Source organism: Puma concolor, chromosome F2 (genome assembly GCF_028749965.1).
Source record: "Puma concolor isolate L17-30 chromosome F2, mPumCon1.1.hap2, whole genome shotgun sequence".
NCBI lineage: Eukaryota > Metazoa > Chordata > Mammalia > Carnivora > Felidae > Puma > Puma concolor.
The window spans coordinates 73830397-74118754 of record NC_141684.1 but is presented as its reverse complement, the minus strand read 5'-3'; the positions used below and the strand labels follow the sequence as shown (position 1 = coordinate 74118754).

Genomic DNA, 288358 nt, shown 5'->3' with positions numbered 1-288358 from the left:
GATGCCAGCTCTTCTCAAACCGATCTCTAGATTCAGGGAAACTCAAACGCGAACTCCAGTAAACTTTTTTGTAAAAACTGAGAAGTTGCTACTGAAGTTTGCACGGAAATTAGAGAGATACAGAATAGCCACAACAATCTTGCAAATGAAGTACAAGTGGGGAGCTCACACAAACTGATGTCAAGGCTTACTACAAAACCAGAGTAATTATGATAATGTTCTATTGGCATGAGTATAAACAAACTGGTGAATGGAGCAGAATGGACTTCAGAAATAAACCCACTCAAATATGGTCAACTGCTTTTCTTCAGTGAAAGGCACCAATGAAATTCAGTGGAGAAATGAAAGTATTATCAACAAATGGCACTGAAGAAACAAGGGAGCTGTATGATTATAAGCCATAACCCATTTCTCACACCACACACATAAATGGACCTAGAATTGGTTGTACGGGCAAATGTAAAAGGTAAATAAAGATCTTTGATAGAACTTTAACAGAATATCTTTGAAAACTTAAAATAGGCAAAGATTTTATTTCTTAGATTTCAAAAAGTAATATCTTCATATAATTTAAAAGCTTTGCTCCTCAAAAGACACCACTAACAAAATGAAAAGCCAGTCTACAGACTGGGAGAAAATTTAGATGATAGATAGGTAGGGAGGTAGGTAGATGATACAAATAGTCAATTCTCATTGCAATAGTTAAGTTCATAAAGTCATGAAATTAGCAAATACTAAACTATCGTACCTAAGGGAAATAAAGGGTTGGGTTCCTACAAGCCTTTGGTCACAATATTTTTATCACCTGATTAATATCTAACCTTGTTTCATGCGTGTTTTTCTTTAAGGGTGTTATTTAATATATATTACTGATTCACTAGAACTCACACCTGAATGAGGCTTATCTAACACACCGATTTTCTCCATAAAGTACATCACAGCATTCTTGCACTTAGGAACACCAGACACTTCAGCACTCCACTTAGGGGCCATTTTAAACAACCAAATCATCACCAAAGGAGATAACAAAAATGTAAAACTTGGCACTAAATAGATTTTTAAAAAGCCACTTATTTATAGTATGAGCTGAAACAAGAAAGCAGAGGATTATTTTGCCCTCATCTGGGAACATGTGCATCAGGTGACTCGACATTTTCACAACTCTGCTCATGTTTGTAAGAGACCACAAAAGTGCCCTGAATATTGATTTTGAAGTTACAAATTCTTTTTAGCAACTAGGCAAATTCACAAATTATGAAATCCATGAATAATAAGAATCCACTGTGTATATATTTGTATATATAGAGAGTATGTTTCTGGAATATATAAATAACTTTTAGAGAGTAAGAATAAAATACAAAAAGCTCAGTGAAATGGACAAAAAGAACAGACAATTCAGAAAAGAACAGAAATGCACAAGAAACACATGCAAAGTCAATGAACTTTATTAGTCATAAAAGAAATGTAAATTTTAGCTAGAGGAAAATAACACCACATACTCAACAGATTGGCTAAAACTAGAAGGCTTATAATACCAGATGTTGAAAAAGAAGTATAGGAACATGAATTCTAATATATTGCTGGGGGAATGTGTAAGTAATATTTGGAAAACATTTTAGGCAGATTCTTATAGAGTTAAACATACACCTACTTAAAGATCCAGCAATTCTACTCTGAGTTCCTTATTCCCCCGAAATGGAAACACATGTTTACCAAAAAAAAAAAAAAAAAAAAAAAAAAATTTACTCAAGAACTTCAATGGAACTTAATGTTAACAAATACTGTAAACAACTCAAATATCTCAGCAAGGAAATGGTTAAACATGTTGTGTTATATTCATACAATAGAATACCTACTACCCAGGAATAAAAAGAAATAACCTTCCAATATTCACTACAACATGAGTGAATCTATGTCAAAGAAAAGAAACCTGGAAAAAAAAAGTCACACATTATTTTCTACTAATATAAATTTTAAATAAACAACAAATAATTAACAGATGGAAATCAATATAGAAGTTGCCTCTGGAGAGGAGAGAAACTGATTGGATTTTCTAGGATGATGGACATATTGTATATCTTCACTAAAGTATTAGTTTGACTAATGTCTACATTTGCCCAAACTCACTAAATTATATAATTAATACCTGTGCATCTTACTATATGCAGTCATATCTCAATTACAGAGAAGAAGAAGAAGAAGAAGAAGAAGAAGAAGAAGAAGAAGAGAAGAAGAAGAAGAAGGAGGAGGAGGAGGAGGAAGAGGAGGAGGAGGAAGAGGAGAGGAGGAGGAGGAGGAGTTGTTGTTAGAAGAAAAGAGAAGGAAGAGAGAGAGGGAAACAAAAAAAGGAAAGGGGGAGGTTCCTTGATAGCAGCATAATGAAAATAGAAAAAATGTGGGTGCATTTAAGACTAATTTCTCTCCATCTTTTCTAATTACTATGATCCTAAAAAAGTAAACACAAAAAGGGAAAGAATTTAGATGAGACATTAGGAAAACTTAACTTTGAGTTCATGGGCTTCTTCATCCCCAGGGATATTTTGATATATGGATTAGGGGGTTGGTGAACCCTTTGGATTCACATGAAATTTCGTGCTTGCAGATGTTTTCTGTGTAGACGTCTTTCAGAAGATAAGGCCAACATCTGTTTTTCAAAGAGCTATGGATCTCAAATTATGAAACATCACAGTCTTAAAAAGAATTTTCTAAAAAAGAAAAAAAAAGGGGTGCCTGGGTGGCGCAGTCGGTTAAGCGTCCGACTTCAGCCAGGTCCCGATCTCACGGTCCGTGAGTTCGAGCCCCGCGTCAGGCTCTGGGCTGATGGCTCGGAGCCTGGAGCCTGTTTCCGATTCTGTGTCTCCCTCTCTCTCTGCCCCTCCCCCGTTCATGCTCTGTCTCTCTCTGTCCCAAAAATAAATAAACATTGAAAAAAAAAATTTTTTTTTTAAAATAAAAAAGAAAAAAAAAAAGAATTTGCTAACCATCAGGCTAGGTTACTGGGTGGACATATTAAGTGTCGTTCCTGACAGATCGCTACAAATAAAGAGCGCTATGTATTAGACAATATTTTAAAATTAATGTCAAATTCCTCGAGGGTATGTTGATGCTGTGATAATGTAGAAAATGCCCTTATTCTTAGTAGGCATATATTCAAATGCTTCTATGTATAGTTTCATAATATCTTCAAGGTTCAACAAGAAAGTATGGGTATATAGAGAGCAACAACAATAAAGCAAATGTGGCAAAACGTTGAGAGTTGGTGAGTCTAGGCAAAGGATATATGGGTATTCATTGTACGATTCTTACAACTTGCCTATGGTTTTGAAGTTTTCCAAAATAAAATGTTGAGAATAAAGGATGAGACACATACTCAAAAATTTTTGATCAGCTAGGCAGAAAGATCAAGTTTCATCTACAGTTGCAAAAATTCAGTCCAGCCTCAGATTTCTCTATGATATTCACCACTAAAAGATCTTAAAAGAGTGCTAACAAAGTTCTTAGGGAGAAAACATTTTAAGCCAAGACTTTAAAACCCAGCCAAATGTTTGATTAAGTATAAAGGCAACAGGGAACATACTTCCCGACAGCCCTTCTTGAAAATAAGCTACGTGAGATATCTCATTATGGTTTTCATTTGCTTTTCTCTGATAATTAGTAATGTTGAGTAACTTTGCACGTGCCTGTTTATAGCGATGGCATCACAGGAGAATACATATTTCAGACTCATCAAAATGTATACATTATATATGTGCAAATTTTTGGACATTGAGCATACCTCAAAAAAGCTGAAAAAATACAAGAGAATAGATTCCATTCTACTTAACTAAGACATGAAGGAGAAACTACGGCAAAGAAAATGGAAGTGCATGCTTGTACCATAATTTAACCATTATCTGAATACTGAAATAAACCAGAAGATTAGATTGCAGGATAAAAAGTAAATGCTAAAAGCCTAATGGTGAGGAAATGGAAATAAAAATGCTTGGGAAGGCAACGGGGAGGGAAAAGTGAAGGCAGTGCAAGCACACTGGTTTTCTCACCTCTGATATCTGGAGTTCAAGACAGAAAAATAAAAATAAGCCAAAAAAGTAGTATATTTCAGAACACAAAAAAAGAATATCAAAAAAGGATATGAACCAAAAAAGTGACAGAGAAGACAGAAAGAGAATAGTTGAAATAACACTAATTTCATCATTGTCGGTATAAGAGTCACTACATTAGCACATTTTTTTTTTTAAAAATGAGATAATCCAAAAAAGGAGACAAATTTGAAGAATTTAACAATGATTCATAATTAAAATGGCTAATTAACTAAAATGAGGAGGGAACTTCTTAACCTGATAAAGTACATCTATAAAAATACATTAGGATAACCATCTCGAACCAGAAAATATTCTAAGTATTCCCTTAATATCAGGAACACGACAGAGATGTCCACTAACATCACTGCTGGTCGCCTCACAATAGAGGTTCTAATCAGTCCAAAAACCAAGAAAAAAAAATTAAGGCATAAGAATTTGAAAGAGGGAAGAAAATGTAATTATTTGCAGATAGCATGACTGATCAGAAGTATTTAGAGATTTTAGCAAAGCAGAAAGATGATAGGCCAGTATATAAAGGTCAATTGCATTTCTACACATTAATTAGCAACAAAGAATTAGAAAGTATGGTTTGAAAAGATAGTATTTATTACAGCAGCAATATTTCTAAAATGCTTAGGAATAAATCTGACAAAAGATGTTCTAGACTCACACATAGAAAATTACAAAGCATTATTGAAGGAAATTAAAAAAGACTTAACAAACGAAGAGACGTTCTTATCCATTGACAGGAATACTTAATCTTGTAAAACTCAATTGTTCCCCAAACGATTCATAGAGGCAATGCAGTTCTAAAAAAAAAAAAAATGCCAACACACACAGCTTGAAATATGGAGCTTTGCTTCTAAAAGTTACACTGAAGAGGGGCGCCTGGGTGGCTCAGTCCTGCATCTACCTTTGGCTCAGGTCATGATCTCACGACTCCTTGAGTTGGAGCCCCGCCTCAGGCTCCGTGCTGACAGCTCAGAGCCTGGAGCCTGCTTTGGATTCTGTTGTCTCCCCGTCTCTCTGCCCATCCCCCACTCCTGCTCTGGCTCTCTGGCTCTTGAAAATAAACAAACGTTAAAAAAAAATTTTAAGTTAGATTTAAGAGCAAAGAACCAAAGAATAGGTAAGAAAATGTCGAAGAATAATAGCTGACACAGTAGGGTAGAACGGGGACTGTCCTGGCAGATGGCAAGAGTTCTCACACAGCTGTAGTAACTAAGGGATTGTAATATTGGCGGTAGGATAAAGAACACCAAAGAAGCAGAATAGAAAGTCCCCCCGAGGGGCGCCTGGGTGGCGCAGTCGGTTAAGCGTCCGACTTCAGCCAGGTCACGATCTCGCGCTCCGTGAGTTCGAGCCCCGCGTCGGGCTCTGGGCTGATGGCTCAGAGCCTGGAGCCTGTTTCCGATTCTGTGTCTCCCTCTCTCTCTGCCCCTCCCCTGTTCATGCTCTGTCTCTCTCTGTCCCAAAAATAAATAAATGTTGAAAAAAAAAAAATTAAAAAAAAAAAAGAAAGTCCCCCCGAAGTGACACAAGAACCAAAGCTAAATGTTACTTAAATCGACAAAAATGGAGCCCACAGCAAAGACAGGGTGACTTGGAGTCCCTATTTACCAGCTAGCATAGTTTTAACATTAATGAAACAGAAAGAAGGCATGAAAAGCAGGCAAAAACACATTATTAGTGGGAATTATTCAATTCCATTAATTTTATTTTTATCAGATGTGTAAATCAAAGACACGTAAAACTTCACATAATCATAAATATATTAAATGAAAGAATTCTCTTTTCAGTATATACTACATACTGATAAGAAATATATTTTTATGCATTGAAAAGAGAATTCCCATTTATTTTAAGTACACACGACAATACAATAAAACCAAAGTCAATTACAAAACTGGAAAACTAAACTCTACAACTTGGAAAACATAACTTGCTGGGAAAAGATAATTTACTAAAACTGATCTCAGAACATAGCAAAAATATAAAGTCACTAGTTTTCATAGAAAAATAAAGGAAGTTGTCAAAGGATTCTTCCCCATCAATAAACATCAAGTCCAGATGTGTTCACAGGGGAATTCTACAAACCACATGGATAATTCTAATGTGAGTTTAAACTGTCCCTGTGCATAATGTAAAGGAGATTTTCCCAATTATTTTAAGGAAAGTATTTTTCCTAAATCTTGATACCCAAACCCATGTGTGACAACACTGGAAAAGAAATTTAAAGGCACACCTGGGTGACTCAGTCAGTTGAGCGTCCAAATCTTGATTTCAGCTCAAGTTATGATCCCAGGGTGGTGAGACTGAGTCCTGTGTTGGGCCCCACACTGAGCGTGGAGCCTGCTTGAAATTCTCTCTCTCTCTCCCTCTGCCCCTCTTCCCCACTTGCTCTCTCTCTCTCTCTCTCTCTCTGTCTCTCTCTCTATATATATAAACATATATATATAATAAAATTTTAAAAATAAAAAAAGAAATTTAGAGATCCTCATTTAAAATGTTTATGAAAAATACTAATAAAATATATTTAACCAACAGAAGCCATGAATACAATAAAAGAACATTGCATCTGATTAAGGTAAACCCCTAAAAATACACCCTAATAATAACCCCTGTAATACAAGGTTGGTTTAACATTAGGAATCACCTCAATAGGTGCTGGCTGTGAAGACATATTGTAAAAATTAACACCTATTTTTAATATTTCTTCAACCTTAAGGTAAGTATAAGTGTATATTTACTTAAAATGAATAAATGTTATACACTCCCAGAATGCTTAGTGATTAGAAGATACATTTCTATTACATCAGCAGCCAGATTGGAATGTCTATTCCTACTACTATTACTTAGCAATGCTAGTAGATACCAGCTATGCAATAAAAAAGAAAACAAAAAAGATCTATAAAAGCTGGAAAAGAAGAAACAAAATTATCATCACTTGCAGATAATTTGGATGGAACACTGGAAGACATTTAAGAATAACTTTAAAATGATTAGAAAAAGTAAACCTTAGTAAGATGTCAGGGTACAAAATTAGTACATGGAAATCAACATTTATCATATGTTAAAACAACAACAATTAGAAGACCTAATCGAAGGAGGAACCCAGTTAACAATAGCATTATTAACAACAGCAACAACAAACTCAAGGGACACACGTAGCAAGGGTCTACATAAAAATCTTTTAAAGCACAACAAAAGGACAAAAGAGAAGCCTTGAGCAAATGAAAAGGCCAACCGTGATTTTGACAGGAGAGGGCCAACTAATGACATAAATTCTCCCTAAGGTAATGTGGAATTTTAATGTCATACCAACAAATTACTAATGGATTTTGTTTAACTGTGTAAAATCATTCAAGCATTCCCATGGAAATACAAATGGGCAAAAATATCAACAGCCAAAAAAATTATAAAAAAGAAAGTCACTAAGTCTACTAAATACTAAAACGTATGACACATAGACAGATGAAGATCATAGAAAAGAGCAAGTTCAGTAATACAACAAAATTCATGTGGGAACTCAGCATATGATCAAGGTTGTATTTCACATTGATGGTAAAAAGATAAATTAGTCAATAAAAAAAATAAAATAATGAGATAGACGCCTGAAAACTATTATTTGAATTTATACCTCACACTTTATACTCTCTCCATCCAGGTTTTTAAAAATTTAATTGCTAAGACTTTAAAAATACATTAAAATACTAGAAAAATATCATGAAAAGAGATTTTTGGCTTTGTCTGCTTGTTTGTGTGTCTGTTTTGTTCTTAATAACTTTAGAGTTGGGAAAGCCTGTCTAGATGACACAAAAGCCAGAAACCACAAAATCCAAAATGAATAAAGTCTTCAAGGAAATAAAAAAATAAAGAACATGTCTTCAAGGAAAAATACACAAAGTCAAAAGACAACAAACTGAGGAAAATATATCTAATGTAACAATTCAATTTTAGGGGCACCTGGGGGGATCAGTTGATTGAGCATCCAAATCTTGATTTCGGCTCAGGTCATGATCTCAGGGTTGAGGAACTGAGCCCCATGTAAGACTCTGCATTGAGCATGGAGCCTGCTTAAGATTCTCTTTCTTCGGGGCGCCTGGGTGGCGCAGTCGGTTAAGCGTCCGACTTCAGCCAGGTCACGATCTCGCGGTCCGTGAGTTCGAGCCCCGCGTCAGGCTCTGGGCTGATGGCTCGGAGCCTGGAGCCTGCTTCCGATTCTGTGTCTCCCTCTCTCTCTGCCCCTCCCCTGTTCATGCTCTGTCTCTCTCTGTCCCAAAAATAAATAAACGTTGAAAAAAAAAATAAAAAAAAAAAAAAAAAAAAAAAAAAAAAAAGATTCTCTTTCTTCTTCCTCTGCCCCTCCCTGACTCACTCTTTCTCTCTCTCTTTCTCTAAAATTAAAAAAAATTTTTTTAAACAAAACCAATTCAATTTTATACCAAGAAGCAAGAGCCTAAAAATCCAAAAGAAAAATAAGCTTATAGTGACATTTTTCTCTTAGCAGACCGGCAATAATCAAAATGTTTGCCCACCTAACATGTGGGTAATGGTGGGAGGACCCACATCCTTATGCTCTGATAGTGGGAGTGGAAATTGGTACAACCTCTGTACATAGTACTTTGGTAATAGCTACTAAAATTGAAAATGTCGATGACCTTGGATCCAGAAATTTTCCCTCTGGAGCACCTGGGTGGCTCAGTTGGTTATAGCGTCAGACTTCGGGGCAGGTCATGATCCTGCAGTCTGGGGGTTTGAACCCCACAACAGGCTCTGTGCTGACAGCTCAAAGCCTGGAGCCTGCTTCAGATTCTGTGTCTCCCTCTCTCTCTGCCCCTCCCACATTCGTGCTCTGTTTCTCTCTCTCAAAAATAAACATTCATAAAAGAAAGAAGAGAAAGAAAAGGAAAGAAAGTTTACCTCTGAAAATTTGTCCCTCTAGTCCACAAGATATGTATAAGGTTGTTCATTGACAAATTATTTGTGATAGCAAGAGCTTGAAAATAACTTAAACATTCAAAAATATGCGTTGCTGAAGTAACCTTTGCGTGGCTATAATATATACAACTTTAACTGTTCAAAGGGACAAAATAGCTTTATTTATATATTTTTGGAATGGAACAATCCCCAAGATATATTGTTAAGCGAAAAGGCAAATGCAAACCATTTGTGGAAGGTGAAAAGAACACATTTGTAGATGCTAGTTATAAGCATTGATTACCTCTGAATGACATGAAAGAAGCTGATAACCATGAATGTCTCTAGAGAGGGATCCTGGTGGCTGGGAGTATGAGACTTTCTTTCTATGCTGTGAATTTTTTCATGTTTGTGCTATGAACGTGTTGATACATGTGTTGGTGGAATAAAGGCCCACTTATCTCAGTGGTAATAACCACAGTTGTTATGGCAACTACTCTTGGTTCATCCAATGAGAAAACAGCTTAAAAAAAATTCACTTAAACTGTGGGCGAAAAAATTAAACTTCCCACAGGACTAATCTTATGCAAATTTATACTAATTTTTTTTGTTTTATGAATGTATTTTTTGAGCTCTCTTACCAAGCATACAAAACAAAAATATGTTAAGGAAATACAAATCTTAGTATCTAAAATAATTGTTGATGTGATAATGTTACAACTTAATAAAAAAAAGGTTTTTTACAGTAACAATTCAATATTCAATAAAATTAAGTACTGCTAGTAGGTACTAACCTACAGCCTAAGGGCCTTTATTTGCCAATTATACAGAAAAGTAGCACATCTCTCTCAAGTAAGAAACATAATCATGAAGGGGCGCCTGGGTAGCTCAGTCGGTTAAGCATCCGACTTCGGCTCAGGTCATGATCTCGCAGTTCATGAGTTCGGGCCCCGCATTGGGCTCTGTGCTGATGGCTCAGAGCCTGGAACCTGCTTCAGATTCTGTGTCTCCCTCTTTCTCTGGCCCTCCCCCGCTCACGCTCTGTCTCTCTCCCTCTCTCCCTCTCTCTCTCTCTCTCTCAAAAATAAACACTAAAAAAAAAAAGAAAAGAAACATCATCATGAAGAGACCACACCAATGAAGACCTTCAGCTTTAATATATTCAAGTAAATACTCAGTTTGAAATGGATAATCTATTTGTTTCTATGGTCAGAGAAACCCAATGAGATGATTGCATTACAGCAGATTTTTACTAAGATGTCACATACTACCATCTTATGCCTAATTTATGAAACTTGCAGGGCCATGTGCTGGGTAAACTAATCCCCCAAACTTGGAGCCTCAGAGTTAGAAAAGTGAGACAGGAAAAAAAAAAGTGTTAATTTTTTTTGTTTGTTTTATGAACAAAAGGTGGATCACAAATAATAACATTCAGTTATGAAACTCAAACCTGCACAAACCACTTCTTTCCTCTGAGTCTTTCCTCATTGGTGGTCTAATAGTACATCACTCACAGCTAGACCTTGGTGTTTTTCATTTGAACATAAACAACTTCAGAGAACATTGCCATCAGACAAGGTCATTCTGTGACCATAATAAACGATTCAAAAAACAGAACACTTCATAATTTTATCTAAGGACGGACAAAAACAAGGTCACTGTGCGAACCTCAAAACCACCACTCTGTCCTAATATAAGTGACTGCTACTTCTTTCCTAATATAGTTTTGACCTCACTCTATCTTTCTGCTCTGGTGATATTTTATTAAGATAGCCAATCGTAGAAATATCTCATTTCCAGAAAGCTTCCAATCCAGAGCAAAGATCCGGTTACTTAAACCTTTCCCCAAATTACCAAACATCTTGCTGAAATGTCCACTCTTCTCCATAGTGTGTGGTCTCCCTCATTGTAATATAATGAGCAACAAACCCACTTTGCTCAACTACAATATATTCTCGGTGGTTTCTGGCTAGAGAGGCAAAAGAGTTGCCTATACTCAGTGACACGTTCTTCTTCAATTCTCTCTTAAACACACACCAATCAGGCTTTCAACCATACGAGGCCACTGAAACTCGTAGTCAGTGTCTTCTAGGTGACTGAATCCAATGGTCAATTCCCAGTGCTCATGTTACATTTACTGCAGATTATTTCCCGCTGTTGATAATAGTTGACTTGGTACCCATGACACTTGGTCTGCCTCCTCCCTGGCCTGCCATTATTCATTAGTCTCCTTTTCCAGGAGACTAATCTGCCTCATCTCCCTAACTTCTAAACATGGTATCCCCAAGGGTGTTGGTCTCTCACTTCTATCGACACTTATTCCCTTTGTGATCTCTAGTCCCCTACTTGTAAATATCATTTATGCTGACGACTTGTGGGTGTGTATTCATTTGCTCCATCCTGAAATATGTCTATCCTGAAATACAGAAGTCTGACTAAACTGGAATAAGTAGGTATTCACTGTATATTCATTCCATTCAACTCCATTCATTCTGATCTCAACATAATGGCAGTCTGTACTCAGCATGTAAAAACATAAGTCAGATAGCTCAGACCCTTGCAGTGGCTTGAATCTCACTCATTGTAAAAGCAAAGTCTATATAAGGATCTACATGATCCACTCCCCTCACACACATACACAAACTTACCTCCAAAACACTGTTCAAGTTCTTCAAGGCTCATACTTTGAAACAGAATTCAATTAATCAAATGCATCCAGAATATTAGAACTCAAACACAAAGTTTTAGGACAAAAAATAATTAATTCAAATTAATTAGTATGATGTAGTATGTTTTATTCAGATGTTCTTATAAGAGGTTACAATTAGGGGCACCTGGGTGGCTCACTTGACTAAGCGTCTGACTCTTGATTTCAGCTCAGGTCATGATCTCATCTCGAGCCCCACATGAGGCTCCATGCTGACAGTGCAGAGAATGCTTGAAAGAAAATTCTCTCTCTCCCCCTCTTTCTCTGCTGTTCCCACACTCGTTCTCTCTCTCTCTCTCTCTCTCAAAAGAAATACATACATACATAGAGGCTAAGATTAATGAGTGACTGCCTGATGTACTGGTAACCCTAAAATGTGTAAGGGTTTGGCGGATTGTGGGTCCTTCCCACCCCAGATGTTTGATGATTCATCTTCTTCCAAGACCCTAAGAGCATCCCACAACCCACCCAATCTTGTCTTCTTCTGCTGAGCTTCTCAGGGGTTATCCCATACACCTCTGTCACACCTTCCCAGAAACAGCTCATCAAACCCTCATCAGGTTAGACATACAGCATAAATGTCTAACAGCTGCTTTGCACCAAGGCTTAATCTAGCAATCTTGAAATAAAATTTGCCAAGCAAAGCACTTTCTTTATTCAAGAAAAAATGTGTGAGTTAAAGCAACGAGAATAATAAAGAATCACAAAATGTTAGATCTACATGAGCTCTTAATACGTTCTCGTCCAGGGATTTTATCTGTAAAGGACCTGATAATGAATATTTTACGCTTTACGGGTCTTGGAGTCTCTGTTGTACTGACTCCGTACTGCCAGTGTAAAGCAAAAGCAGTCACAGAAAACATGTAAACAAATGGCTGTGACTGTGTTCCAATAAAACTTTATTTACAAAACTATGCATCAAGCTGAATTTGGCCTGTGGGATATAGTTTGCAAACTTCTGATTTAATCCAACTCGGTCATTTCATAATGTAGACAAAATAATTTAACACAAAGAATAAGGGTGACCCATGCTCACATTGACCAAGATAGTCTCTGTATGTGCCTGTTGTCTCGATATAACTATTAACACGCCCCTTATCACTCTCAAAAGCATCCTGGTTTGGATAATAAATTATATGGTCGCCTTTTATAATGCTATGTCCTTCAACTCCTGTAAATCCCCATATTTTTGGTGTATTAACAGTACCCCCAAAATAGTTTAAAACTGAATAAACATATAGCACAGATAGCACTAATGTTTAAAAACTACTAAAGTTAGTTGAAGAGGTCTATAATATTGTTCAAATTTTTAATAGCCCAACAGTAATCTATTTTCTAAAAATCAATAAGTAATACTGCACAACAGAACAAAAGATTCAATATTTATTATATGTTATTTAAAGAAAATGTGATTATAACTATTCAAGAAAAATATTAAATAGCTATCTTGTGAATGCACAAGCCATCTTTCAAAACACTAATAGCATTAAATATTTAGAAAGCTGTAGGGCCAGTGGTGCCTGGGCGACTGAGCCTGTTGAGTGACTGACTCTTGATTTCGGCTCAGGTCATGATCCCATAGTCATGAGATCCGGCCCCGCGTCTGGCTCCATGCTGGGCGTGCAGTCGGCTTAAAATTCTCTCTCTCCCTCTCCCTCTGCCCCTCCCCCCAGTCTCTCTCTTTCCCTCTCAAAAAAAAAAAAAAAAAATAGAAAGCTGTAGGCCCAATATTTGCCAAGTTATCTTAAGTTATAACTTCAAATTCTATCCTTTGACATATTCCCAGAGTTTACTTCTTCTTCCTGTTGGACACTCTTCCTTGATGTTCTTAACATGGCCTCAGAGTCAGGCACAGCCACAGATGGAGGCATTTTCTAGCTTTGAATGTTAGAGCGAAACAATCAGCTCTAAGAATTAAACAGAAGCAGGGGTTTCATGGGATTGCATTTCTTTCCTGTGCCCCTGACTCTTTCACCAGCCTGATTTAGGCTTTTAGATTGAGTCCCGAGTCTCAAAGACTCAACACAAGATGTGGTTAAACCACAATTATGGACTGAATATTTGTATGCCCACGCCCCAAATTCATATGTTGAGTCCCTAGCCCCAAATATGATGGTGTGTAAAGAAGGGGCCATCGGGTAGTAATTAAGTCTAGAGGAGGTCATGAAGGTAGGTCCTCATGATGGCATTAGTGCCTTTATTAGCAGGGAACGCTTTCTCTCCCTTGCTCCCTCTCTGTCTCTCCCTACCATGTGTAGATGGAAGGGAGATGGAAGCAAGAAGGAAGCCATCTGTAAGCCAGGAAGAGGGCCCTCACCACTGACTCTTCTGGCACCTTGATCTTGGACTTCTTAGCCTCCCAGACTACAAGAAATAAACATCTATCATTTAAGCCCCCAATCTCTGGTATTCTGGTATAACCACCTGAGCTAAGATATCCAGCTTCCCACCAACAGCATCTGTGAATGAACTTACCACGACCCATTCTCTGGCAGAAATAGGATAGATTTGGTCCTTACTGATGAAGTATAAGGTTTCAGTTGGGACATTCAGTGATAAAACGCCTGTGGGCACTTTTTCATGTCTGAGAGGAATCACAGTCTTAAATAGCTTTGAAAAGTATGTGAGTATTAGATTTATGTTTTCAGATGAAATTGCATTTTAGAAAGTAATTTTACTCCTAGATAAAATATTGTATTTTCATAACATAGATATATGGAATAAGCTTGGGGTATCATTCCGAATAAAATGATAAAGGTTTATTTCACAGTTTAAAATATTGTCACTTTTAGCCCATCCTACTAAACTTGGGCCTGAGGCTTGCGCATCATTCACTTGTCATCTGCCCAAAATAAAATCTTATCTTTTGAGACATCTGTATAAGTGGCAAAAATGCTGAAGGACATACAGTTAGTCATTACTACTGTCCCAAGTTTGAATAGGAAAGTAGAAGCAAACTAGCCCCCTTTAAGATCACCAGGTAGGGGCAGATTATGTCCTGTATAATTTATCAAATGGGCTTTTTTTGTGCATTTTCCACAGACCACTTATTTTAATTTCAATTCTAAGCTACTTGAGAACAAGGATCATACCTTGGTTTAAAAGTTTCTCAGTAACTCCCTAGTTATGTCAAGAATCCTGGTTGGCCATGACGGCCCAGCACAACTCTTGGAAAATGCGTAACTACCAAAGGTTTTATCTCAATTATCCGCCTATCAGAGCATCTGTTGGAGCGCATCAGGAAGTCAATGCACACGTCTCAGGTCCTCCAGGAATTTCCATACCTCACAAATATCCCCCAGCCTAATTGTGAGGAGGCCAACTCAAGACACTGGACATTTCTGGACCACATCTGTGTGGGTTAAGGGTGAGAAAAACATGAAAGGACTAGCATACCTATGAAATACAACCTCTGTCTTCTAACTCTAGAAGGTGAAAGGAGGCCACAATATAGCAACAGCATCCTCTGGTTTACCTCATCCCCAACCTGGGAGAAGTATGGAAACTACCTAAGATTCAGAGGGAGAAAAAGCAACTCTTTGTTTCTTCTCCCTACATTTCCACCCTGGTATTTACTAAAGGGAAACATAGAAGAGTTCATTAGTGTTTAGGAAGAAGGATGGTATGCAAGTGAGTGTTATGGAGTCAGCTGAGTGTCCACCAAAAATCTGTCTTGTTTTGAGCACATTGCCAGGCTATACCATCCAGTTTTCCTCTCTGTTATGTGTGACCATATGACTAGGTTCTCAACGGCTCAACTTGAAAAAGCGAGGTATGCTGTTTCTATAGAGTCTGGGCCTTAAGACAATACCCTTGCTTCCTTCACTATTTATTTTTCCTTTGTGGAAACTGGAACCTACCAGAAGGATTAGTGTGAACAGAACACATAATTAACCCCCATCGCAGCCCATAGACTTAGGACTCCTGTTTCTTCCTGGGGTATTATGAAGGAAACATCCATCCTTTCTCTACTTCTCACAAGTTTTTCAAATGGAAGGAGAGTGATTTATTTGACTGGTGAAACTGAGCACAAGAGTCAGTCTCCGTGCCTTGACCGGTCCGGTGACTCTTATTCTGAGTATCGTCCCATCCTCAAAGGGTTCATTTTCTTTTTAGTTCCTTCTGTTTGTAGCTAATAAATATACCTGGGTAAGGGGTCAGAATCAACCTCCATGGGAAGACCTGGAAGCCCATCTTTTTTGGCTTCAGCCTTCCTAGACTTGAGGAGTACAACATAGGCTACCACTTTCAAGGCAGCCATCTGGGTAAGCGCCCTTATAAACTGCACTCTTCAGACACAACCCTTTCCAGTAGCAATCCTCTAGCCCAGATTGGGAAAGGGGAGAGAGATCATTGAAAACTGCTTTTTTTTTTTTTTTTTTTTTTTTTTACTTCAGACCCAAGTATAGTCTCCGTTCAACCCATGGGACTTACCATATTATGTTCGCCAACTAATTTCTAGGTGTATTTCTCAATTTGTTTCAGAACCTTCAGAGAAAGAAGGATGTAATTGTTTGGCACCTTTATACCCCAAATGAGAGGGCAACACCTCAAAGAAATGTTACAAAGCCCAATCATTATTTATTTCATTACATTGCCTCTGCTTTGAGAAGTATGAATTTTGACTCATTAGGTACATGGATACAATCATTCTGGAAGACTTTCTAGCATGATCTATCAACAGTTTTAAAAAAGGTGCTATGGCTGATGGGGCACCTGGGTGGCTCGGTCAGTTAAGCACCCGACTCTTGGCTTCAGCTCAGGTAATGATCTCATGATTCATGGGTTCAAGGCCTGCATTGGAGTCCACATTGACAGTGCAGAGCCTACTTGGGATTCTCTCTGTCTCCCTCTCCCTGCCCCTCTCCCAGCTCACGCTCACACACTCTCTTTCTCTCAAAACAAATAAATAAATTTTTAAAAATGTGCCATGGCTGAGATGGCTACAGGCCCACCACCGATTCATGTGTCACCAATTCATCACCCTCACCTTGGGTGGAATGACTAAGCTATGCAGGATCATTTCCCATCCCCCTAACACCTAAGTGAGGTCATGTGACTCTCTCTCACCAGTGGAACATAAGCACATGTGAGGAGCGTCATTTCTGTGCCACATGCCACAAGTCTGGCTGAAGCGGACTTGTGTGATAACCCTGGAGGCCTCATCCAGAAGATGGTGGAACTCAGTGCCACCAGAGGAGAGAGAATCAGCAACAACCACTTTGATATCTGAGTAAGGGAGAAACTGTTTGTATTTGAGCCATTACCCTTTGTTTTCAGTCTACTTGCTATAGCACACGCCCCCTAATAACAGCACTGAAGCCACAATCCTACCTATAGACAATGGCCCAAGGAAATCACAGATACACAGAAAAAGTCATATCCAACGATGTTGTCACAGCATTTTATGATAGCATAGCCATTTGGAAGCAACCGAAAGTTCGAACAAAAGTCAGTTAGGTGAGTAAATTAATTTAGAAGGTATTTTTGAGCATTTAATATAAATTTTAATTTCAAATTAAAGGATATAGTAATAATTTTTAAAAAGCTAACTAATACCTACGAAGTAGTTGCCACATTTCAGGCACTGTTGTAACTACTTTAATCTTTATACCAACCCTGTTGTGTGCTTTTTGTGGATAAGAACACTGAGGCCCAGAGGTTAAATATCTTACCTCAAGTCACATGGCCAAAAAATGGGGGAGATAAGAAATGCACATAAAATCACATGGGGAAATATCTATTAGAGATAAATATTAAGAAGCAGAGAACAAAATTCGCATACATTCTTTACTATTTTGTATGAGTGGGTCAGGTCGGCTGGGGATCATTCATGCATTCATTCATTTATTCATTGGTCCATCCATTCAAAAATGTTTCCTGAGTGCTTACTACACGTCAGGCATTACTCTGCAACAACACATAACACCAGCTTCATAAACCTTCCACTCAGGTTTATGAAGTTTCTCCTACTCAGGTAGGAGGAACGTAAGAAACAAATAAGAATGCGATAAAATGTTGACTTGAGAATTGCTGTGAGGTGAAGCCAGGTAAGGAGACAGATGAGCGAGCGGGACACTCACTTGAGGAAGGATCATCAGAAAAGGCCTGAGAGAAAGGAGGATGCAGATCACACAGTGTCCTGGGGGACAATTCTGTTCTGGGCAGAGGGACATGCAAAAACCATAAGGAAGGAACAAACCTGCAGTGTCGGTGGAAAACCAAGGTGGCCGTAATGGAATGAGTGGAGAGGACAGAGGGAGGAGAGGAGGTGGAATTCAGACAGGTCCAGTCTGCACATGGCTTTGCTGGGAAGGAGTTTGGATCCATTGTGAGTGAAGTGGGAAGCGTGGCATGTTGAGCTCCCTGAGACGGAGTTCGAGGTCCCGCAGGGGCAGGATGTTTCTGGGAAGGGATCTCAGGCATCTGTATCTACAGAAGAGTGAAAGAAGCAGGATTGGCAGAGGGAGAAGTCAAACTATGATGTAGCCTCTTCCCCTGGCAGCTCAGAAGCTAGAACAGCTAATACAATGCAGGCTCAGTATGCCCGCCTCAGCCATCCGTGGATGTGGGCGGCGTGAAGGTGACCTTGGTTGAGGTAACACTCTTCCCCAGATTTCCTAAAGAGACTCGGCTGAGGCCCATCAGCTGCCTACCATCCCAGCATCTGAGGAAATTAGTGCTTCAGTCCTGGGGAGGGATGTCTAGGCAGAGCACCAGACCATCCACTACAGGAGGCCATTGGAGGGTTTTGAACAAGGGAGTGACAGGACTGGAACCATGTTCCTAAGGGTCACTCAGGCTGCTGTGAGAAATTATGGTGAGAGCAAGAGCAGAAGCAGGGAGACCAGTTAAAAGGTGAGTGGCCGCTTTGGGCTTCTGGTCTTCACATTTTCAAAAATAAATTAGGAAGCTGTATGAAGCCTACTAGGCATCCAAAGCAATTTCTCAATTAGTCGTATCAGAGAGTCAGAGCATCCATTGGAGAATTCCACTTACACTTTTAACATGAGCAACAAAGTGAAGAAAGTCACATGGATCTCAGGAGGCATCGTCAGTCTGACTTCAGAGAGAAGGCGATGCCACAATCACTTTCTACAGTTGTGATAATAAATTGGTTCAGAAAAACTGGTGATCTTAAAAAGAACTGTAAGGGTGACTTTGCTGTATCTCATTAAGAAAGATGGGAAATGGTGTGGCTGTTAATTGAAACTGACAACATCAACAAAACAGGAAATGCCAATTTTCTTACCCTGCGAAGGAGCCGGCTTTTGTCCGGGCCACAGAAAACTTTATTGCAATAAATACAGTGATGGGTATATATGTGCAAAGTTCTAGACCAAAAATTTAATGCTGAATCACCTGGTATATGAACTTAACCAGATCTCAGATTTAATTCGTTAATATTTTTTCCAATTTGGATCTTAAACTGTCTCTCATCAAGAAAGTGGTTCTGGGGGCGCCTGGGTGGCGCAGTCGGTTAAGCGTCCGACTTCAGCCAGGTCACGATCTCACGGTCTGTGAGTTCGAGCCCCGCGTCGGGCTCTGGGCTGATGGCTCGGAACCTGGAGCCTGTTTCCGATTCTGTGTCTCCCTCTCTCTCTGCCCCTCCCCCGTTCATGCTCTGTCTCTCTCTGTCCCAAAAATAAAAAAAAAAATAAAAAAAAAAAAAAAAGAAAGTGGTTCTGAAACTTTTCTCTGCATGAGGGCCACCTTGGATGCTCATGTCAAATGCAAGTTCCAGGGTGCCTGGGTGGCTCAGTCAGTTAAGGGTCTGACTTTGGCTCAGGTCGTGATCTCGTGGTTCATGAGTTTGAGCCCTGCAGCAGACTCTCTGCTGCCAGCTCAGAGCCTGGACCCTGCTTCAGATTCTGGGTCTCCCTCTCTCTCTGCCCCTCCCCGACTTGCACTCTGTCTCTGTCTCTGTCTCAAAAAATGAATAAACATTAAAAAAAAAATTTTTTTAATTCAAGTTCCAGGGGTACCTGGGTGGCTCAGTGGGTTAAGCATCTGGCTCTTGATCTTGACTCAGGTCATGATCTCACAGTTGGTGAGACCGAGTCCCTATCCCCCGCAACCCCTGCTCCCATCAGGCTCTGAGCTAACAGCACAGGGAATCTCTCTCTCCATCTCTGCCTCTCCCCTGTGCACTGTCTCACTGTCTCTCAAAAATAAATGAATAAACTTTAAAAATAAAATTAAAATTAAATTAAATTAAATCAAAATTTTAAAATGATAAAATAAAACAAATAAAACAGAATAAAATAAAATAAAGTAAAATAAAATTAAATTAAATTAAAATTAAATAAAACAGAATAAAATAAAGTAAAATAAAATAAAACAAAATAAAAGAGAATAAAATAACATAAAGTAAATAAAATAAAATAAAATAAAATAAAATAAAATAAAATAAAATAAGATAAAATAAAATGCAAGCTGTAGGCTTGCACTCCAAAGACTTGATACAGGTCTGGGTGTGACTCAAACATCCACAATGATTCTGATGGAGGTGGTTAGCAGGCGGTCTTCCAGAAACTGTCTAAGGGAACACTCACCAACAACAGAAGATGACTGACATTTTATCTTGGTAGGTACAGCAAGCATATATAATTGTGAACGGATTTGTGGTCATCTTCACCATAAATATCCTCTGCCCAACACAGTTGTATGTCACCCTTGCACATACCTGGGTTTAAAATCGTCCTCAGCCACAAAATCCTCTAAACCCGGGTTCATAACATTAGTGCCAGAAAATAGCTCAGCTGAAAGTCACTAGGCAAAAGAAGTGCCACAGACAAAAATCACAGGAAGACAGGCAATCACTTGTACTTATCACCACATCTGCTGCACTGCAGGAGAAAGTTTTGGTTTCACACCCAAAGTGAAAGAAAAACTTAAAATCCCATAAATAATACATTGAAGGCAGCAGAGTTGTTTTAATGCAGTGTCTGGAGAGGCCCCGCTAAGATAAAAGGCCCTGTTCAGTGTTCATCTTGCCGGCAGAGGACAAGGCAGGCAGTGAGGCAGGCTTGTCATTGACCCAAAAGCGTCTATGGGAAATGAACCAAGGGGAGTGTGGATTTAAAAGCTTCATAACAGAAACAGTGCAATCAGGTAAAGAGTCCAGCAAATCTGCAATTCAAGTGATGTGAAAACACGTTTGACTCAATATACCGATGCACTGAATTTGTACGGAACTCAAGCTTTTGTCCTAGTGTATTTGGCAAGGTCCAGAAATAAATTTGAGGCTCAAGTTTTAGCGTCCCCTTTCTCTGAGACACACCAAGGGATGCAATTAACCAAAACAGCTGGTTACAAGCTCTATTGGACCTTCTAGAAAGCCCGTACATTCCACTACTAAGGCTAGAAGCTGAAATCTACAATAAATATTGAATTTGTAAGCCAAGATGCTTATTAACTCTGATCAACATACAACCTTCTGATGAGACCATACAGTCAGTGCTAGAGCATCTATTTGATGATTCTTATATGAACAGGTGTTTAAAACTGCCTTATGACCAAAGTCTGTTAACAAGCATAAAAAAAGAGATTTTTATTTGATAAAAAACCTGATATAGAAAATTATATTTAGTATAAAATAGTCAATTCATTATTATCTACCGGAACCAAGAAATAAAACAGAGCAAAAATAGCTAAAACTTGGCTTTAATATTTATAATGTTTCATAGATTTATTTTATCAACTGGGGTTTTTTTTTTTTTAGAAAAAACACTTCATTTAGATATGTTTTACTTTTACATCCCAAGCACACTCACAACGAATGGGGACTGGCCCAGGCGAGAAGGTGTCAGGATAAATCATGTTGATATTTAAAGCTTAGAGCTTACCCTTGTTAACCTGGAATCAGAAGATGGAAGTTAAATATAGAACTTCCACTTGCATCTCTGATAGAGTAACTAGGAGACCTGCTCTCCCACAAAAACAACCATAAAAGTAGACAAAACATATGAGGCAATTGCTTACAGGCACTGAAACATAGGCAGCACAGAACCATGATCTTTGAGAGAAGGGAAACACACAATATAAGCTTCACAATAACCCAATTTTCTGCCTCGGGGCAAATTCCTTCTGTGGCAGGAAGGTGGGACCCTAGCAAAGCAGCAGTCTGAACGAGATGAGATGAGCAAACAAACTAGACTGCTGAGGCAGCTGGAATTTGCAGGGAAGGTTATCAGAGAAGTGGAAGAAGCCTGCAGGGTCACCCCACAGATCTGCACAAACCGCGAGTCCTTGGCCAAGGGCTCCTCTGTGCACCTGCGGGGTATGCCTGTGAAGCACAACGTTCCCGTGCTTTAGTGCTGAGACCTGTTTGGTGACATCAGAGGTTCAAAGTGCTGAGAAACATTGGGGCTCCTGGGGCGCCGGGTGGCTCACTTAGTTAAGCTCCTAACTCTTGATTTCAGCTCACGTCATGATCTCACGGTTCATGAGTTGAAGCCCTCCGTCAGGCTCCGCACTGAGCACGAAACCTGCTTAAGATCCTCTCTCTCCCTGTCCCTCTGCCCCTCCCTTGTTCATGCTCTCTCTCTCTCTCTCTCTCTCTCTCTCTCAAAATAAATAAATAAATATAAAATAAAAAGGAAACAATGGAGCTCTAGTCCAATCAGAGTACAGTTTGCTCACTAAGCAGCCTCTTCATTAAGAGACATGCCTTAGGATGAAGTTCAAAAAAAGATTCTCCTAATAAAGAATATAAAAAAGACTCATGGGACAATTAGGACTCACCATTAATTCAACTGGCTGCCATAAGAAAACTCAAGCTCAATATCCTTCAGAGGTAGATAATATAATCCAGACTCTATAGAACATATCATCCACACTATACAATATGCAAAAATTACAATAATAAAATAATAACAAATACAATAGACATATAAGTAAGAAGGAATGCATAGCTCATAATTAAAGGGAAAAAGAAATTAATAGAGATAGAGCCAGTCGTGATCCAGATGTAGGGAAAGATGGTCATAATGAATGTACAGATGGTAAAAATTAGCAGAGAATTGGAAACCATAAAAAACTCAAATGGAAATGATAAAATTGAAAAATATAATATCTGAAATTAAGAACTCACTATGTGGGTTTAACAGCAGATCACAAACAGAAAAATAAGTGCTCAAATTTAAAGATAGATTAATAGAGGGGCGCCTGGGTGGCTCAGTCGGCTAAGCACCTGACTCTTGGTTTCAGCTCAGGTCATGATCTCACAGTTTGCGAGATCTCACAGGCTCCACATTGGGCTTTGTGCTAACAGTGCAGAGCCTGCTTGAGATTCTTTCAACCCCTCTGTCTCTGCCCCTCCCCCGCTCACTCTGTCTCTCTCTCTCAAAAATAAATAAATTTTTAAAAAAATTTAAGATAGATCAATAGAACTTTCACAATATGAGGATCAGAGATAAGAAAATCAGGAAAAGTCAACGTAGATACATGACCTGTACAGCAACATAAAGCAGTGTAAATGCAATTAGAATTCCAGAAAGGCAGGCGTGGGAAAACGGGACAGAGAAATACGTGAAGAAATAAGAAATGAGAGTCAAGACAATAAGAAATAAGAATCAAAAACCTACATTTAGTAAAAAAAAAACAAACCAAAAATCCATAAACTCAAATACCTACGAAGCCAGGGAAATCCAAGCAAGATAAAGATAAAGAACCACATACCTACACACATTGTAGTCAAAGCACTGAACACAAAAGACAAAGACAAAATCTTTTTTTTTTAATTTTTGTTTAACGTTTATTTATTTTTGAGACAGAGAGGGACAGAGCACGAACGGGGGAGGGTCAGAGAGAGAGGGAGACACAGAATCCGAAGCAGGCTCCAGGCTCTGAGGTGTCAGCCCAGAGCCCGACGTGGGGTCGAACTCACGGACCGCGAGATCATGACCTGAGACGAAGTCGGACGCTCAACCGACTGAGCCACCCAGGCGCCCCGACAAAATCTTGAAAGTATTCAGAGGGGGGAAAAATAGCTCTCACAAGAAAAATAAAAATAATAATGTACAGAGGATTGTCTTTGAAAATCGTAAAAGTTGGAAGACAATAAGATCCTATCTTCAGAGTGCTTTGGGGAAAAAATACAACCCTGCCAATCTAACACTCGAGGTTCAACAAAAATACCCCTCGAAAATGAAGACAAAATACAACCATTTTCAGGAATGACATAGCTGAAAGAGTTCATCAGTAGCAGAGCTGTGCTGTAAGAGTGAAATTGCTACCAGAAAGAACTTACGATCTTCACAAAGAATGAAGAACACTGGAAATGGTAAATGTGTGGGTAGATATAAACTAATCTTCTTTTCTTTCAATTTCTCTAAAAGATAATTGATGCAATAAAATAATAAGAATAAGGTAGTGGGATATTAGCATATGTAGAAGCATAATGTATGACAAAAATAGCAAAAAGCATACGGTGGGTAAAAGTACAGTGCACTGAAGGGCATCACATTCTCTGCGACGTAGCGGCCAAAGCTAGGTGGTAATAAATTAATGATGCTTATTGTAAGCGTTAGAGCAGCCACTTAAAAAAATAAAACAGACATAGCTAATATACCAAGGGAGGAAATGAAATCCATTACTACAAACACTGAGCTAATCCAAAAGAAGATGGGAATAGAAAAATTCAAAGAACAAATGAGACCGATGGAAAACGAAGTAGCAAGAGGATCGACCTAAGTCTCTCCATATTAATAATTAAAAGGGTTTAACACTCCAGTAACAAGGCAGAGTGTTAGATTTTCCTTGCAACTCAGAAAAAGAAACTTATCTAGGCAGAAAAATAATATATACATTATATATATTAAAGTAATATAAAATTATATATTATATATAAAATAAGTAATAAAAAATTATAATATAGAATAATATAATATAAATATAACATAATTATATATAGTTATATAATAAAATATAATATAATATAAAATTATATATATATATATATATATATGGCTGTAGAAGGTGTTCTACTTGTGACTAAATTTAATCTTAGAAGTGCTGGAATCTTCACCTTCTCTTCAGGCTACTAGTCTTTCTGATCATCACCAAAAGTGCGCTCTGAGGTAGGTTTAGTCTTCTGACCTTATCACGACTACACTTGTTGATATAGTAATAAGACAGACACTACCAATCCAACATTACGCTGGAACTTAAAAAAATTTATTTGTACATGCCCAGTGCCAGTTGTTAAAACAGCCGCACCAATTTTTAGAGGCGCCCGGTGGCTCAATCGGTTAAATATCTGCCTTCAGCTCAGGTCATGATATCACGGTTCGTGAGTTCAAGCCCCACACCAGGCTCGCTGCTGCTCATGCAGAGCCCACTTCGGAGCCTCTATACCCTCCTCTCTGCCCCTCCCCTGCTTGCGCACATTCTCTCTCTCTTTCTCAAAAATAAATTCATAAATGATCAAATGAATAAATAAATAACTTTAAAAAAATAATAAAGTAGCCACATCAATTTCTAAAAACATAAACTCAGCACATTAATCAAATTCCCCAAATGTGAGGTGCAGCATCACGTAGGCATATCTTAAATAATCTAAAAAGTTAAGTAGAATGTCCAGCTCAATGCTTTAGGACATCATTTCTTTTTCACTGTTCTTCAGACGTTAAACTTCAGTGAAGAAGATATTTGGCCTGAAAAACTTTGTCATCGTGAATTTAAAATCTGAAAAAATTAACTGATACCAACTAACATTTATTGAGCATATACTATCTGCTAAGCCTATGCTAAGCGGTCTACCTATATTATCTTCTTTGTGCTCAATTTTTAAAGATGAGTCTTAGATTAGTTGACCTGCCCATGATCCCCTGAGGTGGAGCTTGAGTAGTTTTCAATATAAAATATCTGACATGAGAGCCTGTGTGGTTTATAGCTTTATCTTCATTCTTACTTCTCCCCATATGCCTCTTCCATCTTTGGAAAAGATTCCTATCAATCCGATCTGCCAAAGTAAGCAGATTGTGAAACAAATCAGAGTTCAGCAAAAAGGGACAGTAGTGTCACTTGGAGATTGAAACCAGGCTAAATATTCAACTATGGAGGCACTTTGTGTCATTCTCGTGAGGCCTCTTCTACAAATTTAACCACAGGGGACCAATCAAAACACCTTGGGAAGAAATGAGTCCAGGATGCAGAAGTATAATTTGCTATACTACTGAACATCAGTTTTGGCAACCCAATCTCTAATGTGAGCTCTGTGAATCAAAGAAGTGAATTCACTGTGACAGAAGTGTTTTCTGTCACTTTGGTGCTGGCCAAGAGTCCATCAACCCTGCTTGCCAAACAGAATGCCTCTGACAAGGTCATCAACAAAGTCACCCTTAAGTGATTGGGCTCAGTTGATTATATAAGCGCTCATGGCTGGCTGTGGAAATGTTGAGGGCTGGTGTATACTGAAGAATCTTAAGAGACTGGGATTGCATGCTTATAAATAGAAAGTAATACTACCTTTGTCCTGTTGAGAAATCATTATTGCCAACAGAATGTAGTTCATCACCAGCAGAATATAAAATATGTTAGGGGCACCTGGGTGACTCAGTGGGTTAAGCATCTGACCATTGATTTCGGCTCAGCTCATGATCTCACGGTTCATGAATCAGAGCCCACTTGGAGTTCTCTCTCTCTCTCTGCTCCTACCCCACTCATGCTTGTGCACGCGCTCTCTGTCTCTCAAAATAAATAAATAAGCTTAAAAAAAAAGAATATGAAATATGTTCAAAAAAAACAAGAATCACATAATTTCTTGCTACTGACTAGACTTTGATGATTCCATCTCAGGGACTCAAACTAATGATCATACAACTGTTCTTGGAATTGATACAGGCACAAAATCATCACATTTCCTTTAGAATTACATGATCTCTGTGCAGGTAGGTGAAGCATAGATACAGGATGTAATGAATTTGTAAACAATTGTGATTCAAGTTGAAGAATAGTATTTGCTCATCAGAAGAGAATTTGAGGTCTTTAAGCAAAAGTAAGCACTCACATTATATCATTCACATATCACAAGTTGGAGAGGAACAATGACATGTGATTCCTCAGTATTTCAGTGGTTGACTGTGAACTACATTTAGGAAATGCTTGGCTGTATAACAAATACCAACTTTGAAAGTTTAGGGAAGAAAAATGATCTTTTGGTACCTATCTGCCTCCTTTATTCCAGCTAACTTGCATTACTCAAGAGAATTCTGTGTTTACTTATTCTTGGAGAGATATAGGAAGAGTCTAGGAATAAATAACTTAGGTTTCATTCCTTCTCTAAGTCAGGCTTTTCTAAAAGCAGAGTGAAACAATAGTGCTCACTTATTAAACTGGAGTCTTTTAAAGAACAAAAGCTTTTACCACTGATGAAGTCTTTCTCACTTATGGATTGTGCTTTTGATATCAGAGATAAGATATTTTTGCCTAACCCAAGGCCACAAAGATTTCCTTTATATTTTCTCCTGGAATTATAATCTGGGATCTTTCATTTAGGTCTAGGATCCATCTAAGCTAACTTTTGTGTGTGATGTGAGATAAGAGTCTAAGTTCAGATATAATATGTATATCTGAATTGTCATAGATCCATTTGTTGAAAGTACTTCTTTTCCTCATTGAAATATCTTTACATATTTCTCAAAAATCAATTGACTGGAAGTAGAACAACTAAAACAACCTTGGGGGAAAAAAAATAAAGTGGGAGGAATGTAACTATCCATTATTAAGGTCTTGGATACAGCTGTAATAATTAAGACAGTATGTATTAGCAGAGCCAGTCGAAAAATGCAAGTTAAAACCACAAGGAGATATCACTACACTTCTTTCAAATGGCTACAATTAAAAAAATGGTGATAATACCAAATATTGGCAAAGATGCAGAGAATTTGCATCATTCAGACATTGCTGGTGGGGCTGTAAAATGGTACAGCAAATCTGGAAAGTCATTTGCCGGTTTCTTTAGAAAATAAACATGCAACTACTATAAAGCCAGCAATTTCACTTTGGGGCATTTATCCCAGAGAAATAAAAACTTATGCTCATTCAAAAACCTGTATACAGGGGCGCCTGGGTGGCGCAGTCGGTTAAGCGTCCGACTTTAGCCAGGTCACGATCTCGCGGTCCGTGAGTTCGAGCCCCGCATCAGGCTCTGGGCTGATGGCTCGGAGCCTGGAGCCTGTTTCCGATTCTGTGTCTCCCTCTCTCTCTGCTCCTCCCCCGTTCATGCTCTGTCTCTCTCTGTCCCAAAAATAAATAAACGTTGAAAAAAAAAAATTAAAAAAAAAAAACCTGTATACATGTTCTCAGCAAACTTTTTTGTAACAGCCAAAAAATGGACACAACCGAAATGTCCTTTAACAGGTGATTGCTTACGCAAATTGTTAGTAGATAGGCACAATGAGTACTACTCAGCAATAAAACCAAAAGGAAAAACTCAGCAACAAAAAAAAGAAAAACTGTTGACGCCCTTAACAACTGGGACGAACCCCTAGAGAATGGTGCTGACTATAAAGTCCAGTTTCAAGGCTCCTGGGTGACTCGGTCAGTTAAGCGTCTGATTTCGACTCAGGTCGTGGCCTCACGGTCTGTCAGATATGGTCCCAAGTTGGGCTCTGCGCTGACAGTGCAGAACCTTTTTGGGACTCTCTCTCTCTCTCTCTCTCTCTCCCTCTCCCTCTCCCTCTGCCCCTCCCCCACTCACATGCACGTGCATGTGCACAAGCTCTCTCTCTCTCTCTCTCTCTCTCTCTCCCAAATAAATTTAATAAATAAATAAAAATTCCAGTTTCAAAAGGTCACATATATGATTTCACTTCTATAACAGTTGTGAAATGACAAAATTATAGAAACGGAGAATAGACTAGTCATTGCCAGAGGTCAAGAATGAGAGTAGGGAACAGAAGTGGGTGGGACTATAAAGGAAACAAGAGGAATCTTTGTGGTGATGGAAATGTTCTCTATCAATGACAGTATCCTGGCAATGATATTGCACTATAGTTTTGCAAGATGTTACCTTTGGGGAAACTGAGTAAAGAAAACGTGAGATCTCTTTGTATTCTATATCACAACTACATGTGGATCTACAATGATCTCAGAGGAAAAATGTTTAAGTATAAAATATTAATTACTAGTGTAACAATTTTTCCTAGGTTCTGAATTCTGCTTTGTTGAATTGCATATTTATCTTCAGGCAAATTCCACACACTCTTGATTCTGTGACTTTATAGCAAATTTTTGAATTTGGCACTATCAATGCTCTGGCTTTGTTCTTATTTTTCAAAAATGTCTTGGCAATTCTATTTCCTTTGCATTTCCACATAAATTTTGGGATCATATTATCAATTTCTCCAAAAACGCTGCTGGAATTCTGATAAGGATTCTGTTGAATGGAACGTCTGGGTGGCTCAGTCTGTTAAGTGTCCAACTCTTCATCTCAGCTCAGATCTTAATCTCAGGGTCACGAGCCCAGGCTCTGTGTTGGGTATGAAGCCTATTTTAAAAAAAGATTCTGTTGATTCTATAGATCAACTTGGGGAGAACTGACATCTTAATTATTATTTCCCATCAATAAACATGGGATATTTCTCTACTTATTTATATCTTTTTAAATTTCTCTCAGTAATATTTTATGGTTTTCAGTATATAGGTCTTTCTCTTTTTGTTCAATTTATCCCTTAATATTTATTCTTTTTGATACTACTGTGAAGGAAATTATCTTAACTTCATTTTTGTATTGTTTGCTGCTGGTATATTAAAATTGATTTTGGTATATGGATTTTGTATTCTGTAACCTTGCTAAACTCATTTATTAGTTTTAGTAATTTTTGCTGATTCCTTAAGATTGTCCTTCTACAAGATAATACCATCTGACAATAAAAAAAACTGTTTCACTTCTTCCTTTCAAACCTGATGACCTTCCTTCTCTTCCCCTCTTCCCTCTTCCCCTTCCCTTCTCTCTCTTTTTCTATCTTTCCTTTTTTCTTTCTGCCTCTTTATTATTATACGTCCAATACAATATTGAGTACAATGGTGATAGTTAACATCCTGTTTTCTGGTTCTTAAGACAAAAAACATTCAGTCTTTCATGATAAAATATAATGTTAGCTATATGTTTTTCATAGATACCATCTATCAGGTTAAGGAAGTTCACTTCTGTCTTTATTATCTGTTGAACTCTTGGATATTTGTCATCAAATTTGGGATGTTTTGGCCATATTTCTCCAAATATTCTCTCTGCTTCTTTCTTTTCTCCCTCTGAGACTCCCACTATACATATGTTGGTGAACTTAATATTACCCTACTTATCTCTGAGAGTCTGTTAATTTTTCCTCTATATTCTCTTTCTCCGTTCTTTAAATTAGATAAATTTGATTGGTGTATCTGCAAGAGCAGTGGTCCTTTCTTCTGCCGTACTAAGTTTGCTGTTGAATCTGTTTAGTGCATTTTTCATTTCAATTAATATCTTTTAACATTAGTATTTCCATTTGTTTCTTTTAAAAGTTTCTATTTTTAGGGGCGCCTGGGTGGCGCAGTCGGTTAAGCGTCCGACTTCAGCCAGGTCACGATCTCGCGGTCTGTGAGTTCGAGCCCCGCGTCAGGCTCTGGGCTGATGGCTCAGAGCCTGGAGCCTGTTTCCGATTCTGTGTCTCCCTCTCTCTCTGCCCCTCCCCCATTCATGCTCTGTCTCTCTCTGTCCCAAAAATACATAAACGTTGAAAAAAAAAAATTTTAAAGTTTCTATTTTTATTGATGTTTTCTATTTGTTGAGTCATTGTCATATTTTCCTTTAATTTTTTAAGCATTGGTTCCCTTTAGTTCTTGGAGCATATTTATAATACCACCTTTGACATCTTGGTTCGATAAATACAACATCTAGACTTACTAGAAACATTATAATTTATAATGTTGACTTTCTTCTCTCGGTGTGGGTCACACTTTCCTGCTTCTCTGCATGACTCTGCATAATATTGTGTTGAAAATTGAGCATTTCAGGTAATATATTGCAGATTCGGATTTTTGTGTGTTGTGTAAGAGAGTTGTGTTGCTGGAATTTTTGGTCTGGTTTTGTTTTGTTTGTTGTTAGTAATTTTCTCTGGACTAAATCTGCCATATCTGTATTCCCCATGATGTGCAGCTGCTGATGTCTCTTATTTTCACTTTCTAGCCTGACTTTCTAGAGTTTGCCTACGTGTCTGGAGGCTTAATAGTCAGCTAATGATTGGTTCAAAGCTGCGCTCAAATATCTCATGCCTATCAGGTTCAACCCTATACAGATGGATCCATGCATGGTTTGGAAACACATTTGAAGTTCAGGGGTTTTGTTTCTTTTTTTTTTTTTAAGTTTATTTATTTATCTTGGGAGAGAGAGAGCACATGCGTGCACACACATGAGCGGGGGTGGTGGGGAGGCAGGTGGGGAGGTGCAGAGAGTGAGGGAGAGAGAGAGAATCCCAAGCAGGCTCTGCATGGTCAGCACAGAGCCTGATGCGGGGCTCAAACTCATGAACCGTGAGATCATGACCTGAGCTGTGATCAAGAGTTGGGCACTTAACCAATGGAGCCACCCAGGCACCCCTGAAGTTCAGGCATTTTCAAGCCTGATGGCTTTTACTTTCCCCAGGCCCCCCTCACATCTTCCCAAAGTCTACATGCAGTTTGTACTCTCTCTGGTAACTCCTGCACATGAATGCAGCCTCCTGGTCAGCCAGGGGCTAAGAAGAGTTTATCTACTGTGTCTATGGCTCTTTGAGTTTTAAGATCTCCCTGTTAAATTTCTGGAGAATCCAACAGTCTGCCGCTTCCCCCAACCAGGATTGTATGTAACCTTAGTCCTGCCCTGTGCGTCTCCTTCCAAGATGGCTACTTTCACTGGCAATGCCCCTGAGTGTGGATTTCTTTCCTTCCACTCTAAATCAAATCAGCCCCCATAGTGGAGCTGCTGCTGTTTGCAGTCAGCCCCATCCTTCTAGGATAGACACACCTACCGGGCTGCAGTCGTCACTAAACAAGAACACCATCGACTTCTACTGTTCGTACCTGAGGTTCAGGAGGAGTTTTTCTGTCAATAAATGTGTCTCAATTTATTATTTGCTTTTGGCCAATTTTTAGAGCCAGAAATGTGTTTGACAGTTTTGTTCAGTTTCATCATTAGTTTTGTAGAAAGGATTTTGCCAACCTCTTCAGTCGCATCTCTTACACCCAATTTATTCTTAATTCTCTAATTTATGATCTCCTTGCACCTGCCCTTATCAACCCTCCTATATCTCAGCTTTTGTTTTCTTAGTCTTTTCTAGCCTCTCAGTTTTGATTTTCAGCTGTCTTCCACTGGAAAAGCTGGAATGAAGAGAACAGCATCATCTATGGATATCATACTATAATTATAAGGATATAAAATGCCTAATAAAATACAAAGAGAACGTACAAACAATGTTAGTAATAATCTTTAAAGGGTGTGAGGTTGTGGGTGATTTCTTCCTAATTCATTCGTGTCATTATATTACCACTCTTGATAAACGGTGGCTACTGGGATGTTATTTTTCCTCCAAGAACTTGGAAATAAAGAGCATCAGGCCACCATTCAGGAATTAGATGTACAACCAATGTGTAGTGGGTCAGGGCAAACATGTATGAAAGTAGCATAAATGAGAGGAGGGCTCCCAGGTCACTTAGTTTGATGGTAACTGAATGGATATGTTAATGTCTCCAATGGCCGTTCATATGGGATCAGCCATGGAGACACAGAAAGGTGACAATCACAGAGTTAGTGTTAGCAACATGAGTCCAAACACAATCAAGCAAGAGGGTACTCTGGTGCAAGGACATGACATATCTAGTCTGAGTGATACATTTATCTTCCTTGTGGAGGCCAATGTAGCCAGCTAACTTCTCTTCATATCATTAGACAGCTCAATTCTGTAATTAACTCCCCTACTCTGATGCCATATACACCAATCATCCTTCTGATTACAATTTGGCTTTCCATATAGCTCGCCTTCAAGAAGCAGATTAGCTGGCCCCGGTATGCGTATCCCCTTGACAGATAGCTTTCTCCTTTTAAATTAGAATGTTGGCATCCTGGTGAAATAGAGCATTAGGACAGTGTAGGATAAATTTGAATCTCTGGATAAGATCTGAAATCAGGGAGGTGAGGCAGACAGCTATGGCAACAATTGTGATATGAAGTATAAAGGACCTTAACAGAAACAACTGTAGTCAAACAGAAAGAGAGAAATACAAGAGACATTGTGCAGAAAGAATTGACAGGAGAGTGTCTGGTTGGACATGGGATGGAAGAGGTAGGAATCAGGAGGAACTCTGGGATTTGACACCCAGGTGAGTAAGTAAATGATAGGCATGAATAGAAACCAGAAAGCCTAGAGGAGAAGCCAGTCTGAGATTAAGTAATTGATGAATTCATTTGGGCATGCTGAATTTGAGCAATGGTGAAGCATATGGGGAAATATCCACTAGGCTGATGAAAAGGCAGGAGTAAAGTCTGGAAATACAATGATTACCAAGATTCAGGTTCTGGATATGGACCAGAGATTGGATTATGAAGCAGGGGCTTTAATATCTGCATGGTTTTCAGGTGGTGTCTCTGCAAGACAGCAGGAAAGAAGAGGAGAGCAAGACCAGGAGAGTAGAATACAAGAAGTATCCACATTAGGTAGAAGAGAAAGATTGGGTAAATATCAGAATTGCAAGTTGTGTAGTCCGGTGTGACCTAAATTGCCTAGTATTCAGAGTCGTGTATGTGGTTTATTAAAATTATAGACTCCCTGGCCCCAGCCTAGACATGTTGTCCCAGAAACCTCCAAAGATGGGCTCATAAATCGACAATGCAACAGGTTCCTTTTTTTGATTTTTTTGAGCAGGCAAGTTTCATCAAGAAATATGTTACACTGGATCAGGCAAGTTTCTGAAAACCACTAAAGGAGAATGGAGTGAGCAGATAGGAAGGGAAGGAAGAGGAACTAGGGCATCAGAAATAAGTCACAAAAAAAATCTTTTAATTTAAATGGGAAAACATTTAAAGCAAAAGAGAAGGACCTAAAAAAAGAAAGTAGAAATGAAAATGCTGGGGGTAAGGGTGGGTGAGTAATGTACCGAGCAAAACTAGGAGCTCCATGAGAGTAGGACCAAGCTGGCTTTGTCACATGGGTCCCCAGCTCTCTAGCAAATGCGTAGCAGACTTGTAGGATCTTTATATGTAACTGAGGCATAAATGAGTCAGGCATGGGAGCCAGTTAACAGTTAGAAGGGTTGAACGTATACAGGAAGATGAGTTTGTTACTCTCATGCTATAGGAAAGGATGAAAAAATGTATACACATAGTTTGAGGGACAGGAACAGAACAAAGCTGATCTTTAATGGACAAGATTTTTCGGGTTAACTAAAAAGAAGGTCATGCATAGAGAAAGCCATGGGGGAAACACAACAATACTACTGTTAGAGAAATTTATACACTTGTATTCCTTTTAAATGCAACTCTCTCTTCTGCACTGCTTTTATATATTTTTTGATGGTCTAAGTGGGGACTATTTTAAAAACAAAAACATTGTCTAATCAGAAAAGGATTTCAAAATCACAAATCAAAGATGAAGAGATTCTGAACTATGGTTTCTCTCAAAAGAGAGAAGAAGTAACAGTAACTCGGCTCAAAGCAATAGCAAAGCTGAGCGCCATGGAAACCGAAGCAAATTTCTGGCAGTGATTCGGAGAAAGATATTATAGAGTTAGATCAGATCCTCCACATTTCCTTTTCTGGCTAAAAAGAAAACCTAAGGGAAGTTGTCCTGGGTCTTTGCCAGTTGTGGCGTGAACAGAAGGCAGGACCGATAAGACTGCTACCTAATGGGGGGTTTGAGCTGGCACTTAATTCTAGATGCGATGCCCACAGGGAGCAGGAGCAGCGTGGTGTTTCGTGAAAGATGGAGCCAAGTGCGTTGCCCAGTGGTGCTGAGCAGCTCAGGCTTCCGGGACGCTGACTGACAACAGCCGGATAACACCTGCTGACAAAGCTGCAGATGTGACTGTGGCAGATGTGATACCTCGGTGCGCACGGGAGGGCAGCCATCAGCTCCGACGCTAGGGTACGACCCCAGCCTGACTACATCACAAAAGCGTTTTGACCTGGGAGAAGACAGACGCAAAAAACTCTAACATGTAGGGATGGAGGTACATCAGAAACTTAGCCTCAAGGGGAGATGGGCTGCAACTTGAGACAGGTGCTTTCTGCACTTGTATTTTGTACTTGTTACCAGTGCAGATAGGTGGCCGATTGGCATTGCATTTTATGTTAGCGTATTTGACTATATTTTACCATCAAATCATTTTATTTGCTTATGACTTCAGAGTACCATCCATGAAAAGAAAAGCAAGTCAGTGTGGACTCATCTCCTGAGGAAAAGAGAACACCCAGGATTCCTGAAAACTCAAACAGCCCAAAAGAAAAACAATTAGGTATCTTCTAAATATGCCACTCATAATCACTTTCAGATAATACTACATTTAGGTACACAGCGATCAAGGATGTTGTGGGCGAGTGGACACCCATAGTAACACCAAACAATAATCAACCATCTTGCAAGAGTGTAATAAAAGAAGCATGTTGGATAAAAAAAAAAAAAAAAAAAGTAGATAGATCCGTGCACACTTCCCCACCCCTGCTCTTTGAAACTCACAGAATATGCCATTTTGATTGGGGATCATCTTTTTATCCTAAAAGTCAGTTCATTCTAATTAATTATCCCCACACTCTCCAAACTACTGGATATACTCTCCCACTTCGTCCCAGAATTTTCCACTTTCAATGAGAGTACAGAAAATTCTTTTATTCTACAATTAACATAGCCAAACATTGTATTTAGTGTAAACCAGATTTAACCAAATGTCATAGCAGCCATCATTCACTACTCAACCTAAATGATGATGATGATGATGATTATGATGATGATGATGATGGTGGTGGTGATGATGATTTTTGAAGGATGTAATAATAAAGTGTATGACTCCACACAGTGTATTGCTGAAAAGTTTCATAGAAGTTAAATTCTTGTTAATCAAATTATGTTTAAATTGCACGAGAATTCTATGATAAACTCTTTTGTAAGAGAAAAATGCCTTTGAAGAAGAATAACTATTCCCTCATCTGTCTTTTATAAATTTGGAAGTTGCATGGATATTGTCTTTAAATCAGGGAAATACACACTTATGTTTATCTTTCCAAATTTGTGTTTATATTACCAAATCCCTAAAGCCTTATCCAGCACTAGTCCCCCCCACCCCCCAGCCTCGGCCAGAGGAGGGTAGTTTTCCTTGGCAACCAGGAGGTGCTGATAGGAGGGTAAGTGTGAGATACAGTTACATGGGAGGGAGGGACTTCAAGCATCAGGAACAAGAATAAGTCTAAGTACAATGAGGAAAAAGGCAAAGGGTTGGGATGGAAGGAGCCCTGAGAGGTTTGGGAACAAAAGCATAGACAAGCGAAGCAAACAGCTTCACATATGGACTATGACCTACACGAGGGTGTGTGTGTGTGTGTGTGAGAGAGAGAGAGAAAGAGAGAAAGAGAGAGAGAGAGAGAGAGAGAGAGAGAGAGAGAGAGAATGCCTATACAGTGGCCATTGTGAAGAAGATAGCGCATATTTAAGTCATGTGCCAACTCTAGGCCATAGGAGCTGGGTGTGTTATGATACACAGGGCTGAAGCAGACGCTGAGCATTTTGACATACTTCTGGCAGTTGAAAATGATCACGGTAGACACATTAGACAGGTGTCTCATATCAAACACCATGCCGATGCCACGCATTGGAACCTGGTATGGCTAGAACATGAAAGCCAGGAAGTCTAGCACAACCCTAACATGTTTGACAGAAACACTACGATTGTTTCCAGCCTACAGTTAGGATGGCTTTACCGCTAATAAAAATCATGCCCGTATAAAAATCTTGAAACACGGGGGAAATAAAAGTAACTTCCTAGAGCATGTTCAAAATAAAAACGAGGGCTGGAAAATCCTGAAGTATCTCTGAACAACCATGGGAAAAGGGTCTCGGTGAGAAACATGCTGTGGGATGCAGACACAGGAGCCCGAAATGTGAAGGAATGGTGTGGGAGCAAGATCCAGGGCTCCTCTAGGCTTCTTCCCAAGGCAATGAAACAATCTTGGAAGAGCCTCATCATCTCCCAGGAAGGCTGGGGCTGGGCAATGGTATGATTCTAGACTACCCAGGACCAACTCACCCACCAGAAAGGAACCGGTATTTTGGTTATTCCCACCTCAAATAGGAATAACCTCTTCATATTTGGGGAAAATCCACGACAAACATGTGTGGATTTTGAAGTCTGTGTTGACCAACCCAGCTCAAGTTGCCCCCACTCCATTCCCTACCATGTTTCCCTTTTTCATTATCTTTAGTGCCTCTAATGCTAACTGAAAATATGGCTTTGTTTTGTAGGTTGCTTACTTATGTCCCCGTAGATGATATTTGTTTTGAAATGTCTTCCTGTCTACACGTTCAGCATTTTCTCATAGTCCTTACTTCAGACACTGTTTCTGGGGTGCCTCCCCCCATTTAAAGCAAAGACCTGTGAAGGCAGAGATTTAGGAATTGTTCACCACTCTAATGCTCAGCCTGGTATTTACTTGGTGTTCAACAACTATCTGACAAATGAATGAATTCTATCAATGTTTGGGTGGGTTTCTCATAGTCGGATTCTATTTTTTTCTATGCTTTCTTTCAAAAGTTCAAAAGGCCTTTTGTTTGTTGTGTTATTTTTTCAAATAAAAGAAAAAGATCAAATAGAATAAGAATAAAAGCACTCTATTCAAGCAGAGTTAGAGGATGACATAATAGGAAATGATCAATAGTCATTTATTTTAGTAGGACCTATTACACTGTTGACTTCATGTTTGAACAAAACACTCAACAGCGGACAGACAAGTTCAGGGTCGGAAGGGATGTTTGAAGTACTAGGATACAGCAAACGGTTTGAAGTGTTCTTGTATCTTGATAGAAAATGGGCTGAATTTTGAAACTTTATCCCACAAGTAAAATATCCAAACTTCTTAAGCCATCCCATGCTTTCTAAGGCAGAAAAGGGAGCTCTGGACAAAGCAAGTGGAGGAAACACAATTCAGCCACTGTGCAGAGCTCACTGGCCAGTGAGGTTCAACTTTCGGCGCTCTTTCCCACAAAGTATTGCACATCCATCGACATCTGTCCTTCTCCCAAACCCGCACACGAGTATGAGAAGCTATTAAATGTGTACTATATATAAGATAGCATGATCTATTATATACAAAAGACTTCTCCATTTGATTATTTTATTATGGCCACATGATTACTGAAATTTAAAAAGTGAAACTTATGGGGGGGAGCCAAGATGGCGGAACAGCATGGAAGTTTTTGTGTGTCTCCCATCCGTGAAATACAGCCAGACCAACACTAATCCATCCTGCACACCTAGAAAACTGATCTGAGGATTAACACAACACAACCTGCACAACCTGAACCACAGAATTCAGCAGGTACGTGGCTCGGAGAGGTGAACTTGGGGAATGAGAAGCCGCAGGAAGGGAGGTGCTTTTGTGGGCGAAGAGAGGACGGAAATGGGAGGGAGAATATAGGAAAAGTACCCTCCCCAAAAGCAGGTGGAGAAAAAGTGGAAAATTGGAAACAGCCTCAGGGACTGAAATAAAAAGGGAGAAAGGAGAAAGGAGAGGGTTTAAGTGCCATTAAGACTGTAAACAAGGGGGGCACAGAGACCGCAACTCCGCAGCTCCCTACCTGGCGGTGCTCTGGTGGGAAGGGCGAATCCCCAGGAGCAGAGTGGGGTCCGGGAGGCGCTCGGGCCACACGGGGAGAAGTGGCTCCACTGCTGGAAGGACATTTGGTGGAGACTGTTGAAGCCACCTGGTCCCAGCAGACCCCGGAAGGCAGCCACAGTCACTGGTGCAGGAACAAGGTCGTCGAGGGTGAAGCCCGCTGCCAGGCGTGTGTTGTGATTTTCCATAATCCCTGAGACGCTGCTGCTACACCATCTCGCGACCTTTTTCTGGGGCGGGCTGGCACCTGGCCTCAGTCTCAGGGCTTGGGCAGCAGCAGGGTCCCACAAGCGGTCCTGGGTTCAGCCGACTTTCGGCTGTTGCTCATTCGGCCAGTGCTTGGCGAGACCCTCCCGCAGAGGGGTGGAACGGGCCAAAGCCGCAGTCCTTCGGAAGTAAGGGGCGGGGAAAACAGCCGCATCTGAGACAAAACTTGGGAGAGAGGTACTGCCTGGGGCTTGGTCACGGACAGTGAAAGAGCAGGGAGTGGACAGAAGCTGAAGACAGAGGACAGGTGCGCGATTGCTGATCGGGGAGAACAGACAGGGTGGCTTGAGGACGCCATTTTCACGCTCCCGCGCACGCGCATACTTATGAGCGCCGCCACCATCCACCCCAGGAGGCTAGCAGCGCCATCTAGTGGAGAACGGAGCCGTCACACCGAGCCCCGCCTGACTGGGCCCACCTTGCTCTCAAGAACACAAGTCTCACCGAGGGCTTAGTTTATGGACTATAAGGTTCTACATAGACTGACTTCTAGGGGAAAACGAAGTAATTTCAGTCTGATTTCAATCTGCTAGCAGGCCCATCTATTCAATTTTTTTTCTTTTTTTTCTCTTTTACACTTCTTCTTCGTGAATATAGAAAGAAAAAATTCCTTTTTATTTTCAATTTTTATTAAAAATATTTTCATTTAATTTTTTACTATATTTTTTACTTTTATGTAAATTTTTTCAAATTCTATTTTATTTCCATCATTTTACCACTACAGTGTATTCACCTTTTCAAATTTTCAAACAATTTCCTTTTTTTTCTCTTTTTCATTTCTTTTCTTTTTCTTGAGTACAGAAACAGAAAAAATTCATTTTTATTTTTAATTTTCATTAAAAATATTTTTAATTTTTTTCTACTATATTCTTTACTTTGTGTGAACTTTTTCAAATTCTATCGTACTTCCATCATTTCACTTTAGTCTACTTCAGTGTATTCATTTTTTTCAAATTCTCAAATAATTTCCTTATCCCCCACTTTTATCTCTAGTCTATCAAACCACTGTCAACACCCAGACCAAAACACACTTAGGATCTAGCATCATTTATTCGATTGTGTGTGTGTGTGTTTAATTTTTTAATTTTAATATTTTTTTAATTTTAATTTTTTTAAATTTTCTACCTCATTAATTCCTTTTCTCCCTTCAAAATGATGAAACAAAGTAATTCACCCCAAAAGAAAGAGCACAAAGAAACGACAGCCAGGGATTTAACCAACACAGATACAAGCAAAATGTCTGAACCAGAATTTAGAATCACAATAATAAGAATACTACCTGAGTTGAAAATAGACTAGACTCCGTTTCTGCGGAGATAAAAGAAATAAAAACTAGTCAGGATGAAATAAAAAAATGTTATACCTGAGCTGCAATCATGGATGGACGCAGTGATGGCAAGGATGGATGAAGCAGAACAGAGAATCAGCGATATAGAGGACAAACTTATGGAGAATAATGAAGCAGGAAAAAAAAGGGGGAGATTAAGGCAAAAGAGCACGATTTAAGAATTAGAGAAATCAGTGACTCATTAAAAAGGAACAACAGCAGAATCATAGGGGTCCCAGAAAAGGAAGAGAGAGACATAGGGGTAGAAGGGTTAAGCAAGCAAATCATAGCAGAAACCTTTCCTAACCTGGGGAAACACACAAAAATCAAAATCCAGGAAGCACAGAGGACCCTCATTAGATTCAACAAAAACCAGCCATCAACAAGGCATATCGTAGTCAAATTCACAAAATACTCAGGCAAGGAGAGAATCATGAAAGCAGAAAGGGAAAAAAAAAAAAAAGTCCCTAAACTACAAGGGAAGACAGATCAGGTTTGCAACAGACTTATCCACAGAAACTTGGCAGGCCAGAAAGGAGTGGCAGGATATATTCAATATGCTGAATCAGAAAAGTATGCGGCCAAGAATTCTTTATCCAGCAAGGCTGTCATTCAAAATAGGAGACATAAAAAGTTTCCCAGACAAAAAAAGTTAAAGGAGTTTGTGACCACTAAACCAGCCCTGCAAGAAATTTTAAGGGGGAGTCTCTGAAGGGAAAAAAAGATGAAAATATAAATAAATAAATAAATAAATAAATACCAAAAGCAACAAAGATTAGAAAGGACCAGAGAACACCAAAGAAACTCCAACTCTACAAGCATCATAATGGCAATAAATTCCTCTTTCAGTACTCACTCAAAACGTAAATGGACTCAATGCTCCAATCAAAAGACATAAGGTAACAGAATGGATAAGCAAACAAGATCCATCTATATGCTATTTACAAGAGACCCACTTTAGACCTAAAGACACCTTCAGATTGAAAATAAGGGGATGGAGAACCATCTATTATGCTAATCGTCAACAAAATAAAGCAGGAGTAGCCACACTTATATCAGACAATCTAGACTTTAAAGTAAAGACTGTATCAAGAGATGCAGAAGGGCATTATATCATAATCAAGGGGTCTATCCACCAAAAAGACCTAACAATTGTAAACATTTATGTGCCAAATGTGGGAAAACCCAAATATATAAATCAATTAATCACAAACATAAACTCATCGATAGTAATACCATAATAGTAGGAGACTTCAACACCCCACTCACAGCAATGGAGAGATCATCTGATCAAAAAATCAACAAGGAAACAATGGCTTTGAATGACACACTGGACCAGATGGACTTAACAGATATATTCAGAACATTTCATCCTAAAGCAGCAGAATATACATTCTGCTCCAGTGCACATGGAACATTCTCCAGAATAGACCATATACTGGGACACAAATAAGCGCTCAACAAGTACAAAAAGATCAAGATCATACTGTGCATATTTTCATACCACAACACTATGAAACTCGAAATCAACCACAAGAAAAAATTTGGAAAGGTAACAAATACTTGGAGAGTGAAGAACATCCTACTAAAGAATGAATGCACTAACCAAGCAGTTAAAGAGGAAATTAAAAAGTATATGGAAGCCAAAAAAAATGATAACACCACAACCCAAAACCTCTAGGACACAGCAAAGGTGGTCATAAGAGGAAAGTATATAGCAATCAGGCCTTCCTAAAGAAGGAAGAAAGATCTCAGATATACAACCTAGCCTTATGCCTTAAAGAACTGGGAAAAGAACAGCAAATAAAACCCCAAACCAGCAGAAGACAGGAAATAATAAAGATTAGAGCAGAAATCAATCTTATCAAAACCAAAAAAACAACAGATCAATGAAACCAGAAGCTGGTTCTTTGAAAGAATTAACAAAATTGATAAACCACTAGCCAGTTTGCATCAAAAAGAAAAAGGAAAAGACCCAAATAAATAAAATCAAGAATGAAAGACGAGAGATCACAACCAACACAGCAGAAATAAAAACAATAGTAAGAGAATATTATGAGCAATTATATGCCAATAAATTGGGCAATCTGGAAGAAATGGACAAATTCCTAGAAACATATACACTACCAAAACTGAAACAGGAAGAAATAGAAAATTTGAACAGACCCATAAGCAGTAAGGAAATCGAATTAGTAATCAAAAATCTCCCAAAAAACAAGAGCCCAAGGGCCAGATGGCTTTCCAGGGAATTCTACCAAACATTTAAGGAAGAGTTAACACCTATTCTCTTGAAGCTGTTCCAAAAAATAGAAATGGAAGGAAAACTTCCAAACTTTTTCTATGAAGCCAACATTACCTTGATTCCAAAACCAGACAGAGATCCCACTAAAAAGGAGAACTATAGACCTATTTCCCTGATGAACATGGGTGCAAAAATCCTCAACAAGATATTATCCAACTGGATCCAACAATACACTAAAAAAATTATTCACCACAACCAAGTGGCATTTATACCTGGGATGCAGGGCTCGTTCAATATCCACAAAACAATTAACGTGATTCATCACATCAGTAAAAGAAAGGACAAGAACCATACGATCCTCTCAATAGATCCAGAGAAAGCATTTGACAAAATACAGCATCCTTTCTTGATAAAAACCCTCAAGAAAGTAGGGATAGAAGGATCATACCTCAAGATCATAAAAGCCATATATGAACGACCCAACGCTAATATCATCCTCAATGGGGAAACACTGAGAGCTTTCCCCCTAAGGTCAGGAATGACACAGGGATGTTCACTCTCGCCACTGTTATTCAACACGGTATCAGAAGTCTTAGCCTCTGCAGTCAGACAACACAAAGAAATAAAAGTCATCCAAATCAGCCAGGAGGAGGTCAAACTTTGACTCTTCGCAGATGACATGGTACTCTATATGGAAAACCCTAAAGATTCCACCAAAAAACTTCTAGAACTGATTCATGAATTCATCAAAGTTGCAGGATATAAAATCAACACACAGAAATCGGTTGCACTCCTATACACCAACAATGAAGCAACAGAAAGAGAAATCAAGGAATTGATCCCATTTACAGTTGCACCATAAAATACCTAGGAATAAATCTGACCAAAGAAGTGAAAAATCTATACCCTGAAAACCATAGAAAGCTTATGAAAGAAATTGAAGACACAAAAAATGGAAAAAGATTCCTTGCTCCTGGATAGGAAGAACAAATATTGTTAAAATGTTGATTTTAACAACAATCAAAAATTTTGGAACCAGAAAAGACCCCAAATAGCCAAAGCAATCCTGAAAAAGAAAACCAAAACTGGAGGCATCACTTCAAGCTATACTAGAAAGCTGTAATCATCAAGACAGTAAGGTACTGGCACAAGAACAGACACTCAGATCAATGGAACAAAATAGAGAGCCCAGAAATGGACCCACAAACATGTGGCCAACTAATCTTTGACAAAGCAGGAAAGCCTATCCAATGGAATAAAGACAGTCTCTTCAGCAAGTGGTGCTGGGAATACTGGACAGCGACATGCAGAAGAATGAACCTGGACCACTTTCTTACACCATACACAAAAATTAACTCAAAATGGATGAAAGACCTCAATGTAAGACAGGAAGCCATCAAAATCCTCAAGGAGAAAGCAGGCAAAAACCTCTTTGATCTTGCCTGCAGCAACTTCTTACTCAACACATCTCCGGAGGCAAAGGAAACAAAAACAAAAATGAACTACTGGGACCTCATCAAAATAAAAAGCTTCTGCACAGTGAAGGAAACCATCAGCAAAACTAAAAGGCAACCGACAGTATGGGAGAAGATATTTGCAAATGACATATCAGATAAAGGGTTAGTATCTAAAATCTATAAAGAACTTATCAAACTCAACACCCAAAAATCAAATAATCCAGTGAAGAAATGGGCAAAAGACATGAATAGACACTTCTCCAAAGAAGACATCCAGATGGCCGACTGACACATGAAAAAATGCTCAACTTCACTCATCATCAGGGAAATACAAATCAAAACCACAATGAGATACCACCTCACACCTGTCAGAATGGCTAACATGAACAACTCAGGCAACAACAGATGTTGGCGAGGATGCGGAGAAAGAGGATCTCTTTTGCACTGTTGGTGGGAATGCAAACTGGTGTAGCCACTCTGGAAAACAGTATGGAGGTTCCTGAAAAAACTAAAAATAGAACTACCCTACAACCCAGCAATTGCACTACTAGGCATTTGTCCACAGGATACAGGTGTGTTGTTTTGAAGGGACACATGCACCCCATGTTTATAGCAGCACTATCACCAATAGCCAAAGTATGGAAAGAGCCCAAATGTCCATCGATGGATGAATGGATAAAGAAGATGTGGTGTATATATACAATGGAGTATTACTGGGCAATCAAAAAGAATGAAATCTGGCCATTTGCAACTACGTGGATGGAACTAGAGGGTAATATGCTAAGCGAAATTTGTCAGTCAGAGAAAGACAAATATCATATGATTTCATTCATATGAGGACTTTAAGAGACAAAACAGATAAACATAAAGGAAGGGAAACAAAAATAATATAAAAACAGGGAGGGGGACAAAACAGAAGAGACTCATAAATATGGAGACCAAACTGAGGGTTACGGGAGGGGTTGTGGGAGGGGGGATGGGCTAAATGGGTAAGGGGCACTAAGGAATCTACTCCTGAAATCATTGTTGCACTATATGCTAACTAATTTGGATGTACATTTAAAAAAAAGAAAAGAAAAGAAAAGAAAAAAAAGATGAATAATAAACTACCAAAAAATGGCAAAAAAATGAAACTTATAGTTTACCTATTTGTGTTTCAATGCTGCCTGCAAATTAAAATCAATCAAGTCTTTTTTTCATTCAAGTATAGTTGGCATACAATATTATTAGTTTAAGGTGTACAACATAGTGATTCAGTAATTATATACATTACACAAATAATTGGATTTTTTTTTTAATTGCACATACCGTGCCTCCATTCCAGAAAGTCTGTCTAATTGTTCTGGGGTTGGGCTCAGCAACTGTGTCATCAAGGCTGAGACCCACTGCCCTCTACTGTTACTAATTCTGTCTAGGACATATAGAAATTCTTTTGTCTCTGCTTGAACATCACTAATAACAGCAAATTTACATGTAGCATTTATCCTATTTTCCAGACAACTCATCCTTAGGAAGCTCTGTCTTCCACATAACCACAATTTTCCTGCCTATGCGTACATTGGTTGGTCGGGTCCCACCTTTTGTTGTACACTCATATTCTCCTCCATATCAGGGAAGGATTCATGCTTTGCTGATTCTGCAGAGTCTCTGTCCTTCCCTGATATTTTTGCAAAGATGGAATTAATCAGGCCACTCTCTGCTTCAGTACATCTGTTCCGTTCCTTGGAGCTCTCAGGCTTCAACTCACCCTGCTTTCCAGCCTCATGGCCTGCATTCTTCTTCCCTCTTCCTAAATTCTCTTCCCTCTCCAGCCTACTCAGGGATCACTGTGTTTTGTTCTGAAATGGCCTTCCTACCTGGGTTTATTCCACTTATCCTTAGATCCCAGGAAGGACAGCTTCTCCTTCTCCCCACTTCTCACTCAGGAGCTGGCCTCCCTGGTCTGAGCACCACAGTACCTTCTTCATATCTTTCAGAAGCAGTTACCAAGTTCATGTTCTCCAGTGTATGTGTCACTGCCTTCCCACTAGACTTTGATATCCTCACTGTAAAACATGTATCTTACTCACCATTCAATCTTGAACTCATAGCGAAGTGCCTGACTTAAGTTAGAAGCTTAAGTAAAGTGAATGAATGAATTAATGAATGAATGAACGCTGTATATTTTCCAAAACAATCCCATAAAAGGCTTCCATTTTCTAACCTAAAATGGTGTTTGTTCTTCAACTCTTCCCAGAGTGGCCTGGTTCAGACCTTTAACCAGTCTTGGTTGCTTTTCTCTTAAATATAAAATTACAGTTAAAAACTAAAAAAATCTTCCCATTGCTGAGATCCTTCTTAAAGTGTAATATTCCACTGAACACAACAGACGAGACGTGATTTCATGATGTAGGACACAGCAGAAACAGTCCCTCTACCGCTGTCCAGAATTAGCTTACAAAGGAAACTTTATGTACAATTGCCTTGTTTCTAGCGATCTCACCGCCATCATGGTCAACTTGCTGTCACTTAAACCCCCAGACTAAATCTCCCATGTGCTGACGTCTAATTAACCTCTGTTATGAATTTAGTTTGTTTTAAGAGTCAAAGGAATTCTTTTAGTATGGTAAAATATATATAACATAAAATTTACCGTCTTAGCTATTTTTCAGTGTTTAATTTAGTGGCATTAAGCACATTCATATTGTACTACCATTACCACCATCTTTCTCCAGAACCTGTTCATCTTTCCCAACTGAAACTCTGTGCCCTTTAACAACTCCCACTACCTGCTCCCACCAGCCCCTTAAAACCACCATTCTGCTTTCTGTGTATGAATCTGATGACTCTACGTACGTACCACATAATAAGCAGAATCATACAACATTCGTCCTTTTGTCACTGGCTTATTTCTCTTAACATAATGTCCTCAGCAATGACCCATGCTGTAACATATATTAGAATTTTCTTCATTTTTAAGGCTAAATAATAGTTCATTATACATGTATGCCACATTTTGCCTATCTATTCATCCATTGATGGACACTTGGGTTGCTTCCAATAACATCTATTGTATCAGGCTATTCTACCCCCAGAAGTACATCTAGATCCTGACTCTATAACCCCCCCCCCCCCAACGCGTGGTATGCTTGCAGCTTCTATTCACCTGGGAGGTGTCCTCAACCCCTTTATCAAGTGGCAGTGTTGCTTCTAAAGGACTTTGCAGGCCCTCAGCATACCCACGTTCCTTCCCAACCTTGAATTTTGACCAGGGCTTTGGTCACAGCAAAGTCTTTCTCACATTTAAGGACCCTATTCAAACCCTATTCAAACATCAGGTTTTCTCCGACACCCTCTCTCTTCCTAACACTACAGCTGAGGTTCCAGAAGACCTTTCTGCTCCGCAACAGCCCCACTTGTGATAAATTGCAAGTATTTTAATTACGTGTGCTTCCTCCTCTCTACTATGGGCTCACGCTAAATATATCTTTAAACCCCCAGGGCTTAGTTCGGTAGATGGTACATACTTGGTACCCGGTAAATGTTTTGTGTTGTTTTTAATGAATGAATAAAAACACGAATCCTCACTGCCTTCCAAAATTGAAGAAGTAAATTGAAAACCATATATTCTGTGAGTAATTTTCATCCTCTGTCCTCTAAAATGGCCTAGTGTTTTGTTTTTGTTTTCCTGCATTCCAATATAAAGCTGTCCATTAAACACGATACACTGATCCCAAGTAAAGATCAGATTATTTAACAAAAGAAAGATTTGAAAGAGACCTAACAGGAGAAAGAGCAATGATAGATCGGCAGAGCAACACTGTCTTCTCATAACGTTGTCTGCTTTCTTCTGTCACTTTATGGGGCACGTGGGTGCAAGGCTTCAACGCAGAGAACTGTAATGATTAGATCTTTATGCCTAGCTGGCCCACCCTGCAGGTGCGTAACTCACTTTGCGGACTTCCAGCTCCCAAAGGCTTCAGATACAAGTAAGATGGAGTTGACTTTGATAACACAGAGGAGTAGCCTATCAAGAAATGGCTCTGTCGAGCAGCAAGCGGATGCTGCACTTTCAATTGCATAAAAATGGTACCATTTATTTTGTGGAGCGGGCACGGTAGCAACATATAATGAAGATTAAACAAACCTTCCAGCCTGTTGATTACTGCAGCCACTCCTTCAAAGCTTCAGTTGCTGTTTGAAAGTATTGCTAACGTGGACTGAATTTGCCACAACTAGCAGGAATCCAACATTAGAAAGGACGCATTTAAGTTACAAAAGAGACGCGCTAACATAAATGTATGGAGAAAACACAACTCCGGATTCTCTTGTCTAGTTTCCAGTCAGTAATTTTCATTTGCCTAAGTGACCAAATTCACCCAGATATTGGAAAAAAAAAATGTACCTTTATCCGTTAACCCTAACCTTCAAATATGTCCTTAAGTAGATGCATTTATACCTGCTACCATTCAAAGAAAGACTGCAACCTTTTTCGTGGTTACGTGAGTTATGTGGTTACGTGGCTTATGTGACTACGTGGGTCATGTGTGTTATGCGGAAGTGTCTCGGATGCCGCTAGAAGCTGGAGAAGAGGGAATGAGGTGTTCTAACCCCTCAAACCTTTCCCAGTGCAGCAAGTTAGTTTTAGATGCTCCCCACGTGGATCATCTCCAAAACAGAGTCTATGATTTCAAAAAGCCTGATAATCACGATACTAAAAAAATAGAAATCTAAGGCAGCAGAATCTTAGGAAAAGGACCCAGGACTCAGATCTAGGAGAGCTGAGATCCAGGCTAAGCTGAGCACTAATCAGATCAATGCTAATTGGACAGACCACAGAATTGAGACCTCTCTGGGTCTCAATGTCCTTGTCTGAAAACCGATGCAATGAATAAGAGTCCATAGTGTGTTTCAGCTCAAAGATTCTGAAATGCAAATGAAAAATTTTGAATGATATTAATGATCACTTGTGGGTATGTAAACACAATTTCTGTTTCAGACATTTTAAAAGAAATTTTATTTCTTCATGCAGTGACATTCTGTATAATAAATGTAATGTGTGGGAGTCATCGATCTTTAGACGTTGTTTCTCATCATTGGTGCTTAATCTCAGTGCTTCCTTAAAATTCTGTCCCTGTTGTTTTTGGTTGCCTGATTGAAAACTGCAAACATCTGAACCAGACCTCCTATTCAATTTGCTCAACTTATTAATTATTTAAATTATGTGGTTCAATTAAACTGAAATGGAGATCCCTAGCACCCCAAGGTGATTAAGAGAATATGAGATCTAATCCATAATTCAAAAATTATGAAGATATGATTGAGCCCAGGAGCTCAAGGCTGTTCCATATGTCACAGCAAGTGTTTCTGTATGTTGCTAATAAAATCTTGAATGTACTGCTACGTAATAATATATTTGACTTTCTTGGGTATATCACACCTAAGATAAGCAAGCATTGAAAACCATATACATACACATATATTTCCACACATATATACATATACACACACATGGATGTATATGTGTATACACACAGGATTTTCAGAGAGCTTATCTCATTTAATTTGCACAACAGCCCTACGAAATATGTGTATATATGTGTGTGTGTGCGTGTAATTAAGAAATTATCAAAGAAGTTAATGACCCTGCCCAAATTCACATCTAGTAGGGATCAGAGATCCAGAATTATGAGATCTTATTCACTGTTCTATCCACTACATCTTGTACGTGCAATGCAAGGACCTTGAGGGAGACGTCCTTACCTATGGCACTCTCGCCATCTAGTTGACAGACAAAGCGTGGAGGAAGCACCATATGACAAAGGCAGCATTATTGAGATGCCTGATGAGCAGTATGACCCACGGGGGCTGTGAGAACTCAGAGAAAGGGAAATGATTGGCTGGGTAAAGAAAAGCTTCAGGCAGGAGGTAGGATCTGACCAAAGTTTTGAAGAATGAAGTTTTGAGTCCATGGGGAAGCACAGGAGGCATTCTAGGGTAGGAACAGAGGGCACGAGCAAAAGCTTGAGAGGCAAGAATGAAAAAGCATCATGCAGTTAGAGGAAGTGGTAACGCCCAGGCCCAAAGTTGAGGGAGAGGAGGAGGACCATAGGGTTCATTTCATTACTATGCTTCAAAACACACACGCATGTGGTATACACATTCTTTTGCATACAACTGTTACACAATAAAAGTTGAGCAAATTTAGCAAAGTATATTCAGGGAATAATTAATAGAGCCTCCTGGAGATACAGGGCCTATAATTTGAAGAGAGGAAAAGAAGATTTGGCAGATGGGTTGAAGTCAAAATGAGAACTGACTTGAACACAAGAAAGAAACAATTAACAGTTAAGGACAATGGATACCATTGGGGAAAAATTTTAAGGTCTGTGTAATGACGTTATGATAATATCTTTGCAAATATGAAAACACTCTTCTGTTCACTGATTGCAGCAAATTATATATTTAATGAATAACCCTGGATAATCCTGCATATTGCCCTCGTTCTTGTCCACACAGTGGTTGCTGGCAGTGACTGATAAATGGGGCTGAAAACATGGACATTCTATTCGCGTGCTAGGAAATATTTATGTTTCATCAATCTTCTTATCTTCAGCATGCCAGTCACCTAAATCTTGTCGATACATAACCATCTAATAAACAAAGGGATTTAAGGGGTGCCTGGGTGGCTCAGTCGGTTAAGCGGCCGACTTCGGCTCAGATCATGATCTTGCCATCCGTGAGTTCGAGCCCCGCGTCAGGCTCTGTGCTGACAGCTCAGAGTCTGGAGCCTGTTTCAGATTCTGTGTCTCCCTCTCTCTCTGACCCTCCCCCGTTCATGCTTTGTCTCTCTCTGTCTCAAAAATAAATAAACGTTAAAAAAAAAAACTAAAAAAAAAAAAAAAGCAATTTAAGCTAGTTGGTGTTCTTCTAGAAGCCAGAGATGATGTCTGTCTGCCTCACTGTCACATCTCTAGAGCCAAGGATTTGAACTCCTATAGCCATTCAGTTAGTACTTGTCAAATACACAGATGAAAAAGAGAGAAAGGGAGGGAAGAAAGGAAAGAGCACTTACCCTCCGTTTCCTTTTCCCAAGTACATCTGTTCGTTTATCACCTACGAAATCATTCTACACATAGTTATTGAGTGCCTTTTATGTGCTAGTCAATGTCCTACATGCTGGGGATACAGCAGTGATCAAAATGGATAAAAACTGCCTGCCCTCATGGAATAATTTCTAAACGAATGCCTCAGAAATAAATTCTTTATCATCCCTGCAGAATGTGACTTCCGGTTTGATAAATTAAACTGTGTGTGTGTGTGTGTGTGTGTGTGTGTGTGTGTGTGTGTGAGATTTTGTATCAAAGGATTTTACTAGTTTTCAGTTAAGAGATGCTAAAACATTTTTTTTCAAGTTAATCGGATCTTCCTAAACTTATGCAGTTAAAGCCTGCCACACATTAGGTACTATTGCTCTGGTATTGGAATGGTGTATTTAGGGAAAGGAATAAAGAAATCCATTTTGTTATAATGGTATTTCACATTTTGTAAGGTTCTAGTACAGAAATGATAACATAACTCTTTATAATAACTGGAAAGGACCTACGATACGTTCAGCCTAACAAGGTCATGTGAAGACTAAGCCACGGTCTTCATTTCACATGTCTGGATGTGGGGCATTTGGCAGACCTCTGATTCCTTTTCAGCAGAGATCAGTGGGGAGGGAGCTATTGGAGGTATAAATGTGGCTCAGTCTTTCAGCGATCACAGGCAGACTCTTGTTTTATTGATTAAAAGAAAAAGGATTCATCCTTGGATAGAATGATCCAAAGTTATCCATGCTAATGTGAGCTGAACTCCCAACGAATTGCTCGGGAACATACCAAACGCTATGCAGAACTCTGGGTACAGATAGATTTTACTTAACTATAGGGCCAACGTACCATTTCATTAATCTTCCTTCTCTCTCCACTCTAAGGAATCAGTGTTGTGACGAAGGGATAGCCCCACGCAAGACCAAGCCTACGACGCGGTGTAAATAACATTAACATCCTACAATTTTTAGGCATCTCTTTATCTCACAACAGCACACATGCTCGCATCTGCTTCACCGTTGGAACCCCGTAGCTTAACTAGGCCTTTTTAATTAAATTGCTTTCTTCAAAATCTTAACTGGATTTTCATTCCTGGCTTTGTCTTCTTTCAGCTAAATTACGAAGAAGAAAGTAATGTGCTATCGTTATTTGTCTTAATTCCTAAAATAATTTTATAGGTAATCTAATAGGTGATTTTCAGTTCAAACAAAAGCACCCAGAGAAGGTCCCTGTATGACTGTAAGATACCGACTTGTCCTTTAAATTCCCACCGTCCTGTATTAGAGAATTCTTCCTGGAGGCACGGAGGATGAATGTTTAAAAGCTCATTAACTGCTAGTCAAAATAAATCCTTAAAAAATGTATTTTAATCATACGGAAGGTCCAAATGGCTTTCCAACCAGAAACAACTTGTACTCTCCCATCATATTATTAACCACACATTAAAGTTTGTGAATTGCCTGACCCCACTCCAGTAAAATTCTATGATGGCAGGGAATGTGCCTATGTGATAACTGAGTAGCTGCTGAGTAAATTTATGCCCTGAGATTAACATTTTCCTAATTAAAGAAAAAATTTAATGTTTATTTACTTTTGAGCGAGAGAGAAAGAGACAGTGCATGAGTGGGGGAGGAACAGCGAGAGAGGGAGACACAGAATCTGAAGCAGGCTCCAGGCTCCAAGTTGTCAGCACAGAGCCCGATGTGGGACTCAAATTCATAAACTGTGAGATCATGACCTGAGCCAAAGTCGGAGGCTTAACTGCCTGAGCCACCCAGGCACCCCAACATTTTCCTAACTGGTATTGAAAACATAATTCTGAACAAAGGATATATGAATACGTAAATATAAATATATATACCACTTTTTATATGTGCAAATGTATGCATATATTACGGAAGACAGAATGGCTGTTTTTGTTCTGCTAAGAAAAGCAAATGACTATCTCACACTTTTTGACACCTTTCACTGTTTGACAAGGCTGTGGAAGTTTCTCCGGCATCCAAAAAGGACAAATTATTTTGTTAAAGGTAGAATGATTAGCAGAGAGAAATTCTGACATATCAGGGCAGGGAAGGAACATGGAGCAAGAAAAAGACAATGTTTTCTAGAACTTAGCATCAGAACTTTCTACATCAGAGGATGAAGAAGACAACAGATGGTTTTCTCCTTCCTACCATCTTTCCTCAGGGAACAACAGCGATTTCTCTCACGGGCCTCTCTATTTTGCCAATTTTGCAGGCTAGTGTTATCATTGATGCTGGGAGAGGGGTAAGTCCCTAATTGAATATTGCCAGATTTAACAAATAACAGGAGGCTATGCCTCGGTAAATTTGAATTTTAGATAAGTAAGGAATAATTTCCAAATATATGTCCCAACTGTTCTATTTGAGAGTCCTGTATTTTCTCTGGCAATCCTACCCCCATAGCAGATAAATTTGAATTTTAGACAAACAAGAAATAATTTTGAAATATATGTCCCAACTGTTCCACTTAGGAGCCCTTTATTTTCTTTAGCAACCTTATCCCAACCCTACTGTGCTTCCCTAGAAGGATATTTCAAATTGATTGCAGGCTTCCTAGAGTTCGATTTCTTTGTTTTTATGCTACACCTGTGCCATTTGGCCTCTCTCAGGGCTGAATGATTAACTACACTGGAGATGTTTAAAAATTTTTCTCAGGATAGGGGCACCTGGGTGGCTCAGTCGTTAAGCGTCCAACTTCAGCTCAGGTTACCATCTCACAGTTCACGGGTTTGAACCCGGCATCAGGCTCTGTGCTGACAGCTCAGAGCCTGGAGACTGCTTCGGATTCTGTGTCTCCCTCTCTCTCTCTCTTTCTGCCCCTCCCCACTTGTGCTCTCTCTCTCTCTCTCTCAAAAATAAACATTCAATTTTTTTAAATTTTTCCCTGGAGGGGCGCCTGGGTGGCGCAGTCGGTTAAGCGTCCGACTTCAGCCAGGTCACGATCTCGCGGTCCGTGAGTTCGAGCCCCGCGTCGGGCTCTGGGCTGATGGCTCAGAGCCTGGAGCCTGTTTCTGATTCTGTGTCTCCCTCTCTCTCTGCCCCTCCCTCGTTCATGCTCTGTCTCTCTCTGTCCCAAAAATAAATAAACGTTGAAAAAAAAAATTTTTAAATTTTTCCCTGGATATTGTATTTGTATGTCATGATGACTTCCCAGTTTTTGCAGAGAGTCCACTCACCCACCCACGTCATCTTCCAGCAAGTTCTCCATAGTAGCTACAACGTCCCAAATATTGGCATAAAGGGGAACCCTGCTGACATATTTTTCAGACTAGATCAAACAGACCTCCTCACCTAAAAGAAGTCCGCATAGCCTTGTTGCCTTCTGACATAGGGTGGAGAAAGAATGAAAGGCAATGTGGGCTTCACCTCTGGCTCTCGAGGTGACTTTCCCTACAGACGCCAGGCAACTCATGTCAAGATTTTTGTGTCCCTCCCCCTAGCATGTCAACGTTGCGGGGGAAGGGGGGTGATCATCGCAGTGTCTCCTAACCAAGAAGAATATTACAAGACCAGGATGAAACGTCTTTCGGAAAGATGACATTTTGTGGGAAAATGTACCATCACTTGTTTAGAAAATGCCTACTCCTCGGAAGGCCTTAGGATGGCATAAAATAAGTTTACACGTGAACTCTCTTTTAAAATAAAATGATGTCTCATCTCCCCGGCTTTCTGGGAGAGTGTTCCATATTAAGCCAAGGTTTTAGAAAAATATTTCTAAATCTTGCCTCTCTGAGCATACTGGAAAAAAAATAATTTGCATTTTCTTGATGATTCTAGGGCAACGTTAAAAACATTGGTTCTTGTGGGCGCCTGGGTGGCTCGGTTAAGCACCCAACTTCGCCTGAGGTCATGATCTCATGGTTCATGGGTTTGAGCCCCACCTCAGGCTCTGCGCTGACAGCTGGGAGCTTGGAGCCTGCTTTGGATTCTGTGTCTCCCTCTCTCTCTGCCCCTCCCCCACTCGGGCTCTGTCTCTCTCTCTCTTTCTCTCTCTCTCAAAAATAAATACACATTGAAATTTTTTTAATAATAAATAAATCAATAAACGTTGAAAAAAATAGTTACTGGGCTGCACTACATGAAACAAGTAAACAAGAAACAAACATATAAAACGATTTTGTACTTTTGAGAGTTTCCAGGGCCACTGCGACATGGAGGGCGGTTTGCCCTTGTGCTAAATGGCCCTGGCTGCTGGCTTTTGCAGTGCTGTCTCTCAGCCGCCGTCATTCCTCACGGTTGTCACGGGCCATCATTCCTCCGTGCCGCTTTCCATCTCGTGTAACATATCCTATAACAAAGCGCACAGAATTTGCCACTCAGGGGCTTTTTTGCTCACTTCTGTTTTGCTCCCTGTGGTCCAAGTGCTTGAGATGCACAGTTTCTGGAGGACTCTGGTCTATGTCTTCATATCCCCCGCAGGTCCTGTGGACCCACGACACATTTAACAGTCATTGATCTTTACCTGAAATGTCGAGGGGTTAATACGCCTCCAGATACACTACCACCTACCACCAGTCGGCTGGAGTGCCGCGTTCCTTCATTCTGAGCACGCCTGAATGCACGTTTTACTGTTTCTTAAGTTGAGCTGTCTTACAACTGATAATGTGTACTTAATCGGATAATGTTCCTTGGATTCCAGAAACGCTGCTCTTAAGAATGACACATCTGGGGCGCCTGGGTGGCTCAGTCGGTTGAGCGCCGGACTTCGGCTCAGGTCGTGATCTCACAGCTGGTGAGTTCGAGCCCCGCGTCGGGCTCTGGGCTGACAGCTCCGAACCTGGAGCCTGCTTCGCCTCTGTGTCTCCCTCTCTCTCTGCCCCTAACCCACTCGCATTCTGTCTCTGTCTCTCTCAAAAACAAAACAAAACATTGAACAAAAATTAAAAAAAAAAAAAAAAAAAAAGATACATCTTCAACTAATGAAGTTGTGGATGAAAAAAATAGGAACCTTTTTAGGACTTTTCCACCCAAGAAATTTAGAGATTTTTCTTTGATTTTGTTAAAAAAATTTTTTTTAATGTTTCTGTATTATTGAGAGACAGAGTACGAGTAGGGGAGGGGCAGAGAGACATGGTACCATGAGAAAAGAAGTAATATTACAGGTATTACTAGTACAGATTTTTTTTTTTAATTTTTTTTTTTAACGTTTTATTTATTTTTGAGACAGAGAGGAACAGAGCATGAATGGGGCAGGGGCAGAGAGAGAGGGAGACACAGAATCAGAAACAGGCTCCAGGCTCTGAGCCATCAGCCCAGAGCCCGACGCGGGGCTCAAACTCACGGACCGCGAGATCGTGACCTGGCTGAAGTCAGACGCTTTAACCGACTGAGCCACCCAGGTGCCCCACTAGTACAGCTTTTAATCACCATCACATCTATACCGTTATTTCCCCCCCACACTCCAAAGGCAAATATAATTTTGAAATATGGGCTTCAATTCCATTTTTCTATTTTGGTATGTAGCCTTTCATTCCATAGATAATTTACAATACCTACTCTTATTCTATTTCACGTTACAGAATGATCTCACAACACTGTTGTGTAATTTGTTTGTCTCCTTCCACGTTATGTTTTGAAAACTAGCCAATATGTATGCAGTTCTCCCATCATATAGGAAGCCATTGCTCCTCTCTTTGAACTGAACTATAACCTTCCTGGAAGTGATCGCAGTTTATGAACTCGTTCATCTGTTGGTGGATATGTAGTTTGCTTGACATCTTTGATGCCTACCAACAGGCCTCAGGGCACATGCTTGCTCATGTCTCTTGTGCTCATGTGCCACGTCTCACAGTGGGAAGATGGACCCAGCTCAGGTGACCCATGAGAGTCAACGACAGTGCACCCCCCTTCCCTGCTCTGCCAACCATGATGTTACATTGGTAGCTTAAATGTGACCATAGTGGGAGCATTTACACCATGAAAAATGGCAAACCTACACATCAAACTCTCCATCTTCCAACCAGAAAGCCAGTCGTTAAACATTTACCAGTAAACCACTGATACTTTTCCAGACCAGCACTGGATGTATATTCCCTGAAGCAGAATTACTAAATATTAGACTAAGCTTGTTTGCATTTTTTCTGGATGCAACCAAAGTTGCTTCTCCACCATGTACTCCCGCCAGACAGTGTATGAAAGCACTGCCTTTGAAATATCTTCACAAAGGCCTGATGTTGCCAGGCATGTTAACTTATGCCTGCACGATACGTGGAAATCGGCATCCCATCACTGGTTGCGTTTACAGTTCCACGCTGGCCAGTGAAGTTGAGCATTTTTTTGCATGCATAGTAGATATTTGGATTTCCTTGCCTTTAGATTGCTTTGCCCATTTTGAAATCGGCCAATCTTTTTTTTTTTTTTAATTGAAGTATACGAGTTCTTTATGTATTCTGGAAAATGAATCTTTTCCTGTTACACAACATACAATGTTTTTTTTCTCAATTCGTTGGTTGTCTTGTAACCTTGTTTATGAAGTCTGTCATGTACTAGCTATGTGACCTTGAGAAAATTACTTAACATCTATAAATCTCGTATTTCTCACCAATGAAATTAGAACAGTCATTGAACCCTCCTTGTTGGTTGTGTCAGTACATGTATTTATACGTATCAGGGGCCAGTAATTGTTATTATTGTTGTTGCTGTTGTTATTATTACATTGCTCTGTGGAAGTTCTTGGTTTTCATATAAGGTTGTTTTTTTGTTTCGTTTTGTTTTTACGGTTGTTTGTTGAAGACGTAGTTCCCAAATCCAAAAGGAGAGGAGATAGGCTACTCTTTGTTTTTCCACCCAAAGTTTTAGAATTTTTCACGTCAAGGCCACTTATACCTTTGACTTTGCATTTTCTTCCCTTCATTCTGAGTACCTAGCCAGAAGTCTTACAACCACTAGGTACTCAGTATGTGTTTACAGAGGAAAGAAAGGAGGGCAGGGGAGAGGAATTAAGCTTTAATTTTTATAAGTGGTCCTTCTTAGAAACCCAAAGTGGGGACAGATGATGGAAGAGCTAGAAGCATGAGTTAATATTAACCATACTGGGGCACCTGGGTGGCGCAGTCGGTTGAGCGTCCGACTTCAGCCAGGTCGCGATCTCGCGGTCCGTGAGTTCGAGCCCCGCGTCGGGCTCTGGGCTGATGGCTCAGAGCCTGGAGCCTGTTTCCGATTCTGTGTCTCCCTCTCTCTCTGCCCCTCCCCCGTTCATGCTCTGTCTCTCTCTGTCCCAAAAATGAATAAACGTTGAAAAAAAAAAATTTAAAAAAAAAAATATATTAACCATACTTACAACCTCTTAAGATGGAAATCCCTTATTCCCTTGTCATATTTATGTCAAACCTTCTAGAAGCTTCTAAGACAAGCAAAGGCACTTGGTATTCGTGCCTTCAGATATTTTACCCTGCACATAATAATGAGTTCTTCCTTTATTCTCTCCTTAGATAATATCTAAATCTTGCACCCTAAATTCTCTCTCCCTGAATCATGGTTTTCTGTATGTATTCTTGGGCTTTGGGGTGAATCTAATTTAAATTAACAGTCAGGGTGCCTGGGTGGCTCAGTAGGCTACACGTCCAACTCTTGATTTCTGCTCAGGTGGTGATCTCATGGTCTCAAGATCAAACCCTGAGTCAGGCTCATCAAGAAGTGCAGAGCCTGTTTGGGATTCTCTCTCTCTCTCTCTCTCTCTCAATAAATAAATAAACTTTAGGAGCGCCTGGGTGTCTCGTTCGGTTACGTGCCTGACTTTGGCTCGGGTCATGATCTCACGGCTCCTGGGACTCAGGTCCGTGTTGGGCTCTGTGCTGACAGCTCAGAGCCTGGAGCCTGCTTCAGATTCTGTGCCTCCCTGTCTTTCTGCCCCTCCTCTGCTCACACTCTGTCTGTCTGTCTCTCTCTCTCTCAAAAATAAATATTTTTTTAAAAATTTTCTAAAGACTCAGATGAGTCTTTTTTTTTTATGTTTTTTTTAAATTTATTTTTGAGAGAGAGAGAGGGAGAGACAGAGCATGAGAAAGGGAGGGGCAGAGAGAGAGAGAGAGAGACAGACAGACAAAATCTGAAGCAGGCTCCAGGCCCTGAGCTGTCAGCACAGAGCCCGACACGGGGCTCAAACTCACAAACCGCGAGATCATGATCTGAGCTGAAGTCGGATGCTTAACTGACTGAGCCACCCAGGCACCCCTAAAATTTTTTTAATAAAATAAAAAGATAAACTTTTTAAAGATTTTTTATTTTTTTTTTATTTTTTTTTTTCAACGTTCATTTATTTTTGGGACAGAGAGAGACAGAGCATGAACGGGGGACGGGCAGAGAGAGAGGGAGACACAGAATCGGAAACAGGCTCCAGGCTCCGAGCCATCAGCCCAGAGCCCGACGCGGGGCTCGAACTCACGGACCGCGAGATCGTGACCTGGCTGAAGTCGGACGCTTAACCGACTGCGCCACCCAGGCGCCCCCCCCCCAAAAAAGATAAACTTTTTAAAAATTTACAAAAAAATAAGTTTACAGTCAAAAAAGAGGATGGGAGAATATACTGTCAGGCCTCTTGTTTCCTCCCAAGGCCCCACTCAGGGATCCATAATCCATGTGGATGAGCCATGGGACCAGTACACAAACCCCTCAAATTTATAAATACCGAGTCGTATCTATAAGACTGAAAAGTTAATGGTACCATCACTGGCAACTGGGCAGTCCTCATACTCGAAAGCTTGGGAGCCACCAAAGTAAATGGTAAGCACTCGGAAAGATAGATTTTCAAGTGCTTACCTAGATTTGAAAATTTCAAATTCAAGCCAAGCTGGAAAGTCATGAAGTTCACCATCAGGTGATTTTTACCTTATTGACACGTTCTCTTTGCTTTTATTCCATCAACCAATTAAGTTCCTCAAATGTTAAATTCTTTGGGATTAGGGGTTTTATCACTTTTCTGATGCCTCTGTCCATTCCCATGATTTAGATACATTTGTAATGTCCTGCTTACCACATAGTAGCAAACGGAAATGCTCTGGTTTACAGGTGGCTCTTGAGTTCAAATTATTAGCCTTTCTTACAACCAGAACTTTTCGTGATCAACCATCATTGTGTCTGGTACACTTTTTTGACACTAATGGGAGTTTTCATCCATCAGCTCCTAAATGCATCCACAGTTCGTGGTGCAGTGCTCTGTCTCAGGCAACATTTGCACTTTTGCACAGTTACCAACTTGAGCGCTCAGAAGCCTCAGATGCAATTGCTAGAATCTTGCATTAAAGTTTGTAACAATAGGGCCACCTGGGTGGCTCGGTCGGTTGTCTGTCTGACTCTTGATTTCAGTTCAGATCATGATCCCAGGGTTGTGGGATCGAGCCCCGAATTGGACTTCGTGCTGAGCACAGAGCCTGACTAAGATTCTCTCTCTCCCCTTCTGCCCTTCTCCCTTGCTTGCTCTCTCTCTCCTTTTCTCAAATAGATGGATAGATAGACCAAGTTTACAAAAATAAGTGAAAGTGGAGAAAATAAGAGTGCTGATACTAAGGAAAAGATCATTGTGACAAGAGTGAAATTGCCATCACGCTAAAATTAAAATATATAAAACTTCAATCAGATACGCTTTGTCTTCAAGTGATCATTACACATTCAGTCTTGAATAGAAAGACTAACATAAATGTGTAGAAAATGCTAGAAATACATATAAGGAAGTATGTCTAAGGAAGGATATGGAATTATGGATTTGAAGAGAGTATCGTGTGTATACAACTGGAAGACGGTATTGTGACAGCGTTTGTCCTCTGCTCCTTGGGAGAGGAAGTCGGTTCAATTGGTCTTAAACCCCAGCACCAAGCACAGCGTCGTCTCCTGATGGGCACTCAAGGGACGTGTGTTGAACCAACTTGCTTAATTGTGTCCAAGCCTCTACTTCTATTCGCCCCAGATATCCATGACCACTCTCACCATATAAGAATTTAAAGTACTTCTTAGCGGCTACAGTTTGCCTTTGTTTCCGTTCACCCGCAAGAAAGCATTTCCGTCTCGGCTCTACGGCTAACCCTCACCAAGATTAAGCTACTCACATCGTCTAAACAGATGCTGACTCCTATGTTAAGTGCCAAAATTCAGCTTCACAGTCTTCCTACTTCCTCCATGTCTACGATTTCACTCGCCAGCCATCTTGGGGACAAAACGAATGGATGCAGTTTTTACGTATGTGCAAAACGACTCCTTTTGAATGAATCCCAGTCCTTCTGCTTCTGATGTGCAAGCTTTTCACTGGTGCCAGTGAGAGCTTGGCTGGAGAAAGCCTGAAGGGATTGGTCTGTTATTGGAGAATGGAGAGGACAGAGCGTTTTATGAAAAGTGGGATCATTATAATGCTTCCCATTAAAACATTTTTGGTGCTCACATTTCAAGCTTAACACAGTCGACCCTGCAAATTGGCAATATCCCAGATCCAAGAACCAGTAATCTCCTCCGTGCTTCCTGAGGCTTCTTAAGCAGTGAGGCAGGCAGCTCCTTCTCTTTTCTGATCTCCATCAAAAGAATAAATTACTAAACAATAGACAATCCCGCTTCATTTAAAACATATGAAGGACTTCACAATGCTATTGCCATCCTTTTTTGGTCAAATGGAACAGTTGTTTTAAAGGCATAGCGTTAGACCTTAAAAATTATTAATCTAACTTAGACTGATTTAATCCATTACAATACACACGTCACACTAAGTGCAGGCTGTCGATTTCAATGAAGTTACAAAATTGCCTTACAAACGTGGTCTCGGAAAAATCTATTTCTTCGAGACGTTGTGACAAGATCTTTCTTTCAGAATGTCAAAGATCTTGCTGAATAATTAGGCTTTTTTTAAAGCAAACATCTTTGTTTTTTTAAATAACGAATAGAGACTCCTTATAAACATAACCCTGATCTGCATGCTTTTGGTCTGCGGTCTGACCCATGAAGTTTTTCTCTGCTGTGAAGCAATGCATTCAGTCATAGCCTTGGTTGACACAGGTATTTTGCTGATATCCCTGGGTTGAGCAATTTCTGTCAGTCAAGGCAACAGGAGCCAAATTGATCTTTTGTTTCTAAAGTTTCATTTATCCTGCAACCTCCAAAAACAAATGACGAATTCAGCTTTACTCTTGTGACTAAGAGAGTGGTTAGCGATTTCTAACAACTTAAAAAGAGCTTGGAACCGATGGTTTCAAATTCAGATTGATGTACGACTGTTTCAGCCACAAAGGAAATAACGACATCTAATCATGATATTCTTGAAGTCAGTAGGGCCGCCTGCTTCCAATCAGTAATCCTCTACGCCAAAATGTTTTCTGAGAAGTATGTGTATAGATGTATTTTTGAACTTCCTGTGTGTCCTGCTATAAGAAGAAAAACATCCCTGAAAGTATAATCCTGCCAAACAGGAAAAAGGAAAGAGAGATGTGAGCTGACGCATGCTCTCCATGACCCTCTGAGACGTCCTTTTAGGTGGCAGTTAGGGATATTGCGTCACATAGGATCTGGCAAAGTAGGCAGTCACAAAATCAAATGTGTCCGGGAGGACACCTGGACACCTAACAAGAAAACAAAAACGATTGTGTGTGTGTGTGTGTGTGTCTGTGTCTGTGTCTGTGTCTGTGTGTGTCTGAGAACATAACAAAATAAACTACAGTTTATTGGTGAAATTTTACATTAGGAAATTCTATGGTCAAAAGCTATTGACTAAGTTTCAATCAATCAGTGTTTCTGAGTACCCGCTTCATGTGAAGAATCGATCTAAGCACCATAAGACGTAGAGGAGAAGACATTTATGAGAGACGCACCTTCAAGGAGCTTATCACCTAGTTGGGCCAAACAGACCAACACACAGAAGGACGACAGCCCTAAGAAGCAGAATATAAATGACCAAGAAGTGGCAAAAACAGTCAGTGTTGTGCCTCGAGGGGTCACTTTGAGCCAGGGAGGTCAGTAAATATTACCCAGAATAGAAAAGAGAGAAGTGACCCCAACCATGTCAGTCAGAAGCTAATCCTTGCTGAATTCTTGATCATAAATATGATTCTTTAAAACTCAATTAATACAGTGCTCCATTCACATGATTTCAGGGTCTCCCCTCCCCTTCTTTGGCAAGGGCCAAGAGAAAACCTCACTCAATAAAATACAGTGTTGACACTTCTCAACAGATGTTGAAATAACAATCGCCATGCCTATTCTAGGCTACATCTAACAAAAAAATATGATAAAAGTAACAAAATTTGAATTGAACAAAGTTAAATTAAAAAAACAAATCTCATTAAAATGTTTGCCTTCCTGAGGTAAAGAGCAAAAGATCAAGAATGAGTAAAAATGTTCTTGTTAGTAGAGGTCGTGCTTAAGATACACTAGGCAAGTCAAGTCTCAGCTAAATGACACAAGCCAGTGATGCCACATCCGGTGGCAATGAGAGAGAGGGATTGAGAGAGGGAAAGGGGCAATCAACCACCAAATAATAGAAATACTAGAGAATGAAGCTGGCAATACTAAAATAATACTCAAAGAAATAGAGTTCACCTGGGGGTGCCTGGGTGTGGCTCAGTCGGTTGGACGTCCGACTTCAGCTCAGGTCATGATCTCATAGTTTGTGTGTTTGAGCCCCGCGTTGGGCTCTGTGCTGACAGCTCAGAGCCTGGAGCCTGCTTCCGATTCTGTGTCTCCCTCTCTCTCTGCCCCTCCCCCTCCCTCTCTCTCTCAAAAATAAATAATCATTAGAAAAAAAGAAATAGAGTTCATCTGGATAGAGAGAGGATCCCAGTATAACAACTATAGAAGAAACACCAATTTCTACAAGAATAGTTGAGGCCTTCAGAAAACAGGTGACATCAACAATTAAGGGCACACAATTCTAAAAACAAAACAAGGCCAATGAGGAAAAAAAAAATAACTGGCAATGAAATGGCTAGAGTATTAGATGCAAATGTAACATCGTACATAATTTCTAAATGAGTTAAAGTGTAGAACACACACTAAAAACTACAAATAAGTCAGTAAAAAATTTAAAAACACGCTTGGTGTTTTTTTTTTAATTTTTAATGTTTACTTATTTTTGAGAGAGACAGAGCGTGAGCAGGGGAGGGAGAAAGAGAGGGAGACACAGAATCCGGAGCTGACTCCAGGCTCTGAGCTGTCAGCACAGAGCCTGACTCGGGGCTCAAACCCATGAACGGTGAGATCATGACCTGAGCGGAAGCTGGACGCTTAAACGACTGAGCCACCGAGGTGCCCCTTAAAAACCCACTTGTAAAATGGCATGAATAAATGTCTTAAAAAGAAAGCAATGAAATTCCCAACTGACAGCAACATAACTCCTAAAATTTCATATTCTGACTTATAAAAACTGATCCAAATAACGTCCATGCTCACATTTCACTGGAGAGACGGAAAAAATGTAAATCAAAAAAATTTCAGTTACCACTGCACGTCTGTGAAACCAGCCATAGTAAGTACAAATGGTAGTCAACGTGAAGGACCAAAGCTGCAGGAAACGAAAGGTATTCCCAGTAAACTATCTGACACTGTCAAACAATATTTACAAAAATCTGTAACAACATGGAGTGTCTACCCACATAGCCACGGGAGAAGGTGGGGGGCAGGTGGGAGGGGGGTCCGAAGTGAAGTGGATGCTGTGGTTCATTTCTGAAATTTACAACTGAAGAAATAGCAATTTACGGGTTGTTGTTGTTGTTGTTGTTGTTTTTAATAATATGGACCTAATTACCTTAAGAAACAGACAAGACAAGCCGTGGCCGGAATCATGAGGAAACAGTGAGGCAGAAGACTGCTGTTTGTAATAAGCCTTGGCATATTAATCAGTGTTGTGATCATGCTTTGTTTTGAAATTTTTTTCTAGCATAATTAATTAATTGATTTGAGAACCGTGTGGGCATCATGCAAATTTTCCACTTCCTTATGTGCAAATTTGGCTGCAAGAAACACGAGCAATATTGCACCCAGCTGACCTGGTGGGAATACACAACACACACACACACACACACACACACACACACACACCCCTCAGATATCTACCAGCTGTCTCCATGCACCGTGTGTATGAACCACACCCCTCCACAGCCCCTATTATGCATCAGTATCACTCTCGAAGATGAATAGCGATAAGTGTGGCTGTTTCTTCCTAGTCACGCCAGCATTGACAGTTTTAGCTATTTTTTTTTTTATTTTGCTCTTAACGAAAGTATTTTTAAAATGTTATGTCCATTCTGATCACTGTGTGTCAAGTCAATTTATGTCACTGACGACGTTTTTGTCATGCCCCTAACTCCATTTTTTGCCCTGCGGTCTTTGTTTGTTTGTTGTCGGGTTTGTTTGGCATGCGTAATTAATAGACTAGATTTTTTAGAGCAGTTTTAGGCTTACAGAAAAATTGAATGGGAAGCATAGAATTCCCCCAAACAGTTTCCTCTGTTACTAACATCTTGTACCACTGTGGTACCTTTGTTACAAGTGAGGAGCCAATATTGACGAATTATTATTAACTAAAGCCCACAGTTCAGTCTTTGTGTTGTACATTGTACGGGTTCTGACAGATGTGTAGCATGTATTACCGCATCTTACACAATAGTTTCACTGCTCTAAACATCGCCTGTGCTCCCCCTACTCATTACCCCCACCCTACTAACACTTGGTAGCTGCTAATCTTTTTACTCCCCATAATCTTTTTACTGCCCTACAGGGAGTAAAATATCATGTAATTGGAACCGTACGGTATTTAGCTTTTTCAGACTGACTTCTGTCCCTTAGTAATAGGTACTTAAGATTCTACCACGTGTTTTTGTGAGTTGGTAGCTCATTTCATTTTATTGCTGAGTAATACTCCATTGTATGGATGTGCCATAGTTTATTTTCCCATTCATCTACCGAAAGGACATTTTGGTGACTTCCAAGTTTGGGCAATGACGAATAAAGCTGCTATAAATATTTGTGTGCAGGCTTTTGTGTGGACATAAGCTTTCAACTCATTTAAGGGCAATTAAGTTTTGTTTTATTTGTTTTAGAGAGAGAGAGAGAAAGCACCAGCTGGGGAAAGAGACAGAGGGACAGAGAGAGAGAGAGAGAGAGAGAGAGAGAATCACAATGAGGCTCCATGTCGAGCACGGAGCCCAATGTGGGCTTCGGTCCCCCAGGACTGCAAGATCATGACCTGAGCTGAAATCTGGAGTCCAACACTCAACCCACTGAGCCACCCAGACGCTGGGAGGGGCAGTTAAGCTTTTTAACTCAAGGAACGCAATTGTACGGTAAAAGTAGGTTTAATTTTGCAAAAAAAAAAAAACAACAACAACAACAACTATGAAACTGTCTTCCAAAGTGGCTGTAACATTTTGCATTCTCACCAGCAATACAGGAGAGCTCCGTTTACTCCAGATCCTTGCCGTCACTGGATGTTGTCAACGTTTTGGCTCCTGGGCATTGTAACAGGGTGTGTAGGTGTACCTCATTTTTTTTTATTGCAACTCCTTAATGACTTGATATTGAGCATCTTTTCACATGCTTATTTTCCATCTGCGTATCTTCTTTGGTAAGGTGTCTTTTCAGACTTTCGTCCATTTTTTAACTGGGTCGTTTCTTTCCTCGCTGTTGAGTTTTAAGAATTCCTTGTGTATTTTGGATACCGCTTCTTTATCAAATATGTATTTTGCAAAGATTTTCTCAAAAACCTGGCTTGTCGTTTCCTTTTCTAAACAGTGGCTGTCACAGAGCAGAAGTTTTTAATTTCAGTGAAGTCCAACTTGCCATTTTTTCTTTTGTGGGTCATGTTTTTTATTGCACAATTTTGCACAAGTCAACGATTTTTAGGAATTCATAGACTGTGATAGCCACTGACCACATTGAACCTTTTCAACCATCCATTTATTTGACCAGATAATTCCATTTTGAATAAAGTCCCTAAAACAATTGGTGCCGATGTACTGAGCAGCACAATTTACAGTGAAAAATAGGAAACCTACCGCCAAACAGAGGAGAATGGAGACATAATAATAGAGAATATTAACGTTATAAAATACACTGTTGAAGATTGCTAACACGTCAACATACTTGGCACACAAATAGAAGTTCGTGGAAATGTTAAGTGCAGAAAGTGGCACAGAAAGTATTATTTATCCATTAATTTCAACTGAGAAAAAATACGACCTGACAAATAGAAATGAAAATCCAGAAACATGTTTTCGTTAGAATAAGTAGCACTAGTTGCTGTAAAACACATTCCAAAGTTTTGTAGTAAAAGTTGAATTTTTCATTCATGCAAAGCCTTATTTCAGGTTAAGTAACCGCTAAGGGACCCAGGATCCTTCTATCTGGGGCTGTACCCCACCCCACCCCCCCCGGCCCTGGGCTGTGGCGCTCTTGGCCCTTCCTTCCTCTGCGTTTGGCTGGCGGATGAAAGAAGAATTTGGGGGATCACACAGCAGGTTTTCACGGCCAGGTTTAGAAGGCTGAACTTGACCTGCACCCACCTGGCTACATCTACCTTGAAGACAGGCTGGGAGAAGTGACCTAGCTGTGTGCCCTAGACATGAAGGGATGCTTCTGTGCCTACATAACGCTGCACCTGACAAAATTAGACTGGTGTTCTTAGGTTTCTTTCCTTTTCAATTTTGCTGGACTCCGTAGTAATACATAAATATTCTTTATCGTCTTAATCTATTTAGTTCCAGAGTCCAGATTATGAGAGTTTAGACACCACTTATGCCACTTATCCAAGTCTATCAGGTTCCTGTGTTCAGATAGGAAGAGTTTTGATAGCTATGATTTACTCCTTCTTTCCTTAAAAAAAGAAAATTGAAATTTGCAGCCTCTCTGGATTCATCCCCTATCCTTCATGTCAGACAATACCTCCTAAACCGACTTGGAGTATTGCTGGTCCTATTTAAAAATTTTACAGCAAGATGACATGTCTTGCCAAAGAACAACGCCAAAAAATCATTTCTGTGATTCTTTATTCATTTCTGTGATTCTTTATTCCTAACCTAAATTTGTGTGTGTGTGTGTGTGTGTGTGTGTGTGTGTGTGTGTGTGTGTGTTGTGGTCATTGCTTTGTTTTTTAGAGAGAGAGAGAGAGAACACGAAGGGGAGAGAGGGGCAGAGGGGGAGAGAGGGAAGCTTAAGCAGGCTCCACACTCAGCAAGGAGCCCAACCCAGGGCTCAAACCCACGACTCTGGGATCATGAGCTGAGCCGAAATCAAGAGGTGGACGCTCCACTGACTGAGCCACTCAAGCGCCCCTAAATTTGTTTGTTTGTTTGTTTGTTTGTTTTCTAAGAGAAAGCAAAATTCCTAAGATTTTCTTCCCTGCGTATTAACAACTAGTGTTTGGTTATGCATCGAGAACATTCATCAGAGTCAATTCTTGTAGAAATGTTTCATATTAACACAGATTGTTTATATAAGGGCCTGTAAACATGTTGTATTTGAAGCGTAGAACATCTTTATATGATAATCCATTTCTAAAAATGTTTTTTTTTTTTTTCCTGTGGCAGCTCTTCCTGCCCATGGGTTCTCTCCCCGTGTTTTAATAAAGTGCTTTAGTAAAAAAAAAAAAAAAAAAAAAAAATCCGTTTCCATGATCACCTTAACATTGTTCTCCAGTCACCTTTTTTTCTTTTAAGATTTTATTTTTAAATTTTTTTTTCAACGTTTATTTATTTTTTGGGACAGAGAGAGACAGAGCATGAACGGGGGAGGGGCAGAGAGAGAGGGAGACACAGAATCGGAAACAGGCTCCAGGCTCCGAGCCATCAGCCCAGAGCCCGACGCGGGGCTCGAACTCACGGACCGCGAGATCGTGACCTGGCTGAAGTCGGACGCTTAACCGACTGCGCCACCCAGGCGCCCCAAGATTTTATTTTTAAGTAACCTCTACACCCAATGTGGGGCTCAAACTTAGAACCCCAAGATCAAGAGTCACAGGCTTTATCCACTGAGCCAGCCAGGTGTCCTTCCAGGTACCTTTTAAATTTAACAAAAGTTTTGAAAAACGTTTGAAGGTTTTCTAAAGTAAGTTGATTGTTAGTATCCTTGTGGTTTTTCCAGATTTTTTACTATTAATTTGCCAATTTGTATAAAATGTCTCCTACAGGCTCTTAATATATATTTACACTTTATCTATGTTTACCTTAAATAATATTTGCATGTTTAATGTATTTAATTCTGTAGTTATGAGTGTCTTACTTTATTTTTCCTACGAAGGTTTTATTATATTCTGTTAATGTATATTATATGTTCCAAGATAAATCACTATCCATCTATGCAAGGCTTTGTTGCTAAGTTATTACATTTATTTTTTTATTTTATCTTCTAACTACATGCCATTAATGTAAGTGTGCAATTGATTTTTTGAAGACCGCATTAAAATCTTGCCATTTTGTGAACTTCTAATTTTTTGGTTGATATCCTTGATTTTCTGTATGATTATACAATTAGTAGAGGTTGACTTCCTAACAAACTATCCAGGAAACTTATTTGAGACTTTCCTTTAACTAGCTTCTTATACAGTAGTTTTAAGGTTTCATTAAGCTATACAAAGTTCAATCTGTGTGCACTCTTAGTTTTGTGATTAAGTAAACCTATTAAAACCAAAATATTTATAAAATTAACTGAATTAAGGAAACTGTGACAGATTGGAAATTATATCATCTGACCTAATTGGATTTGGAATTCTATTTCTATAGACGTTAAAAGAACAAATTACCAATCCATTGCTGTCCTAAGTGAGTAAGTGTAACGTAAAAAATTTTACAAATGCACTTTTTGTATAACAATAAGTATACTATAACACATTTTGTAAACGCATTTTTTTGTGAAAAATAAAATTTTACTACAATGGCAAAGGCTATTTCTGAAATGAATTCTGAGAATTACAATCAGTTATCAGATCAGGAACTGTTTGGAGTGTTACAGTATCACCACCTACTGGAGAATTAGAATTGCAACATTTTCATTGTGGAAATCCTCATCAAATGGCAATATTTACTGAATTTAGACATTCCTAGACTCATAACATTTCTTAAGATGTTGGGGTCCTAACCCCTTACTTTACACGCATGTAAAAATAGACACAGAAGGGCTAAACAGTTCAATGATTTGCCTAAAATCACTAATTATGCATAAGATGACTATATATGCTAAATTGTAGATAAGACCATACCACATTTCTACTAGTCCTCAGTCGCGTGATCTGTGGTCTCTATCCTGTGTCTCCTACTGCAACACTCATCATGCTCATTGTCAGTGACCTTTATGATAAAGGCGAAAACCACTCGTGTTTTCCTACCAAATTATTTAGCATAATTTCCCATTTTTCCTTTACTGCCTCAGAATAATGAAGAGCTAAGTGTTCACTGCATCCTTAGGTTTTCTCCTACCTACCATTTGAATGCTGATCAAATTATTTATATTAGCAGCCAGTTTCTCAATATCTCTCTTGCATTTTCCCACCCACAATCTAAAAAGGAAGACAGCACTTTCCAACCCTCTGCCTACAAATTAAAAGGCTGCTGGAAACTGTATGAGAAAGCAGGCTCCCTCTCAAACTGGGAGAGAATAAATTAGTGTTAAAGTTTGTTAGTAATTTCACAGCACTGTATCTATCAGAAGCTTACCTAATGTCACTTTGACACCACAATTCTACTTCTGGGTATTCATTCTCCTGATAGTTTTGCCCAAATATTCATTGCAGTATTATTGGTGATAGCAAAAACAAAACAAATCTGGAAACAACCTAAATGTTATATAAAAAGATACTGATAAATTAGGGAACATTGACACAGCCAATACTGTATGGAGTACTGTTCAGCTATTTTTTTTTTAATCACATGGTTCTGTGCACACTTATAAGAAACAAAGCCTAACCTTTATGCTTAAAAAAAAAAAGAGCCAGTTTTTATTTTATTTATTTTTGAGATAGAGAGAGACAGAGACAGAGTGTGAGCAGGGGAAGGGAGGGCAGAGAGACAGACAGAGAGACAGACAGAATCTGATGCAGGCTCCAGGCTCTGAGCTGTCAGCGCAGAGCCTCACGCGGGGCTCGAACTTAAAAACCGCAAGATCATGACCTGAGCTGAAGTTGTATGCTTAACCGACTGAACCACCCAGGAGCCCCTGTACTTGTTTTTTTTTTCTTTTTTTTTAATATTCAACACATGAGATTGAGAGTTTATAGGAGTATAAGTATCCATGTGGGTTTAGTTCTTTGTTGACTAAACTTGAGTTTTCTGTATTTATTTTGTAGTGGATTCTTTATAAAAACTAGAGTGTATTGAATGTACCTACCTTTTAGGCTGTTAAATAAACCCCAATCTTAATATTTAATTATCTGTAATTTAGCAAATGAGTTAAGGAGTCCTTCAGCTCTAAAAGAGAGTTATGACCTTACACTGTCATTTAAAAAAAATTTTTTTTAATGTTTATTTTTGAGAGGGGCAGAGAGAGACAGAGACAGAGACACAGAATCTGAAGCAGTCTCCAGGCTCCGAACTGTCAGCACAGAGCCCACTGCGGGACTTGAACTCACGCACCACAAGGTCATGAACTGAGCTAAGTCGGATGTTTAACCCACTGAGCCACCCAGGCACTCTTAGTCTAACTCTTGATGGCCACCTTTGATGAAAATCTTTATTTGCACAAGAATACAATTTGAAAAAATTGTAATTACTTTACAACCATGCAAAAACTTTAATATACCTAAGAGTCTTTGTCTTTTCAGTTAATGTCTTATCTTTTTCCTTCATCAATAAATGTAATGTTAACACTTCTTTGGTGAGGTGACTGGATTTCCAAGTTAACCAAACGCTTTCCTACCAAGTATTTCTCAGTCTAAATAATCTCTAATTTGCAAAAAGACATGGGCCTTGTTAGAGCAGTCACCCTCAAAGTGGTTTGGATGGCCCTAAAAGGGCACGTCTGCCCCCAAGTAGGGAGAATTAGACAATATCTGTGGTGCACAGGGTTGAATAGTGTCCTCCACAAAATTCATGTCCATCCAGAACCTCGGAATATGACTTGATTTGAAACAGGGGCCTTTGCAGATGTGATCAAGGTCATGTTTAAGATAAGATCATCTTGGATCAGGGTGGGCCCAAAATCCAGTGGGACTTTTCTTAAAAGAGACAGAAAAGGAAAAGACCCAGGGATACTGAGAAGAATGTGATGTGAATATACAGGCAGGAGTTGAAGTGATGCATCCTCAAACCAAGGGAGGCCAAGGATTGAGGGCCACCAGCAGAAGCTGGGAGAGTGGAAGGGACTGGGTTCTCCCTCAGAGCTTCCAGAAGAAACCAACCCCGGTGACGCGTTGACTTCAGACTGGTGGCCTCCGGAACTGGGAGAGAAGGTATTTGTGTTATTTTAAAGCCTAGTTTGTTTATGATGTCCAGTCAACTTTGCCATGGCATCCCCAAGGACACTAGTATACATGGGACGCCTTCTCGAGGATGGGATGCCTGGGGTCGGGTGGGGAGTCCAGTAGAGCTCTCTTTCCATGAGGTAAACCAAGGTTTCAGTTTCAAGATAGAAAACCCATGAGGCTCAGCTGTGACTTTACTCAGCACTCCACAGCCTGGGCCAATCCACCTCCCCCATGCCCCCCATACAAACGCTTCAAGGAAACAAACTGTAAGGGCAACACTGAGAGAACAGCTCAGGAAAACAAGATATTTATTTAATTCCTGTTACAGTGCAGTAAAATGTCGTAGAGAATGAAGAAAATGATCAGGCTTTTTCAGAGAAAGCAGCATCTGTTGGAGGGGCGCCTGGGTGGCTCAGTCGGTTAAGTGTCCGACTCTCGATTTTGGCTCAGGTCACGATCTCAAGGTTTGTGAGATCAAGCCCTGTGTCAGGTTCTATGCCGAGCGGGGAGTCTGCTTGGGATTCTCTCTCCCCCTCGCGGTCTGTGCCTCCCCCGCTCACTCGCGCATTTTCTCTCTCTCTCTCTCTCAAAATAAATAAATAAAACCTTAAAAAAACTGTCAGAATATCAAGAAAATTTAAGCACATAGACAGTGAGTTTGATGAAAGGCCATATTTGAAAAACATCTTCGAAAATATCAACACATGTGAACCTCAGCCACCTGATACTAGGTCATGCTGCGGCTCCAAAATGATTCTGGGAAAGAGAATCTTCTCAGACAAGGGTTAAATGAAGTCTTCCTCTGAGACCACCAAACTGAAGGACATTTGGTTAATGATCCTAAGTATCTTGGACATAGAATGTGGGCAGAGAGATATTCTCCAGGTTTTCAGTGTATTAATGGCTGGGGCTTAGTGTCAATCACCCTAATATCCATGCAGGCTTAGAACAGAGCAAGACATAGTTGGTTCAAAAGAAATATAATATTTATAATATAAAATATTTACGGGGCGCCCGGTGGCTCAGTTGGTTAGGCATCCAACTCTTGATTCCTGCTCAGGTCATGATCTCGTAGTTTGTGAGTTCAAGCCCCACCTCGGGCTCTGTGCTGATGACAGGTCCCGGTTGGGATTCTGCTTCTCCTTCTCTCTGCCCCTCCCCTGCTCATGTTTGCTCTCTCTCTCTCTCTCTCTCTCTCTCTCTCAAAAGAAATAAACTTAAAAATATAAAAATATTTACACAGTATCACTGTTTTCACAGCATTTAAATCCGTGAAAAGAGTGCACAAATCAAATTTTACAAATATAATCATATCTAAACATTCTATAGAATGTTTTTATTTGTAAGAACCACAGAAAATACCCTTGTGGACACCGAAAAAAACCTCCTGCGGCAAAAATATTTATTTTGTTATTAATCTCTTTAGTTTATAAGGTACTTAAGTATGTTTAAAGTGAAGAGCTCTCAGAATTTGTTTTCTGACATGAATTTTTGTTTGTTTTTAGAGCTTTAGTGCAACATAATTGCCAAAAAAATTGTGAGATATTTAAAGTGTATGTGATTTTGTATATATAGTATATATTTAAATATATTAAATATGATACTCATATTAATATGTGATATATTTAAATATGTAAATATTTAATACATTACATATTACAATATATACTATTGTATATTTAAGTATATTAAATATGATGATCATATTAATATGTGATATATAGTTAAATATCATTTAGCATTAAACGATACACATTTAAATATTGTATATATATACATATATAGTGAAAAGATTCCCCACAATCAAGTGAACCCACCCATCTCCTCCCATATTTACCTTTTTTGGGAACCAGGGGGACACTTGAGATCTATTCTCTTAGCAGATTTCAGTTACGCAATGTAGTACTATCAACCATAGTCACCATGCAATTCGTTAGCGCCTCAGACCTTATTCACCTTGCAACTCAAGGTTTGTACCCTTCCACAGCTTCTCCCTGCCATTTCCTTACCCCAACACTTGGCAACCACAATCTCCTCTCTGTTTTATGAGTTTGGCTTTTTTTTTTTTTTAAGCTTCCATGTATAAATGGTACCATGCGGTGTGTGTGTGTCCTCTGACTGATTTCACTTAGCACAATGGCAGGACATAACCCTTGAGTTCCTACATGTCGAAGAATGCAGGACGACCTACGGGGGTTCTCTGAGACGCATACTTAGCCGTCGGGCTTCCTTCTCCAGGCGGGGAGGGTACCTGGTGTTGTCTAGGAATTCAGGGTGAAATTTCCTTCGTTGCATTTTTGTCATTCACATTGCCTGCCCTAATTCTGGTCCTTTCTGCAGATACTGGGTGTGTTTGTCTTGTCGTGGCTGTGTTTGCGTTGAGGCCCAGGAAGAGGGGTGAAGGTCAGGTGCTGGGAAGGGCCTGGGGTAGTGAAGAAGAAAACCACTGGCTCTGTGCTCTCCACAAAAAGCTGAGGGCTTAAGGAATAGCTTGGTAAAATGTGCGATCAAATCAATCAATACAATTTGATTACACTAGACTCTTTAAATGGCTTTTTAAATGTTTTTATGCGAGTATAATTGACACAGTAGTTTCGAATGTACAACATAGGGGTTCAACCTCTCTACATTATGCTGTGCTCAAAAGTGTAGGTCCCATCTGTCACCATATAACACCATGACAACATCATTCACTATATTCCCTAAGCTCTGCCTTTTATTCCCATGGCTTTATTCATGACATAACTGGAAGCCTGTATCTCCCACTCCCCTTCACCCATTTTGCCTTTCCCCCCACCCCCTCTGACAACCACCAGTTTGCTCTTTGTATTTATGGATCTTATTCTCCTTTTCATGTGTTTATTCATTTGGTTTTTTTTTTTTTTAAATTTTTTAACATTTATTTATTTTGGACAGAGAGAGAGAGAGACAGAGACAGAGACGGGGCATGAGCAGGGGAGGGGCAGAGAGAGAGGGAGACACAGAATCAGAAGCAGGCTCCAGGCTCGGAGCCGTCAGCACAGAGCCCGACGCGGGGCTTGAACTCACGGACCGTGAGATCCTGACCTGAGTTGAAGTTGGAAGCTCAACCAACTCAGCCACCCAGGCGCCCCTTTGGTTTGTTTTTTAAATTCCACACATGAGTGAAATCGCATGGTACTCGTGTTTCTCTGTCTGACTAAATTCACTTAGGATAATACCCTCTAGGTCCATCCCTGTTTTCACAGGTGTCAAGATCTCATCCTTTTTTATTGGCTGTATCATACGTATCTATATATGTATATGTATATGCATATGTATATGTATATGTATATCTATCTATCTTATCCCCATATCTTGGCTGTTGTAAACAAAGCCGCAGTAAACATAGTGGTACATATAGCTTTTAGAATCAGTGTTTTCATTTCCTTTGGGTAAACACCCAGTAGTGGAATTATAAATATTGGGTCATATGGTATTTCTGTATTTAATTTTTTGAAGAACCTGCTAAATATTTTTTCAACTTTCTTTCCCAGGTTATTTGGCAAAGAATGAGAACAACCCCTGCAAATTTCACCTCACCAGTTCAACTCTCCCTCTCCCTCCCATTCTCTCTCTGTTTCTTAAATTCAGCTTTACAGGGGCACCTGGGTGGCTCAGTATGTTAAACATTTGACTACAGCTCAGGTCATGATCTCATGGTTTGTGAGTTCGAGTCCCACGTCAGGCTCCGGGCAGGGGAGCCTGCTTCGGATTCTGTGTCTCCTTCTCTCTCTCTCTCTCTCTCTCTCTCAGAAAACGAATAAAACTTAAAAAAAAAATTTTTTTTTAATAAATTCAGCTTTACATTTCTATATAATAGCTATCAAAGTAATATACTTAATCCGCTTTTAATGTATATTTTATACATTTATACATTTATAACACCGTACGGCTGAGAACTTCAGTCAAGATTAGGAGGAATCTGAAGCTCAAGTTGGGAATCTCAAATTACAGGCAAGTCTGTGGGCTGGTGCCCCCTCTGGTGGACAGTTTTTACATTGCGCATGCTTTTTTTTTTTTTTTTTTTAGGGGCTTTTTTTTCCTTTTTTTAATGTTTATGTATTTGAAAGAGAGCGCACACAGGAGTGAAGCCGGAGAGTCAGAGAGAGAGGGAAAGAGAATCCCAAGCAGGCCCCGCGCTCTCAGCACAGCCCAAGTCAGGGCTTGACCTCACGAACCAGGCGATCATGACCTGAGCCGACACCAAGAGTCAGACACTCAACCCACTGAGCCCCCCAGGCACCCCTGTCGCTTGGCTTTGTGTAGGTCCTACAGCAGAAAATGGTGCAGAAGCTGATTCTATGTGCCGGGTGATTTGGGGTTCTGGAGGTGGCTGCCTGAGACACAGCTCAGAGTCCGAAGGGGCTGCTGAATGTTGGAGGCCAGCCTTAATTACCACTATGGTCCTTTGTTGGGAACATGCGTAAGCCCATGATGCTGCGGTGTCTCTGACTCAACACGACCGGAGCGCTCGTAAGAGTCAGAACCAACGCCGTAGGTTGGTGTTTCCCAGCGCGGGAAATGGCGGCCTACGTGTAGCTTCCTGACCGAGGCGCCCGTCCAGAGCCCGTGCAGGGTAACCTCCCACCCAGTGTTGCTTTCCAAGACCCAGGAGCACTAGTACCTCCGCACCACTGTAGCCCACCGAAGGCACCACTGTGGCAGGTCGACGGCACGTGGGTGGCTGAAATGGCAAGGACTTGGTCAACAGGACTGACCGTCGCCCGCTGGAAAGGGCTGAGGCCTTGGGCCTGCTGCGGGTCTTCCGCGGCTCTAGCTGCGTCATCCTGTTCTGTGTCGTCTTGTCGTCGTGGAACGGCCTCTTTTACTGAATGCTACCTGGCTGGCTTCAACCGGGTGTTTAGTTCCTCTGTGAATGTACTCAATGGCTCTATTTTCAGTCACAGGCGGATAGAAATGCAATACTACAAGTTTGGTGGCCGCCTTTCTTCCTTTGTTTTTACCCTTCCTCTGCATGGTCATTTTGCTCCGGCTAAATGCTTCACTAACAAAGATGGTAACACATTACACAACTGAGAACAGGGAAGTTGGGGTCGGGGGGGGGGGGGGGGGAATGCCTCTGAACAACCAAAACAGATATTGCAAAACCCATGTGTGAGATTGATGTAATGTTTGCATAATCCTGAAACCACTATCTGAGGACAATGCTAACATCTTTTACTGCTATAAGGGAAGATCTCAGTGCTTTTAGAGGTAAAAGACAGCAGCTTTCTGGGAAATTTGCAGTGATGATTGTCCCGATTTACGAAGTATCTTTTCCATAGCTACATTTCCTAGTCAGCTATTGATGGGGAAGGTCATCAAAAGGACATGACCTCTAGAAGATATTTGCAAATGATACACCCCATAAAGGGTTAGTATCCAGAATATGTAACGAACTGATACAGCTCAACACACACACACACACACACACACACACACACACACACACACACAAATAATCCAATTACAAAATGAGTAGAAGTCATGACCAGACATTTCTGTTTTCTTCCTAAAGTCATGACCAGACATTTCTGTTTCTTCCTAAAGAAGACATCCCGATGACCAACGAACACTTGAAAAGATGCTCAACACCACTCATCATTGGGAAAATGCAAATCAAAACTACAGTCAGATATCACCTCACACCTGTCAGAATGGCTAAAATCAAAAACAGAAGAAAAAATAAGTGTTGGCAAAAATGTGGAGAAGTAGGAACATTTGTGCCCTGTTGGTGGGAATGCAAACTGGTATAGCCACTGTGCAAAACAGTATGGAGGTCCTCAAAAAAAAAAAAAATAAAATAAAATAAAAATAGAACTATCCTATGATCCAGCAATTGCACTACTGAGTATTTATGCAAATAATATGAAAACACTTATTCCAAGGGATACATGCACCCCTATGTATACAATAGCCAAGATATGGAAGCAACCTAAGTATCAATTGATAGATGAATGGATACTAAAGATATAAATATGTGTGTGTGTGTATACACATATATAACAGAATATTATTCAGCCATTAAAGAATGAAATCTTGCCATTTGCAACGACATGGATGGAGCTAGAGGGGTATAAAGCTAAATGAAATAAGTCAGTCAGAGAAAGACGAATACCATATAATTTCACTCATATGTAAAATTCAAGAAACAAAACAAATGAGCAAAGGGGCAAAAAAAGAAAGAGAGAAACCAAAAACAGACTCTTAACTACGTAGAACAAACAGATTGTTGCCAGAGGGGGAGGTGGATAGGAGGATGAGTAAAATAGGTGAAGGGGATTAAGAGTACACTTATCTTGATGAGCACTGAATATATATACATAATATATTATATATATTATATTATATATTATATATATGTGCAATATATATTATATTTATACAATTATTGAATCACTATGTTGTACACCTGAAATGGATAAAACACTCTATGTTAATTACACTGGAATAAAAAAAAAAAAAAGACATGATCACCAATTGACCCAAGAGCTAGACTGGGCACTTGGAAGTTCCTCACCTCCTCCCTGTGCTGGGAAACTGGGTAGACTTGCCTCTCCTACTTCCAGAGGCTGCTCCCAGGTCATGGCCTTGAGACAGTGATGTGGTGTTGGCAACACCTGCATGGTATATATGACTGAAACCAGTTAAGACCTCTTAATAAACTTTCAAGATTTGGATGGTGGGTGCTGGGATCCATTCATTCTGTTGCCCAGTACAAGCGCCATATGTAAGTTGCTTTTGCTTAGTGAAACCACCACCTACCATACCAACCTGGAGTGGCCTGTCTCTTTGTCTGGTCTCTCCCTGCCCTCTGCATATGGGGGCCAGTTTCACATTTCACCTGGGAAGTTCCTGGGAGGGTCATGAACCAACGGCTGTATAGTATCTTGGTCACAATTTTAGCATTAGATGAAAGAGACTATTCACTCTTAGGACCAGTGCTTCAGAACCAGTGCAGGAAAACTCTTTAATACTCCCCTGTTCGTAATTTATGAATCACACTGAAATAGTCAGTGCTATTCTCTGAGATTTCCACTTCTTCAAAGCACACCATAGGATTGCACTTCCCCAATTCCTTGAGTTGGGGATGGCCATATGATTTTCTTCAGCCAACCAAATATGCTTATTCAAAGAAATAATGGCCCTTTGGGAGCCTACACAATGCATATATTGGTGAGCTGAATAGTGTCCCATAATTCCCTCAAGCTAGCTTCACTCCTTTTCATTCTTTTTAATTTTTACTCCCCTGATTGGATGAATTCCACTGCCTTGTCTTGGAGTTCTTCACTCTTAAGAAAGAAGGAAATCCTGCCATTTGCAACAACACGGATGGAGATTGGGGGCACTACGATAAGTAAAATAAGCTGGATATTACATGCTACCGCTTATATGTGGAATCTGAAAACGAAAGTCAATCTTACAGAAACAGAGAGTAGAAAACTGGCTGCCATAGGGATAATAAGAAGTTAAAAGGTACAAACTTTCAGCTACAAGATAAATAAGGTCTGAGGATCTAATGTATAACACAGTGACCACTGATAACACTCTATAATTAAAATTTGCTAAGAAAATAGCACTTAAATGTTCTTGCCGTGTGTGTGTGTGTGTGTGTGTGTGTGTGTGTGTGTGTGTGTAAATGTGAGGTAATGGGGGTGTCAATTAGGTCAGTGAGGGGAATCTGTTCATAATGTATACATATAACAAATCATTACAGTGCACACTTTAAATATCTTACAATTCAATTTGTCAGTTATACCTCAGTTTTCAAAAGAAAAAGAATTTGTGCCATGTCAGTGGAAGTAAGGGTAGAAAAGAGAAGACATGCTCAAGAGATATTTTGGAGGGTAACTTAAAAGATGTGGTAAACAATAAATGGTGTGGGTAAAGCAAAGAGGAATTAAAATGACTCTGATTTGTAGCTTTTGCTAAATGGTGATGTAATAAACGCGAAACTAATAAGGAAGGTTTATAGGAGAAAAAAAAAGAGTTTTTGGTTTGAGACACGATGTTTTTGAGACATCCAAATGAAAATTACGGTTGAAAAGACGATTGGAGATGTGGGTCTGGAGTAAAGAGCTAGGTATTACAAAAATAGATTTGGAAATCCTAAATGCAGTCAATCCTCTATTCACATTTCCATATTTGCAAATTCACCTACTCGATAAAATTTATTTGTGACCCCAAGTCAATATACATGGGGCTTTTGTGGTCATTGGCAGACATGAACACAGAAGCAAAATACTCGAATTACTCAAGGAGCATGTTCCCAGCTGAGGGCAAAGCTGGCAATCCTCTGCCTTCTTGTTTCAGATCTTCGCTGTATGCAAATATCCTTTGCAAGGTCTATTTAGTGTCACATTTTTTACATTTTTGTGCATTTGGTTGATGATTTTGTCATCGAAAAGGGCCCCAAGTGGATTGCGGTACTGCTATTCCGAAATCCAAGTTCATAAGTACAAGGCTGTAATGCACCTTGTAGGAAATGGAGGAAATGTATGTGTTAGATAATCTTCGTTCAGGCATGAGTTATGGTGCTATTGGCTGTGAGTTCAGTGTTAATGAATCGACGATGTATATTAAATAAGATGTCTTTTAACAGGAACAGAAAACAAGGCTATATATCAATTGGTTGATGAAAATATAATCGGAAGCTTGGAGAACCCTAACCTTGTATTTCCTCTGGGAGCAATGGTTCAGTACTCACTAGTTCAATGTTCTTGGCAACGTTACAGGACATGACCACTGCAAATAATGAGGATTTTCTGTGTAGAATAGTCAGTACGAGACTGGGAGACATTGAATAGCAAAAGCATATACAGCAAGAAAGTAAGAAGGCTAAAAACAGAATTCTAGGGAATGCCAGTATTTAGAGGGTGGATGGAAAGCAAAATGTTAGGGGAAGCTCAAAAGGAAAGGTCAGGTAGGTAAGCAGAGAGTGCCAAGAAGTATCCTGAGGAAATTTCATTAAGGGAGCAATCCCCAAAGTCAAGAGCTGAAAAAAAAAGCTCCCGGGAGACCCACAGATGGCATAAAGGAAAAGTATGTTTTTAGACCTAATAGACCTGAATTTATTTATTTTTAAAAGATGTTGATTTATTTACTTTGAGAGAGAGAGAGAGTGTGTGTGCATACACATGAGGAAGGGGCTAGAGAAAAAGGAAAAGAGAGAGTCCCAAGCAGGCCTGGCACTATCAATGCAGAGCCCGACAATAGGGCTCGATCTCATGAACCCTGAGACCAAGACTTGAGCTGAAACCAAGAGTCAGATGCTTAACTGACTGAGTCACCCGGGGGCCCATAATAGACCTAAATTTAAAACTTAGTTCTGCTACCTAATAGCTGGGTGATACAAAAAAAAAAAAAAAAAAAAAAAATCAGCTTGTTTCCCTGGTCTTTAATTAATTCTGTAGAATGAAGACAAATCCTAACCCAGTAGATTGTTGTCATTTATGTGAAATAATGAGCAACTAAAAATTCTCCATATTCTGTAAACACCAAAAAAGTCAAGATTAACGTGTTTTAAAGGGTCGTATACTACAATGACCTCGGATCTTGTTACATTCCAGCAGAAGTAAATTACACAAGTGTGCGTTTCACTTAGGTTGGGAAGTTCACAGCGAGATGCAGTTTATTAGTCCGTGATGGATAGTACTGCATTTTATTGTCTTTCCTATCCATATATGATGATCTCTGTTGATATTTCTTGTTATTTCTTGCAGAGTTGCAGCTCTGTCTCTGGAGAGAGTCAAATCTCGGTTTGAGTTACGGATCCCTACCTCCGTCATTCACTAACTCACTCATCCACTTATTAAAGATTCATATTATGTTCCAAGCTCTACATCAAGGCACTGGAGATAGAGAAATGGCCTGTAGCCTCCAGGATCTTACCATCTAATGGAAGGAAAAACGAAGTATAACAAGGTATAAAATTATGTTTCTAGTTTAAGCACCCCAAGGAACAAGACATATTGTATGTTGAAGCAAGTGTGAGACAGAATCTCCTGGATTTTATATCATAGAATAAATGTCATGATTCTTGAACCCCCCCCCCCAACCACTTTGAGAATATAAAATAAAAGATGGAGGGCAGTGAGGTATTTGTAATCATAACTCTTTGGAGAAGAATGGAAAGAAATACTATAGTTTTCATCACAAGCTAAAAGAGAGGGGACTTCCAAGTGACCATGTGAATGTCAGCTGATATTTTTATGGAAGTTAACAAGATTTGAGTGAAACAACACAAACGTATGGAGGAACTCAATGACATGACATGAGCAACTTCTTTTGTGAATCCTCTAATAAGCTAATAATTTACAAATACTGGAATAAAAGGTCTTTTCTTTCTTTTTTTTTTTTTTTTTTTTGCTTTTCATACTATTAACAGCTATAGACACAGCATACTTTCAAATCTTAACTTCATTGCAGGGGCACCTGCATGGCTTAGTTAAGCATCAGACTTCGACACACGTCATGATCTCACAGTTTGTGGGTTCGAGCCCCACATCGGGCTCTGCGCTGACAGCTCAGAACCTGGAGCCTGCTTCGAATTCTGTCTCCTCCTCTCGCTGCCCCTTCCCCCGCTTGTGCTATCTCTCTCTCAAAAAAAAATAAACATTTAAAAAATTAAAAAAACAAAGTCATACCCTTAACTGAGCCACCCAGGTGCCTCTCTCCACCACATTTTTAAATCTAGAGTGGACTGCAAACAAAACAATAAATCAAACCCTTCCTTACGGTATTTGCCAATTTCTGAGGTGTGATACTCCCATCATGGTAAATTTCAAGCCACCGCATGCTGTTGCTGAATGCATAGAGTTAGGAAGAGGGGTTCAGTAGCGTGCCGTTACATAGTGTCTCCACCATATGGATACAAGAGATATAAATAACCTCAACAGCATAGATAATAATAAAATGTATTCAAATAATTAGGCAACAATGATTTTTGAGTATTCATTACGTTGGTTTTTAATATGACTTCATTGTAAGTTTATGTAATTTACTTTTTAATAATGGTTATGTTCTACAACTGCTTGTGAAATTCCTGAAAATTTAACAATAGGCTCTCGCAAGCCAGCCTAAGCCACTTCTTACACACCATTGACTTTAAGTACATTGAAAATATAGACCTCACTGTCCTGGCTGCCACTCTCAAACTACTAAAATATGGATTTTCCTCTGTATGAAATTAGTAGTGACCTTTGGTACACCAATCTCCTCTTCCTTTAATCCAGCAGACACTTTCTGGTCCTAATCTTACTTGATTTTCCGTAGGAGATGACACTGTTGGTCTCTTCCTTGAAACCACCCTGTCACTAGTTTTTCCAGTCTCTCGCCTTCATCCTACCTGACTATTCCTTAGGTTTACTTTGAATGCTCTCCTTTCTCCACTGCGTCCTTCAGTGTTGGTGTTTCCGTGTATTGTCAGTCCTCATAGCTTCTCGTGTTTCACATTGCCACGGGAAGCCTCACCTACTCTGCTCTCACTAGTCTGCAATCAACACCAAATCTATCTCCACACCAACGTTCTCTCCTGGTCTCCTAGAGTCCACATCCACAGTTGCGATTGTTCTGTGATGTATTTTCACTGTATCGTTTCACATGAATTTCAAATTCAAAATGTCCTTAACGGAATGGCTTCTTTCTGTCGAAGATTGTGTCTCCCTTTCTACTCAGTAATTTGCAGGTAGCACCATTTCTCAAACCACCTGACCAAAACCTGGAATGTCATTCTTTATTCTTCCGTCCATGTATTTCCCACGTAAACTCCAGCATCATTAGGTCTGACCCTAATATCTCTACCAACTGTTGCTTCTTTCTGTACTCACTGCCACGGAGGAAACTTCTGATTTCCTAACAATGCTTCATCCTACACCCTGATGCCTCTGTGATCTTTCGAATCACAAATCCTTTCGTGGCCCCCAGTTGCCTCAGATCGGTGGTTCTCAACCATGGTCGCAGAACAGAATTATCTGGAGAGATTTTTTCAACCAAGTATATAAATGTATAATTTACGTATAGTAAGGCATGCCTATTTTAAGTATGCAGTTCCGTGTGTTTTTAGCAAATGTATATACCTGCGTAATTACCACAGCAGTCAAAACATAAAACATTTCCATCATCTCAGACAGTTCCCACATGCCCTTTTCCAGACAACCTTCCCAGGGCTTATCTTCCCCAAAGGGACAACCCTAAGTGACCACCAGCTTTCTGCCCGTAAAGATTAGTTTCGCCTGTTCTAGAATCTCATATACATTAAATCACACAATATTTACTCTTTCGCATCTGGCTTCTTTTACTCAAGATGTCTTTGAGATTCGTCCATGGCGTGTGAGTCCATACTTTCTCCCTTTTTACTGTTGAGTAGCATTCCACTGTATGAACTTATCAAAATGTTACCCATTCAGTTGCTGATGGGCATTTGGATTATTTCCAGTTCGGAGCTATTATGAATGCAGCTTCTATGGACATTTGGGTACAAATATTGTTGTAAACCTGTTTTCATTCCTCTTGGGTCAATCTTAGGAGTGGAAATGCTAAGCCTTATGATAACTGAATATTCAGCTTTAGAAGAAATGATCTTGCAAAGGGGCTGTGCCATTCTCCATTCCTACCAGCACTGTGTGAGCGTTCCAGGCAGAAAGTCAGAGCAAACACAGCTCATCTTGCTTGTTTCTCTTCTCTGGGATATCACAGACCTGTACTTCCTGTTATTCAATATCTGAAAACAGTTATTTCATGTACAAGTTTTTTAATTGTTGGGAGTGAGAGTGTAAGCGTAGGGCTAACTTGTAGCCTTAAGAGATAACAGCTTTGTTTTAACACTATAGGTTAAGAGATAACAGCCTTATCCTATCAATCAAGGGATGGATTAGCGCTTGATTGGATTGGGGCAAGGGCCTGTTTGAACTGTTTCCACCTGGGAACTATGCCTTTGTTCTGTTCCCAGGTGATAATAAGACAATGTGGTCGGCTCTAAAAACTCGGTACCCCGGCTGTTTGAGACCACACTCTGGTCAAGAGTGTCGGTCCCGATCGATTGGTTTGCCTTGCCTCTCATTGCAATAAACTTTGTTGTGACTGTCACTGGTACCCATAGCATTCTGTTTCAGGAGTCGTGTGGATGCAACAAGAGCAAGTCTAGTGCCAGCTGCAAAGTCATGGCCAGAAGCAAAGTCCACTTGGGAAGCAACTTAAAAAAAATATGAGCTTGAGTCCCACCCCATATGAATTAAATTCGAGTTTCTGGGGTTAAGTGGGGAGGGAAGGGGGTTCTGATGTGAGCTCTAATGCGCAGCAACACTTGAGAATCACTGGCCGAGAGGTAAGGTTCAATCTCTTCACTAAGACAAGATCTTTCAGAACCTGTCTGTGCTAAGCCTACATCTTCAGTCTAGATCTGTACCCCACCCAACCCATTTCTATCTTTTGTCATTTCCCCTAAGCTTCAACCATGTAGTACTTTATCAACATGAACGTGGCGTCTCAAACCAATGCCATTCCTGGTGATCCCTTTTGGTCCGTAGTCGATTGGAAGTACTTATCCTTTAAGATTCGGCCAAAATGTCCTTGGCACTATGGAACATAACGAAGAGCCAGGGATTTCTAGAGCAGATGTTGTATGAAAAAAAGAATACTGGAACCGCCAATACCGGATTTGGTACCTGGACTGCCATTTACAACAGGGTGAATCCAGCCATTATTTACCGTCTGGTCTCCTCGGGTACAACACGATAATAACAGTACGTAACGAACAGAGAGACGGGATTACACACGGAGCGCACCTAGCAGGGTGCACAGGGCAGGTACCAGCAAAATACTCTCCTTCACACCCCACATCCCACTCATACCATTCAATGCAAAGCTCTATTGCAAATCGCATTTTATTATCTGTTTACATCTCTCTTTTCCCCACTAGATTGTGAGTTTTAGAATGACTGGGGCCTACTATTTTCTACCTTTGCACCTCGGGGGCATAAAAGTGTCTGGAATAAGACACGAGGAGTTTAAACACATCTCAGATGAATGAAGAGGGTTTCGCAGTCTCCAGCTCTGCGTGCAAAGAACTTTCACTGTGTTCTTCATCCTCAACACCGATTCACGCACTGGGGGCGAGCGTACCACCCAGTCTTTGCTGGGGAAGACGGGCTAATTTGACCAAGACCAGAAAAGTAAGGTTGCGATTTTTAACAGACAATGCGTCCAGAGGACGTTTCCATTGTTGAGTTAACAGAACCTACACGTCTACGCCGCCCTGTAGGACGGCCTACACCACCACCAGGCGCGTGGCGGACACAGCGCGCGGCTTACGTAGATACGTCCCTGCGGCAAAAAGTCTCCGAGCCTACTTCCTTTAAGGAAAAGAGGATTAAGGCCCAGGAGGGACGGCGCCGGAAAAGGGCGACGCGCGCCCCACGCTCCGGGGAGGTGGGGGCGCGCAGGCACCGCCCCTCCCGCGGTTGCCGGGCAACCGGCCCGGAAGTCGCGCAACGCGCGTCGGCGCAGGCGCCTGTGAGCAGGTGCAAGATGGCGGAAGGCGGTGGCCCCGATCCGGGGGAACAGGAGAGGTCTTCTGGGCCGCGGCCCCCGAGCGCGCGGGATCTGCAGGTGCGGCGAGCGGCCGAGGGCGGGGCGCGGCGGCGGGAGCTGCGCGGCGGGGTGCGTTTCGGCGGCCGCCCCTGGCCGCGGCCGAGCCCTCGCCAGACCCCGCCTGGGGACCGAATTGTAACTCCCGCGATGCAGGTCTCCCCAGGGCGGTGCAGCGGACAGTGGTGTTCGTGGAAACAGGTGCCCGAGCCCAACGCTCTGGTGCCCGCGCCTCTTTCCCCTCCACCCGATTTGCAATTTAAGAAGCAACCGTACATTTAAAATGGCATTGTGTGTGGGGTGGCTCACTGGTTGGTGCCGCCTTCGGGAGACTTCTTGTAGAAGAAAGCTTTCCGGTGGCCGCGGGCAATCAGCGGTCACTTTATAAGTAACGATACGTGCCGGCTTGATCTTTCTTGTCTCGGAGGCTGTTTTCTGTCTGGATTACTTGTGTATAAAAATGATTGCTTTTAATCAGGGAGCCTTTCCCTTTTAGAAGGGGAGCTAAGGTATTTCATCCTAAGGCTGTGCATCCTCGTTGTAGAAACTAGTGCGTGAAACATTGCACATAAGAAACGGCGGCTTAAAACTTCATGATGACATTAGTTAGCTAAATAAGAATGGGGCAAATCTCGCTTTCTCAGACACTTAACCCTACTGTCCTCATTTAAGCTTTTTCCCCCCTGTCTCATAAGACCGTTGATACAAATTCAACAAGTAAACAATCATCATAAGCTGTGTAATTAGAAGTAAATGACACGGAATCTGCATGCGTTGGTAGAGAAGTTCTGATGCAGTTACACCTTCAGTTCTGCTTCTTTGAACAAGTATTGAACCACCTGCCATGCATCGTTCCGCTAAACCCCCCAGAATGAAGAGACGAGTAGGACATCAAATCCACAGTTGGTACTGGCCACTCTTGAAGGGGATAGAAGGGGAAAAGGCATTTCTGTCTATTTGTTGCAGAAATAATATATGAATATGTTGAACACAGCATTTTAAGGCGGAGTATGATTGAATGCCAAGTTAAGCAGGACATAAAATGAAGAATTTGGAGAATGGAGAGCTCAGTGTCAGGTTAGAAGACAAACTGAATGGGGAATAGTCCCAGTGCTCGTAAATTAATTCAGTGGTAGTTACCATCTACTTCTTCTTTTCTGTTGTAGACTACCCTCCTTAAGAAGCAACATGGTATGGTGGGGGAAACCGGTCCTGCCACTTAGTAGACTTGTGAATGTCAGAAATGTCTTAATCCCTCTGATGATCCTCAGTGTCTTTATTTGTAATCTAGGGGTGATGTAGGTGGTGTCAGGAATGAAATGTCTATAAAGTGCCCATGCACCCCCATAGTATCTTGGGCTCTATACTTGCTTGGTAAATATTTGGTTCCTTTTTCTTTAAAGGAGGAGAATACTATACCTTTAACTGGTTAGTCCATTCTAATACTATTAAAGTGAAAACCCTGTAACTTAATATCCTGTCTCTAACTTCAATCCATTTCTTCTTTTCATGTGAAAAATGAGAAAAGTTTGGTTCATGATTGCCTGATACTTGTCAGATTTACAGACCTAAGGCAGGGGATTTGATATGATTAATGGTTACAGATGTTTTGGTGAATGTCACTAATTGGAGAATGCCGACCTCTTCACCATCAGTTAGAGGATAGGGATTTTTTGTTCTTATCTACTTTCTGGTAGGTTGGTAGGTGGATAACTAATATCTTATGAACGTGAGTTGGATATTAAATACATTAAGTATTGATAATGTTTCCTTTAGAATTTAATAAGCATCCGAAGAACTTGCGAATAAACCTGAAAACAACCAAAGTGATGATGTACGAAGAAATAGAGTAGGTTTAAAAGAATGATGTTCTTCTCCCCAATGAGTTTCTTTAATATCAGTTATTGTTTTATCGTCTCGTTATTGTCTAATCTAGCTCTGCTTTTTTAAGTGTACTTTTCAGCAGATACTTCTTTCTGGAAAGCTCGTTCTAAGAGTCACAATATTGTCGAGGAAAGGAGTAATGTATTACTAATTGGAACACGCAAAAGACACCCCTAAGTATGTATATGTTAGCTGCCAGGCAGTGTAGGGTTTGTTGGCATCTAAGTCAGAAGAGATTTCCTCATTTAGCACAGGAGGAAACATGGACGGCTGTCCCCCAGAAAGCCTCCCGGCACTGTGAGCCTCTGACTCACAAACCGCAAAAATCTCCTTTGTATAACAAACCAAGAGCAGATCTTAGCTCCCTTCCTGTACCCCCAAAGTGGGAAACATTCAGTGGGAAGGCTTAGGATGGGGTTGTGAGTGACAATACTAACCCTAAAAACCTCAGTGTTCGTAAGTTTCTGAACATTTTCAGAGACTTTTCTCTCTTCTGGTTCCCCTCAATCAATCCACACGCACATGGGTTTAACACTTGGTTAACATATTTAATTGTATCCTTCTGTCCCAGTTTTCCTCCAGAATCGTATCAAAAGAAAAAAGGTTTCTGTTCTCAGTGCTGTGTTTCCCTATAGATTGGAGTTGGGGGTGATTAGAGATGACTTCAGTACTTAGGAGAGTTAGGACGGGTTGGGGGAGATAGTGGAGTTCTGTAAGTGGGCAAAAGAATAAGAATGTCTGATCCTGTGTTACAGTTGCCACAAGTATCCTAATCCTGATGGCTATCAGTATTCCATATCATTGGTTCTCAATTTAGTGCGTGTCCGAATCATCTAGAAGGTTTGATACAGCACAGATTGCAGGCTCCTCCCCCCACCCCAAGAGTTTTTCACTCACTGGGTCAGGGTGGGGCCGGAGTATGTGCATTTTCAAAGCTTCCCCGGTAATGGTGATGTTGTTCTTCTGTATAAAAACCATACCTTCTGGCACTTGTCACTCTAAGACTGAGAATTCCAGGAGTTTTCATCTTTTGCTGTCTGCTTGATTATTCTCATTCTCAGTTTTCCGTCAGGTTTCGCTTCATGCTCTTCACATTTTAAATTCTAGAAAAAAGATGATCAGTGCTTATGTGCTTTATTCCCTCTGTGCAATTGAAATAGCTTCATAATCTCATTGTTTAGCCCGTGGAACTTTCCGTCCTGATGATTCACATGCTTCATTACTTCATAATGCACACATTCTCATCTCTTTATTTGACGGATATTTTGTTGTTGTTCTGTTGGTTCTGACCAGTACTTTAGTTTATTTTGATCCGTTTAAGTAATCATTTCCTTTTCTGGTGTGGTGTCTTTTGCTATGTCAACTAATATAAATTAAATTTCTTTGTAACATTTACGAATGAACTTACACCATATGATGCTGCAGGGACATCATGAATCCCAGCATTCATTCCCTCTAATTATCATTTTTGGTTACTTTTTTCCCAAAAGATTTCCAGAGATGATCATGCCTATTTGGGGGACATTAAGGGAAATTTTTGAATTGTTCAAGTTGTCAGAAGTGGCAACAAAATAACTTAATGCTGAAATTTTATGAATAACTTTCTAAAATTCCAATTTCAAGAACTATGTTGGATTTTTCTTTCCATTTTGAAGGTACCCAGCCATGTATCTATAACGCATTATTTGGTAATACTGCTTTCTAAAAGTTATATAAACCATATGTACAATTTATTATCTTATATTTTTAAAAGTTCATTTGCGTAAACTTGATGAAATTCAGATGTCTGTTAAAGTTTTAAATAGAATAATTTTGAAATTATTTTATGTGCTTGGATTTTGAAAACTTAAACAGCTAAATGAAATAATTTTTATCAGAGCAGACTGACATGAGTGTGAAACATCTTCAAGTATTTTTCTTTAATTATAGGAAAATTATACACCCAACTTTGAAAATATTATCAAATGCAGTTTTTGAAACAGGTGAATAGTTACTTGAAAACAATTAAGCAGTTATTGTGACTTTAATTTATTCTAGTGTATGTGGCATTTTGATTAGTTTTATCAAGTGAGAGATACTTTGGTTTTATTTTGGAAGGAGGTCCTCTGAAGCAGCAGCCTTTATTTTTCATTAAAACTTTTACAACTCAGGGGCAGCTGGGTGGCTCACTCAGTTAAGCGACCCACTCTTGATTTCAGCTCAGGTCATGAGCTCACGGTTCCTGGGATGGAGCCCCAGATGGGGCTCTGCGCTGACAGTGCAAAGCCTGCTTGGGATTCCCTATTTCTCTCTCTTTCTCTCTCTTTTTCTGTCCCTCCCTTGATCGCGCGCGCTCTCTCTCTCTCTCTCTCTCTCTCTGTGTCTCTCTCTCAAAAATAAATAAATAAACTTAAAAAAAATTTACGACTCAATCACAAGTTAATATTCTACTCTTCGTTTCTACTTGTCTGTAAGAGTTCATTCCTAGGGTTAGTTATACTTCATAACAAATCTGTTGTTTTATAGTTGGCCTTGGCGGAATTATATGAAGATGAAGTGAAATGCAAATCTTCCAAATCTGATAGACCTAATGCTGCAGTCTTTAAAAGCCCACGAACACCACCTCAGAGGTAAGTTTTGTTTTGTTTTTGTCTTGTTTTGGTTTTAAACATTGCATTTCTTTTTAGTTCACCAATCCTCTTATTTTAAATGGCCTTGGGAATTTTTTCTAAAACTATAATTTCTAAAGTACGTATTATTTAGGTAGTATTCCTAGAACAATAATAGAAGGCTAAAACATACTTATGGAAAAATTGTCTTAAAGTCCTGATACTTTGGTAGACATCATAAAGAAATACACACTGAATAGTATTTTTGTTGGACACTGTGGTCCTTTTTGAGTCATAGGACACACTGAGGATATGACAAAAGCTATAGCCCATCTCCCCACAAGATAGCATTTACGCACAATTTTATTAATTGTTTTTAAGGATTTGTGTTTCTGAAAACCCACTCATGGAGTCCCTATATGCCTTCTATCCTCCATTTAAGAACCTAGAACTTCGGGAACCTGTCTGTGCTTTCACGGATGATGACCCATCAAATAAGTGATCTCTTAGACAGTGTTTGCTATTGTTAAACCCCTGAACTAGAAGGAAAACCACTAGATTTAAGAGATGAGAGCCAGGTATACTTCATTACCATGAGTTTTCCTGTTTCTAGCAATGTTTTCATTAATGTCATTTTAATACTGCGAATTTCATCACTGTGGAGAAACTTGGAATTTTTCCATTATATCTCATTCACAGAAGGTCTGTCATTTTACCAGAAATTTAAGACTTCACTAGAAACTATCCTTTCTTTTTTGTTTGTCACTACTCCACATCCTTTTTTCTGTAGGGGAGATAAAAATGATGTACCTTTTTTGGACATGAATGAGAAGAAAGAAAATTTGTCCCCAAACTTTTTATTTTATGAATTTTCAAACCCATAGGTAATCACAAGATTAGTACAATGAATGTATGCTGTATATGCTTTCCCTATATTCCCCGGTTGTTAACATGTTACAGCATTACATCTGTAAAAACACTCTCTTACTCAACTACTTGGAAGCAAATTGCAGCCATCATAACGTTTCATTAGATACTTCAATAGACTGTCCACTAAAAAGAGGCACATACACCTTTATCACCTGGTAACATATCACAGCTGAGAACATGAACAGTAATTTCCTGAAATCCTGTAATGTCTAGTCCATAAATATCTCTTCAAGCCTTTTTTGGATTTAGGATCTAACCAATGGCCATGCCATCCACTTGATTGTGCTGGTTTTGAATCTGAATCCAGAGCATTCTCCTCCTCATCTGTTCATTGTTTGCTCTTAGCTCAGCTGTATAATCCAAAATTCATTACATTGACATTCAAGGTCATTGTTTCTTCACCATTAGATTCTTGTTAAACATATTTGTCAAGGATACTAGTAAGTGATACTGTCTGCCCTGTATTATATCACATCAGGAGCCATATGTAATTTCAGATTTTCTCACTATTGGTGATATGTTCACTTGATAAAGGGGCAGATCACCACATCATTCCGTTGTAAGACACGGTTTTTCTTTTGTACATCGGCAGCTTGGTATCTTGGCACTGTTTGAATATCCTGTCCTTTTCATTTTTGACACGTATATGTGTATGTACATATATATGTAAAATATATATACAATATATTTTAACTTCTTGACTTACACATTCTCCAAAGTTTTGAAAATACTTAAAATATTTAAGTACCAAAGTTTTATTCTTTAACTGTTTGACCATTGTTTCGCCAACTTGAGCGTATTTTGAACAACTTAATTTGTTTACGATATAACAAAATAGTTGACTACTTATAATAAGGTTAGTGTATTAATGTTTTCCTTGCTATTCAAATATAATCATTAAGTTTTTTTTTTTTTTTTAACACTTATTTTTGAGAGACAGAGCATGAGCAGGGGAGGGGCAGAGAGAGAGGGAGACACAGAATCTGAAGCAGGCTCCAGGCTCTGAGCTGTTAGCACAGAGCCCAACACGGGGCTTGAACTCATGGACCCTGAGATCATGACCTGAGCGGAAGTCGGATGCTTAACCGACTAAGCCACCCGGGCGCCCCAAGATTTTTTTTTTCATGTTTATTTATTTTTGAGAGAGCACAAGCAGGTTAGGGGCTGAGAGTGGGAGGCAGTGGTTCCAAACAGGCTCCAGGCTGGACAGCAGCGAGCCTGATGTGGGGCTCGAACTGTGAGATCATGACCTGAGTGGAAGTCAGATGCAAAACCAGTTGAGCTGCCCAGGCACCTGAATCTTTAAGATATTTTAATGAATGGTTTTTTTCTCTTTTATTTTGTCCTGTCTGAAACAGTGTTGCCATTAATAGTTGCAATTTGGTAATGCCATTTTGAAGAACTTTGTGCCTCAGATTTGATCTCTGGAAATATTTACATACCCAAAAGGAGAAGCTGCCCTAAAAGATATTGACTGAGGCTTAAGCTGTGTTTAATCTGCTTAGAATACAATGAAGCAAGTTATTGGCGATCTTTTTTTTTTTTTTTAACTCAGTATGCTATTTCCTAATACTAAGTATATAATTCTTTTCATTCCATCCTCCACATTGACATATACTCAGTTTCATTGCATTTCTGCTGCTTTATTTGGTACAGAAGACCTGCTTATTTTCATGGTTCACTTTCTTGGGCAGAATTGCATATCAAATTATTTCTCTGCTCATTGTCATTTTTAAATCCAGTATATTTTCACTGTCTGGAACTCTGCACGTAATGTGGTCTATGTTTGTAATTTAGGAGAGGAGGGATAGAATCTACAGAACTCAGAAGATAGCCTGACACCAGCTTTAACATATTCGTCTGCAAAAGTTGACATCTAACAGAACCTAAAAACAATGTGCCTCCTTGTTCACACTGGACGACTATGAAATTGGAGTTATTCAAAAATTTGAGAACTTAAAAAAAAGTTCTTTTGAGTCATCAGGCAGTAGTTTTATTTTGAGAATTAAATGGGATAAGTGTTTAAGATGACTAGCACAGTGTTGGAACCTAGCTGGACCTTAAAAGATTATTAGGATACAGGTACCACAAAAGACAAGGGACAGGGTTCCTAAACAAATGGGCACAGAGGAGAAAATGGTAAGTATGATGAGAGGGATCCGAGTAGGAGCTAGCAGAACTTTAGTAGACCAGCTGCAGATAAGGTTGGCTAGATAGAGTGCTTCCTGGCCTTGTGACCTACGCATTCACACACAGCCCCATGCTGCGAAAGGCCCCGTGCTGGGGTTAGTGTTGTGCCGTTACTATATTGAAATTCCTAACAAATTTTGAGCAGAGAGACTCCTTTTCGTTTGGCACTGAGCCCCGCAAATTACATAGCCAGACCTGGATAGAGCCACGTTATGGGCAGACAGCCTTGAATGCCAAAGGGGCTTGTACTTGTGTAGAAGGCAATGGAAAGCCAGCATATGTTTTTTAATGTAAATTTTATGCTAAAAACTGCAACACAGTGAGAAAAGCTTTGTTTCTAGAGACAGATACACCTCAGTTCTAATTTTTTTTCCTCTCTGTTTTAATAAGGTTTTGCCAATGGACAAGTTTTTGAAACTCCCTAAGCCTTAGTTTTCTCTGTAAATCAGAGATAATACCACTGTTATGAGGATTAAATGAGCACATAGTTACTCCTTGATAAGTGTTAGCTATTGTTATATATTTTAGAAAAATAGGACTGGCGATACAGTGTAAAATTAATAGTAATGGGGAGAACAAGATAAGGAGAGAAATTAAGAAGAAAACAGTGACGGTAATCTAAGAAATGTGGCAATAAAAATTTGGACTCAAGTGGCGTCAGTGGAATGGAGGAGAAAGAGTACAATCAGTGTGGGATACTTCCAAAGAATTTACTGTAGAAACATGGTAACGTGGGATATAGGGAGCAACTGAGTAGGAAAGAGACCTACAGGATGTACAGGGAAAAAATGTGACTGTTCATGAGAAGATTTGTGTGCGGAATACAGGTTTAGTTTTGGAGAGATGAATTCGATTCAGTAGGTGCTTTTAAGTTCAGCCCTGGACCCCGTAAGTCACAGGAGGCTAAAAACATACTTGAGAATCGCCTGTAGAAGAGGTCGTTACCTAGGGAAGTGCACAAATGTTTTGATGATCAGAGGAGTTCACGTTTGAGGACAAGAGTCAAGGATATAGGCGTACTTAATTATGAAAGAGGAGAGACGGATGGATTGTGATCTAAATATAAAAGGAAATATAAATAGGGAAATAACATATAATAAGAAAAATAAAATAAGACTTCTGGAAGAAAGGGGAATATCTCTACGACCTTCAGGTAGGCAAAGGTTTCTTAAACAGGAAAGAAAATATTAACCATAAAGGAACTAGTAAATCCTTTCCCATGTCACATTTTTCCCGTAAGGTCTTTGTAACCAGGACTGAGCTAAAAAGGAAATACATAGTTGTGCTTTCCAGAATAGAGACATGGGAAGGAGCTACAACAGGAAATAGCTGCACCAGGCAGCTTTTCTTTTTGTTTTCCTTTCCTCCTTCCTCTTCCTTTCCTTGCGCACAGCTGCCTTAAATCCTCTGCTACCCCACCGTGTACCACCACTCGCCTTAAGAGCCAGCTGTGGCACTGTTCGGCCTTGCCTGATCTATCCGGCCCTCTGAGGATAAGCTTGGCCCCTGAGGCTTCCATTGTCTGCTGCTCTGGGCAGACTCACCTCTGTGCTTGCCTAGTGCCCTAGCAGGATGGGGTCCAGCCCACCGCACCCCTGTCCTCAGCAATCACGAGCTGGTCTTGTGTTCGCAGGGTTCTGATGGTGCCCACCTGTTCTCCAGGTGGATTTTTTCCTTCGCTTACAGTGAATTAAGAGCCATTCTGCCATTCTGTCTTTTCTGTCCCGTTTTCCATATACTAATTTTGCAGAAAGTCTTCTAGAAAGGCTATTCTCAGCCTGCAGTATTGATGTAATTTCCCCTCTTTGTTTTGTGAGTCAGTTCAGGACAGATTTAGAACTGAACATATGAGGTTTGTTATCTTATTCTGGTTGTCTCCATGTTGATATTTCACTGGTTATATTTTCTGATACTCTTGACTGAAAAAAAAATCTTGAAAGATAAAATAGGTAAAATCTTATGTAAAACATGATGTGAATTTTATGTTCCCTAGGACCATTATGAAGTTGGAGTCAGACTAGAAATTAGTCACTATGTAGCTGATACACTGGAAAAATTGTGGTCTACATTATGTACCTTTGATACAGGGAATTATAATTTTTGAATCCAAAAGTCTCTGAGGAATAAATTCCCTGTGTGGGAGTAGGTCCCTTCACTAAGTAGGTCCCTACTGAATGTGGATTCATCAGGGGAAGAGACTTAATTCTGATTGTAAGCGCTGTTTTGCCCACCACACCAAGAGTGCCCACGTTGTGCGAGAGATGCGTTTGCTAAGCACTTACAGAAAGGGGATGGGAGAATTGACAAGCCAGTTCTCGTGTGGGATGTGAATTTGACTGCCATACTCCCCACAAACCCCATCAGGAGAAAGTGTATGAAGCATTTACTATTTCATTCCTTAATCCCATTTTTAAAATTAAGAATTTCCACAGAAGTCATAGAAATGGTTCTTCTTAAACAAAGGTCATGTCCTAAGACTGTAGCTTTTTACTTCAAAGGAGTTTATGTTTGCATTCTGAGTTTTTCTTCATGAACTTTAATGTCGAAAGGTTCTATTCAAGTGAACGTGAATACAGTGGATTACATATAGTTCAACCTTCAACTGGGAAGATTGTGAGTGAACTTTTCAAAGAGGCAAGAGAACATGGGGCTGTCCCTCTGAATGAAGCCACAAGAGCTTCAGGTGATAACAAATCTAAGGTAAGTGCTGAATTTAAAACTGAAATACACTGTTTATATATTTGATCTCGTCTATAGGTTTTTATCTTATTTGGAAGCATTGTTTTCTGACTACATGTTTCTGTTTTAAACATTTGCTCTATTTTTATAAGATTATAATCCATTAATGATTGAAAGTCGCAGCAAGTTTTTACGTTTCTGTGAAACTTGCCTGTTTACCCTTCCTTAAAAAATAATTATAGATTCACATGAATATGCGAAAAGCACACAAAGAGGTTCTACGTGCCTTTCACCCAGTTTCCTCCGGTGGTTCTATCTTACATAATTGTACAGAATCAAAGCCAAGATCTGACGCTGGTACCATGTACATATATAGTTCTGTGTCGTTTTCTCACGTGTAGATTTGTGTAATTGTCAGCCCCGTCAAGGTACCGCTCTGCCATCACGAGGATCTCCCTCATGGCGGACCCCGCTGTGGTCACACCCTCTTCCCATCCCTAACCTCTTGCCACCTAACCCTGTTCTCCAACTCCGTAACGTCGTAACGCTGAGAACGTCATACAAGTGGGATGATACAGTAATAGTATGTGACCTTTTGGGATTAGCTTTTCTTCACTCCGCTCCATGCCCTGGAGATCATCGGAGTTACTGAGCGTCTCAGTACCTGGTTCTCCTTAGTCCAGAGTAGCACTTCATGGTATCGATGTGCCACAGTTGGTCGAACCTTTTGCTTTACTGAGGGACGTTTGAGGTGTTTCCAGTTTGGGACGATTACAGATAAAGCTGCTGTGAGCAGTCGTGTCCACATTCTCGTGTGGATGTCAGTTTTCCTTTCTGTGGGATAAATGCCCAGGAGTCCAGTTGCTGGGTCATAAGGTAAGCGTATGTTTAGTTTCTTAGAAACTGCCGAACTCTTCACAGTGAACGGCAGAGCCAGTTTGTCCATTCTCGCCAGGGTTTGGTATTGTCGCGATTTCAAATTTTAGCCATTGTGGTAAGTGTGTGGTTGTAACTCATTGTGGTTTTCGTTGGCGCTTTCCTAACGGCCAGTGACGTCATTTTGCGTTTTCCTGGTGGCTAGTGGTGTGCAACATCTTTTCATGTGTTTATTTGCCATTATCTTTCCTCTCCCCCACTGCAAAATGACTTTGGCCTCTTTTCATTTTTTTTTTTTCAACGTTTTTTTATTTATTTTTGGGACAGAGAGAGACAGAGCATGAACGGGGGAGGGGCAGAGAGAGAGGGAGACACAGAATCGGAAACAGGCTCCAGGCTCCGAGCCATCAGCCCAGAGCCCGACGCGGGGCTCGAACTCACGGGCCGCGAGATCGTGACCTGGCTGAAGTCGGACGCTCAACCGACTGTGCCACCCAGGCGCCCCGGCCTCTTTTCAAATTGGATTTTTGTTACTGTTGAGTTTTGGAAGTTCTTTAGAGATTTCAATAGGTATGAGTCCTTTGTCAAATATATGCATTCAAATATACATATATATTTTTATATTTACATACATATGTATATGTATTTACATATGTATTTATACTTATGCGTACTTACATACATTTATAAATCTATATCATATATATATATCCGTACATGCGCGTGTATATGTATATGTGTGTATATATATGTATTGGAAGAAAGACTAAGAGAGCGCAAGCTGGGCGGGGCAGAAGAGAGAGCGAAAATCCCAGGCAGGCTCCTTGCTGCCAGCACAGAGCCCCGTGCGGTGCTCAAAGTCATGCCACCCGGAGATCATGTCCTGAACTGAGATCGAGTTGGACACCTAACTGACTGAGCCACCCAGGTGCCCCTGGATCGCAGATATTTTCTTCCAGATGGTAGTCGGGTCTTTTCACCCTCTTATCAGGGCTTGTCACAGAACAGAAGTTTTTAGTTTTGACGAAGTCCGATGTATCTTTTTCTTTTTATGGATTGTTTAGTCTGTAGAAAAGAAAGGAATGTGATCATTAAAAGCGTATTTATGATATGGAAAGTGATTAAAAGGAATGGTATTTTTACTTCGTAAGCCTTCCTCCCTGAAAAATAGAAGACCTTGTGATCAGTGTAATAAAACAAAAAGTACAATCATAGTTGACTGCAACAGTTGAATAAAAGCAGCTTATAAAATAAATATACAGCCTTTCTTCAGAGTAATTTATACCCATTTATAAAATTCTTCCTTAGCTCTGTGAAACTGTTATTTACTTTGTGAAATATGATTTAAACATAATTTTTATAATAAGACATAAAATATGAATGGTGGCTTTTTAAAATCTGTTTGTACTTGAAATTAGATATTTCAGTGTGTAAATACATTAAAAAAATTTTTTTTTAATGTTTATTATTTGAGAAAGAGACAGAGAGCAAGCAGGGGAGGGGCAGAGAGAGAGGGAGACACAGAATCCAAAACAGGCTCCAGGCTCTGAGCTGCCAGCACAGAGCCCGACACGGGGCTCGAACTCACGGACCGCGAGATCGTGACCTGAGCCGAAGTCGGCCGCCAACCGACTGAGCCACCCAGGCGCCCCTGTAAATGCATTTTTAAATTTAAGATTGGTCTAAATTATTTCAACTCAAGTCACTAATGTTTTTAGGGAAGAAACATAGTATCTTACTTGAGTATACTTCTCTGTAACATAAGAGCTTCATTTAAATAAAAAGTTTTCCTCGAAAGTGCAAACCAGTTGGGCTAATTATAACTGATCTAGTTTTAAAATATATATCATACATTATCATAACGTTTTTCACTATAAACCTTAGTGAATTTTTCGCTCATTTGCGGTGTATTTTAGTCATTTACAGGTGGAGGATATAGATTGGGCAATTCCTTTTGTAAGCGGTCTGAATACATCTATGGAGAAAACCAACTGCAAGATGTAGGTATAGTAGCCAAAATGAAAAATTGTAGACATTTGCCTCTAGTTACTGCTGTTTTAAATTTAAAAATTGATAATATAATCTCTTTTCTGTTATTTTTTGAAGCATGGATTTTAAAAGGATCAATGTGTAAGCTTTTAGTCTCACATTTTATATTTTGTATCTCCCTTATGCCTTGTACTTAGATTGTAAATATTTTCTATATGTTGAAAGAATGTATGATTCACTATCAAAATGAGCTTTACGTACATACGATAATAATTACCCTTAGTGGTAGACTGTCAGAATATAGAAATAGCTGAGTTGTAAACAGTCATTCTTTGTTTATGCCTTTTAAAATTTGGAGTTACAATTTCATTTAAATATGTATAGTTTAGCCTTGGAGGGTCATTGGAAATTCTCTCTTGCCCCTTGACATAACTGGTTAAGCCCTATAGCAGACAGGAGTGTGGGTACAGATGAATGAGAAGGGTGGGTGTGGAGTGACAGCTGTATGCTCTCAATCCTTTCATTTGCTCGGTGACCCAGAATAATTGTACTTCAAGGCCAGGGTCTAGCTGTGGGACCTCTGGTATTTCAGCCATTGTTGATTTGTTAAGCTACATACAAATCTGCCTGGCAAACACATGCTTTCATTTATGTCTTTATTTTAACTGTGAATAAAAAATAATAACTCCCATGTTTTAAATAAAGTGGGTGGCTTAATATGTTGTGAAATATCACATTGGAAGCTTAAGATTGTTCAGTAAGATGGATTCTTATATGCCTTTGTCTTTTTTCCTATGCCCAAAAGGTTCAGATTTTGCTTAAACTGTGGAGCAATGGTTTCAGTTTAGATGATGGAGAACTGAGACCTTATCACGACCCACCAAATGCTCAATTTCTGGAGTCTGTTAAAAAAGGGTAAGATGTATGTGTTCTGTTTGTCACTTAGGGTGGGACTTTTTCACGATGCTGGGATGTATTATGTAAGTGGTTGCTGAGGGAAGGGTATCTTTAAATATCTAAAGGGTATCTGTAAGTCTCTGGTTCTTAACTTGCTGGGGAGGGACAGTAGACATTGGCCCCTTCCAAAATCTGATCAAGCTATGGTCCCAGTTCCAGGAAGAAACCTCTTAATGTAATAAGTCAGTGCATTGATTAGCATGCAGCTGTCCATCCACTAAGCCACTCTCCTGCTTACCATTAACAGGATGACTCTCATTGTATGTGTACCTGAAATTCAGCAACTTATATTAACATTTTTAAGGTGGCTTTACTGCTGGCAGAAGATTTCAAAAGGTTAGTTGGGGTAGTGGTTCGTGAAATCAAACCATCTATACGATGCTCTGACCCATCTAACGAACATCATAGCTCACCAGCCCTTCTTGCTAAAGGATGAGGCATCAAGTGATTTTGCTATGATTATGAAAGCTTTTCTGCATCAATGTGATCGTTCCTAAGTAGAAACGCAACTAAACGGAGAAGGTTGGTGAGTAAGTGGGAGATTTAAGTAGCAGGGAAGGGGCTGGAGTAGGAGCTGATGCTCCATCCAGGAACTGAAGCTGGGGCTTTTCCAAGTGATGTAAATACGTCCAAGGAGAGTGGCTGAAGTGGAGTAGAGGTGAAACTCATTGGCGTTGAGGGAGTCGAGAACCTCTATTTTTAGAACACTAATCAGCATGAATTTTGAATTTGAATTCTACAGAGATAATGTTTGGATACCAAAAAGTGCTGTAGGTGATATGCTGAAGTCCTTGAGAAAGGTGGGAAGCTGTCCTAGAAGGCAGTATGTGGCGAGGGTAAATATGAGGAAATAATAGTTTAAGACAGTGCTGTGGACCGGGAGACCTGCAGTCACTGGGAAGAGCTGGGAGCAGCTGGTTAGGGAAAGTGAAGATCTGCTAAGGGAAAATCAACATTGCTGTTGAAATTGATGCTTGTTTCAAGATGGTGGAAGACAAGACCATGCTGGTGTTGGATGTACTATAATGTAGACCAAAACTCATTTATTCTTAAATGAAAATAATCCACAAACTTTATGGACTAATATTCAAGCAGTCGTGGTATCCTGAAAGGAGTTTTAATTTGAAGTAAAATTATGATCAAGAACAGTTTTTAAAAAGACTCCTTGAAAACAGTGATTTGATATGAGATAGTAGTTGGCAACTGTAGAATCACCTTCCTCTTTTTATGACAAATATTTTGTGCCACCACCTTCACTGTCCTCAAAGAAGAACTCACAGATGACATAATCTGCCCCTGCATATTATTTCCCCAAAAAATGATCTAAAATTTACTTTAAATGTATTGAAATAAAGGAAAGTAATTTATCATAAAATTGTACATATTTTAATTTGTAACTGCTTCATCTGACCACACCAGAAGACAAAATTATAGTAGTCAGATAATTCGCACCTATGTGCAGTCTTACACCTCTCAAAGAAAATGTGACCGACATAAACGCAGAATGATGAGGTGTGTGAGTTTGGCAACATAATTACCATCAGTGGCGTTGAAGTCAGGGGCTTGGTAAAGCTCCAAGGAAACCAAAGTGCAGTCTTCTCTGTTTATATGATACACATATTCCTGAAATTTTCGAAGTACATTAATACAATGCTCCCCGCCCCCCAAAAAGTGTCTTGCTTTTTTCTAAGACAGACCCGAAGCCTGAAGTTCTAGACTCGGACGTTACCGACAGTGTTGTCATCCATGTGAGTCTCAGGCAGGGCATTCAGTGATTCTGTGGAACCCAAGACAAGACTTGATTCGGCAAACAGAACCCCTGTGGCAGACCATTCTCATACCTGGGTCCCGACCCTGTACGGCAGCACTCGCGAATCACTCGACAATCAAAGACACCTATCGATTTTTAAACTTCAGCTTCTTCCAGAGAGTTTAGAAGTAAATATCTATATTAACTCTTATGTCCTCATAGGAATTTGCTAGTGTTTATTTAGGGATAAATTGCCAGCTTACAGTTTGGCTTTCTGAATGTTAGAAGCACTCCAGGATCACTGATGACAAAAAGTCCCTGTATTGAGAACCACTAAGGAATAATGTGATACAACTTTTTTACAAATTCTGATTCCAGTATCGTTATCATACGGTGTTACATGCATTTCAGGTGTACGATATAACGATCCAACAATTCCCACATCACCCAGTGCTCAGCACAAGTACAGTCCTTAGCCTCCTCACCTGTTTCACCCATACCCCACCAGCTCCCCTCTGATAACCATCCGTGTGTTCTCTGTAGCTAACCGTCTGTTTCTTGGTTTATCTCTCACTTTTCCTTTGGTTGTTTGTCTTGTTTCTTAAATTCTACATATGAGTGAAGTCATATGGTATTTGTCTTTGAGTATTTCACTTAGCGTAATACTCTGGCTTCTTCCACATCATCGCAAACGGCAAGACTTCGTTCTTTTTTTTTGTTTTTTTTTTTTGGGGGGGGCTGACTAATATTCCATTGGGTATATACAGCACATCTTTATCCATTCATCAGTCAGTGGACACTTGGGCTACTTCCGTGTTTTGGCTACTGTAAATAATGCTGCTATAAATATAGGGGTGGGTGTATCCTTTAGAATTAGTGTTCTTATATTCTTTGCATAAATACCCAGTAGTGCAGTTGCTGGATCACAGGGTAGTTCTATTTTTAATGTTTTGAGGAGCCTCCATACTGTTTTCCAGAGCGGGCGCACCAGTTTGCATTCCCACCAGCAGTGCAAGAGAGTTCCCTTTTTGCCACATCCTGGCCAACACCTGTTGTTTCTTGTGTTTTTTTATTTTAACCATTCTGACAGGTGTGAGGTGAAATACCTCATTGTGAAAGAATTGGAAGATGACACAAAGAAATGGGAAGACCTTCCAGGCTCACGGATTGAAAGAGCAAATACTGTTAAAATGCCTGTCCTACCCAAAGCAAACCATACATTTAACACAATCCCTGTTAAAATACCAACAGTATTTTTCACAGAACCAGAACAAGCAATCCTGAAATGTAAATGGAACCACAAAAGACCCCGAGTAGCCAAAGCAATTTTGAAATAGAAAAGCAAAGCTGGAGGCATCATAATGTGAGGCAGCTTGAAGAAGAAAGGGACTAATCCATCATCGTGGGAATTTCTGTATTATAACTGTTTCCCAGAGTAGCTCGCAACTTGATTGTAATAATGTCAACAGTGTAGATTAGGTTTTTTTTTTAAGTGAACTAAAACCTTTTTCCCTTTTTAAAAGAGAGATTCCCCTGGAGCTTCAGCGGCTGGTTCACGGTGGCCACGTGAATTTGGATATGGAGGACCGTCGGGATCAAGAATACATAAAACCTAGACTGAGGTTTAAGGCTTTCAGTGGAGAAGGACAAAAACTTGGAAGGTAAAATCCTAAAATGAGAAAAATACTTGTCTTTGTCCAGCATGAGTTTTCTTCGAGAATAACAAAAGCAAAACAACCTAGAAAGTAAAAACTAAAACGTGAACTGCGAAGGCCTTGCCGGTAGAATTACATATGCAAATCTAGTGATAATGTTGGTAGCTCATACCTAGATAGCAGTCACCACATCCCTGGCCCAGGAAACACCTTAAAATACATGAAGTCACTTAATCTTCACGACTCTTGGTTATAGAGCCTGTGATGACTTCACCTGCTGCCGCGGCAGTCTACCCAAGGCGACGGGTCTGGGAAGTGGTTGCTCTGTGGGACTCAGACCCCACACTCTGGCTCGAGCTGGTGCTTTTGACCCCTGTGCGGTCCTGCCTCTTTCTGATTACACGGGCACACAAGGGGAGATTGTAAAGGGTTGTTGATCAGATGAGACAGTCGGCATCTTAGGTCTCAGCCGTGAGCTTGCCTGTCCGCCATAAGGCACTGCTAAGCTCTCGCAGCAGGAGCTGTGTGCTGAGGTTGGTTTGTGTTCAGCACATTTAAAGCCACCAAACCCTTTCTTCAAGTTAGGGAAACCCAGCACGGAGAACATTTCACACGACCTGAGCTTGGATTGCAGAAGGAAGGCATTGCTCTGGAGATGTTTCTAAAGAGCCCCTAGGACTTTGGCGCATACGGTTCAGAAACCAATGTGCGTGGCATCTTGTGTGTGTGAGCGGACTCCTTTATGATAGCCGTGGCTTAAGACAATTTTCAGAAATCTTGCGAACTTTGTTGGTAAAAGTCACCCTGTCTTTGTCCACGTATTACGAGTGACACGTAAAATAGTAACACGGGCCTTGTTTCCATCACAGCCTTTTCAGTGCGTCCTTTGTTCCTTTCCACGTGATTCCTTCCCATCCAGGTTCTTTTCCGTGCACACTGGTTCGCTATTCCCCTCGCGTTTCTCAAAATAGGGAAGAATTCACGTCGGTTCTTTATGCTCATCTCTCATACCTTGAGTCTCCCTTTCTGTATCCTTTTCTCCTGACAGACACTGACTTCTGAGACAGGTAGGGAACACAGGGACATGTGTGGCCCTGGCTTCTCTTAGGACCCAAAGCCTTCAGTGCCCACTCACAGATCTGTTTGGAAATTTTCTCCCTTCTCTCTCCTTACCACTAACACGGGTCAGCTTTCTCCTGACGGTTTTCTTCCTCTCTTTTGTTTTTAAAACTGTGACCTTCAGATGTAGCACTCCTCATTTCTTGATGTTTAGTCAGATTCTGATTTTTAATTTAGAACACAGGTAAAATGCCCAGCCATCTCTCTGCTTTGTACATAGTCTTTCTTTTTTATTTAAATTTATGACCAAGAATTAATGTTACAGTGCACACCTTGGTTAGTAGAACAGTAAATCTAGAACTGAAAATGAAGAAAGTAGCATAAAGGGAAAGACAGCTGAGACGAGCCGGTGGTTACAATCGACAGTTTCAACTCATAAAAATAAGGGTGTTATCTCATTGTTGTATCTTACAAAGACCAGTCTTTCTTCTCATAAGGCAATTAGCTAGAGAACATGACCCCCCCAAAGAAAGGAGGTAATGATGACAAAATATATGACAAAAAATACCTGACAAAATGACAAAAATAAGTGGTGATAATGCTGTGTTATTAATCATTAGCCATATTGGTCAGGGTTTTCGAGTGTAGAAAACAGAATCCACTTACTTGCTTAAAAAGGGGCTTCTGACAGAACCCTGGATAGTTTATAGAATTTCTGGAAATAGCAAATCAAGCTTTCCTGGAAGAAACAAATGCAACAGAGAACTTTCTAGAGTGACGACTTCCTGTGTCCCCCTCAGCTGCTCAGTGCCCATGGAAGCTAGGGACCAAACACTGGAACATTCTGTCATGGCTGCTGTAGAAGAATCAAATGCCTCCCAAGACCTTGGGGACCAGAAGAGCTGCAAAACGTTGGCCTCGTAATGCTTACGTTCTCGCTGCGAGGGCGTCTGAGAAATGTAGTCTTCAGAATTTTCAGCTTCTGTGTAGGAAACGACACTAGGAGATTAACATGGTGGTGTGAGCCTCTCGGATGCACATGAATCGAAACGTAGAGTAGTAGAGTATATGTTACGTTCTCAGAAAGTGAAGAACTACATAGGACGTTTCAGAAGGCTTTACGTTAAGAAGTCTGTTAAAATATAAAAGTTCTCTAACAGTTCACCTTTACAGATTCAGAAAGCAACTTTCTAAAATGGCTCATTTCCTAAGAATTCCAGATGACGACTGAACAGAAATCACAAAACAGAGGCAAACAAAACAGAAATGGAAATAAGTCCATTGTTTTCCATAGCCGTCAGTCGAATTGCAGACAGAACGTTACACAAGATAGGGGTGCCTGGGAGCCTCGGTCGGTGGAGCTACCGATTCTTGATTTCAGCTCAGGTCGGGATCCCACGGTTGTGAGTTCAAGCCCCGTGTCGGGCTCCGTGCTGACAACACGGATCCTGCTTTGGATTCTCTCTCCCTCTTTCTCTCTTAAAATAAATAAACTTAAAAATACATATAAGAACATTACACAGATGGAAGCTAACTTAATTTTTTACTGGGATATGACAAATATAGGAAAACCTAAATGCAATAAAAATATTAACCTAGTTCCTTCGTGTAATATCGTAGGAGCAAGCAGATCATAGGTTTGAAGCTACAAATGTACAGTGGCAGAATAAACTGTTTTCCTGCATAAAAATTCGTGAGCTGGAGTAGAACCCAACAAGACCCAGGAAATCACAGAATCGTTTCTGATAAGCAGGGCTAGTAAGTGACCGTCGCTGTAGGTTTGTGAGCTTGTGTGTATGATGATGCAAATCATGATTTGAAGCAAATCTCTCTGCTTAACAACAGTGGCTGCCTGTTCTCATACTGTGCCGTGCAAAAGAACCCACCTGTCACTCACCTGTTCTGAGTTTGGACTTCATCTCGACCCCTGGACCCTAAGGGCTCTGTCCTCTAAAATCTAACAATCCTTCCCTTCCTGCCTTTTCTTCCTTTTCTTATCTCAGCAATTCTGCAGCCCCTTGCCTTGCTGTGCAGCCTGTGGATTTGTCTGCCCCTGTGCAGCCCAGCACTGTCGGGGATGTTCGCACCCCCATGCCGGGCGCCCCCATGCCGGACAGGCAAGCTGCCCGCTCCCACTCTCAGAGGGCTCACCCCAAATGTTTCCTGCCCTCAGCAGACTTTTTTTGCTTCCAGCTTCCCTGAGAAAACGGAGCCTGACCGGAATTAAGTTTCTGAATATATTCCTCTTAGCCTCCAAGTTTAGGAAATCCATGCTTACTGCCCTCTCTTAAGTTAGAAGATGCTTCTCCGCCTGACCAAGAGACTCACTCTCCTTCCAGACAACCTCCGTCCTTCCCTCCAGTTTGCCTGGAGAGTTTGTTTTATCAATTAACTTCCCTCTTTCTCTTCCTTTTCTTTTTAACGTAATACTTGAACCATACAAACAGTGTATCAAAAATGTCATCCTATTTTGATCAGTTGAATGATAAGGAGAATGTTTTAATAAGTAACAAAGAGGTATAACTTTGAAGGCTAAATATTAAAGTTGCCACAACTTTTTTTTTTTTAATTTTTTTTTTTTTACCGTTTATTTATTTTTGAGACAGAGAGAGACAGAGCATGAACAGGGGAGGGGCAGAGAGAGAGGGAGACACAGAATCTGAAACACGCTCCAGGCTCTGAGCTGTCGGCAAAGAGCCTGACGCGGGGCTCGAACTCACGGACCGTGAGATCATGACCTGAGCCGAAGTCGGACGCCCAACCGACCGAGCCACACAGGCGCCCCTGCCACAACTTTTTAAAATGTGTTTTTATACCTTACTAACCAGCTTACTCAGCTAACTATCTTTTGTGGCTTTGAAAATGTCTTTCAATCTCTGTGACTCTGTTTTTTTCCTATAAAGTGATATGGTTGGCCTAAACCTTCTTGTAAATCCATTCCTGTTCTCAAATGTTATTATTCCACATAAATTCATTTTGACATACACACATCTTATAAAGAAATGCATTGAACAGCTTTCCTTACCTAGTTTCCCCACCTGGTACTTTCTTTTTATATTTTGAGAAGAAGCTTATCTGGTCAGAATCTGTTTTTAAAAAAAATTCTTTTAACCTGTTTTGTTTTTGAGAAACAGAGAGCCAGAGTGAGATTGGTGGGGGGGGGGGGGGGAGGCAGGGGGAGGAAGGGCAGAGAGAGAAGGAGACACAGAATCAGAAATAGGCTCTGGGCTCTGAGCTGTCAGCACAGTGCTGGACGCCGGGCTCGAACCCATGAACCGTGAGATCATGACCTGAGCCGAAGTCAGACGCCCAACCGAGTGAGCCACCCAGGCACCACGGTCAGAATCTGGTTTTTTGTTTTTTATGTATGTATGTATTTATTTATTTATTATTTTTGAATGTTTTAATTTATTTTTGAGGGAGAGAGAGACAGAGTGCAAGCTGTGGAGGGGCAGAGAGAGAGGGAGACACAGAACCCGAAGCAGGCTCCAGGCTCTGAGCTGTCAGCACAGAGCCCGACATGGGTCTTGAACCCACGAAGAAGTGTGAGATCATGACCTGAGTCGAAGTCGGACGCTTAACTGACTGAGCCACCCAAGCGCCCCCAGAATCTATTTTAAACAGAAAGCATTAAAGTACAGAAACAGCATCCCAAGCCGACTCTGTGCTGACACAGGGCTCGATCCCACAAGCCGTGAGATCATGACCTGAGCTGAAATCAAGAGTTGGACGCTCAACCAGCTGAGCCACCCAGGCGCCCCACAGAGTTAAGCTGTTGAAAGAGATTGGATAAACCATAAATTAGAATCCTAGGATACACGATAATTTTAGTATAATGAAAGAAGTTGGAGGAATTATGGGAGACCCAAAGGAAGCCGTGTTCTTGCTGGTCCAGATCCCAGGCGGGAAAACTTGAGAGTCAGCTATGGATGTCAGTCGTTATTCCACTGTCTTCACTGTTTCACGTCTTACGTATTCAGACTTGTGTTCTAATTCTTCAATTCTTCCTTCTCAGCCTTACACCTGAAATAGTCAGTACCCCTTCGTCCCCTGAAGAGGAGGATAAGTCCATACTTAACGCCGTTGTTCTCATTGATGATTCAGTGCCAACGACAAAAATTCAGATCAGATTAGCAGATGGGAGTCGTTTGATACAAAGATTCAATAGTACACACAGGTGAGCTCGATCGCAGTTTTACACGTGGTTCCTCATCCAAATAAAACTATGTGACGTGAGCAGAGGAATAGGAAATTCATTAGATACACTTTTTAAGTATGTTTTTGACAGAAGGAAAATAAAAGGATCATAGCTGTGTGAAAGGTCAGTGTTAGAACATCCTCTGTGAACTGCTCACAGACTAATGCAAATTCAGGTTATCTCTCCAAAATAAAATTGTTAAAAGTTGCAGTTTTGCACTGTTGCTAAAACCATATAAGTGGGATCAAATTTGGTTTAATATAGTATATATAGTAAAACTTTATTTGGACTTTACTCATTTAAAAATTATAATTCTGATTGGAGTTAACTTTCTACTTAGCAGATTCTTCATAATATAAATTTGTGGTGTAGATAAAGTATAATTGTGCTATTAACAAGCACTGTCAATAAACTTTTCAATGTCATTTTAACATTCATTTGTACTTTTGTTGTACTCATAAGGTACCATTTTTATTTGTTCATTGATTCCCTCTAAGGGATATATTTATAATCTTAGTTGAGTTACCAGGGATATGTGAAAGTCATTTTTTAAAATGATCCTTATGACTTACACCTTTGGTAGTTTTAAACTCACCTTGACCCAGGCCACTCAAAGTACCTTTTTCTGGGCCGTCTGCTGCTAAGATATTTTATACTCTGAAAAAAGTGTTAATAACACTGTTGACGTTTATTTTATGTATAAAACACCTAAAGATTATCTCTGTTTACAGTTAAAGGAAGTATTAGCTACACTCAGAGTGAATGCTCATGTTTTATCTATAGTCCAAGATAAATCCATCCATTGAAATAATGTACGTTTTTAAAAGCTACAACACATTTAAATAAGGGTTAGGACTTATCGTCGTCTAATTTTAGCTAAAAGCTTACATTAAAATAAAACTTTTAATATCACAAATCATTCTTATCTTATTCCTTCAGGATCCTGGATGTCCGGGACTTTATTATACAGTCCCGTCCTGAATTTGCAACTCTTGACTTTATTCTTGTGACTTCATTTCCAAACAAAGAGCTAACAGATGAAAGCCTGACACTACAAGAAGCAGATATTCTTAATACTGTGATACTCCAGCAGCTAAAATAACATTGCTCCTACCCATGCAATAGCATGTAGGAAAGATAATGTGCCATAATAATAAGGAAAATGCGTATAGCATTAAGAAAACAAACTATTTTTATTATTTATACAGATAAATTTTGGGTTTATTCTCATTCTGTCTTCCAGCCTTAGAATAGATGAATTTGGACGAGGAATAGATTTTGAGAGAAATATGTTTGAGGTTTTAGTTGCAGGGCTGGCTTATGTTGATAGCCTGTAAATGTCCAGGCAAACCAATTTGTTACATGCTCTGTATTAATGTAACAACATTTGTTTGCAGAGAAAATGAACAAAATCCCATTTTGATAAATGCGTTTGGTAAAATTTGCACTAAAGTTGCTGCATTGAGCAACAGCCATCAAGAAATCTTGTGATCAAATAGTTTGAAATTTTTTCTGTGTCATGTACTGAAAAGTATGTGTTCTGATTTTGAAATACGTTGATCATATAATTATTCCTCCTATTAAGATTGTACGCATCCTTTTTACTGATTTAGCTATATTACTGTGTCAAAAAATACAGTTTGGCCTTGTATTTTACAGAACTATGACCATCATAAACCAGAAGCAAAGACATAAAGGCCAGCAGTTCTTGAGAAGATCTGTTAAACAGCACTTTAGAGTAATTACAATCCCTCCCAGAGCCTGTCTTGATCTCATTCATTTATTTATTCAACACATTTTGCTAGGGGACCCACTATATATACTGAACACTGTTCTAAGTGTTCAACCCAGAATGTATTCTACTCCAGGGCACAATGAGTGTACAAATTCAGAAATGTAAATTCCGTCAGCCAGACTGGATCTAAAGAACTACCAGCATAAATATTTGCATTTCTGCCAAAGCCAGCTACTTCCCGAATGAGGTAGGCTACATCAGGAATGATAGAAAAGCTTTTTCTTCTTCCCAGATACCATTTCATCTTTGGTCACCACTCCTGGTTCGTTTTCTGTGGCTGCTGTAACAAATGACTACAGACTTAGTGGCTTCAAATAGCACAGATTTATGATCTTGTAATTCTGTAGGTTGGACGTCCACCATGGGTCTCACTGGCTAAAATAAGGCATTGACAAGGCTGTGTTCCTTTTGAGAGGCTCTAAAGGAGAACCTTTTCCTTATGTTTCCAGCTTCTAGAGGCCACCTGCCTTCCTTGGCCTATGGCCCCCTTTTTACATCTTCAGAGCCAGGAATACTGCCTCTCTGACCCTTCTCTGTCGTTAATTACACCTCGTTAACAACAACTGGGAAGGGTTCTCTGCTTTTAAGGACTCATGTGATTGGATTGGGCCCACCAGATAATTCCGGATTATCTCCCCCCTTATAAGGTCTGTGGTAACCTTAGCGCATCTTTAAAGAGTCCCTTTTCCCACACGAAGTGGCACATCACAGCTTCCCTCTGGAGGCTCCAGGGGCGAGTCTGTTCTCTGCCTCTTCCGAGGCTGCTGGCATCCCTCACTCTGGCTGCGTCCCGCCAATGCCTGCTTCTGTCCTTCGTCCTTTACTACCGACTTTATTTCTCCTCTTTTCCTCTTACAAGGACCCTTGTGACTACCTTTGGTTTACCTAGCGTAATTACCAGAAAAGTCTCATCTCGAGTTGCTTAACTTAACCACATCTGCAAAAATCCTTTTCCCACGTAAGGTAACACATTTATGGGTACGGTGATGGGAACAGGGACGTTTTGGGGGCCGTCCTGACTACCACGGCCCACTCCTGCTTCGAGGATCCATATGCATCCCACAGAGAGTCACCCCTTCCAAAGATGCTCGAAAGTGTCAGCCCATTCCAGCATTGACTTAGACTGCAAAGTCTTACCTGGATCCCACCGGTTCAGAAGTCCCAAGCCTCATTTGAAATCCTCTAAATCAAGTGTGAGTGAGGGTCTGGGCATGATTCCTGGGACACAGTCCTCTCCACCTGTGCACCTGTGAACCTAGAAAAACAGTTATCCGCTCCCAAATAGAATGGTGGGACAGGCAGACAATAGGGTTTATAGGCATCTTTCCTGTTCAGGCAAATGAGAAAAAGAGCCACCCATGCCAGGCAATTTAGAAATGAGCCATGCGCACGCCATTAGGTCTCAAATCCCGGGTGCAGCCTTCTGTGGCCCACAGCACCGTCTAGGCTCGTGGTGTCCTCCCAGAGCCGTCTTTCCTTTCTTGTGAAAGGTGGCACCTGAGCAGTTTTATCAGCTTGTTTCTTACCTGTGGAATTGTGGGAAGTCTGACCGTCTTTCACTTCGTACATCTCCATCCATTTCAACGTAAGAGAGCAGTAGCCGCCCGTATGACATCCGAAGAAACTTGGGGATCTTGCGTGCGTGTTACTAGGGTTCGGTCCAGTAGACCAGAGGCCCCTGCACAGAGCATTCCTAGCTGATCGCGTCTCCCTTTGTGGCTTTTTCTGAGAAGGCCGAGAGGACCGATGGGTCACACCCTTAATATCTTCAAAGAACCTATAGTGTGACAAAAAAAATTCAGGCCTTCCTCAGGTATTAGCAAAAGGTTCCATAGCTGCACCCTCCTCTCTTTCCCCTGAGCCGTCTTTCCCGACAGGGAATCTCTTAAGGCCCTTTGTCATTTCGGTAGACTGAGACTCTGCAAGTCATTTTTGAGTCCTGTTTTCTTTAACACGTATGTCCTCAATTTATCTGGCTCCTCTCACCTCTTTAACTGGCGAGAAGAAAGCAGGCCGCATCTGGCCCACCCTGCTTGGAAATCTCTTCAACCAAACAAGTGTCTTCGGTGTATCCCTTACAACTAATGCTTTCCACACAGCTGCTGACCCCATGTTGCTAAGCTTTTTGCCACTCTCGAACCAGAATCTTTTCCTTCGGTTTCCAACAGCATGTTCCTCATCTCCCAGGAGCCCTCACTGGCAGCACCTTTAATGCCCTTATTTCCTCTAACAGTCTGTTTATGACGGTTTACGTAATCTCCATGGCAGTTTAGGTGTTCTCTACCCTGCCCTTTACCTCCTTCGTGCCCTCATGAGCGTTAACATGCATAGATCCGCTCGCCAACGGCACTCGGGGCCATCTTGCCTCTTTCTGTCATGCTCCTGAAAGCTCTTCCAGCCTCTACCCGCTGCCCGATTGCAAAGCTCCGTCCTCATTTCTGGGTATTTGTTCCAGCGGCGCCCCATTTCCAGGTGTCTGGGAAAGCACTATGCCTACTCACTGCCACGTGACGTGAATGCGCCAATAGGAGACTTGGGATCCACCTGCCTCGGGTGCTCTGGTCGTTTTCGAGGAGGTGAACTGACCCCTGGCAGAGGGCTTCCCCCTGGCAGGGCTGGCAGAAGTTCCACGGATGGAAGTGTTATCTCACCTCCACAGAGAAGCTTGTTCTCAGTGTCACGAGGCACAGTGACGTCATTCCTGAGTCTTCTCAGAGCAAAGGAAGCCATGCTCCTCTCCACTGACTGATAACCGCTTTGGAGAATCTGTGAACAGATGGCAGGCTAAAACGCTTACCAGGAATGAGCTATGGTGTCACAGGAGCAAAATCATCTTCCTTCGGAAGTCATCTGTTGGAACAAATGGACATTTTATATTAAAGGGCATTGCCATATTTTGGATTCACAAAACCCTGTAAAATTGTTTGAAATGTTATTCCTGCAGTTCCTTTTTATCGCGTAGGTCGCGTGCCTGTAGACGCACACACAAAAGCCACTGCCATCTTTATATATGATAGTCTTCGACAATGTAGAAGTTAGGAGGGAGAATTGGGCATTCAGAACAACACTTTCATATATACTACATGGCGTTTTGCTTCCTTAGAGTCATTTCCCCGAATTCTTTTTACTACTGGAGTCACTGTAACCTGTAGGATTTATCATCACCCCCCAAAAAGATGACATTACATCGAGCTGTTAGACAACCGCGTGTGAGGGCAGTTGGTTTGCATGACATATGTAATCAAAGAGTTTAAGTGTCTGCTTTACCAATAAAGAATGTTTTCACTGAAAGTCATTGAAAATCCTTTTCAAAATCTCCTTGATTTGCAGGTTTATTTGAGTGACGTAGATTAAAGCATGAATAGCCTTGCCTGTGCTTTAATTTCCTGTAGTGTATCTTCTTGATTGACAGAGAAGAACTGAATTGTAGCTACGGTATCTCAATTTCCCATTACCGTTTTTGTTTTTATTCCATCAAAATAAAGGTGCGAAATTTTCTGTATGATTTTGTATAAGTCTGTATAATTCTCTGTATAATTTTAAGTATCTTTTAACTCCAAGGAAGTAATTTATAAAAGGAGCCCCAATGCACATGTGTAACTGTGTGTGTGTGTGTGTGTGTGTGTGTGCGCACGTGCACGAGCATAGCACCCAAAAATTAACGGTTAGTATAGATAGCAACATAATCATGTTTAAGGCAACGCCTTTTCCTGCTTTGACCTTCGTGATGGAAGATTGTTTAAAATGAGCACGTGTCGTTTTATGCCTTCACAGTTGCTTTTTGGTTCATATTTCCCGTCTCTGCAGAGTGCACCTTTCCACGTACCTTTTAGAACATTGTTAATTATACAGCGTGTCAGGCCGGAGTTTCCACGTTTAACATCTTGCCCGTTATGTTCATTTCTGTCTGTGTGGGAAAGGCTTGTTTCTTCTAATGTTAGCAGATTTTGTCATTTTTGTCCTAGGATTGGGAATGGTAAGCGTGTAATTTTTAGTGTCCCATCAGAATCTGTGTTGATTAAAAAGTAGCAACTACAAATACTGGAAATATTCAGAACATCAGTAGGCTTGAACGTGAACGCATGAACATAGTTGAATCCGAGTGGAGGTCTTGCTCCCAGCAGCCTGGATTTTTTCGCCAGGTCTGGGCTTCTGAGCGTAGAAGGTAGTAGGGTAGAGTAGCACCTTATAGGAAGAAATGTTCATCCTCAGCGTGGATTTAACAGTCCCTGAGGTGAGGTGATAATTTTTATTAACATAGTAAAATTACATGCAAATAAATGGTTTAGATACGTATATCATAAAATATAACATGAAGGCTGGGTCTTTCTTCCCCCTTGAAAACACACTGTAGGGGTGCCTGGGTGGCTCAGTTGGTTAAGCGTCCGACTTCAGCTCAGGTCGTGATCTCGCAGTCCGTGAGTTCAAGCCCCGCTTCAGGCTCTGTGCTGACTGCTCAGAGCCTGGAACCTGTTTCGGATTCTGTGTCTCCCTCTCTCTCTGACCCTCCCCCATTCATGCTCTGTCTCTCTCTGTCTCAAAAATAAATAAACGTTAAAAAAAAAAAATTTGAAAACACACTGTAAATGTCCATAATGTTAGTAGATGTCACTGAAACGTTGTGTGTACATAGGTATTCTATGGCAATTCAAACTAATCTGACTTTATATTCTTTTTTTTTTAATATTTATTTATTTATTTATTTTAAGAGAAAGAGTGAGCAGGATAGGGGCAGAGAGAGAATCCCAAGCAGGCTCCACACTGGCAGCACAGAGCCTGATGGGGGGCTTGAACCCACGAGCTGCGAGATCGTGACCTGAGCCAAAATCAAGAGTCGGATGCCTGACTGAGCCAGTCAGGCGCCCCTGACTTTATATTCTTTAATTAAGCTTGTGCGTGATTCATTTGCAATAAGGCCTATAGATAATAAGTACTTGGGTTGAACATTGATTGAGGGCTTAGGAAGAGCAGGGTCCCATATTCGATAGGCAGATGTCACTCATGGTCAACATCCCTCTCTGTCACCCTGATCTCAGTGTAAATGTGACTTCAGAGAGACCTTTCGTGAGGCCTCAGTCTAAAATCATGCCTTTGTCTCTGTCACACTACCCTGTTTACTGTAGCATTAGCAATACCTGATATTTTCTCGTTAATTTGTTTGGCTTTTACCAACATCTAACATGGAGACGGTCTTTCCTGTACCCTGTCCCCCCTTTCATGTGACGAAAGTAAAACTATTTAGCAACAGCTTGATGTCCTTTACCTAAGGGAAAACAATCTGTGGGTTGGGTGGGGGGGTGGGGGGTGGGGCCGGGAATACACAGCCTCACAAGCCCTGGAGCACTGACCCCAAGGGATTTGGGGCAAGAGCGAGCCTTGTAGATGGTACAAGAGGCAACTGAGAGACACGCATGATTGGCTGGGGGGGGTGGGGGTGTTCCTTACAAGACTGGCAGGGCCTGTTTTCCAGAGAAAGGTGAGCTACCTAAAGCTGAGACAGAGGATTATGATTGGTGTGTGCTAGGTTTCCTTGACGGGCATTTCCCATAAGAGCAAGCTTGGGTTTAAATTTGTGACACGGGCCAGACCCTGGGGGCATCCTACATTTTGTGGATCCCAATATATGAACTCACTTTATCGCCCCAGATAGCCCGTGCTATCCACTGCTGGGGACATCGCTTGGAGCTTAGAACAGTACCTTAAATGTAAAAGTCCTAAGTGGTTAATAAGTCACCAACCAGTGAATTAAGAATGGGACCCCCCGAATGTTGGAAGAATGTGTATATACATATTTTGAAACAGAGATTCAGAGGTGCTAACAGAACTGACACCAGTGACAGAAAACATTTGTCCAGATGTTTGGGTTTTAAAGGAAGAGGAACAAAGTATTGAACAAGTGGGAGACTTGATTCATTTCCAGGAGCGGTGCCACCTATAACTCTAAGTGGATGGCCCTGGCATTTCCCGTGGTAGAACTGGAATAAAGAGAGCTGAAGAATAACGACCTCCTGAGAAGCCAACAGTAAGAGAAACACCCGACATTGTCTGGATCCCAGTGGTAGGTGCTGTGATTCTACAAGTTCAAGAATAAGGAAGAACTTGGTTCTTTAGGCATCGTTGAGACCCTCAACCCCTTATGTTCTACTTGATTATTCAGAAAGATATGCTGCCCACCTATCGTGTAATCTAATTGCTTCTAGTCTGATTTCTCTTATGGATTCTATCCTTACATCAGAGTTAAAATACCACTAGCCTCTCAGTAGCTATTACTTAACTTGCTCCCTTTCACATAAAATGTTAGCCGTTGATGTTTTACGGTAGAATGTGATGCCTCGTCATCGTCTATCTGTTAACTTTAATACTGATACCTCAAAAATGCGAAAGTTGATTTTAATGAAATTTACTTGAAATTTACTTGAAATTTATTTAATTGGGAGTGTGCCACAGTTTATGTCAACTCTCATCAACTGAAAAGCTGCAGAAAGTCAGATGATACTAGAAACTTTGCTTGCACATCGCTTGTGCCTTTGAAATGAAATTAGTGTGAGGAACTGTTTGTTGACTTTGGCTTGACTCTCACTTTGGCCGAACTGATAAAATTCTCACTAGTCACTTTATATCGTTCTTGTTCTCTAAATTAACTCCCATTGCCCAATCTTCCACGCAAGCAAAGAAAGCAGAAATGACCTGGAGTTACGGATTTCCAAATAACCTTTATAAACAGACAAGGATATCAGCAAACAGGTGTGAGTTTCGATGTTCTTGAAATTATTTTTCAGAGAGAAAATAATGCTTAAAATTCTCTTAATTTGGGGGCACCTGGGTGGCTCAGTCGGTCAAGCATCCGACTTCAGCCTAGGTCATGATCTCACAATTCGTGAGTTCGAGCCCTGTGTCGGGCTCCGTGCTGACAGCTCGGAGCTTGGAGCCTGCCTCGGATTCTGTCTCCCTCTCTCTCCGCCCTTCCCCTGCTCATGTTCTGTCTCTCAAAAATAAATAAATGTTAAAAAAAATTCTCTTAATTTTGATATTCTTTAAATGTTTATTTTTGAGAGAGAGAGAGTGTGTGTGAGTGGGGGAGAGGCAGAGAAAGAGGAGAGTCCCGAATAGGCTCTGCATGGTCAGTGTGGAAGCCGATGTGGGGCTCGAACGCATAAACTGTGAGATCATGACCTGAGCCAAAACCAAGAGTCAGATGCTTGACTGACTGAGCCACCTATGCACCCCAATTTTGATATTCTTTAATAGCACACTTTATGTCTTTATGTATGTTAAAACACCTAGTGCTTATTTAATTTGCATAGATTTTTAACATACTGTAAATAAATACAAATATTAAGTATATTTGACACTCAAAATGGCACTGAAGCTCATAGCTGTAAATGATCAGGGGTTCCCTATGTGCAGCCCATGAAATAAATGACTTTTAACCTAGAATTATGTCCCAAGGCATCCTAATCATTTTGTTTGAGATGTAATGAAAATTTCAAGAGAGGCTACATTCGATTCCAAGGCACACACATGACTCATTGAGTGTGTGGCATATGCTCATTAGATCTTGTCTCCTCAGACAAGGACCACTGGGTGATTCACAAACTGTATTTGTCTTTTCTTTCTCTAAATATTTTTTTTTTAATAAGAGGATCTACCGTAACCTATCAGTGAAAACAATTATAAAAACTGTTCGCAGTTTTAGAAGTTTTCAATTTTATGACTTAAGCTTTTCGTTTCATACCTGCAAAGAAGTCCCCTAAATCCACTTCTGGATGGTTCTCCAATGAAGGCTAAGACTTTTACTCAAATAATTGCATTTAGGTATATGTAAACATATTTTTGGTTATTTCCCTCATTATTCTTCCTGTTATAAACAATAGTTAGTGCCTACTTTGACTCATAGGGTCTACCAAAATATCTAAAAATCTTCATCCTATAGGTATGTGGGGGGCTGGGAGCGGTGGTGGTGATGTGTTTTCCAACCAACACACAAACGTTCATTTCCATTCTCATTTCTCCTGCCTTTCTCTTGTCAGGTTGTCTTTTCTCTCTTTTCTCCATATGCTGTTAAATATTACTTCCCAAACTTGTTGACTGGCTGGGAGCTTCCCATGGAAGAATCAGTTCTTCATCCTCAAATGTGTAGGGAGAAGGGCCACGTGTAGGGAAGACGGGGTGAGGCGAGCCTTCCGAGAGCCCTGGGAGACCAGCAGCATCAATGTTATCCCCATTGTCTTTATGGGAGAAAAAGTGAAATGACTGGGGAAGAATCACGTTGTGAGCAGAGATGAAGTCAGTGACTCCTGCCTCTCGGTGTGCTTTGGTTTCCAGTAGGGTCGGGCAACAAACGTTGTCCTCATTTCTGATTAATCATCTACAGTGAACGTACAGAGATATCAGGAGACTCATTTTACAGAGTGTTGATAAAAGGTTAAATCATATGCTAAAACATACTCAGCAAATATGGCAACTCTTAACTTTACCACCAAAGCCGTCCTCAAATACAATCTTACTCCATGATGATTTGGTCACTTTGGTGCTCTGTAACTTCTTGTGTGGAGTATTCAAATATAGTTCAAGGTTTTGTTCTATTTTTTCCTCAGTGTTTGCAGTTTCCCTAGCAATTTTATTATGTCAAGAATAATGAGGCAGAAAAAAAAAAAAAAAACAGTATTGGAAGGAATCAGGCACTAGTCCTCTAAGTCTTTTTTTTTTTTAATCGAAGCAGTGAATGTCGAATTCTTTTTACATTGATCTAGCGCATGAATCTGGTATTCTTGCTCAACTTTAAACCAGAATATCTTGAAAGCCAAAATGTTAATAAGCCTAGGAATCTGAAAAATTCTTCGTACAGCCTTTGAAAAATCCTGTGTGCTAAAACATGGCGGTGGATGGAGGCTGGCAGGTGGTTATCTTCAATGTAAGAAAAGAATTGAGTTTACCGTAACAGTTATCACTGCCTGGCAGCAATTAACAATATCAGACATGCTCTTGTTGATTACCGGTTAACTTCTTTCACAAAATGACTCCAATCTTATAAAACAACCCGGGTGGAAAGTGGAAGGACGGCATTTTCGCCCATCAATGCCTGTGTCTGGAGGAGGAGCCAGGGGAGGTAGGGCAGTGAGTGAAGAATTTCTTTTTTCATATGTCATCATCCGGTAGTAAACATCGAAGGCCACCGGCCCCGCTGATCTTCACAAGGATCGAGGTGCTGCTGTTAACAAGACGGAATCCTATAGTGCCTTTGACAAGTTAGTGCTGGGACATCAGTATGTGCCAGTTCGGCTCCTGAGTACTGTCTCCAGCAGACAGTGCGGAGGCCCTGGGATAGAATTTGCATCGTTGTCTCTCCCTTAGCTGTTTGAATCAAGTGTAGGGAGAGGATGGAACCTACTGGTTAAAATAAGAGCTGGGAGTGACCCAGACCTCGACATCATTCGCCCTGCGTTTTCTGACCTGTGCGATGCCTAAGGAATACGAGGCTGAACACAACGTGCGTTGTCAGAAATGTGACAGTAAATTGTGAAACTGTTGACAGTGTCGTGTACTAGTCCTTAGGGGTTTTTCGGTGTGGTGTCATTGCCCAGATGTTTATCACTTGGGCACATTGTCCACGGGCCATTCTCTCCGGAGAGCATCCAATCTTATGCCCCAAATGTCTCAACTCCCTCACTAATGCACTTGCCAGGGGGCGCCTGGGTGGCTCAGTCAGCTGAGCGTCTGACTTCGGCTCAGGTCACGAGCTCACGGTTTGTGAGTTCAAGCCCGGAGTCGGGCTCCGTGCTGACGGCTCAGAGCCTGGAACCTGTTTTGGATTCTGTCTCCCTCTCTCTCTGCCCCTCCCCTGCTCACGCTCTGTTCTGTCTCTCAAAACTGAATAAATGTTAAAAAAAAAATTTTTTTTAAATAATGCATTTTCCATTTTAAGGCACTGCTATAAAGGCTCTGTCCTTTTTTTTTTTTTTTTTTTCCTTTTACCCATATCATATTCCGTGCTGTTTTCTTTGGCTAGATTCTGATTACTCAGATTCGATTCTTGCAGTGGCCGGTTCTTCCAAATTGTGTGTGCAAACCGTATGCTCGCTGGGCCCGCTAATAAAGACAAAATTGGCAGAGTTGGCAGGTGGAAACAGAGAAGACTGGCTTAAGAGCTGGGTGTCCTAAACTGCTCAACATGCCTCTCCCACCAGCTCTGCCAGTCCCTGGTCTTCTTCTGTCCGGAACAAGGACATTCGAACACGGTCCTTCAGCTCTTAATTCTGATTCTTTCCACAAAACTGAGCACTGACCAACATAACGTGCCTAAAGGTGGTTGTGATGGAGGTAAAAATGGCCAATAAGTAAATCCACAGAAAATACACCTTGTGTTGTTTATTCTCTTCCTTGTAGGTGGGTTTTCTGGCGCTGTTCTACTGGTAAAAGAATTTGAGGAATCTTGTCAAAAGCGTTTTTAGTATAGTAATACCTGTGGAATAGCTGGTAAATTATAGCATTAACGAATAGGTTAAAGACAGTTTTTACAGGTTGGGGCGCCTGCATGGCTCAGTTGGTTAAGCGTCTGGCTCCTGACTGCAGCCCAGGTCCTGATCTCTCGGTTTGTGAGTTCAAGCCCCGTGTCCAGCTCCACACTGACAGTGCAGAGCCTGCTTGGGATTCTGTCTCTCCCTCCCGCCACCCCCCCTTCCCTCTGTTCGTGTTCTCTCTCTCTCAAAAATAAACACTTTTTAAAAAGACAATTTTACAGGTCAATACAATTTTTCTCATTGTTTGAGAACTTTAAAAAAAATTGTTAGTGTCTAACTGTGCAGATCTAATCAACAAAACGTATGGTGTCTGTATAAAATACTATTCAGTCATCTTTTAAATGCAGAATATTTAATAATATGAAAAAATTCATGCTAAAAACAAAGTCATGTTAGAAAAGGTTTACCATAGGGGCAGCTGGGTGGCTCAGTCGGTCAGGCGTCCGACTTCGGCTCAGGACGTGGTCTCACGGTTTGTGGGTTCAAGCCCCGCGTCGGGCTCTGTGCTGACAGCTTGGAGCCTACTTCAGATTCTGTGTCTCCTTCTCTCTCTGCCTCTCCCCTGCTCATGCTCTGTCTCTTTCTGTCTCAAAAATAAGTATTAAAAAAAATTTTTTTTAAAGAAAAAGTAAAGGTTTACCGTAGGATGACAGTTTACTTAGGGAGAACAAAGCAAACAAACAAGCTTCTTACCATTTCTAGCCCAAATTTCAGTCTCTAATATTATTCCTCACCGAAAGTAACCAGAGTCCCTTCAAAAAAAATGGCTTATTTCAGCAGCCCCCTAATTCAGCGACCGCACTTAGCATCCCCGGTGGTGAAACAGCCAGGCACTGCACATCTCCCAGTGGGTTGCCTGTGGCATACGCGTAGAACTTGCCAGATAACTCTCTACTAGAACTGTAACTTGAATCTGTCAGCCTTAGATGAAAGTTGCACTTCATAGGAAATATATAGAAGAATAAGTTAAAGGTCAACCAGAAGTGATCAGACAAATCCAGAAGGTGAAACATTTTACAGGACAGATCTATGTCCTGAAAAGAGGAGACTCTTCTAGATTCAGGGAGGGATAAGGAACACAACTGGATTAGTGTGCATTGAACTAGATCCTGATCCGGAGAGACAAACTCTAAATGATATTTTGAGGGCAACTTGTGAAATACGGTCGGGGAATATTGAAAATTATGATTGATCTTGTGAAGCGTGGTTAATATTTTCAGCTATGTAGAAAAAAGTGGTCAACGCATATTAAAGTATTCCAAAAATGTTAATGCTCATTAATGACAAAAATGTTAATGATGGTGGAGTGTATAGGCTTTGGAGACAGGTCTGACTTTGACCCCTGACTTCATCATTGACCAGCGGGTCAAGGCATGTTAACTCTATGCCTTAGTTACCTCGTTATGCTATGTCTACCTTATAGGTAATGGGAATTGTACAAGATAATGTATAGTTTAACAACTGTCTACGGCACTTTCCCATTAACCTCCTGATGGTTGACCTATTTTCTATTACAATTTTTTTTTTTTCTAAATCTCTCTGTTCCTGTTTTAAGCTTTCACTAGATTTCATCCTTATTTCCACTCAATATTCTTCTATTCTCTCTGTGCTGTGAGGACTCGGGGTGAAATTATCCATTGTTATCTCCGTGCCGCTGAGTACTCTGATTATACATAATCATTCACTTCTCTTAGATCTTTTTGTCACTAAAGAATTCAACAATCCCTGCTGCTGTGTCACTTGGTGACAGTTCATTTAGGACAATACCTTTTTTCTTACTGACTTCCTAATCTCCTTCAGCCCTCTATTTTCTAAAATAGTCCTGCCTGCTTTATTTTGGTTCCCAGTTCTTTTTTTTTTCTTTAATTTTAGTTAACATAGAGTGTAATATTGGTTTCAGGAATAGAATTCAGTGACTCACCACTTACATACAACGCCCAGCGCTCAACACAAGTGTCCTGCGTACTTTATTCGCGATCGTTCAATCTCTCTTTTTTCCTCTCCCTCTCTCTCCCTCTCTCACTCTCTCTCATTCTGTCTCTTTCTGTGTCATTAAAGAGAGCCAGATTTTCTCTCATATAAGGGAGAATAGCTTTTCTGCTTGACAGTGTCTACTTCTCGTGTCTTTCTATTTCCTTCGTCTTGCTCCTCAGTGGAGTCCAAACCCACTTGGCTTGTGTAAATGCTTGAACTGCCTCGCTGTCCACTCTCCAATTGTCTCCCCAGTTTGGGCTCTGACTTTTGTTGCCCTCAATTATCAGAAACAGCCATGATAAGGTCTTCCTTAACCTCTTCTTCTTCTTCTTCTTCTTCTTCTTCTTCTTCTTCTTCTTCTTCTTCTTCTTCTAACGTTTCTTTATTTATTTTGAGAGAGAGTGAGCAGGGGAGGGGCAGAGAGAGAGGCAGGGAGAGAGAATCCCAATCAGCGTCCACGTTGTTGACGCAGAGCCTGAGGCAAGGCTAGATCTCACAAACCATGAGATGATGACCTGAGCCGAAATCAAGAGTCCAATGAGCCACCCAGGCATCCCAACCTCTTTCTTAACTAAATCCAAAATCTTCGTGGTGATCTTTAACTTTCGGACTTTTCAGCCACTGGTAATTGTGATCAGTCTGTCTTAATTTACCTAGAACTGGCTTTCTTACTTTTCCAGTAATGTCTTTAACGCTCTCATTTGATTACAGCTACTTGTCATTCTCTCCCACCTGTCCCTCATTTGCACATGGTTTCCCTATTTTGATCATACTTACTTTGCAGTCCCTGCAATTTCTGTGCAAAGAACAGAAACAGTGTGTTTTCTGCAGCAAATTCCCCCAAGAAAACAGACTGCTGAAGAACCAGTGTTAAGAGATTAAATGAAAATGATGATATGGCAAATGTCATTCATTCCTTTAAAATCTCCTACTTTTTCCTTTAGGGATCTGAATATATACGTCAATATATCGTTAGTCTCACTAATATGTGGCAAAGTGAGTTGGTTAGATCACAAGCCACCAGAGATCCTCCCTGCCCCCAGTGTAGGGAAGTATGCTTTTCAGTCACTCTGGGGGGGGGGGGGGTCCACGTTGCTTCCATGTGCCCTAAACATCATCCTGGGGTCAGGTCTCAGTGTAATCCCTCGCTCTCCCACTGTTCGTTAGTGTCCCTGGAAAAGCAACCCAGAGCTCTAATATCTTCTTCTGTAAAATCAAAAAGAAGCTCATAGTACCTCCTAAAGGCAAGATAAGGAAAAGTTCTGTAAAGATACTTGTGTATTTGTTAACCACCCCCTTCCAGAGAGGGAAAAGGTGAGCAGGAGAAACATGGAATTACTTCTACCCGGAGCGGCTATGCTTTCTCATCCTTCTAATTCCTACATGAGACCGGCTCTGACTTCCCTTCCACGTCCTGCGGAAGTCAAAAGCCCTCCCCAGCATTGCTCCACATTCGTCTTGTTTTCATGAGCATCTTTATTCTGAGCTCCTTGTTTCTAACGAATTAGTGCAATTTGTGAACCGCCATGCCACTGCCCCATCCCACCGCCCTGTTCCTATGCTGCACGACATTGATGCAGATGTCGAACCTGGACATCACCCATCCTGTCCTCCCCCAAAAGCCCAGCAAAAACAAAACTCTGCCTACAGGGTCTTTCTTTGGGCAGCCAACTTTAATAAAAGTTGCAGAGGAAGCGGAAAGAAATATTACAGCAAGACAATCAACTTCAGTAGAACATTCCAGCCCTACCACTGTCTATTCCTGGGGATTTTTCTTTGGCCAACTTGTTCTGTGCTGCACCTCCAGGCTTATGCCACCGTGCCGACTTTATGCTCTCTGCTAGGAAGTTAATGCTCCCTAAAACTCCAAATTTTCTAAGTAAAGCCAATTCCCTCTTTTCTGTCTATAATCATAAACTTAGCCTCTTCACCAGACCAATTGAGGTCCTCAGCAGAAAAGGGTGGAGATGTCTTCCTTAGTAGCTGTATATGGCATTTTCACCATCCATTACATAATGGCTTGGTTCTTAATGAAAATGTGGCTGTGGTATCACAGTTGTTTTGTTTTGTTTTGTTTTAAATGCCGTTGACCTAGAGTTTATAGGCCTAAGAATAAAGAACTACCTCAGAGTAAACATAAGAAGTACAACACACACAGGATCAAGGCTACATGCAAATACAGTTTGGTTTCAGTGTTCCCAAATAGCTGTAGGGGGCCAAAAAAAAAAAAAAAGACCTTGATAAGTACTGTTCAAGGTCTATTCTTATCAGTAAATGGCCTTGATCTTGGCTATTGGGTCCAGAGTTGAACAGGCCATGTATATAACCTACTGGCTTATGTTGACATTGGAAGCTTTATAGCTCTTCAGTGACAAAATGCTTGCTATTTCCAAACTTTCTAATATACACACAAATACACACTGTTACCTCTACGGATATTTCTTTGTCCTAAGAGATATAGTTATCCGTTTACCTTTTTGTGCAAGCCAATTGTTTATAAGCTTTGAAAAGTATGCTATTTCAAGGTGAACAGAACAGGGAGAGGGAAATAATATCAAATATTCAAATAACACATCTCAATAGAACCAACTTTGCGTCCTCCTGCTTTATTAGAGGGAGATTTTTAAAACACTTACAGCACCTAATGTGTGGCCAGTATCAGATGAACCCAACGCGAACTGGAGGCTGGAGTGCGGGGTAAGTTCCTGCTTTCTTTCTTTGAACTTCCGTTAAGCAACCAACCAAAACAGCATGTCCCATGACATCAGTGCTTGGACCAATTTTTCAATTAAGTTTTGGTAGATCAGCACCATGGCAATGAGCTCACTGGGTTACATGTTTAAAGTTTTGTATTTCTCAAATGTTCATGTCTCATGTGGATTTCTGCAGAAGCAATATGGTTTATGGGCACATCATGGCTTGGCAGGAGGAAGAAAATGACTATATAAACTGAAGTCTTGTCTTTATTCCACCACTTACCATCAATGGGACATTAGGCAAATCACTTCACCTCTCTAAGGTGTTCCACAACATAAGAAGTCATTGTGTATCATCTGTCATCTATTGATTTAAGGCCTTCCTTGCTTTGCTGACCATTGTTTGTGAAATAGAGATCGTCCTTTTTAGTTTTAGTTTTTCTAAAATTTGTTTACATCTTAAGGAGTCTAGTACTTTTGAAATAACTTGACATTTGATGAAAAATAAAGTTACTCTGTTGATAGCTGTCATGATCTTTCAGTCATCCCCCAAAACTTTTCTCAACATTTGGTCATAATAATAACATGCTGACTTAGAAGTCTATTTGCAAGTTTTTCTCCCCAAATAGGATATCAACATAGATCACCGTTTCTGAAGATTCTTTCAACCTTGGAATGGTTGGAAGATTTCTTGAGCATTGTGACCAGACCAGAAGAGAAAACAAATATAGAGGCAACATATTAGTCAGTCGTAGCCTTAGTTAGGTATTATTTGAATTTTTCTTTGGATGATTTACCTTAGAACTGTTTGGGCACATCCAAGCTCAAAGATAGACTTAACCCGTTGTACGCATGAAGCAGGATTTCTATGAGGGTAACGCTTCTTCTAGCCTGGCATTTTATAAGGCAGCATCACTTCTGGTCAAACCAGCCACAGCCCACCCAGACTCAAGGGCAGAGGGAATTGACCCCGCCTCTCAAAGAGAGGACTCTCATCTTTAGTCTGCCACAAGTTCATTTTCCAGAAACATCACTCTCAAACATTTTTTCCTAAAATGACATTTCAAAAAGCCATGATGGACTCTAAGAGTAACATAGGCAGAATTTGATCTAAGATACAGAGACGTTCCTCCTTTATTTTGGAGTTAAGTGTACCCTAATGTAATGTAATGTGTGGTGATATAGCACAATGCAGGTGCCCTATTTGGGGGATCCATTTTCCTTGTTACGTGACTTCAGAAAATACCCACTCTGGGTTAAGATAAGTTATTTCATTACAGTTGTGGGTGGTTGGCTAGGGAGAAGAAATAACTCTTTCAAAAGGAATGAATATTTATGTTTATATCCAAAAGTCATAGTGAATGTGAACACTAATGTCCCAGGGTCTGTTAGTTGTGCTCTATCTACTTTAATAACAACTAATGTTTATTCTTATTGTCAATCTCGTGTAGCATCTGAGGACCAGCTACTAGCAGCTAATCAATCAGGCGCTTTTAAGTACACATCATCTTGATGTTCAAGGCTTTGCCGATAAGATCAGCAGGCTACAAAACAAAAACAGCCGGAGTAAAACCAGTCCATCTGTTCAGAGCTACAGGTTATACACATTTAATTTGTCGGCTTTGGAATCTAGCCATTGACAGAGGTAATCATCATGCGAAGCGACCCTGCTGATGGGACTGAGCCATGAACACGTGTGCCGTGAATAGGTGACTGAGTGCACTGACAGTCAGCACTTGGCAAGCTGGCTGGGTGCTGAGACGGCTACAGTCCCCCGACCGATGACCTCCGGCTTCAAGCAGACCTTTCCAGTTACCCCCCATGTGCCTGAGGTAGAATAATGTCTCTATGTGTACCATGCTGAAGGAAAAAAATGAAGAGCCACCCACCTGAGGAATAGCTGTCATCAAATTTTTAACTACCCAGGTTGGAAGGTCATCTAGCCTAAAACCCGGACTAATTTATCGACACATATCTTTGTTTGCTCACAATGGCAAGATTCTAGAACACTGATCTCACCGGCTGATTTTTTTGGAACTGTGGTAAAATACATATAACATGAAATTTACCATCGTAACCATGTTTACGTGTACAACTCAGGAGTGTTAAGTACACTGTTAGGCAACCAATCTCCAGAACTCTTTTCCTGTTATAAAATTATAATTCTACCCCCTTAAACAACAACTCCCTATGGCCCCCTCCCTCTAGCCCCTGGAAATCACCATTCTCTTTTCTGCCTCTATGCATTTGACTCCTCTAAGCACCTCATGTAAGGGGTATTGTGCTGTGTATGTCTTCTGGTGACTGGCTCGTTTCACTTAGCATAATGTCCTCAAGGTTCATGTGTGTGGTAGCGTGTGTTAGAATTTCCTTCCTTTTAAAAGCTGAATAATATTCCATTGTGTGCAACTGCCACGTTTTGTTTAACCCACTGATATTTTACGCATGTTTTTATTATTGATACAGACTTACTTCTGCAGCCTGATCAAGGCATCTAGAAGCCATTGCATTGTGATTCATTTTCATTTATTATCCCTCTTAAACAAATGCATCTGCCATAGGTCAACCACAATATTTGGGGGGGGGTTGGGGGGGTTGTTTCTGTTTTTGCCTTGGTAATGTGTAACGGATGTTACGTAATATAAATAGAGCAGAAATTATTAGAACTCTAGTCCAGGTCAAAGCACTTGACTGTCTATGACATTGAATGAAATACCTTTGATGGCTGGATTCATTACAGGATTGTGTTAGTGAGGACTCCTGGTTGCCAAGGCCTCGAGGGCATCTCGCAAAATCTAAAGAGAATCTAAGGAGTAGAAAGGGAAGGACTGGGGTGCCTGGGTGGCTCAGTCGGTTAAGCATCCGACTCTTGATTTTGACTCAGGTCATGATCTCAAGATCATGAGTTCCAGCTCTGCATCTGGCTCCACAAGCCTGCTTAAGATTCTCCCTCTCCTCTCTTTCCCTCTACCCCTACCAACCTTCCCCCCACCCCATCCCCCTACCCTGTACTCTCTCTCTGAAGAAAGAAAGGAGGGAGGGAGGGAGGGAAGGAGGGAGGGAAGGAAGGAAGGAAGGAAGGAAGGAAGGAAGGAAGGAAAAGAAAGAAAGGAAGGAAAAGAAAGGAAGGAAGGAAGGAAGGAAGGAAGGAAGGAAGGAAGGAAAAGGAAGGAAGGAAGGAAAAGAAAGAAAGAAAAGAAAGAAAGAAAGAAAGAAAGAAAGAAAGAAAGAAAGAAAGAAAGAAAAAGAAAGAAAAAGGAAGGAAGGAAGGAAAAGAAAGAAAGGAAAGAAAGAAAGAAAGAAAGAAAGAAAGAAAGAAAGAAAGAAAGAAAGAAAGAAAGAAAGAAGAAAGAAAGAAAGAAAGAAAGAAGAAAGAAAGAGAGAAAGGAAGGAAAAGAGAATGACTTATTTGAGGAACAAGAACAGCTGGACCCGGAACTCAAATGACATCAAGACCTTCTCCCTTGTATCCACTTCTCTCTTGTCTGTCAGCCTCATTCTTCTCTCTCTACGCATCCTGGCCTTCTCCACCTGGCAGAAAATATAACAACTTCAGGACCTAACTGAACCGTTAACAGTTGACTGGCTTTAGCAACTGACTGGCTTTAGCAACTGACTGGCTTTAGCAGCCTTCGAGGAGCCCAGATTCCCAAGAGCCCACTTCAGACGTGACCATAAGGCCAGTGAACACCCTGCAAGAGGGAGGATCCCAGGGCCTGGAGAACACAGACAAGGGAACATGATCAAGGTCTACTTAAGGCGCTACACACCCACTTCCAGGCACAGAATCCTTATGGTCCCTGCCCTGGCGAGATTCCGTCTTCACAGAGAAGCAGTGACTGCTGTGTTTCCTCTTTTTCCAAGTGGTGGTTTTTGTTGCAGTCACCAAGCTTTGCTTTACCACATTCCCAGCTAGAACGTGACGCGAGCAGGGCCACTCCGTGGTCTCATCTTCTCAAGGTGTCTCTGATGATACAGCTCTGTGTCTGACTCCGTTGTCCCCACCTCCATCCCCTGTCCTCTTTCCCCACTTTTGCTCATGGAGGGCTGGGACAGTAGCAAGAGTGATGTTCCGCCCTGTCAACCCTTACCTGTTTTGTCAAACCCAGCTGGCCTGCCTCAGATCTTTCTTTCCTCAGAAAGAGTTCCTTCACCCTCTAATCAGTGACTAGTGAGTTGAGATATAGCTTGAGGTTTCCCAACATTCTTACCGTGTTAGTGAGGGTCTGTAGTGATCTGGCCCTGCTGGGACGTCCAACATTCATAGTGCACCCCAGCATACTCCCATCCCACAACCAACGGTTTATTACTAAACACCTTCTGCCTTTCCCTTCTTGCCGATAGTAGCGGCAGGTCTTTGCGCTGGGGCCTTCGGGGTACAGATCATTCTTGGCCGTGAGTCACTTAGCTTCTGTAAATCTCAGTTCCCTCTTCCGGAAAAAGAGCCAATAATGGTATAAACCTCATAGGGTGATTGAAGCAATCCGTGAGAGCCCCCAGTGCAATGTCTACCTCATAATAAGCATGTAGTACATTTACTATTATTAGTAGTCTCAGTCCAAAATATTGGATGGAATTAGATACTTGGGATTTCAAGCTGATTTAATAAATCAAGAAGTCTGATATGTGAAAATCTCAACAGAATGCCTGTGTCACTTCCCATCAGTAAATTTCTTCTTCTAGGTGATTTATTTACCCATTCCCCTGGATATACACATCGGTTGGGGGTGGAGTTGAAGGGTCGGAAAATCTTTGGAATTCTTATCCTGAAGTTGGAGGTTAGCCTCTGACTTCCCTTGATCCTACACTTTGCAGCCTGACAGGTGAATCATGAGAGTGTTTTCTTTGCTGGCAATTGCAAGGCTTTTAGGTCTGGTGGGGAGGCATAGCTGTACTCTGAGGTCAATAAGATTTGCAAAGATGTGTTTACTTTGACTTTAGCTCTATTGGAATTCTGTAACCTTGGGCAGTTCTCAAATATATTTTTTCTGAAGGGCAAAGTCAAGAGGTTCTCCATCCCCTATCCTCTTCTTACGAGTAAAATAGAGATAGGGAGCCATCAGAAACAGAAGAAGGTAGGGGCGCCTGGGTGGCTCAGTCGGTTGAGCGTCTGACTTCAGCTCAGGTCATGATCTCATGGTCCATGAGTTCGAGCCCCGTGTCGGGCTCTGTGCTGACAGCTCAGGGCCTGGCGTCTGCCTTGGATTCTGTGTCTCCCTCTCTCTCTGCTCCTCCCCTGCTCAGGCTCTGTCTCTGTCTCATAAATAAATAAAAACATTTTAAAAAAATTTTTTTAAAAGAAAGAAACAGAAGAAGGCTGCTGGTCCTCAGGTTCTGAGTATTTGGACTTCCCTGATGAGATTTTTGGTTCTTCCCATCAACATCTCCCTCTCCACCCAAGGCCTTCTTGCCACAAGATGGGAACTCGGGCAGTGCTCCACTCGGGCGGCCATTTATACTTTTGCCATTTTATTTTTCCTTCGGTACCACCTCCCTGTGGGTAATGCACGTAACAAATATATCACCTCCTATGTAACCCAATACAGAAAGTTCTCATTTTTAGCCCCACAACATTTTGAAATCCAGAGTACCAAGCAATCCCTTGTAATAATCACCAAAGCTTCTGGAAGGCTTACTTAGTGCTAGGCGGTGTTTTAAGGACTCACTGACTACTCATAACAGCTCTGTGAGGTGGGTGCTTTATTATCCCCTTTTTAAATGTAAGGAAATTCAAGCACCGAGAGATCACGATCATGAGGCTAGTAAGTGGAAAATCTGAGACATGACCGCAGGTATTATGATTCCAGAATCAGACTCCTAGCCACTGTGCTATACAGCCCCAAAGATGGCCCCAGTGATCCCTGCCTTCTGGGATTCACACCTTGTTTGGGAGCTAAAAACTTTGACTTGCTTCTAACAATTAGAAGACAGCAGAAGTGATGGGATATTACTTCTGAGGTCAGGTCATAAAAAGACTGTAGGGTCCATTTGGGGCCTCTTGCTATCTCTTGGGTGACACTCCGTGGGGGACGCCAGCTGCCATGGCATGAAGCAGCCCACATAAGTAAACCCACACAAGTAAACTGGATACAAATTTCTCAGGTCTGCCAACAGCTACATGAGTGAGCCTGGCACCGGATTCCTCAGCCCCGATCCGGCCTTGAATGACTACAGTCTCAGGAAAGACCTTGAGCATCAGGCACCCAGCTAAGAGGTCTGGACGTCTGGCCCGTAGAAACCGTGAGTTGATATTTATTGTTGTTTTAAGCTACTAAATCTGGGGATATTTTGCTGTACAGCAATAATACAACTGCTAAACAATACTGCTCGGTTTTTTGTTTGTTTTAAACCATACGAGATATCACAACGAGAACTTACGTTTCTTAACAAAGCCTATAGTTAGCGAGGGCACTTGGCTGTTTGTGGTGCCTGTGTTGATTGCTTACTCCGAGCAAGTTCTTTTATGCATATCTAATGAGAATTATTTCTATAACAATTTCATGATGGATTTTGTGAAACTTATCGAAGACTCTGAAATTCTAAATGGGTCCACTGCATCCTGTTAATCTGATGCTTCCCTCAAAGAAATCCATTTGCCATGCCTACCTTCCTGGAATTATGTGGTCAACTTTTGGTTAATGAGACGTGATCATGTCATATGATGGAGGCTCCATGAGCTTGGGCAGTGTGAAGAATCACCCCTAGGTGGTGACCCAACTTACCTTCCCCATCTGGTGCTTTTAGTGTCTTTCTTACACCCTCTTCTGTCTTTCTTTGTTTTTTTCTTCATCTCTGTGTGAGTATGAGTGCATCTGTGTATGTGTGTGTGTGTGTGTGTGTGTGTGTGTGTGTGTACAGGAAATCTGCTTGTGATCTTCTCCTCTGGCACAAGTGAACATATTCTGGCCAGAAGCTTTTCCCTAGATTCTTACAAAATTATGAAATTATTTTCATTCAGGTGCATTAAATTGTTTAAATATTTATCAGTGTCGCTTAGAAACGATGAGGAACTGCAATGTGGTCTTGTGCATCTAATTTGTACATTTTATTAATAAATTTGAGCTCAGAACCTCTTTAACATATTTATCAATAGAGGCCAAGGACGTACGTAACCGGTGAGTCATTAGCCTTTGTTCCTTTGGTCTTATCCCCATAATCATGAGAGGGTCCCTTCCTTTGAAGATTTACCATCACAGTTTGGGACATTCAGGAGGGTCCCCCCACCATCCTTAGTGTTTAGTAATCTGTGATATTTGTGTGCAGGAGTGAGTCACTTACCTGGTGAATAGACACTTGAACAGCAGTGGTGCTTGGGGGTTTGGGTGGTCTTAAAAATACATCCCTGACTACCAAGGGGCTACTTCATGTTTTCTTTGTTTGTTTGTGTTGTTCTCTTGTTTCTCCGCAAAGTCCTTTGGTTTGGATCGTGTTTAGCTTGCCGTCTAGTCTGGAGATGTTTTATTATTTGCAAATACTTTTTCCTTGCTCTTTTTGAATATAAGTTGCAAAAGGTTACTTAAAGTGTGTGTGTGTGTGTGTGTGTGTGTGTGTGTGTGTGTGTTGACTGGCCGTATTTGGGCAGGCCTGCAGTTTTTTGCATTCTTACCCATCAGCCTTGCCACTGCCCTTAAGTGACTTTAGATTCAAAAGCTGATTTACCGAAGATATAGCGATGGTTACATCATTTCACCCAAAGTAACCAAGCTGAATACTTTGCAAACAACTGTTGACCCTAGATCTCCTGCCAAAATTTCAAACACCATGAGACAGCATTGGAAGACATCCAATGAGGGTTATTAGTTTGGAGCACTGAGGCCAGGGTTGCTCTGCAAGACTCATACGGTGCACAAGGGTTGATAACGGCCAAGCCATTTTGATGAATAAAGCAAAAGGCTTGTTTTGTAAGTGAGCAGTCAGATAGAAGAGGTGACCACTGTGTCCCTAATACAGGGCCAGCCTCCAAAGAGCAATTGTCTCCAGGCCTGACTGCAGGACCTTAGGAAGACAGCTTCACCTGTCTGCCACTTGACATCCTCTGATATAAGATGGGGTCTGTTTGTTCTGAAGTTAGAAGTTACACTTTAAATACCTGCCCCCGCCCCAAAGGTATCATGTTATTTTAAATCCACCCTTAGGTATATGTGCTGTTGGAATTTCATCTGTCTGGGCTCCTAAAACAATTGAACTCAACTCTGAATTCTTGGAGGGCAGGATTGGGTCTTTTCATCTCTATGAATTACCAATCCTGGCACCATGTCTGGGCATTCAGCAACTCCTAACTCTTTCCTGAATAAAAGATGGGCACTGGGAGATGAGGAAGGGACCGCCAGAGAGTAAGGCTCACTTCATAATTGCACCTTGCCTTGTTCTCAGGTCTCAGGCTAAAATCATGTTGGGTGAGTCATGGGGGTCATTCTCGCTACAGAAATGCTATAGGCTCTGGGCAGTTCAATATTTGTTATCTCTAGCTGTGAAAGGACCCACTGCCTGCAGGTAAATACAAGGTCCCAAATGAGGCTGAGATTTGCTCTGTGGCCCTATGAGTCCTACAATTACCTGCTTACCCAGAGGAAAATAGGGGTGAAAAGGGGCCCCCCTATGTGTAGATACTTATGCTGCCCTTCTTACTCTTGGGTTGCAGTAAACATACGGACAAGTTGACCATAAAGCAACAAGAGTCATCATCAGACCAAATCAAGCTGTTACGTACGTTCTCAGAGGAGGGCTGAGCACTGAGTGGGGGAAAGGGCTGAGGGAGGGCTGTTGGTAGTGGTTCTTAGCGTCTCCTTCCTCATCACGAGCAATCAGCTGGTCATAGGGGTGCACGTCAGTCTCTTTCCCTAGAAAGCGATTGAGCAGACGCCGGACATTACTGGAATGTGCCCCTTGCGGGGGTCTCCCTTCTGCCCCACTCCCCACAAACAGCTGATCAAAGGATTCTGAGAGGAATTCTGGCAAATACAATTCCGTTCGCTTTATTGCATTTCCATCGCCTCTCATGGGTTGGCTCTGAGGGCAGCTGCCCAGCTGACCCACCCCTTTGTTTGATTCCAATTCCGAGGGGGGCTAGAGTGCAGCACAGAGGAGCAGGCTGAGAGCTGAGAAACAAAACCTCAGAACAGCCTTTTGTGAGGTTGCTCTAAATTTTTGGAGAACAAGGTATGTGGGGGGACTATTTGGAATGAGTTAGCACATGGGACTGGCTGGAATTTGAGATAAGAAGTCTTTATGAAAGCAAGGGTCGAGGGAGATGGGAAAAGAGGAAAGCATACAACAGTGAGGCAATTTCAGTTTTAGAAAAGCCTGGGACATGCCTGTTTTTTGGTGGCATACACATAATAAGCAGATTTATTTCTCACTGATGCAACACCCAGCGTGTGAGTCAGGTGGCCCTTGTCCATCACGTGCTGGCCTCCAACATGTTATCTGCGGTCACCACGGTGAGGGAAAAGAGAAGTGGCTGATCTCAAAGAGGGTTCCTAAAGGCCAGGTTGGGAGCAACCAACAGCACTGGTGAACTCATCCTGTTCGCCAGAACCCAGACATCTGGCCCCAAACTCACCACAAGAGAAGCCAGGACAGGTAATATCCCATGTACCTAGGAAGAGAATGAGGAGATACAATCTGAAGACCCATAACATTGTCTCTATAGCAACCCACCCTCTGAGCACCTCTAACAATCCCACTGTTCTTCTCATTCATGGAACACACTGACCCCGACCCAAGGGGAGCTCCTTAGAGGGACTGTCAGCCCCATTCCAGCTAAAAGTCTAGGGTCTCCAGCAGAAGGCCCATCAAGTCAGAGATGCCTCCTCTTGATCTGGGCATCTATGAACTAAAAAGGCACACCTTGGACTGATGAACCAGGGTTGAGTAGGGGTCGAATAAGTGCAAGAAAACACTCCCCTTTAGAATAGGAAAGAGTGGGAGACATACAGCGGTCAATGTTCTACAGCCATTCTGAAATTCCCAGGCCAGACACTGTGAAGGCCTTCTAACGTGAAGGGAAGCTCCTTGATTAGTGTTGGATCACACTGTCCGAGAGGGAATCCCTTGGCCAATGTTATCTGACTGTCATGTCTGACGTGGGTACTGGGAAGGATGCCTTCATTGGAGGCACAGCCATCTCAGCCAGCTTCCTGTCGAAGGAGTTTAAGATGGGTTAAAAGTCTTCATGGAGACTGTGTGTGATGGCATCACTCTTTAGCAAAAAGTCAGATTCATGGGGTTGAGAATTGAGGTGCCTTAGTCCCCCCCCCAACACACACACACATACACACCGGCTGGTTCAGGGGCCCCGTACCCCACTCCCTGTCCTCATGCAGAAGCAACTAGCCAACCACTGGCTTCTTCCCAATCACCACTCTGTGTGCCCTGCCCCGTTCACTTGTCACGTTGGTAACGCATAACTCCTCAACTCATTTCTTGATCTCTCTCACCTTCCCTACTGGTATGGACTGAATTGTGTCCCCCCCCACCCCAAATTTGCATGTTGAAGCTCTACCCCACAATGTTTCAGAATGTGACTGTCTGGAGACAGTGAGTTTACAGAGATAATTAAGGTTAAATGAGGTCACATGGGTGGGCCCTAATCCCATATGGCCGGTTCCTTGGAAAGCTATGCCAAGACACCAGGGATGTGCATGCAAAGAAGAAAGCCTGTGTGAGGACACAGTAAGAAGATGGTCACCTACAAGCCAGGGAAAGAGGCCTGCAGAGAAACCAAACCTGCCAACACCTTGATCTTGAGTTTCTGGCCTCCAGAACTTGGAAGCCACCCAGTCCGTGGTATTTTGTGATGGCGGCTCTAGGAAACGAATGCACTGACCTGTCCCATTTCCCCCAATTCTCCTTTACGTGCTCTTAGCCTTCTCCCTAACACCCCCCCCCCACCACTGCTGACACAGCTGAATGAGAAGTAAATCGAATGGATACGCTTTGAGGTAAAATTAGAAATAGCTTTCTGCCTCTTGTTATCCTCAGCTATAAAATCAGGGAGTATCCTTCCCTTAGAGATTATGATTCTAAACCGCCTCCTGTAAAATTACCTCCTTCGAAGTACCCAGATGACTCTTCGGGCTTCATATTCCAACTCCCATCCTCCTCTAAGACATATTTTCAAGGTAAATCAACCTGTTCCTTAACTGACTTAACATATTCATATTTCAACAGCGTTCCCCCCCCCTTTTCTTTTGCATTGCAAAATTACTCAAAACAGAATGACCCGCGTGACGTTAGGGATTAAATTAGCTTTTGTTGGTTTCTCTGAGAATTGAAACCCCATTTATAACGTAGTTTCGTCCATACAATATGTTCTGAGTCCCCGATATTCTATTCACAAGTGCATCTTCGGCAATTACTATATAGGAGTTGGGACTGTCTAATAAACACGGTTGAATTGAAAGAAGTCACATATCTTGACGCTATTTCTTTGGCGATAAGCCTTCGTTATTATGAGACGAGCAGCCTGAGCTAATTCTAACATGAGCGGAAATCCGAAAGGTGGCCGGCCTGACAGCTCCATAGGAAACTACACAGTGAACGAGTTACCTCACTGTGCCACAAGCGAAGGCCTGATGATGACCATTTCCGAAACTTCAGTTAATGACCAAGTAGGGTATAAACGTGAGGTTTTCCGTAAATGAATGCACCCTGAAGGGTTCTGTTGGCTCTCCGCCCAGTCTCTGCTGCATGTTCTGCCTCTGTCACCGCTGACCAGGCCACCTGTCTGCCTCGGGGACCCGGGGGCCGACTGCTCGGCCGGGCGAGGGGCTGAGACCCGGTCCACCTCGGCTTTCTCTTCGCAAATAGTGAACCCACCTCATCACGCAATCGGGTGCTGAGCTGTGTTCTCAATTCTGTGTGTAACTCTTTCCCAATAGTTTAATAGAGTGAGAAATCAATAGAAGGAAAAAGGTCTGCCAACAAAGCAGCCAAATAAAGTATTTGCAACTTGTGGAGCCTGGACTAAGGCAAAACAGGGGACCCCCACACCCCCACCCCAGAGCACGGAGCGCCTCCACACGCATCATTCATTTCCTTTGGAGCTGTGTTCAAACATCATCGGAACTCCTGCTGTAGGTAGAACCCCAGTCCGGAGCACTGGCGAGCAGTGGAGGGGAATAAAATACAGTTAGCCTCCTGTGGAACCGGCTTGCCCTGGAATCACTCCAAAGAAGTGATGAAGTAAAGGAACTAAGGTCCATATTTCTGAGAAACTAACTGCTGAGTCTGCCTGATTGTCCTGTGTTCACGCCAAAACACCCCCAGGACACCTGCCCTCGCTTCTCAAGGACAGCCCTTGACCGACACACGTTACTTGGAGCACCAAAGGCTTCTCTAAATCCCTGGACCTACCTTCTCCCTGGCCATATACTCACCAACACACTCAAAGAAAAATTCTGAAGAAAAATAGTTTCCTGGATGTATTTCCCTACATGTATGTGTATATATATACACACACATCGGTTTTTTTAAGTTTATTTGTTTTGAGAGAAACAAAGCTCAAGCATGGGGGAGGGGCAGAGAGAGAGAATAGAGAGAGAGAGAGTCCCAAGCAGGCTCCACGCCATCAGCACAGAGCCCGATGCAGGGCTCCATCTCATGAACCCTGAGATCATGACCTGAGCTGAAATCAAGGGTCAGATGCTTCACCGCCTGAGCCACCCAGGGGTCTCTCTGTTTGTTTAAAAAAAAAGACACAAACAAAAACAGGGGCGCCTGGTGGCTCAGTCGGTGAAGCGTCCGACTTCGGCTCAGGTCATGATCTCAGGGTTCATGGGTTCAAGCCCCGAGTGGGGTTCTGTGCGGACAGTTCAGAGCCTGGAGCCTGTTTCGGATTCTGTGTCTTCCTCTCTCTCTGCCCCTCCCCCACTCATGCTCTGTCTGTCTCTCTCTCTCAATAATATAATAAATAAGCGTTAAAAAAAATTAAACAAAACCAAAAACAATTTCTGTTTCCCAGGGAGTTGAAGTGAATCTCTCTTTTTTTCCTGCCAGAAAAGTAAAACAAGATTACATATTGATGGAACACGTATTGATGGACAGTGGGGAAGAGAATCCGTACCTCACTTACCACCTGGTTCCCTCGTCCCTTTTTCCTCCCAGAAGGTTCAGAGGAACCAGAGACAAAAACGCCAAATTGGAAACTTAAAAGGAAGATGATTACAAATGAAAACCCTAGCGAAAATCACTCGTCAAGCCATCTTTCTTGGTAAAAGCAGACGTGGCGAAGTGTGAACGTGGCCGATCTGGATGAGAGTGGAGGGCGTTTTCACTGTGTTCTCTAACCTCTTCTCAGCGTTTGAAGTTTTGCAAAACAGCACGTCAGGGAGATCGTCCTTTCTCCTGTAAGCTCTCCCTTGTGTCAAAGCCTGTCTCACACAAACTCTGAACATTCTCGAAATTATCATGCATTTAGTCCGTGATAAATTGGCTCTAGAACTCCCGACGGTCCCATCTACATTCTGATTAACTTAACAGCAGATTTGGGGTCACTTTCGCTGACTGGGAAGTGGTTTTTAGCAAATGGGGTTAAGGATACCAGACATTGTTGGTGTATTGCTTTTTTTCAAATAAAGGCTGGAATTCTTTTTTTTTAATTTTTTTTTTTAATTTTTTTTTTTAACGTTTTTTATTTTTATTTTTGGGACAGAGAGAGACAGAGCATGAACAGGGGAGGGGCAGAGAGAGAGGGAGACACAGAATCGGAAACAGGCTCCAGGCTCCGAGCCGTCAGCCCAGAGCCCGACGCGGGGCTCGAACTCACGGACCGCGAGATCGTGACCTGGCTGAAGTCGGACGCTTAACCGACTGCGCCACCCAGGCGCCCCAAGGCTGGAATTCTATAAAAATATCGTAGTATTAAAGTTTATGAATACTTGTAATTTTTCTATTTTTTTTTTCATGTATATCTTTATAGATAAAGAAATGGACTTGGTGGAGTCTATGAAAAAAAAAACTAATGCCTCTGGTTTGGAGAGCAAGGTCCTTAATGTTAAATATATACCGACTCATTCAGCGACTACTGTTGTCTGCTGGAGATTTCTAGATTCGGGCCTGTCCTGGACCTTGCTGTGCAACCTTTTTAGCAAAATCGCTTCTCTCTCAACAGATACCAGTTTCTAACTAAAAGGAGAGCTTAGACTAGAAGAATCTGAATAATCTGTGATGCTCTGCGAAACATTAATGCCTTGGGTGCCTTGGGTGTCCAAGCCTCTGAATTGGGATCAGTCGAGGTGATGTAGAGAAGGGGCTGGTGAGTATGACATTGGCATTCGGTTATCTATCAATGAGATGGAGGCTGGAGCCTGAAACCCAGCCACCCCAAAAATGTCTAACACTGATCCTGAGAGAGACAGACGGAGACTCCACAAAGAACAAGTCCGAGCTATCGGTGAGGCAGAGGACTGCCTTCCCCGCGAAAGGGACCACAGTTGAACGTAGCGACATTGTATGTGATTACACAGCAGCTCCTCACGCACGCGTGGTTGGAGTCCCACCACCAGCATCCTGGCAACCCTGGACCAGCTGAGCGTGGCCGGACGAGGCTCCCCCACGGTCGAGATTTTAGGATAGAAATGACATTACGGATTCTGTTAACTGTGGCCTACCTTCGACGACCTGAGTCCAGAGACACAGCCTGTCACTTTGACTTGCCACGAGGTGAAAAAAGTTGGCTCTCGAGAGGGAACAGCCTGGATTCCAATACGCTGCCACTGGCCAGCACTGTAACCTTGGGTCCGTGACTTGACCTTTCTGGAGTTCCCTCTCTCTCCTCTCTCACACAGGGGTAAAAGTAACAAGCACCTCCAAGGACTCTTAGGAGGATCAAATGAGATAAGTGAAGCAAGTGAAGTGAGTGTTCAAGCTTGGACCCGGACTGCATCACCCTGAATACATGTAGCCGTTAATAGGCTTTTAGGCTTTACAACCTAATAAATCTTTGAAGCTTTATAACCGCATGTTCTCTGTGCCAACTACTCAGCCCCGCAGCGGCATTACAAGAGCAGCCGAGACACGAACACAAATGGATTTGCTTGTGTCCCTGAGTAAGACCTCACTTATGGACGCGGAGATCTGAAGTTCGTGTGATTTTCAGACGTCACGAAACAGCCTTTCGACTTTCTTGCACCCGTTGAAAGCTGTACGCATCATTCTTAGCTTTCAACCTATGCAAAAACAGGTGGAGAGGTACCTTTGGCCCACAGTTGTATCCACGGCCAGACCTTACTCTACGAGAATCAAGACGTGGAAAGATGTATAGACACGTTCGCCAAGCTGTAAAATATATCGGGGAGCCACAATTAGAAATTTAGTGTAAAACAGTTTGCCATAGGGGCGCCTGGGTGGCTTAGTCGGTTAAGTGTCTGACCCTTGATTTCAGCTCAAGTCCCAATATCAGGGTTCGTGGGTTCAAGCCCTGCATCGGGCCCTGTGCCGACAGCTCAGAGCCTGGAGCCTGCTTGGGATTCTGTGTCTCCCTCTCTCTCTGCCCCTCCCCTCCTCACTCTGTCTCTCTCTCTCTCTCTCTCTCTCAAAATAAGTAAATAAACATTATAAGTAAACAATAAGTAAATAGATAAAACAATTTGCTATAAAAACAGAATTTTGTCCATCTTGAACCATATAGAAATGAGTTTAATTTTCTTAATATGTAAAAAAACCCGCACAAGAGATAATTCCACAGTAATATTAAATAGCAAGATTAAAAATCTTCAATGACTTGTATGAAGTATGGAGGAAATTTTTGAGTGAAGGAATATTTTGTTTTTTCTAAGAGATGAATAATAAGCAAAATTGTCACAGCCTGTCACTAGGTGAATGTTTGAAGCATTCGGAATATTGAAGAATTTAACATACACACACGTTCACACGTTTATTTCTGAAAGGTGAATCATTTCAAAATTTTCAAATGTAACAGATTTTCTTAGAATTTGTAGTACAAGAAAAAAGTAAATTATATTTACATATATATACATACAGAAATATCGATAAAAATAGTACAGCTGATAACTCCAATGTTTCAAATATTTTACCAAAGCACTGTTGTATACAGGAGTTAAACACTACCATATAGCCCACAATTACTTTTCCTTCAGCTACAAGTCGCTTAAAGATAAAACGTATTTAAATAAAACCCAATGTCGAGCTATAGTTAACGAACTCTTTGCATGTTTTATCTCCAAAGTTGTTTTAAGCAGTCATTTTCATCCAGTTTTTATTTTAAAAGATATCACATGAGAGCTACATTCTCTTCATTGATGGATGTTTAGTAATACCAGAAAAAACTGCCTTCTCTGAAAACAATCTTCTCATTCACATGAAATCTGATGAAGACATAGATAAAATAGTTGAAACCTGACGTAGACATTAGAGTTTCCAGCAAAAGTACATTGAACCACAGAGAATATTAAAACCATCTCTAATGTGTTTAGGATCTCAAGGTCATCATTTTAAAAGCCCTGAATACTATAGGGAACGCTGAAAAAAAAAACATTTTGTTTTGATTAAGAAGCACGATAAAACCATTTGAAATATCTTTATAATATGCGTCTACATTTGACTGTGGTGGGAGCATGTCAGGTGTGGGCTTGTTTGTACGAGCAGCACATTTACCATGTGTTAAGATATTTGCTTACTTCTGGGTGTGCCTACCCCCTCCTTTTCCTTTAAAAGGGCTAATAATGCTCTAAACTTCCTGTATCCTTTAGAATGACATGAATCTGTCACAGGTGCTGGACAATGAAAGGGCTATACTCTAAAAAAAACAAAAAACAAAAAACAAAACAACCAGATATCCCATATCTACTCAAAACATCATGTTGTTTCACTAAAACGTGAATCTGTACCTTCTACATAATTGTTGGGTGGTTTTTATAAAAATGAAATCATTTCCTTAGGAAAAAAAAATAAAACCATTTGCCAATCGGAATATCTTCATTCTGGGGGTGGGGGAGAGGAAAGACTTTTTTTTTTTTTTTTTTAAATAATGAACTTCAGTCCCTGGCTATATGAACATTCACTGACTTATTCAAATGAAAACAAAGTATTGTGCTTCTAGAAGCTAGTTTTTTTCGCTAGCACAGTCTGAGATAGCATCTGGGAACTGTCACCAAAATGTTAAGATTTACAAGCACGTTGACCTGTGAATCAGTGCCACCACGGCCAAATGTGACTGTCCAGAGGGACTGATACGTGATGGTGTGATGCAGGCCAGTCACGTGATTTCTCGTCCTCTTTTGCCAACCGTATGTTCACAAATGTTTGAATTTATACTTAAACTCGATATCATTTAGTGGCGGCAAAACGCCCAAGCCTGCGCGGGACTGGTCCAGAGGGGGACATTTAACATGACTGTCCACAAGCTCTAGTTCAAAATAGGAAAGCATCAGAATCAAAAACTGTTTGATTTCCTGCACAGCAAATAGTCTTCCCGGACATATGGTCGCTCCTGACCCAAAGGGCATGTAGTAATACTTCAACTTGATTCCGTTGCTGTAGAAGGTGGTCTTCGTCTTCCCATTTTCATCAAGATATCGATCGTATTTAAAAGTCTGCAATAAAAATACAAAGAAAATAAATCTATCAGCTAGTTTTAAAGGAATCTGTCTCTTGCTTGACCTGGAGGCTCCAAGGAGTCATTCTCGTTTTTAATCCAATCTGTGGGTAATTTAGCAAATTCCCCACCTTGACTCAGAAAGTAATTGGGAATAGGAGCTTAACAAGAACCGACAGGAACAGAAAAAGCTTTATAACACCTTCCATCCTGCCTGGGTGACTAGTTCCTCTATTAGGCAGGACAAGAAGGACAAGTTCAGATTAGAAACTAGAAGAGCCAATATATATATTAGCTTCTAATTTCCTGGATTCGGGAGCAGTACTTAAGGAAAAAGGAAGCCAGCAACTCTCTTATCATGACTGCAAACAAAATCAGGCAAAGATGATGTGATGACAAATACCAGGAATTTTAAAATTCAGGACAGCCTCCAGGTTTTCCAACATATATGAATACTGGACATAATTCAGGAGGCAATGCCCATCTATGGTTTCAATGGTTAAATCAATTCTGCAATGATAAATTTCCTCTTTATTTCCATCTGGGTAGGCCTCCCCTGGGTATCGAACTGGGATTAACAGTCACTTACCAAAGGGTCTGGGTAGATTTCTGGATCTAAATGCATCAACTGCGGATAAAGAGCTATGATGTCATCTTTGCGGATGTTATAGGAACCGTCCTGGAGGTGCAAAGTGAAATCCTCTTTAGCCGTCCGGATGTTCAGGGAGGCACTGGAAAGCCTCAGAGACTCCTTGATGATACTATCTAAATATTGTTAAAGGAAGCAAGAAGGAGAAGGAGGTAAAGAAGGATGAATGGAAGAACAAGTCATGTATTCAAAAGCCTCATAATATGGAGTCTGAAATACTGATAGCAACCTATTACACAAAGTTGAACAAACTCGGGACAGCCGGCCAGATAAAACCTTCCCAAACTTTATTCTGTTGCCCCTGTGCTATAACCAGTGATTCACTTGTGTCTGAATGTGCCTTTTAATCTGATAATCTGAGTTTGAAATAATCATTTGATCAAGATATAATCTTCTTGGACACCAATGGGAACTAGACTTCCATAATTTTATAGCTAAAATCATCTTATTTCTATCTGTCACTAGACATCCAATACAACAGAAAAATCAGTGAATCACTTTCATGTGAATCAGTCAAAGTTAATTACTTTTGAGATTGAATATACTGCTAACCTTTTTATATGGAAACATTTTCCCGGATGTTTAACGCAGCTACCGTTGAGTGTTTCCAAGAACCCATTTTCATCACTACACTCTGATGTTGTATGATGTAAAGGGGCAGAAAGAACCACCCTGAAAGTAGCTAAAATATGAAGATCTCATGCGAAGGTCTAGCCTGATCCTCTAGCCTCTGTCCTTTTAACTCTCGTGTTTTAGGTGCTCATCACATGATTGTATATAAAATCATAGTGTGTTAGCAGCTTTATTTTACAAATGAGAAAAGCAAGGCCCCCCAAAATGAAGCGACATGTCTGGGGGTCATCCATGGTGGGCACAACCCAACATAGGATCTATGCTTCTTGCCTCATGGTCACCTCCGCTAAGGCCTGCTGCCCCTAATTGCATACACTGGTTTCTTTCCTCAAGAGAAAAGGAACAAAAACAAGAAGAAAACTCTTTTCACTACACACATAGAATACTTTCGTATTTCTGTAAAACACGGAGAAGCAAAGATAAGAAAAGTAAAACAACCTTCAATCCCATCAGTCCACCCATGCAGCTAATTGTGGTTTCTTGATGGTACTTTTTCCTCTTTGTTCCATGAAAATGAGTAATATGCTCCCAGTAATCATAACATGAGTGGTAAGAGTCGGGCAGGGCAGAGACACAGTTGAGAAATGTAGGGTCAGGAGTCCCACATAAACACTGTCTCTGGGTCCACCATTCTATCCCAGTTCAGAACTTAACCTTTAAATATCAATTTCCTCTCTGGTTATATAGAAACTAGTCCCCAGTCATAGGATTGCTGTGAGGCTCAAACAGGACAACACACATGAAATACTTAGCTTCATGCTTACAAAGTAAGTACGTAATGCACGTTGACGATTACCGTTTGTGGCGCACAATGAAATGTAACATAGTAAACGTACCTAGCACTGGTGTCTCATTCAGTTGCCTTTGATTCAGACAAATAGGACTGCCTTCAAAGCTGATTTTTTGGCCAGCATTCTCTAGGGTCCTTTTCACTTCTTCAGTGGCTGCTTTCAGTGCTTCAGGGCTCCTATCAAATGTTGAGAAAAGAAAAGATGTGCAGAAAATAAATGGTGTCTATACCAAAGGAGCTGCCAACAAATAGGAGTTTTCCCCTTCTTTTAAGGAGGCGGCCAAGACGCCAGAGAAGGTGGGGAAGGGGCATTCGCAGTTACTTGTTACTCCGTTTTGCACTTGTGTTTAAGTCCTTGGATATTCGCAAGAATTGTTGCCTTACAAGGCCTTGCGACATAGAAGTAAAACTTGGGGCATACTTCTATAAATAAATGATTCTAATAAGGAGTACCTGGCCAAGTCAGTCACACACATAGCAATGGAGGAGGAAAATTGCCTCTAAGATAACAATTATAGAGTGCAAATGGAAATCTGAATTTACTCTTAAAATCCATACCACGATTTCAGGTAGAACAATAGCTCTTCCATGCATATTATAAGTTATTGTTCTAGCGTGTTGACTTGTAAAATGAATGGCACTTCATTTCAGTGCATGGACATTTAGTAGATGCCATGACATTTAGTAGAAGGGATCTATAGAACACGATTGCAGTAAATTGAGTCTCATAAGTATATGTGTGGCTATCATAAAATGGCTACTATTACCTTGATGATATTACGTTGATGTTGTAACCTTACGGTAAATATATAAATTTATTCTGGATAGAGCTTTCTCAAGTAAAAACTTTGGAAGCCATTTAACATCTGAGGCAGATTTGTAATGGGGTTCTATGTCTGAAATTGTTTCTAGATATTTTTTATATTAAAGGCATAGCATAGTCAACCATCAGTGGGAATTTGGCTTTCCCAATGGTACAGAATAGTAGTTTTGTATCCATGTGACACGAAACACTCAACTTAACTGGGATAATTCAGTAAACAATTTGAATGGCAAATTTCTAAAAACACTTGGGAAGAAAATCACGTTATGTAAAGTGTATATTACATACAGTGTTTTCGTTATGTACATTTAAAAGGCAAAATCTAGCTAAATCCCATCAATAACGATTAATAATAATATGACTGATCCACAGCTATCATAGTTGATGAGATAAACTCTAAGAAGTAATAATGGAGCGAAAAAAACCAAACTATTGATGCACAAATGAATAAGGCATAGGTACTGCCCTCTTACTGTCCAGAAGTCAGAAGCGCTTAAATATATTTTTGTGACTATGAAGACAGAATTCATCAACTTAAGGAGGCATCATGAGGAACAGCTTGAGGTTGAAAGCCAGGGCTCTGGGCCCAGGCGGCCTGAACTGACCCTACATAGTGTGTTATTTTACCCTAGGAAGGTCTCCGCTTCTACAAGATGCATTTACCAGTCACATTTGCTTATGTTTTTATGTGGATTGGATGAGCTGATACCTGTTAAGCACTTATAACGTAAATGTCACACTCTTGATTGACAGCATGACAAAGTACGATGACTTTTTTTTTAAGTGAAGATAGTAGATTTTCTTCTCTCTATTCAACGTTTATTTATTTTTGGGACAGAGAGAGACAGAGCATGAACGGGCGAGGGGCAGAGAGAGAGGGAGACACAGAATCGGAAACAGGCTCCAGGCTCTGAGCCATCAGCCCAGAGCCCGACGCGGGGCTCGAACTCACGGACCGCGAGATCGTGACCTGGCTGAAGTCGGTCGCTTAACCGACTGCGCCACCCAGGCGCCCCTTCTTCTCTCTATTCAAATAAAGAAACCAACGGATACGTGGCTCGTTACCTAATCATTTGAAATAAGCTCCAGAAAGTCGCCGGAATGGTGTTTGCTTGTGATGCCCAGAGGACAGCGAGGTGTGTCTTGGCCTTCTCCATGTCATCTAAGGTGTAAAGCATATCATTCAGAAACCTGACCAGTTCTGAGATGTGGTCTCTCTTTCCGAGGTTCTCGTGTCGCAAGCCCTCTGCCAGTTTTTCCCGAGCATGGTGCGCGGTCTTGAACACATGAATGGGGAGGCCTGCTACCAGAGCCGGAAAGATTTTGTCAAACTGCTTGAAGTGGTCAAGGTTATTTAGAATAAGTGCTTTTTGTGCATCTTGCCCTGTAAGATCTTTGCCAAAGAGGGTTAAATACCCAGCTTCAAACATCACTCGGTAGCAGAAGGAATACATCCCTTCTGTCACCCAGGCAGGCGTGTTTGACTTAGCTACCAGTGGACGTCTCATGACAAGTTGGAGGTTCTCCATCATGGCTTCTGTGAGGGAATTCAAGGCATCGCCCTGCAGGGTTTTGATGAAAGTTTTGTTTATGTTTTCAGTGGTATTTCCGTCACTTGGGTCAATGCTTCTGTGCCCAAATACCTGACGATAGATGAAATGTGTGAGAAAAGAGATTAAACCTGATGCAGTGCTAGAAAGTGGCTGAAAAACAGATGAGATACTTTCATAATCTTCTACTTGTTAAAAAAAAAAAAGGGAAGGAGGGAAATTGGCCTTTCCACATACAGAGAACTTTTCAAAGACATGGCTTCCTGAAAAGCCAAGTTGAAATTCCAGTTCTTCGGTGGAATATCCCTCAACCCACACAAGTTGCCTATTTCTTACTTTTCTTATGCTACTGCATCTATTGTAAGGTTAATTTGGTACTAATCTATATTTGTCTTAGTCATCAGTTCTCTTCTATATTTTTTGTAGATGTACTTTACCAGACTTTAATCTGCTTAGAGCAGAGACTGTGTCTGATACTTCCTTGCGGAGGCTCACTAAATATTGGCTAACTCCTTTCTCTATTAAGGAGCCTCTTAGATTATAGCTAAGCGATACCAAAATATCTGATCAGTTGCTTAACAAAATTGAACAACCGGTGTGGCATAGAGTGTGGCAAAACAGTTGTTCAGGGGTAAGTTCCCACCACATGTGCTCTGGGAGTCATGTAGACATCGTTGACAAGAGTGAGTTTGTACCTGTCTTACTGATACAGTGCCATGTGGCTCAGCAAAATATTCCATTTTTCTCTCAGTCTAGGTAGTTAAGAAATGACAAATCTATACCTATTTTGACTTTGGAAATGACTAGTACCAAGAGGTTATATCTAATTGGATCTATTATATTTCTAAGAATCTCCGTGTAAGGGTAACCCTCTTCGCCACCTCTATTTTTTAAGTCTAAGTACATCAAAATGCTAAGTAAACTGACATGTTCAGAAGTAGAAAACAAAGAAGCAGAATGCTATACACACGGGAAACGGGTTACCTTTGCAGAAGTAGTGAAGTGGAACTTTTTCCAATCCAAGTATTTTCCATGGCACAACACTTTCTGATATGACAAGGGATTCGTGAGAAAGTGGACATAGTTTCCCATCAATCGGCAGGTGAAAACAGGACCATGTTTCTTTTGAATTGCTCTCAGGAACTCAAGAGGATTCGCCCCAAATTGCAGAGCACATCCCAGGTACGGAATCAACCCATTCTCCAGAGGTGGTTCACCCATCTGTCTGTAAGACACAAATACATGATAGATATGAGAAATTACACATTGTTTTTTATTTACACCTGGTTTTTAAACTTTTACTACTGACTGTCAGCTTCAAAGCTCTCTACAGTTCTAGATAGTTTTTTTGTCCCTGGGGCCCTCATCTTTTGCTAAAATAATGGGTTGTATTAACTTAGTAACATGAAAATGATTGCTGTATCCATCCATCCATCCATCCATCCATGCATTCCACAAAACTTATTGTCTACTAAATGATAGTCATTTTTCCCAGTGATGAGGATAAAAGAATCAACAAGGCCAACAAGATTCTTGCTCTCAGTACAGATGAAACTACCTACATTCTAGTGTTTATATTTTTTCTAAGCATCATTGGCCTGAGTATCTCAGAATGTTTTCTTTTATTGTTACCCTTAAAGATATAGAATACTGAATTGCAGAGAAGATGGCAAAATTGAAGTGTTCAGAATCTTCATAACTTAAAGATATCATTCTATAGTGATATTTGACAATAAGAATCTCATTAAAAAAAATTAGGTTATTATAAGATGAAATTATGTAAGTGTTGACAGGATCATCAATTGTGATTCAACACTCATGCTATTTTTTTGCATCTTTTTTCAAATATAGTTGACACACAGTCTTTTTTTTTTTTTTTTAATAGAGAGTGTAAGTGAGGGAGGGGCAGAGGGAGAGAGAGAAAGAATCCCAAGCAGGCCCCGTGCCCAGCACAGAGCCCAATGCAGGGCTCAATCTCACAACCATAAAATCACGACCTGAGCTGAAACCAAGAGTCAGATGCTTCACCAGCTGAGCCACCCAGGTGGCCCAACACAGTCTTTCACGCTATTTTAAATGTTTTTATTAAATAATATCAACATTAATTTCCCAACATAAACTCCTATCCCTCTTGACAGAATTACTTAGCATAAAATAATTATTTTCATTGTAGTTCAAAGATAAGTAAGGTTCACTAAAACTAGAAATTATCAGGCCTGAATTAAAATACCGTAAAGCACACACACCAAAAAACTTATAAAAGATGGACAACACATAGCAATCTACATAGCCAAAGACATGTTTTGGGTAATTCCGTCTTTTGGAGATTGATATAACAGAATACTTACATACCCCTCCCCCAAATGCTCTTTGAGCCAATCAGAAGGTAAAGAAATATGGCTATGTATGTGACTCTATTTGTACTTCTTATATGCTTGAACCAATTATAAACGACACACAAATAAAAGTGATAGTATATATATGTAGCAGTTTCCCAATGTCGCATGGTTGATTATCATTAATGAGAAGAAAGTGACAGAATAATCAATGCAGGCTCTGTGCTCTTGTCCAAACCTAGGCTGAGTCCATACGATGCACAAGAACTAACAGAGCATCTTTTTAATCCTCATATTAGAAAGAAACCCTTCCCACTGCAGACCCCACTTACCATTTGTATCCTTACTAATCCAGACTTCATCTTTACAGACACACATAAACATGCAAAGAGACCTTATAAAGTTTGGCGGGTATGTTTAACAAGTTTGTACATTTTTGCATGACCATGGATATGTCAAAACTAAAAGGGAAACCCTGTCATTCTATCTTTTGTTAGATATAAGGTCTCACTTTAAAAATTTTTATTAATTTAAAATTTTTAAGTTTTTTAATTAAAGAAGAAAATGCTAATGTGTATAAGTGCAGAACACCAAATTTATTATATAACAATGAAGGTAAAAGACTATTAAATGAATGAACTAAAATGCAATTTAAAGATAAAACCTTCCTTACCTTCTCCTCATTCCAAGAATAAGCCACAAACAACAGCACACTGCTACCACAATCCCCCAGATCAAAGATACGGTCATCATTTTACAAATCTAGTGCAAACTCTAATCCGACTCTCTGATTAGAAAGGTAAGGATGTCACCAAACAGAGACTCTAGCTAGACTTTTATATAAGGTAGGATCCTCCACTTGAGTGACCAAAGCAAACAATTAACCATTTGTTCATCTTATTAGAAAAAAAAAAAAAAAAAAAAAACAACTGGCCTTGAACTAAGTCCACAGGTATCAGAAGAGGTTCCAAAACAATCAGAGACCTGGAATACTTGATAAGTTGAAGGTCTCTCAAACATACACTGACTTAACATTCAGACCTGGCAACAACAGCTAATATTGCAAGTTTAGTATGCTTATAAAGAGAACAAAACATAAACGTGTTCAGGATATCAAATAGCAATGTAAAATGTAATAATATAAAGAAAAATAAAACATACATTATCATCAAGCTAATGAGTAGATCTTGTTACCTTTTGAAGAAGAAATCAATTTAAATCATTTGCAAGAGATAATCGTGGTCAAGTTCAAAGGAAAGAGAACTGGGTGAAATGTTTCTACTGCTTCACGTTTCAGCGCGTTCACAAAATCATAAATATTTTGCTATATATAGTAACACATTACTTACCTAACATTCTCAAGCAGGTATCCCACATAAGTCCACCTGCCACTTAAACAGTTTATTTTAAGCACCAAAATTTTATCAACCATTTTTGCTCATTGAAAATACATTGTTACTTTTTCTAGTTGTTAAAGTAATGCAATTTCATTTCAAATAATTTAAGACTAACTGAAACCTATCTTGGTAGAAAGTGAAAGTCAATTTATAACTAACCTTCCCTACTACTGCCCACTCAGAGCTAACAACCGTTAACTTGTATGGTATGTATCCTTCTAAATTTTATTCCAACACACATATATATTACTTGAGCACCTACTCTGTGCCAAGAATTCTTCAAAAGTATTCTGGTTATAGGTGTTAACAAGATAGACAGATTGCCTAATCTAATGGAGACTCTCTTTCAGTAGAGAGACAGCTATTAAAATATAAGTGTTATGAATAAAATAAAACACGGTGTAGAGAGTATCGGGGATGAGAGCAACTTTAGACATGGCGTTCAGGGAAGGGCTGTCCGAGGAGGTGACATTTAAGATCTGAATGACAAGAAGTGATTAGTCAAGTGAGAATCAGAAGGAAGAGACTTTTAATTTTTTTTAATTTTTTTAATGTTTATTTTTGAGAGACAGAGAGAGACAGAGTGCGAGTGGGGGAGGGGCAGAGTGAGAGGAAGACACAGAATTCCAAGCAGGCTCCAGGCTCCGAGTTGTCAGCACAGAGCCCGATGCGGGGCTCAAACCCACGAACTGTAAGATCATGACCTGAGCCAAAGTTGATGCTTAACCAACTGAGCCACCCGGGCGCACCACAAGGAAAAGAATTTCAGGAAGAGGGAACACCACATGAAAGGTCCTGAGTCAAGGATGAACTTGGTATGTCTAAGAACCAGAAACAAACAGAGGCAATAAGAGGAAACGTGGTTAAGATACAAAGAGCTTGGTGTAGACACGAGCTAGTTCGTATACAGCAATGCTTTAGAGTAGAGAGAGACGGATTTTGGAGGGCAACGGGTCAAAATACAATCTTTAGTTCTGTAGATTGCTATGTGTTGCCAAGTTGACAACTGAACTTGAAAGAGTCTGAAGCTAGGAAGAAAAACCAAGTTGGGAATAGAAACCTCAAGCCTTCAGCATTTGGGTGGTACTTAAAGCCAAAAGACCTTACAAGATCACCAAGGGAGACCATAAAGGCCAGGAAAAGAACAGAGCCCAACACCAGGCCACAAAACACTCCACTTACTGAGGTCAAGAGCAGGCGAAGAGAGGGGTAAGGAAGAACCAGGAAGAAAATCAAGAGAATGTGGTGTCACAGGAAGCAAAAGGAGAATGCATTTGAAGAGAGATCAGTGATTAACTATCACATACTACCTGGAGGTTGAAAAAAATGACCAACACTGGATTTGACAACATGGAAATGGTTGGTGAATCACATATAAACACACAGGGATGGGTTGTATGGAATGTCACGGCAGGATATCACAGAGAAAACACCAACCTAATATCTGAACAATTAAGCCCTTTAGAATTGCCCCTCAAACAAATGAAAACAAGCAAAATACCTAAAGGAGAGGGGGCATGGGACCTCTTACTATCATCTCGCAACTTCCTGTCGATCTATGATTATGTCAAAATTAAAGATTTTCAAATGGTGAAGGGGAAATACATTCACAACCCCAGGCAAACTTTCTGAAGTTTTGTCCTTCCTACTGCCTCTTATAATCCTACCAGCTCCTTTCAAATACAGCCTGGTTAGTATTTATCTCCGTTTTCCTTACCCTGATCTATTCTTTTTACTCCTTTACTTGCTATCCCTCTTCTCTACAACAACAGCCCCGGAAACACACACACACACACACACACACACACAGTTTCCTTCAGTTGGCTGAGGGAAAGCAATGGCTTGAATACAAATATTCATATTTTTTCATGTTATATACGGCTTATGTGTTCCTTCTGAGGCTATCACTTCCTGCTGCTGTCATATGTCCACAAATAGCCTCCATCACACCCCTAACATCCTGCTTCTAATCCAATGAGTGGGAATTAGATGCTTGTTACAGTTGTCAAAACAATCAGTAAACTTCATGGAAATCCCTACAAGCTCTCCTGATGCCTAAGGGTGTAAAAATTTCATGCATGAATTTTAGGACATCTCAGTGTGTTCAGCATGGTGCTCAGAGCATCAGGCATTAAGTAAATGCTAGCTGAGTTGGAAAGCCCTTTGCTTGCTTTTTGATTCTCTGCTATGTTTCAAAATGTGAAACTTCTCTTTGTCGTCTTTGCCTCCCTGCTCTCTCTGGTTCCACACTCACACACTCATGCTCGTTCACACACACACACACACACACACACACACACACACTCATACACACCACACTGAGCCCCTACAACTCGTGTCAGGCACTACATCAACACTGGGGACACAGTGCTTTGTTAGGCAGCTGTGAGCCCTGACCCTGTGGGGCTTCTGCTGCAGTGGGGGGACGATTAAGTGCCCTGATGCCCAAAGAAGGATACTCTAGTTGCCAGAAGGCCAGGCGTGATAAACCGAGTTTATCTAAACTCTCTAATCCCTCCATTGCCTGTCAATTTCCTCTTTCTTTGTAGAGACTAGCAGAGAGCATATGCTGCTGTGCAGAGGAAGAACCTTGTTCTGAGCCTCAAAGAATATAAGGCCTGAGTCGATACCCCATGGCCACAAACAGACGTATACAAAACAAGGAAACTCAGACGAGAGGAACAGAAAGTAAAAAGGACAACTACAGCTATCAACTTATGTCAGCTAATGACACATGTCAGTAGTTTCTATTAAGAAATGCAGAGCCTAGGGGCGCCTGGGTGGCACAGTCGGTTAAGCGTCCGACTTCAGCCAGGTCACGATCTCGCGGTCCGTGAGTTCGAGCCCCGCGTCGGGCTCTGGGCTGATGGCTCAGAGCCTGGAGCCTGTTTCCGATTCTGTGTCTCCCTCTCTCTCTGCCCCTCCCCCGTTCATGCTCTGTCTCTCTCTGTCCCAAAAATAAATAAACGTTGAAAAAAAAATTTTTAAAAAGAAATGCAGAGCCTAAATGCCCATCAACTATTGAGTGGATAAGGAAATTGTGGTTTATATACACAATGGAATACTACGTGGCAATGAGAAAGAATGAAATCTGGCCTTTTGTAGCAACGTGGATGGAACTGGAGAGTGTTATGCTAAGTGAAATAAGTCATACAGGAAAGACAGATACCATATGTTTTCACTCTTAGGTGGAGCCTGAGAAACTTACCAGAAGACCATGGGGGAGGGGGGGGAAAAAGAGGTTAGAGAGGGAGAGAGCCAAAACATAAGAGACTCTTAAAAACTGAGAACAAACTGAGGGTTGATGGGGGGGTGGGAGGATGGGGGTGCGGTGGGTGATGGGTATTGAGGAGGACACCTGTTGGGATGGGCACTGGGTGTCGTATGGAAACCAATTTGACAATAAATTTCATATTAAGAAAAAAAGAAATGCAGGAAACATGGCTTATGAAGAACTTGCACATCAGTATGATTGCTTCAAATAAAATGAACTGTGAATGTGGCCAGACAATTGAGGCGAACAAGTGGTTTTCCAGAATTTACAAGTCAGACTAGCTCTCTATGGTGGAACCTAGATTGCCTGAATTAATGCAATGCTTTGCATTTTTTCAAAAGCCTCTCATTTCCCCCAGATCAAGACTGCACATCAGGTTCCTAATTCAGGGCAAGTCAGTGGGAGAGGAAAGTGGAATGAGCTGCTGAAATTCCATTATGAGTAATTAGGGCTCTTAAAGAAGCATTTAGGAAATATGTCGATTCACATTTGAGCCACATCATCCGTTTTGTTTTTTTTGTTTTTTTTTTTTTTTCCAGAAAATAAAAAACCCCATTCTGTTATGGCAGATAGAGTGTATCTGATTCTCAAACATAGTTTTGAATCTTAAACACATGGTTCTGCGGTTGTCAATGCCTGGTATATCCAAATGTGTCCATTGGACAAATACAATTTCACAAGACTTGAGAATAAGAAGGGGCTGGTAAGTTCTGTTTCAGAGAATCACAATCATTTTTACACTTGTTTTGAAGTTTTCACTTTTTAAAAGCTTCCGCCGTATCTTTTCCCCTTGAATGGAATAATTAACTCAGGTGGGCAGGGTAGGTATTTTAGCTATTTTAAAGATGAGGAAATAGAGGCGTGAAGGTTTAGTGGCTGAATGTCACATGGCTTGAAACAGGTCAAATAGCTCAAAGCCGGCCTTAAATCTGGGTCTGCGTCTAGACTGCCACTGACTAAGTACATACCTGTGAACAAGGCGCCATCCTCTCCAAGGCTTTGCTTTCTTCTCTGTAAAATGGGAATGATTATACTGCATGACTCCTAATATAGATGTCAAGGTGAGGTAAGGCAACGTGTGTAAAATGTTTGGCCTGGGGTTTGGCACAACCTGTGCTCCAAATGCTTGTTGTCCTGACAAATCCAGGCCACAGCCCTCGATTTTTCTGTATTGAAGCTCAGCATTCCTCCCTTACGGCTCAGAACCTCACAAGAAGTTCAGTGCAACCGAAGGGCACCTGACCAAGCGTTTAGGAAAGCGTTCCCGTGCCACCTACATACTCAGACATGAAGATGATTCATCAAACATGTTTTGAACACTGAGTACGTAGAAGGCGCTGTTAAGTAACGAGGGAGAGATGGACAGATTCCTTAGCAAACACTTGTTTCGTGCATGCATTCATATTAATTTAGCACCTACTTTGTGCAAGGCACTTTTTAGGTGCAAGGGGACGGAGGTAGCTAAGACAGGCAAAGTCTCTGGCTTTGAGGGGACGCTGCCAATCAGAGGAGCACAAATCCACTGTTTGATTTCTGATAAAGAAACATTGCGTCCGTTACCAGAAAAGGTCAGGCAGCGCATTGGCGTTTTGTGCCAAGATCTTCACGGGCTTGCCTCATTTGGTCCGCACGGTAGCACCATGAGATGGACGCTGCTGTCTCCATTTGTAGATGACTCGACTCTGTGAAGCTCTGGCCCCAAGCCTTTTTTGATGGGTCTCACCTTAATCAGAACTTTCTGGAACTCAGTCCAGGAAGCTCAACTGTACAGTGCGAGAAGAGAAGCAATGGTTCACTGGACCCTTTGGGCCCAACCAACCTTGCCAGGAGGTTAAGAGAGCTCAAGAAGAGGGAGAAAGGGGAGGGCAGCCAGAGGAGAGGGAGTCAGCTGAGCCCTCTTCCATTTTTTTTTTCCATTTTTCACTTGTTTCGAACAGTGCTACTGTGAATGCTCACATTCGAGTTTTTGTGTGACCATATGTTTGAAATTTCCTAGGTATATAACGAAAAGTGGATTTTCTGGGTCAGATGGTAACTTCATATTTAACTTTATGACTGGCTTCCAAATGGCTATATTATTTTACATTCCCACCAGGAATGTATGAGAATTCCAATTTTTCCATGTGCTTGTCAACACTTATTATTGTCTTTTTTTTTATTATAGCCATCCCATTAGGTATGAAGTAATATCTCATGGTTTTGATTTGCATTTCTCTAGTAACTAATGATGTTGTGCATCTTTTTATGTGATTATTTGCCCTTGCAAATCTTTGCTCATTTTTTAAGTAGGTTATTTGTCTTTTTATCATTCAGTTGTTAGAATTCCTCCCATATCCTGGATACTTTACCTTTAGCAGATACGATTTTTCAATATTTCTTCCCATCCTGTGGGTTGTCTTTTCATTTTCTTGGTAAGGTCTTTGGATGCACAAACGTTTTTAATTTTGATGAAGTCCAATTTATCTATTTATGTATTGGTTACTTATACTTTTGGTGTTGTATCTAAGAAACATGGCCTAATTTAAGGTCATGAAAACATAACACCTATGTTTTCTCCTAAGGGTTTTATAGTTCTAACTCTTCTATTTGGAGTTTTGATCCATTTTGTGTTAATTTTTGTATATGATATGAGGTAGGGAGTCCAACTTTACTCTTTTGCACATCGATATCCAATTGTCCCAGCACAGTTTGTGGAAAAGAATGTTCATTCCCAAGGAAATCTCTCAGCACCCTTGTTGAAAACCCTTTGACCATACATGGAAAGGTTTATTTCTGGACTCTCAACTCTATATTCCATTGATCTATATGTCTATCCTGGTGCCAGAACCTCAGAGTTTTTATTGTTTTAGGCTTGTAATAAGTTTTGAAATTGGGAAAAATGAATTCTCCCACTTTGTTCTTTTTCAAGATTGTTTTGGATATTCTGGATCTCTTACATGTCCATATAAGTTTTAGAATCAGGTTGTAAATTTCTGCAAAAAAAAAAGTAGCTACAATTTTGATAAGGGTTGCATTCACTCGGTAGATCAATTTGGAGAGTATTGTCATCTTAACAATATTAAGTCTTTTGATCCATGAACATAGGATGACTTCCCATTTATTTAGGTCTTTAATTTCTTTCAATGATGTGTTATAGTTTTCATTATCCAAATCTTGCACTTTCTTGTTGTTGTTAAATTTATTCTTGTTATTTTATTCTTACTGGTGCTATTGTATAGGAGGTTGTTCTCTTAATTTAATTTGCAGATTGTATATTGCTAATGTATGGAAATAAACTGATTTTCAGATGTTGATTTTGCATTCTACAGCTTTGCTAAACTTGTTTATTAGCCCTAAGAAATTTTTTATGGCTTCTTTAGGATTTTCAATGTAGAATATCATGTCTTCTGAAAATAGAGGTAGTTTTCCTTTCATATATGTATGTCTTTTATTTCTTTTTCTTGCCCAACTGCCCTGGATATAACTTCCAATACAGTTTGAATGGAAGTGACAAGAGCAGATGTCCTTGTCTTGTTCCTTACCTTTGGGGAAAAGTATTTAGCCTTTCATCATTAAGTATGATGTTAGCTGTGGTTTTGTGTAGGTACTTTTTATTGTGTTGAGGCAGTGTCATATTTCTCAGGGGTTTTTTAGTGATTTTATCATGAAAGGGTGTTGGATTTTTGTTAAGTACTTTTTTCTGCATCTATTGAGATGACCGTGTTATTTTTGTCTTTATTGCATTAATATGGTGTATTTCATTGATTAATTTTTGTATGTTGAACCATCCTTGCATTCCTAGGATAAATCACATTTGTTAATGGCGTATATGCTTTTTATATGTTGCTGTATTCAGTTTGCTAGTACTTTGTTAAGGATTTTTGCATCCATATTTTTTTTTTTTAATTTTTTTTTTCAACGTTTATTTATTTTTGGGACAGAGAGAGACAGAGCATGAACGGGGGAGGGGCAGAGAGAGAGGGAGACACAGAATCGGAAACAGGCTCCAGGCTCTGAGCCATCAGCCCAGAGCCCGACGCGGGGCTCGAACTCACGGACCGCGAGATCGTGACCTGGCTGAAGTCGGACGCTTAACCGACTGCGCCGCTCAGGCGCCCCTGCATCCATATTTTTAAAAAATACTGGTGTGTAGATTATTTTACCTGTGATATCTTTATCTGATGTCAGTACCAGATAACACTGGATTCATAGGATGAATTGGGAAGTGATACCTCCTCATTTAATTTTTGGAGAATTTGTGAAGAGTTGGTATTATTTCTTTTTTAAATGTTTGGTAAAACTCACCAGTGAAGCTGTCTGATTCTGGTATTTTCCTTGTAGGAATTTAAAAAAAAATTAGTGTCTTTTCTTATTATAGGTCTATTCAGATTTTTTATTCCTTCTTGAGTTAGCTTTGATAATCTGTGTCTCTCGGGGCGCCTGGGTGGCACAGTCGGTTAAGCGTCCGACTTCAGCCAGGTCACGATCTCGCGGTCTGTGAGTTCGAGCCCCGCGTCAGGCTCTGGGCTGATGGCTCGGAGCCTGGAGACTGTTTCCGATTCTGTGTCTCCCTCTCTCTCTGCCCCTCCCCTGTTGATGCTCTGTCTCTCTCTGTCCCCAAAAAAAAAAAAAAACAAAAAAAAAAAAACGTTGGATAATCTGTGTCTCTCTGGAATACCTCCATTTTACCAGGGTTATCTAATTTGTTTGTACATAGTTGTTCTTAGCATTCCCTTATTTTTCCCCTCGTTTTATTTCTATAATGTTAGTAGAAATGTCCCCTCATTTAATCTTCATTTTAGTAATTTGAGTCTTGTTTCCCTCTTTTTTTGGTTAGGCTAACTAAAAGTTTGTCAATTTCCTTTGTCTTTTCAAAGAACCAACTTTTGGTTCTATTAATTATACCTATTGTTTTTCCACCCTATTTCATTTATTTCTGCTCTGATTTTTATTATCTCCTTCCCGTTGATTGCTTTATGCTTATCTTGCTCTTACTTTTCTAACTTCATAAGGTGGAAGTTTAGGTTATTAATTTGAGGTCTTTCTTTTTTAAAAATATAGGCAGTTATACATTTCTAAGAAACTGCTTTCGGTGCATTAATTTTTGGCATGTTATGTATTTAATTTCATTTGTCTCAAAGTATTTTCTACTTTTCTTTGTGTTTTCTTCTTTGATCCATCGGTTATTTAGAAGTGTGTTACTTAATTTCCATGCATTTGCAAAGTCCCCAAATTTCTTTCTGTTATTGAATTCTAATTTCATTCCATCATGATTAGATGCATGAGTTCAATCTTTTATATTTGTTAAGACTTATTCTATGGACAAATCATATCTGTCCAATATACCAAGTGTACTTTTTGTATTCTGCTGAAAATTTTGTATTCTGCTGTTGTTGTGTGGGATGTTCTGTATACATCTATTGACTCTAGTTTGTTTATAATGTTGTTCAAGTATTTTAGATCCCTTTTGGTCTCTTACCGTTCTGTTTATTAGTGGAAGTTAAGTATTGAAGCCTCTGTTACTATTGAATTACCTATTACTCCCTTAAATTCTGTCAGTGTTGCTTCATGTATTTTACAACTCTATTGTTAGGTGCATATATGTTTATAATTGTTATAATTTCTTGATGAATTGACCCCTTTCTTATTCTAGAATGTCTCTAACAATAATTTACTCTTACATTTGCTTGATTTTTCTCCCATTAGTGTGCAATTTTAGAAAATATTAAATATGTTCCAACCACAAGGTAGTGCGAAAATCATTTAAATTTTGGTTGTTTTAGAGTTCATTGTTTTTTCCTTAGTGTACAAATACATTTGTGCTAGAAATCTGGCTCAGTGCCATGTTTAAAGAAGTTAATACTCAATATCGCTCTCTAGTGGACAACCATATACACTGACACTTCCTCTGTAGTGAAGGAAACCAGAAGAAGCACTCGTAACTCTCACTGATGGAACCATGGACTACAGTCCTAGAAAGCTGTATAAATCCAACCCATAGAAACAGAGCCCAGTCTCCCACCTCACATTTTGGAGCCAGCAAAACCTGGACGTGGGGAAGCCTCCATTTTTTATTATAAGCCAACACCCTGGGATATACAAAAGCAGTAAGACCACTAGGGGCAGTGTAACCAAAACAACATGAATTTTCTCCTTTGGTGAATCACAGAAGCTATACCAGGTGAATTGTCACACAAAGGAAACTTTATTTGCAGCAAATCAGGAGATCGCAAGGAATAACTTCCAAAGCCCTGACTCTTCAAGCAAGGGTGATTGGGTTTCTTTTGTTTAGGGTTAAGATGAATGTTTAGATGAGGAAGTCTTGTCATCATATGCAGAGGTGGGCATAAGGTCATGCATGGGCCTGAAAGGAACATGCCTACACATACATGTTATGTAAATGAGGCTGGTGTTCCCTCCTTGAATGGAGATCTTAGTATTATAATGAGGCAAAGGTGATTGTTGGTCATTCCAGAGGTTACTCCATGGCCCCTCTGTGCAGGTGCAAGTCAGGGGTTTAGTTCAAACTGGTCTGGGTCATCTGGTCCAACTGGAGGTCTTGTCACATCATTCACTATTGCCTGCAGGGTGGTTTTGCTGTCCATTAGCCTGAGTTAAGAGATACGCTGGAGAGAAGAGCTTAAGAAAAAAAAAAGCATGACAAAGGTCAGTGAGTACAAGCAGGTGGGCAGGAAAGGTCAGGTCTTGGGGTCTAGCTGGTGATAGGAGGACCCTGGGGAGGTTCCAAACCCAGAGATACTAGGATAAGACCATTTAAGTTTTCCCGTTTTCATAGCAAACAAAGAAGAGAAACCCAGCAGTGGGTCAGATAGCTGGTCACAGCTTCTGCTTGACTTATACTGAGCAAATGTTGCTTTGGCAGGGTGTGGTTGCAGGTCTGTATGTAATGTTTTTCCTCCTCTGATTGCCTTCAAGATCTCCTTAATATGGTACTTAGGAGTCTGACAATGATTTTTTTTTCTTTAAAAAAATGTTTTTAACGTTTATTCATTTTTGAGAGAGAGAGACAGAGTGCGAGTGGGGGAGGGGCAGAGAGAGAGGGAGACACAGAATCCAAAGCAGGCTCCAGGCTTCGAGCTGTCGGCATGGAGCCTGAAGTGGGGCTCGAACCCACGAGCTGTGAGATCATGACCTGAGCCGAAGTCGGACGCTTAGCCGACTGAGCCACCCAGGTGCCCCTCACATTTTTTTTTCTTTAATATATCTTTGGCTTATATTCTTTCATTGACTTTGGAAAATTCTTGGCTATTATCTCTTCAAATATCCTTTACACTTCCTCTCACTCTCTTCTTCTGCGACTCCAATTACAAGTGTGTTAGTTCCTTATCCCACAGTTGTTCCCTTCCTTCCCTCCTCCTCCCCTTCACCTTCTCTTACTCCTCACCCTCCTCCTCCTTCTTCTACTCCTTCTTTGTGTCCTCAGTTTGTATGATTCCAGTCGACGTATTTCCAACTACACTGATCTTTCCTCTGAAGTTTCCAGGCTGTTAGTAAGCTTATTGAAGAAATTCTTCATCTCTGATCCCATTTTAAAAATTGTATTTCTAGCATTTCCTTTGGACTGGTTGATAGTTTTTGTCTTTCTAATGCAATCAGTATCCCATCAGTTTTTGTCTTTCTAATGCAATCAGTACCCCATCAGTTAATGCCCATTGTCCATTTGTTCCATTAGATCTTTTAACATTTTAATCGTGGTTCTTTCAAATTCCCTGTCAATTCTAACATCTTGGTCATCTCTGAGTCTGGATCCGTTGAATGCCTTATTCCTTGAAGATGGATTGATTTTTCTTACTTTTTGTAGAAGCTATCTGTGATTATATTTAAATTCATCCGTGTTAGCTAACAGGAAATAAAGACTCACTGTACAGTGAGAGAAGGGAGAACCTGTACTGGGGACCCTCGTCTAATTGGAGGTTTCTGGGCAAGAGCTGAGTCTGGAAGAATATGTGACGGAGGTAGAAAGGGCCTCTGAAACCAGGCCTCCGCATAAGGCAGCCAGGCTTTGGCAAAAATAGCTAAGTGTGTGAATATAAACATTTTAAAAGCCACAGAATAAAATATCAAGCCTAAGCCACACCCTGTAGCCTGCACAGGGATTCAGACAAGTGACAACATCACACACAGCAGGGATACCTCTGGCTGTACAGAACAAAGTTTGCTCGTTTGTTTGTTTTTTAACTAATGGGTTTCAATTTTTAAGACAAGTTTAGGGTTACCAAAGAAATGAGCAGAAAGTAAAGAGTTCACATATACCCCTTCCCAGTTTCCCCTATTATTATCTCGCATCGATGTATATTTGTTGTAACTGATGAACCAATGTTGATACATTATTATTAACTAAAGTCCTTGGTTTACATTGGGATTCACCCCATGTGTTTTATAGTTCTATGAGGTTTGATGAATGCCTAGTGTCATATATCCGCCATTAGGACATCATATTCTTAGTTTCATGGCTCCACCTGTTCATGACTTCTTTCCTGACAAATCCCTGGCAACCACGGATCTTTTTAGTGCCTCTACGGTTTTGCCCTTTCCAGAATGTCATAGAGTTGGAAGTATATAGTGTGTAGCCTTTTAAAATTGGCTTCTTTCACTTACAACACATGTTTAAGATTCCTCTGTGTCTTTGCATGGCCTGATAGCTCATTTCTCCTTACTGTTGGAAGATATTCCGTTGTATGGATGTTGTGATGGTTAATGTTTACATGTCAATTTGACGGGGCCGTGGAGGGGGGCTGGAGGAGGCAGGCAGATATTAGGTTAAATATTATTCTGGGTATGTCTGTGAGGGTGTTCCTGGATGAGACTAACATTTGAATCAACAGACTGAATAAGGCAGATGGCCTTCCCCAATGTGGGCAGGCTCCATCCCACCCACTGAATGCCAGAATAGAACAAAAAGCTGAGCAACAGAGAATTCGCTCTCTTTGCCTGAAGGTCTTCACGCTGGGACATCAGTCTTCTCTTGCCTTAGGACCCAGACTGGAACTTACATCATCAACTCTCCTCATTCTTAGGCCTTCGGACTGCAGATCTGTGGACTTTTTGTCCCAAATATATATTTAAGAGAGGAACAAAACAGCCCAGAGAGAGAGCCAGACTAACTTACACTCCTCCATATGGAACAACCTAGAAACCAAATATTTACAAGGCCAGGCAAAAGCAGGGCAAATGACAAGAAGCGCCCCCCCCATCATTTGGGACTTGTAAAACTCTACACCAGGGACATGTTCTACTTTTATTTCCAGATACATAATCAAGGTTTCTTCCAATGGTCTGCCTTAGTGCCTGGAATACAGAATTGGTAGACCCGGAGGAATTTGAGATGTATGTGGAGAGGGGGTGGGTGGTGTTGCAGAATGAAACAGGGTGGAACGTGAACCCTGTTTTACTCTTGTTATCATTTGCCTACTGAATTCCCAGGCAAGTGTAGCCTGCAGAAGCACAGATTATACGTAGAAATGTCGAGAACCATGAAGAAACATTTCAGACCCGTCATCACACCACCCAAACCTGACCATTCTTAGCTCGAAATTTACCTGCCATCATTAATTTACTCAATTTGTCGGACATGTTATTTATCGGAAAGTACTGAACATTGCTAAGGTATTTTCTCCTCCTGTGTGTGTGTGTTTTTAATCAATGGTAAAGGGAGTTTTCAATCCCAGTTTAAAATTCTCATGCAACTTTAAGCTAAAAAGCCAAACGTCTAGGGTGAATCTATATTTATAAAGTCCTAAGTGGCTAAGAATTGGAGTTATATAAAACATTTATACTTCTTTTCTCTCCCAGTGGTAAGGAGTGGAAGTGGAGGGGCCAGAAGGCAAAAGACACACAGGCAAAAGCAGTCAGCTGACTAAACCTTTAGGTTTTAGTTAGATTCTTTTTTTTTAAAGTTTATTTATTTATTTACTTGGGGGGGGGGGGCAGAAAGAGAGAATCCCAAGGAGAGAGAGAGAATTTGTCAGCACAGAGACCAATGCAGGGCTCGAACCCATGAACTGTCAGATCACAACCTGAGCCGAACCCAAGAGTCAGATGTTCAACCAAGTGAGCCACCCATGTGCCCCTTAGTTAGATGCTTAAAGGAGAAGACTTTAAGTAGATTAGATAAAATATCCTTCCAAGTATTTGCCAGTGCTTTATAAAATGTTACCTTCTACCCCAGCTTGACCCATTCATTGCTGGTGGGAATGCAAAACGGGGTGGACACTTTGGAAGCCCATTTGGCAATTTATTACAAATCATCATCCGCCATCCCATAATGGTGCTCCCAGGTGTTTTCTTTTTTTTTCTTTTTTTATTTTTTTTTCAACGTTTATTTATTTTTGGGACAGAGAGAGACAGAGCATGAATGGGGGAGGGGCAGAGAGAGAGGGAGACACAGAATCGGAAACAGGCTCCAGGCTCTGAGCCATCAGCCCAGAGCCTGACGTGGGGCTCGAACTCACGGACCGCGAGATCGTGACCTGGCTGAAGTCGGACACTTAACCGACTGCGCCACCCAGGCACCCCTCCAGGTGTTTTCCTAAATGAGCTGAAAACTTATGTCCACACAGAAACCTGTATGCAAATGTCTATAGCAGCTTTGTTCATAATTGCCCCAAATTGGAAACAACCAAGATGTCCTTCAATAAGTGAATGAATAAATAAACTGCGGTACAGAGAAACAGAACTAATAGAAAGTTACATATACGTAACTTTTATTTTAATGTAGTCAACTTGTCAGCCTTTCAAAAAATATTTTTGTGCTATTTGCATGTTGGTCAAATGAATCTATCCTACCCCAACATCATAAAGGTGTATCTACAGATATAGATAATATATCCTTTATATTTTCTTCTAAAAGTTTGAATATTTGGGGCAATAATTTTTGTCTGCTTTAGTTACTACTATATTCAAACGCCTGGAACAGTGTTGGCACAAAAAAAAAGGCGGGCACTATTTGTTAAAAGAGTGGAACGAGAGGGGTACCTGGGTGGCTCAGTCGGTCGAGCAACCGACTTTAGCTCAGGTCATGATCTCACGGTTTGGGAGTTCAAGCCCCGCATCGGACTCTCTGCTGACAGTCTAGAATCCACTTCAGATCCTCTGTCCCCCTCTCTCTCTGCCCCTTCCTGGCTCATGCTTACTTTCCAAAAATGACTTAACATTTCTATGTATATAACAAAAAGAGCGGAAGGAGAGGAAATGTTCAGGGGAAAACAAAGTAAAAATGGAAAATCAGAATCGTGAGGGGGAACTGCGACGTCTTTGATTTGTGAGACATAGAGCAGGGCCATGAGGCATACTTTTCAGCACTTCTGATTGATTGGAAATCAATGGGTGCCCATGTCGGGCACGATAAATCCTTGTGTTTGGCCATTATCCAACACAAAGCGAAAGAAGATAGCTACTGTCTGACTCAGCCACGACGTCAAATCAGGAAATAATGACACACAAAGGCGGCACTGTCACGCACGGTGGCTTCACCCAGCTGCTTAGAGATCACCATTGACGAGTTCCAAACTGGTTACTAAGTTGACAATGTGTCTACCCTGTTGGGAGGTTTGTTTAACGAATAATTTTATGGCATCTTTCTATTGTGTTTGCTTTTCATGTAGCATGAGACAAGTTTTACTTTGGTTTTAAAATGGTGAAGATAATCTAAGTTTTAAGCTGGTGGGCCCCGTGATGTTATTTCTGGCTCTCATAAATTTTAATCCAAACATAAATTCTCCTCTTCAGGTATTCTATTTTCCTTCAGCTCCTGAGGAGACACTTTCCATAGCCGTGACAGCTATGGCCTTCAAAGCAGCATTGGCAATGACATTAATTACTTTCGTTAGATCAACATTCATTGTTCTTTGAATCAATCAATGTAAGAACTGCCTAGTATTTTCTAAAAATTTTTTTTTAACGTTTATTTATTTTTGGGACAGAGAGAGACAGAGCATGAACGGGGGAGGGGCAGAGAGGGAGGGAGACACAGAATCGGAAACAGGCTCCAGGCTCTGAGCCATCAGCCCAGAGCCCGACGCGGGGCTCGAACTCATGGACCGCGAGATCGTGACCTGAGCTGAAGTCGGACGCTTAACCGACTGAGCCACCCAGGCGCCCCAGAACCGCCTAGTATTTTCCTGCTACTAGTGGTACGATGTGGTCCCATCATCCTTAGGCTAAGAACCAAGGCAGATATCTTTCAGAAGCTGAAATGACAGAAAGCTGGGTTCCCAAACTGAGCCAGTAAAATCTCCTGTAGGATTAGCACCATAGAGAGGGAGGATGTGAATCACTGGATAAGTTAGACGCTGACATCTGGTCAGAAGAAACATAGAGAACTTCTGTGGATGTGAAACTTCTGGGCAGAACTTACATCTTGATGTACCACGGGACTCTGATATCATGCCCAAGAACTGAGGCATAGTTTTCGTCTCTTATTACCTTACTTTTTATCAATTCTGCTTCCTCTGTGACATACACATTTAGCATACCATGACTCATTATAAAACATGACTTCCCAATTTATCTGAACATGTTGCCCCATGTTACTGGTTGTCTGTATCTGGTCCACAATGTCTTTTGGTTGGGCACAAGTGTCACGGCAGATAAGCTAACGTAGTAGCTAAATAGTGACGGTTCCGACACATGCACCGTGAGTTGTCCAAGCTGCAAACCTGACCCCAAATTCCCCCAGTCCCTACCCCACCCCACTGCCCCACCCCCATCCCTTCCCTCCTCTCTACCTGGATCCCAGGCCCTGTCCTGCCCCACATCCAGTCCTACAGCCAGATCAGAGTTTATGGTTTCCTATGCTTTCTTAGTCTAGGTTGCATGCTTCTCTTGGTCACGGAGCTTTTAATGACTGGAGGCGGTGAAATCTTTCCGTGTGGTATTCCTATCACTCCACACAAATATGAAGCTAAAAAAGAATTTCTTTACAAATTCTATCACTGGGAGTAGTATCAGTGAGTGTTTAGTGAATATTTTGCCTTGTGGATGGAAATATTTAATCTATACTCAAATATTGTTGGCTGTATTCTGGTATACTTTCTCACCCTGTCCACAGGGCAGTCATCTAGATATTGTTTTATTTTTTTTTTAATGAAAAAAAATTTTTATTGAGAGAGAGACAGCATGAGCAGGGGAGAAGGGAAGAGAAAGAGAATCTTTTTTTTTTTTTTTTTTACGTTCATTTATTTTGACAGAGAGAGAGACAGAGAGACAGAGCATGAGCGGGGGAGGGGCAGAGAGAGGGGGAGACACAGAATCTGAAGCAGACTCCAGGCTCCGAGCTGTCAGCACAGAGCCCGACACGGGGCTCAACTCCAGACCGCAAGATCATGACCTGAACCAAAGTTAGACACTCAACCGACTGAGCCACCCAGGCGCCCCGAGACATCGTTTTAAAGTCAAACGTGTAGACACCGATTATCATTATTATTTATTTCAATACCTTGATTACGCTCATCAGTTCCTTCAGAAGAGAGCTTGATCACTTCTCCATAGTTTGGTTTGCTCCTATATAGCTCAGCCTCTTCCCACAGATCCCTCCCAGACATATTACAGGGCATTTTTCATCATTGAGGTCCTTGGCTAGGTCTCTGAATGGGGCGCACTCTGCAAGGGGCCGCCGGTGCACATTCGGTCTTCCCTACGTGTAAGGGTTTGTCACATGTTGTGACTCGTGCCACTTATCGGTACAGGGAAACGGCTCTTTTTCTGGATACTATAGGTGCACAGAACTCCAGCTCTGAATAGTAGCTGTGTCAAGAGCGACAGGATTGGGGAAAATGTACTGGAAAAGGAGAATGAAATTAAAGGGTCAACTTAAGGGGCGCCTGGGTGGCTCGGTCGGTTGAGCGTCCGACTTCAGCTCAGGTCATGATCTCCGGGTTCATGAGTTCAAGGCCTGCGTCGGGCTCTGTGCTGACAGCTCAGAGCCTGGAGCCTGCTTCAGATTCTGTGTCTCCCCCTCTCTCTGCCCCTCCCCTGCTCACGCTCTGTCTCTCTGTCTCAAAAATAAATAAAATATTTAAAAAAAATTTTTTTTAATAAAGAAAATAAATAAAGGTCAACTTAAAAACTTGGTGGATCTAAGTTATGTTGTATTTACCACGTATCCTTCTGTCAGTCCTACTCAACTCACTAAGCTTGGTGGCTTAGTTCTTAGTTCATTTGGACACAGTTAATTTTCCTCTTTTACCTAAATCTTTTGTAGCGTTAATAAAGCTGTGGGGGCACCTGGGTGACTCAGTCGGTTAAGTGTCCGACTTTGGTTCAGGCCATGGTCTCACCGTTTGTGGGTTCAAGACCCACATCAGGCTCTGTGCTGTCAGCCTGGAGCCTGTTTACGAGTCTTTCTCTCTCTGTCTCTTTCTCTCTCTCTCTCTCAAAATAAATAAATAAACTTTAAAATAAACTTAAAAATAAATAAATAAATAAATAAATAAATAAATAAGGTTGCAAATTCTTCTTCTGGTTTGTTCAGTAAATTGCTATCACATTGTTTCCCCAGTTTATGTAAACAAGGATTTATAAAGACTAAGCAAACAAGTAAACTTTGATTCTATTTAAAAAAAAATTTTAATGTTTATTTTTTTTTTGAGACAGAGAGAGCGAGCGAGCACGAGTGGGGGAGGGGCAGAGAGAGGGGGAGACCCAGAATCCGAGGCAGGCTCCGGGCTCTGGGCTGTCAGCACAGAGCCCCACGCGGGGCTTGAACTCATGAACCGCGAGGTCCATGACCTGACCTGAAGTCACATGCTTAACCGACTGAGTCATCCAGGCGCCCCAGGTAAAGTTTGATTCTAATCTGAATAATAAATGATTAAAATAAAGTCTATTAATTCTGTTAAAAATGGTTAGTAACCATCAATATTTGGTACGTGTTTTGTTTGTTAAATTTAATTGAAATAGGAAAAATAATACCCTCAGATAATTAATTTAGAACTCTTGTTTCTATTTTTTCTTTGCTCCTGAGTAATTTAAAAGACTGATTATAAATTTCCAAATGGAAAGAATGTATTTTGTTTTGATTTTTTATTATTTTGTTTGTGAATTTCCACATTTTCTGCATTATGGTCCAAGAATGTGGTCTTATGTGAATTCTGATCTGGGGACTCTAAATTCTTCAGTGTGGCCTAATGTATCATCAGTTTTGGCAAGTATTCCATGTGGATTTCAGTATAGGGCTCTCTATAGTGAATTGGCAAACAAAACTAAGGGTCTGAACAAACAAACAAAACAAAACCGACTGAGCCACCCATGTAAAATGGGTTAATTACATGAAAATTACATGAAAATTTTTACATGTTAATGTAAATTGTTAATTACATGAAAATTTTTAAATTTTTACTGTTCTCAGTTTGATATTTTTATTTCTCCATTATACTTAACTTTCCTACTCTGGTTGGGGATTTCTCATTTTCTCCTTGTCATTCTGTCAAGTTTGTTTGCTATACATTTGAAGGTATATTGATAGGTACATTAGTGGTTCATCAATAAGGGATGCCTTCTGACTAATAAAGATTTTTGCCATATAGTCCAGTTATTTTCATTTTTATAGTTATACTTTTCTTTATATTAGTGTTTGCCTTGTATATCTTTCCCATTCTTTTTGTTCGCTTTTTTTTTTTTTTTTTTTTTTTTAAATTTCAGAGGGAGAGAGAGCATGACTGGGTAGAGGGACAGAGGGGCCGAGGGAGAGAGAGAATCTCAAGCAGGCTGCATGCTCAGTATGGAGCCCAATGTGCGGCTTGATCCCACGACCCTGGGATCATGACCCGAGCCAAATTCAAGGGTCGGACACTCAACCGACTGAGCCATCTAGGCACCCATTTTTGGTCCCTTTTTATTTTTAATGTATGATTTTTGAATATCAAAGAGTTAGAATTTGTTTTTACCCCACTATGAGAGCTTCTGCCTTTTCTTTCTTTTTAAAGTAGGATCTACGCCCAACGTAGGGCTCAAACTTACAACCTGAGGTCAAGGGTCACATGCTCTACCCACTGAGCCAGCCAGGCATCTCTGAGAGCTTCTGCCTTTTAATTGGATGAAATTATTGTATGTCTACTTTGTTTCTCATATCTTCCCATCCTAGTTTTTGTTTGCCAATTATCACTCTTTCCTATTCCTCATCCCCTTCCTACCTTTGTTGGACTGAGGATTTTTTTCTCTGCATATTTAATTTTCATTCTCTTTTATGGCATATATATAGACAGATATCTGTATCTATATAGATGGATAGATACAGATATCTATCTTCCTAGCACCTAACATATACATGATGTATTAATAGAATAGTGCTTATACTCACATGTTTAATGCACTTACTTAATTTGTAGTCTTCTAGTAACATCTAGAGATATTCAGTGTCTTTTTATGTTCTCAAACGTGATTTGAGCATGGTTTGACTTCCCTCCTTCCATTCCAGAATCTTCTACGTGCAGATAATGTGCAAGGTAAGTTCCAGTTTTTGTGTTAAAGTTTTGGCTCGTTTCACATTTTACACCAACAATTAGACTTTATATATTTTGCTAGTATTACCACTATTTTTCACATCCCACGTATATATCCCTCACTTTTCTTTTTTTTTTTTTAAATTTTTTTTTTGAACGTTTATTTATTTTTGGGACAGAGAGAGACAGAGCATGAACGGGGGAGGGGCAGAGAGAGAGGGAGACACAGAATCGGAAACAGGCTCCAGGCTCCGAGCCATCAGCCCAGAGCCCGACGCGGGGCTCGAACTCGCGGACAGCGAGATCGTGACCTGGCTGAAGTCGGACGCTTAACCGACTGCGCCACCCAGGCGCCCCATCCCTCACTTTTCAAGTCGCTGTTTAATTTCCTAGAATATATCCCCAAACAATTCTTCTAGGAAGAATGAGTGGCTATGCCCCTTAGCCTGCTTATCCATGAGGGCTCCTCAGTTTTTCCAGGAACCACTTAGCTGAAGCAATGTCTGGCTTACCTGCTCCAGTTTCCACACTGAGGATTCTACCTGTGAGGAGGCCGCAATCGCCCTTTGTCCACCTGGGAAGAAGGAGAAGAAGAAGTGTGCCTGCTCTGTACCCAGATGCCCATGGATAATTCTAAATATTCCAAGAACTCTCTCTTGCTTCTCGTACTTACTTATTTGGCCTTGGAGTTGCTGTAAAATGCCCACACCCTCAAACTGAAGTTTTTCTGCATATCTTCCGGGCTACAGTTTTCTTGGGTAAAGGAACATGGCGCTTTAGCACTTCTGTCCATCACTTGGCTGCTTCTGAGTGTCCCAGGGGAAGAGTCTGTTTCTGTTTAACTAGGACCTCCCTCGCTGCACTCACAACAGCAGAGCGGTCTGCCGGTTGAGTCAGATGCGGCTCTGGTGAGCTGTGTCCAAAGCCCAGAAGCTAAACGGTGTCATGTTTTCATAGTGGCCATATGTACAGGGTGGTACAGTAGACTCAGTGATGACTTTCCAAGGATGTCCATGGAGTAATGCCCAGAACTGGCCAAAGTGTTAACGTACATGGTAAAAGGAACTTTGCGGTTGTGACGAAGGATCACATTAAGTTGGAAAGAACGTCCTGTACAGTATTAACAAGGTGGGCCCAATGTAATCATGAGACTGGGGAAAGGGTTGCAGTCAGAAAGGCAGATGTGGCCACAGAAGCTAAGTTCAGAGAGATGAACTTTGAAGATGGAGGAAGGGACTTGAGCCAAAGAATGCAGGCAGCTTCTAGAAAAGCAGGGAAATGAATTCTCCACTACAGCCTCCAGAAGGAACACAACTCTGCCAACACCTTGAGTTTGGCCCCTAAAACCCCATGTCCACCTTCTGACCTCCAGAACTGTAAGGTAATATATTGGTGCTGTCTTAAGGCACTAAGTTTGTTATGCTTTGTTATAGCAGCAATAGGAAACTAATGCAGTGGCATCTTTCTCCAGCAATAATGACTCTTTGGGTGTGGGTTCTCTATTCCCCATGCTCCCTTCAAGGTAGGGTGGTCCAAGCCAAAGCTCTTCAGAGAAACCTGTTTCCTCTTCCTTGCCCTAGAGTCAGGAGAACGGACAGGTGCCAGTCACCTTACAAATGGGAATCCGTGGAGGTTTGCGCTTCAGTGGAACAATGCTATCGGGTTGTGTTGGCTACTATACAGGCAAAACAACCCAGGAAAGTCATTGGGACCGGTGAAAGATGAAATCAGGGATGTGGGAGGAAGAAGCAAGTAAAAGAAAGGGCCTCTGCCCTGATGAACCACGCCGGAGAGCTGGGTAGAAGGCATAGTCTCACTGGCTAGATTCTCTACCCCGGCTGTGAGACCACAGGGTAAAGAAATCTCCAGATTATTTCCTGAAAGTTCTTCACCCCAGCTATTACATCTAGAAGCAACCTGCTCTTGCAGATACGTGTCAATGTTTCATAAGCACAAGTTGACCTCTGGATGCTGGGTCAAGGCCAGTCCCCGGACCCGACCTCCCAGACCCAGACATGCCATCCCTTCACTTCTCTCTCTGAGAGAGAGAGAGGGACAGCGAGACGGAGACTCATCGGCAGAGCTGGCTCACCCTCTACCTTTACAGTAACTCTATTTATTTCAGGGGCCTCATTCCCCGTATCTAGTCCGGTTGATCTGGGAGATCCCCATCACTTCAAATCTTACAGAACAAGAATTAGAACACAGCTTCCTTTCCTCGAAAAAGTCTCTGAACTCTTTAACTGCTTCTTGCCCCTCCCCACACAAGAGAAATGTGCTTCCAGGTGATTTTCCTGTCCCTGGGGTCGACTGTGAAGCGAGTAGCAATTATAAAGAGAGCAAGTTAACCAAACGTAATTTTTGACTGCGTACCCTTCCATGGTTGGGCACGAATCCTTACTCTGGCTTTCCATGAATTCCTCTGACGAACTTTGCCCCTCATGCTGTCGTGTATCTTTAAGGGTAGAAAACAAGTGACACAGTTCCTGGCATATTAAACATGCCCAGTACACATGAATTACTTTGAAGTTATACTGTAGCAGAGAATACTGATTGCTTCACAATATCCATTCTCCCTTCTTTAATAACAAAACCCTAGGAAGTGTGTTTGGCTATAAGAGGGTAGCTCTTAGACCCTTAGCAATTAGATATGGCCAGTGAGATGTAACTAAGTATTCTCTGAGGCTCAGCTCCATAAAAGGAGGGGACCTGTGCCCTTTGGCAGGTCTACTCTTCCTTTTTCCTGTGTTTGGAGTATGAACATGGCGACTGGAGCAGAGCAGGACTCTTGCGTCATTTACTTCTAGATTATTTTTATGTGAGAAAAATTAATGGCTCTATTGTTTAAGCCACTTTATTTTGGATTCCTGTGTGCAGCTAAATATAATCCTGACCAAATCAAGCATATTTTTCCTTGCCTGTAGAGAACAGAAGAAAAGAAACATGGAGAGAGGACGGAGGAAATGGAGGGGGTGGGGGCGGTGGGCGGAAAGCAAAACAAAACAGTGTTAAGATTCTAGGGGTGGTGTATTCCCTGAAGTCTTTCAAAGAACAAAAGGTACATATGTGTGCTGCTGTCACGCGTGTGTTGGCGACACGAATTAGCTCATACGCAACTGGTAAGCAGGGAAATGGTATCAGTGAAACAATGGTGAGGTCACTTTGGTTCATAAACCATTTTCCTGCATGTGATTTCCAAGAAATCAGGAGCAAACTTTCTCCACAATGAAAACAAGCCTTAGCAATACATGAACGCCCTAAGAAAGAAATCCCACAAGGTATCTTCCTCTCCTGAAAGCAAGGGCTGGGGTGGTGATTCCAAGAACTGCTACACATTTTCCAACATTAAACTTTTTGATGAAGTTGTGAAGACAGATAAGGAAGTTGCAACAATATTTCCTTCTATATTAAAAAAAAAAAAAAGATGAAGCCTCCTGAATCAGATGTTTCATTTTGATAATCTGGTCTCTTGCAAGCAAATGACCTTATGTTTCCAGGAAGAAAGTGCAAGCCACCAAGTTCAAACGCTACCCAGGGCAAGCTGCTAGTGGAGACAGCCTTAAAAAAAAAAAAAAAAAAAAGATGTTTGTTGTTTTCTTAGCGCTCCTGTTATAAAGTTGCATGGCATGGTCTGCCCCAACCCTATTTATCCCATGTGCCTGTTATTTTTAGCACATGTTTTTGCAGAATGCAAAGCTTTAAATGAATGCATACATGATTTTATACATATAAAAAAATTAGATGTTAAGAAAACAATACGAATAGCTCTAGAGCAAACTATAACTGATAAAGTATTCCTCCTCCACACCTTAGCACCAATCCTTTAGCCCAGCTTGGCTTTCCAACCCGCTTCCTTCTATAATTTCATTTCTCTTATCATCTAGAATAAAATCTTGAAAAACGCCGAGCCTTTTCTCAGGAGGCTACTAGAGGAAATACTCTTGCAGATTGCGAGCATGAATGGAGGCATGCAAGAGTGAGGGGCTCAGGGCAGGAGAGCAGTGGGGTAAGGTCTAAGGCGATGGTGACGGATGGTCCTGGAAAACCTCTGGGGCTAACACAAGACAAATGGCTCAGATGGGCTTCCTGGGAAATGCAAAGGAGGGGATCCGCTTGTGCCTATGGAGAAGTAACATCTAAAGGTATTTTGCAGCTCTACTGGGGACACCAGGAAGAATCAGCGGTAAGACCACGGACAGCCAATCCTGACTTGACTCAAGAAACAAGAGACAGGACAGCACTTGCACCTCCCACTATACAGTGTGGGTCACGCATCCTACGCTGGCCATTAGGACGGAAGAATAACAACATGGTAATATCCTGTTACCTTTCAAGAGTTCCAGTAACAGCCCTGTGCTTTTAATAGGAGATTTACTTGCCCTGAGCCCATGGGATATTTTGTGCTTTTGTGCCTGCGGCCTAGCTCAGAGGGTTTCCCTCCGTCCTAAAACCCTGGTCAGGAAGCATCATCTCTACACATTTTCCAGAAGTATAAAATTCTGATCGTCTATGGGGCGCCTGGGTGGCACAGTCGGTTAAGCGTCCGACTTCAGCCAGGTCACGATCTCGCGGTCCGTGAGTTCGAGCCCCGCGTGGGGCTCTGGGCTGATGGCTCAGAGGCTGGAGCCTGTTTCCGATTCTGTGTCTCCCTCTCTCTCTGCCCCTCCCCTGTTCATGCTCTGTCTCTCTCTGTCCCAAAAATAAATAAACGTTGAAAAAAAAAATTAAAAAAAAAAAATTCTGATCGTCTAGTTGCTCTTTTTGAGTGTGCTTATCTAGACCTTTGGCTTCAAATGACAACAGTACACCTGTTTCTCTCAATTTCCTAAGCCCAGCCCCGATCTTGCTCCTGAAAGATTCCTTGCGAATCTTATACGCCTCTTTGACGGATACTAGGTTTATTGTGATATAGGCCTCCCTTGCAAAAGGTGGGCCTTCATAAGGTCAATCACTGAAGAAGAGGCTGATCCTTGGAGAGGAAACAACCTCTTAAAATATATACAGGTGAATGCCTATTCTTTTCAAACTATTCCAAAAAAAAAAAAAAAAATAGAAGAGGAAGGAAAACTTCCAAATGTATTCTCTGAGGCTAGTACTACCCTGATACCCAAAACAGATAAAAGACACCACAAAAAAGGAGAAATACAGGCCAGTATCTCTCATGAATATAGATGCAAAAATTCTCAACAAAACAGCAAACTGAATCCGACAAGACATTAAAAAAAAAAAAAAAAAAACATACACCATGATCCAGTGGGATTTATACCCCGGATGCAAGGGTGGTTCCATATTTGCAAAGCAATCAACGTGATCTATCACATCAAGAAAAAGGAAAAATACCGTGTGATCATTTCAATAGATGCAGAAAAAGCATCTGACAAAGTACATCCATTCATGATAAAAGCCCTCTGCAAAGTAGGTCTAGAGGGAATATACTTCAATATAATAAAGGCCTTATATTAGAAACCCACAGCCAACATCATGCTCAATGGTGAAAAACTGAGAGCTTTTCCCCTAAGGTCAGGAACAAGACAAGGATGCCCACTCTCACCACTTTTTTTCAACATAGTACTAGAAGTCCTAGCCACAGCAATTAGACAACATTAAGAAACAACAGGCATCCAAACTGGTAAGGAAGAAGTAAAACTCTGTTTACAGATGACGTGATAGTATATATATAAAACCCTAAAGACTCCACCACAAAACGACTAGAACACATAAATGAATTCAGTAAAGTTGCAGGATACAACATTATCGTACAGAAATATGTTGCATTCCTATATGCTAATAATAAAGCAGCAGAAGGTGAAAGCAAGAAAATAATCCCATTTACAATTACACCGAAAACAATAAAATATCTAGTAGTAAACTTAACCAAAGATGTGAAAGACTCCTGTACTCTAAAAACTACAAAATACTGATGAAAGAAATTTAAGATGACACAAAGAATAGAAAGACATTCTATGCTCATGGATTAGAAAAACAAACACTGCTAAAATGGCCATACTACCCAAAGCAATCTACAGATTTAATGCAATCCCTATCAAAATACCAACAGCATTTTCCACAGAGCTGGAGCAAACAATCCTAAAATTTGTCTGGAGCCACAGAAGACCTTGAATAGCCAAAGCAGTCTTGAAAATGAAAAACCAAACTGGAGATATCACAGTTCCAGACTTCAAGTTACATTACAAATTGGTAATAATAAAATAGTATGATACCAAGCATAAAAATAGACACAGAGATCAACAGACTGGAAGAGAAAGCCCAGAAATAAGCCCACAATTATATGCTCACTTAATCTTTGACAAAGGAGGAATGAATATACAAAGGGGAAAAGTCTCTTCGACAAATGGTGTTGGGAAAACTGGACAGCTACACACAAAAGAATGAAAGGGGACCACTTTTTTTCACCATACACAAAAATAAATTGAAAATGGATGAAAGATCTAAATGTGAGGCCTGAAACCATAAAAATCCTAGAAGAAAGCCCAGGAAGTAACGGCTCTGACATTGGCCACAGAACATTTTTCTTTTCTTTTTTTAAAAAAATTTTTTTTAATGTTTATTTATTTACTTTTTAAAATTTTTTAAATGTTTTTATTTATTTTTGAGACAGAGACACAGCATGAGCAGGGGAGGGGCAGAGAGAGAGGGAGACACAGAATCGGAAGCAGGCTCCGGGCTCTGAGCTGGCAGCACAGAGCCCGACACAGGACTGGGAACTCACAGACCATGAGATCATGACCTGAGCCAAAGTCGGATGCTTAACCAACTGAGCCACCAAGGTGGCCCTATGGGACATTTTTCTTAGGCAAGGGAAATGAAAGCAAAAATAAACTATTGGGACTACCTCAAAATAAAAAGTTTCTGATAGCAAAAAAAAACAAAAACAAAAACAAAAAAACAAAGAACAAAAAAACAAAAGGCAACCTATTGAATGGGAGAAGATATTTGTACATGGCTTCTCCAATAAAGGGTTAATATCCAAAATACATGAAGAACTTAATACAGCTCAAACCCAAAAAACAGATAATCCAATTAAAAAATGGGCAGAAGACATGAACAGACATTTCTCCAGGAGACATCCAGATGCCCCACAGACATGTGAAAAGATGCTCAACATCACTCATCATCAGGGAAATGCGAATCAAAGCTAGAATGAGATACCACCTCACACCTGTCAGGCTAAAATCAAAATCATAAGAAATCACAAGTGTTGGTGAAGATATGGAGAAAAAGGAACCCTCTTGCGCTGTTGGTGGGAATGCAAACTAGTGCAGCCACTGCAGAAAACACTGCGGAGGTTCCTCAAAAAGTTAAAAATTGAACTCCCGTATGATCCAGTAGCTACACTACTGGGTATTTACCCCCCAAAAATACAAAAACACTAATTCAAAGGGATCCATGCACCTCTACGTTTATAGCAGCATTATTGACAATAGCCCAAATCGGCAAGCAGCTCAAGTACCCATTGACTGAGGAATTGATAAAGATTTGGTGTATATACCTATACTATAAATATTATTAAAAAATGAAATCTTGCCATTTGCAACACCATGGATAGAGCTAGAGAGTGTAATGCTAAGTAAAATAAGTCAGACTGAGAAAGACAAATAGCCTGTAATTTCACTCATATTTGGGATTTAAGAAACAAGACAGAAGAACTGAGGTAAACGAGAGAGAGAGAGAGAGAGAGAGAGAGAGAGACCAAGAAGCAGACTCTTTACTAGAGAGAACAAACCGATGGTCACCAGAGGGGAGACGGGTGAGGAGATGGATGAAGTAATTGATGAGGATTAAAGAATATGCTTATGATGATGAAAAAACAATTAAAAATACACATGCAAGTGAGATCATGAATTCCTCCTTCTGGCCTTTTGTTTCTTTTCATTGCACAATCTGCCGCTTAACTTGCGGTTTTGAGTTACTTCCCTGTGCAATCTTTTGGAATGCATTTTCTGTGACAACAAGGAATCCAAACTTATGTTAAAAATCTAACGGTTGGAGTGGTTAAGAATGCAAATAATACAGCCAGGTGACAAAGTGTTCAAGGGATGTCTTCTGAGCCTGGCGACATGAGCAGGCAAAACATGTTTTAAAAACCTGTCTCAACTTACATTTTGGTCCGGCAGCTGAAACATCCTATTGACAGTGATGATTACAGAACTCTTAAATTCTGACTTGTTAAAATGGGAACAATGGGAACAACGTGGATCCGAGGAACCAAAAATTACGGTAACTCTAGATGTGTAGAAAAATTGCCGTTCCCCGGGCGCAGCGCCAGGCCTCAAAGACCATTTCCAGCACAGACCCAGCCCTCAGGAAGTTTCTATAAGATGAAGTAATGATGACATAGAAGAAACGATAGGGAAGAAAAGCAAAGACAAGGCCATTTCTGATGACGCGCAAAATTACATAGGAAGGGCTATCGAAAGAGCTGAAGGATGAGGGAGCCATCCAAAGGTCAAGTTACTTCAACTGCCTCATTATCCACACCGCGAGAGACTGAATGATTGAAACTGTAGTAATTTTCCATATGAGTACAGTTCAGAAATGATGCATTTTCCTGGCTGTGTAAATGCAATTGCTACGGCTCATTCTGAACATCTGGAACGCTTTTGGCCATGAGAAACTTGGAACAGAGCATTTGGCATCCTTGTGAAGGGTGTGTGCTTTCACCGTTTAGGGAGGAATCCCAGAGAGAATGCCACAGTTAAAAGCAAATACAGGGGCGCCTGGGTGGCGCAGTCGGTTAAGCGTCCGACTTCAGCCAGGTCACGATCTCGCGGTCCGTGAGTTCGAGCCCCGCGTCGGGCTCTGGGCTGGTGGCTCGGAGCCTGGAGCCTGTTTCCGATTCTGTGTCTCCCTCTCTCTCTGCCCCTCCCCCGTTCATGCTCTGTCTCTCTGTCCCAAAAATAAATAAAAACGTTGAAAAAAAAAATTTAAAAAAAAAAAAAAAAAAGCAAATACAATTTGTAATATACTGAAAGAGTACTGGCCTGTGAGATAGAGGAATACCCAGCTGATAAATGATGGAGCCCAGGGTAACCTAAATGTCAATGTGGCACATCTCCTGCGAGATGCGGATGCATTCAGAGACTTTAATGATTTTACTTGCTTAATAGAACTCAGATGCTCCTAACTATTCCAGGTATTATTAAACATTAAATTGAACTTGAGTGGACACAGCATATTATGGTGTTCTTTCAATAATCGTTTCGGACACTGGTGTAGAAAGAGCTGTGTCCTTTTATCAACATGGTTATTTCGCATGCGCTACAGTAAATTCTTGTATATTGCTGACCATCTCTTCATATTTTCTGTTGGAAGAATTCTGTATCCAGTGCACTACAGTGTATTTATATTTCTTGCCTGAAGTGTTATTCATCAGGGTCAGTGAAAGAATATAGAAAATAGAACCTTGAAACAAAGCAAATGACCCAATTGACAGTTGAAACTCTTTTTTTTAAGACCCACTTCACGTTAGCTTTGCTTTAAAATTTTTCAGTAGCCCCCTAGAATATTTCTATTTTGTGGAGGAGAGGGCTTTCTAAAAGAGATGAAATGTATTTTAATTTCTTAGGGAAGCGGAATTCAACACACACCTTTGAAATGAGAGTCACGTGCCATGATGTAAGTTAATTCAACTATATTTACGAGTTATGTTTAAGTTATTGGTATGTCATCCAACCATACTTTTTTTTTTTTTTTTCAATGTTTATTTATTTTTCGGACAGAGAGAGACAGAGCATGAACGGGGGAGGGGCAGAGAGAGAGGGAGACACAGAATCGGAAACAGGCTCCAGGCTCCGAGCCATCAGCCCAGAGCCCGACGCGGGGCTCGAACTCACGGACCGCGAGATCGTGACCTGGCTGAAGTCGGACGCTTAACCGACTGTGCCACCCAGGCGCCCCTACCAACCATACTTTTATTACCTGTGAAAGGTGTGGCTCATAACTGTGATGGAATATTTATTTGTTTATTTATTGGGGCCGGGGAGAGACTCTTAAGCAGGTTCCACGCCCGGTGCAGAGCCCCAAGCAGGACTAGATCTCACAACTGTGAGATCCTGATCTGAGCTGAAATCAAGAGTTGGTGGCTTAATCAACTGAGCCACCTAGGCACCCCTGTGATGGAATTTTTAGTGCAGACGACCATTTCAACATGACGAAATCACCTATGATGAAGGAATTTTAAACACAGCTTTGTAAAAGAAGGCAAGAACACCAATCCAAAGGAATACATGTGCCCCTATGTTTATAGCAGCATTATTTACCATTGCTAAGATATGGAAGCACACCCAGTGTCCAGCAATTGATGGATGGATAAAGCAGATGTGGCATATATTCACAATGGAATATTATTCAGCCATAAAAAGAATGAAATCTTGCCATTTGCAATGACACGGATGGAGCTAGAGGGTGTGATGCTTAGTGACATAAGTCGGTCAGAGAAAGACAAATACTATATGATTTCACTCATCCGTGGAGTTTAAGAAACAAAACAAGACGAATAAGCAAAGGGGGGAAACATCACTGTATGTTAACTAACTGGAATTACAATTAAAACTTAAAAGTAGCTTTGTAAAAATTGTAAATACCTGGGAAAAATGGTAATTTAACAACAGAGACGATTATGATTTACACATCAGTGTTCTATTGTAATATAACCAGTCACACTACATCCAAACTTAAGAAGTAATATTTACTAAGGAATAATTATTCACTCTTCACAAGTGTCTTTACACTTATTTCAATGTTCTTTTGAAATAGGGAGCACCCCTTGCATATTTAAGAAGTGACTGAATTGACAAAATATTATTCACATATTTGTTTTCCAGGAAGATATTCTCTTTTAAGTGAGATTCTCTAGAATGTACGTAAATTTGTTCCAGAAAAGTCAGCTGAGGAGTGTTTTAAGTGGTGGTTTCACTGTTCAATAAAACATTGTTCATAACCTTGTTGATGCAAAACCCTGAGGAAGGAAATGTGTTCCGGAATGAAGGTTAACATTATAAAGAGTTTAGGGCAGTCTGGTTAGTCATGTGGCTGAGATTTTAAAAAGGAAGAGAAAGTTACATAATTCAATAGAGCAAGTGACCTATAAGTGATTGACTGTTTTTTGTCTTTATGGTAAAATGAAATCTTTAGAAATAGCAATAATGCTAATTAGGATAGTACTATTCATTATTAGTATTTCAAGGACCTGAAAAAGACAAAGTTCTCAGTTCTGGAGATTGAATAAAAATGTATCATAGTCATTCTTATCTTTACTGCTACCCATAAGCAACATTATAAACCAGGAAGAGATCCAAGGTGTAATTTTTAAATAATAGTACTATACTTTAGGCATTGCGTGGAATATAAAGAGGTTTTAATATATAGTAATATCTCTAAAAATTTTTTTTTAATGTTTATTTATTTTTGAGAGAGACAGAGACAGAATGCAAGTGGGTTAGGGGCAGAGAAGGAGACACAGAATCAGAGGCAGGCTCCAGGCTCTGAGCTGTCAGCACAGAGCTGGACGCGGGGCTTGAACTCATGTGCCGTGAGATCACGACCTGAGCCAAAGTCAGACGCTCAACCGACTGAGCCACGCAGGCGCCCCAATATATAGTAATATCTTTGGTTAGGCATACCCTACCATGGTCATTGTTAGAGCATATTCGTATTTGTGGATCTGTTTTTGTATCGGACCAAAGAAAGTAACATGTTCTGGAAAATAACATTAGCGTCTGTGGCTACCCCATGATCATGGTTTGGGCCTAAACTAATAAATAATATGTTGATCTTACTATGCCTACATAAATATTATTCAAAGATGAGTCATGTAAAACGATATGATTACATTTCTTTTCTTGGTCAGTTTGCCTCATTTTTTCCCACTGGTTTGTACTCGAATTTCTTATTAATTCATCTCCCGTCTCCCAGAAGCAGGAACCTCTTGCTATGTTCACATACATTACTTTTCTTGGAGACATGCCGCCTAGAGCCCTCTATCATCCAGTTTCAAATGGGATCGCTCCTTTCTGGGCCTCTTACATACCTGTCATCCCAGGGTCTCCTTTCAACAACATCCTTCACCAATGTTTGCCTCTTACTGATGCTGAAGCCTCTGTGTTGTGGGAAACTTCTCACCTCCTTTGACTTGCGGTCTTCTTATTTTTGTGCGGCAAGTGCACATTTAATTTGCCACTTACTTCCTGTCAAAGAGAGCATGAGAGAGAAACTTTATGATTGATTCTTTGTAGTATGTAGAAAAAGTCTTCGTTCTATCACACTTGAATGATCTTGATCGGTTCAGTATACAGTTGTCGGTTAGAAATCACTTTCCCTTAGAATTTTGAAGGCATGGCTCCATTGTTCCGTAGCTTCAAGACTTTCTGGTGGGAAGTCCAATCCATTCAGATTCTCAGTCAGGAGCTTAGGACATGTTTCTTCTACCTGGGAACCTATGCACGAACTCAGTCTCCAGTGTTGTCTCCTCCTTAAACTCTGTGAACCAAGGCTGAAAGTACCAACTCTCTAATCACAAGCTTGGTCTTTCTGGCAACCAGCCTCCATCACGAAGCTATCTAGGGCTCCTTTCACATCCAGCCATTAGCTACCTCATTAGCATAACAAAGACGCACGTTATCACTCGTGAAACTTGAAGGGTTTCTGAAGCTCTGGTCCAGGAACTGGAGACAAAGACTAAACATATAAACAACACATACGGTCCTATGGCCTTTGACCAATGCATAATGTCATTGTCTACCATTATGGTATCATGCAAAAGAGCTTCACCACCTATGTTTCACCCACCCATCCTTCCTGTTATTCCTCAGACTTCGGGCAGCTATTTTTTACTGCCTCTATGATTTTACTTTTCCCATAATGTCGTATGGTTAGAATCATACAGTATGTAGCCTTTTGAGACTGGCTGCTTTCACACAGCAATATGCAGTTAAGGTTCCCCCCATGGGTTTGCATGACTTAATAGCTCACTTCTTTTTATCGCTGAATAATCTCCCATTGCATGGGTGTATCACAGTTCATTTATCCATTTAACTTATTGACTGATACCACGTTTGCGTCTGGTTTGGGGCAATTATGAATAAAGCAGCTCCAACTATTCACGTGCAGGGTTTTGCATGGGCATAAATTTTCCACTCATTTGAGCAAACATCCATAAGTGTGGTAACTGGTTCGTGCGGCAAGACTATGTTGATCTGTGTAAGAATATCCAAATGATCTTCCAAAGTAGATCAACCATTTGGCTATCCTCTTGCAATGAATAGGCATTCTTTTTGCTCCCCGTCCTCACTGGCATTTGGTGTTGTAATTTGGATTTTAGCCTTTCTAATAGGCGTATAGTGCTATCTCATTGTTGCTTTAATTTGCATTTCCCTAAGGTCATATGCTGTTGAGTCTCATCAAAGACTTCCTTGCCATTTACATATCTTATCTGATGAAGTGTCTGTTTCAGATCTTTTGCCCAGTTTAAAAAAAAAAATTCTTTTTTAACGTTTATTTATTATTGAGAGATAGAGAGACACAGAGCGTGAGCAGGGGAGGGGCAGACACAGAATCCGAAGCAGGCTCCAGGCTCCGAGCTGTTAGCACGGAGCCCAACTCAGGGCTTGAACCCACGAACCCGTGAGATCATGACCTGAGCCAAAGCCGGTTGCCCAACCATCTGAGCCACCCAGGCACCCCAGATCTTTTGCCCAGTTTTAAATTGGGTTGTTTTCCTATTGTTGAGGTTTCGGTGTTCTTTGACTGTTTTTGATACAATCCCTTCATCAGATATGTATTTTGCAAATATTTTCTTGTAGTTTGTAGCTTGTCTTTTCATTTTGTAAACAGTGTCTTTCACAGAAGTTTTAAATTTTAATGAAGTCTAACTTGTCAATTTTCTATTTCATGGACTGTGTTTTGGTGTTGTGTCTAAAAACTTATGACCAAACCTAAGGTCACCTAGTTTTTCTCCTGTTATTTTTCAGAAGTTTAAAGTTGCATGTTTTAAATTTAGGTCTATGATCCATTTCAAATTAAGTTCTGCAAAAGTGTAAGGTCTATGTCTAGACTTTCTTTTGGGGGGGGCAGGTGGAAATTCAGTTGTTTCAGCACCATTAAAAACAATTTTTTTTAAATGTTTATTTACTTTTGAGAGAGAGAAGACAGAAACAGAGCACAGGTGTGGGAGGGGCAGAAAGAGAGGGAGACATAGAATTTGAAGCAGGCTCCAGGCTCCGAGCTGTTGTCCCAGAGCCCTACACAGGGCTTGAACCCACTAACTGCAAGATCATGACGTGAGCAGAAGTAGGTTGCTTAACCGACTGAGGCACCCAGGCGCCCCTTCCAGCCCCGTTGCTGAAAAGACTATCCAGTTAGCACCTTTGGCAAAGATCCATTGAATGTATTTGTGTGAGTCTATTTCCGGGCTCTGTATTCTGTTCCACTGTTCTATTTTTCTAGTCTTTTGATAATGCCACACTGTCTTGATTACTGTAGCTTTACAGTACGTTTTGATATCAGGCACTGTCAGGCCTGTGACTTTGTTCCTCTTTGATATTATTGGTCCTCCTGGGACTTTTGCCTTTCCATAAAAACTTTAGGATTAGCTTGTTGACGTCCATAAAATAACTTGCTGGGATTTTGAGATCATATTAAATTTATCGAGTTAGGAAACACTGAAATCTTGACAATATTCAATCTTCCCATTCATAAACATGGAATATTTTTCCATCTATTTGGATCTTCTTTGATTTCTTTCATCAGAATTTCATAGTTCTCCTCATATAGATTTTGTACACATTATGTTAGATTATACCTAAGTATTTCATTTTTTGGTGCTAATATAAGTGATACTGTGTCTAATTTCAAATTTCAGTTGTTCCTTGCTGGAAAATATAACAACAATAGGCTTTTGTATATATTAACCTTTTATCCTGCAATTTTGTTATAACTGTTTAAATTTTAGGGGGTTTTCTTGGTTCATTTTTAAAAAACTTTCTACATAATCATGTCACGTTTATGATTAAAAAGCAGGTATATTTTTTTCCTTACCAATCTATTGTCTCATTATTTTTAAACGTCTGTTTCATTCACTAGACCATAAACTCTCCGAGGGCAAGTTTCATCCCATTTACTCGTCATCCCTTTTGTGCTCAGATTTTTTATTAGTTTTACCACAGATTATTGTGGCACTAAATAACTTAGCTAGAGATAAAATGCTTCTAAGTTAATGCTATGTGGCCAAGTACTCGATGTTACTCTACGGTAATACGGTAAACTTCGGTGATTTAGTGCCTCAGTTTCTTTGTATGCTAACAGGGATGTTGTACCTTATAGACTGATGTAAGGACCAAAGACTATATACATCAAGTTCTTAGGACAGTGCCTGGAACATAGCCCTCAAGAAATATGGTTGTTGTTGTTTTAGTTTTTGCATCCAGATACTGGTTATTACTTTTACGCAATACCACACACAACCTTGAATGGCCAACGAACTTTCGCTCGGATGGCCGAAGAGTTTATTACAGCCGAAGAAAGCAGCCGTCACAAAGAGGGCAGGCGCTGGGAAGGGTTCGTGGAAGCAATGTTTCTAAGCCTGTGAGTGGCGAGGTAAAGCGAGAGGGAAGAGACCAGTAGGAGTAAAGCGGTAGAAGTCCAAGGCTGGCGAGGAAATCTCCAGACGATGGGCTCTTCAGGACTCCCTCTGTATTGGAGGCAATGGGAACCAAGTGACCCTAAGCACGGACGAACGCAGCGGAGGGCAGGTGGCACCCGGCCCGGCCGCACTACCCGTCGGGGGGGGGGTGGTGGAGAAGGTGCGAAGCGTAACCCGGGGCAGCGGGTGGGCACTAAGAACTCCCCCACCCTGGCTGGAGCGGGAGCCTGAGCAGCCCCCGTCGCGCCCCCGACACCCCGCCCCCGCCGCAGCCCCGTTACCATAGGGACTGGATCACCTGACCCGGAGCCGCGCGCTTGCGCGGGCGGAAGGCGGGGGCGGCACCGTGACGCGCCTCGCGGGCGGTCCTCGGGCGCGCGCCGCTCTTCTCTCTTCGGGTCTCGGAAGTCGGTGCCAGTTACCGAGGCGGCGGCGGCGGCGAGCGAGTCCTTGTGGCCTAGGTGAGCAGCCTCGGTGGGGAGGGAGGGGAGCTCGAGCCGCGTCCCGGGCGCGGAGACCGGGGGCGGAGGCGGGGGGGCCCCGGGTCACCTAGCGGAGAGCGTCTGGGGCACAGCGGTTTTCGGGAGTCGGCGGCGACGCCCTCTCCTCAGTGGTCGCCGCGCCCCTCCTTCCGCCCCGCGGGGCCCGGGGCGAAAGTTTGCGCGGGCGGCGCGCTCTGCCTGCCCGCGAGCCTGTCGGTTTCGTGGTTCCGCCTGGGACCGGGGCGAGGGGATCGGGGTCGGTGGGGGGCTGGCGGCGGCGGGCGTAGGGACAAGCCCCGAGGCCCGGCCCGCGGCGACGCCGTCAGCCGCCGCCTCAGCTCGGACTCCGGGTTCTGGTCCCTCTCGATCGTTTTTGTTCGTCTTGGCCGAGATCCCTCGGGACCGGAGTGGGAAGAGCCTGTGCGCCGCTGTCCTTGGACTGCACTTAGCCACCTTCCTGGGTGGCTTCATCGGAACGCCCTGGATTTAGAAGGAGGAAGGAGGTGTTTGTTGAGTGGGCCAAGCCTGGACTTTCTGGAAGGGGGTGGGGAGAGGTTATTCGCTGCGCGTATTTCTGGAGAAGTTGGAGGAAAGGGAGAAACGTTCCAGCAGGGTGTGTTCAGAGGGAAATATCCCCCCGAGATGTAAATGACTCATAGTTTTCATTTCAGGATTTCCTTGTAATAATGGGAAAGTGAAGGCATGTATGGAGGTGGAAAGTTTTCCTTTGCGCTGCAGTGGAGTTAATCGTGGGGTCTTCCGGTGTGCCAGTTTTCGAAAGGAATTTCTAGGTTATCTAGGCTGTGTTACTGTGTGCATACGCATTTACTGTGATTTTTTTTTCTTTCTTTAAGTACACTACGTTGGTTTACCAAAGTCTCAGCGTCTACTTGTTTGCGGGGCAGCTGGGTGGGTTAATCGGTTAATCCTGGGACTCTTGATTTCCGCTCAGGTCTTGAGCTTAGTTGGTGGGATCGAGCCCCTCATCCGGCTCTGTGCTGACCGCGGGGAGCCTGCTTGGGATTCTTTCTCCCCTCTCTCTGCCCCTCCCCCGCTTGTGCACTCCTTGCTCTGTCTCTTTCTAAATTAATTAATTAAGCGTAAAACATTTCTGTTTTAAAACTCTGCTTGTTTGAGAGAGAAAACAATTGGTTAAAAAGGAAAATTACATTGAAAACAGCTGCAGGCTGTTCGCTGTATCTCCAGTGTATGTAAGGGATTAGTTTAAATTCAGATTTTCCAGTCTGTAGCTTTACTATTGAGGGCAAAAGGTAAAGAAATTTTTTTTTTCATGTGTTCTGGTCCCAGTTTAGTTGTATACGTTTTTGTCCGTTAATTAGTGTGTAAATATTATGGATCAAGTGGGTTGTGCCACAGGATGAAACTAAGGATGTGGAACATGTTTTAAAATGTTCAGGAAATAGTCCATTAAAATCCAAATTTAAATTTGACAGCATTAGTTTTTAGTTATTTTGAGCATTAAAAGGATATAAAAGTCATGACCAGAAGAGGATGAATTTACGAATAGTTGGCAGTTGAACGCACTCTTTAATAAAGCCATTCCTTTAATTAAACATGACTCAACAAGTTTTTTTTTTCCTCTTTTTGCCAGATTTAGATACTTGTTTTAGGCAGTAAATACCAAGATTTTCTTTAAAAAAAAAAAAAAAAAGATTCCTCTGAACCACTTTATTTATTTTTCAAGTTTACTCATTTTGAGAGAGAGTCATGGCAAGTGGCAGGGGAGAATCCCACGCAGACCCCACACTGCCAGCGCAGAGCCCACTTCGGGGCTTGAAACCACAAAGCCATGAAGTCATTGGGACGCCTGGGTGGCTCAGTCGGCTAAGCGTCCGACTTCGGCTCAGGGCATGATCTCGCGGTCCGTGAGTTCGAGCCCCGCGTCGGGCTCTGTGCTGATGGCTCGGAGCCTGGAGCCTGCTTTGGATTCTGTGTCTCCCTGTCTCTGCCTCTCCCCTCTTTCTCTCATTGTCCCTTTCTCTCTCAAATATAAATACACATTAAAAAAAAAAAAGAGGGGTGCCTGGGTGGCGCAGTCGGTTAAGCGTCCGACTTCAGCCAGGTCACGATCTCGCGGTCCGTGAGTTCGAGCCCCGCGTCAGGCTCTGGGCTGATGGCTCGGAGCCTGGAGCCTGTTTCCGATTCTGTGTCTCCCTCTCTCTCTGCCCGTCCTCCGTTCATGCTCTGTCTCTCTCTGTCTCAAAAATAAATAAACGTTAAAAAAAAAAAAAAAAAAGCATGACCTGAGCTGAAACCAAGAGTCATGAACCTTAACCAGCTGAGCCACGCAGGTGCCCCTTTTCTTGAGTTTTTGATTATAGCCATTCTGGTAGGTGCTAGGTGATATCTTATTGTAGTTTTGATTGCATTCCCCTGTTGAGAGTGATGTTGAGTATCTTTTCATGTGTCTGTTGGCCATCTGGAAGTCTTGGTTGGAGAAATGTCTGTTCATGTCTTCTGTCCATTTTTTTAAATCTGATTATTCTTTGGGCTTCGAGTTGTATAAGTTCTTTATGTATTTTGGATACCAGTTTTTTATCAGATCGGTCATTTGCAAATATCTTTTTTCATTCAGTAGGTTGCCTTTTAGTTGTGTTGATTGTTTCTTATGCTTTGCAAAAAACTATTTTGATGTCGTCCCAATAGTTAATTTTTGCTTTCAGCTTTGCCTCAGGAGATATATCTAGAAAAATGTTGCTACAGCCCACGTGAGAAACCATTGCTGCTTGGGCTCTCTTCTAGGATTTTTATGGTTTCAGGTCTCACATTCAGGTCTTTAATCCATTTTGAGTTTATTTTTGTGAGTATGGTGTAAGAAAATGATCCAATTTCATTCTTTTGTGTCTGATCAGTTTTTCTTCAGTACTTGTTTTTTGTGTTTTTTTTTGTTTTTGTTTTTATAGTAGCCATCCTAATGGGTGTGAGGTGATATCTTGTAGTTTAGATTTGCATTTTTGTAATGATTAATGATGTTGAGCATCTTTTTACGTGTCTATGGCCATTCTTCTATCTTATTTAGAGAAATGTCTATTCAAGTCCTTTACTAGTTTTGTTGGTTTTGTTTTCTTGTGGAGTTTTAGTAGTTCTCTAAATATTCTCAGTATTAATCCCTTACTGGACATATGATTTACAGATATTTTCTCCCATTTTATGTGTTGCCTTTTTGCTCTGTTGATGGCATCTTTTGAAGTACAAAATTTTAAAAGTTAATGAAGTCTAAAGTGTATATTTTCTTTTGTTACCTGTGCCTTGGTATGATGTCCAAAAAATCACTGCCAAATCCAAATTCATGAATCTTTAGTCCTGTTTTCTTCCAAGAGTTTTTTGTTGTTGTAGATCTTGAATTTAGGTCCTTTATCCATTTTGTTAATTTTTGAAATGGGGTTGTTAGGTAAGGATTCACATTTATGCTGTAGCACATGGGTACCTAATTTTTAGCACCATTTGTTGAAAAGACTTTTATTCATTGAATGATCTTGGCACTCTTGTCAAAAATCATTTGACCATATATACGTGTGAAGGTTTATTTCTAGGCTTTCTGTTCTTTTCCAATGATCTCTGTGCTGTTATGCTGATACCCTACTGTTTTGATTACTGTAGCCTTATAATAAGTTTTGAAATCAGCAAGTGTGAGTCTTCCACTTTTGTTCTTTTTCAAGATTGTTTTGGATATTTGAGTCCCTTGAAATTCCATATGAATTTTAGGATGAGTTTTTCTATTCTTGAAAAATATTCATTGTGATTTTGATAGTGATTGCATTGAATCTTGAGATCACTTTGGATGATATTGACATTTTAACCATATTAAGTCTACCAATCCATGAACATATGGTACCTAAGTATTTTATTCTTCTTGATGTTATTGTAAGACAGTAGCAATTTTAAGATTGTTCATTTTTCATGTATAGAGATGTAGCTAATTTTTGTGCATTGACTGTATCTTGTGCTGAATTTATTAGCTCTAACAGCTTTTTTTGTGTGGAGTCTTTAGAGGTTTTTAAACCCTAAACATATACATCATATAATATGCACAGATCATTTTACTTCTTTTTCAATTTGGATGTCTTTTATTTCTTATTTTTGCCTAATTGCTCTCACTAGAACTTCCAGTACTATGTTGAATAGAAATGGAAAAAGCAGGTTTCCTTGCCTTGTTCCTGATCTTAGAGGAAAAATAGTTAGTCTTTCACCACTTGAGTATGATGTTCAGTGTGGGATTTTCATGTATGGCTTTTAATAATGGATGTAGTTTTTTTCTATTTGGTGAGTGTTTTTATCATGAAAGCATGCCGGATTTTATCAAATGTTTTTTCTGCATCAGTTGAGATGATCATGTGGTTTTTGTCTCCTTTATTTTATTGGTGTGACCTATTACATTGATTAGTTTTTGTATGTTGAACCATCCTTGTAGTCCAGGAATAAATCCTAATTGTTAAAAGGTGTATAATCCTTTAATGTTCTGTTGAATTCCATTTGCTTGTATTTTGAGAATTTTTGCATCAGTGTTCATAAAGGATGTTGGTCTGTAATTTTCTTTTTTGGAGTGACTGTTTGGCTTTGGTGTCAGGTTAATGCTGTCCTCAGAGAATGAGTTAGGAAGTATTTCCTTCTCTTCAGCTTTTTCACCAATTTTGAGAAGGACTGGTATTCTTTTTTAAATGTTCAGAACTCACCAGTGAAGTTTCACGGTTAGGGCTTTTATTTGTTGGGAGATTTTAGATTACTGATTTAGTCTTCTCACCTGGTATAGGTATATTCAAATTTTGAATTTATTTGTGATTTAATTTTGGTAGGCTTTATGTTTCTCGGAATTTGTCCATTTTATTTAGGTTATCTGATACTTTGATGTACAGACATTCAGACTACTCTCTTATAATTTATTTCTGCAGAATAATTGTTAATATTCCCATTTTCTGATTTTAGTATTTTGAGTTTTCTCTGTTTTTTAGTCCATCTAGCAAAAGGTTTGTCAGTTTTGTTGATTTTCTTCAAAGAACCAACTTTTGGTTTCATTGATTTTTTTTTCTCTCTCATTTTTTCAGTTCTCTGGTTCACTTATTTCTAACCTTTATGATTTCTTTATTTTTGCTAGTTTTGGGTTTAGTTTATACTTCTTTTCTTAGTTCTTTAAGTTCCCTCTCCTTGTAACACATATGTTAGCATATTTTGTACAGTGCTCTAAAGCATAATTTGTTTTCCCAGTTAATGATATTTTAGACATTTTTCAGTGTTCGTATATATAGAACTTTCTCCTTTGAAGTCTTTTGCTGTTGCAGTTGGTGCTTCGATGAATAAGCTTTTACATATGTCACTCTTTACATGTGAATATTTTTGTAGGCTGAAGATCTAAAGTGGTATTGCACTATGTTTATAATTCTGGTAGATACTGCATACTTCTGTATGGAAATTGTACTAGTTTACACTTCCACTAATAATGTATGAGTATTTCTCACAACCTTACTATCAGAGTGTTGCCAAACTTTGGATTTTTGCCAATCCAGCAAGTCAGAAATGTAACCTTATGGGTAAGAAGACAGTATCCTACAGAACAGTAGACTCTATATGGCCACGTTTCACAGTGGTTTATGAGAATCTCCTTGGATAATTATTAAAGAGTTCCTAAGTCCTTCCATGGTCTGTGTCAGCCTGGGAAGCTCTTTTTAACTAGTGCCCAGGTAATTCTGATCTGATGATTAACCAAGTTTGAGAACCATCACCCTAGACCTATTTAGGACTTTATCAAAGTGAGTGCATTGACGCCATTTATGAGCCATATAGAATGCTTATTAATCCTTAGTGTACTGTAATACATGGTTATCACCATTTACCATCTAAGCCCAATGGACACTTCTTTTATTTTTTATATTTTAATTCACCTTATGAAAAATTTGTAGAAGTAAAAAGTAAAGGGACAGCGAAGCACAGTTTTACTGAAAACACAATTTTAATAATGACTGGACACAAGAAACCCACATTTTATTCTAAATTTTCCTGGATTTGGGGTGCCTGGGTGGCTCAGTCAGTTAAGCGTCCGACTTCAACTCAGGTCATGATCTCGCGGTTCATGAGTTCAAGCCCCATGTCAGGCTCTGTGCAGACAGCACAGAGGCTGGAGCCTGCTTGGGATTGTGTGTCTCCCTCTCTCTCTGCCCCTCCCCCACTGACACTGTCTCTCCCTCTCCCCAAAATAAACAAACATGAAAAAAAAAACAAACCTGAGAATATGTGTAGCAGACAATAAATAACACAGAGAGCAGGAAAAAAAAATTAAAAAAAAAGAAATAAGTAACATTTCCTGGATTTGAAAGCGTATGTGGCTGAAATGGGCAACATCTTTTTGTGTACAACTAATTGCTCATCAATTGTAATAAAGGAAATTAGCATGTGTCTATCTTATAAATATTGTTTCCATTCGAATATGTTTCTAATATGTTCTAGCTTGTCATTACTTCATGATATTTGTTGTCAAAACAATACTGGTTCTAGATCTCAAATATATCTCTAATAGATTCTGTCTTTACCATCTGGTAATTTTTGTATTTGCATTGTCAAAATGCAGTACTTTTGCAAATATTAATGTCTTTTTGAGGGGAACACTATCTTTGTTCTATATTTGCAGAGAATTTTCACTTATACTTTATATTATAAACTCCAATTAGGGTAATTAATGTGCTGAGTTTTAAAAAATTTCTCTACATTAGTTTCCTTCCAATCATCTTTGTTTAAACACCAGCCTTCATTTGGCTATTTAAAAGCCATATCAAGTAAATTTTGATTCACAGATATAAGAGTAAAAAGATGATAATATTTTAGTAAAACTGAGTGAAAAGTTATTTCTTTATTAGAGATATATATTTACCTACTGATTCTTAGATTTGAAGAATTTCTATTAGGGTATTGTCTTTTTTTTTTTTTTTTTTTTTTTTTTTTTTTTTTTTAAATTTTTTTTTTTTTTTTTTTTTTCAACGTTTATTTATTTTTGGGACAGAGAGAGACAGAGCACGAACGGGGGAGGGGCAGAGAGAGAGGGAGACACAGAATCGGAAACAGGCTCCAGGCTCTGAGCCATCAGCCCAGAGCCCGACGCGGGGCTCGAACTCACGGACCGCAAGATCGTGACCTGGCTGAAGTCGGACGCTTAACCGACTGCGCCACCCAGGCGCCCCTCTATTAGGGTATTGTCATCTGAAAACCCAGTCTGTGATTTGCTTATATAATCAATTTCCTCATTATCATAAGAGCCTAGAGTACAGCTACTTGTCACTTTGCATTATCTTCTGATTTATCTAGTAAATAACTTCCTCCTTCAGTTTCCTTCTTCTTACATCATGGGTGAAAAATGAAAAATTCCAAGTGTTCAAGGAATGCTTGTTTAGAAAATAAGCTACAAATGTGGTGTCTAAAGAGTATATATATTCTTGAAAGAGGATGCAATACTCTGGCCAGTACAAACTGAAGGATGAAAGAGTGTGATTAATTTACTATTGCATCATTCTAGGTGATCTTATTTTTTGTTAATTTGGTTTTTTAGCATGGTTGGGGATAACTGATGAATTCTGATGAAATAATTCCTAGATTGATGAAACAGGTGTTTCAAAGACAGAGGAAAATAAGTTCACTAAGATCTCATAATAGATCTTAGTTTTATAAAAAAAAAAAAAAAAAAAAAAAATCCAGTTGAGCCCTTATTAAATTTATAAGATAGAGTGATTTTACTACATTTAAACATTTTTCTTCCTCTTTGTTCTTTGGATGATCTGTATGAAAGAATAAAAGTAGCTAAACAGAACTCCAAAAAAAAAAAAAGGAACTCATTGGACCCTGATGGGTACACAGTGTTGAGGGCAGATTTCTGAACCTGACTCCAGACTTGACTGTTTCATTTTCTGGGCTAGGAATCTAGATTACGGTACTATAGTAGTCTCCCTTTATCTGCATGGTCAGATGTGGTCTGGAAGCAGATGATTCTTCTCTGATGTATTATCAGAAGGTCAGTAGTAGCCTAACGTTAGGTCACAATGCCTATGTCATTCACCTCACCTCATCTGTTTTATCACCTAACATCATAAGAAGGGTGACTATAGTACAAAAGGATATTTAGAGAACGAGAACACATTCATATAACTTTTGCAGTATGTTTTTATAATTGTTTTATTATTGTTAATTTCTTAGTATGCTTACAACTTTGTCGTAGATACATATGTGTAGGAAAAAGCATAGTGTATTTAGGTTCAGTGTTATAACTAGTCCATATATCCAGTAGGGGTCTTGGAATGTGTCCCTTGCAGATAAAGGGGTTATGAGTGTACTTTAGGTTCCTTTACTGATGTGCATTTGTTGTTTCTTGTGCTAATTAAAAATGTTTTGTACCATATTTTATTTTACAGTAATTGTAAGCTAATTAGGCTACTTCTGTGTTTAAATAAGAGAATAGTTTGATATGCTGACTTCCTGTGAAAATAACTTATGGGACTAGAACATTCAAGCCCTTTGCTGTTGAAGAGTTCCAGGAATATACCTTGTGGTGGCAGATATTTAAGAAACAAATGGGTTCTAAAAATTTTTGCCTTACAGGAAAGATACTTTGTTGATGTCATATGTTAAATTGAGACCCTGGAAAGCAAATTAAGTTGGTGGCAGAGCTGAGACTAAGACTTGGCTCCCCCGCCCCTCACTATATTTTTTAATTTTTAAAAACTTTTATTAAAGTTCAGAGGAGACCTATATCATTGTTAGTTTCAGGTGTGCAACAGAATGATTTTATATTTGTATATAATGTGAAATGATCACAGTAAGTCTGGTTAACATCATGACCACACATAGTTTTTTTCCCTTGTGGTGAGAACTTTTAAGATTCATTCTCTTAGCACTTTCAGATATACAGTACAGCATTATTAACTGTAGTCATCATCCTGTACATTATATCATCAGGATTTATTTTATAAGTGAAAGTTTGTGCCTTTTGACTCTCTTCATTCACTTTGCTCATCCCTTACCTTCCCCCACCACTGGCAACTACCAGTCTGTTCTCTGTATCAACAAGTTTGTTTTTGTTTTTGTTGTTGTTTAGATTCCACATATAATAAAGACCAGATGGTTATTGTCTTTGACTTTTTTCACATAGCATAATGCCCGTAAGGTGTGTCCATGTTGTTGCAAATAGCAAGATATCCTATTTTTTTAAGGCTGCGGCATATTCCATTGTGTGTGTTTGTGTGTCTTATATTTTCTTTGTTCATTCCTTTATTCATGAATAACAAGATTTCCTTCTTTGTTATGGCTGAAAATATTCCATTGTATATATATACCACATTTTCTTTACCCATTCATCCATTTATGGACTCTTATGTAGCTTCTGTGTCTTGATTATTTTATTTTTTTTTCAACGTTTATTTATTTTTGGGACAGAGAGAGACAGAGCATGAACGGGGGAGGGGCAGAGAGAGAGGGAGACACAGAATCAGAAGCAGGCTCCAGGCTCTGAGCCATCAGCCCAGAGCCCGACGCGGGGCTCGAACTCCCAGACCGCGAGATTGTGACCTGGCTGAAGTCGGACGCTTAACTGACTGCGCCACCCAGGCGCCCCTGTGTCTTGATTATTTTAAATAGTGTTGCTTTGAACGTGGAGGTGCAGATATCTTTTTACGTTGGTGTTTGTGTTGAGATATATACTCAAAGGTGGAATTGCTTGGTAATTCAGTTTTTAATTTTTTGAGAAACCTCCGTGCTGTTTCCCACAGTGGTTGCACCAATTTATGTTTGCACCATTGATGCACAAGGGTTCCTTCTCCGGATTTTCACCAACACTTTTTTCTTGTCATTTTGATTACAGTCGTTCTGACAGGTAGAGGTGATATCTCATTGTAGTTTCGATTTGCAGTTCCCCGATGGTTAATGATGTTGAGCATCTTTTCATATACTTGTTGGCCATTTGTATGTCATCTTTGGGAAAATGTTTGTTCAGATCCTCTGCCCGTTTTTTTAAATGAGATTTGTGTGTGTGTTTGTGCGTTCGCACGCTTAAGTTGTATGAATTCTTTATTTTGGACATTAACTCCTTTTCAAATATATGACATGAAAGTGTTTTCTCCCATTTTGTGGGTTGCCTTTTCGATTGTTGATTGTTACCTTTGCTCTGCAGAAGTTTTTAGTTTTAGTCCCACTTATTTAGTTTTCTATTGTTGCCTTTGCTTTTGGTGTTACATTCAAAAAATCATCATCAAGATGAATGTCAAGGAGCTTAACATCTATATTTTTTTTTCTAGAGGTTTTCTAGATGTTCTGAAATATCACATATGGCATTTGAGTTATGGAGGCCTTAGGCCACCCAGATAGAAAGACTCCAGGGAAGTTACCCTGACACTGCCCTGAGGAAATGGAGAGTCAAATGGGAAACTGGATACTGAGGCAGAGTAGTTGGGTAATTTTTATTTTTAGATATTCTAAAGAAACCCTGGCACTATTTCAAGCCCTGAGAAACCTCTTAGTAGAAACGAATTTGGGGGTTATTTTCTAAGGCCTGGGATGCAGAGGCCTTTCATTATGCATGGAGAAAGTTCAGAGCCCATGAGGTTTGCATAGAGTGGGCCAAACCTGGTGTAGGGGTAAATGGAGAACACCAGTTCTTTCCAGGCATTAGACCAGTGAAAGAAAGCTGTTACAATCAGGAATGTTGTACTGAACTGGTGGAGTAGAGTGGATGGCAGGATGTTTTGCCTACTAATCTCAGGGTGAGTAGGATATACACCAGTTGATTCTCAGCTGTAGGGGAGGCTTGGAAACAAAATTGTATAGTCAGTCCGATGATAGTCTGTGAGGGGCGTTTTAAGAGAAAGTGAAATGAGAATTCACATACTGATGTAATAGAATTATTTTCACAATCCCCTTAAATCTCATCATTAGTCATTCTGAAATTCCAGCCATACTTGAAAGGATTTTTCAAAGATAGCTTTGTAGTTCTTCAGAAAGAACTACTTATTGTTGACACTTAAGATTAGACCAAAGATTAACTCATACAAGTTGATAGAGCCTTTCAGAAAAATAATACAAGAATTTATTATTATCCTGGAAGTGCTTTAAACAGGGTTGTGTTCAAATATGTAGACTTGGAGGCGAAGAAAATTGAACTTTTCAATAAATGTTCGAAAGATATTTACTGCTGTTGACAATATCAATAAAAATGTAATAAACATTTGACTTGGTTTAGGACAAGACATCATGCTAGATAAATAAGAAATTAAAGGCCTTGACCTCAAGAACAGAGATAAACGTAAACTAGCTATATAACGTAAGGCAGAATGACGCTGGTGACTTGAGAGAAACGGTGTCAGACTGAGGTCATCAGTGGTGTCCTCACAAAAGTGGCTCTTGACTGGGATTTTGATGGAGAAGTCCTGGAAGGACATTCTGGGAAGAGGAAGCAGCTTTTGCAAAGATCCGGAGACACAGAAGCGCTAGACCTGGCTGGGAAATAGCAAGTAGTTTGTGGCTGGAATGTTGTAATGCTTAAAGGAAATGATGTGAAATGAGGCCACAACAATAGTTTGTGAAGGAAAATCATTAAGGAATCCTTTGTATTTTAAATTTTTTTTTTTCAATGTTTATTTATTTTTGGGACAGAGAGAGACAGAGCATGAACGGGGGAGGGGCAGAGAGAGAGGGAGACACAGAATCGGAAGCAGGCTCCAGGCTCCGAGCCATCAGCCCAGAGCCTGACGCGGGGCTCGAACTCACGGACCGCGAGATCGTGACCTGGCTGAAGTCGGACGCTTAACCGACTGCGCCACCCAGGCGCCCCAGGAATCCTTTGTATTTTAGAAAAGTGGTGAGAGTTAATTAAGGTCAGCATACTTAGAGCAAACCTGAAAGTAAATTTTTAAAAAAGCATCGGTTGGGGTGATACTTGATATTTAAAAAATGTCTGAAAAGCCATTTATTTTTTCGGGGATTGAATTTGAGTATTTGTATGAGTGTGAAGTCACTTCTGGGGAATGAGCAGCCTTAGAGTTGTTCAGACAACTTCAGTTAATATTTATTGGAGGGAAAGCTTCTATGAGGAAAATCTCTGAGAAAATTCACTGAGTTTTGAAACTTACCACTCATCCAATTCATTTTTCCTGAGGAAGAGGGGATCTTGTGGGTGGCCAGTGGCAACACTGGAAGTAGAAACCAAAAATAGAAATAGTGCTAGATTCAGAGTCAACATTTGTTCCAGTGAATTCCAGATGATGTTATGAGGTTGATAAAATGGTTGGAAAGGTAAATAAAATGTGTTTAAGGGGGAAGCTGTTAGAGAAATGATTTTTTGAGACACAGGAAAGGTACTCCCATTTCCCCCGCCCCCCGGATGAATAGAATTAAGTCATTTTTTTAAATTGTGCTCTCACATAAATTTGTATTTTATTCATAAACCTAAGCCCTATTTTCCCCTGAAAAACTATCAGGCCATTTTTATTTGGCATTTTATTGGAGGCCCTATCCCAGGAGAATTAGGCAAAAAAAAAAAAAAAAAAAGAGAGAGAGGAAAGAAAGTAATAAAGTGGTCAAAGGATTCGAATTGGCATTTTCCCTAAGATATACAAATGGCCAATAACCAAATGAAAAGATGCAGAACATCATTAGTCATAGGGAAATACAAGTCAAAACTGCATGGGGTGCAGCTTCATGTATGCTAGGGTGTCTGTAGTCAAAAAGACAATAGTAAGTATTGGCGAAGATACGGGGAAATTTGGACCCTCTGCTATTTGTTACTGGTGGGAATGTCAAGTGATGCACTTTGGTAAAAAGCAAAAGATTTATGCGATCTGAAAAGCCAGAGTATGATGATGCAGTCACTTTGGAAACCAGTTCGACAGTTCCTCAAAAAGTTAAACATCAAGTTACCACGTGACTCGGCAGTTCTACTCTTACCTGCGTGACAAGAGAATTAAACATACATGTTTACGCAAAAATTTGGATGTGAATGTTCATTAGCATCATTAGCAGCATTATTCACAATAGTCAAAAAGTGTAAAAACCCAAAATATCATCGAGTGATGAATGGATACCCCAAATGCAGTGTCTCTCTACAATGGAATATTATGTAGTCATAAAAAGGAGTGAAGTGTTGGTCCATGCTACAGCATGAGAAACTTGGAAAGCATTATACTAAGTGCAAAAGAAAGAAATACAAGAGTCAACATGTTTTGTGATTCTAAATTAAATATCCAGAATAGGCAAATCAAGAAGCAAAAAGTAGATTCTTAATTGTCTAGAGCTGGAGGGAGGGGAGAATAGATAGGCGTGTCATTTCTTTTTGAGGTGCTGGAAATATTCTAATATTAGATGGTAGGGAGGGTTGCACAACTGTAGACATATTAAAACTGTAGAATTGCATCTTTTAAAAGTGAATTTTATGGTATGTGAGGGATATGAATTTTTTAAAAAGTACGGTGGTTCGGCATCCAGTCAAGAAATGGAAGCGATACAGCAATTTAAACGGTGAAAGTTGAATGGACGGAATTATTAACTATAACATGATTAAAGGGACAAGAATTGGTTAGCCAAAAGTAAAGACAACTTTAATGAATACAGGAAGAGCAGATTTAGTAGGTACCTACTACCCCCAGGGCTGAGCTGGAGCGCCCCCAGAGGCTGCCCTCTTCCTGCGTCTGAGACCCGGGCCTTGGGGAGTGCGGGCCTTGCTCAGTGGAGGGTGAAGTCGGCGTCTCAAAAGCAACCCTCCTGGCCGTTCTCCCTCTGGGGTGCTGGTGGAGGCCAGGATGGTGCTGTCTCTGGGGACTTGCTGCACATGAGGCGGTGTTAGGGAGAGCTACTCATGGGGAGGTGCCTCGCGGGTGGCAGCAGGCCGGAAGCTGCTCGGCGCGGTGCCGGGTCCGAGGCGCTTCTGTGCGCTGTGGGCCTCGGGTGCTAAAGAAGCCGCTCCCTGGTGGGAGGGAGCAAGGTGCTAGAGAAGCAGGTACAGCGAGGGCCTGGCCAGAGTGGTGTCCTGGACCCTGGAGGCGAAAACCCTCTCTCCTCCAGCGGATCTCCAGCTCCCTGCACTGACGGAGCTTAACCTGGTGCTGCTGGTCACAGAGCAGTGTTCAAGGGGCCCGTCTCCATATCGCAGAGCCTAGAGGAATGCCTGGATTTGGAGAGGGGAGGTAGGTAATAAATTGATAGCTAGTTCCAGAATCTCTGTCCTGCCTACCCTATGCCAGTTTGGGATATGTTCTGTTTGGTTGGCTTTAAAGAAGGTACCAGATACCTATTTCAAAATAGCCAAACAAAATTTTAAAGTACATATCCTTGTAATACTTCTAAAGAACTTTGTTTTAAATTACTAGAAAAAACAACTCATGGTCACTAAAAAACATTGAACAGTATAGAAATGTCTAAAATGTAAAAATTTCTTTGGGCTCCTTATTAGTGGCTCAGTCGGTTAAGCATCCGAGTTAAGCTCAGGTCATGATCTCATGATTCATGAGTTCGAGCCTGTATCGGGTTCTGTGCTGACAGCTCAGAGCCTGGAGCCTGCTTCAGATTCTGTGTCTCCCTCTCTCTCTGACCCTCCCCTGGTCATGTTCTGTCTTGCAAATAAATAAACATTAAAAAAATTTTTTTTAATGTAAAAATTTCTCTTATTCCTTAGTCCCTTAATATCTGCATCATTCGTGTGTCCTGAAGATAAAACTATTGTTAATAATTGCTGTCTATTGTTTCTTCTAACTACGTGTGTGTGTGTGTGTGTGTGTGTGTGTGTGTGTTTCCTAGTGATAGAGATTCTGTAGATACTGCATAGGAACTCTTTTAGGGTTTTGTTAGGATATGATCATTGCACATCTGCCAAGTGCGTGTGCACACTAGGTAAGTCACATAACTGTACTCTTTGACTTTCTAAACTTTTGAAGTGGACTTTGAAGGGAAATTTAAAATCTGCAGTGGATACAGTTTGGTAGTAGTAGTAAGGGAAGGAGAAATAGTTTGCTAACCAGTAATCAGTTTTTAGTGTAGTCTAGATGTTCATATTTTTCCATGTGTCTTACAGTTCAGATGTTTCTTACCGTGTTAAAAATTTACACATGTTCACATGTATTGCTGGTTTATATGTTGCTGGCTATGCATATTATTTAAATTTCAATGAAATTTGAATTAAAGAAATTTATTTTTGTTTTTCCTTTAGAAAAATCCTGCGAAAATGTCTCTGTACCCATCTCTTGAAGACCTGAAGGTAGACAAAGTTATTCAGGTATGTTTAAGCTGTTTGTGTACTTTAAAAAATATATATGTAATGTCATAATGTTCTAGTTATAGGTGAAGTGAAGGAAGAAACTTAAATAGCAGATGCATTCATTTTTACAGTTCAACTTTTTTCAGTTTATTAATTGCAGACTAAAAAGTTACAGAAAAGCTACCAATCTTTTTTATTTCACTGTGAGTTAATGGGCATGGGGTATTATTTCTTTAAAACTGGACTTAAAGCTCTTTAAAGATAGGTTGATTTTAAGAACAAAATTTAAATACTATATATTTAAGTTGGTAAAATACACTTCAACTCCTTAGGCAGTTCATAGTTTTGTTTAAAATTAGTACATTGTTCCCTTGGATCTTCAGGTATGACTGATTTTTAAAATGAGTCTTTGCCTTTTCTTCGAAGTTAAAAATTACAGAAATGGTGAATGCTTTTAGAAGTAGCGTAAAAGCACAATGAAAGTGAAGGGTTTTACTTCCTTTTAGGTATAAGTGGCAGACATTTCACGTGTTTGTCCTCTAAATGTATTTCATTAAGTCAAATGTTTTTTGTAGTACTTCATGTGAGTATTAGTTTTGAAGACAGATGCTTCTGGGGCAGGCACCTGGGTGGCCCAGTCAGTTAAGCAAGCATCCAACTCTGGATTTTGGCTCAGGTCATGATCTCACATGGACATGTGGTCTCTGGACATGAGGTCCAGCCCTACTCCGGGCTGACAGTGCAGAGCCTGCTTGGGATTTTCTCTCCCTCTCTTTCTTTTTCCCCCTCCCTGTGTATGCTCTTCCTCTCTCTCTAGCTACATAAATAAACTTAAAAGAAAATTTAGTTTTTGAATGAAGACTGAGTCTTCTGCTTAAGAAAGTTGGAAATAGGGGTCAATTCTTGCTGTTTTTGTGAGTTTTTATTCTTTTTAACTGGGATAATTTGTAGTATTTAATGAACCTATCCTTTTTTCCAGTTTACATTAAACTTGATCTTATAAATAAGCTCATTTTTTTTTTAGCTCTTGTTTATTCTTTTAAATAACTTTTTTTTTTTAATTTTTTTTTTTTTGAACGTTTATTTATTTTTGGGACAGAGAGAGACAGAGCATGAACGGGGGAGGGGCAGAGAGAGAGGGAGACACAGAATCAGAAACAGGCTCCAGGCTCCGAGCCGTCAGCCCAGAGCCCGACGCGGGGCTCGAACTCGCGGACCGCGAGATCGTGACCTGGCTGAAGTCGGACGCTTAACCGACTGCGCCACCCAGGCGCCCCTCTTGTTTATTCTTTGAATTTGATAAGGTAAATGAAATTCCGTGATTTCCTTCATTAGTCCTAAAACCTTTTTAAAATGATAAATGCGGTGAGATTGTTTCTGAGTTGTTAATTACTTCAAAGCTTCTTATCCTGAAGATCCTTGTTTACTCCAAGTAAGATTTACTTCTTAGTAATTATTTAACAGACATAAAAAGTTTATTATAGGGGCACCTGGGTCTCAGTCCATTGAGTGTCCGACTTCCTTAGGTTGTGATCTTGCAGTTCGTGAGTTCAAGCCCCACATTGGGCTGTGTGCTCTCAGCTCAGAGCCTGGAGCCTGCTTTGGATTCTGTGTCTCCCTTTCTCTCTCTCTCTCTCTCTCTGCCCCACCCCTGCTCATGCTCTGTCTCTCTCTCAAAAATTGGGGCGCCTGGGTGGCTCAGTCGGTTGAGCGTCCGACTTCGGCTCAGGTCACGATCTCACGGTCCGTGGGTTCGAGCCCCGCGTCGGGCTCTGGGCTGATGGCTCAGAGCCTGGAGCCTGCTTCCGATTCTGTGTCTCTCTCTCTCTCTCTCTCTCTCTCTCTCTCTCTCTCTCTCTCTCTGCCTCTCTGCCCCACCCCTGCTCATGCTCTGTCTCTTTCTCAAAAATTGGGGCGCCTGGGTGGCTCAGAGCCTGGAGCCTGCTTCCGATTCTGTCTCCCTCTCTCTCTGCCCCTCCCCCATTCGTGCTCTGTCTCTCTCAGTCTCAAAAATAAATAAACATTAAAAAAAATTAAAAAGCTTATTCTAAGCCTGCAAGAAGTCTTAAGCAACCTCAAGTATGTAAGTTTTTTTGGGCAAAATGTTGGCCTTTCTAGGGTGAAAAACTCCCAGCAATAACAGTAGCAGTTGTATGGCTGAAATTATTAGCTTATAGCAATGATTGGGTAAATATGGGTGGACATCATGAGTATTTATTTTCCATTATAAATCCACTGAGGATATTAAAATACGGTTGGTAAAAGTGTCTGAAATCTGTTCAGCTGCTAAAGGCTTTGATGCTTCAATTTTAAGAGGTTTGTTCAGTCATGTAATGCTCTATCCCTTCTCTCTTCAGTATTTTGTCAGCATTTTTCTTATATAGTTTTATTTCTGCAAAATTCATCTGAACAAGCATACGTTGTTTTTAAAAAGCTTGTGTCGGAAATATTTAGCCTTCACGAATAACAAGCCATTAATAAGACATCAGTAAGGATTTGCAGATGGATCTGAAGGAATGACTAATCTGTTTTCATCGTTTTCTGTTAGTTTTTATAGAATTGAACTCTAACCAGAGTTGCCTTTGAACAGAAGTTTTTGATTTTTGAAAAACAGAAAAAGGAAAGTTGATATTTATAAATGTTTGATTGGAAAATAAAGAGGGCTACGAATGCATCACACTGACCTCTTTAAGGAGAAGCAAATTATATGGGTATTTCCATTAGAAGACCTTTTAATGTTCTGAGCAGGAAGCTAGCTGCTTAGAAATACAACCATGAGTTAGGTAGGGGGAAACTTGGCTTTTTATTCTTTCTGTATTTAAAAATAGTCCTGCCTTAGTCACTGTAGTCCTGGGCTGGTCTTTCTTGTTTCATTTTCTAAGATAGAGATAGGTTTATTTTTGTGCTTGAGATGCCCCTGCAGAAGCAGCGTTTATTTTCTAATCTTCTGACCTTCTACACCACTGCAAAGCTAAATTGCAGCAGCGAACTGGCAGTTCATATTGTGTAAACTATTTCACAAAAGCCATTAGGCTGTTGCTCTTAGCATCATACAATCCCTGAATCTCTATCCATTATGAGGTTGACGCGAGTGTCTCCACGTGCATGCCCTGGAAGGGACTCCTTGGGGATCCCATTCCTTTTTTTTTTTTTTTTTTTTTTAGTAGTTTGAGATTTCCAGTAAGTGTGAAATAGTTGGCTACGTTTTAATGGTGTATAGTCTTTAAGTCCTTGATGTACCTTCTTTCTTGTGTTTTATCTTTACTACAGATTATGTGATAATTAAATATGTCCCTATTAGCAGAGAGCTTTCTCTATATAGTCTCACTTCAGTATGTCTTGGATAAGAACAGAAGCAATGAGTACAAGAATAGAAAAATATACCCAACGTAAAAAGGAACAATTTTTTAAACATTAAAAAAACAATTTTTAAAAGTTTATTTGAGAGTCGGGGAGGGGCAGAGAGAGGGAGAGAGGATCCCAGGCAAGCTCCACACTCAGCACGGAGCCTGAAACAGACTCATGAGATCATGAGAAGGAATAATTTTTAAAAAATAGGGGTGCCTGGGTGGCTCGGTCAGTTATGTGTCTGACTTTGGGATCAGGTCATGATCTGGCTAGTGAGTTCGAGCCCCATGTCAGGCTCTGTGCTGACAGCTCAAGAGCCCGGAGCCGGCTTCGGATTCTGTGTCTCCCTCTCTCTCTCTGCCCTTCCCCCATGCATGCTCTGTCTCTCTCTCTCGCCTTCAAAAATAAATAAACATTAAATTTTTTTTAAAATTATTACGTTCTATTTTTAGAACAGTTTTAGGTTCACAGCAAAATAGAATGGAAGGTTACAGAGGGTTAACCTGTAATTAACCACCCCTCCCTTCAACACATACATAGAGCACATCCTCCCCCACTATCAGTATCCTCATTTGATTGGTATGTTTGTCGTAAGTGATTAGCGTACACGGACACATTACCACTCAAAGTCCATAGTTTGTTTACATTAGGGTTCACTCTTGGTGTTACGTACTTGGTGTTGTTTTGACAAATGTGTAATGACATAGCCACCATGGTATTGTACAGAATCTAGTGTTATACAGAATTCTGTGTTGCAAAATATGGCCCTAAAAGTTCTTCCCTATTCCTCTCTTCCTCCCCACTTACCCTGGCAGCTGCTGATCTTTTTACTGCCTCCATAGTTTGCCTTCTCCAAAATGTCATATAGTTGAAATCATACTGTTTTCAGACTTTTCAGGTTGGTTTCTTTCACTTAGTAGTATGCATTTAAGTTTCCTCTATGCCTTTTCATGGCTTGATAGTTCATTTCCTTCGAGTGCCGAACAGTAGTTTTTTTTTCCTTAGAGGTTATCCAAGAAGTAATCCACTGGCTCCTAGCTCATTTTAGCTGATAGCTGCTGAAAGAACTTTGAAAATTCAACATACACTGAGTTTGTGGACTATTATATAAAATTATAGAGATTTTCATTGCATTTTATTTCAGTTTAGAATGTGACAAATTGTAAAACAATCAATACTAAAGTATGCAATAACAAGCATATCAAAATATTTACAACCCAAATGAATGAAGTACCCTCCAATGCTTTTATAGGCTGTGCTTATTTAAATTAAGCTTCCATCACTCCAAGCCTCTTTGGGACTACTCTTGGCACTAATTTCAGGAATAGGTATAACACTTCATTATTTTTTTAACGTTTATTTTAGAGAGCATGAGCGGGAGAGGATCAGAGAGAGCGAGACACAGAATCGGAAGCAGGCTCCAGGCTCTGAGCTGTCAGCACAGACATTTACACTTTTCATTACTCTTTTACTCACTACTCTGCAAATACTTGTAGAAGGAAAAAAGCTCAACCAGATTCATATAAAAAGTCACGTATCAGAAAAACACCTAAAAATTTAAATACTTTTAAGTTGCTAATATTTTGCCGTTTTGGCATATCCCGCTGAAATCATCTTCGTTTTATCAGCTGTAAGCAGAGGGATACACTGTACTAAATACAAAATTATTACAGAGTAAGCAAAGTGCATACTTTATCATGGGTGTAAAAGAATAATGATTAAAATAACGTATAATTTTTAAACAAATTTGTCAAAGTCATTTCGCAATGCATGTTTTTGTCAACATGCTACTCTTACTGAAATATGCCAGGAACTCCTCTCAGGCTGCCTCACGGCGCATGCCACATTAAGTATTCCAAGATGAAATCCTTTTTGTGATACGGATCTGATTTTCTGAAATCACCATGTATCATTTAGAGACAATATTGTAAAGTTGTATGGCCCACCTCTCTTTTTTTTAAATTTATGTATTTATTTTAACGTACATCCAAGTTAGTTAACATAGTGCAACGATGATTTCAGAAGTAGAATCCAGTGATTCGTCTCTACGTATAACACCCAGGGCTCATCCCAACGAGTGCCCTCCTCGATGCCCCTTGCTCATTTAGCCCATCCCCCCACCCAAAACCCCTGCCAGCAACCTTGTTTGTTCTCTGTATTTTAAGAGTCTCTTATGTTTTGTCACCCTCCGTGTTTTTATATTATTTTTGCTTCCCTTCCCTCATGTTCATCTGTTTTGTATCCTAAATTCCAAGTATGAGTGAAGTCATATTTGTCTTTCTCTAATTTCACTTAGCATAATACACTTTAACTCTGGTTCCATCCACATTGTTGCAAATGGCAAGATTTCATTCTTTTTGGCTGGATTAAATAAATATGTGGATTAAATTGGAAATATGTGTATTAAATAAATATGTGGATTAAATAATGCAGTTTAGGGGCACCTGGGTTAAGCGTCCAGCTTCAGCTCGAGTTATAATCTCATGGCTCGAGCGTTCGAGCCCCACATATGGTATATGGTAAATGTTAAAATATTCAGAATATAAAGTGTATTTTAGATTTGCAGATTTTCTTTGAAAAATACATTGCTGAAGGATTTGAAATTAAACTTTATTGAATAAGACTTAAAATGTTTTAGTTTTTTTGGAAGTACTAAATTTAACTTATAAATTATGGAAGAATTTAATTAAGTATATGTAGCGTTGTAAGAATCTTCTTTTCTTTTTCAGGCTCAAGCTGCCTTTTCTGCCAACCCTGCCAACCCAGCAATTTTGTCTGAGGCTTCAGCTCCCATTTCTCAAGATGGAAGTAGGTTTATATTTTGGGTTCATTCTTCTTGAACAGAAATATGTTTAAGCTTTCTTTGACTGAAATAGGGAATCCAAAAGAATTTTTTTAACTTGTAGCATAATATGTGGTTCAAGTTCCAGTAATAGTAGGAAAAAAATGTTTACTTCAAAATAGAATCCTTTAATCAAAAGAATGAACTATGACTATGAAGATAGGTCTTATAATTTCATCAAACTTAAGTGTATTAAGTTAAATCTCAGCCCCATAAACCCCTAATTTATGACTGCTTCATTATGAAAAAAACCGTATATGTGCACTGTGTGTCCCATGCTACTGCCCTTGAACTTTGTGAACTGTCCTCCACCTTTGTGAGGTGAGGGTGGGGTTTGAAATTTCCAACCACCTCCGTTTGGGGGAGCGTCCCAAATTCTGGAACCTCTACTAGGTCTCCGTATATACTTCTCTGATTCCTTTTCCTTGTGTGTTTAGAGAGGTTTAGACCAGAGCCCCTAATTAGTATGACTTAAAATAAAAAAGGAGTATTAAATAGATTTTTGTAGCCAGTCATCTTATAACTACTTATAACATTGTTCTAGAAAATTCATTTTAAGTCACAAGTCATGTAAAAAGGAACTTAGGGAAATAGCACCTAGCTTTGCTACTAAGTTAAATACTGCTGATATTTAAATATATTGTTTCTAAGATTTCGTTGGAATGTGGTTAATGTTTTTTAAATGCTCTGACACTAAATACATTTTTAAGCTTTGATTTATTTTTTTTATTTTAGTTCAGAAGAATCATTTCAAAGCTGTGTTTATTAAATGAGTTGTAAAGTAGCTGGCTTGACAAACATTTTAGTCAGTTCTGAGGTGGAGATCAGTGCTGTGCTTACGAAATTGAGAAATAGGTTTATTTCAAGAAAAAAAGGCAAGATAATTTATTTGGAAAAATTATTTGTACTCTTCACTATTTAGAAATCTGAGGTTATTTCAGTTCAAATGTCTTTATACTTTATGACTTCCACCTTAAACTTTTTCTGTATTTCCCATTTCTAATTGTCATTACAGAGACAAGGAGACGATTTTCCAAATTGCTAATTTATTTATTTTTTTTTTAAATTTTTTTTTCAACGTTTATTTATTTTTGGGACAGAGAGAGACAGAGCATGAACGGGGGAGGGGCAGAGAGAGGGGGAGACACAGAATCGGAAACAGGCTCCAGGCTCTGAGCCATCAGCCCAGAGCCTGACGCAGGGCTCGAACTCACAGACCGCGAGATCGTGACCTGGCTGAAGTCGGACGCTTAACTGACTGCGCCACCCAGGCGCCCCCCAAATTGCTAATTTAAATTCATTCTAGATTTTCTAAATTAAATGTAGTTTTTAAATACAACTAGAAGCCCATAACAACAGTTTTCATATTAAACATTCCTGTGCTTTTTTTCTTTATGCATTCATTTATGTTAGGTCTCTATCCTAAACTGTATCCGGAGCTCTCTCAGTACATGGGGCTGAGTTTAAATGAAGAAGAAGTCCGTGCAAATATGGCCTTGGTCCCTGGAGCATCAGTTCAGGGGGTACGTATAGTGTAATTAATTTTGAATTGTATAAAAACATATTTTAGACATAGATAAAATGTCTTACGGCCAACTCACAGATCTGTAACTTCTCTAATTTTAGATTGCCTTCTGGATCTCACTTCGTAAATGATCTGCTTTCATCCTTTTACCACTTTTCTAGTTTCTTAGGAGTGAAAATTCAGACGCCGCTGACTAGTCCGTTCTCCTTAGTCTTCTGCATTTAGTCAGTTACGAAGACCTGGTGATTTTGTCTTCACTGTGATTTTTGTATTCCCTTTAGTCATTCCAGTGCCGCTATAACCCTACTCAGGCTACTTCTAACCTCTTCAATTCCCTCGAGTGACTTCTTATATCAAACAGTACTAAGCTGCTGCTGGATTCATCTTTCTGAAGTACAGGTCTGTCATATCTCTTCGGTCACAATCTTCTAGCACTCCGAAGTCTAAAGCTCCCTGTAATAAGACCCCAGATTCTAGGCTTAAATCTGATGCATCTCACAGCCTCTTATTAAGGTCTTTGCTGTAAGGTCATAGCCCTTTATAGCACTTATTATAATTACATCACAAAGACAGGGTCCACGTCTATCTTGTTGCCATAAGTCCAGTACTTAATACGGTACCTGGCATTTATCTGTTTACCAAATATTTATTGAAAACTTGCCTGGATCAGTCAGAGCCCATTTGGTAGCAGAAGAAATTAGAAAAGTTGAAGACTTGAAAACGCGGACGTGGAACAGAGATGTAATTGCAGGAAGTAGCTGCTGCTCCTAGCACTGGGGTGGCACGGGGAAGGGTTCGGGGTTCGCAGAGCCCGCAAGCTTGGGGGGAAGGGCCCCTTGGAGCTGGGCCTCAGACCTGGCAGGAGAGGACACCGCTGTTAGCACCGGCACCTCGGAGAGGGTGTGGCGAGGCCGGTTCTGGGAGTGGCAGTAAAAGCTGGAGAACGGAATCAACTCCTGCCCCCAAGATGAAGGGTGAGGCCCAGGCCGTGCAGACAGGAACAGGAAACAGAGAGGAGGGAACAAGGCACTCGTCCTCCGCTAGCTTTCCGGCCTCCTGTGGTGGGTGCTGACGAGAAGCCCCCTGACCCAGGAATACGCACGCAGTCTGCACGTGGAAGCCCCAGTGTCGCCAGATAGAGCCTAGGAGGGTGGCTTAAGAGCTGGCACTGCCTCCTCCTCTGACTCCTCAGTATGTGCACACGCTTCTCCGAGGATTTTAATTTCCTGGGACAGCAGTTACTTCGCAGGTGCCTTTTAAAAGATGTAATTCTTGGTAAAACCGAGGTTCAGTCCGCTTTCTGTTACGGGAGGCCCTCACGGTAAGCGTTTTAGGCTTTGCTGGGCACATGGGGTTCCTGTCGCATGCTCTTGTGGTTTTCTTTGTTTGCTTACAACCTTTAGAAACAGAAAAGTCATTCTGAATCCGGGGTGTATAAGCCAAGTCAGTCACCACTGATGTCACGGCGTTACTCTTGCCCTTTCTCCAGAATGGGACAATGCCAGTTATCATAGCCATGTCTGGGCAGCGGCCTGTGGTACCAGTGACTGTGCAATATCAATTACTCCTCACTACTCATGTTCCCAGCTGAATATTTGTAAGCTAAAGACAAAGGTATCAAGTTCACTGCTATAAAAAATTCAGGTATTTTGGGTAAAGGAAGTGGGAAACAAAAAGATTAATTGCTGTATTTACAGAAGGTGTACGTACAGGTACAATCACAGAAGGTAGTCATGGCTACTGTGATTATTTTGGTGACTGATCGTGATGCTGTAGTTGGTATTATGACTCCCTTTGACTGCTACACATTCTTTACCCCCTCTGCCTTGAGCTGGTCTTTTCTTAATACCTACTGGGGTGACCTAAACCATTTTTGAAGTGTCTGATTCTCTGGGGTTCCTTTTTTTTTTTTTTTTAATGTTTATTTTGAGAGAGTGCAAGCAGGGGAGGGGAAGAGAGAGAGGGAGAGGGAGAGCGAGAATCCCAAGCAGGGTCCGTGCTGTGAGCACAGACTGGACACTGGACTCGATCCCACGAACTGTGAGATCATGACCTGAGCCGAAACCAAGAGTCAGATGCTTAACCAACTGAGCCACCCAAGTGCCCTAAATCCCTGGGATTCTTAAGCATCTTGCTTTCTCTTTTGTTTTATTTTGTTGCTGGAGATTTCTACTAACCTTTGCCATGTAGTGAATTTTTCATTTCACATACTGTATTTTTCTTCTCTAGATGGTCCAGCTGGTTTTGAGTCCTCGAGTGTACTGAGCATAATCATAGTAGCTATTTTAAAATCCCAGTGTGCTAATTTTATGATTTATTATTTCTGAGTTTCTATTAACTGCCCTTGCCCCTAATCGTGGGTTACATTTTCCTCCTTGTTCACAGGCCACCTGTTTTTTTAAAATCCGAACTGAATATTGTGAAATTTACGTTTTTCGATGCTGAATCGTGTTGCACTTCTAGAAAGAGTGTCGGCACTTATTCTGGCAAGCAGTTAAGTCAGTTACATGTGCATCAGCTTGGTCATTCAGACGCTTGATTTTACACGTTGTTAGGGTAGGTCTGAGGCAGCCTTTATTTATTTATTTTTAATTTTTATTTTTTAATGTTTATTTTTGAGAGAGAGAGAGAATGCGAGTGGGTTGGAGCAGAGAGAGAGGGAGGCACAGAGTACAAAGCAGGCTCCAGGCTCCGAGCTGTCAGCACAGAGCCCGACGTGGGTCTCATGAGCTGTGAGATCATGACCTGAGCCGAAGCCGGACGCTCAACCAACTGAGCCACCCGGGCTCCCCAGGGGCAGCCTTTATTTTATTGTAGGGTTGTTGTAGCCCCATTACTCAACATGTGTGTCCCCTCAGGTTCTCTGCTGAAGGTCCTGGGTATTTAATGAGCACACCACACTTGCTGGTAGGACCCTGGATGTCTCCCAGTCGTGTGGGATCTGCGGGAAGCCTCAGCTTACAGCTCCCTGCATGTTCTTTGCCTGGCCTTTGGAGCCTTATTTCATAGATACCGGGATTAGCATTCAGCAGAGGGTTCAAGGAGACCCCTGTACAGCTTTCTGGAGCTTTTTCTCTGTGTAGCTCCCTCCTTTTTGGAACTCAGCCCTATAAATTCTAGCAGTCTTTCTAGCTGCTTCTGCCTTCCTGATTTTTGTCTTTTCAGCTAACAAGAGCACAGTGCTCTGCTTGGGACTTGTACTTCTGTGTTCCAGTCCAGATAGTGGTCTGGGCAGAAAGCCAGGTGATGACAGGGCTCACCTCATGTGTTTCCCATCTTTCAGGGATTACTGTCCTACACTACCTAGTGTCCACTGTCCAAAAATTGTTGCCTCCTATCTTTCCAGTTTTCTGGTTATTTATCGCAGGAGGTAATTCTGGCTCCATCATGACTACAAGCTGAAGTGTATTTTTCTATTAATTTTACTGTTGGACATGGAAGACCTAAGAGGCATCTCAGAGAACTTTCTGGATTCCAAACATAGTCTAGAACCCGTTATCAAGCAGCAACCCAATTTCACTTGGTAACCAGAATTAATCACACTAGCCAATTTAGTAACCTCCTCTTGCCTTTGTTCAGTGGCATATGAAGTCCAAAACAATGGTTAGGTGATGTTCTTCTGATTCAGAGGAGACAGTGTTGTGCTCCCAGGTGGAGGCATGCCTCCTTCGTAAATAAGACCTTCACACTGTAGAGCTCGGTATGGGGGTACGGGGGGCGGGATGCAAAACTTGTGTGTGTGTTTAGATATGACGGTGAGAGGAACTATTCCCACAGCCACACCTTGGTTTCCAGATCTTTTATTCTGGCCTTGGAAAAAACTGCATCACGTTCCAAGCATATATTCTAGAAGCTGGAACCCTTTTCAGGGTGCTGTCTTCCACTGGCACCTTAAATGAGGGGAGATGAGAGCCAGTAGCTTAAGAACCCACATGTTCCATGCACTGTGCTAGGTGTGATAGATCTAGTAGTGAACCACAGCAGTGTCCCGCCCGCCACACACGCCAGTGCAACTCGCATTGTAGGCAAATAAGCCAGCGCTTATGACATGAACCAAATGAATAAAGTGCCAGGGCTATATGTCAATGTCGTGAGCATATGTGTTCTCTCTGAGGGGTTGACATACGATGAGTACAGAACTGAAGGAAATGAGGGAGTAGGGCACGTGAATATCTGATAAGAGAACACTGAGAACTTGAAGGCTTTCGGGCAGAAATGAACTTGGTGGACTTGACAAGACTTGTGTGATGGCCAGAGGAAGCAAGGGTAGGACGTGGTGGTAGCAGATGGCATTGGAGGGGTAGTGAGGGCCGGGTGGTCTGTGGCCTTGTAGACCGTGGTAAGGGATTGGGATCTGAGTTGTGGGAGTGGTGTAATCTGATTTCCTTGTTTCCTTTTTTTTTTTTTTTTTTTAAATTTATGTTTTTGCTCTGTGGACAGTCAGGAAGACGGTCTAGAAGGTTATTGTAGTAGCCCTCTCCGGAAATGGTTGCTTGCTTAGAATGGGGGTAGGGCGCAGAGATGATGTGGTGTTGGTCATAGTAAGTAAGAACACCTAGTAGGTCAAGTACTTAAAAATACTTGCTGGAAAAAATAAAGATATTTCAAAAGTAAAACCCCCTCCAAAGCCCCCTTGCCCCTTTGTTCTATATTCCAGCCAAACTGAATAATTCATTGGCTTCAATTTTTCCGTTTCTATCCCATTACCTGATTTTCCTGTGTCTCTTACAGCTGTAATCATCTCGTTTTGAACCTGTATAATCTCATAAGTAATATTTTCTGGCATTGTGTTCTGATTTCTAGCATAATTTTATGTGTGCATTACTCCCGTTAAGACTTTCAGCTTGAGGAATATGCGGTCATAATTACCACACATTCTGAACCAAAAATTTGCAATCTGTGAATACGTAGTTGAGGTTCCTTTTTCCCTGTTATTGTTGCTCTGAGCTCATAGTTCTTAGGTAGGTCAGAGGTTCTTTTGACAGATTCCAATTAAGAAGGCTTGGTAAGCTCTTCCCACATTATCTTTTTGGTTGAAGAAAGGGTCCGCTTAAACTAGAAAACCAGTTTTGGTCAAGAAAACTTGAGAAAACTGAGAAACTGGAAACATGGTACCTGCCATGAATGCCAAGTATAGCTCTTCTCGGTCAGTCTGCTTTGTGCGTACAGTTGGTTAGTCCATAAATGTTCACTGTGGAGGAGGAGAATGATCCTGTCTCGTGTGCCAGCACTTCTGGAACATGCAGTTTTAATCCTTACAATGGCACTGTGAGGTAAGAAGGTTCTCCCTTTTATAGAAACTCTGAAAGGGTCAGTAGATGGCTATACATCAGACCATATACAGAAGAACCCTCTGGAAAATGTGTGTTTTCAAGAGTATGATGTGGCCTTTAAGCTCAAGGATAATATGTTTGAGTGAAGACAAGCCAGAGTATACATGAAGCAGATATCCGTGAATTCAGAAGGCGACAGAGAAAGCCATTGAATCTTTTGGAGGTGATACATGTGGTAATAAATTTCCTTTAGGATTAGTAAATAAAAGCTGGGGACATTTTTGTGTAAATCCATTTATTTGAAGGAAACAGTATGCAGATTACTTTGTGGGAAACCACAACTGAGTATATTCAAGTTACTTGTCATTTTAGGTTTTTTCATGAAGAATGTTTCTAAGTATTGACACGTTGTATATGTTTTTGTCAGCAGCTGGTAGCACGACCTTCCAGTATGAACTATATGGTGGCTCCTGTAACTGGTAATGACGTTGGAATTCGTAGAGCAGAAATTAAGCAAGGGATTCGTGAAGTCATTTTGTGTAAGGATCAAGATGGAAAGATTGGGCTCAGGCTTAAATCGATAGATAATGTAAGTATTTTTAATTATATTTCAGTTTGTCAAAATAGCTTATGGGATATTAAGTGATCACTATTAGCATAATTTACAGTGCAAATGTTTAAAAAAAATTTTTTTTAATGTTTATTTTTGTGAGAGAGCGAGCATGAGCAGGGGAGGAGCAGAGAGAGAGGGAGACACAGAATCTGAAACAGGCTCCAGGCTCCGAGCCGTCAGCACAGAGCACGACGCGGGGCTCGAACTGATGAATTGCGAGATCATGACCTGAGCCAAAGTCGGACACTTAACTGGCTGAGCCACCCAGGTGCCCCTACAGTGCAGATGTTTTAATTAATTATATTGCATCTATAATCAAAATTATTTTGAGTCCACTAACTTAAATTTTTCCACTTGGAGATGCTCTATTCTGCAGAGGCAGAGCTGATACTTCATTACCTTAAGTGAATTATTTTTTGAGTCTCCTTTCTGGAATAAAGTTCATCGGTCTATGTAGAACATAGTTTATACAGATAAAATTATGACCTTCAAATAGGGCATCATATGTACATGTTAAGAAAGACTGACCAGTGAGAGTTGGTGGTCTTGTGTGTATTTTCCAATAATGATCATTTAACTTGTGAAGTGAGTTTGCAGCTTGTTATTGCCATCCTTCAGTGTGAATTTAATAGGTCATTTTTTGAGCAAAAGTGATTTTCTAATTAGGGCAGTCATTATTTTACTTTGTAATTACTTCTTACCGCACCATACTGAAGAAGTTAAATGGGGTGGTTACTCTCTGAGGAGGCGTTTAGGATTGTTAAAGACATGCTGAGTCTTTACCCCGATTTGTGGTTTCAGGCATTACCTCGGATTCCTTATCAGTCTGAAGTCTTACTAGCTTAGTGTGTCCCACCTTTTCACATAGAAAATGCTAAAGGTAATGAGTGTTGCACACTGTGGTAAATGGCTGAGGCTGATCCTGGCAGGAAGCCCCAACCCTGCCTGCCTAGCCGGAGGGCTCAGGGCATCAGCAGCTCGCACACCTGAAATTTACGCAGGACACGTCACCACGCTTCCTCGGAAGCCCTGACTTCGCTGCCTTTCCTTCCTTTTCAGTAGTGTATGCAGCCCCTTCTGCCGGGATTTGCTCTCTGCTCCTTCCTCTGCCCTAAAAGACAAGATACTCTTCATAGGCCCCTATCTCCATTGCACTTATCCCTGCAGTGGATTTCGCCGTTTGGCCAAAACTCCTTGCTCTGACCATTTCATAGGGGGCCACCCAGTTTTCGGTACTGTCCTAAAGTAAGCTGTAAGATACGGGACAGGAATTCTGTCCGACCCAGCCTAAGAGTATAGAGAGGGTCTAGCTTTGTAGATGCTTTCATATTTTGCCAAGTTTACTCTTCTTTATTTCTGAGACAGAGCGAGAGTGTGAGTGAGGGAGGGGCAGAGAGAGAGGGAGACACAGAATCTGAAGCAGGCTCCAGGCTCTGAACTTATCAGCACAGAGCCCGACGCGGCGCTTGAACTTGTAAGCCACAAGATCATGACCTGAGCCAAAGTTGGATGCTTAACTGGCTGAGCCACCCAGACGCCCCAAACTTGTATTTTTTTTTTATATTCAACATCTGAGATTGAGAGTTTATAAGAGTATAAGTATCCATGTGGGTTTAATTCTCTGTTGACTAAACTTGAGTTTTCTGTATTTATTTCATAGTGGATTCTTTATAAAAATTGGAGTGGTATTGAATGTACCTTTTAGGCTATTACATAAACCTTAATCTTATTTAATTAACCCTATTTACTTCTTTGTAATTTAGCAAATGGGTTGAGGAGTCCTTCAACTCTAAAGAAGAGTTATGACCTTACACTGTCATTTAAAACAAATTTTTTTTTTAATGTTTATTTTTGAGAGGGGCAGAGAGAGAGGGAGACACAGAATCCGAAGCAGACTCCAGGCTCTGAGCTGTCAGCACAGAGCCCAGTGTGGGCTTGAACCCATGAACCATGAGATCATGAGCTGAACTGAAGTCATGCTCAACTGACTGAGCCACCCACCCAGGCACTTGTAGAAACCCTACTTTGTTTTCCTTAGACTTTTTATTACAAGATGAAGGGGATGATTGAGGTTGGTCAGGTGGGTCATGATTTGAGGTAGAAATTACTAGTGTGATTTTTACGTTTTTGCCCTAATTCCTGGGGTCATTGCCTCCATAAAATTTTCAGTTTCTTTTTTGGGAGTAATGATGCATACATATTCATGAAGTTTTTTTTTTTTTTTTAACTGGGGTAGATTCATAACCTGAACAGTTGGTTCTTAATTTTCCAGTGTTTTTAAACCATATCGTAACAGTGGCAAATGACTAAAGTTATTTCCTTATTCTCTAGGGTATATTTGTTCAGCTGGTCCAGGCAAATTCTCCAGCCTCTTTGGTTGGTCTGAGATTTGGGGACCAGGTACTCCAGATCAACGGGGAAAACTGTGCAGGTTGGAGCTCTGATAAGGCACATAAGGTGCTGAAACAGGCTTTTGGAGAGAAGATTACTATGACTGTTCGTGACCGGTAAGTTGACTAGACCGTTGAAATGGAAATTCAAGACTAGTTTTCCATTCTCTTGGGCTTTGAGATTCTGTGAATATGATTGACTGTGTTGCAGAAGAATATTGGATGTTATTGATTAGCCTTACAGTCTTGCAGTTGTTCGGTGCCGATTTTTCTTAAAAATTTTCAGAGCATTCTGGTTTCGTATGCATCCTCTAGAAGTTACCTTCCTGTCTCTTTCTCTAGATCGTAGTAAATGAACATTGGAAGGGCAAGCAGTATGGCATCTCTGGCCTCACTTTCCAGTTTACTGTTTAGACATCCAGCGTAGGAGGGACACAGTGCCAGGGTCCCTGCAGAACTCCCAAGTTGGGGTGGGAGTTCTAAAAACCAAATCTGGCCTTCAGGGGGGTTATGAAGCTCTAGTTGCCAAGGTAGAAAGGTGGCATTTTTATATTTAGCAGTTTATAAACCAAACATTTGGCACGGAAATAAGGCCTCTATTTTCCTGCCCCTTAGCAAGTGTTAAGGGTCGACCTATGTCACATTGGTACAGTTAGCTTTTGGGTTTTTATTCTTCTCAGTTATACTTCGGTTTTATCTAATTTTGTTCCTAATTTCTCACACGGTAGGTGTTTAGTAAACATTCTGCAGATGGAACATCTTCTCTACTTTAAGGAGAATTGTGAAGAGTAACTTGGGCCAATAGAATTAAATTTTTCACTTAACCCATTATGTCTGCAGGCCCTTTGAACGGACGATTACCATGCATAAGGATAGCACCGGACATGTTGGGTTTATCTTTAAAAATGGAAAGATAACATCCATAGTGAAAGACAGTTCTGCAGCCAGAAATGGTCTTCTCACAGAGCACAACATCTGTGAAGTCAACGGGCAGAATGTCATTGGGCTGAAGGTGAGAACAGAACTTGGGTCTCGTGCTACCTTTCCCATTTGTTTCAGTGGCATTTGCATGTAGACTTGCAAAATAAATAGGAACTTGGGGAGATGTGGGAACTAGGACTCTGGCTGTGCTCTCAGGCCAAAGGAATTACCTGGACTATTCTCTGGAATTGTCGTTCCTATAGCACAGGGCTTGACTACTATGATCTCTGCAGTCCCTTGAACTAGAATTCTGTGGAGATGTGGGCATTGAGGATTTTGAGGACATTCTGAATGAGTGATTGCTCAGCTTTTTCCAACCCAGGAATGGTAGGAAGTGAGTAATGGTTTCTGTTTAGATTAGTACCACATTTTCCCCCTCCACAGATTCCTAAATAAGGCTATGTTAGGGTCGAAAGGTTTTCATTAAGACCTGCTCGTTTCATGAACTTGGTTAAGAACGCACTGTTAACTGAGAGGACACGGGAAGTCTTGTACATGAAGAAAATTATTTCATCTTAAGTAATGAAAAAGATGATTCTTTGGCTACAATACTTAGTTTACTTAGCAGTTTTGTTACCACCTATAAAATTCTATACCATTCTATAGAATTAAACTTGGTGAAACTAGAAAAAATACCAAATATCAAGGGTCAGATTTTAGAATCATTAGCAAAACGTATGTGGACATACATTTTTACCAAGAATAACATAATTTCATACTTCTTAAAGCCTTAGAATTAATTTTCATTGTGTGTTTTTAACAGGACTCTCAAATTGCAGACATACTGTCAACATCTGAGTCTGTAGTTACTATTACGATCATGCCTGCTTTTATCTTTGAACATATTATCAAACGGTAAGTAGACCGTACTTCAACTTGGTGCTTCCAGTCCTGTGAGGTAAAAGAAAGTCCTTGTGCCTATGAATTCCTCCATCTATGGTTCTTTTACCTAAGGGATGACGTGTTGATCTCGAAATTTGAAGTTAATTATTTAAATCAGGGGAATTGGTAAGGATGACCACTCACAACTTCCCAAGTATTGAATAAAATTCACCATCTGCTTCTGAAATTTTGACCTTTTCTCGTAGAAAAGAGGGACGTGAGCAGAAGTGGGCAGGCTTTCACTTCAGCTTCAGTAAAATGGACTAGAGTTGCACTCTGCCCGCAGTTCCTCTGCTCAGTAGAAATCTACTCGTGGGGGTTCACGATGGGAGAATTCCTGCCTGTGGGATGTTAGGAGTAACAGTGCCTATTCTGAAAACATCTCACGAGGCAGGTCAGGCGTGTGGTGCCACCATGGTTCTCAGGAAGGGAGGCTGGAAAACTGACTTGGGGGAAGAGAAGAGGGACAGCTAGTGTTACCTTCCCTAGAACCTTTGAAATCCTGGCTTCTGTCAGCTGTTTTTACCAAGCCAACTTGGATCCTTTTTTCAGATTCTGTCTTGCCTGTAGAGATAGGATTTAAAAGAGTAAAAACATTATACCTTAGTAAAGTTTGTGTTTATGGAAAGAAGGAAAAGGAAGCTGGAGTCGAGACTAGTCAGAGTTCTCTTAAACCAGCGATAGGGTCTCCCTTCCCCTTTCCCTCCCAGTTCATAGCAGTGTTGTCATTTTCCTTGTTTTAGTCACCGGTATTAATATTCAAGCACTTGTATCTGATCTAACTTTTCCCAGCCTTTCACAATGGGTATTTTGTGAACTAGATTACCTGAGACTCTTAGAACTCATGAAAAAGACCTTCCCTCTGCCCACAGTTCCACTTGATCCCAAGTGCTAAGCTTGAGTGCGAGTTTTCTTGGATCAGCATAATAGCTTTTTTGAACCAAGAAACCCAAACCTCAGTATTTAATAAACTCTCTCGTAGGATGGCCCCAAGCATTATGAAAAGCCTGATGGATCACACCATTCCTGAAGTTTAAACGTCATGGCACAATGGAAACTTCACTGAACTTCTACAGTTTACTTCTTGGGCAACTTAACTTTATATTATGCACATGAAGCTTTCTAGGAGCCAGAGAGCATATGCTGCATGAAGACCTTTCTATCTTACATTATGGCTGGGAATCTTAACTGTTTTGATCGGATATCTCCTCCCACTTCAAGATCGTTGTAGCCTTATCCTGGTTTTACAGATGTGAAACTTTGGACAGATTTACTGATTTTCATAGAGTAGTTTCTCTACTGGAAACCCGATGCTTTTACAAGCCATTATGATTAGAATGACTGATACAGGCTTAGCTCTGTGTTAGAAGGAATCACCTTTATCCTGTATATCAAGTAGTGCCGCTCACGTTACTTTAGTTCTGTGGTATAATTGCCTTTTTAATGTGTTGCCATAGTGCGTGTAGAATGATTGCTTTTGATGGTTTTTTAGTTCTGCGTGCGTGCGTGAGTCAAACACCAATTAACAACACTGGTTTCATTCCGTGTAAGCATTATACAGTGTAGGTTGCAAAAGACTGTGTTGATCATCATTAAATTGTAACTACCTTTACTCTATATGCTTGAACTGTCGCCTTAACTGTGTTAAGCATCTAGAATAAAAGCCAAAATAGAACTATTGCTGCCTTTCTAAAACCCAGAATGCAGTTCTGTATTAAACTGAAATGTACACTAGCCCAGAACGGTTAATGGTACATACTGAGCTACCGCATAGCTGCTTAGTTGCATTGGAGATTTTCTAGTCGTCGTGTAATGGAAATTTCTTTCTTCAAAAGTTACTGACCTTCCTTCCTAGAAATGAATCAGTATGTATTAACTGTAAAAATTCTTATACCAAATAGGATAAACTTTGACTCTCTTTTTTCATTTGTAGATTAAGTGGAATAGTATCTAATTTTGTCATTTACTCTAACATTATGTAACCTAGCTACTTCGGGATGGCCTTAGGATGTCTTCCAGGTAATTCCATTTCCTGACCCCTCCCTACAAACCAAGTGGCATATGACACATTACCTTCATTTTTTTGTTTTTTGTTTTGGTTTATGCCTATTCCATTTTAATTAAATATGTATAAATAAAGTTAACTTTTAGCCTATTTATTGCATCATTTGGAAACTGTCCATGGATTTCACCAAACTTGCGCATGACTTAGAAGACAGGCCCGTGGGGTTGTCTCCCGGAGCAGCTGACGTCCACGGGCCCTGAGAAGAGCCCTCTGTGCTGAGAGAGGAGGAGGAGCGTCTGTCAGGAGAAGTGCTTCCGCCTCCGAACCCCAGAGGGCTGGTGTGCACATCCAGGCAGAGCAACAGGAAGCCACTGAGGCTCCTTGCAAACCTGAGACTGAGTCATGTTTGTTTAATGACACTTGTTACCCTGGTCAAGTTCCCCCCCCCCCCCATGTGATACGGCCTATAAGACCTAACAATGTTTTTAAAGATCATAGAAGAGTTTTAACATAAAGGCAAATCAGTACTGTTTAACATCTTATCTTGAGATTTAGAAAAGCAAACCAAACAATATTTCCCCGTTTACTTTACCTTGTTTTGTTCTCTGGATTTGGACTATCTGAAGACAGTTCCAAAAATATAAGAAGGACATTCTCATCACTAAGTATGGTTTTCTAGAAGGACCAATACTTGAAGTTTGTAAAGGGCACTAGCCTTGGTAATAAATCACTTAAGAAAATGAAAACAGCTTTCATTACAGAAAAATATTTTTAATGTAGAAAAGAGCATTTAATAGCTATAATGAAATAAACTGTCCTGTACACAGTAAACTTACTGTTACAAGAATTGCTGATCCTTCCCCAGGTTCTTAGAATCTGAGAACAGTAGGTTATACAAAGTAAACCACTCCATGAAAAACACATACCCAAGGACCCAATGGGCAGCAATTTCGTAGGTAAGGAAGACAAAACAGCGTGACTCAGAAGTAGCAGAGAATACTGCACGTTTTCTTGGAAAATTCTGAGCTGCTCAGCGTTTTTTGGAAGTTGTCCCAACTCCGTTTTGTATCTCTTAGCTACTTTTCTTTGCCACTCAAACCTGCCGTCTGACCATCAGCACCCCGGGACGAACACCTGCCTTACAGATGTAATGTTTTCTCCCTACCACCACCACGTTTTGTCCGCCTTAGAGGATGGCGACCAATGGCTTTCAACGAAGTCACCATGATTTTGGAAGTTTAAAACCACAAATACCTCGTGTGGTAAAACTTCGAATACCATCATTGCACATTCACCAGTTGATTTCAAAGTTTGGTTTAAAAATACATTAGAGTTCGACTTAACATTCAAGAGAGGAAAAGGCACTTAATACTGCAATTTCCAGAACATAATTTGTCTGTCTTCCCCTCCTGTGATGATACTGCTACACTGTTCATTCATCCACATACATGTCACAGCACCTAAGGGAAAGAGACCGTGTGGTTAGGTGGCAAGTTGACCAGGGGGCCCCGAGATCCGCTGTTAAGTACTCTCATCCTATAATCGGTGTGTCAATGAAAAATAACTGCTTGGCACAAGGAACGTGTGAGGAATGAGAAACCGCTCACGTGTAAAGCTGAGATAACGGAGGATTAGGGGTAACACCAGAATGCAAGTATATACACCTACGATAACAGGAGGCAGACGAGAGGAAGAGGTAAGGAATTGGTGTAAGGCTGCGAAGTCCATTTACTGGACAGAGTCAAAGGTTATTTAAAGCCGGTAAACTGAGAATGACCTACACAGGTCACTTTAGAACGTGAAGAAATAACAATGTCACCAAAGGAAAGAGGGAAGAGGATGTCGGGGGGAAGTTCCTGGTCACAGTGGAAAAGTAGATACTTATAACCTTAGAAACTAGAAGAATTAAAGACCATAAATCTTCGAGATGAGGAGGCAACCGTGCAAATAGAAGCACATACAGTGAGTCTCCAGGGGATACTGGGTGGGAATAAAAGGGCAGAATACTTCATACACGTACAACACATCCATCATCTCAACAGCGAGTGCACCCACACCCAGGACGCAAACTGGAAGAAAGTCCTCAAAGGAGAACAGGGAGGAAGGGGGTCAGTGGTGGGAGGAAGATCGTTTTTACTGAAATTAATTACTTTTGTGCTGTTTTGGGGTTTTTAAAAAACTTTGTGCATGTACTTAAAAAAGTTGCAGCTTTTACTATGGTTTTTAATTCTCCAAGTGGGAGTTAATGCAAAAACTTCTTTTTTGGAGTCAGTCAACATAAATCTCCGTCCCGAAGGGTCACTTGGCCAATGAAGATGCTCGTGGGGAACGTTTACGACGTGGAGGGCAGTGGGGTGTTTTCTGCCTGGGGAAGGTAGGTTTCCTGATGGGAAAAGCAGGTTGGAGTTCAGCCTTTTAGGAAGAAAGGTCAAGTCAACTGCATAACCGCTTACCTGTGTGGCCCTGTATTCTCTCACTGAGCTTTCCTCCGAGGAGGTCCCAAACAAGCAGTTCACCAGACTGACTTCCAGACAAAACAGAATTTCCATCCCAGATGAAGCACCTGCAACAATGATTTAGAAATAGTCATTTGGTCATTTATCATGAAGGAAGGGCCCTATCCACGCTGGCCAAAGCAAGCCCAAATGTCACGATCACGAGCTTGTCCGCGAACGTCTTCGCCCTCTAGTAACGCAAGAGAACATACCTCTGGGGCTCGTCTGAGGTCATAGAGGAGATGAGCATTCCCGTCTGCACATCTATGACGTTTAGACAGCCATCTGCACCTGTGCTGAGGATGTGGCGACTGTCTGTAACGCGAGAGACAACTACAGCTTCAGAAGTGTGTTCTAGATCGTTCTGACGTTTCATCTCTGGCATAGTGTTCGCTTGCATTTTCCCTGAGCTGCTTGTACTTAACCAAGGACTCTCCTCTCCTGGAAACGTTTGTTTCTAAGACACTGGGCCGATGACCCTTTGGGGTGAGTCCACCCGCGCACTATAAATCAGTTCCTCTGGTGAGCTGGCGAATTAAGAGCAGCGTCCGCCGTAGCTCTCCTGGAGGTACAAATGGCCCAAGTAGCCCGTATTCTGCCACGAAGCAGCCTTGGATACAGGCGAAACTACTTCTATCGGCAGCCTGTTTTTCTTTTTACATTCTTATGATTTCAAGATAACAATTCTGATTCCCCCAGTATCCTCTGTATTAAAAAGGATAAAACTACCTGGGCTAAAAGCAGCATCACGTATGGTCCCCGAATGGCACGGGATCTGGTGCAGTATGGTGGCCGTGGTGAGGTCCCAGATACTCACTGTGCCTTCTCTGGTGCCCGAGACCAACATCGTACCTGCAGCATTTAGGCTAATTGTATCTACCTGAGGAAGGAAACACATAACGTCGTAATCCATTTAGAATTACGGTCATCGTGGTTTCCCTAGGCTGACTCGACTATGTGCACGTGATGAAGGTTAAGCTCTAACGGACAGTGTACTGATGTGGCTAATGCAGACGTGTTTCAACATCGCCTACGCAGTTACTGAAAAATGAAATTCTTCATATGCTAGTGAACAAAATGAAATATTGCCAACGTAAATGGAATGCAGTTTTAAAAGAGCCTAAAATTGGGGTGCCCGGGTGGCTCAGTTGGTCCAGTGGCCGACTTCGGCTCAGGTCATGATCTCGTGGTTCGAGAGTTCGAGCCCCTTGTCTGGCTCTGCGCTGACAGCTCAGGGCCTGGAGCCTGCTTCGGAATCTGTGACTCCCTCTCTCTCTGTCCCTTTCCCACTCACACTCTCTGTCTCAAAAAGTGTTAAAAGAAATTCTTTTTAATAGCCCAAAATCGACAGTTTCTGAATAACTTGTGAATTACAAATTGTAACGAGGTACCAAACTGAGGCACAGGTGATCCATGTTATTTGAGGGATTTCGGAGAAATGGGGATCGCTCGGGTTATATTTGCGTGCGTGCCTGGAATCACATACTCTAAATATTTCTGAACCTTAGCTCGTCTGTCGACCATGCAAATCAGGTTTCAGGTCACCATCTCAGAGAAAAGACAGTACCGTGAGCTCCAGTGGGAGGAGCAGCTGTGTGACCCACTGGTTGTGGAACGAGTGAGGGGAACCAAGTGTGAGCTCTGGTTCTGCCCCAGGTCATGTGCGCCCGGGCCACCCAACACCAGGTTTACGTTCTTGGCTGTTGGAGGGTGTCACGCTAGATAGTCCCTTCTACTAATGTGCTGGAAAACATGAGAGACGATGGGGCATACTTTCTTGCCCCAAATAGTTCGAGGGGATCTAAATAGTCATTGTCATGCTCAGAAATTGGATTGGACAGTAGCTGATTCTCAGAGAAACAGCAAATTGGAGAAAAAAAGGCAAAGCAGACTTGGAAACCCAGAGTCGAGTCAAAGAAAAGAACGGAGAGCCCGTGCTCTCCTCCCACAAGCGAAATAAAATGAAGCAAAAAAATGAAAACACAGGTTAAGACCAAGAACAGCCCACCCTCCCTCGGGCTCAGAAGTGTCGTTGCTGGTACTCACACTGACGTCGTGTTCCAGCTCGGCCAGCATGTCAAACCGGTGTCTTTTGGGGCACGTCGTTTCTGCAGGAACCCCGGACCACACCTAGGGTAGAACGTATCACGGGAGGGATTTGCAAACATTCAGAGCGAAAGCATTTCTAACACATCCAAGAAAAGTGCCCTTGACCAACCAACTCCCGTTTAACCTATTTGCCAACAAAACACAGCTGTGACTAAGTGCTTCTGGCTCCCTCCCTGCACTGCCCACGCTGGTGTTCCTGCCACAGGTGCTTGCCCGGTGTCGACTGCACCTGTGTCTGTTTCTGTCCTTTGCACCTGCTGTTGTCGCCGTGGTCTTCGTGCGAACTACGGAAACCTGACTGCAGAAGCGCTGTGGCATCCAGTGATGTTTCGAGAAGACCCAAAAAGGCAAGTCACCGGAAAAAATTGCCAAAATGCGGCGCGGGCAAGAAAATTTGTCTATAAGAATGGGGGGAAATCCTGAAAAACTCCAGAAGGAATTCTAATAGTTTTAGGTTCCTGCTTGCTTTTTACATAAATGCAAATTGGAAACTGAGGATGGTGAACGCTGGTGTGGTCTCTGCAAGACAGTTGGGCAGGATTCCAAAGCGAAGGCCAAGGATGCCCCACATTGACAGAATGCTGAAGGTGTGTGCGTTTGTATGTTCGAACTTTAAGTCGAATGCATTCTCTTTTCATGATTCCCCACTTCAGCTTGATGTTTTTTGATTAACTGCTAGTTCAAACTGTGAGATAAGAGGACTCCTACTGCATACAGTTGGCCCTTGAACAATGCAGGGGTTAGGGCTCTGACCACCCCTCCCGCCCCCCCCCCCCCCAACGCCATGCACTTGAAAATCTACTTATAACTTTGACTCTCCCCAAACTTAACTACTGTACTGATTGCCTACTGTTGACCGGAAGTCTTACTGACAACATAAACAGCTGACTAACCTAGTCTGCATCTTATATGTATTACAGACTGTAATCTTACAATAAGCTACAGAACATAAAATGGTAAGAAAATCATAAAATAGATTTACAGTAGTGTATGAATTTACCAACAAAAATCCACGTATAAGTGGACCTGAGCAGTTCAAACCTGTGTGATTCAGGGGTCCAACTGTTCCACCTCATTTAACGCCCTGGTTGAGCGCACAGTACAAAAGTCATGAAGACTTCCTATTAAGAGGTGCACACATTAAACAAACACAGGCAGGGGCGCCTGGGTGGCTCAGTCCATCCAGCTTCCGACTTTGGCACAGGTCATGATCTCACAGTTCGTGAGTTCGAGCCCCGCGTTGGGCTCTCTGCTAGCAGTGCAGAGCCCTCTTTGGATCCTCAGTCTCCCCTCTCTCTACCCGTCCCCTGCTCATGCTTGCTCTCTCTCTCCCTCAAACGTAAATATTAAAAAAAAACAAACAAAAAAAAACAGGCATTAACATTCAGGATCTTTATGTATCACTTATACACTTTGTGAAAAATAGTGAAGTGACTGAACACATGAACAGACAGCAGAATGGTTTATAATACTTGTATTATCCTAACATTTTAAGCTAGAAATTCTATGCAGACCTTCACTGTGGAGTCCCACGATGCGGAATACAGCCGGTTGTCATGCCAACAGATCTTACTAACGGCATCGTCGTGTCCCATTAACGTGTCCTGGCGTCTTCCAAATGCTATAGAATAAAAATAGCTAACAGACAAGATAATGAGAACTATTAAAAAGCATTCCAGCTTAATTTTAAGACCCTTAAACACATATTCAAGGAATATATCGTTTTAGTCCTCTACTTAGACCCACTAGAATTACAAATTTACTTGTTCTCCTGTTACCAGGCCAAAATACTCAAAATCTGAATTTAAAGCTAGAAATCTCCAGGTCTGGCTCATCTGTGTTTTCACCTCCATTTAACACACAGAGGAAAACAGAGTCCAGTTGGAGAACTTGTTAGATTCAAATGCGGAGTCAAAGCCATCAGCACTACCCTTCTGTAGTATGTGACAATAGCGCAGTGTCTCCCCAGCGGAAGACCTGGCCCTTCCTGCCTTTCGTCCGCAAAGACAGCGGGGCCACTTGAGGGATTACACGAGCAGCCCGCGCAGATACATACACATTGTTGTCCCATGAAGAACTGATGACCGTGGCATCTCCTGGCAAAAGCAAACAAGATGATAAAGCCTGAAATACAAATGGTTTGACATTAATGGTTTACGATAATCAGCAGATCCCGAACATGGTGAAACTATCTTGGGAGCCCTCCCCTGCCAAATTAATGCTCACGTTCTGCTTATTTTGGCCTTCCTCATATTCAGGGAGTTTTTTTTTTTTCAACCGGCCAATTCCAGAGGCTTAGTTTCCTCCCAAACGTAAGAAAGGAGGTCAAAGTGTGTGCAGTGCGCACGGGTCTAGCCTGAGGATTTTCAGGGGCTCTGGATGGCTCTCGTGGCCCTGGGCTAGAGAAACTCCTAACACAGGTGAATCGTGGGGTGGGCAGAGGTGGGGGCTTTATTTATCCTCAAGAATCCTCTCTGGATCATACACTTCCCATGCGTAGGGAGGACTTCAAAAATTCTTTAGGGAATTTCAAAACCTTTCGGATGGTTTACATGAATAATAAAGTGTGTCTTTTTCGGAAGAACTGGTTTTCTAGTATTAGGTGTCCTATCAACTCAGAAACACAAGTTATTTATAAGCTACAGTAACAGATAGTTCCAGAAAAGCACAGATTAAGTAGAGAATTCTACTGAGTAGTACTTCAAGTTTTCTAGGCTACAAATGAAAACACGGTATTATAAGAGGTACCCTGAAAAAAGTTGAAATTGAACTTAGAACTAATCTAACTCAGGCATTCTGTGCACACCTACACAGGAATAAACCCAACTGTCTGGGGGAGAAATGAAATGCCATTATACGTGTGTTGAAAACAAATTGCTACGTGAATTTCCATGGTGACGCTGACTTAAAAGTAAAATGAACTCACCATATTTGAAAATGATATACTTCTTTGTAGCATTTTGGATTCCTTAGAAAACATCTTCAGGGTGGAGTCTAATTTAATAACGAGAAGGCAGACATGTGAGAAAGATTTCCTGACCCTTACAGAGGACAAAGAACAGCCAGAGGCCAGCAGGCAGTGGCACACTCTTACAGAGAGCTGGGTGGCAGGTGGGGGGCTGATCTGCGGCCCATCTGGGCAACAGCACTGGCGACCTGTAACCCCTGGACGAGGAAATTAACATACCAGTAGGGGCCCAGCACACTGCTGACATTTCAGCATGACTGAACACAGAGCTGGCCCAGTCACTGACAGGAGTTAAAAGTTAAAGAGAAGTAAAACAGCAATTTTGAATTAATGAAAACAAAAATCTTGCCAATATCTGTTTTGTTTTTTTTTTTTTTCTTTTTAAACAGCCCAGTTAGAGTGTGATACCCTTGAATTAGCGTTTATGGAAGAACCACTCGACTTTCTAAACGATAATAAAGTAGGGATTATAATGTCCTTGCCTAACAAAGGTGTAGCAAAACAATTTCTTTAAAAACCAAGATTCACAAAACTTACAATGAGCTCCAAACGCCCCATGTTCGAAACATGTAACAACTCATTTCCTAATCTGTAAACATATAACGCGATAAATAAAAGGCCCGAATGAGTTTTAGGCAATTTCTTCTGTACAGTAAAAGGTAACCTCTCAACCTAATTTTTGCAACATCAACACACACGAGCCCTGAGACTTTGTAAAACTGAAAATTCTCCAGGATTAGCTTGGAAACAAAGCCAGAAGAGTGAGCACATTACCTGAACTTCACCCTGTGGGGCATAATTACTTCTGAGACTTTCCAACAGTGCTTCTGATTCTAAAGACTGCCCCTCTTATTGAGCATTTTTGAGTATTCACCCCAGGGTCTACGAAAGCTCACTAATTTGGGGCATCCTATAGAAAGCCATAAGCCAGCCTGGGGGATAAGGATGCTGTTCTCAAAACCAAAGGTTCCCTGCGTGTGCTGGGGGTGATCCTGTCAAAGGCGGCTATAAGAGCCAGGCTCACAGGTGAGGGGTCCCCGCCGAATGCTCACATCACTAAACGCATCTACCACGTACGGGAGGAAGAAAGGTCACTTTGGGGTGGTGATCTCGATATGTATAAATCAGTAATACAAGTTTTATCAACAGAAGAAAGAAACCAGAAAAAAACCAATGCTTCTGACTTAAAAGAAACCTCTTTCTCCTTTATTTGTCAAATTCGCAAAGAAGCGACACAATGCTTAATAAAAGCCTCAGAGTTGCAAAGCCTTGACACTCCTAAGACTCAGGGTTTTACAAGGTCATACAAGTACAATGGACTAAAGGATTTAACAAACCATGTCAGACAAATCTGGCTAAGAAACACAGGCTCTGATTGAAGCATTTTGTCTTGTGTTATAATGCTGGCACATTCAGCGGGCAGGATCCTGGCAAAACACAGATGGCTTCCTTCTACGGGAGCAACACCTCCGTGACCCCAACAGGGCCCAGTGCGTGTCCTGCATGTTCACTCCCTTTGGTCTACAGTACGATCACTTTATGTTTTTAAATTTATTTTTATTCTATTTTAGAGCGAGCGCATGAGTAGAGGAGAGGGACAGAGGAAGAGAGAGAGAGAGAGAGAGAGAGAGAGAGAGAGAGAGACTATTAAGTAGGCTCCATGCTCAGTGTGGAGGCCAACTTGGGGCTCCAGCCCACGACCCCGGGGTCATGACCTGAACCAAAATCAAGAGGCGGACACTCAACCGACTGGGCCACCCGCGCGCCCCTACAGTAGAATCGTTTTTTATACTTTGTGGAAAATTGTTTCATGAAACCTGAGACTGTACTGGGAAGGGAAAGGAACGACGTGCTACAGACAGTAAACCACAACTGCAGAACCAGAGCGTAGCAACTCTCGTTTATCTGGAGGTGTCTGGTTAGCACCATTGCTGACCTCCAGCGACAGAAAATAGGATTTCCTCTGAAAAACGGTAAAGAAGAAGTACCCTCAAAAAACAGCCAGCTACTAACTCTGTCAGAGCAAGTTGTAAAACACAAGGACAGTACGGGAGGAAGGACAGTGAAGACATAATTTGATAACACATAAGAACATTAACAGTGTATGAACTGGGTTTCCAGCTGAAATCGACATCAAACACCCTGAAATATATACCAGGGGCAAGAACGAAAACCTTAGCGGCAAATGCGCCCCTTCACGCTCCGCGCCCTGGGACGCCCTCTGCTGGACACTGCGGCACCCCGCCCGGCCCCCGGGCTCAGGACCTCAGCCAGCCCCGAGGCAGAAAGGGCCCCACCGAGCAAGCAGATGGGAAACTAGCGCTTTCTGTCCCTTAAGTTTCGGGAAACCTTGTCAGCAACAGAAAGGCACTTGCGTGATTGTTTCTGGCAAACTACGAGGAAGCTGCGTGCTGAACGCCACAGCTGCTCAAAATTCACGTTTTGGGGAGGCAGCACACTCAAGTACAAGCCCCTGACCGAGAGTTAACAGACTTCCGCAGCTTGGACGCTTCGCGCTTCCGGGCGAACCACCTTTCGGGCAGGAGACCTACCTTGCGACGTGGTGAAGACGGACGAGCCGTTGCCAGACACTGCGATTCCAGTAACCGCCCTGTGTAAAAACAGACTTTGATAAATCACCATCGACCGTGTGCCAGACGCGAGTCTCTTCCGAGTCTCTGATTTCATGTCACCAAGCTCCTGGGATTCCCCTCGTCACATCTGTCTGCTGGATCCGTCCCACCCGTGACACCCGCCGCTGCCAGATCATCGCCGGGGAGCCTCTCGTTTCGTCTGGGCGATGCCCGTGGCTAGAAATCATCCCCACTCCCGGCTTCCCTGGCTGCCACATTCCAAGTCGCACACCGTCCTGACAGCTGGAAAAGTGGGATGCTTCTCCTTCCGTCCACTCTCCTGGACCATCTCCCAACATTACCGAACCCCTCTCTTCTTCACGCTCGCTCGCTCGCTTCGTGGCGGAGTCGAGTTTACCTAGCATCTGTTCACCGATGACACCCTTGTCTGGTTCCGCCATTTCCTCCTAAAGGACCCTTTGCGTATTCACTGCCTTGGATGATAAGGCCCCTTTCTGTGCATCACGTGGAGAAGTTGAGACAAGGGAAAGCCTCTGTTGTAATGAGGAAGGCAGGACGCTTTCTTTTCAGGAGGCTGTGCTCTGATAGGAAGCCACTGGTCTCAAGTAAGTGGCACATTCAGTTCCACCCATGACCAGTGGTGTATGTGGCATCAGCCTGTGGGAGGGGACGTCTGTGTGCACGGGACAGGACAACGGGCCTCACCCCTGAGCTGGCGTTTTCTTATCTGTGACAGGATGGCTGAGGGGACGTCAGTGCTTCTCAAGCCTTTCCAGCACAGTGCGTGAATGACCTGACGGCAGAAGTCCGAACGCCCGAAACCCCTCTGGGTCTGACAGCAGGCCCGTATTTTTTGAAAGGATAGGTGTTATTGTGAAAACTCCTGTCGAACTTAGCACTTTAATCTCTTTCTCTCTCTCAATACACACATTTGTTGTAATTTTTTTTACAAAGACACATTCTCTCCTACAATATCAGTAAAATTCAACATCCGGGGAGGATACACTGTGCTTCTGCCATGGCTCCGCATCATCAAAGCCGAGAGGGGTCGTGCGCCCCAGCGTGAGAGGCACAAATCTACCTGCTGACTGCAGACCCCATCCTGTGCTCTAGAAAGACCAGGGCATGGGATGCTGACATAAATTCATTTTGTGCCAAACTCTGTTTCCCTTGCCACACTGACCTCAGATGGCTGATCACTACAGACATTTCGGGGGATAAAAACCGATCAAGACAGCACTGAAAGAGAATTTCCACCCCCTTGACTCCACGTAAAACTTGGGGCCCCAAGCCAAGACCCCGACCTCTGCCATGATGGCACAGAGACACTCTTACTCTTTGTGGATTTTATATCGCTCGTGTAACTGCAGTTTGGTGATGTTATTCCAGGCCAGTGTTTTGCTTTCTTCGGTCAGGTCCTCAAAAGACTCTTCACCTGGAGAGACTACATTGAATTGTTGCTAAGTGAGTCAACTCAATTACTAACGTGCAACCCAGGCAACAAATACCAGAATCACCATATTTTCTATTAAAATCAAACGACCAAGGAAACAAAATGCCCCACTGAAATAGAACTGCTTTGAAATGTACCTGCTAGGCAGCTCCATGTTGGTCAAGGGAAAATGATAAAATGTATAATCTAAGTAAGATAAAAATCCTGCGGGGAAAGACTAAAAAGTACCTATGCGGTAACTGAAGTCATTTTAGACTCTTATCAGCGTCTGCAAAGTTTTCACTCGCCCCTAGCTTAGGAACCTCAGGAAACACAGACTGAGTAACTACTTCCTTGTCAGTAATCTTGCAAAAACCCGTTTCCGAAAAATGCTGCGGTGTCCTTTTGGTTTTGAGGGGGAGAAAGAGCAGTGATACGATCAAAGCTACAAGTGCCCCCGGACGGGACCAGCGAGGCCATCCCTCCTGTTTTATGAGCGGCTGGCACAATTACCCTTTCAAATCATCACAAGACAGTGGTATGAGCCTGCTGACTAAACAGGGCACAGGTTTAAGCGGCATCACAAGACAGTCCTATGGTCTCTATGACTTAACCCCGCGGGACATGACCTCTCAGAGAACTCCCAACCAGCCCTGGCTCAAGGGCCCCTGTGAGCCACGCCTCCACGCCGGAGGGAGCACTCAGCTGTTTGTGTGCCCGGAACAGACGCACAAGCGCAGAGGAGGAGAAATCATGTGACTGTGCTCCCCATGTTCCACGTCCTGTCAGACTCCTTCTGGGAGCCGGTGGGTTTGAGGCTGTCCTACGTGCCATGTACAAAATGGATAACGGGATAAAGGGGAGTATTCTTTCCTCCTTTTCCAAACACTAGATGTGAGAACAGGCAGGGTCGAGTTCAGTTTGAGCACGTAGCACATGCCTGGCACACAAGAGAGACTCCGGAAATGTCCGTCAAATGACTGAATAAGGAAAAAGAATTCAGTAAAGAAAATAAAGCACCTGGAACTCAAGACCTGTGTGTGGGGAAGGAGGAGGAGAACTCGGGCTGGAGGAAGTCATTTCTGGGACAGAGCCGGGAGGAGCCGGGTGAAGCGGCAGGTCCAGGACGCGTCCACGCGGACGTGTGAGCGGCTAAGGACCGAACGGCAGCGTGGAAAACCACAGAGAAGAAAGAGAAGCAGAATGCTAACAGAGTACTGCCAAGTCTCATGTGACGTAACACTACCAGAAAATAAAAGTAACCTGGTTTTCTCTGAAGTCAGTAGTCAAACACAAAACAGCGACAAAACCAGGCTTGTTGGAGTCGTTTCTCAGCTGAACTGCAGTAAGATGGCCAAACACACCCACCTCCAGGGAACGCGACGGCTCCCGCTTCAGCTACGCTTCAGAATCTTCCGGAACATCTTCTTCAGAAAAGAGCAACACAAGGTGCTCACGTTTATTCCCTTTACAAAACGTACCTGGAGAATCCACTAGGGGAGCATTATGACCGCAGGTCTGGGAGAAACTTTTACACTTTGGGGTGATCCGTCGAGGATGGGGCGTCACAAAGAGCTGTTTTGGCGTCTGCCCAAATTCCAAGATTTGGGTTAGCATGGCCACTTTCTCATCAGGGTCCTCGATGCTTTAGGACAGAACACAAATAATGCAGTGAACCTCGAGGTTCCAGTTAGTTTCTTGAAAGCACAAACGTCAAAAGATGCGGGTCAACACGAGAGGTTAACCCTCACATAGCTGCTGTTGAGCAACAGCTATGTGCCGGGACTGCTGAAGCCTCATTACAGGTTGTTCGATCATTTTCTGAGGTTCCGGAATGTACCTAGTAGTGAATGCAAGATACTATTCATTGTGAAATTTCCGTACCTTAGTATCATTCACAGAGCTGCAGCAATCATTTAAAGAAGTACTTGTTTTTTTATTTTAGAGACAGAGTGCAAGTGGGGGAGAAGGGGAAGGGGGGGTAAGAGAGAAAGAGAGATTGAGAACCTTAAGCAGGCTCCATGCTGAGCACAGAGCCCAACACGGGGCTTCCTTCCACGATCCTGGGATCATGACCTGAGCCGAAATCAAGTCAGGCGCTCAATCGACTGAGCCACCCGGGTGCCCCGATAAAGAGGTATTTTGTAACTTAAGTAGAAACTCCTTACAGACATACAAATACCTGTTCAAGTCTACACCTCCTTCGTAGGTCAGCGGATGAAATACTGAAAAAGGAGATGAAAAACACTATTGAAAGAGGTCCTGTTTAGATAATATACACGCTGTACAGAGTTCTGTTTTTTCTTTTAAACTCAACAGCTTTAAATTTTTATTCAAAGAAATTGACGGTCACTTTGCAAAAATGACTAATAATATCCAACGGCAATAAATATCAATTTGGGCTATTATCTCTCACAGAGCAGAAATCTCATCGGCAGCTCAGACAGTCTGTTATCTCCGGGTGTTTCCCCACCAGCACTTCAGGCCCCCACCCCCACCCCCCGCCCTGGGGCAGCACAAATCACCCCGCACTGCCCCAAACTTTCAGCTCAGCCACCCTCATGAGCGACACCGGAAACCTGGAGGCGGTAAGAACCAGGCTGAGGAGGAGGTGGAATTCTGCCCGCGTCTGTCTTTCTGCTCAATTAATAAGACACTCTGGGGCCCTTCATGGGAACGGAGGGTGCTCTCCTAGTCTATCCTGAGTTTTACTTGAGATTATTGGGTGGGATGGAGAGTACATGCTAAAACTGGAAGGCTGTAGAAAACACTTCTTGGGATCATGGTAAAGTTGATGTTCTTAAGGCAAAAGTCCTTCCCCCTCTGTGGCTCAGTCTCTGATCCCAGAGGCGGGTGTCAGATGCTTCTGCTGCACCAATGCCTCAGTTTTTCTTTCTTCCTCTTCTTTTTTTATTTTATTTTTTATTTTGGGTTTGCTTTCGCTTTTATCAAAGGCTATAGGAACTTTCCGAGACTATCACGTACCATTATGGGCCCCAACAGCATCGGTGCCTTTTTGCTTGTAGCCAAATATTAGATCGATCCACTCATGAAGGTGTTCTGACACGTAACCGCTTTCCAACGCCTCTTTGCTCTTCTGGAGAAAGTCCTCGGGACCTATTAGATTAGACTTGATCAAAACATCAGTCTTCATTTGTTTTCTCCCATTTCTTGTCTGCCTGTATGCAGATAAAGCTTCTAGGAGAGGCAAGAGGTACATATTTCTTAATGAGGTTTCCCCCCCCGCCCCATCACATAAAATATAAATTTTGGTGGGAAGCGGGGGGTGGCAAAAGTCACGTTCACAACATTTAGGTCTTTCAAATACATATCAATGTTTTTGCATCTTAGACTCACAGACCATTTCTGATTTGGAATAGGACTGCTATTGCCTCATTTACATAGAAAATTACACCATCATTTAAAACCACCCAGGCAACTATACATAATAATACTAAAATGGCACTGCCGGGTGAGGAACTGTTGTAATTCAGTACTTGCATGGTGGTACTCACTCCGTGCCCAGGGCGGAAGTTCAACGTCATCCACCATCTGCCCTCCTTGTCTCTTGCCCAGATCCAACTTCAGACTATTAACTAAAAAGCTGACATCATCGCCATAGAATTCTGGAATCAACTGAAAGTGTCAGGGGAAGAAAAAGAAAAAAAAAAAAAAAGGAAAGGAAGAGCAACGAATATTTTTTCAAGCAGTTGGAAACCACAAGCCCAGTGAATCATTAGCTTTAATAACCACTTACCTCTTTAAAGTCTGTGGCACCATCCAAACAGTTTTTCCAAGTTTCTGCAATACTAAATACAAAAAAAAAAAAAAAAAAAAAAAAAAAAATCAACTGATCTGAACGCTCAGGTGAGTGAAACAGCAACCACATCGGGGTCTATGCAGCTAGGTGTTGGTCTACACTTTACCTGCAGTGACTCACTTCTCTAACTCACAATTCTCAACGTTTGTATGAGGATCCCCTTTTACAGAAGAGACACCTCCCTGAGCTCATGCAGAGAGGGACACGGGGGGAAGGACACAGACCCAGATGGGGTGTCTCCAAGTTCTTGCCGGGAGCCTCCGCACACACAGCGGCCGGTGCTTAGACACGGAAAACCTAGCACAGCCGTTGTAATAGCTCGTTTCAAAAAGGAATTATAAATAAACAAGCGTACAGTTTAAAAAATGATCAGAGAGGCACAGATGAAAAGATTAACAATGAATATTATCTCAGCATGGTGGGAGGCCAAGTGAACTTAATTTTCTTCTTCATATTTTCTGATTTTTTTGCAAGGAACTATTACCTTTACAATAAAAAAGTTAAATGCTCAAAGGGAATTATAGTCAATAGTATTATTTAGAATAACAAAACGTCAGAAATTGTCTAGATGTCCAACAATAGAAAAACTGCTAAAATACTTAAATTATGGCACACATCAGGATATGATATGGGAATTTAAAAAAATCACTGTTTTGAAGAACATGTAATAATATGGAAATATGGAAAACTTCAATATCTAATACGAGGCTGCAACAGGCAGGACAAAAGCTGTATTTAAAAGAAGTTCTTGGGGCGCCCGGGTGGCTCAGTCGGTTAAGCGGCCGACTTCGGCTCAGGTCACGATCTCGCGGTCCGTGAGTTCGAGCCCCATGTCGAGCTCTGTGCTGACAGCTCAGAGCCTGGAGCCTGTCTCAGATTCTGTGTCTCCCTCTCTCTGACCCTCCCCCATTCATGCTCTGTCTCTGTCTCAAAAATAAATAAACGTTGAAAAAAAATAATAAAAAAATAAATAAAAGAAGTTCTTACAGTTACACACACACACACACACACACACACACACACACGTGCACCCACGACTAGAAAAAGCCTGAATGGAAAAGATATACCAATCAGTGATTCTTTACATCTCTTGACATTTTAGTATCCAGTTTTTGGAAGCAAACACATTGCATGTTTGTAACTAGAGGGTTTAAAACACGGTAAGGGAAGCATTAGGCCAAACCTGTTGAACATTCTGTCTGCATTATCAAACCTTCCGTTCTGCAGGCACAGCATGTACTCTGGTGCTAGGGGGGAGATCAGAGTAAAGTGAGACCACTGAGTCACCGAAGACGCCACGTGAAATAGCACCGCATTTGGGAGCGAGGGTAAAGAACCTTACCGATCCTAACAAGGTAAAACAGCACGTAGCCCGGAGAAGAGTAGTGACTGCCGTACATGAACTTTGGCTCTGGCATTTCCTGGTAGCGGCTCTACAACACACGGAAGATCCTGCTGAGTGCTGGCCATGAAAGTAACAACTGACCCAAGTAGTAAAAGCCTCAGCTCGTGGCATGGATACATTATATCCCCTAATTTCTCTCTTGAATAGGAATAGAAGGAAGGAAAAAAAAAAGGAATAGAAAATAAAACTGCACACACACACAGTGTTCCTGTGATAAGTATTTTGCTTTTCTTGGCTCAGTGGGAACAATGCTGGGCTGGATTGAATAGAATGGATTTTATGCATCTCTTGAGCAATTTACCAGAGCACCTTCATGAAAATAAATCAGTCAACTAGTGATCAGTAAACTCCTACTTCCTGAATTGTAGGCCAAAGATGCAAATGGCGGGTGAGCAGCAAAACCCACGGGGGAAGGCAGCGGGCAGAGAGGATAGTAAGAAGAAATATGACGTAGATCCTCTGGTCACTCGGCATAGTCCTCATCTAAGTCTTGGAGAAATGAGTTTCCGTTACTATAGACACAGAGGCCATGGCTCGTGGAGTTGTTTAGAAGCCGGGTATCCCCGAACCCACATACCAGAAGTCTTTCCAGCCGTTCCTTGTTTAGAGCCCCTACTGGCCTGCTGAGATCCCGGAACGTTCCCGGATTGGACAAATCTGTAAAAATAAATACATTTTTAAAAATGAATTATTTTGGGGTGCCTGGGTGGCTCAGTCGGTTGAGCGTCCGACTTCAGCTCAGGTCATGAGCTCACGGTCTATGAGTTCGAGCCCCGCATCAAGCTCTGTGCTGACCGTTCAGAGCCTGGAGCGTGTTTCGGATTCTGTGTCTCCCTCTCTCTCTGACCCTCCCCCATTCATGCTCTGTCTCTCTCTGTCTCAAAAATAAATAAATGTTAAAAAAATTAAAAAAAAAATGAATTATTTAAAATAAAGCAAACAAGCTTATACTTAAGAACCTCACTTCCCACACAACAGATACACATGCACACATTTATTTCCACAAAGTTTTTGAAAAACTTGAGACAGACCCATTAGAATTCTAGTGTTTCTGGTAGTTACTTATGCAGCTGTAATGGTTGCAGCCTGAGCTTTAAGTTAGCAACAGTCACTCAAGAGTAGCATCTCTAGAGGCGCCTGGGTGGCTCAGTCGGTTAAGTGTCCGACTTCAGCTCAGGTCATTCTCTCCCGGTTCATGAGTTTGAGTCCCATATTGGACTCTGTGCTGACAGCTGGAGCCTGGAGCCTGCTTAGGATTCCCCTGCCTCTCCCCCATGTGCGCCAACGAATGTGACTCTCTTTCTCAATAAACATTAAAAAAAAAAAAAAAAAGTAGCATCTCTAATTGAAAATGCCCTGAATATTGATTTTTTTTTAAAAAAAGTACAAACTAAAAAAAAAAAAAAAAAAAAAAAAACCTATATTCCAAGGAAAACAACAAAAATAAACACATTTTAAAAGCTAGTATTCTACAAGATTTATGGTTTAAGTTTGAATTATAGTCAACCTTATTTTTCTTATTTTTCTATTATAGCACAATTTGAGAATTGGGGACTGAATATTAGCAGAGAAATAAATTCTCATTCTTAGAAAATCTGTTATTTCCTTCAAGTGTGAGGGTTCAATCAGTCAACTGTCAGAAAGAATTTACTGCCCACAGTACGTTATTTAGAAATACTAGAAAATAAAATTATAATAGAATCACATTTTTGTTAGAAGTAATTTGAGAGATAAATACACAAAGTTAAAATGGTTGCCACTCATTTATGTAATTATTGATGGTTTTTATTTCCTTCTTTAAGTATCTCAGTACTTTCTACATGTTCTGGAATGAATAATTATTACTTTTGGCAATCTCATTTTTGAGCGTGAATTTTAAAAGTCTATGACAACCTGGAACAAATTTTCAAAGTGAAAAACGTATTTCTAAAGTGGTAATCAGAGGTAATGCTGGTAACTGGCTTCAAATCGTCTGCCTACTTTCTGGGCAGGTCTTTCCGGAAGTATGGCGGGGTGAGGCGGGGAGGGCGGGGCTTTTGTGAGGACTAAAAAAAATTGAGATAGTGGAGAAAACACCTATGAAACCCATATATAATTTATGGAACACTTATCTAGTGTCTCAGAATGGACATTAGCAACCTTCACTAAAAAAAAAAAAAAAAAAAAAAAAAAATCAAGATGAGTGCTAACGTGCTTACATATCACAACACGATTCTCAGTGAGAATTCATTCTTCCCTCTACAAACTCGGCGCGGCGGCAATTACCCAGTTCTGCGCTGCAGTAATCGTTTATTATCCACGGAAACACCGGGTACTGAGAGAGGTCGTTGCAGCTGCGGTCGGCCAGGTTGTTGAGGTGCAGGAGGTACTGGTAGTTGGAGAGGTGCCCGCGCTGCCACTGCAGGGTGTAGCTTTCGGCCGTGCGCTCCGCGACGTGGTGCTCTGAGGAGGACGGGGCCCGCGGTCACCACCGAGCTGGGCGGGCGCTGGCTACGTGCTACTGAGCGTGTAAAAGCTAGGTGCTTTCAACGCAGGCCCTTCAACGCGTTTTTGAAAAATACATTTTAAGAAAACGAGGGGCGCCCGGGTGGCTCCGTCGGTTGGGCGTCCGACCTCGGCTCTGGTCATGATCTCACGGTTCACGGGTTCGAGCCCCGCGTCGGGCTCTGTGCGGACAGCTCAGAGCCTGGAGCCTGTTTCGGATTCTGTGTCTCCCTCTCTCTGACCCTCCCCGTTCATGCTCTGTCTCTCTCTGTCTCAAAAATAAATAAAAGTTAAAAAAAAATAATAATAAAAAATAATAAATGAACATTAAAAAAAAAAATTAAAAAAAAAGAAAGAAAACGAAAAGGAGGCTATGGCTGGTTTTCACCAAACAGCCGTTGTGTTAAGTGTGAATATCTCCAAGATCCAGGAGGGAACATTATCACATATATGGTATAAAACATACTTAGGTATTAGATATATGAAAAAAACAAATATGAAGGTATGGAGCAAATATGTAAATTACATGGTAATGCATAATACTTACTATATTATACATAGTCTGCCACATATACAAAGTGCTTGAGTTTTAACGCCCTAAAGAAGCCATGGCCATTCGTAAAAGCTTATTTCCTCCATTTTTTATGCAATCAAAACAAAAATAATCTTTCAGTCTTCTTTTAGATTAGGAAGAGGTGTACGACAGCTGGTTTGCTAATGCCTGTGCATTATGTATGCGGGTGAGGAGCAAGGCTGAAGGAGAAAAAGGTCTCTGGCAGGAAAACCTAATTTCTCAAATGAGAAGAGCCAGAAGGGCCACGCCCTCCGCCGCCCAGAACACCTCAGGAAACGTGGAATCAGTATGTGGCACCAAGGATAGCTTTCCTCTCAGAGAGCATAAAGTGACTGACTGCTCTCTTTTGTTGAGAAAATTCTGCCGTCGACCTGTTGCTGGCCGCACCAAGCCACTTATCTAACTCATCTGCTGGTTCAATATTTATGATTTACTTTTACCACGTTGCTTCTCCGACCAGCTAAGAGGAAAGGGGTTAAAAAAATCAAAATGCTGCTTCTTCTCATTTCCCACACTCAGAACACCTCAGAGAAAGTCTGACCAACCTGAGGAATAATACCAGAGAGAATAAGGAAGATTTACAGAAGACAGGTTTTTAGGTCATGGCAAGTTCCTTGACTTGAGATTTGAGGACTCACCATGAAAGTTGAGTTTTTTGTTGTAATCTTGTTATATAGTTAGAGAAATAAAATGAAAAAAAAAAATTAATCAGGAGGCAAGAAATAACAGTCAACTCATATCAGAGCTATACTTAGGCATTAAATTAAACGTAAGAGCTTAATGTGAGAAGAAAAAAAATGAACTCTAAACCTACTAGAAAATAAAATATATTTCTTATTGAAAATAAACGATTCTTCTTTGAGGGAAAATTCCATTTCCAAGGGAGTAAAAGCATCACACAAAATTAAGATGGCATTCATAAAAGCCCAACATCTATTTTTGAAAATCAACCCATTGTAGTTTTTACGGTTTACAGACAACTCTGTAAACAAGAATAACTCAACTGAACCATATACAACTTCATATCGTTTATGCCTAAAAAGAAAAATATAGGTGTTCTTTCTAACAAAGGTGGGAAAATTCACATTTTTATGGAAGACTGAGGAAATATTAATTAAGAGCAAATCAAGTCGGCTAAGCATCCGACTTCGGCTCAGGTCATGATTTCATGGTTTGTGGGTTTGAGTCCTACATCAGGCTCTGTGGGGACAGCTCGGAGCCTGGAGCCTGCTTCAGATTCTGGGTCTCCCTCTCTCTCTCTCTACCCCTTCCCGCTCACGCTCTGTGTCTGTCTCTCAATAATAAACAAACGTTAAAAAAATTTTTTTTAAATAAAATAAAAAAAGCAAATCAAGTCCCATAGTATTGTACTGAGTACAAAAGGCTCAGGTGCACCTTTGGTGCTGTTCTTCAGCTCTGCGATTAAGACCACAGCTAACGCTCACAGACACATGACTGGGTAACTCACGGCCTCATATTAAGAAACCAAGTCTTGGTTTTCATAAACGAATATAAGACATGAATGAACATAGAAACAATTAGATGGATTCTTTATAATTCATTCAACGTGGGAGGTGTTAAAATGTAAAAAACATTTAAATGTATGTATCAAGAGTTTTTAAAATATGCAATTGGCATGAGCTATTACCAAGTTTCACTTATATCTCCCTTGGTTTTTGGAAGGCCATTCTGCCAGCCACAGTCCCTGATGAGGAGAACCAAGTAGACCCGGAAAGGGGATTCTACATATAGCAAGCTTCTTACTTCCTACCCCAGGCACTTAGGAGTTGAACTAGAAGATGAACAGAATAGAAGGAATAGATACAATGAAGGGTGAGCACCAAACCTAGATACGTGGCAATATAAAAATAGAGGTCATCTCTGTCTTGAGGTTCATAGAACTTCAGGTAGATGTCAGAACAGAGGTCATCTTCGGTGCAAAACACTTCCAAGCCCTATAAATTCAGAAAGAAAACAGTAAAAGTAAATAGCGTTGTATTTACCCTGTAATCTCAAAACAAGCTACGTAAGTACAAAAGCCTTTCAATTAAACATTTCTGTTTTTTATCTGTAGGTCTTATTTATTTATAATCTCCACATATAAATTTGATTTAGTGACGTGTGTGTGTGTGTGTGTGCGTGCTCATGCACACAGCTCATCTGAAAGAAAGACTCAGAGTCAATGTGCTTATGACAACATAAGCACTTTTCAATCACGCCCTGGGTGTGTACAAGTGGAGAAACCACTGGCTAACCTGAAGACATGACAGTCCTCCATCCAGAAGGGACACTCCACACGAACTCACCAAAGGCATGAGGCCATGTCTCCTCTTGTAAATGCGGCGGACATCCTGAAGTGTTATCTGCACCACGGGTTTCTTTAAAAGTAGAAAGGCAGCTTCAGACATCAACACTCTGACACAATTAGAAGCTGTCCTTTAGTATCAGAAAGGTGAAAAAAAGGGCCAAATCTTGCTTTTCCAAAGCGTTACATGTGAACAACCGGAAAGGGAGATTTTATGGGGCGCCCGGGTGGCTCAGTCAGTTGAGCATCTTGGTTTCAGCTCAGGTCATTATCTCACAGTTCGTGGGATCGAGCCCCACATCGGGCTCTGTTGCCGACAGTGTGGAGCCAGCTTGGGGTTCTCTCTCACCTTCTCTCTCTGCCCATCTCCCACACAGGCACACAGACGCACTCTCTCCACTTCTGGTTTTACATGCTGCTCTGCCCTTTTTCTTTTCCTTTTTTTTTTTTTATTTGTTTTTAAAATGTTGATTTAATTTTGAAGGAGAATGGGAGGCACAGAATCCGAAGCAGGCTCCAGGCTCCGAGCTGTCAGCACAGAGCCGGATGTGGGGCTCGAACTCACGAGCTGTGAGATTGTGACCTGAGCCGAAGTCGGATGTCCAACCAACTGAGCCACCCAGGTGCCCCTGGTCTGCCCTTTTTCACGAACTTTGTGACCTTGGACAAGTTCTGTTACCTTCACTCAGTACCCAAAATATGATAAATGTGCTAATCTATCGCTCAGGATACTGCCAGGCTGCTGCTGAGTGACAAGGAATATTAACGTGCTGGTACAGGTAACTTCTCAGGAATTTGCTTTTTATAGATCAATGGTTTGCTTACAACTGACACAGTACATCTTTTTTTTATTTCTGTAATCATCTTTACTTCTGTAAAAACCACATTGTGTTAAGGCTCATAAACAACTACACTATTAGGCAGGTCCTCTAAAAGTTTTGTTCTTTAGGAGGAAGAATATTTTCTTGCTTCTCTAAAGGCTTAAAACACTAGTAAGGGGAGAGCAAGGTTAGAAAAGCCACTGAGGGGTCCCTGGGTGGCTCAGTCAGTTAAGCCTCCAACCCCGGGTTCCGTTCTGGGTTTCAGCTCAGGTCATGGTCTCACAGGTCATGGGACTGAGCAGCCCCACATCCGGCTCCATGCTGACAGGGCAGAGCCTGCTTGGGATTCTCTCTCTCCTTGTCTCTGTGCCCCTCCCCAACTCTCTCTCCCTCTCCCTCCCCCTCCCTCTCAAAATCAATAAATAAACTTAAAAAAAAAAAAAAAAGCCACGGAGATTGGCTAAAAGGTGACACATCCGTGCTTTTCCCGAATGAGAGGGAAGAAGAGCCCACAGAGGCCAGGATGCGCAACTGTGGAAACTGCCTGAAGACTGGTCAAGGATCCTAGCCCAGAGATTTGGGAGGGGATGTATGCTCATACTGTGGATTCTCAAGCTATGGCACATACTCAGATATTTTCCTACAGTTTTTGGACCCAAGCCACAGTAACAGTAGCGGCCAAGCCAAGTATTACACCAGGAGAGAACGCCCATCAGCAATGCGTAGGGTCTACTGCAGGGCTCGGTGAGGGTGCCCCGCCACCTGGTGGACAAAATTGTCATAGCACCACTTTTCACACAAAAGTATTAGATGTTTTAGTGACATAGTGACTGAGTGACCAGCCTGGAGAATTTCCAGGATGCAGCATCCTACGACAGAAACACGTTCTTTAAGCTGAAAGTCGCACCAAATGGTCCGACTGCCTTATCATGGTGTATTAGGATTTCTGTTCTTCTAATGAACCAGGCCAAAAAGGGGTGAGATCCAGAGAAAGCTACAAATCTTTACAAACTTTTAGTGTGAAAATCTGAGTTCAAGTTCACTTTCTGGCCCAGTAAGCCTAAAGTCATTGTGAAAGAGGAGCCTGTTTCCAGAGCAGAAGCACTACAGCTGCCCCATTCCAGCATCCGCACACACCCCGTGCTAGCTGGCAGAGGGCCACTTCATTCGCTCCTTTGCGTATGGAGACCTACTGAGTTTGTTCCTAATTAAAGAAAAACAAAATATCCCGCATATACAAACGCATAAACAGATGTACAGAAAACATCCATTTCTCGAAGTGCTTCCGAGTAAAAAGCTGTCACAAACCTCCACTGACTCTTCACTAAAAGTGGGAGGGGCAGGGTTTCTTTTCACCGCACTGAGAACAAGTGATCCCCAAATTACGGAAAAGACATCAGAAGAGCTCAGATCTGGATGAGCAGGCCTCGAGATGACACAGGGAGGCCTGTTAAACACGCAGCTGCTGGAGGGGAGGGGGCGGATTCTGATCCTCGCCAGGACAGGGGAACACTGTAACCGCGAGGTCAGGCTCACAGGGAGGATGAGTGGTCTGGTGCTAACACAGCCGTCCTGCTGACCCTGTGTCCTTCCTCACCGGGTGGCCATTGAGAGGCTGGAAATACAGGTTTGTGTCCGTGATGCACACGTGTCCAGGGTTCGTCACCAGCGGGGTCACCATTTCTGCCTGGCATTCCATGTGCAGCTTTTCAGAAACACTCTGGAATCTGACAATACAGTTTGCAGCAAAAGCAAGAAAAATCAGAAATCAATCGAATTTCTAGGTTTAACTTTCTCTAAGGGAGCTATATAGCCTGACTATGCACGAGGTGTCTAAACGACATTTAATACAAGAACAACGGTAATCTAAATTGGTCGCTTAAATAAAACTGGCATTCTTTACACAAACAAAACCCTGACATTCTTTTAAATGGCATAATGAGGGGCGCCTGGGTGGCGCAGTCGGTTAAGCGTCCGACTTCAGCCAGGTCACGATCTCGCGGTCCGTGAGTTCGAGCCCCGCGTCGGGCTCTGGGCTGATGGCTCGGAGCCTGGAGCCTGTTTCCGATTCTGTGTCTCCCTCTCTCTCTGCCCCTCCCCCGTTCATGCTCTGTCTCTCTCTGTCCCAAAAATAAATAAACGTTGAAAAAAAAATTTAAAAAAAAAAAAAATAAAAAAAAAAAATAAATGGCATAATGAAAATTAAAAAAACAACAACAGATGAACTTATGTAGCACAGAAAACAGACAAGTAAATTATACTAAATAATCCCTTATAGCTCAACTCTTCTTCCTCCCAACATAAACTGGCCTTGAAACCGTTATTTTTAAGTTTATTTATTTTGTGAGAGAGAGCGCGCACGGCAGAAGGACAGGGAGAGAGGGACAGAGAATCCCAAGCAGACTCAGTGCTCTCAGCAAAGAGCCTGACGCAGGGCTCGATCCCACAACCATGAGATCATAACTAGAACCAAAACTGTCGGGCGCTCAACTGACTGAACCACCCAGGTGCCCTGAAACTATTCTTAGATTAACGTATTTTGCTGTTTGGGGGCCACTAAGCCCTATTTTTATAGTCCCATAAGTCTTCTGGCGTAAATGGCATTTACTTCACATTCTACTTTAGGAGGTTATGAGTATATAATTACAATCACTTGCATGTCAGTTCCAAGGTAGTTCTTTTGTGGATTTACTGCAGAAAAACCAGTCAGTCACACATGATTTTTCCACTACCTCCTCCTAAATTGTTTTTTTTTTACTAATTAAAACAAAATAGAGGGGAAACAACCATGTCATCGATATTTTAAAGCAATTCCTTTGTAAAAGTAACTGGGATAAAAATAAATCTTCCCTGGGGCATCTTGGTGGCTCAGACGGTTAAGCATCTGACTTCAGCTTCAGGTCATCATCTCCTGATTCGTGGGTTTGAGTCCCGTGCAGGGCTCCGTGCTGACGGCGGGGAGCCTGCTTCGGATCCCCCGTCTCCCTCTCTCTCTGCCCCTCCCCTGCACATGTGCACACATGGGCTGTCTCTCTCTCAAAAATACATAAATATTAAAAAAAAAAATCTCCCCTGCAAGTAACAATGGGACAAAAGCCCGCGGGACAGACTTGAGGTTCCTTGAGAAGTCAAGGGGAACCTCAAGAGCCCTCACCCTCACCACAAAAACCAGCTGGAGGGCTACACAAGCCTTTTACAAAGCCATCAGAAAGCTTAGATGCAAAGAAACCTAAAAGAAGAGAGAAACAGCTGGGTGGTGGGAAGAGGAATGACCTGTGTTAGAAGGGGAAGGGCTGCGGGATGGAGAGAGGGCTGCAGGGAAGCAGAAGGCAGAGTCAGGACTGAGAGTGGAGGTGCAAAGATGCTGCCAACCGGGGGGGAAGCAGAGGGAGGTCGCCCCCGGCTCCGAAAGCAGGTGGTTCAGCTCCATGGCATAGAGATGGCTCTAGGGATCCTCTGAGGGCTCGGATCCCAAGCCCTGCTGGAAGGAAGCCTCAATCGCCCGCAGCAGAGACGGGGAATGGAACGAGGGCTGCGATGAAGCCCTGACCCCCCTCGATCGGGGGTCACATGGTCAGCACCCTGTCAGAGCCTCAGCACAGGTGGCCGGACAGAAGAAGGGGGCACACAACTACTGTTGGAGGTAAATAGTATTTCGTTCAGTCTCCACGGTTCTTTTTAAAACCCGACACTCAGCACACGATAACAAGTTACAAGAAACACAAAGAATCCAGAAAATACGACCCATGCTCCTGAGAGAAAAGAGTCAATGGAAGATGACTCAAGGTTGGATCCGCCACAGGGAGACTTCAAGATCATAAACACACTAAATATCTGGAAGATGAAGAACATATGGGAAGAGAAAGGGAATTTCACCAGAGGAACCAAAACTAGGAGAAAGAACCGAGGAAACACTCGGAATGAAAAATCTGGATAGGAGAAATGAAGACTTAATTAAACAAGCTGAACAGACCGGACATGGCAGGGAAGAAGTCGGGTCAGGCTGAAAATGGGGAATAAAAAGTGGCCTGAAACAAAATGATACAAAAAAAAAGAACAGGACAGAGCATCTGACAGCTGAGGGAATATACAAAACACACAGACATAGGCATAACTCCAGTTCCAGGGGAAGAGACTGAATACGGGGCAGAAGAAATACTGAGGGAGAGCATGTGGAAGAACCAATAAGAGACACGGGTTCTAGACTCATGTTACCCCAAAACCTTGAGGTCCCCAGGCAGGATGAGCACAGAGAAAACTACACCTTACGTGCAGGCAACAGGACGACACATGACGTGACTTCACAGCAAACAGGGGGCACCAACATACAAAAGAACACAAATCTTTAAAATAGTGAAAAGAAAACCAAGCCAGAATTCCATATCCAACAAAAATGCCCTTCAGAAATGAAGGGGAAATAAAGATATATTCAGAGAGACCTACTCCGCAAGAAATCACTGAACAGGCCTGCACTACGAGAAATGTGACAGAAAGTTCTTCAACCTGAGGAGAAAGGAGACTAGATTATTATTTATTTTTTTTAATATATGAAATTTATTGTCAAATTGGTTTCCATACAACACCCAGTGCTCATCCCAAAAGGTGCCCTCCTCAGTACCCATCACCCACCCTCCCCTCCCTCCCACCCCCCATCAACCCTCAGTTTGTTCTCAGTTTTTAACAGTCTCTTATGCTTTGGCTCTCAAAGGAGACTAGATTAAACACATTGGAGTTGCAGAATGAGTACATGTTTAAATATCTGAGTATATGGAACAAGATGTATTTTTCTGTATATTTAGTTTACATATACACATGTACGTAGCTAAATTCTTTTAAAAATCAAATGATTTTTTTTTTTTTTGAAGCAAAAATAAGAACACTGTGGTTATGGGCTTCATGCCAGATGTAGAAATTTAATATAAGACCATAAGATCAGGTCTTATGGGCAGGAGAGGCCATATGGAAATACACTGCTGTAAAGCTCTTACATTGTTGTAGAGTAGTGTAATATTACTGAAGATACACTATGGTCCCAGGTGCCTACTGTAATCTCTAGAGCAACCACTAAAAATGATACAAAGTGGCACAGCTTAAAAAGTCAAGACAGTAGACAAAATGGACTACTTAGAAATATTAGATTTACCCCAAAGAAGGCAAGAATGGAGAGTCAGAAAAGCCAAGAACAAATGGAATGCTAACAAATACTGAGATAGTGGATTTAAAAGCAACTATATTAATAACACATAATTACAAATGAATTAAGCATCCCAATTAAAAAGGGAGGGTGTCAGACTGCATGAAAAGCAAGACTCAACTACATGAAGTGTGTTGTTTGGTAACAGAATGAAGACACAGACAGGTGACAAGTAGAGGGACAGAAAAGGAAATACCATGCCATCACACCATATGAGGAACTGGTATGGCCAGATTAGGAGAGGACAAAGCAGACTTCAAGACAAATGGATAAAGAGGGATACTTCATAATGATGAAGGGTTCAGGGCATCAAGAAGACATTACACATCTAGGGCACCTGGCTGGCTCAGTCGGTTGAGCATCTGACTCTTTTTTTTTTTTTTTTTTTAATTTTTTTTTTTCAACGTTTATTTATTTTTGGGACAGAGACAGAGCATGAACGGGGGAGGGGCAGAGAGAGAGGGAGACACAGAATCGGAAACAGGCCCCAGGCTCTGAGCCATCAGCCCAGAGCCTGACGCGGGGCTCGAACTCACGGACCGCGAGATCGTGACCTGGCTGAAGTCGGACGCTTAACCAACTGCGCCACCCAGGCGCCCCGAGCATCTGACTCTTGAGTTCGGCTCAGGTCATGATCTCGTGGTTCGTGAGACTGAGCCCTGTGTCGGGCTCTGGGCTGATAGTGCAGAGCCTGCTTGGGATCCTCCCTCCCTCTCTCCCTCTTTCACCCTCTTCCACTCATCACGTTCTGTCTCTCTGTCAAAATAAACATTTGAAAAAAAGAAGATATTACACATCAAAATGTGCGTGAACCCAACAATATAGCTTCCTAATATATAAGCCATGAACTGACAGAAATGGGAGGGGAATAATCCCACAATCATTACTGGCAATTTTAACACCCTTCTTGCAGTAACTGATAAAACAAATCAACAAAAACTTGACAGAGTATAGATGATCAAAACAACCATCAGCTAGGTGGAACCAAATGGCATTTACTCAACACTATATTCAACAACTGCCCAGCACACCTTCCTTTTAGGGACATACGTAGCTTTCACCAGGACAGCCCATATGCTGGGCTGAAAGCAAATCTCAACAGTACCAAAAGACTGGAGTCATATGGAACGTATTCTCTGAACCAAGATGGTATTTAACTAAACGTCAGTAACAATAATAACAAAATCCCCAAATAGGCTGAAGTTAAATAACACACTTCTAAATAATCCATGGGTCGCAGAAGAGATGGCACAGGAAATTACAAAATATTTTTGCAGTAATGACAGTGAAAACATAAAATGTGTGGGCTGCAGGTGAAGCAGTGCTTAGAGGTCAATTTACATGTAAGTACAAAAAGAAGGTCTAAAATTGCTGATCTGATTTTTGTAAGAAGCTAGAAAAAGAACAGTTAAACCCAAAGGAAGCTGAAGGAAGGAAATCAGAAGAGGGGAAATCCATTTTATATAAAATAGAAAAGTAGAGAAAATCAATAAAGTCAAAAGTTAGTTCTTCGAAAGGTTAATAAAATTGACAAAGTCCTGGAAAAGCTGGCAAAGAAAGAAAAGAGAAAACACACAGCTTCAATGTAAGGAATGAAAGAGGGACGACCATCACGACAGATCTTACTGACATTAAAAGGACAATAACAATTTCACACCAATAAAATGTGCCATGAAGTGGACAAATTTTTTGAAAAACACAGCGTAACCAAAACAGACACAGGAAGAAACAGACAACATACACAGTCTCATGTCTAGTAAATAAATGAGTAAGAGCCCTCAGGCCTATATGGCTTTACCAATGAATTCTGTTAAAAACTTAAGAAAGAAATACAATCTGACAAGCAGTCTTTCAGAAAACAGGATGACGGAACATTGCTAAACTCATCTGATGAGGCCAATAGAGAACCCTGATAGCAAATCCCGACAGATACATTAAAGATTTATGGAGCAACATCCCTCATGAACATAGAGGCAAAAATCCTTTACAAAATACTAGCAAAGCAAACCTAGTAATATCAAGTAATAAAAAAGGAGAATATATTATGATCAAGTTGGATTTATCCCATGAATAAGGTTGGTTGAACATTGAAAAAATCAATGTAATTCACAACATTAACAGAATAAAGTGGAAAAAAAATGATCATTTCAAGAAGTGCAGAAGAAAAAATTAACAAAACTCTAAACCTATTATTGAAAATGCTCTCCGCAAACCAGGAATAAAATGGAGCTTCCTCATTCTGATGAAGGGCATCTATAAAAAACCTAGAGCTAGCCTCATTCTTCAGCGGTGAAACAAACCCTTTTCCAGTAAGATCAAGGACAGGGCAAGTATGTGCTCCCATCACATCCATTAATTAAACAGCACAATGAGGCAAAACGCAGAAATAAAAGCCATGAGGATTTCTGTGAAACTGTCATTATTCACAGATGAAACGATTATGTATACAGAAAACTACGCAATTTACAGAAACCCACCAGGACTAATGAGTAAACCTGGAAATGTCACAGGATACAAGGTGGATGTAAAAATCAAAGCAGGCAACAACAACAACAACAACAACAACAAAACACTGTATTTCTACATACCAGTAACAAATAATTGGAAGAAAACATTTAAGTAGCGACAAAAGATCTCACAAATCTAGGAATCTGTCCAACCAAATATGACCACATCGACAGACTAACCATATAACAACAGGAGAAAGCAGGTGAGTTGTAGAACTCTGTGTGCTATCTTTACACCTTTCCTTTATACCCCAAATTAGTCCAAAACAAAAGACTTTCAAGGGGATTTTTGGGGTACATATGGGGGCAACTTGAATATGACACTATAAATTACATGATGCTATAGAATGATTGCCACTTGAGTACTGTAACAAAATGGAGGGGTGCCAGAGAAGATCCTTGTAAAAGACACAAGTTGAGATAGTTATGGGTAAAGTGTCATGTCTTGCAATGTAATTTCTAGTGATTCTGAAAAAGAATATTTTATAGGTAACACATTTACGTACAAGTACACACGACTTATAATGTATATACACATATATGTAAGTATAAAGGAAATATAAATATCAGACATACACCCACACATACACACACACACACTTGTACACACACAAACACAAAACGTGCAAGAACTAAAGCAAATCTGACAAAATGTTGACAAATTAACCCTTGGTGACTCATAGGGTATCTCTGTTCATTATGTTATTCTTCGGACTTGTGAGGATTTGAAAATTTTCAGAATGAACAGTAGAGAAAAATAAATGTAGTTATCTTTTATTTCTTCAATAAGAAAGTATTTCCTTGGAACTATGATGGTCAAAGTTTACCTTTCTTTGAGAGGAAGTATACCACACGGGAATATCGCATTTTATACAGTAAAAGTTTCTTCTCTAAATTCTTCAGCCTAACATTTTGGAGGCTGGATTAAATTAAAACCTCCACAGTGAGCCATTTTTAAAATTAATGCGATGCTGAAGCCCAGGACTGAAAAAAATCGCTACTCAGAATTATGCATTCTAAGTAGGTCAAGAGAAGCTAATTCTTCTTATTCCTTTTCCTTCCTAAAAAGGAAGCTATTCTTCCCCTGGCAATCCATTTACCTAAAATATCCTGCAAGTATTAAAACAGAAAGAAAAATTAATGCTTTGTAGGTGAAGCAGAAAGAGAAGCAAACAAACATACACAGAGAAACATTATTGGCCAGATGGCTTTCCTGGCAAGTGCTTCAACACTCTAAAATGTAGTGTAAGGTCACAAATCCCACAAAGATAGCAATAAAACAGAATATTACAAACTAATCTCATTTATAAACATAAGCCTGGAGCAAAAGCCTGGCATATGATAATCCATAAATGAGTCTATTCAACCAATACTTTCTACGTTGTCTTAAGCTGGAGTCATTACAAATGCAGGAATCTAAGGGGCGCCTGGGTGGCTCAGTCGGTTAAGTGTCCGACTTCAGCTCAGGTCACGATCTCGCGGTCCGTGAGTTCGAGCCCCGTGTCGGGCTCTGGGCTGATGGCTCAGAGCCTGGAGCCTGCTTCTGATTCTGTGTCTCCCTCTCTCTCTGCCCCTCCCCCGTTCATGCTCTGTCTCTCTCTGTCTCAAAAATAAATAAACGTTAAAAAAAAAAAACAAAACAAAACAAATGCAGGAATCTAAAATAAGAATCTAAAATAAAAATGGTATTTAGTGAACAGGGACTGTAATAATTTATGACAAGATTTTGTACATATTAAAGAACTTACATATAAAGTTAATGGCACTGATCACGAAGTTTAGCCACAAACTGAATACACAAAAATCCACTGCATTCCACGTATCAACAATGAACAGGAAAGGAATCTTTAGGACATCATTTACAACACTGTCAGAAATACGAAGTCCCTGGAATAAATCTAACACAAGTGGGGAAAGACCTTTACAGAGAAAATCATAAGGAAGACGTTAAAGAAGGCCTAAATAAATGAGTGATTCATTGCAATCCCAATCAGAATCCCAGCGGGCTTTCTTTTATGGAACTTGACAAGCTGTTTTTAAATGTATATAGAAGTGCAGGATAAGGCCAAGAATAGCGAAGACATAAACTGAAAAGGAAAATAAAGTGTGAGGCCCTGAACCTGTAAATATCAAGAGTTATTATACAGTTACAATGAGTGATACAGTGGTATTAGAGAGGAAATGCAGATCTACTTAATAGAAGGCAAGAAACCAATAAGAACACAGGTCTGTACAAAAAGCATAATTATTTGCAGGAAATATGTTGTATACTTAGAAAAGCTGAGAAAATCAATGAAAAAAATCACTGGACTAGTAGGAATATAGTTTCCCAGTCCCCACAGGACACCTTAGTAAGGTACCTATCACAGCTTGAAGGGTCGGATAAAACTTTCCAGAACAACTGGACACAAGTGACTTCAGCCAAGCTGAAATCAGAAGAATAAGTAAGAGTCAGCCAGATGCAAAAGAGGAAGGAGGCTGAATGCTCTCAGTACAGGGAACATGCAGGAAGGCTCAGAGGGAAGAGACCATTTGATTCAGGATCTGCACAGATGCAAAGAGCTGGAGCACAGAATTCCACAGGACACCAGCGACCACACGTACTGCACACACAAGGGCTAGAACCTAAGCCACGTAAGATTCAGACTTTACCCTGAAGGCAGCTGGAAATCCTGAAGAGTTTTTTAAAATTTTTTTTTTTCAACGTTTATTTATTTTTGGGACAGAGAGAGACAGAGCATGAACAGGGGAGGGGCAGAGAGAGAGGGAGACACAGAATCGGAAACAGGCTCCAGGCTCTGAGCCATCAGCCCAGAGCCCGACGCGGGGCTCGAACTCACAGACCGCGAGATCGTGACCTGGCTGAAGTCGGACGCTCAACCGACTGCGCCACCCAGGCGCCCCATAAATCCTGAAGAGTTTTAAACAGACGTGAGATATAATCAAGTTCCTTAGAAAAAGCACATTTTCAAGGCATGCTCGGTAGGGAAGAGAGAATAGGAAAAGGGAAGACTGGAGTCAGGTGGACAAGCTCACAGCCGCTACAGTGTTCTGAGTGAAGGCAGTGGAGGCCTGAACTCCGGCAACAGCAGGGTGAAAAGACGGAAGTTGACGGCCTAGAAAGATCTTAGTGAGCATCAGTCCACAGGCCTGTCTGGCTGACCCAAGTCAGGATGGAGAAGCGGTGGCAGGGACATTCCCGACAACACGCAGGTCTGGGGGCCCGGGCGGTGACATCGGCGGTCTGGGACAGGCCAAAGGAGGCACACGGATCAAAGACATCTGCTGCTTTTAGAATCTGGGAACGAAATCATTAAAAACTTACCTGTTCTTGTCAAATGATGTCCTAGCCAAACGCGACTGCAAAATAGCGGTTATCTATTAAAACAGAACCATTAAAAAATAAGGATTTAGGAGTGAAACCTCAATACAATTTAATTCACGAAAAAGACACCGATCTCTAGAAACTCTTACCATAGCAGTTTGGTCCCCAAGTTTGTCAAGGCAGGACGCTCTGTGAAGCTACAATATACAAATGTACAAGAATTTATTTTTTTTTTCTCCAAAACGATACAAAGATATTTCCTTAGAAGCAATGAAAACCAGCAATCATTCTGTTCTTTGGTAACAGGTAAGATCACTTCTGATACATCTGTGACTTCTTCCTAACATACAGTTTTCAAATGCAACATATTCAAGTAAATCTGCTTCATATTTAGAAAAGAAATTATGGTTTTAGAGAGATGTATAAATAAGATTTTTTTTTCTTTTTTTAAGTTTCTGCCTAAGTGTGCTTTGAATTCTCTGCCCAGGGAATGCCCGAGGAAGGCGCTGGCTTACCTGAAGCAACGTTTCCACGACATCTTCCACTTTCCCTGAAACATCCAATTCAAAAACATACTCCATTGTGCCCTAAGAAGGGAAACAAATCAAATCAAGGGAAGAAGCCCAACCACACTACTTTAGGAACATTTGCAATGCCTCTGCTGGGCTGTGCCCCTGTCTGCCGGCTCCTCCCCCTGGAATGAGAGCTAGGGGTGGGGGAGGGGGCAAGGAGCAGACCCTGCCAGACATTACTGCTACATTTATTATTTCTTCCCTTCTGCCAACTTTGGACTCAGTTGGCTGTTTTCTCTCATTTCTCGAGGTGTGTAGTTAGGTTTTTAAATCTGAGATGTTTCCTTCCCTTACTGTAGGTACGTATCACTAGAAACCTCCCCCTCAGTACAGCTTTTGCCGCATCCTGTAAGTTTAGGCATGTTCCGTTTTCGATTTTGTCTCGAGGTGTTTTTTAATTGCCCCATTTCTTCTTTGACCCACTGGTCGTTGCTGGTAACGCCTGTGAACTTGCCTTCTGCTATGTATTTCTAGTTTTAGTCCACCACGGTCAGAAAAGATGCCTGGTATGACTTCAATCTTCTTAAATTCATTTTGTGACCTGACATGTGCTATGTCCTAGGGAATGTTCCTTGTGCTCCTGAGAAGAATGTGTATTCTGCTGCTGTTGGGTGGAGTGTTCTCTGTATGTCTCTTAGGTTCATCTGGTCTATACTGTTGTTCAGATCCTCTGTTTCCTAACTGACCTTCTGTCTGGATGTTCTACCCATTATTGAAAGTGGGGCATCGAGGGGCACCCGGTTAAGCATCAGTTAGTTAAGCATCCAACTCTTGATTTTGGCTCAGGTCATGATCTCACAGTTCGTGAGATCGAGCCTTGTGTCAGGTTCTACACTGACAGCACAGAGCCTGCTTGGGATTCTCATTCTCTCTCTCTCTCTCTCTCTCTCTCTGCCCCTCCCCGACTGCGTGCTCTTTCTCAAAATAAAGAGACATTTAAAAAAAAAAAGGAAGTGGGGCATTGAGATCTTTTATTTTTATTGTGTTGCTATCAATTTCTCCCTTCAATTCTGTCAATGTTTGCTTCAAACATTTAGGTGCTCAGAGGGCAGGTGAATATCTCCTGTGATGGTTAATGTGATTTGTCACATTCTCTCCTCTTAGCCCTGAGGGAGCGTCTGCTGGGCTGCACTGTCCTCCGTCTGCTGCACCACAGGTCCCTGGAGCGGCAGCCTGATGCCCAGCTTTTCCTTGTGGTCGGTGGCCCCAGGCATCTAGAGCATGCTGGGTCCTATCACTGCTCCAACACAGGCAACACTGAAGCCAGTCCCTCGGGCAGCCACCCCAACAGTCAGAACACGGTCCCGGACACATGGTTGGACACACGGTTGGACATGGTCCTGTCTTCTCCCAGGAGGAGCTGCGAGTTCCCTCCCGTCATGCGGTAGGGTATTGGGGGCGGGACTATATTGAAAGGATGTTACAAACATCCCTATTAGCTCCAGTGGGGCTGTTTCCATGCTAACCTGGGGTGCAGGGCCTCTTAACTGGTTTCCAGGTTTGTCACAAAAGGTGCTGGTGGTCCATGTATTGTTGACTGAATCAGGGTCTCCATGAGAGGAACGAGGGCTTCCTACTCCACCATCTCTCATGGTCACCACCAATGTCACTATCCCTCTTTTTCAATCTGAAAATCACACCCAGTTTACGCTGAAGCAACAGAGCTTCTCTGCTTCGGAAACCTCCCTCATCTCCTTTTACATAACTTCTCAATGGACCAAGAACAGCTTTGTGGATATCAGGAGAGCGATGGGAGGGACAGTCCCCCAGGCAGTGGGTCTCAACTTGGCAGGGGGGTGGTGGGAGTGGGCAGGGGGGGTTCCTACTACCCCAGTGCACTGAGGTCCTACTCAATACCAGGGGGAACAGTGAGTAGGGTGTCTATACCTGCAGTGTGAGGGATGCCCCCACACCAGTAAGAACCATCCTTCCCCAAATGCCAACAGCACCAGTGGAGAGCAATTAAATCTCATATCTACAGTTTCTGACTGGTAAATGCCAGTGTTTCTTGTGCATAAACCTCAAAGCCACAGCATGTAGTCTGCGAGTTCCCCAAGTGCTGAGACACTGCAGGCTGGCCTATGACAGACAGAGGTTTAGCCTGTGGGGCTGTTTGCTCTGAGAGGGTGGCTTTTCCTCATTCACGGCGGTGTCCGTGTGCAGAGCACCAGCCTGAATGCAGGTCCCGTAAAAACCCTCTTTTGGTAGGAGTTATCCCTTTACTATATATTAAGCTGAAGCCAAAGAATGAAGTGATGTACAGAACGGTTAAATGTGATGCCTATGCTTCCTTGACAGGGCCTGGAAAACCAGAAATGTATGCAAGTATACTCATAGCTCTCTCAATTAAGACAATTTATAAATTATTATTCAGCTCTCAAGGGCATTTTATATCCTATAAATATTTCTTAAACATTTTAAAAAATACAGTTAGCAAATGACCTTATAAATGACACACATTCTGATTTCAATTGCTAATCTAATAGTTTAAGCTTTATTTCTCCCCCCTATTAGACACATTTATTTTTTAAGTCAAAAAGTTTATTGAAATCTCTTGGACTAAAGTCTATGGCTCCCTTGGGTAATTCTGTTATAACTGCTGGTAACAAGCTTTAAATACTCTTTATTATTCTTCTATTCGATTAAAGATGTTAATAAAATCACAAAATCTTACTGCTTAAAATCACTATATAAAGTGTCGGGAATAAATGAAAAGTTTTACTTACCCTTTCTATTTTATACGGTGCAACGATATTGTGTTCTTTAATGAAATATACCTGAGAAGGACAAATCAATTACATGTGAGATAATTAAAAATTCTCAGTAATAAGTTACTATAAATTAAGATATTATGCATCAAATTTAAATCAGTGTGAACATAATCTCTATTTCCAAAAGCACTTGCATTGCTCTTAGTATGGCTTTAAAGTTGTAGTGTTAGGATAACAAATCTTAAAAAGGGATTCAAGGCAGCAAGGTAGCAACCTTTGCCGGGTAAGTAAGATCCCTAAGATGTTTTATGAATGTCATGACCTGTACCCAGTAACCAAGCAGACAGGGGAAGGAAGCTAATCGAAGTGCCAATTTTCTAAGAAACGGGCAAAACAAAGTCACTGTGGTATGAGATACGCTTATTAACATAAAGAACCTTCTCTTCTCTGTAGGCGATCTGGGCATAGGGTGTCTTACACGCACTGGTCACCTGCCTACACTGTATGTTAGTAACCATGTCCAAGAAGCAATGCCACCCGCCAGGGCCGTCAACACGGAGCCCTACCCGTCTCCCTGCCTTCCCTCCTGCCATGATGATGGGTCTGCCCGGGCCCTCAGAAGCGGTCGCTCTCCTAGGCCACAAAATGTAGACCTCCCTCCACCTGCCAGCTGTTCAGAAACTCTGCTCCTATGGTGATAACGCTTGCTGTACTTTCTCACATTTGAAACAAACAAGAGATAAGAACCCTCCCTTGGGTCTTGTATCCTCATTTTACTGTTTCTGTTCCTTTTTGTGGCAAAACTCTTTGCAAGAGCTGACGGTACTTTCTCTTGGGCCCTGGGTGGGTTTTTAGCCACACCACACATTACAGGGGTGAATCCACTCCTGAGGTCATAAAAGGTGCACCAGATCTCCAGGTCACCAAACTCAAGGGTCTGTTCTGAGCATTTCCTGGGTTCCGTTTCTCAGAGCTCAGGATGGCTCTTCCTGAAGCAGCTGTCCAGCTGGCTTCCAGCCACCGGCTCCCAGCCCTCCCTGGCCTCGCCCGCTGCCCCTTCTGTCTTCCTTCAGACCCTCTCTCTTCCCAACCTCCCGCGGCAGACTTGCTGGGTTTAGTCCTCAGGCCCCTCTGTGTACACCCGGCCCCTAGAAACCTCATCCAGGCCCCGGGCTTCACCCAGCTTATGTCTATCGCCTCAGCCTTCTCCCTGAAACCCAGACCAATGCTCCTGAGGCCCGCCAGACTTTCCCTCTCGGAGGTCACCTTCTCAACAGAGCCTGCTCTTCCCTGGGCTCCTTGACAGCAATGGAGGGCCTTGCTATCCACTTTGTTGGGGGTCATTCCTGACTGTTCTCCTCTGTACATTGCAACGAACCCATCAGTACACCTGTTAGGTTTTTCTTCAGCATGTATCCAGACACTGGCCACCTCTCACCTTCCCATTGCTACCATCCTGGACTAAAACCTCCAGGTTCTCAATACCCCTCAAGGCTCTCCTTGCTTCCGCTCATGCCCCCTACAGCATATTCCCTACCCAGCCTCCAAGAAATTTACCAACACACACAACTCAGCTGTCAGGGGTTATTTATTCTCTTTTGTGCTTTATGTGGACTGCTTATTACCCCACAGGGCCTCCGTGACACAGAGCCCACCACCGCTCCACCTCCCTTCCCCACTGCCCTTCATCCCTCGCCCCACGCACATTCACCCCCACTGAGCCTGCCACCTGCCAGGACCTTCGCCTCTCAGGCCCCCACCACTCGGCAGCTGCCTGGCTCATTCCCTCAGCCCTTCTGAGTGGTGTGCCTTCCCATGTGCCTCTGCGGCCAGGCACCGCTGACCATTCTGTCTAAAGCAGCTCCTGCTTTCCTCATCATTCTCGATCCTTTTGTCCTGTTTGCATTTTCTTCCGTACAGAAGATGTCTGCTTATTGTCTGTTGCCCCCATCAAACAGTAAAGTCCATGGGGAGAGGGGCTTTGAATACTTTATTCTTCCCTATGCCTTCAAAGCCGTGAATATATATACTGAATATATAAATGCATGAATAAAAACTATTATTTACACAAACACCTACTCTCTAAAGCCTAAAGAACCATAACATATTTCTGAAACAAGTGTGACCTCTTAAAGTAATCAAAAGCCACAAAAGTTGAGCTGCTTTTCATTGTATACTTAAGTTGATTTTGAGTTAGTCTGACACGAGACCTCTGCTACTAAGTCTGTAAATGACTAAAATGGATCATTTGTATAATGGAAACCACGCTTCCAATTGAGAAAGTACCTCTTCCTTTCAAGAAGTAGACTTTCTAGAACAAAGCTATGATGTAGGATGATACTACAGAAATAATGAGAGCACAGGTGCAGGCCAGAATTACGGTGTTCCCCCCACCCCACCTCCAAAGTAATAGATGGCTTTAACTGTTTTCATTTATACCAGGTCAAACAACAGGAAGTCAAAGATAGGCTGGTTTCAAATGTTTTCTTTCTGGAAACTAACTGAATCATGGAAGGTAGACCTAGAAAATCACCTCATCTGTTTATCTCCCTGCTTTCACAAAACACTTTTCAATACACATTAAAAAGTGTTCCATGGGGCCTCCTGGATGGCTTAGTTGGCTAAGCGTCTAAGTCTTGACCTTGGCTCAGGTTATGATCTCACAGTTCGTGAATTTGAGCCCCATGTAGGGCTCTGTGCTGAGCACAGAGCCTGCTTGGGATTCTCTCTCTCCCTCTCTCTCTGCCCCTCCCTTGCTCGCTCTCTCTCTCAAAATAAATGAATAAACTTAAAAAAAAAAAGTGTTCCATGAACAGAAGGGGTAGGTGATCCGAAAAAAACCCACCGGAGCAGCCTCTGCTCCAATCATCTCCCTCCTACGCTTACTTGACCGTGGAATGATTTCCCTTTGAGAAAATCCACTTCATGGAACTAGGCCTCTGCAGATAGTTGGGGCAACATGATCTCTAACCCTCTCATTTTAAAGATAAAAAAGGTAAAATCCAGAGCAAAAAGCAAGTGGGAGAGGCCCTTGACTCCTTTCTTATTTATAAGTTAAAAAAAAAAAAAAATCTATGAACGAACTAAGTATATGATGGGAGAAAAACCGTATTTTAATTTTCTTTGTGTTGCCAGCAGTAAGCACGGCACTGGGTACATCATTGTACACGGAATACATCTGGAATGAGTAAGAGGTCATGACCCCAAGCCTCATCACTGTACAAGCCGGCACATCCTGAGCTGGTGGCCTGCTGTCACCATGAGCCAAGCCGAGATCCTACTCAGTGCTGTGCTGCTGACCCCCACCGACTAAGTGGCCAGGAGGCCTGGGGGGAGGGGGGACGAGGGGGGGCTGCGGTGGTTTCATCTCAACCCACGGACACCATCATGATCCTCAGGACGAAACCACAAGCCTGCAGGCATCACACAACTTTATAAACATTAAGGATCTCATTAGTGATCACAGCTTTAAAAATATATATTTCTCGGGGCCCCTGGGTGGCTCAGCCAGTTACGTGTCTGACTTCGGCTCAGGTCACGATCTCATGGTTCGTAGGTTCGAGCCCCGCATCAGGCTCTGGGCTGACAGCTCAGAGCCTGGAGCCTGCTTCAGATTCTGTGTCTCCCTCTCTCTCTGCCCCTCCCCTGCTTGTGCGCTCTCTCTCTCTCTCAAAAATAAATACAAAATTTAAAAAATATTTCTCAATGGTTCAATATTAAAAGCATTTAAAGATCTGTTCCAGCAGTCTTTGTTTGAGATTTCTACCAATAATTTCACTGTGCTAAAAAAACCCAAAATGGTGTGTGCATGTTTTTACTCAGGTTAAGAAAAAAATATTCACTATGTGCTTCTTACCTGACTGAAAAGGAGTGAAATCGCCCCAGATTTTGCCCTACAATGCAGATAAAAGTCATTATATATACAGAATTTTTTGGCAGAAGTAAAATTAAATAGTTACTGACAAAGACATACTTTGTAAAGTGTCTACTGGATCCATTTTCTTCATGTTTTCCTATTTTTATACAATCTCTCAAAGGAATCTGGATAAAATTGAGGGAGAAATATTATAAAAATAAGCAAAGGTAAGATATACACAAAGAGTAAGAATGTCTCTGTTCACATTTAAAATGCATTTACCTTAATGATGGGCTGGGATATTGCATCTGGTTCAAAAATAACCGATTTTGAACATATTTTTAAGGAGCCTCTGATTTTCCTAGGGATCAAAATACAAAGGATTATTGCTCATGAACATAACAGAAGTCACCAAAGAACTATAATACATTTTAACTAGAAAGTACATAGCCAAACCATTAACTAAAAGAACAACAATGCAATTTAAGAGAAGTGGCAGGCCAGATTTTGAACCCAGGGCCATAGTTTGCCATCCTGACCCCATTACTCATTAGGAACTGAAATTTTTATCATTCTTTCTGTGTTTATTATCTAGAATTCATTAATAGAGAACAACCTGATAGTATTTATCTGTGATCTGGTTACTCTAAAAGTACAAGTTGTACAGAGAAAGCAGAAAAACTGCTTGATTCTTTACCTTTATTTATCAATTTCCAGAAAAATGAGCTGGGGTCCCAGCATCACTGGGATGGATGGATATATATCTCATGAACTCATGGATTTTAACGGTTCTGATATGTTTCAATCACTGAGTCATTATTCTTTTCCACTGTCCAGTTTGCCCCATTTGTTGCCCAATTCTTCAAGTTGGCCCTTGTGTCTTTTCAATTCAATGCACGGTAGTTTCTGATGCTTGCCTTCCCGTCCCAACAGGACAGACATTCCAGGCTCATCTCGCACCCCTCCTGCCCCACACTTAGACTCAGCCATTTCTCCAAAGGGCCTTCATTCCTTTCAGTGGGAAGTGGTATTCAGAGAGCACAATCTCGGTGCTCAGCGCGACAGGGTTGTTTCTAGGCCTTTTCTGAGGGGAGAGCTAGAAAATGCTTTCTTTTAAAAGAAAAGTGTATGTGGGGCGCCTGGGTGGCGCAGTCAGTTACGCGTCCGACTTCAGCCAGGTCACGATCTCGCGGTCCGTGAGTTCGAGCCCCGCGTCAGGCTCTGGGCTGATGGCTCAGAGCCTGGAGCCTGTTTCCGATTCTGTGTCTCCCTCTCTCTCTGCCCCTCCCCCGTTCATGCTCTGTTTCTCTCTGTCCCAAAAAAAATAAATAAACGTTGAAAAAAAAAATTAAAAAAAAAAAAAAAAGAAAAGTGTATGAATCCACATAAGTGTTTCCAATTCAAAAGTAAGATCAGGCTTTTAACTTAACTCCTTTACTACTGGATTTGTATCTCTTTCATACTCAGTTTCTGTCACAGCATCAATATACTACTCATTTGCTTCATATAAATCTATGTGTGTGTGTGAATAACAGTTTCAAAATAATAATACCAAAAGTACTAACAACAATATTACTACTAAAACATTTGCCACCTTTTTTGCAATTCTTTTTCTACTCAGGCTGCATCTCACCAGAGACACAACTTACTGTAGTTACCCCTCAACTTATATATAGTTAAGTTCATTTGCTTCATTTTCTTTTTCATTTTTAGGACTTGCTGTTTCTTCTGAAATTCAATTCTATATTAAAATATGTGTAGGGGGCTCCTGGGTGGCTCAGTCGGTTGAGTGTCCGACTTCAGCTCAGGTCATGATCTCACAGTCCGTGAGTTCAAGCCCCACATCGGGCTCTGTGAGGACAGCTCAGAGCCTGGAGCCTGCTTCGGATTCTGTGTCTCCCTCGCTCTCTGCCCCTCCCCTACTCGCGCTCTGTCTCTCTTTGTCTCTCAAAAAATGAATAAATGTTAAAAAAAATTTAAATATATGCAAAATATTTCTATAGTTCCAAAAGCAAAGGATATAAAATAAGGGACACTCAGAGAAGTCTAGTCATCATTTTATATTATTCCCCCATCGCTCCTTCTTCTGTGTAGATAAGTATTTTCATTACCTTTTAGTTTATGCTTTTTAAAATGTGTAATTTAAAAAATTTTTAATTTTTAAAAAATATAGCCAAAAAATATTTCCTTCCTTTCTTATGTGAAAGACAGCATACAGTACCCAGTATTCTGCCCTCACTTTTTGCACTCAGTGCATGCATGCCGGAGACAACTCCACAGCACTATGCACAACTTCTTCACTCACTGGACTCTTTCCAGTATTTTGCTATTGCAAGTAACGTTATGGTAAATAACCCTGTGCATGGGTGCGTTTATATATTTCCCACGGTACCCCTGAGACAGTTTCCTAGAAGCAGCCTTGCTAGATCAACAGGTTAATGCACATGCCACGTTGCTAGATATCACCGAATTCACTTCCGTGGATTACACCAATGTACTCTAATGGTCCCTTAAAACGTATAAAAATAGGTTTCAGTTTGCTAGCTTACGTGTGTGTTTTAATAAGAAACAAATGTACAGTAAAACCTTGGGTGGTAACTTGTTCTGCAAGCGTTCTGCCAGACGAGCAAACATTTCTAATGAATTTTAACTTGATAAACAAGCAACGTCTTGCAATATGAATAGTACAGGATGCCGAACATCACATGATCATCACTGACCCAATGGTTCTTGTCTCTCTCTGCCTCTCTCTCTCTCTCTCTCTCTACGGGATCGTGGGTGATAATCTCCCCACGGATGCTCGGTCTCAGGCCACGGTGTTCGGCAGAAACCAGTGATTTTTCAGAATGTTGGAAGGTGCCCGCAACGGGCACTAGGGTATTTTTTGTCACTTCACAGCAGAGTCCTTTGCTTTTCCAGGAGAGTCAGCTTAGGAACGCTTTGCTTCATTCTAGGTCAGGCTGCCCGCAGATAGAGACCCTCTCCTCTGCAGCCTTATTGCCGGTTACATTAAATACAGTACATGGCAAGAATTTATTAATACTGTACTGTAGTCAACATCCGTTAGTGATAGTGAAAGTCGTCCTACACAATAACCCTCCTCTCTCTTGTCTCCCTCACACCAGTCACAAAGGTTTTCAAGGGTAAGTGCAGGTTAATATATTTTTCTTTAGATTTTGTATTTTCTTTATTATTTTATATAATATTACAGTATTGTAATCATTTTTATAGGAATATTTTTGGGTTGTGGAATGAATCATCTCAGTTTCTGTTATTTCTTATGGGGAAATTTGCTTTAACGTACAAATGCTTTGGATTACAAGTATGTTTCCAGAACGAATTATGCTCACAAATCAAGGTTTTACCGTACTTAATTTTAAGCAAGACATTGTTATGATATAGGGCAGAGGAGTATTGGGAGGAAAAACAAAGGTATGAAATTAAGGAAAAGAATATGAGCAAAATTCCAGAAGTAAGAAAACAAGGTCCTACTTTCAAGGAATAGTAATTATCTAATTTGAATGCTAAAGAAACAGACATTCAATGCACAGTAGTTTCTGATGCCTGCCTTCCTCCCCAATAGGACAGACTCTCCAGGGTCAACTTGTACCCTTCCTGCCCCAGACTTAGACTTAGCCACTTCTCCCAAACAAAAAGCTAAGTAATTTTCACTTTAGGTTGTATTCAAACAAATACCACACGGCTTTGATGGTCCTTTCAAAATAAAACCTGAAGAACAATAAAAATTAAAGAGTTTAACTAGTATCAAAGCATGTTCAAGTTGTGGCCTGTATTGTTAAGGGACATCTCTCAAAGGAAACCATAAGCAAAAACAACTTTGCTGCAACAACTCTGATTTTATGCATTCCAAGTTGGTATTTTAAACAAAAAATTTCATTATACATTTTTGTACACAGCTTTCAAAAGGTATGGCCAAAGAAACGGAATCTGTTTTTATAGCAATAAGCTGTAACTATTACAATATACAGAAAACTGATTTCACTTCTACTTCAGATCAAATTATTCATTTTGAAAGTACTGATTTTTATGCCACCCTGGTGTTTTATGATCATTACCTTATAACATCATAACCCAAATAATTGAGAGTATAAGTACAAAAGTGACACATGAAAAAAAAAAAGATGGAATAATGAAGCCGAGTCCTATCCAGCTGATTTAAGAACCCATATTAGAGGAATTCATACACACTACTTCTTAGCTTTAGAAAAATCTGAAGTATGACAGCAACTTATAAGGCCTCCTTTCTCATTCTGTTCCTAGTACAAAAGGGGGGAGAACCTGCAAGATCATACATTTAATTTTTAAAATATCAGGCAAGGAAAAGGTCTGTGACTCTGTAAAGATCCAAAAATCTTCCTTACCTTTCGTTGTGACCACCCTTGTTCTGAATATGATTAGCTGTATGTTGTTCAAAGTAGTATTCCTCCAAGTTAAGTAGGAGCAAGGAAAATCTAAATTTGGAAAAACCAGAGCAAACAAAACAAAACCTCATGTTTATTATTTTTTTTTAAGTATAAGAAAGCAGAATATTTAAAGCATCTGTTCTCAAAGTGTTTTTCCATTCATTAGATCAACAAATACTTATTAAGTATAGATCCTATACCAGAAACCCTTCTCTAGTCACTGGGAGAAAGCGACAGACAGACCTACCTGGCCAAGCCCAAAATAACACAAATAAAATTATTTACAAGTAGATTTTTTAACTCCTTTAGGAGAACCCCCAAATTTTATTTTATATTAATTTTTTTTAAATGTTTATTTACTTTTGACAGAGAGAGAGAGAGAGAGAGAGAGAGAGAGAAAGAGAAAGAACAAGAGCAGGGGAGGGGCAGAGAGAGAGGGAGACACAGAATCCGAAGCAGGCTCCAGGCTCTGAGCTGTCAGCACAGAGCCCGATGCGGGGCTCAAACCCGCAGACCGCGAGACCATGACCTGAGCCAAAGTCGGATGCTCAACCGACTGAGCCACCCAGGTGCCTGAGAACCCCCCAAGTTTTTGAAATAAAACTTATTCTTGCCTGAACAAAACCTGGGGCTTTCCTATCTATGGAGTTTTCATCCTTTGTTTCCTCTGACCGACTACCAGACGTCCCCACCTCCCCTTCAAACTGCACCCCGCCTCCCGTTCTAGTGTTCCACCTTCTGGTTAGTTGGGTTTATCTTACGACTTCCACAAGATCATATGATTCTGCGAGTCAGATCTTTAGATACAGTCCAATGCTTTGGTGTTGAGTAAGTAAGTAAACTGAACAGAAGAGGACTGAAATGTAGTTCTTTTAAAAGTTTTAACTGCTTTAAAAGTATGAATTCAGTTGTATGGCCACAGAAATAAACACATGGTAAATAAGTGAAAACAAGTGTTTCATCTGTTCTGTGGTGACATCGGACAACACTGGCGGCATTCTACAGGGTCAGGAAAAGCTCTCACGGGCAATGTGGGACTGGAGGTCTGGTGGTTGGAGGAAGGTATCTCTGATATACATAGCAGATCAAGCATGTGTGCTATCTCTGCTCCACTAAAATGTGAATGAAAATATTTTTTAAATTGTAAGACCTCAGACCAAAGAAAACTGAAGAGTCACAAAGACAAGAGCAACAAATATGTAAGAAATGGAAAGCAGATGGGAGGAATCGGCAGTGATCGGAAACCAGAACGGCAGATGCCTCCAGTAGAAGGTACCAATCGGTAGAAAACCAACTCAAGTCACAGGACTTCCAGAAAGTCCTGAAATTGCAGGAATCAGGTACCAAGAAGGTAAGGAGGAAGCATGGGGGGCATGGCCCGAAGTCTGAATGGTCAGTAGCCCAGATTCCTCCCCTGACGCCTACCCTACTTCGCTCTGGCACAGGTTTTTCTAGACAAAAACTGAGTAAGAGGCTCCAAAGCAGACACCAAGCACAGTGGAGAGCAAGGCTACGTACAGCATGAAAAGAGAGTGATTAAGGAAAAAGTAGGAACACATAACCACTCCAAGCAACAGTTTGGCAGATTATTTTTAGAAAAAAAAAACAACTAGCTTTAGAGAAAAGACCTTTAGAGAAAAGAGATAGGAGTACTTGAAGGAGCCGGGTCTCTACAATATCATCCCTTACTGGAGCCCACCAGAAAGGGCCTGCCCACGGTGACACAGAATTACATGCTTCATGCTTAAATACGAACGGATAGCTCAAGATCACCAGGCTCTAACATGAAGGAACTAGAGCAAAACAAGTGGAAGAACACGATGTGAAGTTCTAGACATAATACAGAGAACAGGAGCTCAAAAACCTATAATATACTTACAAAAAAGCCATTATATCCAGACAACAAGACATTGCTCATTACAAAGAAAACCTGAACCAAAAGAAAAATAACTCATAAATTAAAAATAATGACAGCAGGAACCAGCTTTACCATCCTCATAGGTAACTCTTTATTAGCCTATTCTATGTCTTTAAGTCCATGAACAAGAATTAATCATTGGCTAAAATGCCAGAGCTCAAAGGCAAATGCTCACTATTAATTCTTATTCTGAAGGTGAATACAATCACAAGAGTTGGGATTGCTAGAACGGTCCTTTGATGCTTCAGATAATTTCCACGAAGGTTTAAATCAGAGACATACTTCCTAGTTACCTTGGCCCTTGTCTTTAGCTTGTGGCTTAATGACCTAAAAACCTTTGCTTGGGCTGGAGCTATCTAATCCTTCGTTCCCCTTCTTGGTCCCCACTCCTCCTCTTAAGAGAAAAGGTAAAATAAGACAAGTATCTTTAGTAAGACAATGGCACAATTTTATTGCTATGAAGCACAAAGAACCTTCACAGACAATCGGCTCTTCCATATAATTATTAAAATATAACCCTATCCTTTGCCACAACATGGATGGATCTAGAGGGTATTAAATTACATGAAATAAATCAGAGAAAGACAAATACCATATGATTTCACTCATATGTGGTATTTAAGAAACACAACAAATGAATACAGGATAAAGAGAGAAAGAAAAAAATAGACTCTTAAATACAGAGAACTGGTGACTGCCAGAGGGGAGGGGGTGGGGGGTGGCTGAAATAGGAAAAGGGATTTAAGAATACACCTGTGATGAGCACCGAGTAATGTACAGGCTTGTGGAATAATTATATTATACACTAAGTTTTTTAAAAAAGAAAAATAAACATATATACATATATAATCCTATCCTTAATATTGTTAAAACATCCATACTACCCAAAGTGATCTGCAGAAATCATTGCCAAATCCAGTGTCATGAAGCTTCCCTCCAAGTCTTCTAGGAGTTTTGTACTTTCAGGTCTTGCATTTTAGGCCTTCAATCCATTTCGAGTTAATTTTTGTATGCGATTTTTTTAAATTTTTTTTTTCAACTTTTATTTATTTATTTTTTTTTTTTTGGGACAGAGAGAGACAGAGCATGAATGGGGGAGGGGCAGAGAGAGAGGGAGACACAGAATCGGAAACAGGCTCCAGGCTCTGAGCCATCAGCCCAGAGCCTGACGCGGGGCTCGAACTCACGGACCGCGAGATCGTGACCTGGCTGAAGTCGGACGCTTAACCGACTGCGCCACCCAGGCGCCCCTGTATGCGATTTTAAAGTAAGGGCCCAACTTCATTCTTTTGCATGTGGAAATCCAGTTTTCCCAGCACCATTTGTTGAAAAGATTGTCCTTTTCTTTCTTTAAAAACTTTTTTAATATTTATTTATTATTTTGAGAGAGAGACAGAGTGTGAGCGAGGGAGGGGCAGAGTGAGAGGGAGACACAGAACCCAAAGCAGGCTCCAGGCTCTGAGCTGTCAGCACAGAGCCCGACGCAGGGCTCGAACTCCCAGACTCCAAGATCATGACCTGAGCTAAAGTTGGATGCTCAACTGACTGAGCCACCCAGACGCCCCATGAAAAGACTGTCCTTTTCTTATTGTGTGGCCTTGGAACACTTTTAAAGATCATTTGACATTGATTTGGCAATGATTTCTTGGACAGGACACCAAAAGCATCAGCAACAAAAGCAAAAATAAATGAACGTGACCACCTGAAACTTAAAAACTCCTGCGCAGCAAAGAAAATAATCAACAGAATGAGAAGACAACCTAAAGAACTGGAAAGAGTATTTACAAACCATCTATCTGGTAAGGAGTTACTACTCAGAATATATAAAGAACTCCTACAGCTCAACAACAAAACTTAACCCAATTTAAGAATGAGCAAAGGACTTTAATAGACACTTCTCCAAAGAAGATATACAAATGGCTGAAAAGTATATGAAAAGATACCCAATATCAGTAATCACCAGGAAAATGCAAACCAAAACCATAAATGAGAGATCGCCTTGCACACCATTCAGAAGAAGAAGAAGAAGAAGAAGAAGAAGAAGAAGAAGAAGAAAACAAACGTTGGCAAGGATGTGGAGAAATGGGGACCCTTGCCCACTGCTGGCAGGAATGTAAAATGGGGCAGCTGCATGGAAAACAGGGTACAGGTTCTCTCAAAAATTAAAAATAGAACTACCACACAATCCACAGTCCCACTTCTGGGTATTTATCCAAAAGAATGGAAAAGGGGACCTCAAGGTATCAAGTGAGCATAGCCAGGCTCACTGCAGCGCTGTTTACAACCTAAATGTCCATCAATGATGAATGGATAAAGAAAATGGGATATATGCATACAATGGAGTATTATTCAGCTTTCAAAAAGAAGGAAGTCCTGTCTTATGCTACAACATGGATGAACCATTATGCTAGTGAAATAAGCCAGTCACAAAAAAACAAATACTACAAAATTCCACTCATGTGAGGTATCTGAGGTAGTCAAACTCTCACCAAGAAAAAACAGAATGGCCGTTGCTAGGAGCTGGAGGTAAATGGAAAAGTAGAACAGCTTTTCAGGGAGTTGCTTTTCAGTGGGTATAGAGCTCCCGGTTTGCAAGACGGAAAAGTTCTAGAGATCTGCTGCACAACAATGTGAACATACTTAACACCACTGTACTATACACTTGAAAATGGTTATGACAGTAAAACTATGCTATGTGTTTTTTACCACAATTAAAAAAAAATAGTATCAACCATTATAGAACTGGAGTCATCATTTGCTAAGTAACTTGTATCCTGCTTAATTTACCAATATTCATACTTTGTAAGAAACGTAAAACACATGGTAAAGGGACAGAACCAAATTATTTAAAGTTAAAGGATGAAGGGATTTTTCTGAGTTTATTTTTCTCTCTACTGAAGTGTTTAGTTATGCCTGCTTTAAAATTTTTGTATGTAAAAATGGTTCCAATAAGGTTTCGCGGTATTTTGAACAATGACTTTTAAACCACATCCCCTGGAGGAAAAGGTTCTGTGAAATCGCTTTTATAACTAAATGATTTCTTTCCGAGGCTCTTGGCCCTGCCCCTGGGATTCCTCAGTTTAAACTGTCTTACAGAGGTGTGGTGGGCTCTTCAGATTCTCCTGATAAATTCACTCACTCAGCAACTTAACTTTCTTGAAAAAGATGCTGTCCCATCCTCATGTCACCTAAATTTTAAGGGATACCATTCAACACTTAACCAATAGCATAAAATAAGCTCACCCTAGGCAGGCCCGACGGCAACCTTGTGTTCATGCCCACTCAGCCCCTACCCAACACTCCACTGATGAACAGTATGCATGATGGATCCAGAAGATTGTTCTAGTCGATTAGTTCTCTCGGTTGGAGCTGTACAACAGGCTTCACTGTGTTGAGGAGAATTATGTTATGTGCTCAATGGGAGAAAAGGCCCCGAGGCCTCAGTGATGCGTGCACGGGCACAGGAAGGGCCACGAGAGTCCTGTATCTGCCATGTCTACTCTGGATACCCTGACACCATGCTTGGATTAAGCTAGATTCCAGTGCCCCTACCAGTTACAGAGTTGGTTTAACTAAACTGGGCATTTTGGGTCAGCTTCCTAAAATGGCTCCGAAGACGAGGATGTTGAGAAAAACGCTCAACAAACGAGGCGAGAACACAGTCCTTGACTCACCGTTAGAAACGTTTCCCCAATAAGACATTTGACGGTCTGAATACAGTCACTCACACACATATTATCCCACCTGTCATACTAACATTAATTTCTCCCTTCTTGATTCTGTTAAAAGACATCACAAGAACAAACCTTATTCTCTGACGAAGTTCAGATGAACTGATCTACTGTGTGTTCCTGACCGACCTGTCAGAATGCTGTCAAAAGAGATTCGCAAGATGTGACTTTACAGTGGATTCATGCTAGAGACCGGTGGCAACGACTTCCTCTTCTAGTGGTTTATAAACAATCCATCTGATCTAGAAGTCGCACTAAGCCTGCTTATGCACGTATGCTCTTTCTGCACCTTTCAAAGTTCCTAGATCACGGAAACGATCCTGTGGTCCCAAACGCCAACCCTCCCAGCAGCTTACAGCAGGGGAGGGCACACGTTTTCACCCGTCTTACGTAGGCTTATTCTGTTACTCTCAGTCTGAAGGTTCGTGTCATGACAGAGTACAAAATAAGAACCACTTTCTCTGTTATAAATCAATTTTACAGTAGCGGCCTGGGCCCTACGCAGCAGCCTGGTTATTTAAATTCAACATCAGGAAACTTAAAAAAATTTTTTTTAATCTATAGCAGTTTTTAAAGCCACCACTCATTCCCATTTGGGGCTTTTAACTTTCTTTTTGCTAATTGTGCAGGTCTGTGACATCCTCTTAAACTGTCCCTGGTTGTTGCCCTTCCTGCTTCACACCATATATATATATATATATATATGTATATATATATATATATATATATACATATATATATATACACACACACACACACACACATATACACACAATTTTATATATATATAATATATATAATATATATATTATATACAGATCTATAGATATGGATGTTATAGATATTATATATTATATATATATAAAAGCTCAGAGGAGCCTGGGTGGCTCAGTCGATTAAGCATCTGACTTCACCTCAGGTCATGAGCTCGCAGTTCGAGCCCTGCATCAGGCCCTGTGCTGACAGCTCAGAGCCTGGAGCCTGCTTGGGATTCTGTTTCTCCCTCTCTCTCTCCCCTGCCCCAGCTTGTGCAGTGTCTCTCTCTCAAAAATAAACATTTTCTTTTAAAAAATTATAAGCTCAGAGGAACACTACCTGTACAACCATCCTATGTTTAGTTGTTTGTCTGATTTTCTGTAACTCTTTACCAAAGACCATTTGGCCTGAATGTTCTGAATTTTATTTTTGACAGTTTCACAGCTTTCTGGATCAATATCCATTCCAGAACAGTCCAGTAAAAATGCCTATCTTTTTTTTCTTCATTGAAACTTTCAGTATCTGTCTTCTAAAAGTCTAGATTCTATGTATGACAGAATCCTTCTGGATCCCAACCCTGGGCTTCAACAACAAATAACTTGCTATGGACTGCTTTTCCTGAAGGTTTCCAGCACTGCTACTTAATTAATTTCTCTTTAATATTCAGAATTTCACAGTTTTCAAGCTCTCTGTCTTAAGATAAATCAACATTTCAACAAGGAAACTCAAGAAACAATAACTGTATCTCACTAAGCATCGATTAAGTAAGGTCTCTTGTCATTTTCTGGGTGCTATTTCCTGTTTTCAATCTACATGAGGTACACATCCGCCATTTTTTTCCACTCACTCAGGTGCCTTATAACAAGTGAATGCAATGATCTCCGCTCCTCTTTCCAGTAAGTTCCCTGGGTGTTTCCCCCTCTGGTCATGGATTCCCCTGCAGTTGTACTTCTTGACATTCGGGTGCACTGCCTCACTTCCTGACAGGTCTTTCCTTTTGTATAGCTCTGCAGCTTTCCAGCACTAGTTTCCAATCTGGAGTCCTGTCCTGCCAAGCTTTGGCATCATCGAAGACACACCATTAATCATCTTCTGTAATAAAATTTGACTCATTTTATCATTCATGGTCCACACAATTGCACAGAGACATCTGTGTGACTAAATGTTATTTCTAGGTCTTGAACCCATTGTTTTCTCATGTAAATTACTGCCCCTTCTTCCTTGGAGTAGCATTTCATTTCCTACCTGCTGTCCTCCAGTGTAACCAGTATCACCATTTCATCTGCCCTTGTGATCCTTTCCCTTGGGAGTAAGTTTAAAACTCTAGCCCTTGGCCAGACTCTAGGAAATTACATTCTTCTCTGACTTTGTGAGATGCAATTACTTCCTGGACAAGATAGTTCAGATATCGAAATCCCTTTCATTGACCATCCGTAAAGCCAGTCACTTCTGCTCTCAAGTCTCAACTATCTTTGAGAACAAATGGCAAAACTATCACCTACGCTCTCGAAGACTTTCAATTTCCTCATCAAGGGAGGATGCTCCATGAGCATTCCCTAAACTGTCGAGAAGCATAGTTCAAAGAAACCAAAAAGAAAAAAAAAAAGAAAAGAAAATAAAAAGAGGAATACTTAATTACTGTTCTCTAGAACAGTGCTTCTCCAATGTGAATGTGTGTGCGATCATCTGGGGATCATGTTAAAGTGCAGGTTCAGATGCGAGAGATCTGGGGCACAGCCTGAGACTGCGCGTTTCCCAAGGAGCTCTGAGGCAGTGCTGATGCCCCCAGCCTGTGGATTACCCCGAGGACAACAGATGCTAACCAACAGCCATGTACACCAGGCTTCGATCGTTCCTCAGTCATTCTACATTTCTGCGATACCATAAAAATAAGTAGACCTCATTTTAAAACAGAAGCAGGACGCTGTGGTGGCACAGGAGATGGGCTTGGATAGGACAGTATCTTTTCTAGCCCTAGTTCAGCCATGACTTGGCCATTAGACTTTTAGTCAAATCACTTTACTATAAAATTGAGGGGAGGGAGACAAATTAGATTACCTCAAGCCTCTTCTTAACCAGCGGGTTTATAGATTTACTAAATAAACCCGGGCTTACACAAATCAGCAGGAATCCCATTTCAGACATTATCGCAGATTACACGTCCAGAGAAACAATCTCAGTACAGAGCCTCTAAAATTGCTGGATCAATTACTGAAATCTCTTTTCAAATGCTTGGCTGAGGTGATGGGAAAGTGAGGAAAAGCTTCAGAAGAGAGAAGTTAGCAGGCATTGGAGCAGTCTTTTCCCCTGGGTGTTTGCCCAACTCTGAGTATCAGAGAGCCTGCACTTATATGCCCTGTGTCCTGAGGGGACAGTGGGAAGGGGGACAGGGGTAGAGAAAGCTAGAATCCCTAAAGTTAATACCCTTGAAGGATGGAAATAAAAACCACCTCCCACCCTTCCCCAGAGGGAGATGGTAGGACCCAGGCTCTGGCTGGGCTGGGGACAAAGTCAGTCTTCCTTGAGAATGTGAAACCACCAGCCTGTCTTGATACACATCTGGGGCTAGAATTCACACTACTTATTTAGCCCAATAAAACTCCAGACAAACCAGTGTGGTCTCTCCCAGCACCCCAGGCAGAAATGAACGCAAATACTTTCTAGAAAACTCCACCTTAAATCCAGGTCTGCAAGAACTCCCAAGAAGAAGCTTCCAAGGAACAAGAAGACACAATCAAAAAATCATAAAATAAGTAACAAGATTACTGAATAAGGCTCAATACAAGCAACAGACTATTCAATCAAACCTGTATAAGCTACAGATAGCTTATTTCCTATATCTAAGCACTCCACTAGAGAAGTTTAAAGAAACAGAAGGACATCAAAAGTATAACAAAGAAACAGACTTTTATCAAAACTGATCAGGCAGTTATAAATGACCCCCCCCAAAACTAGAAATTTAAAAATAACTGAAATTAGAACAAACTAATGATATAGACAGCAAATTAGGCAACTAGAGAAAAAAATGTAAATTGTAAGACAGATTTAAAGAGTCCACAAGGCAGCACAGAAAAATACATATTAAAGAGACTTTACGAGAAATAAAAGTAATACCCTAAGAGCTGAAGGCCTGGCTCCAAATTTTCTAAAACTGTTTCAGCTTTTGAAATACCAATCAGGACAGGTGAATAAAAAGAAATTTTTATACAGACAAACAACAAAGCACTACAAAGAGGAGATCTTAAAAGCAGCCAGAGAAAAGACAGAGAACAATCAATGTTACAAAGAACAATCAGACTTAAATGATAGGGGGTTGTGGGGTGCCTGGGTGGCCCAGTCGGTTAAACGACCGACTTCGGCTCAGGTCATGATCTCACAGTTCCTGAGTTCGAGCCCCGTGTTGGGCTCTGTGCTGACAGCCTGGAGCCTGCTTCAGATTCTGTGTCTGCCCCCTCTCTATCCCTCCCTCACTCACAGTCCATCTCTCTCTCTCTCTCTCTCTCTCTCTCTCTCAAAAATAAACAAACATTAAAAATTGTTTTTAGAAAAATGATAGGGGTTTGTGGCAGGCTGGTCTCCTCTAGAATAAAAAGTAGCTTCCTGCAAAGCTCCACACAAACCCACTATGCTTCTATGTCAAAGGCAAACAGTCCAGACAAACGCAAGGCTTGGACCCCAGTGCCTTAATTATGCCAGGGAAAGTGCTGGTGGTTCCTTAACCACGGCACAAATACAACAAATCCTGTCCCTATCCTGCCATATCATATGGGCTCAAGTGCAAGGCTTAACAGCCCCAGTCAGGTCAGAGAAGGGGCGAGGGCAACGCATAGCCACAAACGCTGAGCTGGATGGTGAGTCAAGTCTCCATCACAACACAGCTCTACTGTTTCCTGGCTCCTGGTCATTCCATGGGGTCCAGGTTTCTCCTGGAGTCTGAAGCCTGATCTTACCAGGTAGCTAAGAGCTGTACCTTGGGGCAAGGCACACCTTTTCTCTTAGTTTGGGAGCTGAGATCCCCTCCACCAAAAAATGCTTCAGCAAGTCGGGTGCATATTCCCTGGATATCTCCCTTCATTTGCGCAATCTTCAAAATGCTGAGAAAATTACAGTTGACCCCCAAACAACATGGGTTTGAACTGTGCTGACCCACTTACATGTGGATTTTTTTCAATACATATACCACAGTATTGTAGATGTATTTTGTCTTCCTTATAATTTTCTTAATGACATTTCTTCTCTAGTTTACATTATTGTAAGGATACAGTATATAATATATATGATACACAAAATACGTGTTAATCAATTGTTTGTTATTGGTGAGGCTTCCAGTCAACAGTAGGCTATCTAATAGTTAAGTTTTGGGAGAGTCAAAGATTTTGTCATAGATTTTTGATTGCACAGGGGGTTGGTGTCCCAAACCCCCTTTTGTTCAAGGGCCAAAAGTATACATCTAGCAAAACTGATTTCCAAAACAAGAACATAAGCACATGTTCAGACAGATAAGAAGAGTTTAGTACCATCAGGGGAACTTCTAAAGGATATTCTTCAGGAAGAAGAAAATAATTCTACATGGAAGATATGATAGGCAAGAAGGAATGCTGAACTAAGACAATGGTAAACATGCATGTAAAACTATATAAACATAAACTAGACAATTGTAAAATCTAATTTATAGGTTTAAAATACAGACTGAAAATACTAGACAATAAGAGACTATAATTTGGATGGGACAGAAGTATTCCAAGGTCCTTATATTGTTAGGAAGGTGGCGGGGAGTGGGGTGGGATGGTAAGAGAATGATTAGCTTCAGATCTTAAGCTAAATATAAATGTTAAAATTTCAAGGTAAGCTCTAGAAAAACAGAAATATGCAAGGTACCATATTCTTCAGGAAAGATGAAAGAGAACAGAGTCTTAATCCAAATGAAGGAAAAATGAGAAAAAATTAAAGAACAAAATAAAAAAATAAAAATAAATCCAAATATATCTGTACAATAAATATAAATGGATTAAATTAATCTTTCAAGACAAAAATTATTAAAAAATGAATTATTAAAGAATCCAACTATAAAGCTATTTGTAAAAAATACGTCTAAAACCTAAGGACACAGAAAAGTTGAAAGTAAAAAAAAGAAAAATTCCATATAATGCAAATAACCCAAACAAAACTGATAGCATCATATTAATATCAAACAAAACAGAAAAAAAAAAACATTCCTAGAAGAAGTCATCATATATTGACTAAAGACTCAATTTTGTAAGATAGCAATTTTAAACTTACATACTTAATAACAACCCCTGAAAATATAAGCAAAAATTGATGGAAATATTAGTCAAAGTTTGCATCATGAAGCATCTCTCGGTAACTGGTAAGTCAATCAAAAAAAATTCGTTAAGGAAAAAGAAGATCTAAACACAATTAACAAGATTAACATAACAGATATACAGATATTATACCAATATTAATGTACATCTATTTTCAACCTCACATCAGTTTGTGAAGAACGACTATAATCTAAGTCATAATAATTTCAAAGCATTAGTATTATACAGACCTTACTCACTAAACACAAATTAAAAATAAAAAACAAAATAATTTTCAAAATCTTTTGAGTTATAAAATGTTAAATCACAATTTTACATGTCTGATGGGTAAAAGATGAAATCACAATGGTATACAGGAAAATAAAACAAGCAATGAATTCATTAAATGGCCATACCCATTTTATATCACATTAAAAAAAATTTCTTGGGGGGGCACCTGGGTGGCTCAGTCGGTTGGGCGTCCGACTTCAGCTCAGGTCATGATCTCAGGATCTGTGAGTTCGAGCCCTGCGTCAGGCTCTGTGCTGACAGCTCAGAGCCTGGAGCCTGCTTCAGATTCTGTGCCTCCCTCTCTCTCTGACCCTCCTCTGCTCACACTCTGTTCTCTCAAAATTAAATAAACATTAAAACAAAACTAAAAAAGATTTTCTTGGGGCGCCTAGGAAGCTAGGTGAGTTTGAGCATCCAACTTTGGCTAAGGTAATGATCTCATGGTTCATGAGTTCAAGCCCTGCATCGGGTTCACTGCTGTTAGTGCAGAGCCAGCTTTGGATCCTCTGTCCCCCCCTCTTTCTGCCTCTCTCTCTCTCTCAAAAATAAATAAACATTAAAAAAAATTTTTTTTCCTTAATGAAAATCATAGAGCAAATCCACTCAAAATGTATGAGCATTCTCTTGTGTCTTCTTAAATGGTAGCCATTTTGGAGGAAATTAATGTCAGACAGCAATGAGGGCATAAGGTGAAGGGCTAGTAATGTAGTTTGGGTAAATCCAATGTAAATTCTAAATTACTCAAAATATTTACAGCATTTATTTTTTCTCCCACTGTTTTTTTGTTTGCTTTTATGTGAGAAAAACACACCCTATTTCTGAGTCACAGGCAGATTTCCTTCAACCCTTCAGCATTCTAACTGCTGATTCCGCAGTTAAGTCTCCAAATTCAACACCAGGCACATCCCAAATGAGATACTGAAAGAATGGGATGCTCAGTCTCAGAAATGAAAGAATAAACAGGAGTACAGCAAGTCACTTGGCCCTCGCAACCAGCATCATTAGTATAATAAATACAGAATCAACTGATAACACTTGAAGTAAAAGATATTTAATATCAGCCAAGAAATTTGGTTATCAGCATAACCAAGAGAATTAAACACACATGGAATGTTTGAGGCAAGGATGAATTCGAAGAAGTGTCTATAAAAGTATTAACGAAACATGTGTGCCCAATATAGAATTCACGATCACTAACGTTTTATCCTAGAATGACAGCTTGTAAGCTACAGCTAAGTAATTTGCTGTACAACCTTAGAGAAAAATTTGACTCCCCAATAGAGTATTCCTTAGGTTATCTAAATTTCTGTATCACCCCAGAAAAAATAGCTATTCTTCCATCATACCACTCTAGATGTGAAGATAAAAATATTTAACAGTTAGCCTACTCCTAAATCTTAAAATATAAAAATCTTAAATGCAGCAGTTTGTAAAATATCCTTATCTGCTAACCCACTGTACACGTTATTTCCAACAACTCCAAAGAAAGACACGAGTTGCCTTTTAAAAATGTTTTCCACTGATCTTCATTAAGACCTAAACAGCACATTTTTTAATTAACATTTTTAATGTTTATTTTATTTATTTTAAGTTTATTTATTTTTGAGAGAGAGACAGAGAGAGTGAGCAGGGACGGGCAGAGAAAGAAGAGGAGAGAGAGAATCCCAAGCAGGCTCCACACTGTCACTACGGAGTCCGATGTGGGGCTCGAACTCACAAACTTGCGAGATCATGACCTGAACTAAAACTAATAGTCAAACACTTAACCGACTGAGCCACCCAGGCCTCCCATTAATGTTTATTTATTTTTGAGAGAGAGACAGAGTGCAAGCAGGGGAGGGGCACAGACTGAAGGAGACACAGAATCTGAAACAGGCTCCAGGCTCTGAGCTGTCAGCACAGAGCCTGATGCTGGGCTCAAACCCACCAACCGTGAGATCATGACCTGAGCTGAAGTCGGACGCTTAATCGACTAAGCCAGCCAGGCACCCCGACAACACATTTTTAAAAACCAGTAAAGGGGCGCCTGGGTGGCTCAGTCGGTTAAGCGGACGACTTCGGCTCAGGTCATGATCCTGCGGTCCGTGAGTTCGAGCCCCGCGTCGGGCTCTGTGCTGACAGCTCAGAGCCTGGAGCCTGTTTCAGATTCTGTGTCTCCCTCTCTCTGACCTTCCCCCATTCATGCTCTGTCTCTCTCTGTCTTAAAGGAAAATAAACGTTAAAAAAAAAATAAAAATAAAAAAATAAAAACCAGTAAAATCAATATAGTTCCTGGCATCTAAATCTTAACCAGGATACTAATGTACTTTTAATGACCAAGTATCTCTTCATTTTCTGATATACTACCGAAAATTCCCAAAGCATTCTTTACAAACATGACTAATAAATGGTACTACTGTACAGCTGGTCAAGCCAGAAACCTGAGAGGAGGACTGCCAGGCTGAGCAAACAAAAATACAGGATACCTAGTTAAATCTGAATTTCAGACAAATTACAAAAAAATTAATGTAAGTATGTAGCAAATACTGCATGGGACATACTTGCACTAAAAGATTTTTCATTATTCATCTGAAATTCATTTAACTGGGCATCCTGTATGTTATTTGACAACTCTAGCTGGGATTCTTTCTCCGTTGCCTCCTACATGAAATCTACCACACCAAGACCTGTCAATTCCACCTCCTAAGAACATCTCCTAAGTGTAAAATCCATACACTTTTCTCCATTTCTTCTGCCTCCGCTTTGGTCTCAGCCACCAAGAATCTCCCAACCGGTCTCTCTGCTTCTATCTTTGTAGAAATATCACTTACTCTAAATGCAGTAGCATCAATTTAATACTAAAAGAAATAAATGCCAGCTTCAGGTTTCTCCTTTTCTGAGGTTATTACTGGGTAGTGGCAGAAATCTAAAATCTCTAAAGCAGCATGAGAGGTGAGGCCTTTTATTAAGGGTCACCTCCGAAGGAGTCCCAAGGAAAGAAACAGTTCTCTTGGGTATGCTTGAGCAAATGGCCTATATCAATCACTGTGCTAATTGGTGTTTATTGCTACAAAGGGATGAGCTAGGAAAAATCTGTGCAGAAATAAAGTTTGCTTTTTAAAGTTTATTTATTTTGAGAGAGAGCGAGCAGGGGTAGGGCAGATAGAGGGAGAGAAAGAATCCCAAGCAGGCTCTGCATCGTTGGCACACAGCCCAACACTGGGCTGGATCTCACGAACCCTGAGATCATGACCTGAGCCTAAACTAAGAGTCGGATGCTCAACCGACCGAGCCACCCAGGCACCCCAGAAATGAAGTTGCTTTAAAATAAATCGCCTTGGGGCGCCTGGGTGGCGCAGTCGGTTAAGCGTCCGACTTCAGCCAGGTCACGATCTCGCGGTCTGTGAGTTCGAGCCCCGCGTCAGGCTGGGCTGATGGCTCAGAGCCTGGAGCCTGTTTCCGATTCTGTGTCTCCCTCTCTCTCTGCCCCTCCCCCGTTCATGCTCTGTCTCTCTCTGTCCCAAAAATAAATAAACGTTGAAAAAAAAAAATTTAAAAAAAAATAAAATAAAATAAAAAAATAATAAAATAAATCGCCTTGTCTTTCAGAGTGAATTCTAAGATTTATAGAGACTGCGTGGTTCTAGCCTACATCTGCTTGTGAGACAGATTCCTTTCATTCAACTGGTACTCTACGGACACCTTCGGGGTTAAAGTCCACTCATCAGCCCAAGGTTGCAAAGTCGGAAAGCAGAGTATTAAAAAACGTGGGCAGTCAGCAAGTAAGATCCAAATAACTCTAAGATATATGGTGCCAACGTCTTCAGATTCCTGATACGGCAAGTGCAGACTTTAAGATTTGTGCGACATTGTAGAGCTGTATACACTAAGCAAATTAAGCAAAAATTACAGCTATTGAATGAACTGACAAATCTAAAGAAAACAGGTTTTCCTCTTATGAAAGAGGCCACAGAATTGTTACAAATAACTCTTTGATCAGAGAACATGATGGCAATTCAAGTGTTTCTAAGTTCTTACAATGCAAATTCGAACATCCATCTATTTAATACAGAATACCCCCAATTCTTAACGGTGTTGGTACAGAACAAAAAACTCTACTCAAGCTCCTTCCAAATGAAACAAGCATTATAAATGAAGTCAGAAGAGCCTCTACAAGTATGAGTTACTTTATTTAGGGTCCAGTCATTATTTAAAAAACAAGCGTTTCCGGGGATGCCTGCGTGGCTCAATCGGTTAAGCATCCGAATTTGGCTCAGGTCATGATCTCATGGTTTGTGAGTTCGAGCCCCACATTGGGTTCTGTGCTGACAGCTCAGAGCCCGCAGCCTGCTTTGGATTCTTTGTCTCCCTCTCTCTCTGCCCCTCACCCGCTCACACTCTGTCTCTCTCTCTCCCTCTCTCAAAAATAAACAAACATTAAAAAAAAAAAAGGCGTTTCTGTGGATAAAAGGCTAATCACAAAACCAGAAACATTCTTGAAAGCCATATCCGAGATATGTTTTTTTGATACATCTTATCTTCTTATCTACAGTGGGGAATGAAATTTCAACCTACAGATATCCTGGCCAGGCCAACATTATAGATTAGAAAAGGATATGAATGTTTGGACAAAACGGATCAAATCAACACCTATAAAACAGGTGTGGATGTTGCAAGATCACGCAAACCTTAAAGTCTCCACCTGTATTTCCATGTATAATCTGCTTTGTTGGTGTCCACTGTAGAGGCCAAGGGCAGGCTGTCCCAAAACGTGCCCCTGCGGCATATTTTCCATAAAAGTTACTTAAGAAATAGCCAATGCAGGGACACTCAGACCCTCCTCCCGCCTGAAATCAGTAACAGAAATCTTCCAAATGAGAAATACCCTCCCTACTAAGAAACAAAAAGACATCTTTATCACCACAGATAGGGCCTTTAAAGCCAAGACAGTGTAGAAACAAACCTTATTCCCCCCCCCCCCCAATCTACTACCTCAGCCTAAATTCTGCCTTGAATTCCCTACTAATTAAAGCTCCCAAACACCTGTTTTCTTTATCCTGTCAATTCCTCACAAATGTATTGTCTCTTTGTCTGAAATGTAAAAGAACTGCCTGCATTGGTCATTTCTTTAGGTCTCTATTTTAATATTGGGCCTCTGCGGACAAGTCATAAAACTTTGCTTTTCTCCTCCTGTTCATTTGTCGTATGCAAACTGAATTTAGCCCAGCTGGAAGACCTTCAAAGGTAAAGGAAAATTCTTGTTTCCTTCCACCGCCGATCACACAACAACGTGACAGGCTAGCAGAACTCCTAGATAACTTATTCTCACGATCAAAATAACAACTGTAAAATAATTCGTTCCCAGTTCCTTTTGACACCTGAGACCACAGACCCGAAATTCAGCAAGCTATTTCGCTCACTAGTAATTTACTTAGGGCAGAAGTGACCTTTTTCAGAAATGACTTCCCTTGGAGGCGGAGAATCAGAAACTAAACGGGTGCTGCTGCTCAGAGATCATTTGATTCAGCTCGCGGGACCCCAAATGCCTACTGGGATCTGGGGATAATGACTGCTGTGCCTCACCTCGCGTCTGAATGCAAAGCCTTCCAATGCACTTGTCTTGTATGTAATAAGACCCACTGCTCGGTACAACACGTTTGTGGCGTGGCCCTTGGCTTTTCGCAGAATAAGGCCTTTCTTGCGGCCCACCTCGCGGCCCGGCAGGGCAGGGAGCCGGGCAGGCCCTTGCCTTGGCCTTCCGTCTGAAGAAGTCGACAAAAAAAGGCGCAATAAAGCGTGGTATCCAGGTCCGTCCCGGCGCAGGCGGGGTGGTCGCCGACCGCGGAGGGCAGCCCTGGCGGAACGCCCCTGCGGCGCCCACGCAGTGCCCGGACCCGGCGCCGGTGACCCGGGGGGGACAGGGGGAGGCCCCCGGCCCGCGCACCGCCAGCCGCACCCCTCCGGAGAACGCCAGGGCTCGCGTCCCGGGCCGGGGCCCGCGAGGGAGTCCGCACCGGGACCCTCGCGGCCTCTTCCGGGTGAGCCGCGTGGCCCCACCTGCGCCCGGCTCGCTACCGGACCGGGACGCGACCCCGGCCCCGACCCGGCTCCCGGGCTCCGGCCGCGGCCCCCGCCCGAGCGCCCGGCATGCTCCGGGCCCCGGCCTTTGTGCCGGGTCCCCACACCGGGTCCGACCTCTCGGGGCCCGGCCGGAAACCCGGCTCCCGCCCCCCCCCCGAGCGGGCCCCCCCCCGCCCCCGGCCTCCGACCCCGGCTCCGGCCCTCCCCGCCTCCGCCCGCAGGCCGGGGCCGGCGCTCACCTCTCCTTAGAGTAGAGCTGCAGCTGCTGCTCCCGCCGCTTCTTCCGGATAAACGCCATGGAGGGAGGGCAGGGCGCCGGCGCGCGGGGACGCACGGCTCGGGCGCCGCTGCAGTCCGCGAGGAGTCCGGGACGCGCCTGGGAGGCGGGCCCCGCGAGCCGGCCCGCGAGGTCCCGGCCGGGAGGGGAGTGCGGCTGGGGGGCCTGGCTTCGCGCGCGGCGGCGCCGCTGGGCGCCCCACCGCCCGACGCTGCGCCCCAGGGCCCGCGGCGTCCGGGCCGCGCTCAGCGGAGCATGTTCGCGTGGGGACTCCCGCGGCGCCGTGACTCAGGCCGGAGGAGGGGCGCGCGCTGACCCGAGGCGCCCGACACCCCGGCCGCCGGGTACGGGGGAAGGACCGGGGCCAGCCTGCGGTCTGTGCTTACGCGCCGAACGTTCCCCGCTCTGTCACCCGCTGCATAGCCCCGTTTTGAATGTTGCATGCGTGAAAACGGAAGCTTGCCCGTGGACTGCCCCCACGTTGCTGGCCACCGAGACTCCCAAATAACACCGTTTGGGGCTCTCGATCTATTGGTAGTTGAAATGCTTGGTCGCATGACTTCTCTTTCTCTCTTTTTCTAACGGCTTTGTTGACCTAGAACTCACACAGCAAGCAGTTCACCCATTTAAAGTGTACCATTCGGTGATTTTTACCACGGTCGCAGATATGCAGAACTCCCCCCCCCCCCCAATACCCTTCGGTTATCACCCCCACGTCCTCGAAGCCCAGCATTAAGCAAGCACTGATCAACTTTTCTGTGTCTATGAACTTGCCCATCCCCAACATTTCATATAAATGCAATCGTACGTTATGTAGCCTTTTATGTCTGGCTTCTTTCATTTAGCATGAATGTTTTTCAGATTCATTCATGTATCTGTACTTTATTCTTTATTGCTGGAGAGATAGATCCTAGCGTACGGACGTACCCCATTTTGTTAATCCATTCATCATTTGGCAGTTACGAATAATGCTTCTAAGAACATTCTTGTACAAGTTTTTGCACGGACGGATGTTTTCATTTCTACTGACTACATGCCTAGGAGTGGAATTGCTGGGTCGTGGAACTCTACGTTTAAACACTTGAGAAACTGCCAAACTGTTTTCTAA

The 288358-nt window shown here is 41.2% G+C and overlaps 4 protein-coding genes and 1 long non-coding RNA gene across 9 annotated transcripts; 2 read left to right on the top strand and 3 right to left on the bottom strand.

Moving 5' to 3' along the window:
- Window positions 1-86789: 86789 nt before the first annotated feature.
- UBXN2B (UBX domain protein 2B) lies at window positions 86790-114951 on the top strand. 2 transcript variants are annotated; one of them, XM_025922957.2, is made up of 8 exons: window positions 86790-86920; window positions 91289-91392; window positions 97041-97191; window positions 99963-100046; window positions 100841-100950; window positions 104266-104403; window positions 109472-109633; window positions 110594-114951. In XM_025922957.2, exons 1-8 carry the CDS (start codon window positions 86840-86842, stop codon window positions 110754-110756), a joined length of 993 nt encoding a protein of 330 aa, XP_025778742.1. In that variant the 5' UTR covers window positions 86790-86839; the 3' UTR covers window positions 110757-114951. The 2 variants fall into 2 exon arrangements, with proteins under 2 accessions (XP_025778742.1, XP_086551865.1); XM_086695739.1 differs by lacking the exon at window positions 86790-86920 and adding an exon at window positions 90361-90471.
- Window positions 114952-142503: 27552 nt separating this feature from the next.
- CYP7A1 (cytochrome P450 family 7 subfamily A member 1) lies at window positions 142504-151819 on the bottom strand. The gene is made up of 6 exons (XM_025922859.2): window positions 151651-151819; window positions 149626-149866; window positions 148157-148734; window positions 146315-146445; window positions 144786-144961; window positions 142504-144194 (listed from the first exon to the last, which is right to left on the bottom strand). Exons 1-6 carry the CDS (start codon window positions 151728-151730, stop codon window positions 143895-143897), a joined length of 1506 nt encoding a protein of 501 aa, XP_025778644.1. The 5' UTR covers window positions 151731-151819; the 3' UTR covers window positions 142504-143894.
- Window positions 151820-161813: 9994 nt separating this feature from the next.
- LOC147572113 (uncharacterized) lies at window positions 161814-184675 on the bottom strand. The gene is made up of 3 exons (XR_015246798.1): window positions 184137-184675; window positions 172600-172661; window positions 161814-162266 (listed from the first exon to the last, which is right to left on the bottom strand). It is a non-coding gene; the product is annotated as an uncharacterized LOC147572113 (long non-coding RNA).
- Window positions 184676-188064: 3389 nt separating this feature from the next.
- SDCBP (syndecan binding protein) lies at window positions 188065-223457 on the top strand. 3 transcript variants are annotated; one of them, XM_086695026.1, is made up of 9 exons: window positions 188065-188206; window positions 203412-203477; window positions 209537-209615; window positions 211063-211172; window positions 216878-217036; window positions 219392-219567; window positions 220291-220462; window positions 221195-221286; window positions 222296-223457. In XM_086695026.1, the coding sequence occupies exons 2-9, from the start codon at window positions 203427-203429 to the stop codon at window positions 222348-222350; spliced, it is 894 nt and encodes a 297-aa protein (XP_086551152.1). In that variant the 5' UTR covers window positions 188065-188206; window positions 203412-203426; the 3' UTR covers window positions 222351-223457. The 3 variants fall into 3 exon arrangements, with proteins under 3 accessions (XP_086551152.1, XP_086551151.1, XP_025778631.1); XM_086695025.1 differs by having other exon boundaries at window positions 216875-217036; XM_025922846.2 differs by lacking the exon at window positions 188065-188206 and adding an exon at window positions 202368-202392 and having other exon boundaries at window positions 216875-217036.
- Window positions 223458-224068: 611 nt separating this feature from the next.
- Window positions 224069-287854, bottom strand: NSMAF (neutral sphingomyelinase activation associated factor). Of its 2 annotated transcripts, none has more exons than XM_086695023.1 (31): window positions 287213-287854; window positions 268873-268962; window positions 264773-264851; window positions 264608-264675; window positions 264491-264527; window positions 260650-260700; window positions 257867-257938; window positions 257501-257548; window positions 257352-257404; window positions 247923-248052; window positions 245506-245577; window positions 245046-245154; window positions 242407-242583; window positions 240719-240798; window positions 240079-240169; window positions 239920-239983; window positions 238674-238725; window positions 238432-238552; window positions 237902-238033; window positions 237099-237141; window positions 236398-236561; window positions 234820-234928; window positions 233443-233501; window positions 230849-230916; window positions 229979-230046; window positions 229437-229560; window positions 227860-227943; window positions 226543-226693; window positions 226026-226128; window positions 225772-225881; window positions 224069-224778 (listed from the first exon to the last, which is right to left on the bottom strand). In XM_086695023.1, the coding sequence occupies exons 1-31, from the start codon at window positions 287269-287271 to the stop codon at window positions 224684-224686; spliced, it is 2763 nt and encodes a 920-aa protein (XP_086551149.1). In that variant the 5' UTR covers window positions 287272-287854; the 3' UTR covers window positions 224069-224683. The 2 variants fall into 2 exon arrangements, with proteins under 2 accessions (XP_086551149.1, XP_086551150.1); XM_086695024.1 differs by lacking the exon at window positions 287213-287854 and adding an exon at window positions 286476-286930.
- Between the last annotated feature and the right edge of the window lie 504 nt (window positions 287855-288358).

What these genes read in the sequence shown, in the direction of transcription:
- NSMAF (XM_086695023.1), bottom strand. Translation starts at nt 287,271, where the DNA reads ATGGCGTTTATCCGGAAGAAGCGGCGGGAGCAGCAGCTGCAGCTCTAC. An exon ending in CAGCTCTACTCTAAGGAGAG is followed by an intron (nt 268,963 to 287,212) that starts GTGAGCGCCGGC and finishes TTCCAAATTTAG; the next exon opens with ATTTTCCTTGCTCCTACTTA. An exon ending in GTATATCATTTTCAAATATG is followed by an intron (nt 230,047 to 230,848) that starts GTGAGTTCATTT and finishes TTTGTATTTCAG; the next exon opens with GCTTTATCATCTTGTTTGCT.
- SDCBP (XM_086695025.1), top strand. Translation starts at nt 203,427, where the DNA reads ATGTCTCTGTACCCATCTCTTGAAGACCTGAAGGTAGACAAAGTTATT. An exon ending in TCCCATTTCTCAAGATGGAA is followed by an intron (nt 209,616 to 211,062) that starts GTAGGTTTATAT and finishes CATTTATGTTAG; the next exon opens with GTCTCTATCCTAAACTGTAT. An exon ending in AGAATGTCATTGGGCTGAAG is followed by an intron (nt 220,463 to 221,194) that starts GTGAGAACAGAA and finishes TGTTTTTAACAG; the next exon opens with GACTCTCAAATTGCAGACAT.
- CYP7A1 (XM_025922859.2), bottom strand. Translation starts at nt 151,730, where the DNA reads ATGATGACCGTATCTTTGATCTGGGGGATTGTGGTAGCAGTGTGCTGT. An exon ending in ATTCTTGGAATGAGGAGAAG is followed by an intron (nt 149,867 to 151,650) that starts GTAAGGAAGGTT and finishes TGTGTCTTACAG; the next exon opens with ACAGATGGGTGAACCACCTC. An exon ending in GAATGAGACACCAGTGCTAG is followed by an intron (nt 144,962 to 146,314) that starts GTACGTTTACTA and finishes AACAATATTTAG; the next exon opens with ATAGTATCATCAAGGAGTCT.
- UBXN2B (XM_086695739.1), top strand. Translation starts at nt 90,376, where the DNA reads ATGAATAACTTTCTAAAATTCCAATTTCAAGAACTATGTTGGATTTTT. An exon ending in CTGGAGTCTGTTAAAAAAGG is followed by an intron (nt 100,951 to 104,265) that starts GTAAGATGTATG and finishes CCTTTTTAAAAG; the next exon opens with AGAGATTCCCCTGGAGCTTC. An exon ending in GAAGGACAAAAACTTGGAAG is followed by an intron (nt 104,404 to 109,471) that starts GTAAAATCCTAA and finishes CTTCCTTCTCAG; the next exon opens with CCTTACACCTGAAATAGTCA.